The sequence below is a fragment of the Pongo pygmaeus genome, chromosome 8, assembly GCF_028885625.2.
Source record: "Pongo pygmaeus isolate AG05252 chromosome 8, NHGRI_mPonPyg2-v2.0_pri, whole genome shotgun sequence".
Lineage (NCBI taxonomy): Eukaryota > Metazoa > Chordata > Mammalia > Primates > Hominidae > Pongo > Pongo pygmaeus.
In genome coordinates, this window is record NC_072381.2 from 80451613 (window position 1) to 80739970 (window position 288358).

General features: G+C 40.2%; 1 protein-coding gene across 5 annotated transcripts; it reads right to left on the minus strand.

Annotated features, from left to right (window-relative positions):
- Positions 1–32800: 32800 nt before the first annotated feature.
- Positions 32801–233564, minus strand: ARID5B (AT-rich interaction domain 5B). 5 transcript variants are annotated; one of them, XM_054503392.2, is made up of 10 exons: positions 233068–233564; positions 232386–232640; positions 195917–196142; positions 135340–135570; positions 78530–78642; positions 72213–72414; positions 70234–70286; positions 59764–59861; positions 43752–43950; positions 32801–38879 (listed from the first exon to the last, which is right to left on the minus strand). In XM_054503392.2, the coding sequence occupies exons 1-10, from the start codon at positions 233086–233088 to the stop codon at positions 36714–36716; spliced, it is 3564 nt and encodes a 1187-aa protein (XP_054359367.1). In that variant the 5' UTR covers positions 233089–233564; the 3' UTR covers positions 32801–36713. The 5 variants fall into 5 exon arrangements, with proteins under 5 accessions (XP_054359367.1, XP_063526009.1, XP_063526010.1 ...); XM_063669939.1 differs by lacking the exon at positions 135340–135570 and having other exon boundaries at positions 233068–233103; XM_063669940.1 differs by lacking the exons at positions 195917–196142; positions 232386–232640; positions 233068–233564 and adding an exon at positions 146664–151763.
- Between the last annotated feature and the right edge of the window lie 54794 nt (positions 233565–288358).

A 288358-nucleotide genomic window follows, 5' to 3' on the forward strand; every position in this document is an offset into this window, starting at 1 on the left:
AATATATATGAGTTTAATTGTTAGGATAATGGTAGCTGCTATAACAAATAAACACAACAATGTATAGTGACTTGAACCCAATAGAAGTGTCAGGCATTCTTATGTAACAATACTGGCAGGGTGACCATTGTGGTGGGCCATCCTTCCTCCATTAAGTCATTTGAAGGCTGTATTACTCTGTTCTCACATTGCTATAAAGAACTACCGGAGACTGGGTAATTTATAAAGAAAACAGGTTTAATCGACTCACAATTAAGCAGGCTGTACAATAAGCATGGCTGAAGAGACCTTAGGAAACTTACAGTCATGATGGAAAATGAAGGGGAAGTAGGCACATCTTACATGGCCAGAGAAGGAGGAAGGGAGAAAAGGCAGAGGTGCTACACACTTTTAAACAACTGGATCTCATGAGAACTCACTCACTATCACAAGAACAGCCAGGGGAAAATCTATCACCATGATCCAATCACCTCCCACCAGCCTCCTCCTCCAACATTGGGGATTACGATTCAACATGAGATTTGGGAGGTGATATAAATCCAAACCATATCAGAGGCCTGTGCTGAGAAAGGCTATGCCATCTTCAACATGCGTCGGTTCTAAAACCACTCTGGCAATTTTCTCCATTTCTGCCAATCACAAGGGGAGGGAAGAGCACCTAAGAGGGCTTATGAGAGGTTTGATTGACCAAGGGAGGGAACAGAACACATTCCCTTCCATTGGCTAGGACTTGGTCACATGGCTTTCCCTCATTATTAGTGAGGCTTGGAGAATTCATCTATTTGTGAGCCTAGGAAGAAGAGAAAACAAACTGTGGTAAACATTTAACAGTCTCTATGACAATAGTCTGTATGTTGACTGCAAAGGTGGATGAACAAAACCGAGCCGCCTTTAAAGCAATACGATCTGGCAGAGTCCCTGGGTTATCATTCTGAGCATAGATGCTTATTGTTCAAGGGTTAAGAAAATTAGCATGACTGCATTCCAGTTCTATAAATTTTATCTTTATTCAGCATATTATTGTCATCCACATCTTTTAAAAAATAAAATAAAAAACAAAAAACCTAATAACTACATTTTATATAGCAAGGAACACTCATATATATCACTTTATTGTATCCTTACAACAATCCTGTGCAGTATGTTTTACTCCCTTTCTTCTATGTTTTGCATATAAAGAAATGAGTCCCAGGGAGTTGAATGGCTTGCCCCAAGTAGTGAAGCTAAAACTCTAATCCAGGTCTTTTTATTTCCAAATCCATAATCTACAACCATCTGAAGAGAGTTATAATTAAGAGATATGAATGGTCAGGGCCCTACCCATATCTCTTGGGGCCTTTCCATTTCAGTGCAAGTCTGCCCAGCTCCAACTACCAGCATCTGCCTCTCTTTGCTTGAGGACTTCCTCTTGCTGCTAGAGGAGCTAAGCCTCAATTTTAATAAGACAGCGTTGTAGTATAAATATCTCAATTTCTTGACCTAGGGGTGAGCGTGACTCAAGTACATTTTTACACTGACTCCCAGAGTTCCCCAATAGAGTCTAGCTCCAGTTACCCTCAGTGGTGACTTGCTCAATAATGCACGTTTTATTGGCTGCCTTCCCTTCCCTGACTCACTTTCCTGCTCCCTTGTTGGTATTTCCTTCACCTCCCTAATAGACTTTTTTTTTTGCACTTAAATGCTTGTCTTAGGGTCTATTTCTGGGGGAACTCTAAGACAATTGAGTTCCTTGGAAACAATGTTTCTTGCACTTCCTAGCACTCATTACCACTGCTAGTTTAGTCATTGGGTGTGATCTTAACATTGGAAAACCTTTTTCCTTGTCCACAAAGACATAAATTTTAAAAGATACTAGACCTTTGCCTTTTTGGTTTTCTTTGACATTGAATAGAAATTATTTTTACAATTGGTCTTTTTAAGTTCAAATATCATTCATATGCTACAAAACTCACCATTTTAAATCATACAATTCAGTGGTATTTAGTATTTTCACAGAGTTATGTAACCAACACCATTGTCTTAGTCCATTTTCTGCTGCTGTAACACATTACTACAGACTAAGTAATTTATAAAGAATAGAAGTTTATTTGCCTCACAGTTCTGGGGTCTGGGAAGTTCAAAGGGCCATATCTGGAGAGGGCCTTCTTGCTGCATCATAACATGGCAGAAGGCAGGACATGGTGAGAGAAGGTGAGACTGTGTAAGACAGGGTGGAAATCAGGCTGAACTCATCCTTTTTAGCAGGAACTCATTCTTGCAATAATTAGCCCACTCTCACGATCTATTAGTGAAGCCAGAGCCCTCATGACCTAATTACATCTTAAAGGTCCCACATCTAAATACTGTTACATTGGAGATTAAATTTCTAATGAACTTTGGAGCAGCACATTCAAACCATAGCAACCACTACATAACTCCAGAATCTTTTCATTACACCAAAAGAAAACCCACACCTTCTACTAGTTACTTTCCATTGTCTCCTACCACTAGCCTCTGGCAACCATTTAAGTAGTGTTTTCTGTGTGGATTTGCCTATTCTGCACATTTTATATAAATGAAATCATTTGACAGATGGACTTTTGTGCCAGGTTTCTTTTAATTAGCATATTGTTTTTAAGGTTCTTAAATGTTGTAGCATGTACCCTCTTTATGGCTGAACGATATTCCATTGTATAGATATACATTATATTTATGTATTCATCAGTTAATGCAAATTTGAGCTATTTCCACCTTTTGGCTATTATAAATAATGCTGCTATGAACATTATAAATAATGCTGCTATGAACATTTGTGTACAAGTTTTTGTTTGAACACCTGCTTTTAATTCTCTTGGATATATATCTAGGAGTGGAATTGCTGGGTTATATGGTAACTCTATGATTAACCTTTAGAGGAATTGGCAGACTGTTTTCCAAAGTGGCTGAACCATCAGACATTCCCACCAGCAATGTAAGAGGATTCTAATTTTTCCACACCTATGTCAACATTTGTTACTTTTTTTTTTTTTTTAGTTATAGCCATCCTGGGGAGGTTGAAGAGGTATCTCATTGTGGTTTTAATTTACATTTACTTAATGACTAATGGTGGTAAGCATTTTTCAAATAATTATTATATATTTGTACATCTTCTTTGAAGAAATGTCTGCTAAAATTCTTTGCCCTTTTAAAAATTGGGTTATTTTTCTGTTTTGTTGAATTGTCAGAGCTTTTTATATATTCTGGATCCTAGACCCTTATCAAATATTTTGGTTTGCCAATGTTTTTCCCCATTCTAGGAGTTGTTGTTTTACTTTACTGGTAGAATCTTATGTTTTCTTCTAAGAGTTTTATATAAGTTTTAGTTCTACATTTAAGTCTTTGATCTATTTTGTGTTAATTTTTGTATATGGTGTGAGGTAGGGCTTCAACTTTATTCTTTTGCATGTGTATATTCAGTTGTCCTAGCATCGTTTGTTGAAAAGACTGTTTCCCCCACTGAATAGTTTTGGTATCCTTGTCAAAAATCAGTTGAGCCTGGCGTGGTGGCTCGCACATGTAATCCCAGCACTTTGGGAGGCTGAGGCAGGTGGGTCACTTGAGGTCAGGAGTTCAAGACCAGACTGGTCAATATGGTGAAACTCCATCTCTACTAAAAATGCAAAAATTAGCCGGGCATGGTGGCAAGCGCCTGTAATCCCAGCTACTTGGGAGGCTGAAGCAAGAGAATTGCTTGAACTCGTGGGGCAGAGGTTGCAGTGAGCCAAGATCACACCACTTCACTCCAGCCTGAGCAACGGAGTGAGACTCTGTCTCAAGAAAAAAAAAATCAATTGACTGTAAATGTATGAGTTTATTTCTGGACTGTCAATTCTATTTCATCGATCTATTTGTCTATACTTATGCCAGTACCATACTCTCTTGACAATGTAGCTTTGTAGTAAGTTTTGAAATTAGGAAGTGTGAGTCCTCCAACTGCGCTCTTCTTTTTTAAGATTGTTTTAGCTAGTCTGAGTCTCTTGCATTTTCGTCACAGCTGGAGTTCCTTAATGTCTCCTGAAGAACTCTCTAGTGTGTACTGTCCTAGCTGAGAAAACCTGAGTCCATGTATTTTCTAAGGCTAGCTCTTGTAATTAGGTAAGAATTGTGTGGCTCCAAATATCTGCTTCACTGGCAGAAACTTAATTATTATATCTTTATTTCTTTAACTCAGAGACTTTTGAAGGACCACAGGAGCCAATCAGGCCAAGGCACAAAGAGAATTCAGGCAATAATCCAGCTGAAGGGTTCAGAGGCAGTCTTGTTAGGGTCACAGATTTCAGAGCTCTACCACTGCTTTCTGTGTGCCTTTGGGTTATATACTTATTTAAAGTTCAGTGTCTTCATTTAAAAAAAAAAGAGATAATAATATCTACCTCACGAATTATTAAGATCATAAATAGGATCATATATTTTAAGTGCTCAACAGAGTGGTAAACGGAAGACCTTGAATTATCTTTTTAAAACTGACTCTCTTGTTCCAAGCCAAATAAGCTCAAGGGTCAGGAAGTGGGACCTGTGTGTGTACCAGGAGCCCTCCTGAGCCAATGTCTAGACAGGCTTGTGTGCCCTGAGAGGCCCCTGCAGTAGGGACTAGAGCCAGGGAAATTGTGGGCAGAAACAGAGACAGAGGTGAGCAAAGGAAAAGGAAGAGAGCTTCCTTCTAGAAGGTTCAGAGTTAGGAAAGATGCAGGGAGAGAGAAAGCTGATGTGGCCTTACAAACCAGATTGGAAGAAAAAGAATTCAGTAGCACTGGAGAAGGAAGATCCATAAAGAGCCTTCTGCCTTCTGAGTTCTTCTAACCCAAGAAAAATGTTAGCAATGAAGGCTTACACCAACACACATCAGACACTTTGGGGTTTTGCTTGTCTTCCTCAAGTACTATATTATATAATCTTACATGAACTGTAGGAGGAAAATCAGATTAATGTTGATTTTGGTTTACATCTTCATTTATTCACTGGAACTTGCCTGGGACCTGACACTTAAAGACCTGGCTCATGGCTAAGCCTGGCTTTGGATTCTTGTGAGACTACATATCACCATTTACTTACTGACACAGCAGTCAGCACTCAGCTCTCCTTCTCCAGTAGGCCACATCTCCTGATATGAAATCTAGGTTTGAATGTGATGCCAGCTGCCTGGAAGCCTTGAGAGGCGTCCTAATGATAGAAAACTGCATTTTGGCTCATGCTAACACCCATTTACTTTTATTACAGTTACAGAGATCTATCAAGGAGTCTGAATCTGCATCTGGTCTCAATAGGAAGAATTAGCATTGATTAGCTTTGGGAATGGTAGTATACAGTTATAAGTATAGGGCATGATTGGCCATTCTGGGACCATGCAAGAAAAATGCTTATTAAATTAATAATTAGGCTGGGTTCAGCGGCTCATGCCTCTAATCTCAGCACTTTGGGAGGCCAAGGTGGGTGGATCACTTGAGGCCAGGAATTCAAGACCAGCCTGGGCAACATGGCAAAACGCTGTCTCTACAGAAAATACAAAAATTAACCAGACATAGTGGCGTGCGCCTGTGGTCCCAACTACTTAGGAGTTGCAGGGGGTGAAGAAGATCCTTTGAGCCCAGGAGGTCAAGGCTGCAGTGAGCCGAGATGGTGCCACTACACTGTAGCCTGGGTGACAAAGGACACCCTGTCTCAAAAAAAAAAAAAAAAATTGATAATTAACATGCTGTTTATTCCATTAAAAATACAAAGAACACAAAGTTTAAAAGACGTACGTACCCTCAGGTTCCAAAGCAACAGCTGCTATGCCCACATTAGACCCAATGAATTCCTGGGGGAAAGAGGGTTTTGGAGAGGAGAGTTTCCCTCAGCAAGGAGAGAAGGTACAGGTCTATGCTCTCTCACTTGGAAGGAAATTCCCCTCATCCTGTATTTCATTTCTGAAAAGATTCAGTGAAAAAAGAAGTTTTTTATATGCAATTAATTGAATTTTTAAAAGTTTATCACCTACTTTTTTTTTTTTTTTTTTGAGATGGTGTCTTGCTGTGTCACCCAGCCTGGAGTGCAGTGATGCCATCTCTGTTCACTGCAACCTCCACCTCCTGGGCTCAAATGATCCTCCTGCCTCAGGCTCCCAAGTAGCTGGAATTACAGGAACCCACCACCAGGCCTGGCTAATTTTTGTATTTTTATTTGTATTTTTGTATTTTACTTATTTATTTATTTTTTTTTAGGGGTTTCACAATGTTGCCCGGGCTGATCTCGAACTCCTGACCTCAGGTGATCCGCCCACTTCAGCCTCCCAAAGTGCTGGGATTACAGGTGTGAGCCAGCACACCCAACCTCATTTTGTTTTGTTTTGTTTTGTTGTGGCAAAATATATACTTTAAAAAATTACCATTTTAATCATTTTTACATCTGCACTTCAGTGACATTAACTGAACCATCACCACTGTTCATCTCCAGTACTTTTTCATCTTCCATCACCGACATTCATCTCTAGGTAACTGTCAGCTTCCCAAACTGAAACTCTGTAGCTACTAAACAATAATTCCCCATATCTTGCTTCTTTCATCTCCTAACAACCACCATTCTACTTCCTTTTGAATACCACGCACACACACACACACACACACACACACACACAGAGCTATGTATATATGAGAGTGTATATATATATAATATATATACCTTCATATAAGTGGAGTCATACAATATTTGTTCTTTTGTGTTTAGCTTATTTCACTTAGCATAATGTCCTCAAAATTAATCCATGTTGTAACATGTGTCAGAATTTCCTAAAGTTTTTAAGGTTGTATAATATTCCATTGTGTATATATACAACATTTTGTTTATCCATTCATCCACTGATGGATACTTGAGTTTCTCCCACCTTTGGTAGTTGTGAATAATGTTGTTTTGAACAATGATTCAAGTTCTTGCTTTTTTTTTTTTTTTTTTTTTTGAGATGGAGTCTCACTCTGTTGCCCAGGCTGAGTGCGGTGGCGCGATCTCAGCTCACTGCAACTTCCGCCTCCCGGGTTCACACCATTCTCCTGCCTCAGCCTCCCGAGTAGCTGGGACTACAGGAGCCCACCAGCACGCCCAGCTAATTCTTTGTATTTTTAGTAGAGACGGGGTTTCACCATGTTAGCCAGGATGGTCTCTATCTCATCTCGTGATCCACCCGCCTCGGCCTCCCAGAGTGCTGGGATTACAGGTGTGAGCCACCACGCCCGGCTGCTTATACTTTTTTTGTTGGATTTATACCCAGAAATGAAATTACTGTATTATATGGTAATTCTATGTTTAATTTTTTTGAGAAACCAATATCCTGTTTTCTATAGCAGCAGCACCATTTCCCATTCTCACTAGCAATGCACATGGTTCCAGTTTTTTACAAGCACTTATTTTCTGATGTTGTTGTTTTTAATAATAGCCATTCTAATGGGTTTGTGGGGGATTAAATATCATAGTGCACAAGCGTTCAATTTTTCAGCAACACTCACTATTTTCATATATGTTGTTGTTGTTAATTACAGCCATTCTAATGAGTTTGCTTGTGGGGTGGCAAAGTTCATAGTTGTTTTAAAAATATTGTGGAAAATCCAATGCAATAAGATTTTTTGTATATAATTTTTCTTCTGCTTAATTTTTGAAATATCATGTTATCAGTCTTTGGGTAAAATACTGGGTGGAGCCTACCATATATATATAACTTTTTTGCTTAAATTTTATTTCCACATAGTACTATCTAAGCAGACCTTCTAACAGCTTTCAAGAACAGACACAAAGAATGACCCTGAGATAATTCCATGTGTCTCCCAAGTTCCTCTGAAAGCCAAGAGAAAATGTATTTTTCCAGGGGGGTTTTCTAAATGCAGAGCTGGGAGTGTTGGCTCAGAGGTAGGTAGGCATTAACCTCCCTGCCAGAACAGGGAGCCCTGGTTTGATGATGAAACCTGTGTTTACGGGGCAACTTCTCATCTGAATTACTGAGGAACTGGCATTTGGACAAAGATGCATATGACGTGGTCTCTGCCTTCTAGGAGAGCAACCAGTTGGATTAGATTAAAAGAGGTAGGTGGAAAGTGTAGTCCAGGTTACTGGAGACAAAGTAAATGCTGTGGGGTTTCTGATGGCTCTCCTCAGGACTATGATCATCTGGGAAGGCTACCTGCAGGTAGTGGGACATATTTGGGACCTTGAGGACTGAGTAGGTCTGAGAGGAGTGTGGTGTAATGAGGAGTGGGGAATATTCCTGGGAGGAAAAAGAGCCCAAGGAAAGGGAGGAGGAAATAAATCTGAGCTATTCACATGTGGTGTCCAGGGGATTAAGGACTGACCTAACCAGTGTCCCAGACCCCAGCCAGGCTGCACTGCAGCCTCCACAAACAACTGAAGCCCAGGCCACTGAGGGATTTGCAGAACTGTTGATTTTGCTTATAGTTGAAGAAATCGTATGGATACTACACTACTGTGCTCACCCAGAACCAAAGCCAAAGCACTCCACCCAATTGAGACTATAGGACGTATCTACAGGAAAAAGTTTTCCCCTATGAAAGCTACTCCTTAGGCCAGGTGTGATGGCTCATGCCTGTAATCCCAGCACTTTGGGAGGCCGAGGCAGGTGGAACACCTGAGGTCAAGAGTTTGAGGCCAACATGGCAAAACCCTGTCTGTACTGAAAATACAAATATTAGCCAGGCGTGGTAACACATGCCTGTAATCCCAGCTGCTCAGGAGGCTGAGGCAGGAGAATCGCTTGAACCCAGGAGGCAGACGTTGCAGTGAACCGAGAGATCGTGCCACTGCACTCCAGCCTGGGCGGCAGAGCGAGACTCCGCCTCAAAAAAACAAACAAGCAAACAAACAAACAAAAGCTACTCCATAAAATTGGAAGAAGCAACTGTTCCACCAGATCTGCAGATACAGACATAAGGACACAAGAAACATGAAAAAGCAAAGAAATATTACCCTTCCAAAGAAACACAATAATTTTCCAGTAACAACATCTCTGCAAAGGAAACCCATGAAATGCCCGAAAAGAAATTCAAAACAATGGTCTTAAACAAACTCTGCAAGATGAAAAAAAGAAAAAACAGATAAGCAATTCAAGAAATTAGGAAACAAATTTTAATCTGAATGAGAAATTGAACAAAGAGATAGATATAAAAAAGAACCAAACAGAAATCCTGGAAATAAATAATTCAATTACTAAAATAAAAATACAATTGAGAACTTCAACAATAAATATCTATTATTTCTAATTTTAGAAATTAGAAATTAGAAAGACTTTTTAAACTTATTTCAAAAGACAGGTCTTTTGAAATAATCCAGTCAGACAAAAAAAAAAAGTTAAAGAAAGCCAACACAATAGGTGAGACACCATTAAGCAATCAAATATTCATATTTTGGGAGTTCCAAAAGGAAAAGAGATGAGATAAGGCATAGAAAACCTATTTAATAAAATAATAGCTGAAAACTTTTCAAGTCTTGAGAATGATGTTGAACTTTACATCCAGATGCAGAAAGTTCAACAATCCTCAAATATGTTCAACCCAGAAAGTTTCTCTCTGAGGCACATTCTGCTTAAACTGTCAAAAGTCAAAGAGAATTCTAAAAACAGCAAGAGAAAAGCATCAAGTCTCATATAAGAGAATACCTACTAGAAAATCAGTAGGTATCCCAGCAGAAACTTTACAAGCTAAGAGATAATGGGATTATATATTCAAAGAGATGAAAGAAAAAAAAAAAAACAGTGGCCAAGAATACTATATCCACCAAAGTTAGCCTTCAGAAATGAAGGAGAAATAAAGTTTCTCCACAGACAAGCAAAAACTGAAAAAATTTGTCACCACTAGACCATATCTACAAGAAATGCTTAAGGGAGTCCTACATTTGGAAGTGAAAGGAGGATGTCTACCATCATGTAAATCCATGAAAATATAAAACTCACTGGTAGAACAGACACACAAATCTAAAAGAGAAAGAACCAATATTACAACTACAAAAAACCACTGAACATCAAAGATAAACAATGATGGAGAAATAAAGGAACAAAAGATATGCAAAACAACCAGAAAACAGTTAACCAAATGACAAGAGTAAGTCCTCACCTGTCAGTAACAACTTTGAATGTAAACAGTTTAAATTTCCCAATTTGAAAATATAGACTGGACGAATGGATTTAAAAAAGACCCAACTATATGCTGCCTAGAAGACACTCACGTCACTTAAAAAGGCACAAATAGACTGAAAGTAAAAAGGATTCCATGTGAAATGGAACCAAAAGAGAGCAGGAGTAGCTATGCCTATATAATACAAAAGAGACTTTAAGTCAAAAAACATAAAGAAAGACAAAGACGGTCATTATATAATGATAAAAGGATCAATTCATCAGGAAGATCTAACAATTGTAAATATATATGTATCCAATACCAGAGTACTCAGATATATAAAGCAAATATCATTCAAGCTAAAAGAAGAGATAGACCACAATACAGTAATGGCTGCGGACTTTAGCGTCCGCCTCTTATCATTAAACAGATCATCTTGACAGAAAATTAATGAAGAAACATTGGAATTAAACTACACTACAGACCAAATGAACCTAACAGATATCTGTAGAACATTTCATCCAACAGCTGCAGGATACACATTCTTCTCATCAGTACATGGAACATTCTCCAGGATTGCCCGTATATTAGGGCAAAAGAGAAGTCTCAACAAATATTTAGAAATATAAATTACATCAAGTATTTTCTCAAACTACAATGGAATAAAACTAAAATAAATAACAAGTATAACTGAAAACTGTACAAATACTTGGAAATTAAACAAAATGATCTTGAACAATGAATGAATCAATTAAGAAATTAAGAGAGAAATAAAAAAATTATTGAAACAAATGAAAATAGAAACACAACATACCAGAATTGATGGGACACAGCAAAAACAGTACTAAGAGGGAAATGTATAGCAATAAATGTCTACATCAAAAAAGTAGAAAGATTTTAAATAAGCAACCTAATGATACACCTAAAGGAACTAGAAAAGCAAGAACAAACCAAACTCAAAATTAATAGATGGAAATAAATAAACATCAGAGCAGAATTAAATGAAGTAGAGAAAAAAAAATTTACAGAAGATCCAAGAAATGAAAAATTGGTTTTTTGAAAAGATAATCAAAATTGACAAATTATTAGTTAGACTAAGAAGAAAAGAGAGCTGATCCAAATAAATAAAATTAGAAATGAAAAAGCAGATATTATATCTGGCATTATCACTGAAATACAAAGGATCATCAGAGATTACTAAGAACAACTATACACCCACAAACCAGAAACCCAGAAGAAATGAATAAGTTCCTGGACACATATAACCTACAAAGATTGAACCATGAAGAAATAGAAAACCTGAAGAGACTAAAAACAAGTAACAAGATCAAATTAGTAATAAAAAGTCTCACAACAAAGAAAAGCCAAGGATTGGATGGGCTTTCGTGCTTAATTCTATGAAACTTTCAAAGAAGAATTAACACCAGCACTTTTCAAACTACTCCAAAAATTTGAAGAGGAGAGAATTCTTCCTAACTCATTCTACAAAGCCAGCATTACTATAATATCAAAACCAGACAAGAAGATCTTGTATTTGATAGCACAACAGGGTGACCACAGTCAACAAAAATTTACTGTTCATATAAAAATTACTAAAAGAGTATAAATGGAATGTTTGTAATACAAAGAAATGATAAATGCTTGAGGTGATGGATACACCACATACCCTCATGTGATTATTACATATTGTATGCCTGTATCAAAATATCTCATGTACCTCATAAATATATACACCTACTATATACCCATAAAAATTACAAATTAAAAAATAAAAATCATGCCGGGTGTGGTGGCTTATGCCTATCCAGCACTTTGGGAAGCTGAGGCAGGAGGATTGCTTGAGCCCAGGACTTTGAGACCAATCTGGATAAGATGGTGAAACCCTATCTCTACAAAAAAATTTTAAAAATTGGTTGGTCGTGGTGGCTTATGCCTGTAATCTCAGCACTTTGGGAGACCTAGGAGGGTGGATCGTGAGGTCAGGATATCAAAACCATCCTGGCTAAGATGGTGAAACCCCGTCTCTACTAAAAATACAAAAATTAGCTGGGCGTGGTGGTGTGCACCTGTAATCCCAGCTACTCGGGAGGCTGAAGCAGGAGAATTGCTTGAACCCAGGAGGCAGAGGTTGCAGTGAGCCGAGATCACACCACTGAACTCCAGCCTGGTGACAGAGTGAGACTGCGTCTCAAAAAAAAAAAAAAAAAATTACTTGTGCATGGCACTGTGGTGCATGCTTGTAGTCCCAGCTACTAGAGAGGTAGAGGTTGGAGGATCTTTTGAGCCCAGGAGTTTGAGGATACTGTGAGCTGTGATTGCACCACTGCATTCCAGCCTGGAAGAGAAAGTAAGACTCCCATCTCTAAACACAAAACAAAATGAAAACACAAACAAACCAGACAAGAACACAACAATAACAACAACAACAATAGGCCAATATCCCTCAACAAAATACTAGCAAACCAAATCCAACAGAACATCAAAAAGATCATGGGGGATTTATTTCAGGGATGCAAAGATGGTTCAACATATACAAATCAGTACATGTGATATACATCACATCAACAAAATGAAGAACAAAAACCATACAATCATCTCAATAGTCACAGCAAAAGCATTAGATAAAATTCAACATCCCTTCATAATAAGAACTCTCAGCAAATTAACTATACACGGAACATAATACAATAAAAGTCATGTATGACAAACCCTCAGCTAACATCACACCAAACAGAGAAAAGCTGAAAGCTTTTCCTCCAAGAATTGGAACAACACAAGGATGCCCACTTTCACCATTCATATTACACACAGTATTGGAAGTCTAGCTAGAGCAATTAGGCAAGAGAGAAATGGAGGGCATCTACATTTGCAGACAACACAACCTTATATAGAGAAAATCTTAAAAACTCCACCAAAATCTGAGAATACATAAGCAAATTCAGTAAAGTTGCAGGATACAAAATCAACATAGAAAAATCAGTAGAATTGTTATATACCAATAATGAATTAGCTGAAAAAGAAATAAAGAAAGCAATCCCATTTATGATAGCTACAAAAACAAAATAAAATTCCTAGGAATAAATTTAACAAAGAAGGTGAAACATCTCTACAATGAAAACTGCAAAACTCAATGAAAGAAACTGAAGAGAACAGAAAAAATCAAAAGACATCCCATGTTCATGAATTGAAAGAGTTAATATTGCTGTAATGGCCATACTACTCAAAGCAATCTACACATTTAATGCAATCTGTATCAAAATACCAATGACATTCTTCAAAAAAATAGAAAAAAAAATCCTAAAATTTATATAGAACCACCAAAGACCTCAAATAGCCAAAAAAAAAAAAAAAAAAAAAAAAAAAGAGAGAGAGAGAAATAAAAGAAAAAGCTGGAGGCATCACACTACCCGACTTCGAAATATACTACAAGTTATAGTAACCCAAACAGCATGGTATTGATATTAAAACAGACACAAAAACCAATGGGAGAATATAGGAACCCAGAAACAGATTCACATATTTATAGTCAACTGATTTTCAACAAAAAGTATCAAAAACATATATTAGGAAAGAACCACCTCATCAATGAATGGTATTGGGAAAACTGGATATCCACATGCAGAACAATGCAACTAGACCTATATCTCTCACCATATATATATTTTAAAAAACTCCTAAAAATGGATTAAATACTGAGTGTAGGACCTGAAACTATAAAACTACTTTAAGAAAACATTGGGAAAATGCTACAAAGCAGTGGTCTGGGCCATCATTTTTTGGGTAAGACTTCAAAAGTACACGTAATCAAAGCAAAAATAGACAAATTGGGCTATTTCAAACTAAAATGTTTCTGCACAGCAAAAAAAAAAAAAAAAAATCAACAGAGTGCAGCAAAAACCTGCAGAATTGGAGAAAATATTTGCAAACTGTTCATCTGACAATATCCTGAGTATATAAGAAATGCAAACAATAGCAAAAACAAGCAAACAAACAAAAACAAAAGCTCCACAAATAATCAGATTGGCAAAGGATCTGAATAGATTTTTCTCAATAGAAGACGTACAAATGGCCAACATGTACATGAAAAAATGCTCACCATCACTAATTATCAGGGAAAAGCAAATTAAAACCACAATGAGATATCCTGTCACCCCAGTTAGAACAGCTATTATCAAAAAGACAAAAAATAACAAATGCTGGTGAGGATGCAGAGAAAAGGGAACTATTATACTTTGTTGGTGGGAATGTAAATTAGCATAGCCATTATGGAAAAGAATATGGACAGTCCTCAAAGACCTAAAATAGAACTACCATATGATCCAATGATCTCACTGTTGTATATTTATCTTAAGGAAGGGAAATCAGTATATTGAAGAGATATCTGCCCCACTATTTATTTATTTATTTATTTATTTATTTATTGAGAGATGGAGTTTCTCTCTTGTTGCCCAAGCTGGAGTGCAGTGGTGCGATCTCAGCTCCTTGCAACCTCCGCCTCCCGGGTTCAATTGATTCTCCTGTCTCAGCTTCCTGAGTAGCTGGGATTACAGGCACGTGCCACCATGCCCAGCTAAATTTTTTTTGTATTTTTAGTAGAAACAGGGTTTCACCATGTTAGCCAGGCTGGTCTCGAACTCCTGAGCTCAGGTGATCCACCCGCCTCGGCCTCCCAAAGTGCTGGGATTACAGGCGTGAGCCACTGTGGCTGGCCATGCACCCCTATTTTTATTGCAGCACTATTCACAATAGTCAAGGTATGGAATCTACCTAAGTGTATGTCAATACTGGATATAGACATGGAATGGATAAAGAAATTTATACACACACACACACACACACACACACACACACACACACACACACAGAGAGAGCGAGAGAGAGAATGGATTATTCAGCCATTAAAAAGGATGGGATCCTGTCATATGCATCAAAGTCAGGCCCAAAGAAATAAATACCACATGTTCTCTCTCATATGTGGGAGCGACAAAACTTGAGCACATTGAAGTAGAGGGTAGAGCTGTGGTTATTAGAGGCTGGGAAAGACAGTGGGGAGGAGAGGATAGGGATGCGTTTGTTAACGGATACGAAATTATAGCTAGATAGGAGGAATGAATTCTAGTATTATATAGCACTGTAGGGTGACTATAGATAAGAATAATCTATTGTATGTTTTTCAATAGCTAGAAGAGAGAATTTCTTTTTTTTGTTGCTTTTTGAGACAGTCTCACTCACTCTGTCACCCAGCTTGGAGTGCAGTGGCACAATCTTGCCTCAAGGCAGCCTCCACCTCCCGGGTTCAAGTGATTCTCCTGCCTCAGCCTTCCGAGTAGCCTGGGATTACAGGCATGCACCACCACACCTGGCTAATTATTTGTGTGTGTTTTTTTGTTTGTATTTTTAGTAGAGACAGGGTTTCACCATGTTGGCCAGGCTTTCTCGAACTCTTGACCTCAAGTGATCCACCCGCCTCAGCCTCCCAAAGTGCTGGGATTACAAGCGTGAGACACCGCAGCCCAGACAGGTGTGAGACACCGCGCCCGCCTCCCGCCTGGCCTGGAAGAGAGAATTTTGAATGTGGCCAACACAAACAAATGATAAAAGGTGACACATATGCTAAGTACCCTGATTTAATCATTACACATTGTATACATGTATTGAGATATAACTCTGTCCCATGTCTACAATTATTACATGCCAACTAAAAATAATGGTTTTTAAAAATCTGAGCTATTTAGAGACTCTTTATAAGGTTGTTTAAAAATCAATCAATAAGAGGACCATTGACATTACCTTTCTTCAAGGGGGAGGTTTTTGAGCAGAGGAGTAATACCATCAATCTATTGTTTAAAAGGAATGTTCTAGTAGCAGGCTATGGATCTGACAGAAAGTAGAGAGAAGAAATAAGAGAGCCTTGGTATTCTGAGGCCATGCACGGTGGCTCACACATGTAATCCCAGCACTTTGGGAGGGCAAGGCAGGCAGATCACTTGAGGTCAGGAGTTTGAGACCAACCTGGCCAACAATGGTGAAACCCTGTCTCTACTAAAAATACAAAAATCAGCCGGGCATGGTGGCAGCCACCTGTAATCTCAGCTACTCGGGAGGCTGAGGCAGGAGATTCACTTGAACCCAGGAGGCAGAGGTTGCAGTGAGCTGAGATTGTGCCACTGCACTCCAGCCTGGGTGACAGAGTGAGACTCTACCTCAAAAAAAAAAAAAAAAAGACAGAGAGAGAGAGCCTTGGTATTCTATGATGAGAGGCTCTAAACTTCAGACTAGGCTGTTAGTAACAATAAGCATTTCTGATAAACATGCCCCGACCCCAACTTTCATATATTTATTAGGTGGGTACAAAAGTAATCGCGGTTTTTGCTATTGAAAGTAATGGAAAAAACCGCGATTACTTCTGCACTAACCTAACACTTCGTGTTCCTGATACCTGGCATTTAGGCCGCTAGCCTCACATCCTAGGCCTGGTCTCTGATGAGCCAGGGCTGCCATGTGCAATTTGCTCTGCCTTCTGCCTCTTCACACTGCTTTTCTCCTCCTGTCTCCCTAACCACCCACTGTGTCAGGGGACAGGCCCATGGCCAGTCTGGATGAGAAGTCAAATTAGATCTTCTAGTCTAGACATCCCCATAACAAGACTTTCAGAATGACCCATAAGTCCTGCCCTATTTTGGGCTTCGCCAGAGGGAAAAAATCAGAAATTACAATAACTAAAGTAAAAGAAGAAAATAAAAATCAGCCATAATCCCTATCATCAGAAGTATAGATTAGGTTTTGCTGAAATAACAGACAATTCCCAATATCAGTGGCTTAATCCCATTGACATTTTGTTCCTCAAGCTATGATAATCGTGTCAGAAGGTTGGCTGGGACCTCTGCTCCAATGTCATCATCTTTCCTACTCTGGGGCTCAGGTAGTCAGAGCTACTACCTACTATTTGGAACACCACTGGTTGCTGTGGCAAAGGGAAAAGAAGAGAGCTATGAAAAGTCACACACCAACAATTAAATATTGACGCAGAAGTGACATATGTTACCAGCACTCTCACGTGGTCCAGCCCAACTACAAAGGGGCTAGGAGGTGTAATTTCTACTCTATGCCTCAAAGGCATAGCCAGAAATACTTAGTCAGAAGCACAGATGCCTATCATACCTGGGGCAGTTATAGCTATATAGATGCATTTTGACTTAGAATGGAGTTATGTCCTGATAAACCCACCAAAAATTAGAAATACCGTAAGTAAATTCCGGGCACAGTGGCTCACGGCTGTAATTCCAGCGCTTTGGGAGGCTAAGGTGGGTGAATCACTTGAGTCCAGGAGTTCAAGACCAGCCTGACCAACATGGTGAAACCCCATCTCTACTAAAAATACAAAAATTAGCCAGGCGTAGTGGTACACGCCTGTAGTCCCAGGTACTCGGGAGGCTGAGGCACGAGAATCACTTGAACCAGGAGGCAGAGGTTGCAGTGAGCTGAGCTCCTACCATTGTACTCCAGCCTGGGCAACAGAGTGAGACTGTCTCAAAAACAAAAAAGAGAGAGAGAAATATTGTAAGTAAAGGCCAGATGCGGTGGCTCACGCCTGTAATCCCATCACTTTGGAGGCTGAGGCAGGCGAATCATCTGAAGTCAGGAGTTCAAGACCAGCCTGATCAACATGGTGAAACTCTGTCTCTACCAAAAAGACAAAAAATTAGCCGGGCGTGGTGGTGCACGCCTGTAATCCCAGCTACTCAGGAGGCTGAGACATGAGAATCGTATGAACCTGGGAAGTGGAAGTTGCAGTGAGCCAACACGCCATTGCACTGCAGCCTAGGCAACAAGAGCAAAACACCGTCTCAAAAAAAAAAAAAAAAAAAAAGAGAGAAATATTGTAAGTATGAGTAAAAATACAGGTGGATCCTGGTGTTTGGTCATGGGGCAGGGTCGGGGACAGATCCCTCATGAATAGATGAATGCCCTCCTATGGGGGTGAGTGAGTTCTCCCTCTGGGGGAATGGATTAGTTCCCATAGAGCAAGAGCAGGTTGTTAAGAGTCTGGCTTCCTTGATTTCCGTCTTTCACTTCCTCGCTTGTTCTGTGGTCTCTTTGCACATGCCTGCCCCACTTCTTCTTCCCATCATAAGTTGAAGCAGCCTGAGGCCCTCACCACATGCAGCTGCCTAGTGTTGAACCTTCCAGCCACCAAAATTGTGAACTAAATTGTGAACTAAAATTGTGAACTCTTTTCATTTTTTATTTTATTTATTTTTTATTTGTGTTGAGACGGAGTTTCACTCTTGTGCCCAGGCTGGAGTGCAATGGCTCAATCTCAGCTCACTGCAACCTCTGCATCCCAGGTTCAAGCGATTCTCATTCCTCAGCCTCTCGAGTAGCTGGGATTATAGGTGCCTGCCACCATGCCCAGCTAATTTTTAAATTTTTAGTAGAGATTGGGTTTCACCATGTTGGCCAGGCTTGTCTTGAACTCCTGGCCTCAGGTGATCCAGCCCGCCTTGGCCTCCCAAAGTGCTGGGATTAACAGGCATGAGCCACGGCACCCCGCCATAAACCTCTTGTTAAATAAAATTACCCAGCCTCAGTTATTTTGTTGCAGCAACACAAAATGAGCTGAAACACACCTAACCTGCCGAATATCGTAGCTTAGCCTGGCCTACCTTAAGGGTGCTCAGAACACTTGCCTTAGCCTATAGTCGGGCAAAATCATCAAACACAAAGCTTATTGTATAATAAAGTGGTGAATATTCCATGTCATGTATTGAATACTGACTGAAAGTGAAAAACAGGATAGTTATATGGGTACTTGAAGTATGATTTCTACTGAATGTATATCACTTTCACAGCATTGTAAAGTGAAAACAATCCTGTATGAAATCATTGTAAGTGAAGGACTATCTGTACTGGTAACATTTTGGTGTTTATCTTTATGTTCATATGCCTACACATAAAACACAGATATTTTGTATTAATTACATTTATTGTTTATTCTGTTTTTACAAAATGGGAACATATTACTTGTATTATTAGGCTGATGCAAAAGTAATTGTGGTAATTACTTTTAATGGCAAGAACCACAGTTGCTTTTACTTTTGCACTAACCTTATATTTTGTAACCTTCTTTTTGCACTTAATATATTTTTGTTGTACTGACTTATCATTGAATATATTTTATGAATACCATCATGTATTTAACCAATCTCGTACTGCTGGACATTTAGGTTATCTTCCAAGTTTTTTATATTAAATAATGATGCACTGGAAATCCTCAGACACATGTCTTTGTGCCCTTGTGCTATTATTTCCTCAGATACATTTCCGGAAAGAAATTGTTGAATCCAGAGACTCAATGCCATGTTTTACGTTTTGATAGATACCACAAAACTGCACAGCAGTAATGCTGTGTCAAGTTGTACTCTTACCAGTGGCATTTAAGAGTTTCAAGTGCTTGGTTGCATCAGGAATGACTTGATTCCCTGGCAAGAGCTTTCACATTAACAGTGATGTTGGTAACGCTTACTAGATCAGACCATGTGCTAAGTACAGGTTGAGTATCCCATATCTGAAGTGCTTGGGATCAGAAATGTTTCAGATTTTGGAATATTTACATTACATATACGTTCTGATTCTGCATCCCAAATCCAAAGAATTCGAAATCTGAAATACTTCAACGAGCATTTCCTTTGAGTATCATGTCAGTGTTCAAAAGGTTTTGGAGTTTGGAGTATTTTGGATTTTAGATTTTTTGATTAGAGACATTCAACTTGTAGTTATTGAGCATTATTTCATTTAATCCTTACAATGTGTAGGGGAGATAGTATAATATCTACTTTCAAGATGAGAAATCTGAAGCTCAGAGAGGTTAGATAACCCACTCAAGTTTACACAGCTAGGAAGCAACAATGTTGGGGATAACCAAGATTCTCTCCTTAACCAAATTTTAATCAGGCTCCTCTGAGTCATCTTTTTGATGAGGCCTCACCCTGAAGGCTTTGTCCTTGGCCCATTTAGTCCAGTTTTAGTAAGAATCCTGTTGGGTCAGTTTAGCAAATATCCCCCACCCTTGATATCTGACGAAATCCCTCATCCCCACCTCTGGGTATTTTTTCGCCCTGACCTTCCTTCGGCAGGAAGCTTGTCAAGTAGGTTTAGCCAGAATCTGCCTTACCCCTTGTTTACCCTTATAAAATGTTTACTGTTAGTAATTTTCCATCCACTGACCCTACCCTGCCCCTTGGCTATAAATCTCCACTTTTCCTTGTTGTATTCAGAGTTGAGGCCAATCTCTCCCCGCTGGCAAAATTCCATTGTAGTAGTCTCCCTTGAATAAAGTCTGGGCTTACTGTCTTTAACAAATGTCATGAATAATTTTTTTTTTTTTGAGACGGAGTCTCGCTCTGTCGCCCAGGCTGGAGTGCAGTGGCGCGATCTCGGCTCACTGCAACCTCCACCTCCTGGGTTCCCGCCATTCTCCTGCCTCAGCCTCCCGAGTAGCTGGGACTACAGGCGACTGCCACCACGCCCGGCTAATTTTTTGTATTTTTAGTAGAGGTGGGGTTTCACCATGTTAGCCAGGATGGTCTCGATCTCCTGACATCGTGATCCGCCCGCCTCGGCCTCCCAAAGTGCTGGGATTACAGATGTGAGCCACTGTGCCCCGCCAATATTTTTTTTTTAATAGAGATTGAAACCTGGGTCTGTCTGACTTTGTAGACACTGTCACAATCACCAGTATTTTTTTTTTTAATAGGGATTGAAACCTGGGTCTGTCTGACTTTTAGACACTGTCACACTCACCAGTATTTTTGACAAAAGAGTTCTAAAAAATTTGAACTTGAATCTTCAGTAAACTACAGATATCCTTTAAAACAAACACATTTCATGCATGAAGGTGCACAGCATAATTGGTTAAAAGAAGTTACTGTGGTATCAGACTACCTAGCTCCAAGTCCCAGCTCTGCAACTCACAAGCTGGGCAAATCATTTACTTGGCTGTGACTCTGTTCCTTCGTCTGTAAAATGGGGAAAATATCAGTATGTACCTCATAAAGTTGTCATGAAAATTAAATGAGTTCATATGTGAGCACTTTGAACAATGTCTAAGTACCAGCAAGCACTGTTACGTATACAGTATTATTGTTATGCACTCAATATATCATATTCATTGTGAAGAAAACCCTGTCCCCACTTAAAAAAACCAAAAAGATGAGATAAAAAGTAGATTAAACAGAAATGCATTATATTTTGCCTGTCTTCCTGGACTGGCTTGCACAGCTCCTGACTTCCTTATTCTCTCCTTTGGCCACTGTGGGGATTGACTGTACCCACTTTGAATATTCCAATGGGCCATGTAGACCCACAGTGTGAGCCCATTAAGATCGTAGACTGGAGATACTGTTCAGGAACCAAGAGGCTCAAGGAAACAAGTTTGCACCGAGAATGAGTCTGAGTACCCAGTCAAAGATCAGGCCAGAGTCCTGCCAGGAGAGGGGCATGGCTGGCACCTCATTTCAGCTAAGCACAAAGTTTACATCGCACTGGGGACTTTCCCTGACCCATCTCTTTTCAAGTAGCTCCCTCATCCCCAGTCACTCTATTCCATCACTTAGTTGTATTTTCTTCTTCCCTGCTTCTCTGAAATTGTCCAATTTCTTTGTTTGTGTGTTTATTGTCTGTCTCCTTCATCAAGATATAGGATGCCATCTATTTCTTTCATAGTAGTATTTCTGGTGGTTGAACCAGTTCGTGGTACAGGGTTCGTGCTCCATAGATATTTATAGGATTAATGAGAAATTTAACCTTCTCTTATCGCCCCAGGGACTGCAAGAAGCTAATAAATAGAAGTTAAAGAACTTGAGAGCTTACCTAGGTAGCTCCTCCCCTATTGCCCACCCCCTTCCACATACTTCCAATTTATAAATGAGAAAATTGAAATTTGGAGGTTAGGAAACCATCCAAGAACATACACAGAGCAGGACTGAGGTCTCCTGACTGTTTATTTGACATCCAGGGGCTACACCGTGATGCCTTTTCTTTGTGGGAGGGAATAGGAGAATGCAGAAATTTTCTTTGTGTCTAAAATAGATTAGAAGGTGTAAAATCCAGGTCCTATCATCTATCCACTGTGAGTCAGAACAAACTGTGACTGCCTTCCATGGTTTTGAAATAATTTTGATCTAGGAAAGAAGGAAAAAGGAAAAAAGGAAGTGAGGGAGGAAAAGCAGAAAAAGGAACAAGGAAGACGAGAAGGGAAATGTTAATGAGGATATTTCTTTCCTTTTTGGTGTTGGGAATTCTCTGGAGGGTTTGCAGCCCTGGGCTAAAGGATACCTTCTTCTCTGATTCTTCTGGGCCACAATTGCATTCGGCCTGAGGTTTCTATGGGAGACTAGATTTCAGGTCTATTTCAAGAGACAAGACGATTTGCCTACTACACCTTTTTGTTGAAATTTCTCAATCTTTTCCCATACTCTACTTCTTCTGAATTACATTTTACCTCCTCTTGCTTTATTTGTATTCCAGCTAAGCCTCACTTCCTCAATGTCCTTCCACATTCTCAACAAAGTTGTATCAGATATTTATTGAGCTGGAACTTATTATATACAGTTACTTTCACTTCCCCTTTCTATGGAGACCGCAGACATCTGTTTGAGTAGCTTTATTAGCCCTATTTTTTTACTTATGGAAACAAGGACCCAGAAAAGTTAAGTGATAACTTACCCTGGTATATAAGTCACAGTACTAGAATTTGAAGCCAAATCATTCAATGCCAAAGCCCATGCGCTTTCTGTTATATCAGAGCTACTTCCTCTTAACACCATGTTAACCATTTAATAGCAGATTCGGTTGCAAATAACAGAACATCCCATTAATAGCACCTTAAACAAATGGCAAGCTTATTTTTCTCACATAATGAAACATGTAGAGGTGCATCATCAGGCCCAGTGTAGTGGCCCAGGGATGTCAGGGGAGACTCAGGTTTGCTCTGTTCCACTGTGCCCTCCTTAGCATGTTACTTTCACCCTCAGACATGTTGCCACTGGTTGTAAGATGGCGACTCCACCTGCAGCCTCATGGCCACATTCCCAAAAGAAGAAAAAGGGGGAAGGGGCAAAAGGCCAAAGGAACATGCCAATTGGATTTGTCCTTTTTAAAGATCTTTTTTAGGAGTCTCACCAGATACTTCTGCTTTTATTTCTTTGCCCAAGTGGTGTTGTGGGGGAGCCCCTTGCTATGTGGATAAAGAAGAGATGAGTTGGAGATTGGGTCAGCCAACCAACAACACCTGCTTCATCTTACTTGGCTGAAATTCTTTACCTCTTTACTTCCACATGGCTGCCTAATTGTTTTCTGAGACTCTTCAGAAGCATCCAGCAGTTCTGTAAGCGTAGAAACTGGGTTTTACCATCTCTTGCACCCCGCCTGAGGCTAAGCTGGCCTCAAGGAGTGACCAGTAAAGACTGACTGGAAAGAACTGCCTTCCCAAGAAGGCCATGGGAGAGGAAGAGCTTAGGAGATGGGTGACAGAGGGGAGAAGACCCAGCCAGGATCATAGGACACATTCCTGGGGTCCTGCAGGTCCTGGAGTCATGCAGCTGAAGGCTGCTGCATGGTTAGGCCCCTGGGACTTGCAGGGTTCATAAGAAGGTTGGAGGGATATAAGCCATCTCAGTCCGCCCAACTAAGCAGACGGGAGAAAAAGCATGAGGTGAGCCTGTATCTGTTTTTGCCATCTCATTCCACTTTATCTATAGAAAGGAAATGCTTGCACAAATCATAATGACATTCTGTTTTAAGCCTGATTTCCTTTCATTCATTTTAACTCTCCTGATGCTGAAGCCAAGCTCTCTGATGGCTACATATGGGGGAACCATTATTATGGGTGGCAAGTGGGGGGATCTGTGAGCTGATGGAAAGTCTCCTGCTCTAGAAATAGCTCTTCCTGGGACCCTAGCAGTGTTGGACAGGCCACCATTTGAACTTAAATCTTTTTGGTCAAAACATTATCTGGTATCTTTTTCTTCATTGCTGCCTCTTCCACACATTTTTTTTCTCTAGAGGCAGGATCTTGCTATGTTGCCCAGGCTGGAGTGCAGTGGCTATTCACAGGCATGTACTACAGTCTTAAACTCCTGGCCGCAAGCCTTAGTCTCCTCTGTAGCTGGAACTACAGGTGTGCGCAACCACACCTGGCTCTCCCACTTTTATTTATTTATTTATTTATTTAATTTTTTATAAACTATAGACATTTAAAGAAGAAAAAGTCTGGGTGCAGTGGCTCAAGCCTGTAATCCCAACACTTTGGGATGCTGAGGCAGGTGAATCACTTGAGCTCAGAAGTTTGAGACCAGACTGGGCAACATGGTGAAACCCCTGCTCTAAAAAAAAATACAAAAAATTAGCCAGGCGTGGTGGTATGCACCTGTAGTTCTCAGCTGGAGGCTGAGGTGGGAGGATCCCTTGAGCCTGGGAAGTTGAGGCTGCAGTGAGCCATGATCGTGCCACTGCACTCCAGCCTGGGTGACAGAGTGAGACCCTGTCTCAAAAAAATTAATTAAATAAAAATAAAAAATAATGGCCAGGTGTGGTGGCTCACGGCTGTAATCCCAACACTTTGGGAAGCCAAGGCAGGTGGATCACTTGAGGTCAGGAGTTTGAGACCAGACCAGCCTGGCCAACATGGTGAAACCCCCATCTCTTCTAAAAATATAAAAATTAGCTGGGTGTGGTGGCACAGGCCTGTAATCCCAGCTACTCGGGAGGCTGAGGCAGGACAATCTCTTGAACCTGGGAGGTGGAGGTTGCAGTGAGCTGAGATCATGCCACTGCACTCCAGCGGGACCCTGTCCCAAAATAATAATAATATTAATAATAATAATATTATTATTATTATTAATATTAATAATAATAATAAGAAGAAAGTTCATCATCTCACTACTCAGGTAATCCATGTCCATATTTTAACAAATGAAAATAATTCACCTGTGTATTTTTAAAACTTCCAATAGTAGAGCAAAGTATGAAATGAAACATAAAATTCTTCATGTCTCAGCTCTTTGTCTCTGCCCAAAAGTAGCCACTTGTAAAATATTTTTTATTGCTTTTAGAAAATGTGTTTATTTCTAGACCAGTGTGCATGTCTGTCTGTCCATCTATTCCTATAAAATTGACATAAAAGGAATGATTCAGTATACAAAGTCCTCTACTATTTTTTCCCTGTCTCTGATATACACAAAGCTACTGCATTCTTTTTCACAGCTGATAATAATCTATCAGATAGGAGGCGCCCCATAGGCTATGTAACTATCCCTTACTGATGGGTTACTTTTCCTTGTTGCTGTTACAAACAATGCCACAGGGAACACACCTGTACATATCTCTTGACCAACATGTGCAGGGATAATTATATAGGTAAATTCTTAGCAAGCAAATATTACTGAGTAAAATAATATGTACCTTTAAAAGTAGATGGACTTTGTCAAGCTTCCTTCCAGAAATGAACCAGTCCACCAACCCTGCCCCACATCAGTGTCTGACAGTGCTTGCCTGTCAATAGCCTTCTCAGAACAGGCCTCAGCACTGTAGGGTCTCATAACATGAGTTAAGAAACAATCTGTTGCTGCTGTTTAATTTTCATTATTTTACTTACAAATAATATTGAGCATATTTTCATACTTACTGACTATGTCTTATTTTCACTTTTTGGTAATTAACTACTGATAAGCTTTGTCAATTTTTTTTTCCTATTGGATTGTTTGTTTTCTATTTTATTTACAAAAGCTTTTTGAAAATGAAAGCAATTAGCTCTTTTCCTGTCACATCCATTATAAATATTTTCCCAACTTGTCACTTGTTTCTTCTCTTAGTTGAGGGTATGTTTTTACCCACCCCTCCAAAAAAAAAAATCACAATTTTTATATTGTCAAATTTAACTTTATGGTCTCTGGGTTTTGAATCCTTCCTAGAAAGGCCTTTCCTATTCCAGGAGCTTAAACACAGCCATTTATTTTCCTAGAACCACTATAGCTCATTTTCTACATTTAATTTTTTTTTTTTTTTTTTTTTTTTTTTTGAGATGGAGTCTCGCTCTGTCACCCAGGCTGGAGTGCAGTGGTGCAATATTGGCTCACTGCAACCTCTGCCTCCTGAATTCAAGCAATTCTCCTGCCTCAGCCTCCTGAGTAGCTGGGACTACAGGCACCTGCCACCATGCCCGGCTAATTTTTTTGTATTTTTGGTAGAGATGGGGTTTCACCATTTTAGCCAGGATGATCTCGATCTCCTGACCTTGTGATCCGCCCGCCTTGGCCTCCCAAAGTGTTGGGATTACAGGCATGAGCCACTGCTCCCAGCCCTACATTTAAATTTTTGATCCATCTGGAATTGATGTTACTATAATAACTGAAGTGAGGATCCAGCTTTATTTTTTTTCTCCAGTCAATTGATCTAGCGCTGTTTACTGATTAATTGCCTTTTCCTCACTGTTTTAAAGTGTTGACATTTCATATCTTAGTTCCCATATGATTTTGGTTTCATTTATGAACTCTTCGTTCTTATTCATTGATCTATTTTTCCCTAATGCCAAACCATTTTAATTATTATAGCTTTAAAATAGTTTTAGTATCAGTCATCTAGTTCTTATTGTTTTTAATTTTCAACTCTTTTTCTGACTCATCTTCATAATTAGTTTTACAAACATTAATATTATTTTGTTAAGTTAAAATTTGCTATTTCGGTTGGGATTTCATTAAATGTATAAATTAACTTAGGAGGAAATGATATTTTTCTATCAAAGACCATAGTGTGTCTTTCCATTTGTTAAGTCGTTTTTAGGTCTGCCAATAGGTTATTAAAGAGTTTTTAATAAAAATCCTGCAAATTACTTGTTATATTGATCTTTAGGATTCCTTTCAGTTGCTGTATTTTAAATGAGATCTTTTCTTTTACCACAATTTCTAACAAGTTATCGTTTAGGAAAGGCTACTGGTTTAAAATAGTTATTTAGCAACTCATCTCTTCTCTGAATTCTCTTGTTTTTAATTGTTTTCCAGTTGGTTCTCCCAGGTTTTCTGGGCCTGGTATCCTCTTGCAGAATGTAAATTATCCCATAAGGTGTAATTGTCAGATCATTTATTGATTAATATTTGACTAGGCCTGTGTTATGCGAGGTTGTGCTCCAGTTGTAAATGAGCCCATACTTTCCTACCTGGGTACTTCCCCCAAAAGTCCTGCTTCCCCACCTCAACCACTGCCTTTCCTCTCTCTCAGTTCCTACAACACCCGGTGCTCCCTCTTGTTTGTGAGATTTCATGTATCTTATTTCTCTATTCATCACTTCTCAGATCTTCACTTAAAAGTTACTTCCTTCGGCCAGGCACGGTGGCTCACGCCTGTAATCCCAGCACTTTGGGAGGCCGAGGCAGGCCACTCACGAGGTTAGGGGTTCAAGACAAGCCTGGCCAAGATGGTGAAACCCTGTCTCTACTAAAAATACAAAAATTAGCCTGGCATGGTGGTGAGTGCCTGTAATCCCAGCTACTCGGGAGGCTGAGGCAGGGAATTGCTTGAACCTGGGAGGCGGAGGTTGCAATGAGGCAAGATCGCACCACTGCACTCCAGCCTGGATGACAGAGCGAGACTCCATCTCAAAAAAAATAGTCACTTCCTTCAAGAGACTTTCCCTGAGACTTGGTTGATGGTACCATTTCCTTTGCTGTCCTCCCTAAAGGTCTTTGACTGTCGTCTTTTGTAACACCCAACATACTTAGAAGTGCTACTGTCACAGCTGCCTTCCTTGCTAGACTTCCAGCTCCAGGAGAAAGAGAGGCACGGCCTTCCTTGGTGCTGTAACTGGAGCTCCCAGACCGCCTGGCACATATAGATGACCAAGGGGTATTTGTTGGATTGTAGCCTAAAACAGCCTGCTGCAAATCTGACATTTTTCGATGTCTTTGGTTTTACCTTAAAACTCAGAAGAATTTTGCCTTCTATTACATACTATGTTTGTATTATTTTAAATCTAAAACGAATGTTTTTTTAATGGTGGAGTAGATTAACAAACACAGCAGGGTTTCCATGCCTTTGTGAATGGCTAGAGATTTAAACTCTCCATCTTTAACTTAAAAGATGAAATAGCTTCTTAATGACCTTATATTATTATTATGGGCTGAATGTCTGTATTCCCCCAAAATTCCTACTTTGAAATCTAATTCCCAATATAATGGTGTTTGGAAGAGGGGCCTTTGGGAGGTGATGGGGTCAGGGATAGAGCCCTCGTTAGTGGGATGAGTGCCTTACACGGAGAGACTAAAGAGATGAGCTGTCTTATTTGTCATGTGAGGATACAAGGAAAAGATGGCCATCTGCAAACCAGTAAGCAGACACTCACCAAACACTGAATCTGCCGGCACCTGCATCTTGAGCTTTCCAACAAACTGACAAAGGCAATTAAGAACGAGGTTTTACTTTTCCCCCAAATATTTGTTGTGGGAATTAGCAGACCCTAGTCTGCGATGGGTGAAAGAATCTCGTCATTCACACTTTTCTGTGGGCTCCTCCGTGCCACCTGCATGAGCCAAGGTCCTGATGAACAGTTAGGAATAGCTGGGTAGGCTACAGGCCAGCAGAAGGAACAGCCCAGCACAAACACGCCGCAGACTCTGTGTGGCAATATGACAAGAATGTTTGATGAATAAAAAATGCACTTCACAAAGATGAACTTCCCAAGCTTGGATGATAGACCCAGAGACGCTGAAAAAGAGCAGTCACCAAGAGGGATGGAGAGAGCCCAAGGGGACTATGTGCAGACCTCCCCTCAACTCACACCAGGAGCCTGGTGGGAAAGGTGCAATTCCAAGGAGGGAATTCTGTCTGCTTCAGTTCAGGGTAGAGGCTGGGCACCTGGACGCCGGAGCCAGATGCCCCGTGTTCATAATCACAGCACAGACACTTGCTAATGGAGTAATTATAGGCAAGTTAGTTACTTTGCCTAAGCCTCAATTTCCTCATCTATGAAGGGTTTTAATAGAAACATGAAATAAAGTGTATGAAGAACTCAGTGCCTTGCTTGTATTGCAATAAAAGATTAACAGATATTACTATTACAGATCACTAAATCAGAGCATTCAAAAAAGCCAATTTTTCAGTCCCAGATATTGATTCTCCAGATCTGAGCTGGTTACTGATTTAAGAAGACGCCCAATCTAGTGAAGACGATCGCCCACAAACATAATTTGCCTTTTGGTTTCCTTGCAGAATTTTCCAAATTAAAGCGAGCTTGACTTCATGAATATGACCTAGTTTACACACATGGGTAGAGCACTTTCCAGGAATTTGACATTATGTTAAAGTGGGAGAGCAGCAGAAGGATCCCACTGCTCAAGGATCAAGGAGTCAACAGGACATTTTTCTTCTACACAGCAAATCATCCTCCCTATTTGGGGCCTCTATGAAATAAAAGAGATGATGTATTAAAACCTGTTCTTAGAGTCTAGGCTTGAATTCTGGCTTTGCCATAAATGTTCTAGGTGGTGTTTGGTGGGTTATCTAACCTGTCTAAGCTTCAGTTTCTACATTTGTAAGGAAGGTATAATAACATAACCCCAGAGAGTTGTTATAAAGAGAAACACTTAGCACAGAACCTGTGTGTGTGTGTGTGTGTGTGTGTGTGTGTGTGTGTATGCCACACCTATATACAATGCAACAGGGAATATACCTGTACATATATATGTGTACACACACATACATACATACACACACACACATATATATACACACACATGCATGCACAAATATTTGGGAAAGGAATTGAAAGTAAATATTTCGGGCCTAAGAAAACCAGTTCTATTACTATGCAGCCTCAGTTTCTCAGGAGAAATGTTGCAGACTCCCACCTCCCCTGTCCTGAGCCTCCACTCTGGGCAGGTCTATTTGCTCCTCCAAGCAGAGCAGCATCCCACCCACACATGGATTAGAAGCCCTGCTTGGAAATCATTCCCATGATGTTCTTGAAATCTGCACAATTTTGCCATAAAAAATGCAGAAAGGTACTCACCTTCAATCCATGAGCATAGCTGTAAGAACTGCTTCTGGCCTCATGTCCTTTGAGGCAAGGGGCCTTACGTTTTTTGTTTATTTACGTATCTATTCTTCACTGGCCAACTTTTATGTTGATTTTTGTCTGTGTATTTCCCTGGGTGTGATGAGAATCAACGCTGCAATGAACATCCCCATACTTTGGCCCTCTAACGCAAGTGTGAGGGTTCTCAGGAAATATCTAAAAGTGTTCTTGCTAAGTTTATAGTACACGGTAAGCGCATTTGCCACTACACTGGATTTTGCCAAGTTGCTTTCCAAATGTTTTGCTAGATTTCTTCCTAGGTACCTTTTCTTTTCACTGGTATGGACATTTTAAAAATTGTGATTTCAATTGTCACTGGTAGATAAAAATGTTATGGACTTTGATTTTTTAGAACTCTTATATGTAAGAAGTTTGCTGAGTTCTCTCACTCACTGTAATAATTTACCTGCAAATTCTAAGATTTTCCAGATGAACAGTCTTATTGTTTATGAAAAATATCAACTGATTTTCTTCCACTCCAAACCTTATGCATTTCATTTCCTATTATGGTCATATAATATGGCAAAAAATCTACCACACTATGTTAAATAAAAGCAAAACTGTGATAGTGAATACCTTTGCGTTTTAAAAGCATGCTAAATGCTTTTAAATGCTTTGAATGTTTTAAAAGCATGCTAAAAAAAAAAAAAGTTCTTCTGATGTACTCACAGCAAGTCACATGATACAGTGAAATACACATGACTCAGAATGAGGGCCAGGGGACCACGGGGCTGGGGGTTCCTCCTGTGTTTGTCGGGTGCAGGATTAGCTAAAGAATGACAGCCAGCAAGAAGAGGGTGAGGCTTCTAACATCGGTGAGGAGGGTGAGGCTGCTGACCCCGATGTGCATGGGCAGGGTCCTTTGGAGAGTCAATAATGATGAGGAAAAGGATCCCGTGGCTTTTACCAAAATATATGTTTCTTTTCTCCTCTGAGTTGTGGTGACATGCTTGCTAGCAGCTTACTCTTTCCTATCAAAGCCATCCTGACCATAAGTCCTGTTCCCCACACCTCTCCTCCCTCTCTAGGACTCATAAGAAGGGGAAAAATAGGGTGTTGCTTTGTAAATGCCTCATTTCAACTCACAATAAGCTGAGCAAAGCCAAGGGAAGCCAGGGGCAGAGGTCAAGGGAACAAAAGATCAGAAATCTTTGTCCATCACCATCAGGTCTACGATTAAAAGATGCAGACCTCAGAATACGCAGTGTTTTCCCAGATTTTCAACCCTTCCTGAGTATCTTTCCATCATTTGCCCTATTTAATTCATCACCACGTTTGCTCATTCCTCCAAGTACCTCTGAAATGTGTCCACTCTCACCTTCATCACCCCATCGAAATGACCACCACCTCACTGATGTTAGATTGTTCTTAAGCTCCCCTCACACAACAGCCAGAAGATGATATTGAAAAAGACAAATCTTTCTTGCTTAGGATAAAGACAAAATTGATCAAATCAATCTGGTCTATTGGGACCTACCCACCTGGCCCTGCTACGCTCTCTAACCTCACTCCTTCAACAATGCAATCAAGCCCCACAGGCTTTTCTCATTTCCTCTAATAAGCCAAACTCGTTCCTGCTTCAGGGCCTTTGCACATGTGGTACCCCGTGCTTGACCTACCCTCCTCCCAATTCCCTCCCTCCCATACTCAGCCAGTCACTTTAGTCACCACCTCCTCTTTGTGTGTCATTTTGCTCCTCAAACTCCTCTCCTGGAACTCAGTCACACTGAAGTTTTGAATTTATAGGAATGACTATTTGATGAACTCTCTTTCCCATAAGATTTATAAGCTCCCAGAGACAATATTTTATATTTTATTTACCGTTGTTTTCCCAGCTCCTAATACTATGCCTGGCAATTGGGGCATGAGTAAATCTTTGTTGACTGAATAAAAAACAATAACTTGGCCAGGCACAGTGGCTCATGCCTGTAATCCCAGCACTTTGGGAGGCAGAGGCGGGTGGATCATGAGGTCAGTAGTTCGAGACCAGCGTGACCAACATGGTGAAACCCTGTCTCTACTAAAAATTAAAAAATTAGCTGGGCGTGGTGGCACGCACCTGTAATCCCAGCTACTCAGGAGGCTGAGGCAGGAGAATCGCTTGAACTTGGGAGGTGGAGGTTGCAGTGAGTTGAGATCACACCACTGCACTCAGCCTGGGTGACACAGCGAGACTCCGTCTCAAAATAAATAAATAAATAAATAAATAAATAAATAAATAAAATAACTTTTCTGATTATCCTACCAGCAGAGGAGGATGGTATACAAAGGAAGTACATAGCTGAGAGCCCTGGCTTCAAATCCTGACTCTGCCATCTGTTGGGTGATCTCGGATCAGTTGATTTACCTCTCTAAGCTTCAGTTTTCTCATAAGTAAAATGCGTATAATCATATTTACATAAGCTTGTGAAGATAAGAGATATTTGCCAACTGGGCATCCACTAGGTCCTTAGCGAACTACAGACATTGCCATCATTACTGTTATCATTGAATTTGGACAGATGGGGTGGCAAGTCTTCTGGGGAGGCCACAGGCTCCTCAGGAAGAGTGACAGATTACTCACACCCAAAAGGAAACAGATAGTAACATTTTTTATTAAATATTACAGTGGATCAAAAAGTACAAAATATCTCTTGCCTGCTATGTGATTGGGAAACTATTGGCACGTAATACAGTATCAAAAGCAGTAATAAGTACAATTTGGAAAACATACAAAATTGAGTGTTTATAGTTGGCTCAGCATTCTTCTGGTAGTGTTTAAACTAATGCAAAGGTTACTCAATAACCTCTCCATTGGGAAACTATATAATATCACTGGGCCATGTTGCTATATACAAATAATCACCTTACAGAGCATAGAGGTTACATAGCTGGAATCACCAAAAGTATACAATATTTACAACACAGGAAAGTTTAAAAAAGTATAAACAGCCAAGAGATTATGCTGCTATTCTTCAGACATATTTCAACCATGAGGAGACAGGCAGAATATCAAATACACTAACAGCCAACACTGGACTTTAAGTGCTCAAGATAATCATTGCAATGGTGTGGGTCTCACCAGGGCAAACTCATTCCCATTTCTCTTTAAAATTGGGACAAGAGTAAAACTAGACCAGATGCGACTTGGCTGACCACCACCAAATGTGACTTTGTGGGACGATAAGTGAAGAGAAATAAATGGTTCTCTTTGAAGGCACACTACATAAAATATTTTTGTGGGACCACCTCGAAATTTCCATCAGACACACCAACACAGTGAAATACAGTACTTGAGAATTCATGCACCAGGTCAGAAAGTTGTAAAGTTAACATTGAGTTTTAACAAACCCTTCTGTATATGCCCTGATAAACAAGTGAACTTAAGAGCTTCTAGCTAGTAAATAAATAAGTCAGTCCTGTGGCAAATATTACAAGTTTGAATCACTTACTAGAAGAATACTTAATTCCGAAACTCGGTTGGGCTGTTTTTATTTTTTTATCATGTGGAGTTGCCAAACATTAAACCAGAAGTTGCGTGGAAAAGTTTTTTAAAAATATTACTTAGAATCTCCAAATCTCCAATAAATCACAGACTTAGTGCATTTTGAATTGCAACATTTCTTGGAAGCCACACTCAGTAAATAGATTTATGACTCCACTGCCAATTCGATTCCACAGTTTCCTTTACAGAACTACCAATAACAATGGTTTGATTGCACAAAGAAAGGCTTGTGCAATTCCATTCAATAATAAGGCCCCTTGAACTCAAACAATGCAAACAAAGCCTTATTTAAGACATTTTAAAATGTCGTTCTCAGCCAGTGAAGAATTCAATGGTCTTTTTGAAAGTTTTCCAAGATCTCTGTTCAGAGTTTTAAAACAAATAACACACTGCTTCTGTTGGGAATGCATACCCCCATTTCTCTTTATTTGTCCTGATGTTTTGCCGAGGGTATGAGCTTCCTCAGACAGAAACAGTGAGTCTCCTCTCGGAAGAGATGAGAAAAACAAAAGCTGGACTATGTTAACATTGTTTGAAAATGGTGTGATCGAATTCCAACATGATGAAACCAGACTGAAATCATTGCAGTGGAAAAAACAAATGCCCCATATTCCAAATAGGTGAGCTCCACTGGGGACAGATGCACCCCCTCCTTTTTTTTTGAGACGCGAACTCATAGAAACCACATATGATCTAGCCCATGTCTGCTGCAGAACCACCGAAGTTTCCTTTTTCTTCCATGTCCTCCGATTCTGTGACCATTCAATCTAGTGCAACTTTCTTATGTGTCCTGGCTAGCATCTTGCCAGCTGGAATTGAGATTTTTTCCCCCCTCTAGCTTGTGCAATAGCAGGATAATCTGCACTCACACATTTATAATCTAAATTCTACTAGTCTATCTATGGTTCTATTAAATATATATATATATATATTATTCCACAGGAAGGTAAATAATTAATTGAAGCAAATGGAACTCTTAACACTGGATCTCTACATTCTTTTGTTTCCACCTTTGGATATTAAGTATGTTACATTGAATATTTGGCTTCATATTATGGAGACATTTCAATACAAATGCACGGCATGCATGGCTTTGTTTAAGAGCCGCAGTTTCATTGTTATCAGTTTTGATTATTTTGCAGTCGAGTTACCTATTTAGAAGTTGAAAATTGTCATCAATTTTCCCAGAATTAAGTATCTCAGAGGTAAAAGACTTAGTTAACTATGGTCTAAAGTCTACTGGTAGTGTTGCGGGAGGGGCACAGTGGGTTGGGGAGTTCATCCAAGCGGTCTTCAGCAGGGATGGGACTTGGGGAGAAAATCCACTCTCTGTATCCATTGACTTTTAATTAATACAGTTAGAAAATGTGTCCACCTTAATGTTACATCTCAGTAGCAAATGGAATACAGTGGCAAGAATGACAACGGACATTCTCCACATCTTTTCACTGCCTGAGCAGCTTGACCATTTACTTCCAACAATAAAAGAAACCAGAAAGTGGACTGTATTGCCAGGTGGTTAAAAACATGACCCAAACCACCTTACATGTTTCTGTGTGTGTACACACAAAACTCACACCCCATAAAACCAAATAGGATGACTTTTCTTTTGAAAAGGCTAATCCAGTATGTCAGTTATCCCCAAAGATGTGGCCTGGGAGATTCTTCTTGGGAATGACAAGAAACCAACTGGATGAAAACAACGTGACTACTTATCACTCAAAAGACCGAGGCTAGAGAAGCTATCAGGACTGCAGCTGCTCCTCTTCTGGAGAGTTGAGCTCCATCCTCTTCCCAACCCCCTTTCCCAGACCATTTAAAGGAATCAGTGCCAACGCCAATGTAAATCATTTTGGCTCCTGTTCTAATTTCTGAAATTCCTAAAATATCTGTGCAGCCCACAAATATGTCCTCTAGACTCTGTTGTTATTCGGCAGCTTGCTGCCAGTGAGGTTTTTGTTTTTATGATTCCTCTGGTATGTAGGACAGTTTCACAGCCTAGATAAGGTAAGTACAATGCTCAATATTTTCACAGAACCCAATACTTCAAAGCAAAGCATTTGGCTGGGTAAGCAGTGTATAAGCTCTTTCAACTATGCCATTTATGAGGAACAAAATCCTTAAGTTGCGGATCTACAAAGGAACGTTCTTTGCACTATTGTGTGCTTGACTGTTTCTTTTTCATTTGTTCCACTAGAATCAGTTGCTTCAATTTGTAAACAATAACTTTACCACCCAAAGCTGCTCAAAATAAGATGTGGAAAAATTACAAACACACATCAACAACTAGGACAGTCAGTCAGCCTCCAAAACAAAACAAAAACAAAAAGACCTGCAAACAAAAGCAATACCATTTAACAAAAAAAAAAAAAAAAAAAAAAAAAAAAAAAGACGAGAAGGAACTGGGAGAAAATGGAACTACCTGTATATAAATTAGGTGAGCAAACAGTGATACGGGTAGTTTTAAGAAGCAAATATATACAGTCAATTTAACAGTGTTTACTTCTCTGGATTGTTTAATAGTGTCAAAATGAAAGATCTATTGAAGTTTCACTATACATTGCATTGATTGAAGCTTGGAGAGTTTTATGAAAAAGAGGGGCATCCCTTGGCATCTGTTTGCCAGTCTTTCTTGCCCCTTCCTTTGAAATGCCTGCCTCTTTTTTGCCCAGATTGTTTCCTGACCATCTGAACTCAGATGGGGTCCTCTAAGTTCTTCCTGGATATTCACAAATCCCTTCACAAGGCCCACGTGCGAAGTGAATGATCAGGAGGTGCCTGGGCATCTGTGTTGGAAGGGAGTCAAGACTGACCAGCCAAGGCTAGAGTTGTCCCACAAAAATCAGGCATGTTCACCTCCCCTCTGGGCCCCTACAGCTGGGACTGATCATAGCCTCAGATTAGAAGAAATACTGACTTCTAACTCTATAAGCCAGCACTCCTGGGTAAGGAGTGAAGCTCTGTTGGCCATGCTGCTTTGGACTGCTGGGCAGAGCTGAGCCTACAGTTTTGTACTGGGGTGCACAGATGACAGCTGGGAAGATGGAAAGGCAGCTTGAGGATTTATAGCAGCTAAAGGGTAAATGCTGTTATGCAAAAGGTCCCCATACGAACTTCCTACAGGTGTAGCCGCAGCCAAGTGTCTGTACAGCTGCTGAGAATTTGTCGGTGATGTAAAAATTCCTCTTTGCATCACAAGCGAGTGGAAAGCCAGGGGCTGCATGAGTGGAGAAAGCACAGTCTGGTTTTTCAAGTACTGCAGAGAATGAGAATACCCAGCCGGGAGCCTGGAGTTGAGGCCCGAGTTACACAGGCTCCCGGAATACAGACCTGGGAAGATAGGGGAGGAGAGGGGAAGCTTGTGGCCTTCTGATCCGCCCCCGGAATGCCCACCGTGCGCTGCTTTGCTGCCTTCACTCTCCTGCTCAGAGGCCTTCTCCTTCCCAGAGACCTCCTTGGATGGGTCTAAGGGAGACACTGCCCGGGCCTTTTTCCCTGCAATCACAAGGTCCAAATCCTCCAGGCTGCGCTTGATCGGCCGCGCCGCCCCAATGTTCTGCGGGCTCATTTTCCGGTGCAGGATTGGGTGGACCATGCCTTCCATCTTCCTGAAATTCTCCAGTCTCACATGGTGAGGTTTTCCTGATCTTGAAAGCGATTCAGGGTATTTTTTAGGGCCCGACATGGTCATGGGTGATACCCGACAGGCTTTAGGGTGACAGTCTCGACTCTGGCTGCCTAAGACCTGGAACTGGGAGATGCCTTTGCTCTCCTGGGGCCCTGTGGCGGAGTGAGCCAGGCCCAGGACCTTGCCGGTAGGTTTGTGCGGGTTCTTGGGAAGGCTCAGATCTGTAGGCTGATCATCCGTAGGGGCTTCTGCTGCCGCCAACTTTTTGTCTTGCAGGTGCAGGGACGTGAGATAATTTACATGGAGCTTTTCTTGGTGTCTGTGGGAAGGAAAAGAACTGTTTTCCGATTCCCTGTACATGTCCCTGGAAGGGTATTTGGATGTCTGTTCATTATGAAGATGGTGCTCGGTGTGTCTGTAGAGGCTATGGAGATGAGGGGACGAGTAGAAGTCAGCCAGGAAGCTAGGCATGTGGGAATGGGGGAGGGTCCTTTTCTCTAAGAGTTTATCCTTGCCCTCCTGAATTTCTTGCTTCAGGACGTAGGAGTCAGCAAGGGGGTTAAGGTGATGCTTGGAGAAGCTGCAGCGGTGGGGATCTGATCGACTCAGTTTCTCATGCTTAAAGATGTCATTGATGGTCTTTCTCTCTTCCGAGGGCTTGCTTCTGAAACTCTGGACGTGCTGAATCACTGATGGCCGGCTGACCGCCATATGGTCAGTGCTTTGGCCATGGTGGGCCTGGGACAAACTGGAACACAAGTCATCCCTAGCAATCAGTTTCTTTTTGCTGATCAAAGGGGGTGGGGAGCCATAAGGGTAGCTGCTGGAGAGGCTGGCCCCACTCACTTGGGACAAAAGCTTTTTCTTGGCCAGTGGGGACATGATGCCTGGGTTGCCCCTAGAATAGAGCAGGGGCGTGTAATTAAGCCCATGGTTCTCGTTCATGGGCCCAGTCAGGTCTTTCTCTTTGAACATGTCAAACGACTGGACCACAAGGACCTTTGGGGTCTGCTTGAGCGCATTGTGGATGTCGTCACTGCCCAGCTGGTCCACCTTCACGGTGCAGTTGGCGATGTAATCCGCCATGGCGGGCAGTTTGTCATCCTCTGTCTCATTCTGGTTTGCCAGCGGTGGCTGTGTGGTGGGGAAGCTGGGGAAGGATGCTTCTTGGGGTTCACTTTCATGGCTCTCTGTAAAACAGCACAGTTTGGATTCTTGTTTTGAGTCCACCAGGGAACTAGGAGAGGTGAGTGGCTGTTTGCTGGCCCCAGGGACTAAAGCTGAATCTTTTTCTGGGGCCAGAGGAGCACTTGGGAGTGGAGGTGTGGGCCCCTTCTCTCCCGCCTCCTCTGCCACCTTCTCACTATTGGAACCTCGGTCTGTTTCGTTGTCCTTCTCTGGGTCTACTCTGGACGCCAGGGGCTTCGCTGAAAATTCCTGATACCCTTCTATTTTTTTCTTCATGTCTGCTGCTGGGAGAGGCTCAGGGATGCTTTTCTGGCTTGAAGTCTCTTGTTCTTTTTCTTGCTCTGATGAAACCTGGTAACATATTTCAAAAGACAGTCAGAAGAAAACCAAATACACTGACACATTTTGCTATGAAATAAAATATTCCACACAGCAGTTTTACTTGCAAACAGGCTTGTCAATCAGCTCATGAAGTTTCTGCAAAGCTTTATTACTCCCCAGTCATGGCTCTAAACAAAGAAATCTAAATTACAGAAACATTAGGGGAAATATGCATATTCGCTTCAGTCCCTTATGAGACACCTATCAAAATAGCAAAGTGTTATGTACTGATGGTATACAATCATATCACTCCTTGATTCTAATATATAGTTTAATTCTAAGGTTGTCTTCTTGTCAAATCAGTCAATTATCCAAATGGGTTTTAAATTACATGTTGTGTTTTATGATACTCCTGAGAAAGATTTTTTTAAAGCATTTCTCTTTCAAAAATCCAACCAACCCCATGTTAACAACAAACAACAAACCTATTGCAACTCCTTGCTTTTCTTTAACAGGGCAAATCCCTTCCCAATGTATTCAATATGATTCACTGAAGATTAGCAATGCATAAGTGTTAATAATTTCTACTCAGGGCCAGATGACATGCAGATAATGCTAAAATATTGACAAAGTATGAAGATTTCTTGGCAGCCTGTCTACTGGAGGGACAGAGGAGACTAAGTCCTTCTAGGTTGCAGCAAACTACATTTCTATTAGAGCCCAAAATGAATTTGTCAAAATTCAGACAGTCAGTGCCACCGCAAATATAGCTTTGCTGTTCAATGAAATAAATTATAGTCAATGAGACAGACACTCCTTATGTGACCCTACTGACAGAAGTTGTGGGTACCAATTCGACCCATTTACAGCATTATGTAGCCATGTAAACTTTGACCTTAAGAGCTTAAGAGGTCATTTTAACTTTCCATCTATGACCCAGCTGACTGACAAGCCCTTTCAAAACTGCTGTCATTCTGCCCTGACATGTCTTAGCAGAGCAGTCACAAAACAGTTGTACTGAGCTGGTCTTCTTCCCCTCCTTTTTCCATCTCATCCCTTGAACTTTGTTCTTCTCTGTTAAGAAAAGAAGTGCCTGTAATCACAGCACTTAGGGAGGCCGAGGCAGGCGGATCACCTGAGGTCAGGAGTTCAAGACCAGCCTGGTCAACATGGCAAAACCTCATCTCTAGTAAAAAAACAAAAATTAGCCAGGCGTGTTGGCGTGCGCCTGTAATCCCAGCTACTCAGGAGGCTGAGGCAGGAGAATTGCTTGAACCCCAGAGGTGGAGGATGTGGTGAGCCAAGATCATGCCATTGCACTACAGCTTGGGCAACAAGAGTGAAACTCTCAAAAAAAAAAAAAAAAAAAAGGAAGGAAGGAAGGAGGGAGGGAGGGAGGAAGGGAGGGAGGGAAGGAAGGAAGGAAGGCAGGCAGGCAGGCAGGCAGGCAGGGTGGGTCTGCCAATTAGCATCTTTGGGTAAGATTGAGGATGCTGGTTTAGGAATACGTGGGAACAAAAGTTTTAAGAAATCACACCTATTTCACAGGTATTTTTCCTTAAATCCCTTTAAAAAAAAAAACCCTGAATTTTAGGGACATGTTATACCTAAGAGACTTTGCTTATCATCATTATTTCTTTTTCTTTTTCTTTGTACTAGTAGCTGCCTTTTCCAGCACAAATATCATTAGTTATTCTACATTAATAATCATCATTGGTCTCTTGAGCTTATATATGACATAAAAATACAGAAAAATGAGTATGGCAAGGGAAAAAGGCAAATTGCATCTAATTGTTAGTTTCTTATGGGGCTATAGTTTGATGCAGGGCAATGGGGGATACTCAGTCCCATTGAAGTTTCTATGATGTAGACCTGCAGTTATATCGGAGTCCCACGCTTCGGGTTGTAAAACAGGTTTAGGAAGTCTTTGAAAGCTACGCATAAAAAAGTAAAGGACTTTTTTTCTAGGAAGACATTTTATGATCTGCTTCGTATGTTAAATGTTAGCTTCCCACCATGCAACTTGCAATCCCATTACTTGAATATAGTGGATTCAACTAGAGGGAATTTATCACCCTTTCTATCTCCATTGAGTTCACCACTTCATATTGAAAACACCAAAAAGTAAAAGCAATGAAAACAATAAAATCCAAACCAAAAACCCCAGATAGAGTTAATGAGAAAAAATACACCTGGCTAATAACATGGTTCTATGTTGGAGGTGAGAAGTGATTCGTATTATAAGGTCAGCCTTGGAGAGGGTGGAAGATTCCATGAGGTTTAGATAACCTCATCATGACAACTTTCAAAACTTGAGACACTTACAGCTCCCTGAAGGGAACAGTTGTAGCCTACAGGAAACACAAAGCCTAACAGCTTTCAGGGTTTCTATGGACTCCAGGGGGTAAGGCTCCACTCTTGGGAATGGTCATCTCCCAAGCTGACAGGCTCAGTGCATAGGCTAAAGATTCCTCCTACCATTCACAAACCAACCATTTCAAACTTAATCCCTAAAGTGGAGACATTCAAGGGTCAGCTGTCCCCTTGGTCCTCGGTTTGTCCCTTGGTGTTTTGTGTACATATGGCAGCTAATAGAACACACTCATCTGAAACCCTATAATAAATCACCAGGCCAAAAGTATCAAGGAAAAATGGAATGTAAGCATGCACTTGGAATTTCCTTGCTTTTGGCCATTTATGTTGTAAGCTTGCAGATGTTGAGAAATCTGCATCATCTGGCCAGGGATGGTGACTCACACCTGTAATCCCAGCACGTTGGGAGGCCGAGGCAGGAGGATCATTTGAGGTCAGGAGTTCGAGACCAGCCTGACCAACATGGTGAAACCCTGTCTCTACTAAAGATACAAAAATATTAGCCGGATGTGGTGGCGCATGCCTGTAGTCCTAGCTACTCGGGAGGCTGAGGCAGGAGAATTGCTTGAACCTGGGAGGCGGAGGTTGCAATGAACCGAGATCACACCACTGCACTCTAGCCTGGGAGACAGAGAGAGACTCTGTCTCAAAAAAAAAAAAAAAAAAAAACAAAAAAACTGCATCATCTTCTTCCTCCTCTCCCTTTTTAGTTACTAGAGCTTAAAATAGTTACGAAACTTAATAAAAACAAAAACCCCACAAATTTCTAATCTTGGTATTGATACTATTTTCTTATTTAAGAGTCAGCTGGGTAAGTTGATGTCTAGATGGGAGGTTGGTGCGTGTTGTACACGTGCGATTTAAACCAGTGTTTAATTATGGAGCCTCTTATGTGTTCATTATAAACCTGATTTTTTAGGGGGTATTTAATATCAGCACCAAAATTCCCTCTGTGGTTGAATCCTACAACATGCTGTCTCCAAATGTGGCTGCTCAGTTTTTTTTTTTTTTTTTTTTTTTTTTTTTTTTATGGGCAGCAGCGTTTTTTATTATTCATGTTGAAACGGAGCCCAGATCAGCCTACATGACTGGCTGCATGCTGGGGGTAATGGCTTCTACCAAAAGGCTGTTGGGGGCTTAAAAAGTGCAGAAACTACCTGTTAATATGAAAAATAATAATGGTTTCATAGGAACCATTTCAAAATTCCCCTATAAATAATATGCACTTAAGATTTTTTTTTCTTTTTTTTTTTTCTTTTTTGAGACGGAGTCTCTCTCTGTCGCCCAGGCTGGAGTGCAGTGGCCTGATCTCGGCTCACTGCAAGCTCCACCTCCTGAGTTCACGCCATTCTCCTGCCTCAGCCTCCCGAGTAGCTGGGACTACAGGTGCCCACCACCACGCCCGGCTAATTTTTTGTATTTTTAGTAGAGACGGGGTTTCTACTAAATCAATTGTGGGCGACGGGGTTTCTCCCACAATCAATTGTGGGAGACAAACACATCTCTGAAGTTTTCAGGAGAGTCTTGCAAGATACAGCACCACGGTTCCAAGGTCCCTCTTTCCTAGACCCCCAAAGCATTTTTTTTGAGACACGGCTTCACTCTGTCAGTGAGTGCAGTGGTATAATCACAGCTCACTGCAGCCTTTACCTCCCAGGGCTCTGGTTATCCTCCCGCCTCAGCCTCTCGAGTGGCTGGGACCACAGTGGGGCACCACCATGCCTAATATTTTTTTTTTTGAGACGGAGTCTCGCTCTGTCACCCAGGCTGTCGCGATCTCGGCTCACCGCAAGCTCCGCCTCCCAGGTTCATGCCATTCTCCTGCCTCAGCCTCCCGAGTAGCCGGGACTACAGGCGCCCACCACCACACCTGGCTAATTTTTTGTATTTTTAGTAGAGACAGCGTTTCACCATGTTAGCCAGGATGGTCTCGATCTCCTGACCTCGTGATCCACCCGCCTCAGCCTCCCAAAGTGCTGGGATTACAGGCGTGAGCTTTGTTTGTAGAGACTGGGTTTCACCATGTTGCCCATGCTCTTCTCAAATTCCTGGGCTCAAGCAATCCACCTGCCTTGGCCTCCCAGAGTGCTAGGATTACAGGCGTGAGCCACCATGTCCAGCCCCAAAATATGTTTTAAAGTCATACCAGCACCTCAGATAGACTGGCTGTGGAATAGTCAAGAAGCCATGTTTTCACAGTAAAATTCTTTGATGTTAGTGTAGCTCTGGATCCTTTTCTCTTGAAGCCTGAGCATTTGCTATCGGTTTTCTACAGGATGTTTGTATCTTTCTAGATTCTATTCCTGGGCTATCCCATTCAATATTAGACACTGGATTTCATCTCATGAGCAAGCTGAAAGGCTTTCAGGAATTGGGCAACTATGTGGGGAACTGTGAAGCTTAGATTTCTTGGTTTCTTCATCAAGCCATCCAACTGTGCAGGGACACAGCTGTGGATTCAGGGCTCCAGAAGGACCTTGAGGCAGCACATGTCTTCCAGAGGTATTTCTATGGAGCAAAGCAACTCACCTCTGCTGCATCCTGGGGCTTTGGGGCATTTTCTTTTTCTTTCTTGCTTTTAGGTATTTCATGTTTGATGCGTTTGGTTCCAGATACTTTTGTTTTATTCTCATTTTCCTGTGAACTGTTCTCCTGTTTCCGAGGTTTGATTGGAGGCAGGGGCTTATCTTCTTCTCCTTTAATAAATCTTTCATATGGTAGGATTAATCTAAAAGGTTAACAGAAGAGATGATCGGTCAGTTGAGTAATTCCAGTAGCATCAATGCTATGGGGGTTTACTTTCTTTTCTCAATATAAGCAAATTATTAAATGACTTCATCTCCAGTGACACTGCTATACTTCCATAAACTTACTCCACACTTTAGCGTTCTGCTTCCTTGGTCAAAATCAGTATACCTGGTAACTTAATACTCAGCAAGACCTCTTTTTGGTTTTGTGCGTCTATGGACCAAGATACCAATGGAAGCATCCAACATTAACAATATCACCATCACTCCCTATGGCACCTGGTAAGTGCTAACAAAACTGCAACAATCATGCTAGCTGCTTTACCAGTCCATCAAAAACTATTTATTGAGCACATACTATAGGCAGTGTTCTAGGCACTGAGACATAGCTGTGAACCAAACATTCAAAGCCTCTGAGCTCATGAAGCTTATATTCTAGTAGGTACTAGCATGTGCCAGGTACATTTAAAGATTATTTTATGTAAACTCCACAATATCCCTATGGAGTATTGTTATTATTCTCTTTTTTAACATATGAGGCAATTGAGGCCTAAAAAGGTTAAACAATTTGCCTGAGAGTCATACCATTTGTTAGAGGTGAGATCTGAACCTAGGCTGCCCATCTGAAAAGATTTTATTTTCATTCATGTCAAGATAGAGATGAAACATCTAAGATAAAAAGGTCAATGAGAGGCAAGCACAGCGTGGCCAAGAGACAGTTTAGTCTTATCCCACAGCTCTGAGTGGGGTAGGGGACTCCACTAGGAGTTCTGTTTTAGGGTGCTAAGTAAAAGACCGCCCTAGCGAGAAGGAAGGCAGACAGACTATGCAAGCCACAAAAACCAGAGGCCTGAAAATTTCAAGCATTTTAATTATATAACTTTTTAAACAAACTGCATAAAATTGCTCTAAAAAGAGAAACATCAAACAGCTCTAGTTTTAATCTGTTTTCCCTTTGCGATGTAGCTCTTTATCTGAAAGGGAAAAATAGCTGATGTAATTAAAAGGGATGGATTGCATTACAATCTCAGTTTGAACTTCAGTGATTAAAGTTTTTATAATGCATTTGGTATGATTAATGACTCACTGTGGGATTAATATAAGACTCAGCCTTAAAAATATGAACTTTAATACAGCAAACATAATTTGTTTTAAATAAGACAAGTTGACTCAATGAAGAAAATGTACTTGGCTTATAAACATCATAAGTCTGTTCAAATATTGGGGATCCTGATTATTTTTAAACTAAGATTCCCAGGCAAAAACTTCCTTGGTCTGGATATTGGTTTGCTATCCTAAAATTGGTTTCTATCTATGTTATTTGGATCTCAACTGCTTAACCATACATGATTGTTCAGGTTTGACAGTACGGATGTGGGGACATTTGTGATCCTAATATTATGCTCTTTAATAAAATACCAATAAAACTATGGGAAAATCAGATGCCAATTTATAGCACATTAGAAACAAAATTCATTTACTGAGCATGCTTGGACAAGGTATGAGCAAGGAGGCGTGAATAATACTTTGGAGCCCTACATCTGGCAGTTGGCCAGCCATGAAGATCAACAGAGCCCATGGGGAATAGTTATCTTCAGATCCCATTACAAACTGAGTTTAAACATGTTACAGCTGCTAAATCTGGAAACTGCCCTCCCTATGTAGACTTACTAAAATAATATATGGCTGCCAAATACCTGCTTCCCACTGTAATATTACAGTTAATGTTTATATAATAAAAAGCAAAACTAAGCAGAAAAAGAGAGAAAAAAGCAATCCTGTTCATACTTGAATTTATTCTGTCTCATCTGTAAAGTCCCCAACATTCCCCCCAATTCCTTTTTTCTGCCTGGTTCTGCCAGGGACTTTATCCTCTTCAATACTGGCAGGTTGTGGATTTTTGTCCGGGAGCAAAATGCATTGAATATTTTAAACTGGAAAGATATTTTAAATTGACTTTAATGAAAACATATTTTATTGTTGGGACAGATAGGTTTGTTTTACTTTTGTTTTGTTGCCATGGGAACTCAAGGAACACTGAAGTCTGGGTATTCCAATGATAGCAATTTGCTGGTACCACCCTTCCCCCAACTTCATTTTCTGATGGAGATGGTGACACCACGAGGGACCCTCTTTACTGAGAAGAATGACAGCATTACGTCTCAGTGTGGGAAGGAGGAGGAGGGAAAGCAGAGAATTGGGTGGGAGAGACACCCCATGGACCCCCAAGGACCCCTCACCCTGGGTTCTGAGAGCCCTGGGCCAACCTGGCTCTCTAGATGGGTGCTAAGGAGACTTTAATTTCCTTTTCTAATTTTGCAAGTTCACAAAGCAGGGCACCATTCTCATTTCGGTTCTTTTTTTTTTTTTTTTTTTTCATTTTTTCTTTCATTTTTTTTTTTTTTCTCCCCTTCACTCAACTCAGCAGCTGGCTGGCTGACAGCAGTAAAAAATACATTTCACTTTGCTGGTCAAAGGCCTAAAGCCAGAAGCAGGAAATCTGGAATTAAATGTTTCTTGTATCTGGAAAGAGGCATGACTAAGGTAAAACTGAATCCAAACACAAGCCCTACTTGTTCAAGGCTTCCAGAGAGAGTATATGAGAGTGTGTGTGTGTGTAAAGGTCAATTGAGTGTTTTTTTCCCCCGCTTGTAAATCACTGAAAGATAATTATAGTGGCTTGGGGAAAAAAGCCTCCTAAAATAAAACAAGCAAGGCAGAAGCTAAAAGGAAGCAAGTAGAAATATGACCAGCTAAGCTTTGAAGAACAGGGCACAGTCTCGCACGGCACACAATCGCTGCTTCATATAGTGATTTCCGTTTGGTGCAATTTTCACTGAATGTTTTTTCAGTTACCCTGTCATGGTACAACACAATTACCCCACAGGATATGATCTTATCATATGATTATTAGAAGTTTTTACAGTACAAGAGGACAAAAGCTATTATAGGTTTCTGAACATTTAAACGTTCAACGTACATGTGGTACCACTGAAAACAGGTTAGCCTTAGATTAGGTCAACGCTGCCCTATGTAGAAAGCTGAGTAGGTTTGTATTATATAAAGAATTTAGTAAAATGCACCATGCCTGTGCCTTGAGGATGATTATTTCTCAAATATTTGTAGCACAGCAAAGATATTTTCAGTTTCTAAACTGTACAGATAAAAGCAAACATGCACTCCAGCCCCCAAGAATTCATTACACAGGAGAAATATTTTCAATGGACTGCAACTCTAAGAATGGGGGCTGGCTTTTAGGTGGGTGGAAGTAATGGGGAAGAGAAGCAATATATTCATTAGAAAATCCAGAGAGATTTTCCCCTTCCTGATCTACATCTAGTCTGGGGATTGAAAGCTGGACAGATAAATGGGCCTTTATTATTATCCAGATTTCACATTTCAGATTAGCAAAATGCTTATTTACGATGCGATTAATGGATCTGAAATAGGTAAGCCATTATGTATTAAAAAATAACATCTTTCCATAGGCATAAGATTTGTAGCAGCATGAGATTTTATTTTTCCCTAGGAATAATACAAGAATAACATTTTCCACCCCAAAGCAGAAACAGTAGGGGGGCCTTTTGCTATCACGGAGATTCTTATTAAATTCAGTCACTGTGAAAAGCAAGATTTTTTTCCCCTCCTCATTCTTCTTTCTTAAAAAAAAAAGACTTAAATCAACCCAAGTTAAAATTAACAAATCAATAGCATTATAACCTTGATTTGTTAGCATCTGAGCCACTAAATTATCATCATACATGAAATTGCTGGTTTGAAAAGATTTCGGCTTTGCTAAATCTCAAGTTAAATAATGGTGCTCAGTACACTAGGTTTTTAGATCTGCCTCATCTGATATTATGAAAAATTCAATACATTTCTCTACAGCAGAAGTCAGGGGTCAGCAAATCTATTACTGTAATGTAAGTAATCTGGCAACCTGCCAACTCTTTCTCCCTTTTATTATTTTTTTTAAACACTAAGGCAGATGATTTTATATTTACAAAGCCTAAAATCCTCCAGGGCCTTGCCTCTCTTTCTCAACAAAAGCAGCAGCCTTGCATTAGAGAAGTGTATATCACACATGTCCTCATCATTTGCATTTTGTACAAAAGAAGAAAAGACCCTTCATCTTTATTACACAACATTCCCCTCCCTTCCTCAGAAGCAGAGGAAAAATAATGTCAAACCTCATCTGAACAAGTAACCACTAATGTCTCCTGTATTGATTAATGCTTGCATGGAATGACTGAACTTTTGGGCCAAAATATTTAGCAAACAGTGCTTAATAGGAAAAATGAGAATCCATCTATTTACAGAGCTTGAAAAATGGTATTACAATAATGTCTGGAACCGACTGAATCCAGAGAGTGGGGGCAAGAACTGGCAAACTTTTAGGGTTGTATTTGAATCCCAAAGTCACCCCAGTTACTACATAGGCACTTTATGGTATCAAATCAGTGAGAAATTCCAGACCTAAAGGTTTGCTGGTGTCCTTGGAGCGGAATATTTTCTAGGGGCAGAGGGAAATAACATTGGTGCATGTCAGGTCAAAGATGCCACTACTGGCCAGGTGCGGTGGCTCACGCCTGTAATCCCAGCACTTTGGCAGGCGGAGGCAGGAGGATCACTTGGGGTCAGGAGTTTGAGACCAGCCCATCTCTACTAAAAATACAATAATTAGCCAGGCGTGGTGGTGCGTGCCTGTAATCCCAGCCACTTGGGAGACTGAGGCAGGAGAATTGCTTGAACCCCAGTGGCAGAAGTTGAAGTGAGCCGAGATCGTGCCACTGCACTCCAGCCTGGGTGACAGAGTGAGACTCTGTCTCAAAAAAAGAAAAAAAGAAAAAGTCACTACTATTCTAATACTATTAGGCTTTTTTTTGTAGTAACAACGAAATGACATACTGGTTCAACTGGGACTTCAGACCTGATCTCACCCTAAATGGAGTCATTACACCTCTGAGTTGATTCCAGGCTTGATAAATTTCTACGGCTTGGCCAGACATTTCCCTTTGCAGCCAGAAATTGAAAATATAACTTCACTGTGAAGTATGGGAAGGAATCTTTCACCAAATATGGAGCCAATAGAAGGTATATTTTTCCTTTCTGAAGATGAGGTACACATGCTTGTTACAGTTCCAATAAGCATAGAGAGTTTTTCTAATCTCACATACTGTTCACCTCTCAGGTGCTAGACCATGACAATAAAAGTAGAAGAAGAGCTTTTGGGGGTAGGGAGCCAAACCAACAGCCAAATACACAAATGCGCTATGTAAATGAGCAGAGAAATGAGAATGTTTCCTCAGCGGGCACAACCCTGGTTGAGCACAGTAAAAGCTAAACTCCATCTGAGAGAGATGTGAGCCGCAGATGAACTTCAGTGGAGCAGAAAAAATAGTGTGCCGAGTGTGACAAGCTCTCTCCATAACCAAGAGAGCTGAGAAAGAGGCCTCCAGTGTCACCTCCCAACAGGCAAGGATGTGAACTGAAAGTCTGGGGCACCAAACCACGGAGTAAGAAGCCACGCTGACATGAAGAACGAGCCTATAGCGGGGCCCATCTGAGCCAACAAAATGGTGGCAGAGTGCAACACAGAGTCTGTGTGAAAGACTCAGCTTGCCCAAGAGCTACCAAAGCCAAACTGCCTTACATACTTTAAAAATGAAGTAGGTATAACGAGCATCACCTGTATTCTATGCTAAGACACCTAAAAAGTATGGAGTCCACTGTTAACAACGATGAAATATAACCATTTGTCACCACAAAAGGTCTCTTTTCTGGGAAAATGATCTGCTCACAGGGGCTTCATTACCTACTCAATGGGCAGGAGATGGACAAGAAAACTTTTTGAAAGCTTTAATGCTCTCTCCATTTGCCCCTGGAAGTGGGTGGGAGAGTTGTTTCTTAGGCCCACTGATAATTCTGATACCTCCCTCCATGGTCCCAGAGTGTGTGTGACCCTAAATGAAGAGAAGAAAGAAAGGTACGTGGTACTGGACACAGCAAGGTGGTGGCTCGGCTCCCATAAAGGTGTGTCAGTGTGAGAGAGTTAGCTCAAGGATGACAGCCTTACTGAACTGGAGTTACATGGATTTCAGGGGACTGTGTTAGAAGCAAGGTGGGAAGGTAGAGAAACCTCATTCAGGTCATTCATATATATTGATTAGGCATTACAATATTAACAGCCACCACCACGCATTACATTCTTATTAATACCAGGTGCTCTGCATGCTTTAATTTCAACCATTACAAAAAGAAATATCTACAGATATATTACTTTATCTCATTTTATGGATGACAAAACTGAGGTTCAGAGCTAAACGATTAAGTGACTAGTCAATGGCACACAGCTATTTAGTGTCAAAATTTGAGTTCGACCACCAAACTGCCTGCCTCTGCTAGTCCAGCTATCTTCATCTCAAAAAGGTGGCTGTGCATCTTCATACACAGATGTATCAACATGGATACGTACCAACATGGAGGAGATACTGAAAGATCACTCCTGCCTGGGTTAAGTGAATTCCTAGCTCCTAAGGAGTTACCTGAGAAATTGGAGTAAGCATTCTCCTTTTCTCAGAGGCAACAGGCCTATAAAAGACATACGTGGCCATTCCACAAAGGGTCAACCTCCTACATCAGAAGAAGCCCTATGGCTTAGGCACTGGCAACTACTCTTACAATATGCTACAATAACCATGCCATAGCTCTTCAAAAGGTAGTGATACTAGTTGGATCATGCCCAACTTAATATTGGATGGTAAGAGAAACTCGAGAATCATATCCCCCATGAATTCCAGCCTCTAGGACTTAATCTTACCAAGCCCAAGCTGCCCATGGTCTCCCTAATCAAGCTCCTTTGGGGCTTTCTATGATGTCTCCAGGCCACATGTAAGAGCATCTAGACTGATGTTGTTCCTATGCCTTTCAAATGACAACCACATTGAAGAAAGTTGGAATGGACTTAAGGAAGGCTGATGTTATGTCCCAGGGATTAAAATGCATGCTTATTACAGTGAACACAGACCATGCATGGTGCTTAGCCCTCTACAATGCCAGCCAGCAACAATTGCAGCAATTACTCTTCTCAATGAAAAAAGCCCAATGACTTCAGAACTGAGTTGTATGGATCCATTTCAAGGGCGGATGAACATTATTTCAAGAATAATAAACCCAATACTGTTTTGTTTTGAGACAGGGTCTCATGCAATCATGGCTTACTGCAGCCTTGACTTCCTGGACTCAGATGATCTTCGCACCTCAACCTCCTGAATAGATGGGACTACAGGTGTGTGTCACTGCACCTGGCTATTTTTTTCTATTTTTAGTAGAGATAGGGTATCACCATGTTGCCCAGGCTGGTCTTAAACTCCTGGGTACAAGCAGTCCACCCACCTCGGCCTCCCAAAGTGCTGGGATTACGGGGTAAGCCACTATGCCCAGCCAACATGGCAGTGTTTTCAATGTGATGTGTACACCACAAATGATGGAAGCCAGTGTCAAAATATAAAAATAGGCAAACAACTATTGCATTTAAGCCCCATGCATGTTAGATCCTACTGGTTCCAGAACTTCTGAAATGTTCAACAATTCTCCCACAACATTTATTATTTTGGTCAAACTTTGTAGTAACTTATACAAAAACAAAATGTTCCAAGAGGTTTTCAGTGGAAGAGTTAAGAATATACTTTAATGGTAAACAATTACATTCTTCTGTCATATGATACTTTTTTCCCTTTTCTTTTTTGGAAACATGCTTTCTGAATTTTCAATAGTTCCTTTGTGAAGGCATCTGTTACTCACATAATTGAAAAGATGTTTGTGCAGTGGCATGCTTGAGAGTACAGTTATTTAATCTTAATGATAAAACCCTGAGGACAGAAAATCATAAGTAGAAACCTTTTGTTATTTATCAAAAAGAAAAGGGCTAAGACACCTAATCTATTCTCAAATTTAAATTCATGCTTCATGAAAACTATCAATAAAACATAGGACCTGCAAGGTTTCTTAAATACTATAGTTAGGTTCAAAGGATGGGACGGAGGAAGTAGGATAAAAACAAAAATGAGACAATAAAGGAGCTCGACAAAGAAAAACTGCTGTTTGGCAAGCTTTTTTTTTGAGGGGGGGTCAAACAAAGAACTCACTATAGTTTACAGCATGACATACACACTTGATTAGTTTGTGCCTCAGGGTGTTTTTACACTCAACAGTGTAAACTCTAACTTCTATTAATTACAACTTACATTTAGAGGCAAATTTAAGAATTTTTAAATAGAGATTTTTTCCAAAGGCTGTTGTTTATTTCTTTAAAATAGAAACCAGTTTTTCTACTCCAGGCTCTGGCTAGAGTTTTGTTTTCCTTTTTAAAAGTTTCTTGAAATATCCAGGCATTGGAAAGTTATCAGAGCATTTTAGGCATGCTGAGTGATACACAGTATGCAGCTCTTGTGTATGAAATTACCTGACTGTCCTTTGGAGAGAAATTCTTTATAGATGACAAGAAGAAGCTACTCTGGGTGTAGGGTGTTTGCATTGAACTGACTCAGAGCCCTGTAAGAACAAGCTTGGTGGAGTGTAGATGGAAGAGAAGCTGTACAATCTCAGTCAGCCTAACTCTGGGCAACTTGTTTTCAGTTTCCTGGGCTTCTGGTTGTTGATAAGGGCTAGGATGCCCTCTGTGGGTTTAGGGAGATGAGAGTGGCAGGGTGGCCGTGTTGCAGAGGTAAGCCCAATAGGGGCCACAGGTCAGGACTGCCATGAGAAAGACAGTGTTGGGAAAGGAAATGCAGTCCATTGACTGGGTAACCTTACCAAAGATGAAGATGGGCAGAGTCTACCCACTGCACCTTAGGATAAACAGCCCCTACCTTTTTATACACATTTTCCACAGGGGACTTTGCTCATTTCAGTTGAAATTTCTCTCTTCCTTTTTTGATCCCTGTTGAACTTATTTTTTTTTTTTTAATTAAGTAAAACTAGTTTTTATAGATGTAGTTTTTTTTTTTTTTTTTTTTTTTTGAGACAGAGTCTCTCTCTGTAGCCCAGACCGGAGTGCAGTGGCATGATCTCGGCTCACTGCACCTCCTCCGCTTCCCATGTTCAGCCATCCCGTGATTCATCCCGTGATTCTTGTGCCTCAGACATCTGAGTAGTCAGGATTACAGGCGTGTGCCACCAGCCCCAGCTAATTGTTGTATTTTTTAGTAGAGACAGGGTTTTACCATGTTGGCCAGGCTGGTCTCGAACTCCTGGTTCTCAAGTCATCCGCCTGCCTCGGCCTCCCAAACTGCTGGGATTATAGGCGTGAGCCACCATGCCCAGCCCACAGACATAGATATAACTCTCTTCCATGTGTGTACGGCCTTTGAGTCAGATCTTGTGATAGGTTAGATAAACCAAGGATCATGGCATCTTCTAGTTCTAATGAGTCGTGGTGGCTCCCTGGGGATGCCATACTGAGAAGAATTCTGAGGCTGAACCCGGGCTCACTGGAAGCAGCATCCTGTTCCTTTAGCAATCTCCGCTATGAATGTGGTGGCAAGGGTACCTCCTCATTGTTTGCCAGCCAATTCTCAACTCTTTGCTTTATATGTTCTCTTTACCCCTGAGAGTGCTCTGCACATGGCAGATGTCCAAAAAACACCGATTGGGTTTTGAGGGCAGCAGTAAATGAAAAAGACAGTTAATCAAATGGCAAATCTATCCTATCCAAGAGAAAGCAACAGGCCAATAGGAGAGGGCTTCTTGCCCATTCCAAATGTAATCTTAGGCTGTGTTGATAGACTGACACTGCCCGCATCCTGAGAAATACTGCATACCACATCTGGAGTAGCTTTGGGTATTCTGAGTGACACAAACTGGAGGCGCCTGCATGAGAGCAAGCCGAGCTGGTGAAGGTCCATTACTGGCGCTCTGAGGCTTGGTTGAATGGAACAGGAAGACCTGAAGTGAAAGAGGAGCTTTGACAAGCTCCTGGACGCTGATCAGAGCAAAGGGAGCAGACATGTGGCGAGTCGTCCTCTGAAGTCAAGGCAGGGTCAATGGGAAGCCACAGAGGGTGTTTTGCTCAGCACACGGAAGAGTGTGTAGAGCAGAGTAAGAGCGCCTGGAACCCTGAAGCTTCCTCCAGGCCCTCCCACTGCAGGGCGCTGAATCAGAGGCTGGATAGCATAGTGTCAAGCATAGTTCAGTCTTTGTGGAACTTGGCATCCTGTAGGCTATACTTTGCCCCTGGGCATATTTGATTTAGCTTATATAAAATATTTTTTTTAAATATTGGAGCCAATGTTTGTAAGTTAGGTTATTTCACATTAAAAAAAATCTTGAAAACACAGAAGGTCAAGAAACACACAGACGGCATCTACCTACAGCAACAGTATGGGCTGGCCCCTTTGGGCTCTCTGGCCCAGGCTGTGAGTGCCAGTTGCACACTTGCCAGCCATGGCCCCTGCACTCATCTATGCTACCTGCCTCCATAAACATCTGAGTTTGTGGCCAAGATGTAGGAGCGGAGCTTCTCCACTGACCTGGGTGAAGGACTAGTTTTCTAAATTTCCCATCTGAGGCTGACTGATGCTTTTGTAAACAACCATAAAAATGAATTACTAGAAAAATGGAATTCAAAAGGAGGCATACAAAACACAAGCCCCAAGTTTTTATTAGCTTCAACGGACATAATGTTATTCTGGCAAATTTCAGCCTAATTGTATCAATGCTTATTCACAACTGCTGTGCTTAGCTTGTTATGGGCTAGTAGCAAACAGTTCATGGACAAGTCAGAAAATCTCATTTAAGTAGCACTGGTCTAGGGAGTTGCTAGGGGTCCTCTTAAATATACAATTCTGAGATGTTGCCTGTGACTTTCTGAATTGTGTATTTATTAACTCCAAGGGTGTCCAAATGAGCAAGAATACATGGAATCATGTCCTTGATGTGCACAGAACTGTAACTCACCTTTCCTTCCCTGGCCTTTATCCATGGTATGATTAGGTGGGTTCCTTAGAACCTGATATATTTTTGGTCCTTAACTTAAAGCACATGCTTATTTTATTCAAAACATGAAGCCTCCCGCACTCTGCCTTATACCTTCAGAGAAAAAAGGCAGAAGCTCCAGCTATCACTCAGTAACCGCCGAAGTACATCTGGCTTGGGTACAGCTCACCTTAAGTCCCTGCAAAGAAAGCTGCCTCAGCCATGCAGGGTGACAATCTTGTCCAAGGAATGCTTATGGTAAAAGCAAAAGGTTGGATTTGAAATTAGGCATTATGTGTGCAAGAAGATGAAGAATAATTGCTAATTTCCCTCACAAACAAATACATTTGTTTATGATTTTGATTTTCTAAATACTCAAAAATGCACATCATAAAATACTTTTGCTTTAATGCTCCTTTTTAAATCCCTAATAACAACTTCATGTGCTCCACAGAAACAGACCATGTAATTTATTCAGGAAAATTAAAACCAGTAATCTAGCATTCTGAGTAAAGATTTTTTCCCCCTGCATGTACTTTAAAAACATTTTTTAAAAAGGGAAATCTGCATGTGAAAACAAAGCCTTTAAAGTGATTTACTATTCCAGAAAATCAAGCTAAGAGAATTCCATAAAAGTAGCCATTTTCCTTTTTGTTCCTTTACTGATAAAAATAAAGTGAACTGGTTACTTTTAAGTAAAGAGTTAGACAAGAAAGAAAATGTACCACTTAGAAAGAATGAGGTGGGTATTTTTCTTTGCATCAAAAGCTACAGTAACTTTATCTATAAATCCTGAGCAAGAAATGTCCAGAATAACCACATTTCGTAAGCTTTGCTGAGTCTGAGACATCTACATAGCAACAGCCTTGCGATGGGAAAACATTAATGCTTTTTATATTGGTAATCATCTGTAGCACGAGCAATTAAGTACAGTACTAATGGACTATGGCCAGGAGCCTGGTACTAATATTAAAAACTGACAGAGATGAATAGGTTTGGAAGCAAAACCAGGCTGACAAAGACATTTTTATGAAGTGCTTGGACCTATTTGATTTAAACCAATCAGAGGCAAGTTTGTACGAGTCAGGCCTTCAGCGACAATGATGTATTCACAAGCATTGTACCACTTCTGCTTTGCCTTAAATAAAAACACCCATTGATTCTTTTCAACAACCCACACTTTCATTATTGCACTCATTAATAAAGCAAAAGTGCTCAACTAATATACAAGTAACATTTTACTGAGGAACTGGCTACATTTTTCTTGTCGTAAAATGAAAATGTTTACTGGAAACATGAACCACAGTGCATGAAAAATAAATCAGTGGATAATGCATAGTAGATCACTCACTTCTTCATCTTCTAGGAAAGCAAAGCTGGTGGCAGGGAAATAGGAAAAAGAGCAGTTCTCTTTATCAGAGTGAAAGGAATGAGAACAGAAGAACCTGCAGCCTAGTAGGAAGAGCTCTCATCATCCTGATTTGGTTTGGAAGGCTTTACAAAATTCCAAGGGCATTTCCAGACTAGATATTTGCCCACAAAGTCCTGACCATTCTCAACTCATTGACCCTTCTTGAAAAGAGTGTTCCTTCACAATCCAGTCATCTCTGTTTTATCTGTTCATGCAACCTGTGACTAACAACAATGAATGAAATCCACCATAATCATGAAGTTTTAGCCCAGAGCTTCAGTCTCTTCTTGGACATATGTGCATGTCCTCTGCCCTTCTTTGGTAGAACCAATTAAAAGGAAGACATCTAGAATGGTAATCCTAGCTTTTTCTCCCCACCACAACACATAGGATTATGGGTGATTCTTCCTGGAGAATGATTGATTCAACAGTGAGAGAGGCACTACTGTAAATAAGATCAATGATCTTCAAATTTTGGTAGTTAGCGATTGCATCTGATCACAAGGATGTGAGAGGAGTCTAGATGGCAAAAAGGAAATACCAAGGAAAGGTAAAGGACCTTGCTAATCACCCTGGGACAGCTATGCTCCAACAACGTGGTTGGAGGCTCCACACTGCCATTTTTGGTGTCGCCACACATAAAACGGGCTCTGCATATGGGGTTCCCACTTGGCGGATGGCCAATCCACCCTTCTGTACTCTGCTTGCTGATGCTAGGACTGGAATTCTGTAAATTACACATCCCTTTTGTCAGCTATCTTCCTGTTACTGTTCTGCAAACAGCGTGTCCTGGGAGGCAGGGAGAGAAAAGCAATCTCCTTTCCATTTCACTTATTCATATCAGTGTCAACTCCACAATGCCTTAACAGCAGCAGTGGGTTGCAGCCTCTAGTTTCAACAGTCCGCCAACAGTTTTAGCGCGTGTCCTCTGAGGTCTGGCAGCAGCCAGGGAGCACCGCCTCCTGAGGTTTCAGCCCAGCTCTGCAGTGCTCCTCCTCTGAGCTCCTGAAGCATCAGTGCTGGTTGGGTGACTCCTTCTTACCAGGGACCTGAACTCCAGCTCTGAGGCACAATCTCCAAACTTCTGGGTGGTGACAACCAACCTCTCCTCTCTATTCTGTCACCCTAGAGAACTTACAGTTGTTGCCCCCGTGTTAACTTAGTGCCTCACACCAACCCCTGTTTAAGCAACTGCCTGTGGTGAAGTCTCTTTGTTGAATACCCAGTGTGGTTTCCATTTTCCTTACTGCACCCTGACTCATACACTGACCAAACGAATACTGGATTTGGAAAAGTGACATCACTCTTCAAAAAGTTTAATCGAGTGAGAAAGCAAACCTTTATGGAATATCCAATCTGGTCCCAAGAATAGGGAGAGAAGAGAAAAAACTTTAAGACATCTTTAATCATGTTTCTTAATTGCTGAAGTTTGTGGTATCTCTACTAAAATTTTCTAATGTGATTGAAAGCTTTCAGGAATCTCCTGAAAGAAGTAAATAATCAAAAGTACACAATCTTCAGAAGAATCCTACTTTTATTCACAGACCTGCTCAATTACATACACACACACACACACACACACACACACACACACACTACTATGGGTTCAGTCCTTCTCTCCATGCCAAACCTTCTCTCTCTCTTTTTTTTTTTTTTACCATGCGCTACTTTGTAATTAATTTGATTGATGTTTTCATTCTTTAACTAGATGAGCTAACAGCTGAGATACACTCCTTTTTCAAGCTTTAATTGCTATCTGCTCCTTTATGTTTGATGGTTCAGGTGTTGAGGACATTTGCATATAAAGGAAAGGGATGTCTACTCTCAAAACAGAATCTATCTGAAAACAGGGACAGAGTTTCTAATAAAAATGTTCTGGCTGGGTGTGGTGGCTCACGCCTGTAATCCCAGCACTTTGGGAGGCCGAAGTGGGCGGATCACGAGGTCAAGAGATCGAGACCATCCTGGCCAACATGATGAAACCCTGTCTCTACTAAAAATACAAAAATTAGCTGGGTGTGGTAGCACGTGCCTGTAGTCCCAGTTACTCGGGAGGCTGAGTCAGGAGAATCGCTTGAACCTGGGAGGCAGAGGTTGCAGTGGGCCGAGATCATGCCACTGCACTGTAGTCTGGTGACAGAGGAAGACTCTGTCTCAAAAAAAAAAAAAAAAAAAAAAAAATTCTGAATGAAGCCTAGACTCATAAGTCAAAAACAAGTAGCCTGTAGTTCCTTAGACATTATTTTCGGAACACTCACCTGAGATATCAGTGCTACTTTGTACTAGGACATCAGTGGTGTACCTTATACATACAGTGAGAATGGGTGAGTTTTTGTATTAAACACTGACAGAAATAAAATATTTTAAAAATTGATGTGTTATACTGAAAAACAATGCTATAAAGAGTAATAATTTGAACATCTATTATCAATTTTTAAAAATCCTTCTGAATTACAACCCTGCCAAGTAAGGCAATCCTTTGGGAATACTTTGTAGCAATTTTTTATGGTGTACTAAACCCAATTCAATTTACTATTACAAAAACATTCTTGTTGAACGGCCATACTAATGCTGAGTTAAATGCAATACAGATAAAAGTACAATTGAACTTGAAAAAAAAGACTAAGAATTTATGAGTTAAATGGTATTGCCTGAGGATGTACGTGTAAGACCCAAAGGGAAGTGCCAGTTATAAGGAAGTTGGTAATGACCTAAACAAATTAAGTATGGGCTTGAAGCATAGAGGGATAATGCATTAATCTTCTAACTGGTCTTTAATGGTATGAATAACGGAGTCCTAATGCAAACGGGAAATCCACTCCTGTGGATGCAACATAGTAGGCTAATTTTGCATTACTTCTTGTTTGCATCCTCATCATCTTTCTGAAATAGGCTGAAATTGTTAGAAAACCAAGCCACACAGAGCTTGGTAAGAAGATTCCGTAGAAGAAAAATACCAGGATGAAATAAAACAACAGATTTGATCTGGGGCCATTTCTCTTACTATAAGAAATCCTTACTTTTCAATGGTAATATTATGAGAAGTGCTTACTTTTCAATGTCAACCTCAGAGTAGCATTGCAGATTTTTCAGAAGCTAAAGGTTCTCATGTTAAGAGAGCCTAAAGAGAACATACTGAGTAATCTATGCTTGTGGGGGGAAAAAAAGGCATTGTCAAGCAGGTGGTCACATGATAGAACCAAACTAAAAGAACATCTAATTTTAGCCCCTGTAACAAGAGAAAGCCATGTTCCCTAAAAATCACAAGGCGGTATGCAAAGTAAAATGCCAGAGGGAAATTTTCAGTTTCCCAAAAGGTCATTTAGACTTCCTCTGTCTTATCCTTGACCAGAAGCTCCTTTCAATTAACACACTTTTAGCGAAGCAATTCCATGAAATGGTTTCTTACCTTTCATAATGTCTGCGGGTACAAGTGGCAGCGCTGGTGCTCCCAGGATTACCACCTAATTCATCATAAATATGTTTCCATTGACGGCGGGCTGTTATCTGAAAAAATGGCAATGGGAAATTCAATCTTACATCATGAGAGATTCATAGTGCCAGGCTTCAATACATATGCAACAGTCAGAAGAGAACAGTCTGTTCTGGAAACCCAGAAACAGAGAAGTCCAAAAGAGTATATGGGGTGATTTATGGTTTCATAGTGAGATCTCGCTTTCAGCACTTTTTTTTACAATAAAAATGGAATTCTACTTTTGGATGTGTATTCTGTCATCCTAAGTGCATTTCATTTAAGAAACCTCCCTGGATATTCATGTAGGTTTGTCAAGGTCTCATACTCATACCCTGTTCCTTTAAGTCATTTGATAAAGCATCAAAATAAAATCAGGTTTTAGCTGAACTATATCTTAGTTCAACAGCTTAGATGAATCAACATTAACATTGCCTGAGGCATGTGGAAATGGGGAACCAGGTATAGAGATAAAAAAGAGTCTTTTTACCAAACATGCTTTTGTATCTTCTGATTTTTGATCCATGTGATGTGTTGCCAATTTAAAAAATAAATAAAATTACTACACAGATTAAGTTAAATGATCAAATTGGTTGTGGAATTTATAGTCATCTCAGGCTATATTTTTATGCCAGCTTCTCTAACCACCAAAACAAAACCAAAATCTGAAACTATATATGTTGCAAGCTGTTTATTTTTATTCACTTAGGTCAAGAAAATGGGATATTGATCAAATCATATGAAAACTAACATATTCCACAGTTAAAATGCTAGCTATGTACATTATTGAGTTGAGTGAATAAAAACAAACAGCTTGTAATATACTGAGCTGCACACTATGGTCTTGTTTAATTTTTTCCTTTAATTTTATTTTTGTACATAAATTAAGATTTTACAAAATAACAGATGCAAGATCTGGCAAATGATTAATTTTGGGAAACCATGTCATTTACTACATCCAAGTAAGTCTAGTATTTCCTTGAAATTTGGAAGACAGAACAAGTTCTGAGGCCCTCGTGAACATTTCTCAACAAGGGTACAGGAAAACTCTGTTATTTGAATGTGTAGGGGACAGGGTGTGGCAAAGGTGCCAGTGGAATTTAATACAGTCAAGCAGGAGGCTTCTTTTGAAAAATACCCACGAGGCTGCCAGCGGAGTTCACCAAGGGACTAAAGGCAGCAATCAAATGAAAAAAAAAATTAAAAAACCTCAACTTGCAACCGGGGCTCTGTAATTGTAAATCTGAGGAGGAGGAGATGGGTGGTTAAATATTATGGGGTAAATGGTACCTTTTCTATTTCAAATAGAAAGAACCCCTTCATTTTCATAAACCCTTCTCAACAGGCCCAAATAGGACCTCGAGACAATGTTAGCTGTGCATTATTCAATTTCCCATGAAGCATTCTTGAACCAATTGGTTTCAATAGTTCTCACTAGACAGAACCACCTCTTACATCTACTAGCAGGTGTAACTGAAAATAAAATCCTCCTTATTTACAGTTTGTTTTAGATTACAAGAAATGATTTCAACCCCCTTTCAAAACACTCAAAATATGTATTTTGATAATTATTTTATATTTAGTTACAATCTGCCTCCAACCTTTAAATGATACAATCTTGGGCTAATCTGAGGCCCACATATCAAGGGAGAAGAAACAGGATACCTCCAAGTGCCTACACGATTCCTCAAAGACCCTAGAATACCCCTTGAAACACACCTCCAGATTCCCCTCACTCAGATGAGACCTGTGGGCCCTGGGGTTGACAACAGGGTTAGAAAACAGCCTCTGTGTGTCCCTGCAATCACTTAAGAAACCATCACTCTGATCATCCTTGTGTCTTTTGTGTACACTGTATATTTTATAAAGGATTTTCACATCCATGACATCATATAATCCTCCCATAGCCTGTGAGGCAGGTTATAGGAATCTCATTCACAGAAGAAGGGAGATTCAGAGAGGCTGCACACTTGCCCAATGACACATAGCAGCAGAGTGCCAAAACTAGGATCCATATGGTTGTTTTCTGGTCTCAAGAGTGGACTTCTTTTCACTGCATAAAGCAGCTTCCACATCAGAATGACCTGAGAATAGCCCATGCTTGTAACAAGTTGGTAACACAGAACTCTGGGAGCCTTTTCCTTCAAATGAGGCAGGTAACTGTGGGAATCACTGTTTCTGTTGTGCGTTCTCAACCTTTAGCTTTGAGTCTTTCCCAATGGGGAGATCTAGCTAAGAGGACAGCATCAATCTAAGGTAGTGGGTTGAATTAACAGTGCTCTGAGGTTTTACTCTCAAAGCATAAAGTCCACCCTAACCACTTGTATCTCTAGTTAGAACAGAAGTTCTGGCCGGGCGTGGTGGCTCACGCCTATAATCCCAGCACTTTGGGAGGCCGAGGCAGGCGGATCACCTGAGGTTGGGAGTTCAAGACCAGCCTGACCAACATGGAGAAACCCCGTCTCTACTAAAAATACAAAATTAGCCGGGGTGGTGGCGCATGCCTGTAATCCCAGCTACTGGGGATGCTAAGGCAGGAGAATTGCTTGAACCCGGGAGGCAGAGGTTGCAGTGAGCTGAGATCACGCCATTGCACTCCAGCTTGGGCAACAAGAGCAAAACTCCCTCTCAAAAAAAAAAAAAAAAGTTCTATATTAAGTTCACCACCGAGTCACAAATAAATCTCAATTATATCAGAATCCATCCACTCACTCATCCGTTAATTCACCAAAAATTTATTGGACATCGCCCATTTATTAGGCATTGTGCTAACAGATGTTATAGCTGGGATGCCACAATGAAAAGCAGACCCAGCATGCATGACCACTGTATTCTAGTAGGGGATACCCACAATCAACGAGTGAATACATATATCAATAAAATAATATAAATTGTGAAAACTGATGAGCAAGAAAGCCGGGGATATTTTAGGGTGTGAAACTGACCATGCCTCCCTCCCCATCCTATCATCTAAACGAGGGAATGCCCTATGACACACTTGTCTGTCAGAGAAAAGAAAAGACCCTTTAGGAATAAATGATGCATTATCACAGGAGGGAAGAATAATCTATCTCATACTAGGTTTGAAACTGTAGCCACAGGAAGCCAACATCAAGCACCGCTGGGCATTAATAAGCTGTGTGCAGTAGGCCAGGGGTCTGTGTCAGCCCCCTAGCACTTAGTAAGTTCTGGTGTTTAAATACAGTTTTTACCAGTGAGGATCATCTGGAGTGAAGACAGGTCTGGCCCTTCGAGGAAGTGGTTCCTCTATTTACTGAGCTTCCACTGAATGGCCTGGATGAATTGGGCCATTTTGAGATATTTTCTTTCCATCGGAAAGTCATAAAATGTGCCTTTCACAACTGTTAAATGCTGTTAAGTACACAGGTCTCCTAGGTACACATCTCTGTTTTTTTGGTCTCTAGATGTAATTCAAACACTAGCCATGGACTCTAGAGGAAGAAATGTCTAAATTCTCCCATTGTCCAAACCCATGATGGGTCTCAGAGCCCAATAAGGAGAGAGAACAGGGCATGGAAACATCTCCTGGCTTCATGTAAATCTGCCTTCTGTATTAACTTGCTTTAATTGTGCCTAATTACGTATTTGCTTAAAGTTTTTATTCTGTTGTCCAATGTCCTCTCTGGATGTGGGTAAGCTTTAAAATTCCATCTGGAATAAAACCAACGTCTGCCTCCTAGTGTCTAGTACCCAGCCTCAATCAGCTGGAAAATTTGATCTAATCAAGGGGTTAGTTTGATCAACTCTCTCACTAAGCCTCAGGCCTCCTGGTTATAATTCGTGTTTCAACCTGACCTTCTATTATATTAGCTTTTTAGGGGAACAGAGAACTTCTGGCTCTTTGTTTCCTTTTTTTTTTTTTGAGACAGAGTCTCACTCTGTCGCCCAGGCTGGAGTGCAGTGGCACGATCTCGGCTCACTACAAGCTCCGTCTCCCAGGTTCACGCTATTCTCCTGCCTCAGCCTCCTGAGTAGCTGGGACCACAGGTGCCCGCCACCATGCCTGGCTAATTTTTTTGTATTTTTAGTCAAGACAGGGTTTCACCGTGTTAGCCAGGATGGTCTCGATCTCCTGACCTTGTGATCTGCCCATCTTGGGCTCCCAAAGTGCTGGGATTACAGGTGTGTGCCACCGTGCCTGGCCTGGCTCTTTGTTTCCTAAAGAAAATAGCCAAATTCATCTCCACAGTTATTTCTTTTGGGCTGTGCCTCTTCTTCAAGGTCCACAATTAGATGACAGATTCACAACATCACCATCCACCAGTGCTTACCATTTTCGGGCACTATGCTTGTGCAGAGGTATAGAGGTGAAAGGAAGGGATGGAGGGTAGAGTGTGAGATGGTGTCACGAAAAGAAAGAGATGTTACTGCTTTCAAGGTTCATAATTTAGTGGGAAGCATAACTTCACACAATTAACCATAAGGCAAGATGGAAAACTGAGCAGACTACACCCAAGTAAAACAAACCAATCTAGGTGCATGTGAGATTTAATCTCACTTTGAAGACATTTGAAAGTTATTTCTCCCTAGTGTAGGTAAGACCCAAGAGACTCTGTGAAAAGCACTCCACACCTACTATGTTCATAAAATTTTCATTGCTTATGAATATAGTGGTTTTCAAACCGTCTTTAGAGGACGGGCGTGGTGGCTCATGCCTGTAATCCTAGCACTTTGGGAGGCTGAGACAGGTGGATCATCTGAGGTCAGGAGCATGGTGAAACTTCGTCTCTACTAAAAACACAAAAATTAGCCAGGCGTGGTAGTGGGTGCCTGTAATCCCAGCTACTCAGGAGGTTGAGGCAGAAGAATCACTGGAATATGGGAGGCAGAGGATGCAGTGAGCCAAGATCGTGCCACTGCACTCCAGCCTGGGCAACACAGAGAGGGACTCTGCCTCAAACAAAACAAAACAAAAACCAACAAAAAACCAACAACAACAAAAAATTGTCTTTAGAATCCAGGTAGCATTTTAAAGGTAGCCTGAAAGTAACTCTCCACACTGCCCACCTGGCCAAGAAGACTGGTCTGGTGAGTGGAAAAATAATCTGTCCCTTCCACAGTTTTATTGGAGGAAAATATCCTGTCACTTAAAAAGAGTGGAAAATCACTATTTTAACTCAAGACATGCTCTTGGAGCCTTGATTTCTCTATCTTTGAGGCTGCAGGAATGAAATAATTCTGGTATTTTTGCAGCCTGGTGAGGAAATAGGTATCAGAAATCTTTCGGACTTAAGCTCTTGCAATGGTTTAAGAATGTGTAGGAAATACAAAGTCAACAGAAGAGTTTTCCTGAAAGCAATGTTGCCTGGGCTGTTCTGAGAAACAGCTTCTTTCTCAGGACACCTTGAGGGCGGACTGAATTCAAGGAAGATGACTTTCTTTTCCTGGTAGTACTCCAGGAACTGGAGCCTTTCAAAACTACATGACATCATCTTTGGCCTGGAGAATTTTGAATTTAAGCAAGAGGCTTTGCCTGTCCAGAAAACTAGGGTTAGATTCAGAGGATGTCTTAAAAATGATGTCAAAGCCAGAATTTGATGTCAAAGCCTAATCCTTTCAGCAAGGAAAGAGGCTTCTTCCAGATGAAAAACAATGGCCCTGTCTCACTGGTGGGAGGAGAAAGGGTTGCTAACTGACATTCTTAGAAGGCACCACTGTGTATCACCCTGTGCCTTGAGGACAAGATGTACTCAAGACCCATTTCCCAACTCTACGTTCTCTCCAGATATTGCCTCTGGCTTGCCATCAAGTGGTTAGCCAAATGGAAATCACTTTAGCAAACCACCGCCATATGCTGCATCCTGGTAATACCCCAAGCTACTCTTCCAGCATTAATTGCTTCACCAGACACTGAAGTGAAAGCCTCTTTAGTTCATCAGCAAAGATTTATCCAGCTCTGCCTCTTCAAATGTAGGTGATCCATATTCTAATGTTTGGAAGGAAAAGTTGGGTACATTGCAAAGGAAGGGTCTTCGTTGTCAATTAATCAAAATGCCAGAATATTGTTTGGTAGGAAATCAAATCCATTCAATATATTTATGCTCTCTCAACCTAAGGATGAAGAAACACTCTATACATTTCCAGCAAAGGCAGAAGAGACTGAGAGAATTGCATATAGCCATTAGTCAAATGCTATAAAGGCTTACAATGAAACTTCTGCTCCTCTTTTTTTTTTAAAATTCAATTTGATGGTTGTGGAGGACTGAAATGAAATAATCCATAATCCGCAATTCAAACCAGAAGGTTTGGAATAGTTTATAACCACAAACAAAAACAAGCCAATTAAGATGGCCTCTTTTTATAACCAGAAGGGATTCCAGAGAGATGTCTTTATCCAATCACAAGTTAACCGCAGAAGCAATACATCTACAGCTTTTATACTTGCAGTTTTTTACTATTATTGAATATTTACATTATCCATACTTCTTGACTCATCTCCTGAATTCACACATTTTGTTCTCAAGAATCAGATAAAAATCTCAGCTAGTAATTAGTACATCTGGTAAAGCTCATGTTAGATACAAAAAACAGACTAAAAGATGCTACAAATGTTAAATACAAAGAACAGACTAAAAGATGCTACAAAACAGACTAAAAGATGCTACAAAAGGCAGGTTATCAGATCCTTTCCCCAAAACATTGCCCCAAATATGTAGGAAGCATTTTAGATTAGCGATTGCTAGGAATGGAAAGCACAAAGAATAATTATTTATAAATCTCTTTCAGTAACGCTACAGAGGGTGAGACAATTATGTACCAAATTCTCAGTGAGTCAGAATTTGAAGAAAGCCATGATGATCCCATGCAACTCATTTCACCTCCCAGTGCCTCAGTTTTCTCGCTTGTAAAATGAGGCTATGAACTGGGGCACAGCAGGCATACTTTTTTTTTTTTTTTTTTTTGCACAAAGGCCAATTTGAGAAAAATTAATTTGAGAGTACTACCGTTCTACACTTCCCCTCATTAAAAATAAAAATAGTTTACTGAGTTCCAACTTAGACTACCATTTTACCAAATGCAAAAATACTTGTCAGAAACTCTCTGCTGCTCTTGAGCCGAAGGAATATGAGTATTCTAGCCTGTTTCTGTAGTAATGGCATGAAGAAAAATCTTTGATACTTGATTTAGAGAGGGGTCACATTCTGAAGCTAAGAGCTATGGGAAACAATTGGCTAAGTGTTACTTATCACTGTTATCACTGGATTTGAATTAACATCACCTGGGCAGCTTAAAAGAAAAGGATTCTCTGCTTCTCAGGCCCATGCCCCACCACAATTTATATCTTGGGGTGGGGGTCTAAACAACCACTTAAAGTTCTCCATTAAAAACATGAGCCCTATTTTTGAGTAGCTTTTAGGAGCCACTGATCTAGAAGACTCTAAGATCTCTTTTGAGTTCTAAATGACTACAAGTCTACACTCGTTTCTGATATCAGATCATGTCAAAGATAAGTGTCCTCTAGTAACTCTGTGATGACAGCTTAAGCCTTCAGACTTTGGATATTATTTGTACATCTCCCGGACTGACTTCAAAATTCAATGCCCATTGAACATCTCACAGTTTTATTAGTCAAAATATGCCAAGAGAAAAATGTATTCTGTACTTATAGGAGGTTCAGAAGCTTAAATGTAGAATGGTGGTGGCAAACTTAAGCATATGCAGGGCCAATCTATAGCATGAAACATTTAAAAAGAAAGAAAGAAAAAGGAAGAAGGAAGGAAGGAAATAAGGAAGGGATGAAGCAGAAATGCCTTTTAAAATTCTGTTCATGACCAGATGGAGAGCAGATGCCAATTTGATCTTCCATATTCCCCAGCCCCAGTGAAGGGGATCAGAATATGTCACCCCTAAATTATGCCACGTTGGCATAAAGATTATTTTGAGATGAGGGCAACAGAGAACCAACAGATGCAGGAAGAGTTCTCTGCCCTCCCCTTATCTGCCTATCTGCCTAAAAGGAGGGCATAAATTTCCCATTGAGAAGGCGCCCACACAGTACCAGAAAGAGGAGCGACTCTTATCACCAGAGATGGGGAGCTGGCAACTTTCCGTAGTTCCCACAGCCTAATGAATAACTTTGGGGCATGACATGGGAGGGCATAGCATCTGGGGGCTCAGCATGAAAGGGCCTAGCATCTGAAGGCCTAACTTCAGGCAGCTACCATCGGAGGACTTTCCTCACTTGGTTCTATCTTCTCTCCATCCTTCTCTCTAGAAATTTCCCCTCAGGGCCACTTGTCCCAGCCACCTCGTCACTCTATTTTATGTTTTTCAAACTCTCCATGCCCAGCTTTATTCTACCTCCATAGATTTTCCCTTATTTGATTCATTCTCTCTTTCTGGAAGGCATAATCCATCATTCATGTCTAAATTTTATCCATTCCCCAGAATTCTTCCCAAATGGCCTCAGAGCCATCAAGCCTTCCTTCTCTCATCTCTACGCGAGTAAGTACTTTACCTGTGTAGGGCACTGACCTTTTTCCACCTTGTTTGATCATTGTTGGCTCTCTTGGATGGTAAGCAATTTAAGGACTGAAATTACTGGCCTGACTGAAACCTTGCATCTAACAGTGTCTAAAACAATGCCTCATACACATAAGGTACTCAGTAAATATGTGGTCAGGTGTTTTGCTAATTGTGTGGTCATTCATTCATCCAACAAAAGGATAAACACTATTTGTTCAAAGAGTACTGCAAATGCCCTGAAATTTATTAAAGTTTCTTCTGTACATTCTACATCAATTTGCTGTTGCATGGAAAAAAAATCTTTGTGAAGATACAGAAGACACAAAAGCAGGAAAAACTGATTCTGTGAAATTGTTGGCACTCTCCCTATCAGTGAATAACAAAAAGTTCCAGAGTGTGAAAAGACATTTCATAATATTGTTCAATATCATATAACTATCTGCAGTCATAGTTCATATAAAAATGTATATTCCTATTCTAAACATTAAAAGCTAGACTTGAAAGTCTAGCCTATGGGGTTGACTTCTACGTTTATGAGACTAACCCTGAATAAGATACCATTTTTTTTTACATGAATGAGGGCTATAATTAGCTCAAGATTTTGCCATAAACTATGAGCTACAGTGGCAAGGAGTTCATATCCTGATCCTATCAAAAGACTCAACTAAGTGAAAAATTACAATTTTTACATAGGTCACTTGATAAAATAAATATTTCAAGTAAATTTATGTATATGAAATGCACATTTTATATGTAGTCCATGTGACTATATTTCTTTATAAATATGTATACATACCCCATATATGAAACATATTACAAGCACATATTATTCATATCAAAGAATTTTTAGTCAGAATTCATAGCAGATAGCTCAACAGAAAACACCAGATTATCTGAACCACATAATGCTTGTCCTCTTTCCCCATTCCAAGACCCGTACATCAAACCATTATATTAGTTTGTGGAACAATGTGCTTTATCTGGCAAGAAGCACTGGTTATTACGTTTGGGCTAAAATGAATTTCATTTTCTTGATTTTGTGTGTCTTACTGTAATTTTACTATGGTACAGAGATATCACAGATTACTTCTTAGGGAATGAAAAAATAATTTCTTATTCAATTGCAAGAAGAAACTACACAACTTAATCTGATCATTGTGTGGAGGAGAAAATATTCCCAATGACGACATCTTCCTATGTCAATTGATTTTATTACAGATGTCATCTCTGTGGGCTATATTTATGCAGCTCTTTCTTATTTAAAGATTTTAATCTCAGTTTGTTGCTGTAATGTTTCATTGGTTCAAAATACATGCTGTAAAAATCTGTGGCCATCAAATTTTCCTGTGGGCTAAAAATAACCCATTGCTGTCAGTTAGAATTAGCTGATAAAGAGTGTCAGAGCCTGTTCTGAATAAGTTTGATAACTTCCTGTTTATGCAGCACTGACCCTTGTCTAATAAAGCTTCTTTGCTCTAGAATGAGAGGAGATTCTGCTGCATTCTATTCCTTAATGGCCAATACTGATTACTTTTGAAAGCCTTTAATACATTTCCCATATTAGACATGAACAGATGTCAAGTATGTTGCCAAGGGAAATTTCTTTTATGCAATCTTGGCTTGTTGTACAATAATAGCCCTTTCTCAACATGGGAAAAAATTACAGACCCAACTAATTTCCCTGACAGGGGAGAGTTACATATGTTTTCCACTTGTAGTTTTTACGACAAGTTTACAATTTTGCCAAACCTGGAACTAATTGGGACTGTTTCCAAAGCGGCCCAATAAACCCCCAAAAGTGTAGAGCCATTTGAAAAGGCAGTCAGTGATGGTTTGCCCTTGCATGTTCTCCATTTTGGTCAAAGAGAGGGGAAAAGTTAGATTGCAAAATTATTTCATTTAAGTTGCTTAAACACTTACTGTTTCATATCCTCCCAGTTTTTGAGCAGCTTGAAACATAGTCCAAAGGTTAACTGTTAGAGGGACAATAAGTATTTAGATAAGCATTGCATTAACACATTTCCAAGAAATGTCAATTAAAACATTTTTTTTCAATGAGAAAGAGAAAAAAAGAAATACTAACATACCCCAGAGAGCTAAGTTCTTAGGAAACAATTTGCCCAAAGGGCATTCGACAACAGAATCTATTATTACCACTTAAAACATTTCTTAAGAAACAGTCATAAAGCTACAAAAATGGTTCTACTTTTAGGATAAAGGCAAGAGTTTTAGTCCTACTGTCATCAGCAGAGCAAGAGAAGCTAAATTAGATGTCTTTGGGAAAAAGTGTGGGCTCTCAAAACTGGGGTTGGTCTTGTTCGACCCTTAGAAAGACGCCATTGATTAAACAGTAATATATAGAGCTTCTCTCATATAAGAACGCTCCATAATCAATAAATAACAGCCACTTTAATATATGATTACCTTCTTAATAGAATGTCTGATGGCAGCACTATATTAAAGGTTCATACAGTATTTCACCAACATGTGGTGGCTGGCAGTGAGTAGGAAAACAAATATTTCACATGGAGGCCACAGCGATACAACAGATAAAACGGAAGGAAGACATTCATTCAGAGAGGAATTGAATCATGAACCCGCATAGTCCCCTAACTGGCCTGTGTGATGTTGCAAATATATTTTTTTCAAACAGATTTTTCTTTGCAGAGTTTGTATATGTTTACGCTGTTAAACAACTATACCAAATTGCTAGCAACCCTGTTCATTTATACCAAATACCATGGAATGGGACTGCTATGGATTTGATTTTTTTACATGAGGGGAAAATTGAACTTCAAGTGATTCCTTGGTAAGGGAAATGAAGAATAAAATGATTTTTATTTTTAAAGGCTCTTTGACACAACATGTTTGCAAAGCCTCATTGAACCTTGCACTACTTCAGAGCTATCAAGAGCCCTGCCTCGGCCTTGATTTAATCTGAACCAATGCATAATGCAACAAAGCTGTTCATAGTACATTAATTTTACTTCTATTTCAAGCAACCAGTTTTCAGACAAACATTGTAATCATTCGTAGTTATATAAGTTTATAATGGCTGCGAGTGTTCTCTTGCAATCAGTGCCAGTTGCTATTAGGTATGTAAATTGTTATGTAAAACACACAGGTTTGACATTCTTCATCAAAATGACACATGGTTTTAATCTAGGAAGATACGTTTGGAGAAAATACTATTTCAAGCCAGAGGCTCATTGCTTTGTGCACCACTAAATCCAGACAGAGGCAAAATATATATTCAGTTGCAAAATCAAGGCAGGATCTGGATTTCTTCTCTTTTGATTTGGAATTCTGTTTGGCTATGAGTTTCCCGTTCGCCTTACAAATATACAATGACACTTACATTTAAATGTACATGTCAAAGTAATTCAAAATTAGCCCTTCTGTTCCAATTTGTGTATTTATTGTTTTCTCTGAAGTTGGATTTTTGTTATCTTTTAACACATTTGGGGCTTAGGAAACATGTTTTCTCTTTGTGGTTGTTTTGTCCATCTTTAAATGTCCTCCTTTTAAAAGCTGTTTTGTTCACAGGCAACATCTGTGCCTGATAAAGCTGCGTCATATTATTATCTCACAAGAAAGGCGTCACAGACACTCAAGATTGACAAAACAGAAAATGAGAAACTTTCAACATGTCTATTTCCAGTCATAATCAGTGGATTCAAGCCTATAAATATCTCACTGCAACTGTCCCAGAAGGGAACAATGTAGCGGAAAAAGGCAGGGAAAAAATTCTTGGCCTGGAACATTTATGGATTTAGTATAAACAGAGAGCACTATCCCCAGATTAGGATTTCAACATAATCCTGAGTCAAAATTATTTTTTCCAATTCAAAGAATCTGAGCAGCTCTGATAATTCAGAAACGAAAACAAGTATACTCACTCTGTTTAAAACCTAAATAGGGTATTCGTTCTATCGGCGTTTTCCTTTCTTTCATGTATTTATAAAGTGCCACCAAGAAGGCTTGTTCATCTGCCCTGCACTCTTCACCAATGGCAACCTTTGGTTTTTCTTCATTTGGGACTTTTTTACAGTTATGGTTATTCTTCGGCTTGGTCAAGGCTGACCTGGCCTCACATTTCACCTGGAAAAGGGAAAATATGCCACATCAGACGAGGCACAGCCCTAGGATGCTTACCAAGACATAGCTAGTGACAGAGCCAGCGACACTTTTCAGTGAGTGCTAAGGGTGAACCAGTAAATTATCCCGCTTTTAATAGCTTTTCAGAGGCATCACTGAAGATGAATTGTCTGAGGCCAGGGGATGTCAAATTTCTGTAAAGGGTCACATCGTAAATATTGTAGGCTTCTGGGTCATACAGTCTCTGTTGCAACTATTCAACACTAGTAGGACAGCAAGCATCAGCAATATGTTAACAAATGGGTGTGGCTGTGTTCCAATAAAACTTTATTGACAGAAATTGCCAGCCAGTGGGTCACAGTTTGCCAAACTATGCCAGCTTCTTTTAGACTCCTGACAAGTATGTTGATGTGAAATGAGAGATAGGCTTTGCATCTGGTAGAAACATTCTTTTGTCTCTCTATATTAATACATTTTATTTTCTTAAGGAGAAGCATCAGTTAATGTCCTTGAACAAACCCTGCCTCCTTAACAAATAGTACCATATTTTATACTTTGTATCAAAATGAAAGGCAAGTCTATTTCTTTGTAGTAAACCATTCTTGTTGCTATTCTCTCCAGCAACCTTGAAAAACAAGTCAATACCAGCAGATGCTGGCATCAGCAATACCAGCAAGGCCTCTGCTGTTTGCCACCCAAGGGTGATGCGGGGGTACACCCTCAGTAGGAAACAAAAGATCTCACTGTTTAATGAGGGCTTCTTGCTTTATCAGTCAGCTCTAAGAATAAGATGTTAACTTGCCACAAAAGAAAGAGTAGAGGTCAGCTAAAAACCCAAGAAGAGTGAGTATAAAGCTCCATAATTAAAAAATAAAAGGGAGTAAAGGCTCCAGATGTTCTTCCTTCCACACTATAGGCAGATAGGGAACTTGGCATATCGAGCGGCTAACCTAACATTCCCTCCTCGCTGCCATGTTCTACAAGAGGCCTTTGATGGTCGTTAAATATAACGCTAAGTTGCTGAGCTATTTTAATTGTAAAAGGGGGAAGTACAAAGGGTCAGACTCTGAGTTCAAGTGCGCCCATGGGGAATGTATACATTCCAATATTCTTTACATGTCCGTAACTGACATCGGGAGAGAAGAGGGCAAGTGCTGGGGAAATGTTATGAATAAAAATGTCCCACATATTCTACAATGCTGTCCATCACAGGATTTCGAACCCTTTTTCTTTCCCTGCAGCTCCTCCTTCCTAAGCATTAAGAACATAAAAGACTATGCTTATTTAGTAAAGGAAAGTGCATTCTCTGCAAGTGTTCTTCATTGCTTATTCTCTCAAGTGAACACATACAGTTTAATATCTTTCTACTGGTCCTGCAAAGATAAAACTTCCTATGAAACTGATTCAATGGGGCTTCTAGGTAAGAGTTTAACTTTTAAGGGGCTGTGGAAATGGGACTAAAACAATTTTCCCATGTAGATTTTGTACTCTCTAACATTATATTAAGGTGAACATCCTGTGAAACTTTATGTTGTCATCATTTTTCACTGCCAAATTTTAGCTGTTGGATCTAAAGTTCTGATGAAATCTATAATTTAATGGCTTCTTGAAATCATAACATCACTCCAGTTTTAATTTGTATTGCCTCCCACCCCTTCCTGAGTGTTTCCTGGGCAGCCAGGCTCTATTCTCAACACTGTTTATGTGTTATTTCATACTCACAACCCGAATGAGGTAGTTATTATTTTCGTATTAGAAATGAGGAAGCGGAGGTAGACAGGATGAGCAGCATGTACAACATCACAAGATCATGCCCTAGTTAGTAAGTGGGGAGTCTGGAATTTAAGCCCAGGCAGCCTTACTTTAGGGCTTATGGTTTTAAATGTTATACTTTTCTGACACTCTTAATACAAATATTAAATTGGTAATCAAAACAAACTTCTAATTAAAAAGCCTATCTTATTACCAGGCATTACAAAACCTACCACTTAGAAATGTGACTTATCAAATGAAAAGTAAAAGACAAATCTAGGGAGTTTCCAATGTGTCAAGGAGCTCCATTCCTTCTATTGTATATTGAGCAAAGGGGAAAGAAATCAGTTTTCAATTGAGCACCTACAATGAGCTAGATACAGTGCTGTGGGCTTCACATACTCTACCTTAATGTTCCTGAGAATTGTAAAAGGGAGATATTTAGCCACATTTTACAGTTGAGGAAACTAGAGCTTAGTGAGGTCATGTATGGTTTGGAAGGGGCAGACCTCTGGGTTTAGAACTCAGGTCTGCCCCACTCCAAACCCCAATCTCATAACATAAAGGAGTAAATCTCTCAGGTTTGTGTATAAAACGGACTGAGTCTTAAATTTGCAGTGATAATGGGTCAACTACCTATGTTATTAGGTCAGAAGAACCACTGTTAAAAGGAGAATAAGGTTTGAGCTCCTTGGTGTGTAGAGAGCTGCTTAACCCTCTTCCTCATCTGTGCAGAAACACTCAGAAACAGAAAGAAGACACAGAGGGGTGCATGAACCAGGTCCAAAGTAACCCAGACTCCCTGCTACATAGCAAAGGCTCCAAATGAAGCCAGGCTGCTGCCTACTGAACTCTGTCCTGAATCTCAGTGGGCTTGCCAGCATGCTGCTCCTGGGGAGGCCAGGTATTTAGTAAGAAGTGAACAAGCGAACAGAGGCTTCTTTTCTTGTTCTAGCTTGATATATATGTATTTTTTTTCAGTTAACATAAATGAGCTCTTCAGGGTATTATTCTGATTCTGGGTAGGACTAAATCAAGTTCCTTTCTATATGTTTTTACATTTACCCAAAGCATTCTCAGCATTTCAATCTATTAAATTATTACAGTGCAGGTGGTAGTGGAAATGGGAGCTAGTCTTCATGTTGACCTAAGAAAGCCCAACCTTTTGATGGTGACAGTTAATTACTAGATCTGTTTTTCCTGACCTGAACACCATACACCTGTTGAGTTCACTAAGTACTTTGGGGTTTCCAAAATGATTGAGGAGGTGCTAATTAAAGAATCAAAATTTAACGTTTTCAATGATCCACCACCTATTTGATATTAACCACATCCTTCCACGAGATTGAGTTATAACTAATCCAGCCTTCAACTGGGGCAGTAAGATGTGCTGAACCAGCAATACAAAAAGCTAGAGTTCTAATCTTGGTTTGGTTGCTAACTTGCTAGCTGACCCTCAGTTTCTTCCTTAGTAAAGCAAAAATGATAATCCCTGGGAATAGTTCTGAGGACCAAATGAGAGGAAAAATATTGAAAATAATGAAAGTATCACATTTGTGAAATATAGAAAGTATGTTTATGGTTTAAATGAACACACTTCCCACCACAGTTTCCTTTTTTGTGTTCCTTTTAGAATATAAACCACCTGTAATACACTTCTGCCCTTCAGAAAATGCATATGGGATATTAAAAATAATTTGCCTTCTATCAATGTAGGCCTTTTATTAGGGTCCTATGCCATGAAGATTTCTGTTATAGATCACTCTATGAAAGGCCTGGGCCTCAGGTTCACTGCTTTAAGATTATTCCAGAAAAAATGGCAGGATTTGGGCTGAACAGAGTCATGATATCTTCAAAGAATTGGTAGTTTCCTCCCCACGTGACACTTGCTGTCTTTGGAGAGCCATGTAATTCTCTCTCCCTTGGAAAACATGGTCTTGCAAAGCTAGTTTTCATGTTCTCATTGAGGGAGTGCAACGTTTTGATGGCAACCGGCAAATCACTTGACTTATTTTTCCAGTCATGAACACAACAAACCCAGTGGGTCCCACTCTAAGAGCTTTGCTGTGTGGAGCTGCAATAAGTTGGTGCTTAGTTAGAAATGGTCTGTTTGAGGCATTTTTAAAAAGAAACAGTCACATGGGTCTCGGTCACAAAGTCAAACAGCTCACTGTCCTCTAAGATGCTGCTTTCAATTCAACAGATGATTAGACGGTCACAGACTCATAATCTCTACTGTAGTGTTTCATGAGAAAAGACCATGTTAAGACACACATGCTTTTTAATGACTGTCCTCATCCCAGATGTGGCTTGTTCATTCTGTAGGGATTTTACATCTGCCTGTTGGTGTCAACAGACAAGCTCGTTATACTTCATACCTACTGATCTTTTTGCTTAAGTGGTCTTGCCAGACCCACTGGAAGCAGCCAAGGCATGACTGTAATCCAAGACTCTGAAAAGAGCCAAGCCATTAGACCAGTCCCTAGGAGCTGACTGCAGTATGACATTCATCTGTTCACCACTGAACACCAACGGTGGAAGAATGATCCATCTCTTTGTAAAGATTCTGACGGGCAGCACTGTTGCGGGGATGGAGTAAAAGCGTCACTTAGAAAACCCAGGACTGACTTCAATCCTTCTTGTTAAGAAGTCAGTGAACATCAAATACAGCCCATCTGTACAGCAGGCTCTTGTTCTTCTCGGCTTTGTGAACCCAACAGTGAGTTCTGAGCTGCCTTCCATGGAAAGAAACATTGGAGGTCTGCTCTTTCAGATCAATCGTATGAGTTCTGTAAAATTCTCAGAGGCATACCTTGGTGGTGATTCCAAGTGGCATGGGAAGGAGCTTTATCCTGCCGGGCTCAGGTACAGAATATGCTGGAGTAAACAAATGCTGTCAACCAAGAAGGATGGGCTGGGCACCAACAGAAGGCATGGGCAGTGCAAGCTCTGCTGAATGTTATGGTCTTAAAACCTTCTTGCGCCATTCTGCAGGATCTTGCAAACTACATAGTAGGGAATGAACTGTTCCTGCTGACATCCTTCAAGACGATGGAAACCAAAGTCCTAGGTAGACAGTTCTAGGGCTGAGGTGTCCAACTTACAAGAAAATGTCATTCATGGCATCCATGTGGAGTTAACTTGCAGAAAGTTAAACGTGCAAAACAACAATAACTTTAGGGAAAGAGATTTGTTTTCAGCCAGAAAATGGAAAATACACATTTCTACTGGTTGATCCCTTCTTAATCCTTTGGAATCTTAGAAGTCTGAAGAAATTCTAAGCAAAAAGTCCTTAGAATTTCCTAATGAAACAAAGATGCTTAAAGATAACATTTTTTAGAATGTAAAAGTCTAAGATGCACTTCATTACACTGGGAAGGATGTAGAGTACATGGCAGAGAAACAGTAAACTGTCAACACAGAACTTAACTCATGTTTTTTTTTCTACATCAGACTCTTCCAAATTCACCACTAATCAAAATGGTCCCATTTTCAGAAGTTTAGTTCTTTGATCTGGAAACTGGTGTCAGTTGAAATCTGTTCATCAATTAAAATCCTAAAGGGACTATTGCTGTCTTTAGCACAAAAATAACACCTAAATGCAGTAAACAAACCATGGAAATCTGACCCAAGCCCACAAAAGCCAGAAAGGTAAGTCTAAAAATATAAAGTGATACTTTACCCTTTGTCATGCAAAATACTTCAGGCATGCATGCACTTTCAAGATTCCAAAGAACGCTTAGGCAAAAAATTGACCTGGGTCTTGAACAACAGCGTAGAATTTACTTTCATTCTATGTTAACAGAGATCTTTAAAAGTATATAAATGCTTGTGGGCATATGTGTACATCTAAATATTTTGCTATGTATCTTTAATTTTAGTCTAATGTAAATTAGAAGTGACTTTGAAAAATACATAACTAAAAAGATTAATTCTAGCTATTTCTAATTTCATCCTCTGTTAATCTCCAAAACACATTTAGATGAACACATTCAGAAAGAGGACGGTTCAGCTGGTCTATTTTTGACACAAGCAGAGTAAACTATGTCATTGTGTCACCCACTATGAAATCTCAGCCTCAATGACGTGGGTGCTTAATCATCTGTCCTTTACTCATAACAGGCCAAACCGGGAGGTAGGAAGTCTTTCTGTTGACTAATCAAAATGCCTACCTCCCCCAACCCACAGCAACCAGGGGAAGGGAGGTGGCAGGAACAGGCACAGCATAGAGCTTCAAAAGCTCTGAATACCAAAGTCAGATGCTGAATTGAAAACTGCCTCTAAGACACAGGCACAGAGCGATAAAGAGAAAAAGCAAAAATAAAAAGATGCAACGAAATGAATACCGTGGAGTGAATGACCGTACCTTGGCAACGGCTTTGCCATCGGAATTATTGTTGGAATCCTTAACACCACTGAATGAATCTCTTCTTTGTGGGCATGGTTTCTTTTTGCGTGGTCTGCCTTTAAGATTTGGCGCTGAAAACAAATGAAAAACAATTGATATACATTTTCATTTGCATGGGTTTCTTTATTAAAGATCCAGAATCTCACTACTGATCCCTTCTAATTGTTCAGAGAAATGTACAGATCTGTGGCAGGCAGCCCTCATTATTACATGCTTCTCTCTCTGAAGGCTTGCATATTGGTAGAGTATACATTTCTGTACATGTTTCCCAAAGCTAATCTATTTAGCTTTAACATATCTAATTAATATAAGTAACACGAAGCCCTTAGCTCTAAAGGATCATGAAAAGAAAAATGTCCTTCCACGTTGTTAGACAAGAAGCATTTGGGGCTGAAAAACTGAGCCAGGCTTTGAGCTCAATCTTTGGTTTTTGTTTTGTATCTTGCTTTCCGAAACCTAAGTGACATGCCTGCCCTTATGGTATCATAGTAATGAAATGTTTGAAAACATCTCTTTTACAAAATATTCAGAGACAAGGGCATTCTCTCAAATTACCATACAGATAAGTAGAGAGATAGCTATAGAGAGAGAGGCATTCACAACAGCAAGCTGGAAAATATTATTATATATATTTACTAATAATACTGCAACCAGCAAGTTTCAAATCTCAACAAATCTGGCAGATACATTTAGATCAGCATGCTGTCTTTTCCTTTTCAATATATTTTTATGAAGATCTTAAGGCTTATTTAATATAACATCCAAAGATTACACTGGGGTTAGCCTGATTCCATGGGGGTTACACTTTTGAAAAGATACAAATCAAAGTTCTAGTTCATCCTTGATGCTGAGCTTGTTCCTTTTAAGATCTACACAGAAAGTAGGGGGGAAAGGCTGCTGTTTTTTGAGAGCTATGACTATCCGGCATCAGCTTTCACATTTAACTTCATCAGTCACCCAAGTCAAGCAAAATTAAAAACAACCAACTAACCAACCACCCCTAGAATGACTCCAAGCTAATGAATTATACCCTAAACAATTTCGTTCAGACCTTTCAAGGTACCCACACTTTTTATTACTTAAGGAGTGATTATGACAATGTCAAATCTAAACAACATGAACCTTCTTAATTTTTGTTAATCTTACTTAGGCAGTTAACCAGTGGTTTTAGGACATTTTTACATTGTATTCATTTTACAAACACAATTAATCCTACTAATTTGATTTTCTCCTCCGGATAACAGTTTTACTGTTGGTGGAAGCTCAGTAAAGCAGAACTGCCTTTAAAATAAGAGAGGCAAAAGTTTAAAAAGAGGCTTTAGGGCTTAGGATCCCCTTCCCACACCCGCTCTCTCCTCTCATTCCCCTAAACGCTGGTCTGAAAGTCCATCCCAGAAAGCCAGCCTGGAATTACCAAAGGTAAACAAGCTCACAAACAAAAATCAAGCAAAGAGAAAGTAGCGATTACCCATTCCAGTCGACAAACATCTGCCTGACTGATGTCTGTGCTCATGAAAGCTACAGCATGTGACTGCTCCCCGGCCACATCCCTGGAAGTCTCGACTTGGTGTGGATGTCAGCTTCCCTCCGAATGCGAGCGGCGAGGCTCAGCGCTCTGCTTACAACTCCCCTCCCCCGGCAGCTCCATTACTCATGTAAACACACAGCAGTGACTAGCACCGAGTGTGTGGGATGAGCCTGAGGACTTTGCTGGAGTTGCCAGACTGGCAGGGAGGGCTCTGCTCTCTCCACCTCCCCGCACGGAGCTGGTGATTTCATCCGGCCTGTTTTGTGGATCCTGACCTCTTGCTCCCCTTGTCAGAGCACGATGCCACGTTCCATGAATTTGACACGGTCCGCAGCCTGGAGCCAGGGCATGGACTATTTGTTTTGTTTAGAAGACTTTGTGTAGCACAGAAGTGTTTCCACAACTGACCCAAGTGCTAAGACTTTAATGACCGCGAGGGAAGGATGTACTTTCAAGTCCCTTATCAAAATAATAGCTGAGCAGAAAGCTGACAAACAAAACTTGGGGTAGCAGGTCTCAGGCATTTCTTTAAAACAAACAAAACAATATCCCCTCTGTTCTAAGACTTGTTACTATGATCCTCCCTTCCTAGCATTTTCGTGAAAAGCACTTAAACCTAAAAGGCATTTATTTCTAGAAAAGCTTTCAAATCCCAAAGGCCTTTTCGACAGAACTTGCATCGAACACACTGTTTTTAAATAAAGGCAAAGGTTCCGGGAACTGACAAGAAGTCATCCCCAAACTGGGTTTATTTTCTCCATTCTTTGAGCTGTTTTCAGAACCCAGAGAAGCACATGTACTCCCCCAGCAGATTCTGAGAATTACAAATTTAGAACAGACTAGCACCTAATATTCTGGTCACACAAACGTAAACTCTAAATGGGATTTGATCAAGAGAAAAAGCCCTTTGTTCTTAATAAGGCAAGTACTTGGGTATTTCAGGTATGGTTAGGCAAATCCTGCCAGTCATTCAGGACTCAAAATCAAATTCTTCTCCTACTCTCCCCTCTGAACTTTTTTTCTCTCCTTCTCTTATGGAACATATCACTGTACTCCTTGTACTTTAGCTGTGGTTTTTGGCATATTATTATACCAGACTGGAGAATCCTTAAGGGCAAGACCCTGTGGGATGTGTCTTTTATCTGCCCAGCACAACACCCAAAAGGCTGCATTGCATAACATGCATTTGTTGAATGAAAAAGTGACTAATGTAAATAAAGATGCCCACATACTGTTCTTTCCTGTCCTCATAGACTGATCCCGCCAACCTCACACGTGGTATACTTGTCACACTGGGCACTTGTAAAACTGCATTCACCTTTACTGCTTATGCTTATGCTCTGGAAACATAAACTGGTGACTTGAGTTTGCACTGGGAATGGAGACAGGAAACCAAAGGCCTTTGGTATCTCAGTAAGGCTATAATCTAGTCCCCACATGCAATGCACAAACACCCTGAAGAGCACAAATATTCAAAGTACAGGGGGGAATGGAGCACAAAGGACTGGGCAGGTGCCCCTGCAATCGAATCAGAGACCTTTTGGATTCAGAAGACTCCAGGTAAAGTTTTGGTATTGAAGGGCTGGCTTTGGGGACAGCAAAAATTCTGGTCCCCAGGCCACATCTTTGTCCCTCTAGAGTCATAATTTGTCATTTGCTAGGTCAGTGAGTGAAAACAGGTGCATTATGGTGCACTGGTGGGCAGGAGTGGGGTGGATCTGTGGACTTTAATTCACTCATGTAAGAGACAGCCCCACCTTCCAGCCACCCTGCGAGGACTTACACCTGCCCTCTGCTTGAAAGCTCAGTGCTATGTACTTACTGACAGAACCTAAATCCTAAGACTCCAGAATTAGACCAGCTCTTGTTCTTTAGGTGAGACTGATCTCTACCAAGAAAAAGCTCTGCTAGGGAGAGAGCAGTACCCTTACTGATAGCATATCTGGCTTCAGTCAGTTTTATTAGGAAAAAAAAACAGTGCAAAGCAACAGACATACTGTTACTTTTACACGTGTATATAATTCACTGGCCTGGCTTATCACAGAGTTCAGTAAATGCTCTTTGCATGAATGTTTTCAGTATTATACATGAATAATAAGAGTAGCTAAGTGAATAATAATAGTAGCTAACCATTTCTGAGCACTTTCTCTGTACAAGTCACTCTTCTGAGTGCTTTGCATACAATAACTCCACTAAAACTCACAGCAAGCCAAAGAGGAAGGCATGATCCTTATCCCCATCTTACAGACCAGGAAACTGAGACAGAGATGAAATTACTCGTCTCAGACCATACAAATGGTTACTGGCAGCAGAAGGATTTCAACACAGGCAACTGGACTTTATCCAGAGCCCCTGCTTTAAGCAACTTATCTCTAATAGACACACACACAGACACACACAGACACACACACACACACACAGACACACACACATTGCCTCATAATGAAGTATTCATACTAACTTGGGCTGGCAGTCACCAGGGAGCTCTCCGCAAATGAAAACACTCAAGTACTACATAGCACGAGGGTGCTGCAGCCCACCCCAGACAGGAAACACTGTCCGACAGAATTGACAGCGAGTGGGGTCCCCTTTAGTCTTGACCCAGCAGTAGGTGGCAAGACTTCCACTAAGGCCAATAAAACTTAGTCAGAGAGCCCTACATATTACCCCCCTTAACCAGTGGGCCACTGACTCTTCTGCCTAATCAGTGAAAGATCTCTGTGGTTTAAAAAAAAAATCTTTCCCCTCTGACTGCCCATCTGTTCCTCTTACTCAGTGCCAAGAAATTAACAACTATTCACCTTTGTGAAGTCACTGCTATTTCTATAGGTGTTAATCCTCAGAGAATCAAGCTACCTCCAGAGCTCCAGGCTACTCTGACAGCTAACTCATATTTGTTTTTTCTTTTTAAACGCCTTCAAATATTAATGAATTATAGCCTATTTTCTCAACAATATAGCAAAACAAGTTTGTTTTTCTTAAAGGGTCTAGAAGCTCAGAGTTTCAGACAATTTGTTTATGTATTTATTTCACCACGGGTTCACACAAGTTACATGGCAGGGCAGTGCAGGTGTGGGAAACTTTTATGTCAACCCCAACTCTTGCAATAATAATAATAAAACAAAGGGAAATGTAACCAGTTACTGGCAAAGTAAATTGCTTTTGGCTTAAATGTTCCTGTTTTTTTCTACTGTGTTCTTCCTGTCATGACCGTCTCTTTTTTTTTAATAGCATTTATGCTCTTGGAAATACCACGAAGATAGATAAACTGCTATAAAAGCTGGATTGACTCATCAGTTAACAACTCTTCCTTCCCATTTTGCAGAGAGAATTTTGTTGCCAACACAGCTACATATTCTCTCGAGAAATTCTTTGTGAGCTTCCACTCACAGATAGGATTTGCTTGTTGGTAGGGACTGGAATCGGGGGAATGGAAAACCAGCACAATTTTCCTAAGAGTTTGACCCCCGAGGTCAATGTCTAGAGAAGTCGGCGGAGCGTTAACTCATTTGATCTGCAAGTTGCGTGTGTCTTTTAAACACGAGCCAGAACACAAAACTCCACTGATCGCAGTATTAGGGCAGACAAACATTGTTCTATAGTAACTATGCGTTACTGATAATACCCTGCATTTCTGTAATGCTTTTCCTCTGAGGATATCAATTCTCTGGCACATTTTCTTTTCAGACAATAATCTTAAAATACTGGCTGGGCACTTTGGGAGGCTGAGGCGGGCGGATCACGAGGTCAGGAGTTCGAGACCAGCCTGGTTAACATAGGGAAACCCTGTCTCTACTAAAAATACAAAAATTAGCCAGGCATGGTGGTGTGCACCTGTAGTTCTAGCTACTCGGGAGGCTGAGGCAGGAGAATCTCTTGAACCCGGGAGGCGGAGGTTGTGGTGAGCCAAGATTGCACCACTGCACTCCAGCCTGGGCAGGCAACAGAGCAAGACTTCGTCTTAAAAAAAAAAAAAAAAAAAGTACCCTGGCAAGTTTCAGCATGGAGCATTGCTCTTTCGGGGGGGAGGAGGAGTAACCTACCCTAATCTAGTTATCATTTACTGTGTTCTATTTTCAATGTTTCCCTTTTAACTATTTAGAAACTTCCTCTTTCATTACAACAAAAATAGAACGAATGTTTTTAAAGTTATTAATGTATGAGTAAAAGAAACCAAGAATGGCAGAAGGCTTGATCAAAGCCACTCCTAAAATTTATGGGTGTAATAAAAGAAAGGCATTTCACAGATAATCTCTTACAGAATTTCAGTTTTCAAATATGTGGGGGAACAAAAGGAAACTAGAAACTCTTAGACCTCATTTTGGCTTTAACTTAAAGCCAATATTTAAAAATTCATAAATAAGTCCCTGAAATTTTTATTTCAAATCCACAGTTATATTTCATATAGTGACCATTGGTATTAAATTTCTATTCAATTGTTTGAATCTTTCTACAAATTCACAAAACACTGATCACATACGAATTTAGGAAATATTCAAGTTTATTTTTATTCTGTTTTCCCAAAATCAGTCTTCCACACCCAACAGAAATGCCTGAGAAGCAATTGCATTGTCTGAGATATAAACACACTGGGCCATTGACAAGCACAACTTGATCCTGCGGGACATTCTAACTTTGATGATGAATTTTAAACAACAGACATGGAAACACAATACTGCAAAAGTTTCATTATTTGGTAATTGTTCTGACAGTTTCCTTTTAAGAGTAATTATTTTTTCTCAAATAAAGGCATTAAAAAGATGAAGCCCTGGTGATGGCTCATGACTGTAATCCCAGCACTTTGGGAGGTGGGAATATTGCTTGACCGGGAATTTGAGACCAGCTTGGGCAATGTAATGAGACCCCTGTTTCTACGAAAATTAGTTGGGTGTGGCGGCATGTCCCTGTAGTCCTAGCTACTTGGGAGGCTGAGGTGAGATATCATTTGAGTTCAGGAGTTTGGGGCTGCAGTGAGCCTAGACTGTGCCACTGCTCTCCAGCCTGGGTGACAGAGTGAGACCCTGTCTCTTAAAAAAAAAAAAAAAAAAAAAATCAAATGAGCCCAGAGTCTGGAACCCAAATTCTACAGCCAGATTTAAACACTTTTCACGTTCAAATGTCATCAAGACCAGACAACCCCAATCACTAATGGATGGATGTGCCCTAGAAAAATTTTACACTCATCACACTGGATATCATGAAATACAAAGACCTGGACTTTGAGTTTCCAAGTGTGCTTTTGCGCGAGTCATACCCCTACACTGCTTGAACCACAAACTACAACTTAGCATTTCCAATGAACTCTGCTCTCACAGAATCCAAGTCCGTGTTCTTCCTCCTGGAAGAGTGAGCAGTTGTGGTGTTAGAAAGAACATTTAAAAAAAAAAAAAAAAGAAGAAGCTGGCTTTATATGAGGTCGTCACTTTGCCTCTTTGTCAAGATCATTGAGAGCCCCAAGAGTCACTAATGAGAGTAATGTATTACTGCCTTTGCTATACCTGGATTGCTTGGGCAGTTTAAGTCCAAAACAGCCATGGACTTCATTGACTGCTCAACAAACCATGTAAGTAAACACTTTTGTAATCCATTCCAAAACATGCCCAGTCTTACTCACTCTGTTTCATACTTGTGAATGCTGGAGTAATTATTAATGCTCCTGATCAAGGTTTTAGTAATTTCTTAGGCATGTGATTTGCATAGCTATTTCCTGATCCGCCTTCTCTCTCTGCCCTGGAGGTCTTCATTTCTCAGAAACACTTAAAAACACAGATTATTTTACTTCTACCCTTCCCCCAACCCATAAATGGAACAGGACTTCCTAGCTCATCTGTATTGCTAATTGGTTTGAAAGCATGTGACTCCATGCATTCTTGCCATTAAAACACATGCAAGCCTTTTTTGAAGTCAGCTTTACCAGCAGTGATAGGCAGATTTCTATCTTTGTTCCCCCACTGTGTCTTGAGGCAAGGGAGAAATGTAAATGATCGCGTTATTTAAATATTGTTCTGAAATCATGTAGTGAATTCCAACGTAATATAAAAATGTTCTAGAAGTCTGTATAATAGGGGTGTCCACAAACACACTGGCAAAGAAGAAAGGGATTACAGATGCTTTTCACTACTGCTTGAGAAACAAGGGGAAAATCTGGGAGCTGAATCTAGGAGTGAGGAGACAGTCTGGTTTTTCAGAGGACTGACTCTCTAAGGGGAGAATTCTGGAAATAGGAAAAGAGATTGAAATCTATGCCAGACCTTTCCAACTCTCACCTTCTCTCTGGTCTATTTGGCTGTCTGCAATATCCTCCAGGGGAAACCATTCTTGGTGGAGGGTCCCCTTGTAAGAGATGGAAGTGGTAGCTCATGGCTGCTGTGCAAGAGCCTATGCATCTTTGAGATAATGGGGTCTATATACCATAGCATGGACAAGACCACGGCCTAGGTTTTCCTGAGGATCAGGAGCCTATGGAAAGAATCCTTTGTCTGGGAATTCCATATATTCTTTTTTTTTTTTTTGAGACAAACTCTTGCTCTTTCACCCAGGTTGGAGTGCAGTGGCGCGATCTCGGCTCACTGCATGCTCCACCTCCCGGGTTCACACCACCCTCCTGCCTCGGCCTCCTGAGTAGCTGGGACTACAGGCGCCCACCACCAAGCCCGGCTAATTTTTTTTTGTATTTTTAGTAGAGACAGGGTTTCACCCTGTTAGCCAGGATGGTTTCGATCTCCTGACCTCGTGATCCAACCGCCTCAGCCTCCCAAAGTGCTGGGACCACAGGCGTGAGCCACGACGCACAGCCAGAATTCCACATATTTTATAAAGAGACATCAGGGCAGAGTGGACATCTTAGGACTTACTTAGCTCACACCTAAGGGTGTGGCGGCAGTGCTATCTAGGAGCTGATACTGCACGCAAAGGGTCTGTTTTCTCAGCCCATGCCACCCACCAGCTAGCTGCAAGGTCCTGTCAAGTCACAAATTCAGCAAAACCAAAAGTGGACTCTCAAAATGCCATCAAGGCTCAAACTCCTACTTTCACATTTACCTGGCAACTCCTTTCTCCTATTCATCTCTCCAGATGCCAGGTGTCCACGAGCCATTTCCAGGCCCCAGGCTCCTTTCTCAATGGAGATCATGCACAGAAGCTATTACAATGAGAATAAGCATGTTGTTTCAATGCTATACTATGTGTTTTTTTCTTATGACTTTGAAATAGCTCCTGTTTTCATTTTTTTGAAAACTCTTCTATAAATACAGATTTAGTCTTTCTTGGTATGGTTCTATATAATACAAATATAATATTAACAAGATAATTGTCTTTTTTTCTTAAGGCTGTTTAAGGATCTGCTCTGGAAATGTGTTTTAAGGACATTTTGATTTCCACAATTTCTGAAGATTGTACAGATAGAACCTCTTAAAAAAAAGAGTTAATTTTTTGTCTCTCTCTTTTTTCTTTTTGTTACAATCAATAAAGCTGCTCGTTCTAGTCTCTGATTGATATGTCCTGTGGTGTTACTATTGAACATGACAGCACAGAAGTGAAAGCAACATTTTTGTACTGAATAGCCTTGTAAGAGCAGTAAATATCAGAACAGTTTTTAAACTCATTTATAAACAGGACATTCTTGTTCAGCCATTTCTCCAGGTTTGGAAATGAGATATTCCATTTTCATCATTGAGGATAATTGATTTGCTACCCCTCTACAGAAGACATTCCCCACTTGGAAATAAGTAAAAGAGATGGATTGTTTTCGTTTTTGTTTTGGTGTGTATGTGGATTAACATGGAGATATTTAACTTATTACATACTTGGATGAGTATGTCATGGGATACATTTTAGTATTTAAAAGACATACACATAAGAAACAGTTATCAAGTGATAGGCTCCCAATTCTTTTAAAAAGATCCAAAAAGGAATTTGTACAGAAAGGGGGCTTTTCACTTGCTTTGTGCTTTTATACCTTTCAGAAAGAATAATGTGAATAGTAGGATAGTCTTTTACTTAAAAGTAAAAAGGTGACTATTTTTGGTAGTCTGAGATTCGGAGACATTTTTCTTTGTTCAGGCAAATCCCTCTCACCCTTCCTCCCTATGAGGGCACCAGCACCATCCCCAACTAAGTACCTCGGTGGTCTCTGAGCTTCATTTGTTTGTGCAGGTACAGGAGCCAAGATACTGGAAAATGACTTTAAAAACTCTTCTGTGGTACCAAGAAACTCATGCAAACTCACAGATTGTACAGAAGAGCATGTGTCTTGGAGCAGGGTGGGGTGAGGGTACAGAATGAGAAGAGAAAGGGGCCTGGAGTGGGCGTGCAGAGGCAGCAACAAGGTTGATAATACCTGGTGACATGTTAACTAAGGGCAGATTACAAGCCGTGGGGCAAGCTAGAGTGATCAGTCAATTGGAGGGAGGGTTTGTTACACTATAGAGAAACAGCACACAGATACCATCAGAAACCCTAACGTAAAGCTAACAATGAACCCAGAAGAGGTTACAGCTTCTTCACATTTTTTCGCTGTAAGATAAAACATTTCTATGACTATTTAGAATTGCTGTGTCTGATACAGTCACCGCTAGCCACATGTGTCCCTTGAGTATCTGAAATACTATATGTCAAGTCCAAATTGAGATGTGCCACAGTGTAAAATACACACTGGATTTCCAAGACTTAATACAAAATAAAAGTAAAATATCTCATTAATAACATTTTATATTGATTGCATATTGAAATGATAATATTTTGAATATACTGGGTTAAATAAAATATATTATTAAAATTAACTCCACATGTTTCTTTTTACCTTTTAAAATGTGGTTACTAGAATATTTTAAATTACATGTGGCTCACATTATCTTTCTCTTGGGCGATGCTGGTTTAGTCAATAATTCAATGTTATGATCATAGATATGTTCTTGGAAATATGTGTTAAGGAGCAGACAGAACAAGATTAACATCTGAAGCTAGAATAATCAGCAAAAGTCACGATTCAATGTTTCAATACATTTAAGATTTTATTCACTGTTATGGAGGGTAGTCATGTAAAAATGTTATATATAGTTATATATATATACATTACACACATATATATAATGTTATAATAGTATCTAAAAATTTTGCTGAAGCTGAGTTCTCTCCTCTGTAAAATTTAAATCTGGTAATCATTGACTCAAGGCTACTAAATGGCCCTGATGAAGATGTTATTTCATTAACTTCCTTAACTAAGATGTCAAAGTAAATGTTAAGCTTTGACAACAGACTGGAGAAGAGACAGAAAGAGAGAGAGAGTGAGAAGGGAGAGAGAGAGAGGGGAAGGAACTAGCTAATTATTTATTTCATGACTTGTTCTCTCCTGCTGTCAATATGGGTCGGGTATAATGTAAGCCATTTTCATCATCCACTACAAACTGAATAGGAGAAAATGGAGCTGGAGTGATTTTAGTTGCTTGGAAGTAGACACTTCTTAATCTCCAACTATTGAGTAAGTTAATGGTCTGACTTTTTGGACACTTCATCTGAGAATAAATAGAGAGGTCAGTTACAGTCAGGCCTAAATGCAGGGGCATAGCCTCATTGGCTTTGCCAACCTGCTTCCAGTCCCATTTATGACAAAATATGAGATTATTCATTGAAGACTGGCATTCCAATAAGACCAGAAAAGTTGAACAGAACAAAAAGGTTTGAACTCTGGGGGCAGGGAGGAGATACATTCTTTCCGCAATCATTCTTAGCACCAAAAAACCATCAGGCATCACTGAGAAGGCGGCTGCCCAGTGCTCAGCTGGCCCTATGTCCCATCCTCCCAAACAACTTGTTACAGTAGCCAAAATCAAAGCTGATTCCCTCCACCTCCTCACTTTTTGATTCCTGTGGCAGCAGCAACACAGAAACCTAACTAGACATTAACAGCCCTCCAAACGCTACATGCCAATCAAAAGGCTGCACACACATGGTAAAATGGGTTCCTATTGTAAAAATAAAAGAGTAACAATGGTGGTTATAGAAAGAAGCTTAGGAAATATTTTCTTTTCTTAGAAGGCAGGAGTTGCTATAGCATTTAAGGCAGTAACAGGCAGAAAGGCCTAGACCAAAATCTCTGCAACATCAATGAAACATGCAATCAATATCATACATTCTACTGTATCATACTTATATTGTACTAATTTTGATGAAATGATTGGGCGGGTTCAACCTACGTCCCATGAAGCAATCTGCACACCTCTGGTATGTTTCTGATATCTAACTATAGAAGTATTTGTCTTTGTCCTCCAAACTCTTTTATAGCACATGGTATGCATATTTCAGCATCCAACATTATTAACTCATGAGCAACTGTCAGTTGATGGTTATCTAACACATGGGGTCTGCACAAAAGGGATCCTTATTTGGGCAAAAGCTCTTGTCTGCACCAGTCTGTCTATATTTTCCCTCAGAATAACTTTATTTGGATCATTATTCGCTGTTAGTGGAAACTCGGAGGCTGCATGTGTGGCAATCGGAAGGTGGAGAAATAAATCCTTAACAAGTTCAAACACTTAGCTGATATTAAAACCATTTCTAGCTTTGTTAGCTGAAAGCAAACGCTCCATTGCCCTCTCGTGGTGAGTTGATGGGATGCGGTGGGACGACCAAAAAAACCCGCAGAAACTAACAAAAGAGTCTACTCCAATACAGGTGACAACATTCATCTTGGATAGAAACAGCCACAAATGACAACCTTATGTTGTTTTATATGTTTTAGAATTTACATTTTCAGCCCTCTTATGTGGAGATTGGACAAGGTGGGGTAGGTGGGGTTTGTAATACGGAAATTAGAACTTTGTCTTTCTGCAATACAATGACTTCACTATAGTTACAACCATAGCTGCTATATATGTGGCAAATTGATTTTTATGAGATTTAGAAACTTAAAAAAATCATGCTCACATTTTAAAAGCTCCTTTAAACCAAAAATAGACTGACGTTCCAACTGGTTTGGAATTATAGGAACCAAGGAAAGAAGTCTGAATAATTCCCTAATATGGAAGAAAAACTGTTTTTTTTCTTTTCTTTTTTTTTTTTTTTTAAATAAGGAACAGTTTGTATCTGACAATAGGCAACATGTGGGATTTATAGAACCAAGTATAGGTACAGAATTTATCTTTCTATATTGTCTAAAAATAAAATTTTATAAAATTCTGAACTCCAAATTTAATAGTCAGTTACCCAATTGGGTATTTATCTTTTAAAAACACCATTTAAAATTTCTGCTGTATGCCTTTCAACAATTTCCTGCCTAACAGGCCCATCCCCAGAAAGCAAACAAACCTGGTATTAAAACAGACTGAAGAGCTTAAGAGAAAGCTGGGGGAGAAGTCAGGGCAAAGTACACGAGAACATAAACTACTTTTTTAGTCTTATTACCAGTAAATGTACCATTTTTCTCTTTTATGTGTCTTCTCTTCAGATAAAAGCCACTCCTCCAACCAGCATTACAGAAATGCTCTGTATTTTTATAATATGATTTTAGGGGCAGATTAATCTCAAATTGGCTTTTCCACTCAAATGTGGAAGTTCAGTTTTGCAACAACAGTTGTTTGATTTTGTCTTTGAATTAGCAAAGTTCTTAAAGTAATTTTACTATAAAATTAAACAGCTGGGAGTTCTTTAGCAAAACATGACAACTCTTGTTCTTCTTTGTACTATTGTGCAAGCTGAAATACCCTTTCTTTCATGTCTTTATATTCCAAAATGAATTCCCTAGTTACCCTTGTTTAGCTTTAAGAAAAATAATAAAGAAGGGGGGCGGTTTTTGCTGACCTCTGAAATTCACAGGCTTTTAAGCACAGGGTGTTTACACAAGGTGCGTTCTCAAAGGGCTTTTGTTTAATTCCTATTATGGAATGAAAAATGATATTTTGCCCCAATATAATGCCAATCCTTGTGTACAGCAAAGCTGTTGACAAGTATTTCTGTGGAGCGAGGCATCTTAACGCCGATTTTGCAGATGGGAAAACTGAAACATCTCTAAATGGTGAGGAAATATGGAACTAAGATGTTCGTAGCGGCTGGAATTAAATTTAGAATTTGACTCTTAGCCCAGGACTCTAACCATGTGAGGGCCCTAACTCTCTGGAATCAACAGAAGGGCAATTTTAAAACATTCTTCTGACATTATTAACCACAGCCTCGGGGCTCAGGGAAGTGAGTGGGGGAGGGCCTGGAAACATAATACAGAGCTGCTAGGTGACAGCCTCTTGCAACATTGCAAATACTTTGGATTACTTGATCCATATTGCCATATACTCTAGACATATTCCGGGGCTTAATGATTTACTTTGTATCTTAAAACATTAGAGTCTAGATTCAAGGGCTAGTGTAGACTGCTTCTTAAAATATGGAGCCAGAGAGTCATGACAAGACAAATTGTGGAAAGTGGTTCTTGGCTTTTCACATGAATCTGGAACCAAAGATCACTGCTAAGAGTTGGTGAAACCATAGATGTTATGCCAGTAGGATGCGTCATTGGAGTCATTTATAAAATGATGGAATTCCATAGCTTTAGGAAAACCTCGGGCACCAGCTAGTCATTCTCCACATCAGAAAAGACAGGACCAGAGAGGCTGCCACTCGCCCAGAGTCACCCAGTGAGTAGCAGAGCTGTGACAGACTCTGGTTTCTGTTGCATGAGATCAGCAGCAGAGCCTTGGCAGCAGATGGCTTTTCAATGGGCCCTGAATATCTCCACTTGGGTCTCTGCAGGGCGAGCCCTGTCATCCCAAGACCAGGTTACTGAAACACACTTTCCAAGGAACTGTAATTAATAAAGTCAAATGGGAGCTGACAAGGACATTCCCACTGTGTTCGTATGCCAAAACATACAAGCAAGAAAGCTCACTTGGAGTGCATGAAGCGCAGGTCCTTCTGGCAGGACTTCTGTGCACCATACTCCCAGCTGTTTGCTCAGACCCAAATGTGAGGGACTAGCAGCAAAACACTTGCAAAGCCATCAGGAAAGTGCTCTGGCATTGGGCGTCAACAACCGCCACCTGCTTGCTTTTGTTAGGCTGGGCTGAAAAAACAAAGGAGCCCTCCTGGGGGTAAGGAAGGGCTTTGGGAACTCAGGACCTCTGGGATCAAGAAGAAATGGACCACAGGCCACTGTGCTAGGGAGCATCGTCCTCACCTTCTAGTAATAACTCATGCCTCAGAGGTCCCAAGCACATTACACAGCTTTATACCTGTGTGCCTTTGTTCCTGGGCTTCCTCTGACATCAATACCTTTTCTTTTTTAGCTTTTCTCCCTCCTGCCCTAACTCCCCGCTAAAAAGCTTCCTTGGCCAGGTGCAGTGGCTCATGCCCGTAATCCCAGCACTTTGGGAGACTGAGGTGGGTGGATCACCTCAGGTCAGGAGTTCAAGACCAGCCTGGCCAACACAGTGAAACTGCATCTCTACTAAAAACACAAAAATTACATGGGCGTGGTGGCGGGCGCCTGTAATCCCACCTACTTGGGAGGCTGAGGCAGGAGAATTGCTTCACCCCGGGAGGCAGAGCATGAAGTGAGCCAAGATGGTGCCACTGCACTCCAGCCTGGGTGACAAGATAGAGACTCTGTCTCCACCCCCAGCCAAAACAAAACAAAACAAAACAAAAAGCTTCCTTATTCTCCCTCATCTCCAGCTGGGTGAGAAAACCCTTGTCAGTACCTGTACAAAGTATGATTTGGGTCGGTCACGGTGGCTCACACTGAGACCAGCCTGGCCAACATGGTGAAACCCCGTCCCTACTAAAAAATACAAAAATTAGCTGGGCATGGTGGCGGACGCCTGTGATCGCAGCTGCTCAGGAGGCTGAGACAGGAGAATCACTTAAACCCATGAGGTGGAGGTTGCAGTGAGTTAAGACTGTGCCACTGCACTCCAGCCTGGGCAATGAGTGAGACTCCGTCTTAAAATAACTAATAAAAAAATTGAAAAAATGCAAAAAACAAGCATGCTTTGATCCTGGCACCTGTCACCCTGTACTGAAATCATCTGGTTAGTGTACCTCTCTCCCTTACCACAGTCTGAAGAGATTATGTTGGTCTTGATCACTGTAGCATCATTATAGTAGGTGTTCAATAAACGTTTACTAAACAAATGCCTCCCTCTGTGTCATGTTTTGAAATCAGTGTCTGGTACTACTTACTAGAGTCTGGTAAATGTTTGTTAAACTGCACTGACTGCTCATCCCACTGGAGAACATAAATGCCTCTAAAGAGGGCCAGGTGGCTAGGCTATCCTTGATGGTTCACCTTCCTATCTCCAGCGCCTTCCCTAGGTCACTAACACCATTAATAAGGGGAAGACACATTGTAATGGCCACTATGTAACTCTGAGACCCAGCTATTGTCAAACATCTAAATACCTAACAGAAACCCACCTTGTCTGTGGACACACAGATCTCACCTGTTTTGCCAAGACTCTCAAGCCCACAGGGCCACTGGCTCTCCTAGAGAGTCCCTTCAACAAGAAAAAGTCAGGAACACCTAAGAGAAAAAATTTCCCTGGGGAAGATGGCAGACTGCCTGGTGAGGATTCCTTTTTTAAGGAACCCCATCTCTGCAGAGCTGCCTAAAAAAATGTGCCTACTGATGAAAGTCTGAGCAAATATGTAATGTAGAGATTACATTTAAATTCCAATAAAGATTTTTAACAAAGATCAATAAAATAGGAGATTGATCTGCAGTTAAAAGTTCCCAGTAATGGGATAGCCTAGAAATTTCATAAATAATGCTTTTATCTTGATTGCAAAATAATCCCCTGCCACAAAAACAAGGCAAATCAAGGTAGGAAATTGTTCAGCGGGAATTAAAATGTCACACTTTACACAGAATAAAGCATTGCAATCACCAGGGAAACACACATTGCAAATGTGTTAACACAAAATTACATATATCACTTAATTATATAAGCGCATAGCTCCTGAGTAACCCATTAGCTAAACATGTCAGCTGCAGTTAAATATATACATGCAATATTTTTAGCACAGAGGGGATGTAACTATGTCAGGCCTGGCACCATAAAGCCTGAGATGGCAAGTGCTATTAAACTGAGATGCAATCATGTTGAAAAGGAAACATTAACAAACAGCAGACAATTGAGAAGAAAATACAGTGAGCTTGTGTTCTACTACATGTGCTTCCAAAACCTTATATAACTATTCATTGTCTATTTCATCTGGCTTGCATCCCAGGTTTGTTCTATGCTATACTAATTTTATAATAATAAACTGCTATACCAGTTTTATGAAATCATGCACACAGAGAGGTTGCAGATGACATTACGTCTGATTATCTTCACCAGAAAAGGACAACATCCCGAAATTAAACATAGCCTCATGCAAAACCATCCGCTGCATTTAAAAAGGCCCCTGAGTTTCCTTCTGAAAAAAGATATGTCATCTTTCCTTCCATCATCACAGCACTGGTGAAGTTGGCAAAATTGCTGTTGGAGACCCAAGTTTCATAAGAAAGTAGAGAGGGCACGGGCTTTGAGAGCAGGCAACTCTGTATTCACTTTATACATAAGGCAACTATATGACCTCGGGCAAGTCATCATCTCTCTCCGGGCTGAATTTAACCATTCATTAAGAGAATTGTATGCCCATCTTGAAAGATTATGACGGGGAAGGAGTATCAATGAGGTAACATTAGACAACATGGCTTGCACATTATTTGGCACACTGAAGACACTAATAAATGGTGAATACCATTATCATCACTATTATATGCACGGACACGTGGAAGTAATATTAATACATCATTTCAAGCATTTCAAGAGACCAGCAGTTTGCTGGTTGGAGTTATTGACATTTTGGAAACACCTGGGCCCTTAGCACAGAGGTAAGCACCTTGTAGAGCCCAGGAAGAAAGATAAGTGCAGGAAAGCTACTTATTTGACAAAAGGCATCTGGTATACCTCCTTAGAGCCTGAACTGTTGTCTATGCTGACAAGTCTTCCAATATAGAGGCAATAACTGGGTTGTCAAAAGGAAGAACTTATCTTGGTGATAATTCATTCTGTGCTTCAGACAACTTTAAATCTCAAGGCAAAAACTGAAGAAAGGAAATTACCACAAAGTAAAGTGTGCCTCAACAGGATGAGAGACAGTGCACGCAAGAGAGTGACAGACAGAGAGAGAGAGACTATGCCAAGTGTCCTTATTCTCTAAATTAATCATTAAATGTTTCTGAAACATGCTTGGAGAATCCCCATTCAATGCTTAAGTCCCGAGGCTCATTGGAATCACTGGAATCCCCTGTATCTAGAAATCACCATACACAAGCCTCAGCATTGTAGGAGCTCAATAAATAGAAAACAAATTGAACAGAATTTAATCTGGTAGGCCAAGAAGAATGGCAACCTGTTGGTCATAGGGTTCCCAGTATAGACAAACTTATCTTTCAGGAAGGTTGGGCCCCATAGAGGGTTGAAGGCTTTTGCTCTCGCGTTTTCAGTAGAACGTTCCTATTAATCAAATCTCACTTTAAGCAAGCCCTTAGGTGGCAAAATAGGAGACCAAATTCTACCTATATAGAAGTTAGGGTAGGTCACTTAGGAGAAAAGGAAAGAAAGGAGTCATTTAAGATGAAACATTTAAGGTTCTGATTTGTCCTGGCCAAACCAAGTCCTGGTTTTGTTTCTAACATCCAATATTCACTGATCCAATATTTATTTATTATTTATTTATTTTCCGAGATGGAGTCTTGCTCTGTCACCCAGGCTGGAGTGCAGTGGCACGATCTTGGCTCACTGCAACCTCCACCTCCTGGGTTCAAGCGATTCTCCTGCCTCAGCCTCCCGAGCAGCTGGGATTACAGGCGCCCACCACCATGCCCAGCTAATTTTTGTATTCTTAGTAGAGACGGGTTTCACCATGTTGGCCAGGCTGGTCTCAAACTCTTGACCTCATGATCCGCCCGCCTCAGCCTCCCAAAATGCTGGATTACAGGCGTGAGTCACCACACCCGGCCTAAGTATTTATTAAACTGCCATCAGATGTCTGACACTGTGCTAGTCCAGCTGGGGTAGCACAGAGAAGACAATATAGTTCTTGACATTAAATAGTTCATGTTTTCATTTATTTATTTACAAAAGAGTCAGGGTCTCACTTTGTTGCTGAGGCTGGAGTGTGCAGTAGTGTGATCAAAACTTACTGTAACCTTGAACTCCTGGGCTCAAGCAATCCTCCGACCTCAGCCTTCCAAGTAACTGGGACTATAGGTGTGTGCCACCACACCTGACTACTTTTTTATTTTTATATTTTTAGAGACAGAGTCTTACACTTTGTTGCCCTGGCTGGCTACTAGCGATCTTACCACCTCAGCCTCCTGACTAGCTGGGACTACAGGCACACACCACTGCACCTGGCTACATTTTCACTGATTTTGAATAAGTATCCTTATTACCAGGCCTCAGTTCCCTCATCTGTAAAATTAGGGGCTCATTAGCCAAGAGAGGAGGTCATGAACTGGCAGTCCCTGGACCAAATCTGTCTAGTGGTATAGCTTGTTTAGCTCGCACGATTTTTTCTTATCATCATCAATTGAAAATCATGAGGTTTTCACACAAAAATAGGTATATCTAGCTTTTCTTAAGGAGTTGAGAGATCTGGCAACTCTGGGCTCATATTCCTACAACAAAGTGGAAGACTGGAGCTGAAAAGCAGCTGCTCCTTTAGACCATGCATGGGTGTTTCCTGCTTCCTGATTTCTTACAGGCTTCAACTGCCCTTCTTCTGCTAGGGGCTTTGCTGACAACTCTGGGCACCTGAGCTTGTGACTTCTCATCTGAAAGATCTCTCAGGTCTTTTCATTTCAAATAAGCTGACTGTGAGAGCCAACCAATGGTATAAGTCAGTTACCTGCAGTGAAGAGGTTAGTTCCTTGATTAACCCATGGTCTTTACCAAGTGGTCTCAGTCCAAAAGCTGCAAAATCCCAAAGAGAGTTACCGAAGATGGTGTTATAATCCTCCTTCTTAAGAGTTTTCCAGAACTCCATTAGTTACACAACCATTTGGGATTAGCTGGAAAGCAGTCCTGCTGGAAGGCAGAAAAGTGGACCAATCTACACTTAAGAGGTCCTTCTTGTAGTTTAGACTTTTCCTCTTTGTCTGTGTCCAAGACAAATAGGACATTTCAGTGGGTCTCTAAGGATGCCAGATCAGACCTCTTTACTCTTTTTTTGAGACGGAGTCTTGCTCTGTCACCCAGGCTGGAGTGCAATGGCATGGTCATGGCTTACTGCAACCTCCGCCTCCTGGGTTCAAGTGACTCTCCTGCCACAGCCTCCCGAGTAACTCAGATTACAGGCATCCACCACCGTGACAGGCTAATTTTTGTATTTTTAATAGAGAAGAGGTTTCACCATGTTGGCCAGGCTGGTCTCGATCTCCCGACCTCGTGATCCACCTGCCTTGGCCTCACAAAGTGCTGGGATTATAGGTGTGAGCCACCGCACCCAGCTCAAACCTCTTTACTCTAAAGATGCATAGCCCTTGCCTGATTCCTGGGGGATGTACTTTGAAACTGATATCAGAAAATCGGTCATTTTCAGCTGCAAGTTGTACTGTATTTGTTCTTCATTCATTTTTAGACCCTTTGCGCTCCAAAAACACTTCGTCATGGTTGCTAGGCAACTATTGTTGAATACATGCAAGAGACATTAATTGTGTGATCATTTTTAAAAATGGGGAAAATTTGTTTAAAACTGAGGATATTGCCACACTTAAAATAAAACATTTCCCTCCTTAAGCAGCTATCCAGAAGAAGGCCACTACAGGTTGCTGGCTTCTGTTAAGGAGTAAGATGATTCACCAAAAATTGTTTATTTACAGTTATTTGTCTTAGATCTTCCATCTTCAGCCCCCCACTCATCCATGTAAGCAGCCCTGTCTTATGACAAATCCTCACTCTTAGGCTAACTGGGATTTGTCTTATTAAATATATTCTGCTTTTCCTGTTGTGCGGTTCCTTACTTAAAATACCTGCATTGGCTGGGTGTGGTGGCTCACGCCTGTAATCCCAGCACTTTGGGAGGCCAAGGCAGGTGGATCACCTGAGGTCAGGAGTTCCAGACCAGCCTGGCAAACATGGTGAAACCCCCATCTCTACTAAAAATATAAAAATTAGCTGGGCGTGATAGCAGGCGCCTGTAATCCCAGCTACTTGGGAGGCTGAGACAGGAGAATCGCTTGAACCCAGGAGGCGGAAGTTGCCGTGAGCCGAGATCACGCGACTGTACTCCAGCCTGGGCAACAAAGAGTGAAATTCCGTCTCAAAAAAAAAAAAAAGAAAGAAAAAGAAAAAAAAAAACCCTGCATTTTCCTGACATGTGTATTTCATACTTGCATATCCTCAGGGCAGGACAGCTTGTGGCTCGTCAATTATTACATCTAGCTTTAGAACCCAATAAACTTATCATAGGGCGATCATCTCTTTCTCTGACCCAAATGGAAACAACAAGAACTTTTCTATTTTCCACATCAAAGACTAAGATTTCTGCCAATGCCAAATGCTCTGTGTACGTCTTACCCCCACATCATTAAAGGAGACATAGATTTCACTTTACAGTGTGGTTTCCTCACACTTTGTTTTTGATATTTCAATGTCATGATAAATTGAGTCAATTAATATTGACTTCGATACACTGAGTCAAAAATCTGAACTAAATAAGGGCAGAATTTGTTACAAGGTGATCTCCCTCTTTTACTGGATATTAAGTGAAGCAACACAAATGTCCATGAGGATGGAGTCCTACAGGCAAAACTAAGGCTGATTATATACTCTTTCCACTCTGTGGTTCCTACAGGCAACGAGTTTCCTCATCTGTAAATTGGGGGAAACGATTCAGAGCTCAGATCAGTGCCTGGCACATAATAAATAGTATATAAGCACTAGCTACTACTATTATTAATTCTTGGCCTTGGAGGAGGAGCCAAGATGGCCGAATAGGAACAGCTCCGGTCTACAGCTCCCAGCGCGAGCGACGCAGAAGACGGGTGATTTCTGCATTTCCATCTGAGGTACCGTGTTCATCTCACTAGGGAGTGCCAGACAGTGGGCGCAGGTCAGTGGGTGAGCGCACCGTGCGCCAGCCGAAGCAGGGGCGAGGCATTGCCTCACTCGGGAAGCACAAGGGGGTCAGGGAGTTCCCCTTCCAGGGGTGACAGACGGCACCTGGAAAATCGGGCCACTCCCACCCGAATACTGTGCTTTTCCGACGGGCTTAGGAAACGGTGCCCCAGGAGAGTATAGCCCGCACCTGGCTCAGAGGGTCCTACGCCCACGGAGTCTCGCTGATCGCTAGCACAGCAGTCTGAGATCAAACAGCAAGTCGGCAGCGAGGCTGGGGGAGGGGCGCCCGCCATTGCCCAGGCTCGCTTAGGTAAACAAAGCAGCCTGGAAGCTTGAACTGGGTGGAGCCCACCACAGCCCAAGGAGGCCTGCCTACCTCTGTAGGCTCCACCTCTGGGGGCAGGGCACAGACAAACAAAAAGACAGCAGTAACCTCTGCAGACTTAAATGTCCCTGTCTGACAGCTGTGAGGAGAGCAGTGGTTCTCCCAGCACGCAGCTGGAGATCTGAGAACGGGCTGACTGCCTCCTCAAGTGGGTCCCTGACCCCTGACCCCCGAGCAGCCTAACTGGGAGGCACCCCCCAGCAGGGGCAGACTGACACCTCACACGGCAGGCCAGGTACTCCAACAGACCTGCAGCTGAGGGTTCTGTCTGTTAGAAGGAAAATTAACAGAAAGGACATCCACACCAAAAACACATCTGTACATCACCATCATCAAAGACCAAAAGTAGATAAAACCACAAAGATGGGGAAAAAACAGAGCAGAAAAACTGGAAACTCTAAAAACCAGAGTACCTCTCCTCCTCCAAAGGAACGCAGTTCCTCACCAGCAACAGAACAAAGCTGGACGGAGAATGACTTTGACGAGCTGAGAGAAGAAGGCTTCAGACGATCAAATTACTCCGAGCTACGGGAGGATATTCAAACCAAAGGCAAAGAAGTTGAAAACTTTGAAAAAAATTTAGAAGAATGTATAACTAGAATAACCAATACAGAGAAGTGCTTAAAGGAGCTGATGGAGCTGAAAACCAAGGCTCGAGAACTACGTGAAGAATGCAGAAGCCTCAGGAGCCGATGCGATCAAATGGAAGAAAGGGTATCAGCCCTAGAAGATGAAATGAATGAAATGAAGCGAGAAGGGAAGTTTAGAGAAAAAAGAATAAAAAGAAATGAGCAAAGCCTCCAAGAAATGTGGGACTATGTGAAAAGACCAAATCTACGTCTGATTGGTGTACCTGAAAGTGACGGGGAGAATGGAAACAAGTTGGAAAACACTCTGCAGGATATTATCCAGGAGAACTTCCCCAATCTAGCAAGGCAGGCCAACATTCAGATTCAGGAAATACAGAGAACGCCACAAAGATACTCCTCGAGAAGAGCAACTCCAAGACACATAATTGTCAGATTCACCAAAGTTGAAATGAAGGAAAAAATGTTAAGGGCAGCCAGAGAGAAAGGTCGGGTTACCATCAAAGGGAAGCCCATCAGACTAACAGCGGATCTCTCGGCAGAAACCCTACAAGCCAGAAGAGAGTGGGGGCCAATATTCAACATTCTTAAAGAAAAGAATTTTCAACCCAGAATTTCATATCCTGCCAAACTAAGCTTCATAAGTGAAGGAGAAATAAAATACTTTACAGACAAGCAAATGTTGAGAGATTTTGTCACCACCAGGCCTGCCCTAAAAGAGCTCCTGAAGGAAGCGCTAAACATGGAAAGGCACAACCGGTACCAGCCACTGCAAAATCATACCGAATTGTAAAGACCATCGAGACTAGGAAGAGACTGCATCAACTAACGAGCAAAATATCCAGCTAACATCATAATGACAGGATCAAATGCACACATAACAATATTAACTTTAAATGTAAATGGACTAAATGCTCCAATTAAAAGACACAGACTGGCAAATTGGATAAAGACTCAAGACCCATCAGTGTGCTGTATTCAGGAAACCCATCTCACGTGCAGAGACACACATAGGCTCAAAATAAAAGGATGGAGGAAGATCTACCAAGCAAATGGAAAACAAAAAAAGGCAGGGGTTGCAATCCTAGTCTCTGATAAAACAGACTTTAAACCAACAAAGATCAAAAGAGACAAAGAAGGCCATTACATAATGGTAAAGGGATTAATTCAACAAGAAGAGCTAACTATCCTAAATATATATGCACCCAATACAGGAGCACCCAGATTCATAAAGCAAGTCCTGAGTGACCTACAAAGAGACTTAGACTCCCACACATTAATAATGGGAGACTTTAACACCCCACTGTCAACATTAGACAGATCAACGAGACAGAAAGTCAACAAGGATACCCAGGAATTGAACTCAGCTCTGCACCAAGCGGACCTAATAGACATCTACAGAACTCTCCACCCCAAATCAACAGAATATACATTTTTTTCAGCACCACACCACACCTATTCCAAAATTGACCATATACTTGGAAGTAAAGCTCTCCTCAATAAATGTAAAAGAACAGAAATTGTAACAAACTGTCTCTCAGATCACAGTGCAATCAAGCTAGAACTCAGGATTAAGAATCTCACTCAAAACCGCTCAACTACGTGGAAACTGAACAACCTGCTCGTGAATGACTACTGGGTACATAATGAAATGAAGGCAGAAATAAAGATGTTCTTTGAAACCAACGAGAACCAAGACACAACATACCAGAATCTCTGGGATGCATTCAAAGCAGTGTGTAGAGGGAAATTTATAGCACTAAATGCCCACAAGAGAAAGCAGGAAAGATCCAAAATTGACACCCTAACATCACAATTAAAAGAACTAGAAAAGCAAGAGCAAACACATTCAAAAGCTAGCAGAAGGCAAGAAATAACTAAAATCAGAGCAGAACTGAAGGAAATAGAGACACAAAAAACCCTTCAAAAAATAAATGAATCCAGGAGCTGGTTTTTTGAAAGGATCAACAAAATTGATAGACCGCTAGCAAGATTAATAAAGAAAAAAAGAGAGAAGAATCAAATAGATGCAATAAAAAATGATAAAGGGGATATCACCACCGATCCCACAGAAATACAAACTACCATCAGAGAATATTACAAACACCTCTATGCAAATAAACTAGAAAATCTAGAAGAAATGGATAAATTCCTCAACACATACACCCTCCCAAGACTAAACCAGGAAGAAGTTGAATCTCTGAATAGACCAATAACAGGAGCTGAAATTGTGGCAATAATCAATAGCTTACCAACCAAAAAAAGTCCAGGACCAGATGGGTTCACAGCCGAATTCTACCAGAGGTACAAGGAGGAGCTGGTACCATTCCTTCTGAAACTATTCCAATCAATAGAAAAAGAGGGAATCCTCCCTAACTCATTTTATGAGGCCAGCATCATCCTGATACCAAAGCCTGGCAGAGACACAACAAAAAAAGAGAATTTTAGACTAATATCCTTGATGAACATTGATGCAAAAATCCTCAATAAAATACTGGCAAACAGAATCCAGCAGCACATCAAAAAGCTTATCCACCATGATCAAGTGGGCTTCATCCCTGGGATGCAAGGCTGGTTCAATATACGCAAATCAATAAATGTAATCCAGCATATAAACAGAACCAAAGACAAAAACCACATGATTATCTCAATAGATGCAGAAAAGGCCTTTGACAAAATTCAACAACCCTTCATGCTAAAAACTCTCAATAAATTAGGAATTGATGGGACATATCTCAAAATAATAAGAGCTATTTATGACAAACCCACAGCCAATATCATACTGAATGGGCAAAAACTGGAAGCATTCCCTTTGAAAACTGGCACAAGACAGGGATGCCCTCTCTCACCACTTCTATTCAACATAGTGTTGGAAGTTCTGGCCAGGGCAATTAGGCAGGAGAAGGAAATCAAGGGTATTCCATTAGGAAAAGAGGAAGTCAAATTGTCCCTGTTTGCAGATGACATGATAGTATATTTAGAAAACCCCATTGTCTCAGCCCAAAATCTCCTTAAGCTGATAAGCAACTTCAGCAAAGTCTCAGGATACAAAATCAATGTGCAAAAATCACAAGCATTCTTATACATCAATAACAGACAAACAGAGAGCCAAATCATGAGTGACCTCCCATTCACAATTGCTTCAAAGAGAATAAAATACCTAGGAATCCAACTTACAAGGGATGTGAAAGACCTCTTCAAGGAGAACTACAAACCACTGCTCAAGGAAATAAAAGAGGATACAAACAAATGGAAGAACATTCCATGCTCATGGGTAGGAAGAATCAATGTCATGAAAATGGCCATCCTTCCCAAGGTAATTTACAGATTCAATGCCATCCCCATCAAGCTACCAACGACTTTCTTCACAGAATTGGAAAAAACTACTTTAAAGTTCATATGGAACCAAAAAAGAGCCCGCATCGCCAAGTCAATCCTAAGCCAAAAGAACAAAGGTGGAGGCATCACACTACCTGACTTCAAACTATACTACAAGGCTACAGTAACCAAAACAGCATGGTACTGGTACCAAAACAGAGATATAGATCAATGGAACAGAACAGAGCCGTCAGAAATAATGCCACATATCTACAACTATCTGATCTTTGACAAACCTGACAAAAACAAGAAATGGGGAAAGGATTCCCTATTTAATAAATGGTGCTGGGAAAACTGGCTAGCCATATGTAGAAAGCTGAAACTGGATCCCTTCCTTACACCGTATACAAAAATCAATTCAAGATGGATTAAAGACTTAAATGGTAGACCTAAAACCATAAAAACCCTAGAAGAAAACCTAGGCATTACCATTCAGGACATAGGCATGGGCAAGGACTTCATGTGTAAAACACCAAAAGCAATGGCAACAAAAGCCAAAATTGACAAATGGGATCTAATTAAACTCAAGAGCTTCTGCACAGCAAAAGAAACTACCATCAGAGTGAACAGGCAACCTACAAAATGGGAGAAAATTTTCACAACCTACTCATCTGACAAAGGGCTAATATCCAGAATCTACAATGAACTCCAACAAATTTACAAGAAAAAAACAAACAACCCCATCAAAAAGTGGGCGAAGGACATGAACAGACACTTCTCAAAAGAAGACATTTATGCAGCCAAAAGACACATGAAAAAATGCTCACCATCACTGGCCATCAGAGAAATGCAAATCAAAACCACAATGAGATACCATCTCACACCAGTTAGAATGGCAATCATTAAAAAGTCAGGAAACAACAGGTGCAGGAGAGGATGTGGAGAAATAGGAACACTTTTACACTGTTGGTGGGACTGTAAACTAGTTCAACCCTTGTGGAAGTCAGTGTGGCGATTCCTCAGGGATCTAGAACTAGAAATTCCATTCCACCCAGCCATCCCATTACTGGGTATATACCCAAAGGACTATAAATCATGCTGCTATAAAGACACATGCACATGTATGTTTATTGCGGCATTATTCACAATAGCAAAGACTTGGAACCAACCCAAATGTCCAACAATGATAGACTGGATTAAGAAAATGTGGCACATATACACCATGGAATACTATGCAGCCATAAAAAATGATGAGTTCATGTCCTTTGTAGGGACATGGATGAAATTGGAAATCATCATTCTCAGTAAACTATCGCAAGAACAAAAAACCAAACACCGCATATTCTCACTCATAGGTGGGAATTGAACAATGAGAACACATGGACACAGGAAGGGGAACATCACACTTTGGGGACTGTTGTGGGGTGGGGGGAGGGGGGAGGGATAGCATTGGGAGATATACCTAATGCTAGATGATGAGTTGGTGGGTGCAGCGCACCAGCATGGCACATGTATACATATGTAACTTACCTGCACATTGTGCACATGTACCATAAAACCTAAAGTATAATAATAATAATAAAAGAAAAAAAAAAGAAAAATACTTATTGAGTTAAAAAGCAAAACAAACAAACAAAAAAATTCTTGGCCTTAGATCCAATATTGTCTTCCTACTGTTTCTTAGCTATATATTCTCATTTTGGTTAATTCCAATCAAAGACAATGTCTTCTCTATGAAATTAACTTGGAAAAATACTGAGCATAATTGACCTGCCACAGGAAAAAAATAAGTTGTTATCAGAGAACAAAATATACTACATAGATAGATACAATTCTCAACTTCCAAGCTGAATTTGGAGAGCAGTAGAGATAAAGAGAAGGCATGGCATACCCGGAACTGCAGCAATCTCTATGACATGGACATGGATAAGGGTTAGGGCTGCAGGAGAGGAGGCGGAACATAAAAATATGGAGGCGAGAATAGTGTGGCTCTGCAATATTCTGGATATTCTAAAGCCTAGGCCTTTCTGTGTACTCACTGCCACCTCAAAGTGTCCCACAAACAGTTTTGGAGAGCAGATGGAGGCGAGTAGATCTCCCTTGATTTAGGTTAGCTGTGGTGCGTATTGTAAATCTCTTGCAAATATTTTATGCCAGGTACTGTACTTCTATGAGCTTTTTTTTTTTTTTTTTTTTTTTTTTTTGAGAGTCTTGCTCTGTTGCCCAGGCTGGAGCACAGTGGCATGATCTCAGCTCACTGCAACCTCTGTCTCCTGGGTTCAAGTGATTCTCCCGCCTCAGCCTCCCAAGTAGCTGGGATTATAGGCATGCACCACCATGTATGGCTAATTTTTTGTATTTTTAGTAGAGACAGGATTTCACCATGTTGGCCAGGCTGGTCTCAAACTCCTGACCTTAAGTGATCCATCTGCCTCGGCCTCCCAAAGTGCTGGGATTACAGGCATGAGTCACCATGCCCAGCCCCTTCTAAGAGCTTTATGTGCAGCACTTCATTTAATCCTCATATATATAATATATCCCCTTGAAGTGAGTAGTATCATGATTGTCAATTTAGAAATGAGGAAACTGAGGCTGAGAGAGGGTGAGTCATTGGCCAGGAGCACACAGGTGGTGAGTGACAACGAGTGCAGACTGAGATCCAGAGTTATCTTCTTGTTGCTGCGTCCCCTGCCTCTACAAAGCAGTGGACCTCAATACCCTACAAGGGAACAGACTTTGTTCCCTGAGACAAAGTGGCCTGGAAGGAGAGAGGCTGAAAAGCAGAATGCGGTGACAACAGGCCCACACTTAACACAGGACTGCTCACTCAATACTACAAACTAGTATTTTTGTACTTACGTAACTCCTTCAAACTAAGAAAGCAAACAAGCCCAAGCTCGTTCATTCTTCTCCCTATCCCCCACATCATTAAAGGAAACTCTTCTCATTCCTAGCTAAGATAAATATCACAACAGATCTAAGAATTATTTTCAATAAATATTTCTTGGGCACCAAATAGCATTGTGACCAAAACCAAAAATATAAGAGGTAGGATTCTTGTTTTCCAGGGATGTAGAATCAAGCGTGTTTTCTGTGACTTAGAGTTAACTCATCCATCCCTTCAACATTCACTGGCTACCTAGGATAAGCAGCTGCACACCAGGGACAAGGCGTTTCCAGGATGCCCTTTCTCCTTCCTCCCATAAAGCTGAGGTTTTGGCATGGAAAAGAGAGATGCAGCAAGGTGAGCTGGATGAGTGTTATAAAAGGGTGAGAGTAAGAAGCATCACAAGGGTGCTGAACTCACTGGAACATCAGAGAAGACCTCTTTGAGGAAGTGATGTTTAAGGTGAGATCTCCAGAATAGAAGGAGAAATTGGCCAGACTGAAGGGTGAGGCAATGATAAGGGTGTTTCCTTTCTGGGAAGGACATACACAGGGTTTCATATTCAAGGGAGAAAGAAACAAGTTCAAGAAGTTAAAAAAGGTGCACACTGCCCAGCTGTACAAAGCACAAGGGAAGGACCATTTTCTTCTTAAGAGATACTGTGAGGTGGCGATGGCTCATGCCTGTAATCCCAGCACTTTGGGAGGCCTATAATCCCAGCACTTTGGGAGGTGGGCGGATCACGAGGTCAGGAGAGCGAGACCATCCTGGCTAACATGGTGAAACCCCATCTCTACTAAAAAAAATACAAAAAAATTAGCCAGGCGTGGTGGTGGGCGCCTGTAGTCCCAGCTACTTGGGAGGCTGAGGCAGGAGAATCTCTTGAACCCGGAAGGTGGAGCTTGCAGTGAGCTGAGATCGTGCCACTGCACTCCAGCCTGAGCGACAGAGCAAGACTAAATCTCAAAAAAAAAAAAAAAGGAGACACTGTGAGGCTAATGCATCACTACAGTGAAGACTTTTCATGTTGCAGGCCTCCAGGAGGTGGACAGATTCAAGGAGGCTGGTGCAGAGCTGTGGCCAGATGGGGCTTGACAGATAGGAAGGACTAGGAGAGATGGAGGAAGAAAGAGAGGAAACAAGACTGTTTCCTTTTGTATCATGGAGGTGGTGAAACTAACCCTGGCTGCCCGCCCTGTCAAGAGCCTTCTTACCCCAGGAACTTGTCACTGTGATACAACTGGTCATGCATATGTTTCATCCTTGGTGGAAAAGGCTCAGATTATTCCTTTCATTCCCCACTAGCCTTTGTTTGGCTCCTTCTGCAAGCTGAAGTTGCCTGTTTTAATACATGACTCTTCATTTATTCATTTTCAGCCAGCAAACAATTTTTAATTAGCCTGCTCTTTATTAAGGACATAGAGCAAGTTATTAACTAGGTGCATCTTTGGGTCTTTAAAAGGAGTGAAAGAGACATAATCAATTTGCATGTGATGTTTAGGGGTTTAAGTGGTATTAGTCAACATATTTAGAGCAAATCTCATCAAGCTCCATTTTTAAGCCCTGACTCAACTTGACAATCCCACAAGGCAGAAGGGAAGAGTGGGATTAATATATTAGTCACTTGTACAACTTGCCAGTCCGTCAGTTACATTAGTTCCAGTAAAATATTCAAGGAAATAAGAAAAATTTTTTTAAAAAGTATTCCTTTATCTACAGAATCTGACAAGAAGGATACACTTAGCTCTATCGGAGCACTTAAATACTGTTATAATTGCTTAATTCAAGGGTCCCCCACCACTAGAATGTGAGTGCCTCAAAGATTAGCACTGGATTGTGTTCTTTATTGTACTAGTCCTATATCCTCACATGGGGGTACACACAATTACATAGTTGGTAATCAATAAATGTCAGTTGGACACATAAATAAATGAGCACACTCATTGCCCACACCACACATATCTGCTAATAGGTAATACAGGAAACTGGGGTATCAAAATAACCACATGAGCTCTCAGGATGATGGAAGAGAAGGTTTTCAGCTCACTCGATTTGGCAGTTCTGCCCTGGTCAGTTGTTTCATATGGTTGTGTTTCTTGCAACAAGGCTTGGGTATAAGTACTCAGCATGCATCTAACTCCACTCATGGAAAAGGCACTTGGAATCTGAACCCGACTGAAAGAGTGAAAGAGGGCGGTAAATGAGTGGTATCACCACCTTATTAGAAAGCCAGCTAACAGCTGTAGCAGTTACTCAGCTATTTCTTTATTATCCATCCCAAGGCATGTGCCAGAATTTGCAAGGTCTTTGGTGTGTATTCACCAGATACGAACACCTTTTGAGCTTCCATTCAGTGAAAGCCATTTTGGAATATATTTATCAAAATATTTTGGAAATCTTTCAAATTTGCCGGAGTTAAAAATGCAAATAAGCTGTTTTTTTTTTTTGCTTCAACTCCACCTCTGGCCCTGGTCAGCAGGCATGCTTGATTATACACATAAAATGTGAAGAACCTACATAAATAAAGGAGCTATGATATGGTCACAAGTTATACCTATACTTCTCAACATGCAGTGACTTGATCAAGAGCGATTTGCATTTAGCATGTTTTTCTAATTACACCTCTTTTGTAACACCTAGCAGCTATTGCAGGAAGCACACAAACATAGGTCATCTAGCTAATTTCCAGGCAACAGATGCCAATTGTGGATATAGTAGCATGACCGCAAGTTAAGTACAAATGGCCAAGCTTGTGATAGGGAAATTTATAATAAGTAAAGGCAGACAGACACATCCAGATCACCTTTCCAGAAAGCCAATTAGAAATGACCCCACATCTCCCCGTCTCCAAACTCTCTTTAAAGATACCCATTATAAATCTGCCCAAAGTAATGTCACTGAATTCTATGGCCAAGATAAAGAGGTTTCTTTACTGTGAGATTTGTTGCAATAAAAATAAAGCACAAATGAATCACAAAGATGTAAGATAAGAACTGTGTGGAAAACACTGTGATAGATGACACATCTCATTAAATATAATTTTATGTGATCAGTTACTGTATTGCCCTGTTTAGTTGATTTATATACACTTTCGGAAGCTTTTTACTGTTCAGAATGCAATTATATACTTTATAATTGAGTATATAGTTGATTAATTACAATGTTTATGGCCATTCCAATTAAAAGCTGGCTATCAGGTCCATGGTGAGAAACCTACCCTCCCCACCTTTTAAAACATTGCTTCTACAAATAATGTTCTACGAAAATGAATTATACTTAACCTGCAAGACTTTTACTTATAGCACTGCTTCCAGTAGGGCACTTATATATAGTAATCAAGTAGCTATCTTTTCTTTAGATAATTGTCTATTCCTAAGTGTCTTTGGTACAGAGCCATTCTCGATATTTTAAAAGTTCTTTCCAAGCCATTTCAGAACCCGAAAAGAATAACAGTACAGATGATCATTTGTCTCTAGTGGAAACTCAATCAATATCTACCCGTGAAAACTTTTCTAGATTTTCTTCAGTTCAATGGTTTGGTAGCTTTGTACTCCTTAGTAAGAACAATGGGAAGTTAATCTGCCTCCTGAAAGAAAAAAAAAAATCAGAAAATATAATTTTGTCAAATCTCCTTCAAAGGAATTTCTTTCCTAGCTTCTTATCTGTTCAAAGCTGCTTAAGATATGGTAGTCAATATCAATCAGGAAACATTTGACCCAAAGAGATAAAGTCCTGAGGTATGATCCTTTGATGAATGGTCTGCCCTTATCAGCTTGTAATTGCTATTATAAACTCAACAGAAAGGTTCCCTTCCACTCTCGTTTCTGAAATAAGCCTCAAAGAAAAAGGAGTGGTTGTGTTACCATTAAACTCAAGAATTGAGCATGTGCAGTAGTCACTGGCTGCTACAAAGACAACAGGTGTTGTATTAGTCAAAATGAGGAGTCTCTTAGGTTCTATATTTCTCTTTGTGTGTATGTGTACAAATATAAATGTATCTATTTACTTGCTTACTATTCACATTCCCAGGCTCTAGAATTAGGGTAGATGAGTTATGTCAATTTAATTCCATAAGGTTTAATCAGGGCCTCATGGATTATCTGGTACATAAAAAGTTATCCCTAAATATTTGTTGAATTGATGAACAATGGCCTTGACAGAAAGAAGTACAGATGGATGGATGAATAAAGCACTCTGTGCTGAGGGGATTATTATCCTCATTTTAAAACTAGGGAAATCAAGGCTTGAAAGTGAAGCTGCAGTGGGGGCAGGCACTTAAATCAGAGTTTTCCATATCTTTATGTGGATACAGAAGCCTATCAGTATCCAAGACTCAAAGGGAACACCACTTTATATACACGTATGTGACCCTGATCATAACAACAACTTTACTTAGTCTCCCAAACAGTCTGTGTCCTTCAATGTGCCTAAGGCACAGTTCAGGGCAGAACAGTCACTATTCAATAAATATTTGTGGCTTGATTTGGAGATCAGAAATAGCTCTCTTAAAAAGTGCCATTCTTACTCATTTTATAAGTAAGGCTTCCTTTTGCTTGATTAATATCACATCGCTACTTGTCTTTTAAATCAAGGTTGCAGCTATGTATTCCCCTGCTTCCTTTTTTCTTTCCTAATCTGACCAAGAGTCTATTGTTTCTGACTTGACAGTCTGCTTTAAATTCCTTACCCTCTTCCACTTTCCAAATCAACCTTTCACTGACCAAATCCTTCAGCTCTGCAGTACTTTATTCTTCTGGTACAAGAATATGACTCAAAATGTGGCAGTGACCTGCTCACATGTGCGTAAATATAGGATTTGGTTCAGTTGGTGTGAGGAGACTCAAAAGGATTCTGTGTCATACATGCAAATACATGGAGCTCTCAAGATAACAATACTTCTTTCAGGCCTGCTCAGTTATATACTATGAATGATGATGGCCAAAGGAGGCAATATGCGGAAGAGCTCCTTGCCCTAAATCTAAGGAGCAAACGCACAAAAAGTCTGAGTTGATGAATATTCTAGTAAGCATTTTGTTACTTTCAGACATTCAGCTATTTGCTAACCAAGCACGTTCACAGAGAAGTGTTACTTTAATGAACAGATAAGAATTGTTCTTAGTAAGGAGTGTGAAACAGTCTTCTCTGAATGACTGATCATCTGCCACATCCACTAGGTATTGGGAAAGGGGCTGGAGACTTGCTCCAGTGTGTGGAAAATCCAAGCAGGGCAAAGAGACAAACACAGGGATATGTTTCTTCGACTTGTTTCCAGCATTGACTAAAGACCTTATCAAAACTCGTAAGAAAACAGATGGGAAGTTCGTTAACACGGGCACCATGGGTTCTGCTGCCCTGATCAATGAGCAAATTTAACCTTGTACTCCAGTTAAAGGAGAGCTCTGTGAATTGTTCACAATGAGGAGATTTTTTATGGTTTGTTTTCAGTTTACACTTTGCTTCCGGTTCTTTTCTGTCATTTCAGTTTTTACAAGACAAGACCCAGGGAATATCTCAAGGAAAGTACATTAATTTTAATATTCCTTTGATGATCGCCCTCTAATGATAGGAAACCCACAGCCAGTGTCACAAATGAGGGATTGTTGTAGAAAAAACTGGGTTCCTGTCACATGACCAGGAAAGACTAGGGTTGTGGACACATAGAAGGGTGAGTGGAATTTATTGCGCAAAAAGGAAAAAGGAAAAGCAACTCAGCAAAGTGAGATGGAGTCTTGTTAACAAGCTCTCTACCTCACCGACTGAATCCCAGGTTACCACCTAGGAACAGGAGAGGGCCAGCTCCTCTTTCCTGTGAAAGGTGTGAAATTCCCGAGGCTCCATCCCATCCTCCCAGTGCACAGGTCAGTGGGAGATTCTCCAGGGACCTTCCCCCTTATCTTCCTCCTGCTTCTATTAGGATCAAAAAGGAGGGCAGCTGTGAGACACAAGTAAATGGGTAAGGTTTTCCAAAGGACCCCATGGCTCCAGTGGTTAAAGTAAGAGTGCCCCTTGACTGGAAATCCATACACCATTTAGAGAACCTTGTTTCTCACATGGGTTTTGGAATCTCCAGAAAGTGGTGTTTGGAGGACGTTAGAGTTTATCCAGTCCAGCCCACTGGACTATATGGGCAAACTTCATTGTGTGAGCTCCACTTACATGAATTGTAGTTCAGTAAAGAAGAGAACATGGGACAGGAGGACAGTGCCAGGGCTTAAAGCTACTAAAATGGTCACAAAATGTGAAATTTAGAAGAAGTAAAAACAGTTATGTGATATTCGGTATTACATTTACTTTTCCCAAAAGGAGAAAATTTATAAATCATTAACAAATTCTCCTCTCTGACTCCTTTCCATGTTGTGTCATCTCCCAGTTGCTATGATTGTGGTGATGGCGTTGGTTTCTTAAAGACCTGGCTATAAAATATATGGACTAACTGTTGAACCAAACCAGGGAGCTATTAACACCACAGTGGTTGTACTCTAAGCAATTGGGTTTGCACAGCTCCAACTCATGCCTTGAAATGCTGAAATAAATTAACTCCTTTATTTAGACATAAACATTGTTGTAGACAAAACCAAGTTCTTGTCACACGACCACATTACACCCCAGAAAGGGCCAGAATGGATGTTTCTGGTTCACACATTCTGTCCAGGGCAAAAGGAGATACTTCTTGGTAAATATCGCTGACCATAATCTGGATTCTCTAATTTCAGAAACCCATTCCTCTGACAGAGTAATATTTATAGAAGATGAATTTAGGTTTTCAATTATGCCAACTTCCTCTTTCATATTCAAATGCTACATATATTCCAGAACATGTTTACAGAATTTTCCCATATTTCTAAATAAATACTCCAAAGAAGTTCCGAAATATACACATTTTAAAGATGCCTTTGCACACACCAAGTTATTCCCAGATGTTTTACATTCCAAATTTCTCAATAAATGAATAACATGCTAGGAAAGCAAACAAGAGCTGACAGTATTTAGTCTAAGTTTTTTAAATGGTATAGCATGTGCAGCTAAAAACAATTTTCGATAACTATATATCAGCAGTTATTAAAGAATCCAGAGTGAGTGTTTGTGGGACTTGGCACTGAGCTCTATGTAAATGCAGTCTTCGGGATGATTGTTTTGTGTTTCTCACAATCACACTGCAGCAACAACTTTTGTCTTCTGTCTTCTGAGTTTTATATATATATATATATATATATATATATTCATGTGACAAACCCATGATCCCAGTTCACTGCCACAAATGCTCATTAACAAGCATCACAGTCCCACAGTCAGTTCTGTGAGCTTTGAACCAGTTCCAGAACGAGGGCTACAGCAAATGGCAGCTTGGCCTTTTCATTTTTTCCGTTTTTTACACTTAACAAAATGTAGAAAACTCCCAATAACCGCTCCTTTCACACCTTTTATCTCCTTTATAAGTTTGTAATATTCACCCATTAAATCTCAAACTTTGCTATGTTCTTATGTAATGCTTAATTCTCTTCTCTGGCGTTGGCTTGTGAAATGTCTTTAATTAAAAAAGCTAAAAGCACTCTAAATCTGGATGGCAGACTCATTTCCAGGGCATTCAGGCATGTTGTCTAATTTTAAAACTCTGACAGGATACATGTAAATTTATGCAAGTTTCATAAAAGTCACAATTTCCTCCTTGAATTCAAGCTAAAGAAAATGCCCCTGAGCTCTTTTCAAAGCTGTTTGTTTTACTGGAGAGCTCATTTTGCCCATTGTGTTGGAGGTGATTATTCTGAAGAATATCCGATGTCAAAGTCCCATCAATCCACTAAGAATTAAGGAGTTAAATTTCCCGACTATTGATCAAACAGACTCTTTGATCATTATTTTATGCCTTTTAAAGACAGATGGGGGAGGGGAGGAAAAATATTATCATGCAAATTATTTTGGTTGACAGTAATTAAGAAATTATATGTTAAGAAAATCAGTAATTGTTCACATGAGTCATTAATGTGTTTTCATTCTTTGTAAAACTTTCTGGCACACCCTTCCTTTCTTGCTTTAAATAAGCAAGGACTGGAAAATATGCATAGTATTTGGAACCCAGGGGAGTGACATATTAATTCAAAGTTTGCTTGGAAGTGTAGCTTTGTGGAAACTCAAACATGTTCCCATCCTTTTTTGTTTCTACCTCCCTTCTACTCAAGACTCCTCGCCAGAAAGTTAGGATAGCCTCTTTGAATGAAAGGCAGGGTCTTCTATGGGCTGAGACTCGCTGCCCTTCAGAGGGTCACAGTTAGGAGGGTCACAATTAGAAGACTCACTGCCTAGGAAATCTGTAAGAAAAACCACAAAATGTGGGAATCAGAACCAGCTCAGCCCTGGGCGATTAACCAGTCCTTGCTAATTCTGTGTCTCCCTAGGAGCAAATCTTCATTCTGAATTAAACCTTTGCCAAAGTTTGTTTTGGAGAGGTCTTAAATCCACAGGAAAGAGACTAAAAGTGTATGATGGAAGGCTGAGACAAGCTCCTAAATGGCTGGGACACCTTCGAATGAACTCAGGTTGGCTTATAAATGGCCAATCCCTAAAAGAGCACAAACTAAAATTACATTTGTTTTTATTGAAAGACAGCCTCAAGTGCTGACATGTAGTGTATGACATGGGATACATAATAATACTCTTAAACCAGTTCTGACATAATACCTCTGGCGGCCTAATAACCACAAATGATTGCTTTAGTTAAGAACTAGCCAGAAGCAAAATAGATCCATGTAAAAGTAGCTTGAATCATAAATGCCTCAACAATATTTTATGTCACTTTGTAAAAGTTAAAGGAGTCCTATAATAATTAACAACAAAAACGCCATGTTCTTTACTATTGTATGGTGGTTGTGAAAGGTTATTTCATAGTCCCGAGGCTGCCAGTGCCATAAATTATGCAGGCACCAAGAAGCATTAAGGAGAAATAATAGCAATTTAAACGAAGGCTGATGTAATTCATGATAAACAGTCATTGGAAAATATTACAATGTTGTCTTTTTTGAGTGGGTTTAATCAGAAGAATGTGACCATATTCTAACATAAACCACTTCTCTTTTCCATTGTGCTAGCACTTGGAATGTTGGCACTCACCCTAGCTGCAAGGTTCTTATTTACAATAATTGCTGAATCCAGAGCTCCAACACCTCCAGGGAACCTAACAATGTAAATTTGGTATTCTGATTGATGGAAGGAGCTTCCAAGACAAAGCTCCAAACCTCTGGGCTGCATGGTGGTCTAAAAAAGGGACTGCAATTTGAGATTCATACAGCCAGGATACTTTCAAGAATACACATTAGAAAGATGGCTCAAGTAAAGCAAGCAGTAAAGAATTACTTTATTGTGATGTCTAATAGAACCTGGAGATGTGGTATGAATCTGGCAGCTGTCCTGATAAAAGCAGATCTTTGTCACAGATTGTTCTGGGTGAACTGTAAATATAGCAACACATTAAGAAGTAAATATGATGGGGAAGACCAAACCAGCCAACTTTCATTAATGCAAAATATCACCAGGTCAGGATCATAAGACATAATCACAAGACAGGGTGGTCAAGCAGATGTTTGTATCTGAACACCCACAAAAAATTACCTTCTGTGCATAAAAGACGATGGTGGTGGGGGCGGGGGAGGGGCAGGTTTGAGAAAAAAAAAAAAAGGGTCAGGAACTCGTCTCATGCCAACATGGAGACCGGGCAATATTTTCCTCTCTGGCATCCACCCAGTCTTTGGAAACATAAAGATAATAATGATATTGGTATTACAACTGCAAAGCCTTCCAATGTAGAGTTCATTTAAAAGTCTTTAAGCCAACTATTGATTATCTGTGGTGACGAAGGAAGGCAAGGATAAAAGAAAACACAGAAAATCCAATGGCTTATTTTTCCCACTGGTTTCTATTTCATTCATGATCCATTCTTTCCAAGGGCCATTAAGAGCAGCAGAAGTGATTTCATTTTTTCTTCCTCTCCTTTTCTCTGCCAACCTTCGGATGGAGGTGCTAATGAGCTGGAATAAACTCAAATGAAGGGAGAGGAGGCCTGCCCAGGAAGTCAGGGACTTCGATAATCTACATAGTGGGGCCTCTGTCCCTGATAATAAAAAATTAATTGCCACCTTCCAGAGATCATTTAAAATATCTATTATATAGAAAACCCGATTATTTTTGACACTGGATCTTTTCTTCCAACTGTATCTATTTAAATCATTTCAGAGGTCAAATATGTGGCCACTCCTTTAAAAATATTCTTTCAAAGTAAGATAAATGGCTTTCTCTGGCATTTATACTATTGAATAATAAAAATGTGTTTTATCTCCTCTACACACAAACCTTACTTTCTCTACATAGCCCACTGTGAACATTATCAGTGAATTTTGCTCAGTGTACAAATATTTTATGTATTACAATGAGTAGCAGAACACAAAACTTGCAAATATTTATTTTTAGACATATGGGAAAAAAAGCAATTAGAGCTAAAAATGTGAAGAATGAAGAGCTCACTTAGAAGCAATTACATTGGACATGCAAACTGTTCTGCCATCAAACTTTTATTCAGATGCTGTAGAGCATATTAAGAAATACCACTTGCACACACAAAAAAGAAAATATTATTTCACAACCAAACATTTCCAATCACTATAAACAACATCTGGGGGTCATTAATAACTTACTCTGCAGCTGAATTAGCCAAATAATATGTGGCCTGACTCAGAATTCCTAAATTTCTATATTTGAAGAAAAAAAAAAAACAGAACAAAACAAAATACCGTGACTTATTTTTTTTTTTCGAGACGGAGTCTCGCTCTGTTGCCAAGGCTGGAGTTCAATGACGTGATCTTGGCTCACTGCAGCCTCCGCCACCCAGGTTCAAGCAATTCTCCCACCTCAGCCTCCTGAGTAGCTAGGATTACAGGGGCACATCACCACACCTGCCTCATTTTTGCATTTTTAGTAGAGACAGGGTTTCACCATGTTGGCCAGGCTGGTCTTCAATTCCTGACCTCAGGTGATCCACCCACCTCGGACTCCCAAAGCCATGGCTTATTTTTTCAAATACGTTTGCTGTCTGGGCAGTTTATATGAATATACAAACGTATGTAGACATAATGGACAATTTGTGTACACATACGAGGCACATACTGTTTATGCATTAATCACTTCTTCCCCTTACGTGGTGTCCTGTTTTTGTTTTGAGGAAGTTTAAAATTGTAATATTGAGTTCACTCTCTCTGCTCAGAGGCTTGTATATAATTAGCATATTTTTCAGACTAGTAAGAATCTGACCATAAGCAACATCTGAGAAGCTTCCCATTCCAAACTACTACAAAGCCTTTTGTACATAGCCTCATAACACATTTTAAGAACAGGCAAACTGTTCAAATATTCCAGCCCTAAGATAAAAGAACTAACAATCTTACTGCCACACAACCCACTGTACTGAAGCACCCCAAATATTTATACTAACAGGATTTGAAAATAGTATCAGAGGACAATGCCAAAATATTTCTTCCACTCATCATTAGCAACAGTCTTTGGGAAGACAGATGCCAAGAAGCCAGTGCTTTTCTAATTCACTGGGTCCTATCACATGGTCTGTTATTATAGGTTTCGTGGGGAGCAACAGACTGGTTGACTTATGGGCAGAGTAAAATTGTCTTTAAGACAATCCATATTTACAGGGTTTTATTTTAATGCCTCTCAAACATCACTTTGAAAAGTATTAAATTTAAATTGTAAGATACACTGTTTGGTTCACATTTCAATATCTCCAGAACTGGTGGCATCTCAATTGATGGCATTTTACAGTTGTTAATCAGCAGTGCTTTTTATTGTATATGCAATGTGGCACATGTAAAAATGGTGTGTCTTAGAAATGATATCTTAAATTTAATGAACCTCATTGGTCTATATCAGAGGTCAATACATTTTTCTGTACAGGGTCAGAGTGTCGGTATTTTCAGCTTTGTGAGCCATACTCAAGTCGACTGTCATAGCATAAAAACAGCCATAGATAAGATGTAAGCGTATGAGTGTGGCAGTGTGCCAATAAAACTCTGTAACAGGCTGAGCGCTGCACATGGCCCATTGGTTGTAGTTTGCCCTACGGACAGTAGACTGCAAACAGCACACTGACCTATGAGAATAGAGCCAGCTATGCACAGTGATGGAAACTTAGCCGCAATGCTGAATCTCCTAAAGGCAGAAACTCCATCATCCTCTGAGTCTTCTCAGTCGAACAATTCACCTACGGCAAGTGCTCCACCTATGCCAGATAAGGCTGAAGTGAATAACAGTGTTTAAATTCACACTGTTAGGCCAGGTACGGTGGCTTATGCCTGTAATCCCAGCACTTTGGGAGGCCAAGGTGAGCGGATCACCTGAGGTCGGAGTTCAAGACCAGCCTAGCCACCGTGGCGAAACCCCGTCTCTATTGAAAATACAAAAATTAGCTGGGTATGGTGGTGGGCACCTGTAATCCCAGCTACTCAGGAGGCTGAGGTGGGAGAATCTCTTGAACCCGGGAGGCGGAGGTTGCAGTGAGCCAAGATCGCGCCACTGCACTCCAGCCTGGGTGACAGAGCAAGACTCTGTCTCAAAAAAGAAAACAACAACAAAAAAAACCTCACACCGTTCAGAGGTGGAAAAGCAAAGACTACGCAGGTGAATTTGAAGAGTATACCCGGTTTCCCCCATAGGAGCACTGCTATATATATTTGACAAAAGTCCCATTGAGCTCAAGTCAGATTCTCATAATCATTATTTAAATGAATTAGAACAGTTGATAGGCTACTAAAAAGAAGCACAACACAACCCGTAAGAGCACTGCTTTGCAGCTTAAGAGCAGGGTTTGAATCCCAGCTCCACTAAAGCAGCTGTGTTGAAGGACTTCCTTAAACAGGTCTGAGCTTCAGTTTTCTCATCTGTAAAACCAGAGAAGGTAACAATCCCTACCTCAAAGTATTATTGTGAAAATCGAGGAGATAATGCACATAGTAGGTGCTCAATAAATCCTAGAAAAATTTGGCTTCAATAAGGCTTTTGCTGAAGCATTTATCCTACTAACACTTCATTAAGCGGTTATCTCTTAGGAACACAAATTACAGGCACATAACAGTGCCTGATACATGGTATGCTCTCAATAAAAGGTATGATCTAATGTCATTATTTTCATATTTTCATGAACTAAAATTCTAAGGAAATGAGTTGTTCTAATTAATGAAGTGTAACGTTTACAGAGAATCATTGGAAACACCTTTTTTGTTTCATTGATGGAATGCAAGTATGTGAGAACAGAAAAGGTTCTTAAAGATCACCCAGTCCAGGAGTTCTTAATCTGAGGTTTCATATACCCTACAAATCCTGAAAAATAGATGCAGAATGTTCTGTATTTTTCTGACATGTCAATTTTTGCTAATGACATTGTTCAAAGCCATTATTATTTTTATTATGTTTGCATGCACTTTTTATGAGAAGATTCATAGCTTTCATCAGATTCTCAAAGGGACCTGAGATCCAAAAAAGTGCAAAAACCGGTCCGACATTCCATTTCATATATAAGACATGGAGTCCCAGAGAGGTTAACTGAGTCATGGAAGCTCCCTATTTCGTATGAGAGTCGTATTCAGAACATAGTTCTCCTGACTCCCAAATGCCCTTTCTAGTACATTGCGCTTTTTCTTAATTTCTTGGTAGTTAATAGCATACAGAGTATATACCTCCAAAATCAGGGCTTTGCACTTTTACCTAGCAAAGCCTTTTACCCATCTGCAACTGCCCAAGGAACATACCTCCTACCTTCAGCCGCTACTTCTTACCACACGCTGCCTCCTGTCAGCACCAGCTCAACAGTTCCTCCATCACACCCAAACAGAAGCAATTATGGGAGGAGCTGGTGGTAACAATTACTTTGTCAACTTCCATTCTCCATTACCACTGCAACCAACTTCAACTTTAAGCATTCCTACAGTATTGAGTCTCAATCTTAAGTGTGCATAAAGTGTGATTAAAATATTGGTAACAAGGAAATGTAAATTAGTACAGCCATTATGGGAAACAGTATGGAAGTTCCTCAAAAAATTAAAAATAGAATTACCATATGATCCAGCAATCCCACTATTGGGTATATAGCCAAAAGAAAGGAAATCAATATGTCGAAGAGATATCTGCACTCCCATGTTCACTGCAGCACTATTCACAATAGCCAAGACTATGAGTCAACCTAAGTTTTCATCAAAGGATGAATAAATTTTAAAATAAAGTTTATCAAGGAAATGATAAATGCTTGACGTAATAGATACCCCAATTATCCTATTTCATCATTACATATTGTATCAAAGTATTATGTTTGTATCAAAGTATCATATGAACCCCATAAATATGTATTATTATATATCCATAAAAATTAAAAGAGAAAATGTGGTATATATACCCAATGGAATACTATTTAGCCTTAAAAAAAGAAGCAAATTCTGCCACCATTTGCAACAACATGAAAGAACCTGGTGGGCATTATGTGGAGTGAAGTAAGGTAGTCACAGAAAGACAAATACTGCAAGATCTCACTTACATGTAGCATCTAAAAATGTTGAATTCATAGGAGTAGAGAGTAGAATGGTGGTCACCAGGGGCTGGAGTTGCGGGAGTTGGGGAGATGTTGCTCAAGGGATACATAATTTCAGTTACATAAGAGAAATAAGAGATCTCTTATTCAACATGGTGACTATAGTTAATAACGTATTCTTCAAAATTGCTAAGAGAATAGATTTTAAGTATTCTTATTACAAAAAAACATGTTAAGTATGTGAGGTAATGCATGTGCTAATTACGTCAATTTAGCCATTCCACAATGTATACATATTTCAAAACATCATATTGTCCATGATAGACATGTACAATTTTTGTTTGTCTGTTAAGAAAAGTGGGTTACATGATATTACCCATTCAAATTCTGAAGGTCTGAGGCAGAGCCCAAGAATCAAATTTTTAGTAAGTGCTTCAGGAAATTGATGCACATGTGAAAATCACCGCCTGAGCTTACTTTCTTGCTTGTGCCCAGTATTCACTGAAGAAAGTTTTTTCCTGTTGTGCTTTGGAGCCCAGGAGAAACTCTGGATCTTCATTCTGAGCACTGGTTCTCAGAAGATACCTAGGTCTACAGCAGGCTCTGATTATCTGATTTCTCTGCTATTGCTTGGAAGGAAAATAATCTTGGCAATAAGAGATTCCTAGAATCCATCAAGTGCTGACGCTTTCATGTATAAAGATGTTTGTTATAGTATTAGTTATATATTATACATAACAGCAACAAAACAAAACTGTGGAGGAAACAATCTAAACTTCTAATAAAAAGGGATTATGTAAACTGTGATAAATTCATTTTATGTAATATTAGGCAATCATTAAAATGGAGTTTATAAAATGTTTATAAGAATATAGGGAAATGTTTGCTTTACAATAATTAGAAATTTAACATATAAAATTGCATAAATAAAATGTTCTCAAATAAATGAAAGTGCTTTTGAAAAAGACTGGAGGGAAATCGATAACACTGATGAGATGGCGGGTGATGTTTAGGGAGGCAACAGAGTAGATAAGCATACCAGCTTTGAAGCCAGACAGACCTGAACTGGAATCCAGCTTGACCACTTACTAGTTTTGTGACTTTGGCTTATTTAACTTTTCTTTGTTTTTTAATAGAGATAGGGTCTCACTCTGCCGCCCAGCTACTTGGGAGGCTGGAGTGCAGTGGTGTGATCTTGGCTCACTGCAAGCTTGGCATACTGGGCTCAAATGATCCTCCCACCTCAGCCTCCTGAGTAGCTGGGACTACAGGCGTGTGCCATCACTCTTGGCTAATTTTTGTTTTGTTTTCTTTTGTAGAGAAGGGATGTTGCCCAGGCTGGTCTCAAACTCCTGAGATCAAGGGATCTGCCCACTTCGGCCTTTCAAAGTGCTGACATTATTTAACTTTTCTTAGCCGCTCTTTCCTCCCCTGTGAAGTGATGGTTAACATGAGCTTCCTTATAGGGATGCTGTAATAATTAAGCAAGATAATGTATATAAAGGGCTTAACATAAGGCCTGACATATGGTACATGCTCACAGAAGAGTGGCAATTATTATTACTCTACTTGTACTTTTCATAATAGAAATAACTTCATAATGAGAAAAATATTTTGAAAAACATATAAGCTGTTTTTACTATTTACTTTTTTTCCCCCCTCCTTGAAATATAGTACTAAGGGGATGAAGGAGGGGGAGCATCTGGTTTACGGAAGATTCTGGTTAATTAGGGTTTGCTGTATATAATTGCAGCTGTGATGCTGTGCCCTTCAGCACTGGGCCACATTTGGGGCGATGGCATTAAGAGCAAAGGCCGAGTAGCTGGTGCCGAAGTCTCACTGTGGTTTCCCCTTAGCTTCATTCACTACTCTGCTAACATTTAGCCACAGACTCACCTGACCAGTTTCTTCAACTTCCTGTTGGGGTCAAGGACACTTGTTCTCCCAGTTCTACAGAGTTGTGCAGAGGCCAGAAGAGGTGGAGGTGCTCTGAAAAGTATGAGGCATCCTTTTGCGTGTGCAAGACATTCCTCTTACGGCAAGACTGAGGGTGGGATGAGCAGTTACCAGGGTTGGGAGTGGCAGGGCCAAACTCTCCATGTCTCTGAGGCCACCTCCTCAGCTGTTGTAGGTGACACTGGCACCAAGGGTCTGCAAGGCAACTTCCTGGGGCCTCCATAACAGTCCCTGGGTGTGTTCTAGTCCTGACACATTTCAATTTCCTCTCTTTCAACAGCTATGGGATAAAATGCATTCTCTAGAGCATGGTACTTGCAACTGTGCTACAGTAAAGACAAACCTCAAAAGAACTAATTAGTACCAACATCCATTGTCTTTCTGAAGGGGTATGTCCTGGAAATGAAGCAGGACTCAGCTCCTTGATAAAGTCATGTTTCTGGTGCTGTGTGTGATACCCTTGTTAAAAGATTTGATCTCCTACTTCAAAGATATAATATTCATGCCTGGGACGGGACGAGTAAAGTGTCCTGCTGAATCCTGTGTGTTATGAACTTGCCTTTCTAGGATCTTCCATGCAACTCTCCCACGAGAAGACCTCAACTATCAATCATATGCAGTAAGCCAGTGATCCATAAAGGATCCTTGGGGTATCAGTACCATCTACCAAGGAGTTTTCCATATGAGAACGTTATACTGGCTAAGCCTTTTTTACTTAACACTTTTCGATATGATTCCAGCCCAAACTGTGATCTATATTATATTCCTGATCCATAGAGCCACATTTAATTAGAAACCTGACAACGCCCTGTATGCTGTCAAGCAACCAGCCACTGTTTCTTGATTGGCCACGGTGAATTCTGGTATCTGCATTACAAGTTGGAAAGGTTGTTAGTGACCTCTGGATACAGGCTACCATTTGTCCTGACTTAAGTATGCTCCTTGATTTTCTAAGGAAGACATCCTTCTAGGTTGTGCAGAACTACAAAGGTCTTTTAAGCATCCTAACAAATGAACAATCTTTAGCTAAATACACTGACCAGATTACGAACAATGTCTCTTTGGTTTGAAAAGATAAATAAATATTGAGAAAAAACCCAGTTCTTTTGAGTTTGGCACTCTGCCTTGAGAATGAAATCAACTGGCAATGAGCTAAAGCTGAAAGACTGAGGTCACGAAATACTTATCTAGGAAAAGAGATAAGATGATGGAGATTTGAAGCCCTCTCGGATCTAGCAGAGTTTTTGTATCATTTCAACAAACATGTTGATTCTTACCCCCTCAAGGAGCTTAGAGTCTAGTGAAGAGAAATGCAACTGAAGCCATTAACTTTAATAACAGGCAGAGGGGGAAAAACATCTTTGGAAAAGTACTGAATAACACATAAAGGACAAGAAGCAAAATGTTAAAGATGATTATTCTGAAGTGACTCTTTTAGCCTAGAAGCAGCCCATTAAGCAGCCAGGAAACCAAGCAGGCACCTCACTCCTTTACCACTGCTGCAAAACTGGTGCCTCTCTCCCTTTCTTTCTCATAGGCCCAAGGGAAGGATCCAATTTAATAAGAAACAAGTTGATTTTTCTTCCAAGAAACTTCTCCTGGGTTCTAACCATGACGGGGGTCTATGAGAGGACTCACAAGTACTCACTCCCTTGGGGGAATATAACATCTTCTAAGAAAAGAAAAAGAGTTTTTGCTTGTGGAGGCTGCTTTTTGTCTGCGCAGAAAGCTAAAAATGGCAGAGGAAACAATCTCTTTGAGCTTCAAAGTCCAGAGTATTTTCCACCTCCTCACCTAAAATAACTTCCTCCTTTTTGTGTCCTTCAAGGTCCAGTTGAAGATCCATTTCCTCTAAGAGGCTTCCTCTGACATTAGGGCCCTCTTTTATGCATCTTTTAACTCCAGTGGCACCTACGGTTTGACCTCCTCACTTTGCCCTTAGCCAACTGTCTTGCAGTGTCTGTTATATGGCAAACTTTCCCATGGACAAAGCTTTGGCAGATATCCTCTCCTTTAAACTTCAAAATAACTCCTGACTCTTAGCTCTAGGCTTCTTGTATTTGTAGCAGAAAAGCGTGCCCCTTGGGGTCAGTAGACCTGGGGGTGTGTGGGGGTTTGCTTTGCTAACCCCTACTTCAGCAACATGCCAGGTTTGTGAACCTTCAGAAGCTGTTTAACCTCTCTGAGGTCGCTCATGGGTAAAATGCAAGATTGTTAAGAGGACTACAAAGAACATTTAATGGCCTCTTGCTCCATGTCCTATCTCAGACAACTTGATTTTTCAGTTGTCTAGAGAGCAGACACTAGTATCCTAACAATGCCTGGAGTTCTGCCTTAAACATAGTTGGTGCCCAAGGAATGAATGTATAAGCACCCAAGGAGCATTAGAATGCACCAGTCTTCTTCTGCCGAACCCAGTGTGTTCCTTAGTCCTCCAAGATGGCACCTGGAGAGCCAAAACAGCCACTCTAAGAAGAGCTTTTAAGAGACAGAATTTCTAGGCAACTTCCTAAGGGAACATAAAGCCCAGATGATGGAATCAAGGCCCACGCCAGCCAGCAATGAGAAGATTTCCTGAGCAGGCAGTACAGCTGGCTCTTGTGCCAAGAGCTTGGCTACTCTGCCTCCTTTGAAAACCCATTACCAAATCATGGCAAGCGAAATTTAATTTTAAAAAGGGAAATGATTTATGTGCTACAGAAATAAAAAAGTGACAGAAGCAGGAAAGCTTGCATACATTTCATTTTTTGAAATTAGACCTATAATTTTTTCATTAAAGAATAATGCCAAGTTGGGAAAGCCAATGCATTCTAAGCAGAAAATTACAGAGAGGTGTATAATGAAAGTCCTGTCAGCATGGAAACCCCATGTCTTACAGAGTCCATGAGAATACAGAGCAGTTCACTATCTGCCCCCTTCAACTTCTAAATAGTTGGAGCTCTTAAAGAGCCCTATCCTCATTTCTGTTTTTCTGATGAGATGGGAAGCCACCGGAGGTCTGAGCAGAGAAATGGCCGCTCTGGCTTGGGTGTTAAAAACAGACCAAAGGACAGCAAGGGCTGAGGCAAGGAGGCTGGCATAACAGAGATGAAGGGTATTGGTGGCTGGCACCAGGGTTTCTTGATTCCAGTCCAGTGGGTTTCAGATTTTGAATCCTTGTGATTATTCCTTTCCTAACCACTTCCCAACACGCCAATCTCTCTATTTAAATCCTACAAAATCTACTGTACATTCATCATCTAGAAAGCTAGTGATCAGTTATCTGTTTTCCATCAGCCTGATCTCAAGAAGTCTGAGAGCTGTTTCTGAGCAGGGTCTGGGCTGAGAGGCAGCCTAGTGTAAAGGTGCAAAGAGCATGGACACTAAGCATATATGCTGATTTTGCCAATTGCTGGCCATGAAATGTTGCTGTGTTTCAGTGTCCTTATCTGTGAAACAGGGGATAGCAATGATACTGACATACACTACAAACGTATCCATCCATTCATGTAGCCAATATTTACTACACATCTACTATGTGCTGGGTACTGCTCTGTTCCCTGCACACATGGCTGTGAATAAGACAGAAAATCCCTATATGCATTTACGAAGAGCTTATGTGGCAGTATGAGTGTGTGTGTGTGTGTGTGTGTGTGTGTGTGTGTGTGTGTTGTGGGGCGGGGGGGGGTGGAGGGGGCGGGACAGACTGTAAACATGTAAAGAAACAAATATAGGAGTTAATTTCAGATAATGAAGAGTTACAGAAAGATAATGACACACTGGGTGATGGGATAGAGCTGGGCTTGTGGAAGAGGGATGGTCAGAGAAGACTTCCCTGGGGAGGAGATATTTGAGCCAAGGCCCAAATGATCTGGGAAAGAGCCAGATCTGTGATATCTGGGGATATACATTCCATGCAGAGGGACAAACAAACAAGTATTTCTGGAATAAGCGATGTGGAATGATTTTTAATAGCAAATGACATACTTCATTTTCCCCAGCAGTCTGTATCAATACAAAATAATTTTGTGGGCGTTTTCTGAGGAACCACTAGAGACCCAATATGCGGTTGAGGTTGTGTTGGGTGCTGTAAGAGGCACAAGAAGAGTAGGTTAACAATGAGTACTTAACCAGTACTTACATGGACCATCTAAGTGCTTTTACTCATTAGCTCATTTAATCTTCACAACAGTCCTGTGAGGTCAATACCTGTGAGGTCAGGTCCACAGTTATCTCACATTTTGTCACTCCCCTTTCCATATACTATAAAAGTGGGAAATTTTCTGTCATGTTCACAACTGTTGGCCTCATAGACCAGAACAGCACCTCACACATAATAGCTGTGGAATAAACACTGGTTAAATGAATGAATGAATGAATGAGAGCCTATCATGTGTCAGGCACTGTAATAGGCTCTAAGCATCTCCAGACAGCCTCACCTACAGTCCAAGGAACTTATATCCATCTAGTTCCCTGGCAGGATATAATAAAGGGGATTACAGAGAATCTTCATTTATCAAGGAGGCTGCTTAAGTCAAGCGAACATAGACTTATTCTCAACCTCTCTCCACCACCACTACCCCAGGCCAGCACTTTTGCTTGTGATTTTTCAATGACCTGGTTCTTTCCTGCAGCATGTATATGTGTTTTTTAATTGATAAAAATGTCAGTTTCACCCTAGAGAGAAATATGTTGATGTTGCCAATGTAATGGGATATAACTTTCTTGCTTTTCTAGATGATACGCTAGGTGAAATATTAGTCAATATAGACACAAATGGTTTCTTATGGGGTGAACAAGAGTTTATTGTACCCATAAGCCCAAATAGTTTTTAATAACCCATTGAGCCCACTCAGCTACAAAAGGTGTCCAGAGTTATTTTTAAATCTCCTTTCAAGTTCCAAAAATAGAAAAGAAATCCACTAATCTTAGCCATTCCATATATTATGACAGTAAATTAATTTACAGTAGCAACACACAAAATTCTTTTCCCAAGAGAAATGGTATTCTAGCTTCTGAGGCCTCTGCCCAAGGGGGTCTTCTCTCTTCGCTCTACTTTTGTCTTACTCTCTTAGAAGCCGAGTCTATCTTTTAATCATTACATGTATCGCGGAGCACATCCATTACACCTCTACCAGCACTGTGTTGGGTTTGGTTTACTATGCCGTATGATGACCTTAATGTTCTCCTTGTTTTCACTTTGGTAGCCATGCAACAAGGAGAAAGTGCCAAGAGTGACTTGGTTAGACCATTATTTTGTTGTTGTTGTTTGTTTGTTAGTTTGAAACGGAGTTTTTGCTCTGTTTCCCAGGCTGGAGTACAATGGCGCGATCTCGGCTCACTGCAACCTCTGCCTCATGGGTTCAAGAGATTCTCCTGCCTCAGCCTCCCGAGTAGATGGGACTACAGGTGCTCACCACCACACCTGGCTAATTTTTGTATTTTTAGTAGAGAAGAGGTTTCACCACGTTGGCCAGGCTGGTCTCGAACTCTTGAACTCTGGTGATCCACCTGCCTCAGCCTCCCAAAGTGCTAGGATTACAGGTGTGAACCACCATGCCCAGCCTGGTTAGACCATTCTTTAATGATAAACAAAAGCTCTAGAAAATTTCCAAAACAAAACAGTCCTCCAAGTAAGATCTCTGAAGGTTAAGGTCTTCTGCATAAATAGCAATATACAAGAAGCACAACTCCTTTTCCACTTAGCTTCAATGAAAGAAAAATGTCTGCCTTCTTATCATTTGGGAGATCGGTGGGCACCACAGGCAGGCAGAGAAAGTATGAATGTGGACAGGGGCCAGGAACAAAGCCATTTGATCATCGAAATCCACTGTGACCATGAAACCTACTTTGGCAAGGAAAAAAATGTTTACTCACTTACAAATTCCCATGATCCTTAACAAAACAACTGCCTTTCCTTTCATTTCCAGCAAAACATGTGATGTTCAGAAAGGAAGAGGCAGAGCCCAGCTCATCCTTTATGTTTCAAATTAATTTTATACATCCTGAATTTCCTTTCATAAAAATTCAAGGTTTTGTCCCTTCATCTCTTCTGTTCTCCCACTTTTCTTTGTCTTCTTTTGTCCGTAATGTCATTATTTCACTCCACAGGAAAAACAGGACTGGGAAGTTCAGTACAGAGATAGAAAAGCCTCTTTAAAAACATACTGTAAAAAGTAGAAAACTCGTCTTTTCCATTAAAGTTCTATTATAGTAAGACCCCAGAAGCCTTAGGGAATTGGGTTCCTTCATGATTGAAAAACAAGATCATTTTGGATGAGTATGAGTTGTGCAAGACATATGACTAATAGAAACAGTAGAGAATCTTCATTTATCAAGAGGATTTTCTAAAATCAAGTGAACACAGTCTTATTCTGTGTCCGGCAAGTTGGCTGTTATTACCCGATTTTACAGATGGGGCAAATGAGGGACCTTATGTCACTTGCCCAGAGGCATAGAGAATCAGATGGTTGAGCCCTGATTTAAACCTGGGCTATTTGCCTGTGAGCTTAGCACTCTTTCACTATACCCTGCTGTCCCTCCTTTCTGGTCCCCAGCAGAATGTGTATTTTCATATTGACATAGCCAACCCCTTCTCCCTGAAGATTAGAGCTCCTGGTGTCTACACATGGACCAAACACCTGATGACAGGCCAACACACACCCCAATTGCCAAAAGACTCAGAAGCACAACTTCAACTTCTTATGCTTCTTTGCAATTCAAACCTCAGACCAAAATAAACTGTATCTCTTTTTTAAGTCAACCATTTCTTAAGCCATTTAGTCCCACACACCTTGAATAACTGATTTCATCTCATTTATGTATATTGAGCTGCCTTACATATCTTTGACGGAAGTCAATACCTTAAAGTTATCCACTTATCTACTGTACTGAGTGTGCCTCTGTTTGGATTTGGCTGTCAACACTTCACACATGTGAAATCAATCTGTGTGATATTAATGTAAACACTGTGCATTACAAAGTGGTGGACATTTTATTGTTCTAACAACAAAAATAGACAAAAATGTTTGTATGTGTTTGTTTTTTCTATGGCATAGGAAATAACACAATATAAATGACAGTATGCATTTTACAAAAGAGGAATCATTTAAAAAGGTAAAAGCAAGGTAGGGGTTGTTGGAGAATGCTTGATGTTAGGCTATTCTAACAGGACGGTGGAGGCAGGAATTATGCACAGAATAAAGATTCTTATGAAGAAAAAATTGCCATTCACATCACTTTCCCCTCATTGGTATTACAAGCTCATTTCCTAATTGCATGTGCAATACAATGAGTTTTCATAATGCTTTAATGGGGAGTCTGTTGCTTTCATTTTAAAAATAGTCAATTCTCTTGTGCTAAGAAAAGAGCATATTGCCTTTAAGAGCAGTGTAACTGACAAGATGGAAGAATGCAAGCAGAATGTCGAGACTGAAGCTTTTCAATCACCTACCATTAATACGATTCAATTTATGCTTATGTCATAGGTTTAGACATTGCACAGCTCTGTAAGCAAGGAAGGGACCTGAATAAAATACAGTGAAGAAAGCAGATGGTATGCTATCAAAACCCTTCAAGCCTAAAATAACCTTTTCCAAGTAAGGAGGATAGTTAATTAAAACCAGGATATATTTACTCAATTCTGAATATCTCAATGTAAATAAAAATCAAAATGACACTACTGTAATGTTGGACTAAATGATGAAATTTCATCTATTCTATTTTTCTTTAATAGTTTCTAATCAAACTTTTCATTAAATAGCTTCATAAAATTCCACAGAGAATTTATTTACAGGGACTCATAGCAGATTTAAAAGCCTTACTTTTATTGTTCAGTTAAACTTGTTATTCAGTGGACAACATTAAAACAGCAGCGGGGATTGGTTGAGGGGGGAGCAGGGGTGTATGGGCAGTTGGGCAAGGTCATCCCACAATGCAAAGTCTATTTTCAGAGATGAATCCAGAGAGTGCAGGTAAGCTCCACGGCACACACAGAAAACTCAGACTCATTCCTATCCAAGATGGAAAGCCAGCCCCAGCTCCAAAGTCACAGCCTGGGTTCTTGCCAGGCTTGGTCACTGAGTCACATGTGTGTCCCACAGGTAGAGAGGACATCAGGCCATTTATGAAACCCACCCAAAGGATAGTGACTAGAGGCAGAACAAACCTAAGACAGACCAACAGTTGATCCAGGGTGAAGGCAGACATTACCCAAAATGGAAGGTCAGAACATGAGTTTTAAACAATCTAGACATTTCCAATAGTTTTTAAAATTAGAAATGAGTAGTTATTAACCTGCTCCCTATCTTTTAAAACCAGATCAAACCCTGCCTTTTTCACGAGGCTTTCCCTGACCCCTCACCAAGATTTCCATCTCTATCCACCTCCCAGCCCACTGCTGAATTCCTACCACACTTGCTTTCTGCAACACTCATCAAATACTTAATCATTGACTTTCTTGTAACATTAGTTAACCTTTCAGGTGTGTTAATCCTGTCTTCCCCAATTAGATTTTAAATTCTCAAAACTAGCAAGAACCAAGTTTTATTTACCTTTTGAACACCTCCCACCCCCCACTCCATAATCGCATTTAATAGAAGAAAGCAAAAAGTATATTAGTTAATAAAATAAACATTATTCAATCATAGGAAAGCAAACAGTGTCCTTTTGAGAAGGGCCTTGGAGGTATTTTACAGCAATTTATGAATTTCATGTGTCAAAGGTATAGCTGCTAAATGCTGTAAACTCTTTGCCATCAGCTCTACCATTCATCCACCTGGTGATATGGCCAATAAAATTTGATTTTTACAGCCTAGGCATACTGTTACCTAAATTACATTTGACCAATTACTGAAGTCACCAAACGTGTGGTACAGAATATATACTGTGTAGAAAATTCATCTGTGGGCCCCCTGGCACTCTCGGTAATCTGACAGAAGTGTTTCAGTCATCTGGCAGTGTTTAATATTAGGAACATTTGTTTAATGCTAGTCACTAATTAAATTTATGTTCTTCCACCAACTGTTAGTTGGTTGGAGAAACTCAATGCCACATTTTAACAAACACTTTAACCCATGTCAATTTCAAATGCAACCAGTTGGAGATTTAAAAGGGTGCTCTTTGGAAATTTAGGTTGTGACCGCAAGTGGGACGGTGGGGAGGGATGTTAGTGAAGTTGCTCAGATCTGCTCAAAATAAGCTTTTTGGTCCACTTGCTAACATGAAAGACTGTAAGAAGTACAAACTATTTGAAGTACAAACAACTAAAAAAAGTCTAATACTCTAATTATTAAACTAGCCATCTAGAAGGTCTCTAAAGGTACCTTTATTCCAAAAGAAAGCTTCCACTTTAAGAGGCTGGAGAAGAAAAACAGCATTAAAATTAGCTATACCAGAAGAAAGTTCAGGAAAACATTCAAGTCAGATGCTTGTGTTTGTGGGAACATTTAAAACTAATTTAGTAACTCTTAACAACCATTGTGATCGCTGTTAAATTGGAACTTCTTTCTATTACCAATTCTAGACGCAACAGCTTTGAAACTCAATGACTAATAATTCTTAAATTAGCCAAAAAGGTTAAAACATTTTTTTCCTCATATTACGTTGTGAAACTCTAATTTTGAACACTCTTAAATGAGGGAACACATGCTTTCAGTTTTATTCTGTGTCAGGAATTTAGAGACCTCTTGAGCGGCAAGTAGGAAGCAACGTTTGGGAGCCGAGCATGTGGAAGAAAAACTCAAACACAGGTATTGAAAAGGGAAGATTTGTAAATGCTGATATGAAAAGAGATGGCATTGTAAAAAAAATGTATTGCATACATTTATCTACTTGAAGTCAAAGGATATTTGAATACTAGAAATATGACAATAAATAAATTTCTTTGAAGAAGAAAAAATAAATATAAATAGTGTTGCCCTCTTACAGAATGACAGTCATTTGATAAGCCAGAGTTGTGAGAGATATCCAAAAAAACAATTTAGAGGGAAAAAATGTGATGGCTCTTAGAATCTAGTGGACTTAGATCATTTGGTTCCCTTTCCTCTCTCTCTCTTCCCTTCCTTCTTGATCATCATATGCCATCTCCTTATCCTCACCCCGACTCCGTTCACATAGCTACTTGCAAAATTTCTCCAGCAGCAGCACTAGGGCTGTTGGAATCATGAAGAATCAAATTTAAGAGGCCATAGTGGACTCCTGAAACCATAACAAGGTCTGCAAAGGATAAGCAGAGTAACCTGAATCTGGATAATCTGCCAACTAGTGATTCTCAGGAAAACGTCAGCCAACAAAATCAAGGAATGTTTCAGTTCAAAGGGACCCTATGCTCTCTCCAGGCTAAGGGTCTCAACCTCTTCTTCACCCAGGTAGCCATGAGGGATTCAGCAGGGCTCAGCCATCCCAGCAGTCACTCTGTGGTAGTGATTCCAGAGAAGGGGTAGGGTGAGAGTGGTAGGTGTTCACACCTCTAAGTATAGAAATTCCCAGGAACACAAGCAGTTTGATAAGCCTACCCCAGGGTATTCTGACATCCCTGCCCAGCCTGCTGAAAACCACTGATATGATCCAATCTCTTCAACAAACAGATGAGAAAGTGATAATGTAAGAGAACGACTATCTTGGCTTGCATCTCGCCATCTACTGCACCGTGTAAGGCTTCCCAAACTGGTGATGTGATATCTTCTTCTCCTCCCTTTCTGGCTACATGTAGAGACACGAGACCGGTTAGCTAGGCAGACATGCAGATTAAGATATGTATCCATCTTTGGTGGGCACAATGTGCATGTGCGTGTGCATGTGTGTGTATGAGTGTATGAAAAAATTCCGGACATGGACATCTATTACCTATCATCTATCTATCTATCTATCTATCTATCTATCTATCTATCTATCTATCATCTATCTATCTATTATCTATCTATCTATCTATCTATCTATCTATCTATCTATCTACCAATCATCTATGTGTCTATCTACTGTACAGTACTGAAGTGGTTATCTATTTATCCACCATACAGTACTGAAGTTGTTTTCTTTCTATTTATCTCTCCACTGTTTACTACTGAAGTGGTTACCATTGGTGCATTTTTACAATACCTTATAACAATGAAAAGAGAGTGAATGGTTAAATAAAAAAGCATCTGAATAGACAAAGCCTTTTGAGAGAGAACTAACACGAAAGCTTCCTGTCCTAAAGTCCAATTTCAAGGTCGACCAAGCAACTTCAGACTCTACATTGAACAACAAATTCTAAATAATCATCTGTTACTCATAGTAAACAGAGGCTGCGAAGGAGGCAATGATGCCTTATGCCGCAATAATTTGGGGGATGGGAGGGGTGGGGCAGCACATGGGGCTTGTGAAAGTGAGCCCCGTTCCCCATCACCGCTCTTCAGAAGAACTGAAAACAACTAGACACACACGCACAAGTATCAGGTAGGAAAAAAAAAAAAGACTCACCAAACTCATCGCATATACTCTCGTTTTCTATGAGAGTCGGGTGGTCAAAGGTGTCCCGACAGTACAGGATCTGAGGGTTCCTGCTGACCACTGCAATGCCCCCCAGGGCCAATGCAAACTGGTCCGTTAGAATGGAAGATGGCTTATCCTGGATGCGTTTCAGCATCGAGCGGTACCGGCAGTACTGGGGGTAGCTGAGAACTATCACGTTCGTTTCTTCCTCGTCCTCCCCTAGACAAACGAGAAAACACTTCCATTACCCTCTTCCCTCTGACAAAGAACTTTCATGGCCATGGTATAACTTCAATAATCACTTCTGGTTTGGGACTAAAAAGATTCTCATCCTTGTTACAGTCTGGGGATGCCAGCATCCTCCCAGCCCCACTTCACCCATCCAGCCCCACAGAATACGCTTCAGGCTACCCGCATAGTGGACCTTCTAGTAGAGAAAAGAAAAGAGTAGGCTGGCCCTCTAGACACAGTAAGTAATGTTTGTGTCATCAGCAAGCAGTAGGACTCAAAAACTGTTTTGAAAGAATCTTCATTTTTTGAAGCATTGAAGTCATCATCATCATAGGGAAAGGCAGAACTTTGCTGGGCTTCTTTACATTCATTTCTAGTTTGGAATTGCTCTTATATTGGATTATACAGATGATCCTCAACTGAATGATGGTTCCACGTAAGATTCCTTGACTTTATTATCGTACAAAAGCAACATGCATTCAGTAGAAAGCACAATTTGAATTTTGAATTTTCATCTTTTCCTGGGCTGGTGATATGCAGTAGGACACTCTCCTGTAAGGCTTGGCAGGGGCAGTGGGTGGCAGCTCCCAGTCAGCCACGAGATCAAGAGGGTGAACACTGGTACTCTACAGTGTACTGTGTTGCCAGATGATTTTGCCCAACTGTAGGCTATGGCAAATGTTACAAGCACGTTTAAGGTAGGCTAGGAAAGCTATGTGTTCAGTAGGTTAGGTGTATTCAATGCCTTTTCGACTTGATATTTTCAGCTTACAATTGGTTTGTTGGGTTGTAACCCCATAGAAAGTCGACAAGCATCTGTATAATCTTTTCAGTGCTTGGAGCCTCTGAAAAGGTCATCCGGCCCCAAAGATGTCCATGGGTCTAAAATGCATCACCATCTGCTCTGGGGTCATGAGTGCTGCTTAGCAACTATTTCCTATTCTCCTTTTGGGCCTGTGGAAAGCCTGTGTGCCTCACTCTCTTGGAGGCCAGTGGCCTTGTGACTTTCCTTGGCCAATGAAATATGACAGAAGTGGGTGGTTGCTTTAAGACCCAGTGTGCCACTGACCACAGTCTCTCTTTGTCTTTGCTGTGACCATCTGTAATGTCCCAGATAGTGGCAACTCTGCCAGTCTGGGTCTTGGAGTAAAATTAACATGAAGCAGAACCCCTGGTTGATCCAAAAGAGACATATAACATAAGCAGAAAATAAACCTTTGTTGTTCTAAAGCAATGGTGATTTGGGGGTCATTTGTTATTGCAGCATGATCTAGCCCAACTTGATTGATACACCCACCTTCTCCACCCTCCCCATACCCATACCCCCTCTCTTTTAATGTTCCTCAAATCCATCTGGTAACTTGGCACACCTCAGAGAATCATGCTGGGAGGACTCCCTAAGCATCCCTGTGAGAGAGTTCTATCAAAACCACCTTAACTCGGGGGACCATTTCAGCAAATTTAGCGAAGCTTTCTCTTATAATGATCTTAATGCTTATTTATACCTCACTTTATTTTGTGCTCATTTGTAAACACCAGATTCTGCACGGGTGAAGCCTTCCTTCATCTTAAGCTTGAGAAATGGCAAACACGGTGCTTTGGTGGCCTCCACCTGTACAACATCAAGCTGAATTTAGGCTCCATGACCCAGTTTGCCATCACTCTGCAACCACCCCATCAGAGCAGTTGTAAGCAATTCCCAGACATGTCACTTGCTTCTCCAAAGGGAAAACACTCAATATTTCAAGCCCTTACCATGCTGCAGGGAATTGCACTAGACAGTTGTTAAGGATACCGACATTATCATGGCCATCTGGTAACCAGTGGGAGACGAATGAGCAAGGACGGAACATAATGATGGAACATACCCAGTACCAATGGAAGGTGTGCATGTGACCTTTTCAGATAGGAGGCCAATACCCAGATGTATTTCTAATTATGTTCACTTATTTCCTCAGGCTGGCGGCTTTTCCATGGATGGAGATGTTTAGCTGCTTGCAAGATGACATCTTTAAACAGTGTACACGTCTTCAACTCCTGCCTGATCTGTGTATAGCTGCTTTGTCAGCTGGCACACTTAATTAAAAGGAAATATGTTTACCTTGAAGGCAAGCCCCCCAATGCAAACTAGTTTTGAGATGCTGATATATGTCCCAAGACATGCCCATCTGAGATTTTTATAGCAGACCATGATGCTAAGTTCAAACTTTGGGTTCAAAACTGTGCTTTTTATACAGCTAAAGCACAAAAAGTTTTAGTGAAAATATTCAAATGCGGTCGGTTTGCCAGAGTTTTTAAGTGCTATTTCAAGAGGCAGCCCCCAACGTGTCAATTGTATTATTACACTCGATTTGTATTATACTCAATTTGTCTAAGACATTGTTAATGAGAGAGACGCATATAACCATGAAGTGCCAGGACTACCCCTTATAGCAAGTTCATAGCTTAATACCATCTCCCAAACATAGTAAATACTGTGCCTGTAAATACCTGTTGATTCCAAAGTTCTATCTTGGTTGTGCAATTAGCTTTCTATGATGGGGGTAAAGGTGCATCAATTTCTCCAAGTATTCTTGAAATAAAATGGAGAAAAATGTGTGCGCTCTCAGGTTGAAGGAGTATAAATGAACAGTTGCTTCAGAGTGAGTTTCATGGAAGGTGTCACCTGGACTCTTGGGACCACTTCACTTCCTTCATATGCCTTCATTCTCCTTTTGTTTTTTTCTCTAACCATTTTTCATGATGATGCCATCTCTAACTGCTTCCCAATTCTCTGTTCTGGACGGAGTCGGCTCCCTGGCAATCTTCTGTGCCTAGAAATGACCTCTTTTTTTTTTTCTCTCCACCTCATCCTAGTTCAAAACATTTAAATCACGCAGTACCCAAAACACTAGCCAAGTCATGAATCCTTCTCTTTCTGTTGGAAGAAAAACAGCAAGTTCCCCCTACTCTCAACTCCTACAACTGTCCGTGCATTCTGGAGACAGTGTTGCTAATAGTGGTCCTGGGACTGTCTGCATCAGAATCAGATACTGTGCCATCGAGAACCAGTGACTCGGCATCTCTAAGGCTGGGGTCTAGGAATTTACCTTTTCAACAAGCATCCCAAATAGCTCATGCATACTAAACTTTGAAACCAGTAACTCTGAGTTTACTTTTTTGCAAAGGCTTAAAGTAAGGTTGTTAGTTTGGGTTTTGAAATATATATATATATATATATATATATTTTTTTTTTTCAGTTGTCAGACTTTTAAAAAATTCTTATTTCTCTCCTAACCCCCCAGTACATAGAACAAAGAACCAAATTTTCTTCTCTCTGCCACTTCTTCAGGATTGTTACAGATATCACAGAAGACAGCAAATTTTAAAAGCCCTCTTAACTAAAAATATGAGAAACAGAGAGACTGTTTCCCCATTTAGAAAGCAAGTATTAATGCTATTTCCAGTACTGATAATAAAACACTAAAATTTACAAAGGTTTTTTATATAGCATTTTCATATCTCTTTTGTTCCTCACAACAACTTTATTAGTGTAATATTCCCCAATTTGAGACTATAACCACCCAATCCTTTTCTTTTTTTTCTTTAAGAGATGGGCCTCTCTCTGTTCTTCAGGCTGGACTCAAAACTCCTGGGCCCAAGCAATCCTCCTACCTCTGCCTCCCGAGCAGCTGGGACTTATAACCCAATCTTTGAACTCCAAGTTTGGTGGACTTTTCATTAGGATAAAATGTCTCAAATAATAATAGTAATAATAATAACAGAGATTTAACTGGTTTACACTATTAGGGATGAGGATGGTGGCCTTTGATCAAGTCAAATATAAGACTTCTGTTTGATGGAAGACTAGAATTCAGCCAGTTGGAAGCCAGAATTCTACTCTCCTTAGGTTAGCTTGTTACTTATTATTTTGGAACACTGCAATTCCCACTGTAATGATTTAACATTATTGATACATCATTCATGTACATTAACTTTCTACTTTCTATGCATGTGATAGGAAATAGCCCCAACTCTATGTGTTGCCAGCCTAGAACCCCTAACTTTCATCAACCTCCTTCCACACACTAAGAGGCTACAGGCACAGCTGGGGCTTGGTCTATTGTGGCAATTCTTGGTGGGGCCAAAACACAAATGATAACTTTGTTGCTTATGAACAGAACCGCCCATTTGGACCAGAATTTTGGCATTGTTTGGACAGAGGCAGATTTCCAACCTTGCAATTAGACATCCCCAGAGGAGTTGCCTTTAATATTTACCAAACTGGAGAAAGCCCACGAGACCTTGAGGACTCCTAGGAAAGTTTACAAAGCATTCTAAGTGAAAAGTAAAAGGGAAAGGTACAGAGTCAAAGTGGGACCCGGAAAAGCCAAGGTTGAAGCTAGGTTGAAGTTTTACTGAGTAAAGACATTCTGGGTCCAGGTCTCTTCTTTGTAGTTTATTTTATTGGTGAAAACATTTTTTTTTCCTCAAGACAAAATATGGTCAACTTTATATGAAAGGTGTGTATAACACAGTATAAAATTTTGAGTTTGAGGAGGGCTTTCCAGATCTAAAATTCTATGATCCTAAAACTGCCTCCTAAGCCTTTGCATTAAATTAACTTCCTTCTGATACAGCTATAAATATTAAAGTGTTCAATGGCCGGCATATTTTATTTTGCCCTAGTACACCAGGAAACAACTAAAGCCAAACAGTCCTTTCAAGAATTATTTAAATTTCTCAGCTACTTCTTTCTTGCTCACGCATTTCATATACACATAAGTAAACACTCCTGTGCGAAGTTACCCATGAAACAAGGGCTGCCAATAAATGCTGTGTAAGATATTTTCCCCCTTCCAATTCATAATAGGGAAAGCAGATAAATCTAAGAATGAATAAATTGCACATTTGTTTTGTAAAAGACAAACAAAGTGTTCCCGGAACAAAGATTTTCTTTCAACCACACCCACAGAGAAAAAGAAATCAAAGTACCCCTAGGAGTACTCTTCTAACACACTCTAGTTGGTTGTAGCTGGTTGGGTTATATATACATTACTTGATTTCAGTCAACAGAAAATGATCTGTAATAAATTGCTAGTAACCAAGACTGAAATTTTAAACCATAATTATGATATTCTATTGAAATGTCATCCCATTCCTCAATTTCTCCTATACCAAAAAAAAGTGAATGCCTATTTTAAAATGAAACATTCAAAGGGAATAAGACACCCAACATTACTAAACCTCATTTCAACTTCAATAAAAAGAACTTTGCCTATTAAAAGTTAATACCTAAAGTACACTGCTTGTAATGCTCAACCAAAATGACTCTAATCCTGTGCTTATATCATAATTACACGTTTTGTTAACCTCTCTCAATGTCAATTTTTTACTTATTTATATATTTCAAAGTCCGAAACAGAATTCCACAGAGAAACTGTAATTATAACATGAGACTCCACCCAAGCTTTTCAAACAGTAACTGTATACCATTGCTTTAATCCTCAGAGTTGGGCTGGGGGTGGGGAAGGGGTCGGGGAGAAAGGGTAAGAGCAGGCCTTCATTCTGAATAGCACGTTGCTCAAGTTGTCTTTGTACAAAGAGAGATGCATGAAATAGCAAACACAATGAATTAATGGAGCATTGACTTTCAAATATCCATAATGCTATTTTTTGAAAATAGATAATGGCGGCCAAATGCACGGAGGCTGAAAACATAAATTCCAGAGGAGAAATTTGCTTTTATCTCTTACACAACAATTTAGAAATGTAACTTTCTTTTTCATTCTTGGGGTGAGGGGAGGCTTGTTTCGGAAACATCACACTATTATGCTTACTGAAAACCACTATAATCTACTTCTAACATCAGTAAGTTTTTTTAAAAAAATCTTTTAAAAAAAACCTTCGCCCCAGGATTTTATAGAGCCTAGTGGAAAAAATATGCATGTTCCTTCCTGCACCTAATTACCTCAACTGAAAAATCTGCCAAGTATTTTGCCCTTTAGTTCTCTTAATCGTATTAGGGCAAATGCATTTGGATGCCAATAGAAACAAACATTTAAAGATTTTCACTTAAAAGATTCCAAATATGTATGAAGGCTAAGTTTGAGACACAATGTCCCTTGTGCTTCAAAGACAACATACAGTTTTCTTTCTCCTTTTTTTTTTAAAGCAAATATGAATGTGCTCATGTTATAAAACTTGATGTCTAGTTTTGAAACAATTTAAGCAAAATAATGTCAATATGTGAGGTTCTCACAATGATTTATGCTTCCTCCTGTTACTTTATTACATTAGACATTCTTTTCTCAAAGCTTTATACTTTTCACTGTGCTCCTAGCAACCAACCAACGGCAAAGCATCAACTTTATACACCTGGCGCTATTCCAATTCTTACTGCTATTGACAATTATATTGAAGTTTCCATTTAATTGCTGCTCTGTTGTGACACCGAATATTTGTCATAATTAGGCATTTCCTATTTTCTGTCCATGCATTTTTGATTATTACTGAAAATGAAATTTTTATTCCAGAAAACCTAAGCATGAAAATTCTACAGATAAGAGTAGCTACAGCTGTTACTATCATTACCAACATTGTAACATGAAGAAAAAAAAAGAGAATATAATTTCTCGGAAGGTAATTTTCCTTTCAGCCTAAGTGCTCTTATTCATCTTGCAGTTACTCAATGATTTCCTGTTCTAATTACAGGACATTATACAGAAAGACATTTGTAAAAGGAAAATGCAGCAGAGCATATGACTAAATAGCTTGAATTGGTTGAAAGTGTTTAAAATTCCAAAGTTGTACATCAACTTTATCAATTCGTGGTTACAGCTCTATGTAAATGTGTACTGTGTCCTGCTGTATTTTTCAATCTCTCTTAAGGCAGTAAACTTAGTACCCAAAGTTAGTACACATCAAAGGGGAAAACACATTTGCAGTTAAACTGATGTTGAAGAGCTGGAGTCAGGGAAGATCAGTTGTGTGTGTGTGTGTGTGTGTGTGGGTGTGTGTGTGTGTGTCTCCCTTCCTCATCAAAGCTGTTAAATTGGAGGCATGCCAAAACAAGGAGTGGAAAATATTAATAATAAAAATAAATTAAATGCCTGATTAAAAGGGAAAGAGAACAAGATTCCATCCGGAATAGAAATGAAAATGCCACAAACTATTTCATAAAAACAAACTGTGACGTAAATTACACATCAGTATTGCACTGTTGTGGTTATTTTGAGAAATGGTTTGTACTGTAAGTCAGCTGGTGCTGCCCCACCCTTAATGATTTTGTAATTCTCGACACAGTAAGCAAGTGGGGCAGCCCTGAGATTGCTGAGACAGAAAACAGACCTAGCCATACAGAACTGGCAATAAAAAGATAATGTACTTTTAACATAACAGAACAAGGAGATTGGCTTGGCTTTATTAACTAAAAAAAACTACTTTAAATGGTCCCCAGCTTGCCATTTGTTTTGCTAAATGGAAACACAGATCTTCCTAGGATAGGCAATGAAAACATCACTGGAGAACTTAAAAAAAAGTAAATGTGGGAAAAATATATCAGTACATGGATGCAAACAAAACAAAAAATATTTCAAATGCAAAACCAAGGGTTTGAACCAGCTGTTTTCAAAAGCAAACCACTTAAAATAGAGCCATAGACAAATATAAAAATATGTATCAAAATGTTACTATCAGCTTTTGCCCTTACTATTGCTTCATCACTCAAGAAAAAAAAATCACAAAGCTAAACTATAACCAAACACTGCTACCACTCTGAGTAACAAATGAACTCAGTGGGAAGAAAGCCAACTCCACCTCCAAGGTTGTCCCAAAGGGTCACTGAATTCTAAGCCACGACCAGGAGCCACTTTTTATCTTGAGAATTTTGCAGCTTATTGCCATAGGGTTGATCTTAGCCACATTTAAATTTAAATGTCACACTAGACAGGGATTATGCAACAGGTGAGACTTCATGGCCAGATTGACATGTAGGTAAAGTTGTTACCACATATGAGGTGATATTCTATGCGGCCTGACTTACCTTAACTTGCTTCCCCATCACGTGGGTTAACCTTTATGCTATAGTCAGCCATTCACTTTTTTTTTTCTTGAGACAGAGTTTCGCTCTTGTTGCTCAGGCTGGAGTGCCGTAGCGTGATCTCAGCTCACCGCAACCTCCACCTCCTGGGTTCAAGAGATTCTCCTACCTCAGCCTCCCCAGTAGCTGGGATTACAGGCATGCGCCACCACACCTGGCTAATTTTTTTGTATTTTTAGTAGAGACAGGGTTTCTCCATGGTATTTAAGCTGGTCTCGAACTCCCGACTTCAGGTGATCCACCCACCTCAGCCTTCCAAAGTGCTGCGATTACAGGCGAGAGCCACCGTGCCTGGCCTCCGCAATGATTTTTTAACCATGATACCAAAAGCACATAAGAAAACAGCAAACAATAGATAATTGGACTTCATCAAAATTAAAAGCTTTTGTGCATCAATGGACACTATCAATAAAGTGAAAAGACAGTCTTGGAGAGGGGGAAAATATTTGCAAAGCAAATACCTGATAAGGGATTAATAACTAGAATACATAAAGAACTCCTGCAACTCAGTAACAAAAAGACAAACCAATTTAAAAATGGCAAAGGACTTTGATGATTCTCCAAAGAATATATATAAATGGCATCTTAAAAAATGCTCTTCATTAGGGAAATGTAAAGCAAAACCACAGTGAGATACTACTTCACACCCAGTAGGATGACTATTATAAAAATGAAAACAAAAAAAATCCCAAGTGTTGGCAAGGATGTGGAGAAATAGGAATGTGGAGAAACAGGACGTGGACAAACTCCTGTGCATTGTTGGTGGGAATGTAAAATGGTGCAGCCATGATGAAAAAGTATGGGACTTCCTTAAAAAGTTATATACAGAATTGCCACGTGATAATTCCACTCCTAGGTATATACCCCAAATAATTAAAAACAAGGACTCAAAAACAGTTATTTACATACCAATGTTGATTGTAGCATCATCACAAAATAGCCAAAAGGTAGAAACAACCCAACAGTTCCTCAATAGATGAACAGATAACAAAATTTGGTGTGTGTGTGTGTGTGTGTGTGTGTGTGTGTGTGTGTAGGATAAATATTGTGATTCCACTTATACGAGGTATTTAAAAGTGGAATCACAAAACAGGGTGACTCATAGAGACAGAAAATAGAATAGAGGTTGCTAGGTGCAGGGGGTCTAGGAGGGTTGGAAGGAATGGAGAGCTATTGCTTAATGCATACAAAGTTTTTGTTTGGAATGGTGAAAAAGTTCTAGAAATAGATAGTGGTGACAGTTACACAATATTGTGAATGTACTTAATGCCACTGAATTGTGCACTTAAAAATGGTTAAAATAATAAATTTTATGTTATGTCTATTTTACACAACAATGAGAAAGAGGGGAACATCTGGGAAGGGTTATATTTTCTGTGTAGATTCATGCTTGGTTGCTCTGGGGAGGAAAAGTGGTGTCTCTCCAATCCACAACTAGAATATATCCTGGAGGGCACAGAATCAGTGTCCTAATTCTTTGGTATCCCTCCTAGACCTTTGAGAGTGCTGACAAACGTAATTGCCTACAGACGGTGTTGCAATAAACATCTGAGCCTTCTTCCAAAGGATAAGGGCAGTCATGTCATTAGTTCACCACAGGCTCTGAACCAATGACACTTCCTAAAAGGCTGAAGAAATCTGGAGAAGGTTATCTGCCCAACATGACTGTAGCCACTGCCTGGCAGGCCCTTTTTAAACAAAGGGTCATGTGGTTAGGCAGCTATCTCATTTTAGTCACTTTAAAAAATAAAAGAATCTCGCCACTTGAGGAGTTTGTCCACCATGCTCTAAGTGCTGAGCCACCTCTGCAACTGCACTGACTTCTGGGAGCTAACATCTGTGTCAAGAGCATTTTTATAGGTTGCATTGTTTTCCTTCATCTTACCGCAGGGCTTCTGGGGCAGCTCAACAAGGAAAGAAGGGAAAAGGCCTCTTGCCTCTGTCAGTGACTCATCTTAAATCAGTGGTCTTCAAAGCGGTGAATCTCTCCTTTGAGGGTACGAGAAGACTTTTTAAAGGGAACCTACATAGGGATGGGACAGATCTTCAACTTAGATACTACTCCACTCCCTAATGCATCTGCCCAAGAATGAGCCAGCAATCAGAACAGCCCATCTCCTTCTTCACCCATCCTCCATCCCTAGTCCTATTATGAGCACTAAAGTGTCAAATCAAAGTATTGGTTTTAGAGATGCTTCCTTTATTGATCTATCAAGGAACCTCAAGCCATAGGCTTTTGATCTTTCCCTTTTTGCACATAGTTCTGTTCAAGAGGAAGCTTAGCGTTAGAAATAGAGTACTTTGGCCTGTGTTATGATGCTCTAAATTCAGAAAAGCCAAACTAATAAAGGTTAAGGATGCTGGTCCATTAAAGTGTAGCTGGAATGCGCGGCAAGGCTACCAGATTTTTTGACATAAATTGCATAAACCTATGCATAAAAATTTTAGATAATTTATGTTAGAACTGTTGTGCTTTATTAAACACAGATTTAAACCAGATTTTTATCAAATCATATGTAATCTGTCTTCTAATTATAGTTAATCACCATCTTATTTCATTTCCTATCATGTTTAACATTTTTTACTTATTAACACAAAATTTATTCAAAACATGATTAAAAATGTAGATGTCCACTTAAAACTGGGCAAAGGAATACACGGATTATTTTTTTCAAAAATCTTTTAGAGTAGCATTATCCAATAGAAACATAATGTGAGCCAACTTGTAATTAACACATTGAAAATGTAAACAGAAAACAGGTGAAATTAACTTTAGTAAGCTATTTTATCTAACCCAGTATATCCAAAATATTATGTTAACATGTGATCAGCAGAAGTGATTACTGGTCGGGCACGGTGGCTCAAGCCTGTAATCCCAGCACTTTGGGAGGCTGCGGTGGGTGGATCATGAGGTCAGGAGATTGAGACCATCCTGGCTAATACAGCGAAACCCCGTCTCTACTAAAAATACAAAAAATTAGACAGGCATGGTGGCACATACCTGTAGTCCCAGCTACTTGGGAGGCTGAGGCAGGAGAATCACTTAAACCCAGGAGGCAGAGGTTGCGGTGAGCCGAGATTGCACCATTGCACTCCAGCCTGGGTGACAGTGCGAGACTCAAAAAAAAAAAAAAAAGTAAAAGAAAAAAAAAGATTACTAGTGACATATTTATATTATTTTTTCATAGTAAGCTCTCAAAATATAGTGTGTATTTTACATAGCATCTCTTGAAGTGGACAAGCCACATTGCAAGGGCTTAGTTGTCACAGGTGGCTAGTGGCTACCATATTGAACAGCACAGCTCTCTTTAGAGCGTCCACCTGAAAAGAAATTTTAAAATCATTGTGTCCTGGGTCCGAAGAGGCACTTGGGAAAAATGAGGTTGTTCTGTGTACAGGTTCCTTTTGGCCAACTATCTTGAGATAAGATGTTCTGAAATACAGCTAGGAGAGAACAGAACAGGAGGAAAAGCCTCACAGTGCCTGTTATTTCACTGTTCTGATACCCCAAACCCCAACAAAGGCCCAAAGTTAGCAAGTATAGTTATTTTAGTAGAGATTCTCGCTTGCCACCTTTGGTTTCTGGTGAATAATAAAAATCAATTCAAAGTAAACTAATAATCTCTTAAAAGCTTCAACTATAAGACCTGGTGAGAGCCCTCTCCTCTGGGTTAAACATATCCTCCTGCTGTAACCAGCTACAAGTTCACTTGGTGCCATGTCCACAAAACCATCTGCTCTGTTTTCTGTCATGACACCCAGTTGTTCAGAATGGGTATTTCTTTCTTTCTTTTTCTAGGGTGCACATTACTAAAAGTAGTTTAACAGCTGAAAGAGATACTTATGAAACCTACTGGAAACTGAAACCACTATTCAATCTCACGGCAAAGCAGTCATATAAAAACTCCAGCACCTTCTAATGTGCTGTCACAGTGCACCATGGAAGAACATCATTGAAAGCTGATGATACAGATATGCTCTGTTTTACTTCCTTTTTGTACAGGGCTAGTACTGAGTAAGCTGATGTAAGACAGGAGGATGGCTCTAGTTTAGTCACCTTTCCCAAAGTACCTACCATCTGCTAAAAATCATTTCCACAGCAAATATTCTCCTTTCCCCAATCTCTAACATCCAAACCTACTTCTCTTTTCTCATAAAAGACAATAAACAAATTGCTCGTGACTAACATATTAATTCCAGTGATAGTTCTGTGGTTTCATACCATGAGTTACCAGTGCTACAGATCCCTGTTCTGGGTATCTCTTAGACATTTCTTTAAGATTATTTCTGTTTGCAAGAGTTGGCAAACTATGGGCCAAATTCAGGCCAACACCTGTTTTTGTAAATAAAGTTTTATTACAACATAGTCATGCACATTCATTTACATATTGTCTTTGGCTGCTTTTACACTACAATGGCACAGTTGTGTGATTATAGAGTGGTGCATTTACTACAGACACCTTATGGAGCACAAATCTAAAATATTTACTATCTGGCTCTGCTGACCCTTGATCTACAGAATATAGTCTTGCTGCCAGAAATCTGCTATTTTGGATCATGAGTATCAGCTTAATTTCTAAGATACAGTTACTCTGTAACACTTGCTGCATTTACTTGTTCAAGCTGGACTCTCCTTTCCAGAATATGAGTTCCTTGAAGGGCAGGAGCTAGGTCTGTAGCATGTCTGAATTCCTAACACCCTGGAAACAAGCGAAGCACATGAAAGACTTTTAATTAATGTTGCTTGTTTTTCTGGTTATTCACTGTCCCTCTGTTCTCATCCTACTCCTGGATCCATTACTCATTCTTTCTTCCTTGCTCTGTGACCCCTGAATGTTTTATCATTGGGCTCCCTCATGGGCTGGCTGGCTTCTGCTTGTTCAGCCAATGGGAGACACCTAACAGATCGCATGTGGGAGAGAGAGAGAAGTTGTAGAATTTCTTCTTTGCCCCATCTCTGCTTCGGCCTGGCAGCTCTGGCCAAGGCCACAGCTCCTCCCTGACGGCAGCTTTCACCAGGTAGCACTATGTCTTCCTCTTGCTTCTTACTAGTGCCCAAATGTCTTCATGGTTCTTTTCACCCTAACCCCATCTCTATAGTCTTCCTTTGGTTCCTTTTGTTGAGCCTTGGGTTCCCAATCTGTAAAATGGACTTAAGAACGGTGACTTTCTGGGAGATCTTTTAACAGTAGTTAAAAGATGCAAAGTAGTCAGGCTAATGTAGCGCACAGTAAACGCCCCGTAGGTACTTGTCTGATTATTGCTTTGCAAGTTGTTTTCCAAAGTATGCCAAGGAACACTAAACACTAGTTCCTTGAGAAAGAAGAGAGTATGTTACCAAGTGTTATGTGGAAAAGGGGCATCACAGCATGGGAAACACTGAGTTTAACAAAAAGTTACACAAACAGCTTGGAGCCTTTAACATGCTAATGGACATTTTAATGCGTAGTGGGGGAAGATGCTGCTTTTCCTGAATTTATTTTACCATGAAATCCTCTCCCATCTGCTTCCTCACCCTCCCCCACTTTTTTGTCATTCATGGCTCACCTCAACAAGTTAGTGTTTCCCTGATCACATTTTGGGGACATAACACACCCAAATGTTGATTACAGCAATCGCCCTGCTCCCTTCAGCTCTCCTTCTCAGCACACGCAGCCAGCTTAACACTGTATAATTACAAATAGTTTATTATGCATGGTATAATCACTCATCTGTATAACACTTCCAAATTTATAAAGCCCTTTCATGTGCTTAGATTCTTTCAATCCTCCTAGAGTCTCTCTTAGGGTCTGTCAAGAATAGTCCCATTTTATACATGAGGACACAGGAAGCTCAATGAGGTGAATGACTTGCCCAAGGTCATCCAGCTAATGGCAGGGGCAAGTTGCCTGGCACTATTTTAAATCTCACACTGTTCTCAACACACCCCAGCTGCCTTCTGCTTGACTCTGAACCTGTGAGAAGAGCCCTGTCAGATTCATGGTATTCCCAGGCACCTCTCAGAGACCTCCAGTGGGCTGGTGGCTTTGAGAATTCTCGTGATTTTTATGAGACACAAATTTCTGGTTTCAGACTGTAGTATTAAAGAATCTCTTCCAGTCTTGTGTTCAAAACAATCCCTAAGTGAAGCTTGGTTTTGCCTTATTTGGAAGATAATCTCAAAAACAGATGACCATTGCACAGAACACGCTTCACCAGCACAATTCTTTACTTTTAACCCCTTAGAAAGCACATTTCAGCCTAACTGAAGCCAATGGTATTATTATTTCTCTCTATTACTTCTCCTTTTTGGATCCCGGGACGAAGATCCACAACCACCTGATTCTCATCATACACACGTAGCTCACACAATTGCACCCACTGTATCATCAAAAAGATAAGATTAAAAATGATAGCATTACATATATGTAATTTAATGTTTTTTGGGACTCTCACAATGCAACCATCACTCCAATCACTCCAATCAATTTATAACATTTTCATCACCCCAAAAGGAAACCTCATACCCATTGACACCCTGGCAACTACTCATCTACTTTCTGTCTGTATAGACTTGCCTATTCTGGACATTTCATATAAATGGATTAATATAATATGTGGTTAAAAAAAAGGATTTAACATCAAAATGGTCTTCCATCTATTGACTGGTCACACACCAACGGAATACCTTCTGTGGATTAGGAGGTAGCAGGTGGCAACAAGATAAAGACCAAAAGCCACCATCCCTCTTCAAAGAGGGGTGTACAGCCTAGAAAAGGTGGTGGGCATGTGAACAGATGTATTAGGTTGGTGCAAAAAGTAATTGTGGTTTTTGCCATTAAACATGATTGCAAAAACTGCAATTACTTTTGCACCAACCCAATACAAATAAGCGTTCTGACAAGACTCACAGCAGAGGCAGAACCTTGGTAGCAAAGAGAGTGAAGAAAGTCTTTGCAGGGAAGAGAAACCCCTCAAGCTAAGTTTTGAAGGATACATAGAAACTCCCTAGGCAGATTAAAATACCATGACTCATTAATCTTTCCAGCGTGTCAGCCATGAACATTCTCTCTCCTCCTTTGGGCAGCTCTAAGGAAGTTATTATGAGCCCCATTTTTCAGATGGGCAAACTGATGCCAAAAAGAGATTAAGTAATTTAACAACAGTCCCACAGCTAAGGAGGCCTGGAGAATAGATCTGGGCCCGATGTGTGGGTCTGCCTGCCCCTGCTGCCTCAAAAGGTCAGAAGGAGAGAGGAGAATCTCCTGTCCCCAGGGCTGTAGCTGGTATGAACCAGTGAGGACTCTGGAATTTAGGTGCTGTGTCTGGAATATGGGTTTGGAACTCTGAGAGAACCTTGGTGGCAATGCTGTGGGTTTTTGATTAAATCCTGAAGGCAGCGAGGCTGCCGTTCATGCATGGTAGTGATGGGCCTAATCTCCATTCCAGCAAGAGTGGAGGATATATTGGAGGATTGCTGTACCTAAACCTTAGCCTTCATCTTCCTCCTTTCACTCAGCTGACTGAGGCCCCCCCACCGGCTGCCTCCACATGAGCAAGCTCCACTGGCCCCAGTTCAAGGAAGACCACATTCAATGTCCGGATGAAGTCTCTTCAAGGGAGAAAGAGACCATGCAAGCAGCATTTGAGGGCAAGATCCCAGGAAGAGTAAACTAAGTCTGATTAACTGGATACGCAAGGATAATGTCTATGCTTTCCTCATGCAGTCAGCGAACCTTTATTTGGTTCCTACTCAGTGCCAAACGCTGTGTTCAGCAGTGGGTTTACATGGGTGAACATGACAGCACCCGCTCTCAGGGAGCTCCCAGTCCTATCCTCCATTGATGGAGAAAACAGATGAGACTCCAGACAAAGGAGGAGTTGGTGGCTCCCAAAGAAACAGTGGAGCCCAGGGGACGAATAATTAAAACGTAAAGCACATCCCAGAGCTCAGCACTTTGAAGGTGTTTATGTCCCAGCTCTGAAAGAGATGTTCTGTATTTTATCTCTGAGTCTGAGATTTCAAAAGCTATGGTTGGTGCAACAGTAAGAACAAAAGGGGGTTTAAAAAATATAATTTGGATTATGACTGGGTTCATGCAGAAGAAAAATGGATACGTCAAGTACACAGTCTACCATTTAAATATTTCCTTTTTCATTTTTTTTTTTTTCTGGCACTTGGCTTGCCACAACTTCCATGGGGCAAGTGCTTCATACACAGGTCAGCAGCCGAGATCTCTCTCAATAATGAAAGATATTACTAATATAAAATTTGCCTCAACTGAAATTCAAACCTGATGTGATTTTTTTTTTTCCTCAGGTGGGATGTGGACAGAGAACATCTATATAATAGGTGTTATCATTCAGGAGGCCTAGACTGAACCAATACTTTGCAGCTAAATGTAATTTGCGAAGCACAATTTAACAGCTCCATTTAGCAACTTTTTACAATCAAGATGATTTCAACAGTCTCTGAACGCCAGCCAAGATACCACCAAAGTATACTTAAATACCAGCAAATATTACATGTTATAAAAATTCTATGTTTGTCTCCTCCGATTTAAGAAAATCACTACTCTTTCTTATCCTTTTAAGTCAAAGCCTTTGCAATTTTTCAATTCTAAATGGGAGGAGGAGGAAAGGAAGGGCTTGGATGAGAAAACTGAGGTTTGTATTTCCTAAAATTAATATTCACCTTCCCCAAATTCTCTTTTTATTGGCTGCTAAGCTTTTAGGTCCTTACTTCAAGCCGAGTGAGACACCCAACACACCCTTTTCTTGCTCCAGTAACAAATTTTGAAACTTACAGGACTTCCAACAGCAGTTATTTTAAGGATTTAGTCAGAGGCACACACGAGCAGCCTCTGAAGGAGCCTCAATATGAGGTTCTAGGCAGCCAAGAAAGAGTCTCTGAGATCCACCAGATCCCTCTACTTTGCCCCATCCTGCAAATCAATCTGGTTATTTAAAGTCATCCTTACTCTTTCTGATTGGAGGGCCAGTTTCTAAATTAAAAAGCAACATAATTCATCACCTTGGCGGGGGTTTATTTCTTATCTCAAGTTGGTCCGTGTTTTGAAATCTGGAAATAAAATCTCATCTTCTCATGTACGATAAGGAGAATAAAAGCAAGGGGCTTCCAGTGTTAGGTTACCATTTCCCAAGGCCAGCGAAATCCCCTCCCACCTTTCTCTAACAGTTTCTAAGGCTTCGGAGCTGGAACAAATATTCTCATGCGCAAGTTAGTGGAAGAGATTCTTCCAATCATATTTCCCACCACATGGTATCTTGGGCTAGGACACTCTTTTATAAGTGTCAATGAGTTATTCCCTCATGGATAACAATGAAGACACTACTTTTCTTTAGCCGTAAGAAATAATTTTTATCTTTGCTCACACCTTCTTTAAAAGCATTTTTTAAACTCAGAATATATAAATACATCCTTGTTGTAAAAGACAAAGTAATGACTCCCTTGACCTCACAAACCCTTATATTTTAATGGAGGCTTATGTTTCCACTTCAACAGAGCCTTCTTGAAAACTGGAGAACAGTTGTTCTTGACATGAAGCAGGCCAGGAAGAAAAGGGAAGAAAACTGGTCCAACAATTCTAGCTCGGTTCTGGGGTGTCTGACTTTTTAAAAAAAATCACCATGAAGTAACAGCCCTCTTAATTCTTCTAGAGTGTAATTTACTTAGCACAGAGGCAAAAACATCCCACTTATCTGATACACTGTGACAACTCAGAGCACAGGGCAAGGATGCAAATCTGTGAAGACAGCCAGCTGTAATCTAACCCCAAGTCTCCAACTCTATACTGCTTCTTCCAACACGTGGAGAAGTGAGAATGATTACATTTTGTTCAAAGTGTCTCATTACATTGATTTAAATAAGATTTCCAAACCTGCAAAAAGAAAAACAGCTTAAAATGCCATTTGTCTTATACAAGACTCTATAAAAAGGCAGGTAGTGAAACCCTGCAGAAACCCAGGTTGGTGGGGACCAAAGTCTCTCCCACCATGGACGTCTGACAGGAGGATAATGGAGTTTAGTAACACCCAGGTGAGGTGTTTCTTTTCTGCTTAATGCATCCTTGGATGACCAACATAATGTAACAGACAGGTGTTAAGAGACCTGCATTGAGGAACAGACATTGTGGGTTTTGAGATCATAAACTTGAGGAACTTGTTCCATCTCTGAGAAGATCTCACACACCTGAACAGGTAAGATAAGGTCCAGTTTGCAAACTGCCAAGCACACTTCCTGATGTTTATTAACACCACAGTCATTATGACATTTAATGCCAAACTACAGGGAAAAAAAAGATAAAAACCTCAGGCCAGGCATGGTGACTCACGCCTATAATCCCAGCACTTTGGGAGGTTGAGGCGGGTGGATCACTTGAGGTCAGGAGTTTGAGATCAGCCTGGCCAACATAGCAAAACCCCGTCTCTACTAAAAATATAAAAATTAATCGGGTGTGGTGGCATGCTCCTGTAATCCCAGCTACTTGGGAGGGTGAGGCAGGAGAATCGCTTGAACCCGGGAGGCAGAGATTGCGGTAAGTCGAAATTGCGCCACTGCACTCCAGCCTCGGTGACAGAGCAAGACTCTGTCTCCAAACAAACAAACAAACAAAATAAAACTCAGCCTACCCACCAAGAGTGTTCAGTTATTGCAGTGTCCTGCTAGAATACAGCTGCCTTTGACTGAACATGCACTACAGACAGGCAAGCGCTAAGCCCTTAATGTGTATTTAATCACTGTAGCAACCCTATGAGGGATAAGTTTACTGCTTCCATTTTATAGATGAGGAAATTGAGGCTTAGAGAGATTAAGCAACCTGTTCAAGGTGACTCTGGAACCCAGGTCTGTCTGATTCCAAAGCCCACAGTCATAGCCACTGCTTATAAGTTCTGAGAGAGGCCTGTGCCCAGATGAACCGATGACACAAAGGCAGATGCCACGGAAGCAGCACTGAGAACAGATGCAAGGTAGTGGAGGAGCCCAGAGGAGCAACCTACTGGGTGAGTGATGATAGTCACTGTCCTGGGAAGCCATGATCCTCTCCATTCCTGTTCAGGGCCAGCACAAAACCTGTGATTTTGGAGGAGGCAGAAGGGGGCCCATCCTGGGTTTGTCATTCTAGTTCCTTCACTACCGGCTAAGTGGAGGCAGATATTTACTGAGCACAGCAACACTTACTATTATTGTAAGAGAGGGCTTTGGAACCAGGAAGCTCGATGAATTTATGAGATCAGCAGCTATTTTTCCAAGATGGTTATAATACAATTCATTTCATTTGCAACTGGTTTAACGTGAAACATTGTTTAAGAGAGACAAATAAACAACAATTCACATTTGCTGGGCTTCTCTCCTCCCCACCCTTCCCAGTTGTTCCACAGGAAATTTTTTATTGATTAAAGTACAATTACATTATGGTTGGGAAAAATCAGCCCCAGAATAAATCGTTTTAAGAAGAAATCAAGGTGATGTCTTATGAAGAGGCAGCATAAGGAGGAGAAATATGAAGCAGGCACTGGATTTGTAACCATGGGCAAAGAAGGGCTTCATTCTCTGGCTCTGTAAAATGATGGGGTCACTGTCTTCTAGGGAGGATGTGACCAGGTAAAGACAGCACTGCCTCTGGCTTCCATTAGCCTCTAGGCACTTTGCCCTCCTGAACCCCTTCCTCCATAGGAAAAGATTAAAAGTCACATTTTAGGACTACATTGGTATACAGACAAATATATAAATAATGTATTAAAACATATTTTTCTTTTTTTTTTTGAGACGGAGTCTCGCTCTTGTTGCCCAAGCTGGAGTGCAATGGCACGATCCTGGCTCACGGCAACCCCTGTCTCCCGGGTTCAAGTGATTCTCCTGCCTCAGCCTCCTGAGTAACTGGGATTACAGGCATGTGCCACCATGCCCGGCTAATTTTTTGTATTTTCAGTAGAAACGGGGTTTCACCATGTTAGCCAGGCTGGTCTCGAACTCCTGACCTCAGGTGATACGCCTACCTTGGCCTCCCAAAGTGCTGGGATTACAGGCGTGAGCCACCGCGCTCAGCCTAAAACATATTTTTCGACTGAAAAGTTCATCGTGTTTTCTTCTTATTTTAAAAGGACTAAAGGCATTTTTGTGGGTCCTTAAAAGTACTGTGGGCCCTAATCACTGTGGTTGCTGTGGCTACTGTTTGTGCCAGACCTGGATAGAGGGTAGACCCCTGGTTTGCTAAGGACTTGGAGCTGGGGAAGGACATTTGGAAGGGGTGAGTCCTGGCAGTGGTGTTCTGCAAAAGGGGCCTCCATGTGGGAGAAGCCTGGAGAAAAGACCTCCAATTGGGAACCAGTTGAAGAGTCACGGGGAGAAGTGTTGGCTGGGAGTGATGACGTTAGTGTTTGCATGGAGTGTGGATGTAAACCAAGCCCTCCTCCGGTTCTCCCATCGACTCTGTGAAATCCTTTCTACGATCTACATGGCTCACCAGGAACATGGAATTTTAAAAATAAAAATAAGATTGGATTCCATGATGTCTAAAGTCTCCGTTCCTGCTCTAATATTAGACTTTTCTTCTTTGCCACAAGTATTTAAATAACTGTTCCACAATGCCAAAAGTTGCTTCCTCTCCCAGAGGAAACTCACTAATGGAGGACCTAAGAAAGGACTTTGAGGAACTCAGATGGCTTGCAAAAATGCATCACTGTCCAGTGCTGCAGAGGTTTGGGTGCAGCACCTCCCACCGGCAGGCCACCTGTACTCGGGTCTCCCATGGAATTCTCCCGATGAGCTGTGTCGTGGCTGGCTGCATTTCACACTTAGTACCTTTGGAAGTTTCTGTCCCACAGGTATCTCAAAATAATAAGAGCTATTTATGACAAACCCACAGCCAATATCATACTGAATGGGCAAGAACTGGAAGCATTCCTTTCGAAAACTGGCACAAGACAGAGATGCCCTCTCTCACCACTCCTGTTCAACATAGTGGTGGAAGTTCTGGCCAGGGCAATCAGGCAGGAGAAGGAAATAAAGGGTTTTCAGTTAGGAAATGAGGAAGTCAAATTGTCCCTGTTTGCAGATGACATGATTGTATATTTAGAAAACCCCATCGTCTCAGCCCAAAATCCCCTTAAGCCGATAAGCAACTTCAGCAAAGTCTCAGGATACAAAATTAATGTGCAAAAATCACAAGCATTCTTATACAACAATAACAGACAAACAGAGAGCCAAATCATGAGTGAACTCCCCATTCACAATTGCTTCAAAGAGAATAAAATACCTAGGAATCTAACTTACAAGGGATGTGAAGGACCTCTTCAAGGAGAACTACAAGCCACCGCTCAACGAAATAAAAGAGGACACAAACAAATGGAAGAACATTCCATGCTCATGGGTAGGAAGAATCAATATCGTGAAAATGGCCATACTGCCCAAGGTAATTTATAGATTCAATGCCATCCCCATCAAGCTACCAATGACCTTCTTCACAGAATTGGAAAAAACTACTTTAAAGTTCATATGGAACCAAAAAAGAGCCTGCATTGCCAAGTCAATGCTAAGCCAAAAGAACAAAGCTGGAGGCATCACGCTACCTGACTTCAAACTATACTACAAGGCTACAGTAACCAAAACAGCATGGTACTGGTACCAAAACAGAGATATAGACCAATGGAACAGAACAGAGCCCTCAGAAATAACACCACACATCTACAACTATTTGATCTTTGACAAACCTGACAAAAACAAGAAATGGGGACAGGATTCCCTGTTTAATAAATGGTGCTGGGAACACTGGCTAGCCATACGTAGAAAGCTGAAACTGGATCCCTTCCTTACACCTTATACAAAAATTAATTCAAGATGGATTAAACACTTAAATGTTAGACCTAAAACCATGAAAACCCTGGAAGAAAACCTAGGCAATACCATTCAGGACATAGGCATGGGCAAGGACTTCATGTCTAAAATACTAAAAGCAACAGCAACAAAAGCCAAAACTGACAAATGGGATTTAATTAAACTAAAGAGCTTCTGCACAGCAAAAGAAACTACCATCAGAGTGAACAGGCAACCTACAGAATGGGAGAAAATTTTTGCAATCTACTCATCTGACAACGGGCTAATATCCAGAATCTACAAAGAACTCAAACAGATTTACAAGGAAAAAAACAAACAACCCCATCAAAAAGTGGGCGAAGGATATGAACAGACACTTCTCAAAAGAAGACATTTATGCAGCCAACAGACACATGAAAAAATGCTTGTCATCACTGGCCATCAGAGAAATGAAAATCAAAACCACAATGAGATACCATCTCATGCCAGTTAGAATGGCGATCATTAAAAAGTCAGGAAACAACAGGTGCTGGAGAGGATGTGGAGAAATAGGAATGCTTTTACACTGTTGGTGGGACTGTAAACTAGTTCAACCATTGTGGAAGACAGTGTGGCAATTCCTCAAGAATCTAGAACTAGAAATACCATTTGACCCAGCCATCCCATTACTGGGTACATACCCAAAGGATTATAAATCATGCTGCTATAAAGACACATGCACACGTATGTTTATTGCAGCACTATTCACAATAGCAAAGACTTGGAACCAAGTCAAATGTCCAACAATGATAGACTGGATTAAAAAAATGTGGCACATATACACCATGGAATACTATGCAGCCATAAAAAAGGATCATGTCCTTTGTAGGGACATGGATGAAGCCATCCATGGAAACCATCATTCTCAGCAAACTATTGTAAGGACAAAAAACCAAACACCGCATGTTCTCACTCATAGGTAGGAATTGAACAATGAGAACACTTGGACACAGGAAGGGGAACATGACACACTGGGGCCTGTTGTGGGGTGGGGGGAGGGGAGAGGGATAGCATTAGGAGATATACCTAATGTAAATGACTAGTTAATGGGTGCAGCACACCAACATGGCACATGTATACATATGTAACAAACCTGCACGTTGTGCACATGTACCCTAGAACTTAAAGTATAATAAAAAAAAAAAAAGAAAAAGTTTCTCTCTCCCACAGACGCAAATGAGTTTGGATAACTCAAAATGGAACTGTGAAGTGCTACATAATTTAAGATCCTGTGTGGCAGAGAGTCACTTATTCTGTAGTTCAACATTTGTAAATCTTGCAAACATGTCTATTGGGCGTTCATGCTCCAAACCACCTTCCACTGACTCAATGAACATTCTCCCGCTGGCAGAGTTTCAGCGGCACCACGATCTTTGCCTGCTCACCAGGGTTAGGCGCTGTTTGAGAATTTTATTCATTTTCCCCATCAGTATGTACCAATTCGATGTTTCAACAGCATACACTCTAAAAAGCAATCCATCTGCTTTTTTTCCATTGGTACTATCCAAACACCAATTTCCCGAGCCTTGGCATTGTGCTTCATTAGGGAGCAAATATACACAGTCATTTAGGCTTCCACGTGTCTATGAAATACCCCACTGTACCTTCCAAACTGGCAATTAAAGCCATTTACTCTGGAGCTGGATTATCCAATAGAATAGCTTCTATTACGTTGTTGCAAAAGTAACTGCAGTTTTTGCCATTATAGCTGCATGCGGTAATATAAAGTCAAATTAATTAAAACAAAATAAATTTTATACACTAAAAATTCAGTTTCTCAGTCACATTAGCCACATTTCAAGTGGTCAACAGCTACGTGTAGCCATACTTAGTGGACACAGAACAGAGATACAGAACATTTCCATCACTGAAGAGCATTCTACTGGCAAAGTATGCCTGAAGGCATGGATATTTATAAAGGCAAAGACTACATTCCTTTCACCACTGTATTCCTAGTGCTTAACCCAGGCCCTGTCTGACATGTATTAAAAGCTCTAATAAATGCTTAAGGAACTGAGATTCTTCCTCTCTAAACATGGAAACAAAATGTGATTCCCCCAAAAATGCTGAGTTAGACAAGGAAGAAGTAATAAATACAAAGAAATAGCTATATTGGGAAAATTGTTTCCATACTCAAAAACTGGAATTCTATTATTAATATATAAAAATTATTTCTAGATTGCTCCCTATGAAAGCAAAGAGTGAATAAGACTATTGCTCAGAATTTACATCCATCAGCTATTCTCGATATTAATAGACAGGCAAAGTCACCAAAGACAGTGTAAGAGTAATGCAGTGACAATAGTTCTAATAATAATGATGGTACTCGTGCAATATAGACCATTTAATACTTATAAAATCTTTTTCAAATCTTTTAAATCATTTCAATCTCACAACAATTTTGCAGGGTTGGAATTCTTATACCCACTTTACTGGTGGCCAAAAAAAAAGAGGATCGGAGACTCAGTGACTTGTCTAGGATGACTCAGCTGGTAAATGAGAGAAAAAGACATCTGGCCTCAGGCTTTCTAACTCCAAGTCTTTCTCCTCTGTCACAACTGCTACACTTTGTCCAGACATTACCCACTGAGCTACTCCCACTTTCTATTTATGCTGTTAAGTGAACTGGGATCCTTTTAACAAAAGCAGACTTCTACTTCCAGTGTGTTGGAAGGCCAACTAATCGATTGTCCTCCTTAATAATAATTTTTGGCTTCTGCAATATTGAGGGGCTAATCTTTGGTAACCAGAGGCTCCAGAAACATTATTAATGTATCACCCAAGAAACCATTTGTTCTGTGGATTATCCATCTCAAACAGTGGTTCTGAAGCATGATATACTATGCTCTGGGTTGCACAGCTGCTTTGCATTTTGAGTTATTTATAGAACAAGTCAAATTAATAACTCAAAAATGTTGTTTCAGGCAAAGTAATGGACACACAATAAAACTATTCATTTCCTAAAAGGTCACTCCAGGAGATGCATACATTGTTTAAAAGCCTACCAACAATGCTATTATTCCTTCGAAAACTGAAAATGTATAATAAGCAGTTAGAGCACATATCTGCCCCCGAGACCCCAGGCTAATTTAAAGTACAATCACAAGGCAATCAATCATACTCCAAAATTACTTCATTTTCCAAACTGTTTACACTTTTTAAGTTACAAATCCACTTTCTGCTATTTCAACTCACGATTTACAACTACAGATTTAGACCGCTTGGCAAGCAGCCAAGCACTAGTCATGAGGGAACTAATGATATGAACAGATCAGTGTTTTATAAAGGAGAAAAGCGCATGTAAATTTCCAGTGTGTCTGCAAGTAATCAAGGCACTGCTGACTATAAATGAGACTGTCTCAAATTTATTTTAGGAGAAATATCTTAAAGCTGTACTTTTTATCCAGGCCAAAAAAAGCCTTTAGGAGGAACTCTGAGATTACTCAAATTATTATAAATAAACGGTTATGTGAACAATATGGAAAAATAGTGAAATAAGTGACTTATTTCAACATTCCTGTCCCACATATCCTTATCATGATTTCTGGAATGCTAGAGTTAATGGGAAGAGAGGGAAAGATTTGTTCTCCTCTCTCTCTTTCTCTCTGTCCCCTCCTTAAAATGTGATTGTTAACCATAGCAGCAAATCAAGTTTGTTTTAGTAGTCCAGAATACTCAGAATAAAAAAGACCCTAGAAGATACTGTTTTAAATTAAATATGATCTTTATTGTCTCATTACAATGGCACAACCAAATAATCACTTTGCGTTATTTGTACAAATAATGTAGAATGCTCATTGTCTTGCGGAAATAATTACTCTGGTGTATCATATCCTGCTTGTTGTCAAAACCTCTCCCTTTGCTGTCACCAAGCATGTGCATTGGACTCCAGAGGCTAAATTTAGCCAAAGTTTCATGTGTTCTTATATGTTAAAGAGTAAAGCCAAGTAAGCATATTCAGATGTGCGGGTGCCTTAAAGAGAGAAGCTCAAAATAGCCTCACAGTATATACATCGCAAAAGTCCATTCACTGTGATTGATATTTTAGTTAAAGAATCATTACATGACTAAACTCGATTTTATAATTGGATAAGGCCAGATACAATAAACCCACACTGCACTGTAAAAGCATCTTACATCTTAGAACTATTTGTAATCATAAATCAACCTAATTATTTGAAATACTGTCTTGATGTGGAAAAGAAAAGAAATAAAATAAACTAGCTGCCTGAATATCTCATTTTATTTTCTAAGGATCAAGCAAAGCTTTTTATTGGCATTAAAGCCTAGCCCCACAATGGCTGGTAAACCATACTCTTTAGATAAAATTGTACACACAGAAAATCAATAACAAAGATTAAAAGCTTTCCCCCTCCCATTTTTTACACTGGCATCTGGTGTGTGTGTGTGTGTGTGTGTGTGTGTGTCAATTTAAGTATGACTAAAAATAATGATCTTCAGGAACCTGGAGCAACAAATATAGCCCCAGTCTATTAAAACTTCAATTTATCCTTGTTTATCAAAAAAGCCACAAATAGTGGAATGAATGTTTCCAGTTCTGAGTGATTTCATAATGAACTCCCCAGAGCCCTGGAGCCCCTGATATCAGCATTGTGACATCATCAGGATAAATGCTCATTGGCTACAAGAACCTTTTGGGTTAACCCTTTCACAGAGGGTCTCAGCCTATCATTTTGCTAGTTTTCTAATGAGGTTCCTCTATTCCCCTGTGAGAGCAGAGACTGGAGAAGAACGTCACCACCCTTTTTCCCCTCCCCCGCTCCACACAAACAGCATAGACCCAGAACATTCTAAAGGGCACTGGGTGTGTCTCTTCAACTGGAAGCCTTGTACAAATATAGGCCCTCAGAGGGTCATTGTGGACGGTTCTCATAGGTAGAGGAGGGAATGATCAGGAGCTCTCTTAGTGTTGGGTTGTCTTTCCTCATCATAGTCTGAGAGCTGGAGATAGAATTCTGGATATAGAAACATGTTCTGCACAGAAAGTACAAGTCTGTCCAAGATTGGCTATATCTAAGTTTGCCCAACTTCTCATGAAACTTGATAATAAATTGGTTCATTTCACACCGGCTGTAGCAAATGCAATCATTGAGGGATTTTCAATATACACAAGATCCTAATTCTACCGAAAATGTTTTTTACAGTTTGACCAGCACCTAGGAAAAGTCTCAGAATTCTGCTTTGAACTTTGATCTGACAAGCTCCACTTCTAGGAGTTTATCCTAAAGAAATAATAATGTAACTTCAGGGATGTCTCTGAGAGCACTGTTTATTATATACAAAAGCTGGAGGAAAAAATCCAAAGTCCAGCAATAGGGGGATAGTCACATAAGCTATGGCACTTCCATAATAGAATACAGTGGAGTCCATCACTAAAAATGATGCTACAGATGAATATTTACTGTGTGAAAGAGCATATTAAGTTTTTTTAAAAGCATGATACAGGCCGGGAGTGGTAGCTCACGCCTGTAATCCCAGCACTTTGGGAGGCCGAGGCAGGTGGATCACCTGAGGTCAGGAGTTTGAGACCAGCCTGGCCAACATGGTGAAACCCCATCTCTACTAAAAATACAAAAAATTGGCCGGATGTGGTGGCGGGCACCTGCAATCCCAGCTACTCAGGAGGCTGAGGCAGGAGAATCCTTTGAACGTGGGAGGCGGAGGTTGCAGTGAGCTGAGATGGCACCACTGCACTCCATCCTGGGCTACAAGAGCAAAACTCTGTCTCAAAAAAAAAAAAAGAAAAAGCATGATATAAGACTAGAGATACAGTATAATGTTAAAAATTAATATCTAACATATAAGCAGATAAAAAATACAGAATAACAGGCAAATATCAGTACTAGTTATCTCAGTATGGTGGTATTCTGGATAATTTTTTTCTTTCTGTTTCTTTGTATTGTCTTATGATAAACATGGATTATTTTTATTATAACAAAATAAGCACAATTAAAAGAGATTATGAAAAACATGTGGACATAGAGAAAGAAAATAACCTCCTATAAGTTCTTCAGTGTTGGATGGCTCAAATATTTGCTCATGCCTTTTTGAAATAAATATACCGAACTTTCATGTTTTTGTAACTCTGATAAATCTCCCTCAACACAACTAGCAAGAAGATGACAATCCAATATATATTCAATTAAAAATAATGATAAAATAGCTGCACCAAGTTAGGAAAAAATTAAATTTAGGTTTACATGCCACTGACATTTTTTTTTTCCTGCTAGTATCTTCATGCAAAACATTTAAAAAATTAATATATTAGTGTGGTACCTTTGTTAAAACTGGTGAAACAATATTGATGCATTATTATAATAATGACTACAGTTTACATGAAGGTTCATTTTCTGTGTTGTACAGTTCTACAGGCTTTGCCAAATGCAAAATGTCATGTATCCACCATGACAATATCTAATAGAATACTTTCACTGCCAATCTGTTTCCTTAACTGAGATTGAAAATTTCCATCGGATAACACATACTGACTTTGCATTATTAGAATAGACACAAACATATCAACAACCCTCAGCATAGTCAAGGAACAAAGACAGCTACAGAGTTTCAGCAAAATTAAACAATCATTTTTTTGGTGCCAGTTCAAAGGGTGGCTGTGAAAAAAGATAAAACTTTGGGATCAGCTAGTCCTTTTCTCTGAAACATAAGGAGGGGAGGAGGACTGACTTAAATTTCTTTCTTCTCCACTCTAAATCCAGAATTACTATTCAATTACAAGACAGAATGTCAAGATATAATAAACTGAACTGAAAAAGGGAAAAGAAAACATGCACTTTTTTTTTCTACAAATGAGGTTCAGCGCTTTTGCCCATTAAAGTAAACCAAATATGTTTCTCTCAAAAATTCCAGCCAAAAGGCATGATGCCAAATACACTTAACAGATAAATCACTGTTCCAGGGTCTCTATTTTACTCTTTTTCCCTTTTCTTTCTTTTTTATTCTCTTTCTTTTGTTTTATACACACACACACACACACACACACACACACACACTTTAAAAGCAAACTAATACCCCTCCTCCTTTTCTCAATCTACTTACAGAAAAATAAACCAAAGGAAACAATTACTTTTGTTGAGGAGTCCATTGTTTAGGGGGAAAGTCACATAAAAATAAGTTCTACCTTCTTCATCAGAGATTAGTATTTCATATCTTGGGATCAAGCTATTGTCCTGCTCACTATGTATAACTTATTTTAGTTAATTTATCACTAAGGTCATTGTAAACTAGGAAGGAGTTTGTAAACAAAAATGAATCACAGGTTTCATTTTTGTATCCTTTTCAAACTGGAAGACCTAACAGTTTCCTGTTCCAACATACAAAATAGCATTGCTTCTATCAACCTCCTCGGCGCTCTTGCCAGCAGTTTCCATTTAATTAAACTGACAGCAAAACAGGGCCTTCGCTAATGGGATCCAGACCATTTTTCCTTCAATGTAAATTCTCAGGCATGAAATTACATCTGAAACAGACACAATAATCCTTCTATATCTTCTACATACATTTAATCTACAATAACAATTCTTTTGTCTATGTTACAGTGTATTGTAGATTTTAGTCAACCTTGTTTTAACTGGAATTCTCCAGTGTTACCCAACTGGAATTCACCTTCATGTTCCTCCAGTGCCCTGGCTATATCTACCCATAGATTATGGTCAAAGACCATATGCCAAAGGCTAATGTCCACAGCAGGGAAAAACAATTATAAAATGAATGAATCATGTTTCTGTTTGCATTCTTGTTCTCAAAGTCAATTTATTTAAGTAAGAGCTTTTTCATCACTTGTTGACTCTAAATAAAAGCTATTGGCATTTATAAGTATGTCTGATTTTCATATTGTAGGTTATGTTTTCAAGTATTTCAATATGGCTAATCAAGGCAGAATATATTGATTAAATGCATCTTGGAGACCTGATCATATCAACATAATGAATGAACTGGCTAACTATTTTTCTCTATTTGGATGTTAAGTCACTTTGCTGGTACTGGCAAGCCATAATATATGCTAAAAACTTGACTCTTTCTAGTGTTTTAAGTGTAATTATATTTTTTAAATCCCCTTAATGGATGTTGAAGAGTGAGTTTTGTCAGGTAATTTAGCATAGAAATCAAGACTCTTAGGGCAAAAAACAAATCCAAAAGAATCAAAAGGCTATTTCTAAACACAATTAAAGCACCTAGTAAACTGAGTGAGGAAAATGTCAATTTATTCTGATTGTGAGACAGTAGAATATGAAGATTCTTGAGTGAAAATTGGTTGGGTAAAGTGTCATTAAAAAAACTAAGCCTCTTTCACACTCATGGCAGGTCTAGAGATCAGCAGCACAGGTGTAAGAGAATATCAATGACTTGAAAATGCTAAGCCGAAGGGTCAAGAAGGCTGATTTGGTAAACTCAACTCAGTCGTCCTCAACACCTTCACAAAATGCCAGGTCCCTTGGTATGGCTGGTATGGTCTGTCCAGCTGTCGAGCAAAGACCTGTCTATTTCAACGAAGGAAGGGAATTTTGTTGTAGACACTTATTACCATGACTGAAAAAAAAAAAGGATAACAGTGTGCATATTGCATACTATAGGTTCAATTCCTTTTCCACATGCAGAAGGCTACTATCCTGTTTGACCACCTTACAAAACTGGGAATTCTTGGTTGTAAGTGAATTAAATAAGATATTCCTATGAGGAACTTGATGAAACAAACTGCTAGCAAATAAGCATTTTAGGACTTGCTGAAAATCGTATCTTCCAATATAAGAAGTAATGCCATTGTTCTCTTGGAAAATACAAAACAAAGCACTTTATTTGGCGGGGAGGGTATTGCAGAGCAGCTAAGGAACTCTCTTCAGAATATCCTGACAGTCTCTTTGAAAATGAAACATTTCATTTATACAGCAGAAGACAGTTGTGGCAAGATTAGAAATCATTTTGAATCTCCCAGGCAATCAAAATACAGTCTTTTCATGTGGATGGAAGGCCTCTTGTTTTACAGAAAACACTAAATAAACAATTCTATGGGCAGAAATGTGAAAGCAATTTATTATTGTTCTATTCACTTTGGTTAAAACTTTAGAAACCACATGAAGCCTATAAATAGAAGCTTTTCTTTGTCTTTGGGATTGTTGAAAGCAGTTTCTCTTAGGTCCTGGGCAAAAAGCAGGAATTATCACTCTTTCTCTATCAAGGAGTAATACACTAATTCAGACAATGCCTAAAAGATGTATTCCTAAAATACACTGTGTATGAGAAGAACAGCAAACCTATCCACATATTTTGAAAAATCAAGGGCACTGTGTCATAAATGGACTTGTGCTATGGGGTTATTCTGTTTTAGACATGGGTAGCTTAGTAACATATGACAATATATTAGATTACCAAAAAGAGTACGGAACTGTACCAGTAATGGTGCCTTAGAAATAGGATACCTTGAAAGGGTTCATTTTTAGACTTTGGAAAATAAATGCAAATTCTGCAGGGATTGTTACAGGGTTGGAAGAACCTAAGTATCTATTAGCCGAATTTGGATCCATAAACACTTAGTTAAGTTTGGAAATAGTGTGCTTAACCAGAAAGAGACACCAGGCAAAACGATTATGTGTATATTAGTATTTTCTAAACTGAGTTTTGTAGCCCATTAATAGGATTATAAAACCAATCGGGTGGGTTGCAACTAGCATTTAAAAAAAATGAAATAGGATATAATAGAAAAGAAAATGTCAGAGGGCATTGTCGGTAGGGGGTAAGTACTGCCTGGTGAAACTGTGTTTGTGTGTGTGTGTGTATAAATATGTGTGTGTGTGCTGGCTTGCCATGTTAAATGTATTAGTATTGTGGCACACTGGATTAGGTGTGTTTATAGACCTATAAATTCTTACTTAGGTAATTTTCATGAAATGAGCCATTCCCACCCACTTGCCATACAATAAGAAAATGTGCATTTTCAATAATTTTTCTAAAAATCCAAGGCTTAATAGAGCCTGGGCATAATAGGCCCTTAAGTGTTTACTGAATAAAACAAGAAAAATAAGTATGTACAAATAGATGGTTATCTACAAGAATGCAACAAGTATTTCCAAACCAAAAGGTTATATGAACTGTTTCATGGGCCTGGACAACTCACCTTTACAACATCGATCTGTACTTCCAACATTCTGTTGAAATAAAATGCCAGTATTATATTTTCTGTTGTAAATGGCACACACATAAGAGAGACATTAACATTCACAAGCCAGAAAGGTATTTTTGGAGGCTGTGTCTACATTCTAGCAAAACATCTGCTTGGAAAGGGAAAAATTGAATGTTTGGGCAGTTTGTCTACACAGTACAAATCATCAAGCTGAAAGATGCACATTTATCCATCAACCGGCTCCACTTGTCATTCTACAACAAAGCATATGGATGCAAGAAAAGAACTTTTTTGCTGTAGGGTGCATGACACTGTGTGAACAAACCATTGCCAGCCAGGTTCGATGTGTTGTCTCATACCACATATTTCCCCTGTGTTCACACACAAAGAATTGTGGTGGTGGCTGAAGATAAGCAAGGTAGACACATGATTCACAAACGGCCAATGGATCAATTAAAAATTTACTTTGAACTAAGAGCTCTGGATAATACAAATATTGACCGGTAAGATAAGCTTCTTCCTGTAAGACACTAGGTTGGAGTCAAGTTAGGAAGATATATCTTAAAGTAGAAAAATGGTAACATCCAAATAATAGTGGTTCATATTTGTTTGGTGTTTGCTTGTTTTAGTCAGCTGCTTGAGTAAAGTTATAGAAGCCTTCTCAAACTTGCAGATGACACCATTGGAAGATATAATCCAAATGTATGTGAGTGAAGAGCAAAATGCTCTTAAAGGGCTAAAAAATGGCCTAAAGATAGTATTAATGCTAAATCTAGTAAGGGAAAACGCAATCTTACATACGTAAGATTTTTTCCCCCTTTTTTTGGGGGAAAAAAGGCCCGGTTTTCTGAGCTAACCATTATTTCTATATGAGCCAATATACAGAGTACTGCTAGTGAGAAATAATAAAATGTGGGAAGAATTCATGGAAATATTGGTCCAGGATAAAAAATGTTATAGAGCTTATAATATGCCACATTGGTTACACAACATATATGGTCTGCAGGCAGCATTTTTAAATGAGCATTGATTAACTGAAGCACATGACAGAGGTGCACTTTAAGGAATACTCCAGGTTGAAAGCACCAGGGATGTTTCACCTAGAAATTAGGAGATGTCAGAAGAAACAGGAAGATTTCAGGAGCTCTTGAAAGCAACAGATTACTGCTTTTAGTATCTGAAGGACTTTCATGTGGGATAAGAGTTTATATCCTTATCTTATGGGGTGCCTTAAGGGAACTAGTCTCAACGGGAAAATGTGGCAAAGCCAGGGTATTTGGTCCATGTAAAAACAAAGAACTTTCTAAAATTCAGAGCATGTGAGAAAAAAAATCTACAGTTGTGTAAGGCAAGTAACCTCAATATCACTGAGAGAACAATGGGAAAATTACTGTGATGGATGCAAATAAAATTAGATTGAATTTTTGCGATTCCTTACAGTTCTAGGAGTCTTAGACTAGGGAGAGCATTCACTGTGAGCTGGAAACACAGGGAGAAAGATGACTTCTTGAGGGAGGAGGGCCAGAGCTGGCTTTTAAAAACCAATTTTAAAACGTGCTCCCTGCCTCTCCTCACCACTTTTTAACTTTCTGAAATCAGTATATATCTTAAAATCATGCATATATTTAGAATGAAATGGTTTCCTATTCCCCAAAAGCTGTTGTGAAATCGATGATGCATTGTATACAATCAGTGACATCTTAGTAAAAAGAAAATATAGTAAATTGGAATTAAACCATTAACAGTGGTAAGCCTCTGCATAGTGGGACTATGGCTGATTTTTATCTCTTCTTTTTGCATATCTTTACTTTCTGCAACACAAACATATTACATTTGTAATGGGGAAAAACATTTTAAAAGGATGATTTAGAACAAGATTAGATTTTCATCTAGAAAAGTCCCACTGGTGAAAAATGAAAGTGATGTCTAAATTAAGACATTTCAATGTTTCCCAGATAATGCACATAACTTTAGTTCAACCAAAGCATTTATTTTCGTAGACCATGAAAAACAACCCCTGGCCTACCTCTTTGAGATTATGGCCTCAAATCTAATTTTAACATCAATGACTGAAAAGTTGCCTTTATGTTACTACTCCTCAAATATACCCATATGTTAACATTTTAGTGGCCGGTGTTCTACTGACATTCTTTTATTTACTAAAGTAGTTCTTGTAAGTTGTAAAAATAGCACCCTTGGGGACTCAAAAAAGCCATTTTTATTTTAAATAGAAAAAAATATTTTTTTCTGAATTGACGTATATGCACAAAAACCATTCACTTCAGAGAGGGACATATCGTAACTATACTGTGGTAGTAATGTACCGAATACTAACTCATCTACATGACAGAGTAATCATACTGCCCTATATTCACTCATTTTCAGGATGGCTGGGGTGGGTGGAGGGTAAAGGTATATTATTATATCTTACTCTCTGTGTTCATGAATGGGATTTTAAAAAATAATTGTTCCTCCTCTTTAATACAGAGTTAAAACTAGTATACATTTAAAATCCTCCTCTCTCTACAAATAAAAATGAACATGGAAAAAATTTCCTATTATCTTTAAAGACAGATATTCAAAGGAGATGTACGTTTGAAATATATAACTCTGAACATACAACGTTCTTTCAATAAAGGCTGGGCAAGGGTCATAAAACTATAAAAAAAATACCCTGCCCCTTTGGACTGTAACAGCTAATCATTAGCCATCCATTCGTAATGTTTACCTTTTCGTGTGTTATTTTCACATTTTTCTTCATGGGGACTAACCATTAGTATCCCCCTAAGACTAACAAAAGTACATTCATTGCATGCTGGCAAATGATTTCCGGCCCCAAAGCATTTGCTGGTAGAAAAAGTTAAAGTATATCTAGGCTTATATTTCTATTATTGTTGGGCATTAGCAGCAGCATAAATTTTTCTTCCCAAGAACTTCATTCTAACTGGCTTCACATGTGATGGTAAAGAAGGAATTCCAAATTCACATGTACAATTAATGTGTTCGTAAATCAAATTTAGGAAAATAAAAAATTTAAAACATAATAGGCATCTCAGAAATCTTTTACTAAGTAGACATTTAAAAAATTCATTCTCTACTTAACCCCTTTACTTTCACTCACCAAAAAACTACCCCAAAGCACCATTGCCTCACAAATTAATATTCTTCTGCATTTGAAAAAGGGAGCTTGTTTGCATTTAAGCATGCCTATGTAAACAAGGTGTTTGACTGGGGGAGATTTTCTTCTCAGAGTATTCCAGAGCTGGAGTGAAGCTATTTAAAGAATGGAGTATTCAATTCCTTAGGCCAGATGCTAGTATAAATATGAAACTATGTTCACACTGCAGATGAAACTATTTTTAGTTGGTGCATTTTGAAGAGCACTATTCAGTTAAGCATTATAGGGTGGGATTTCAGTAAGCTGCAAACAGAACCTAGACAGATTCCTGCCCCTGTGTTAACGCACTGACACCAGGACTGCAGCAAGGGCTAGAACGCGCTAGAATGGCCTCATCAGTTTAAAACACTGAGAGACGTCCCTGCAGGTTAATAAATAGCCGCTGCCCCATCTCCTCTCCCTAGTGCTCCCTGATTCTTCCTCCCTATCTCTGGTCTTCCCTTGGGAGTTCCTGGACACCCTATAGTCCAGACACTGAAGGGTTAACTCCTGACACACACAAGGGGTCCCTGGCTGCTATTGTGGCCCTGAAGTTTGTGTCCATTTAGACTGATGCCTGCCTATTCCCTACAGTTGCTAGTGTGTTGATTCTCTCCCCACTACATCTGATTATCCAGTAAGTTGGTCTCTATATTTGACCCCAGACTTCAAAATCAAGAAAGGTGCAAATCTAAAAGGGATTTGAGGACCACAGAAACATGCAAAAATAAAATTACTCTGGGGCAGATCCTGGCAATATTTTTCACACCAGGCACATCTGTCTCTGTGTGTAAGCTCCTTTAACTGAGAGTTGCTAATGATGCCAAGGCTGTAGGTACGCCGGGGGCACAGGTCATTTCTTCCCCGGTGCCTTGAACACACTAGATACAACTATAGTAACTGCACACAGAAGGGGCTAGAGTAATGACAGTAGTCAAAGATGACCGAAGTCTCCTGAAATCAGGACACAGGCACAGAAATCAAGAATGCACCAAGCAGTTCTCAACCTCCCACTAACACCCGCATGTATCATTTTCCATGGAGCTTCGTGTGGGGCCAATGGCTTTACAAAGAATTGTCTTGCTCTTTACTCGAATCTAGGATGCTCTGCCGAACTGGTCCAGTCGGGGAGAGACATACAGGTCAGCTGTCCATCTGGATCTTCAACTGAGATGTGGGGTGGTGTCATGAGACAGTGGTTCTGGGTGCAGTCTCGCTCTCACTGCCCCAGGGACATGTCGCTCTTCCTGTGGCTATGAGCTAGGTCAGTTGGCTGGTGTGGGTCGGTGCCCCTTTCAGTATCTCTGCCATTAGACCAGGAGGTAACAGGTAGGGAAACAAAGTCCAGGCTAAGCATGATTAATGTTTTCCTTTTTAGAATCTAAAACAGGAGATAAACCAGCCAAACTGGGGTTAAGAAGCTGAGAGGAACAGGGCCTTTCACTGTTGTCTTTTTTAACTTACAGAAAACTCATTCAAAAGAAAGGAATCAGAAATTAGGGAACTAAAAAAGAGAGGCATGCGGGAATATCTTATTTTTCTTTAAGAGTATTTTCTATTTGTTGAAACACATGTCATACAAATTGAGGACCTAATCTCAGTCGGGACACTCTCATTGGCCCTAATTTCCATTAGTTGAGTTGAGTCCATTAGTAGAGCTGCACATTTTGACAAAACACCAATCACACACCCCCAGAAAAAAGAAAAAAAAACAACTGTAGTGCTGTGAACACGGCTCTAAATATTTCTTAAGGTTCTACTAACATTAAAAACTGCTGCAGTTTCTTTCGTGGTTTATTATGTATCACCAAATCCCCTCCATGTATTCATAGCCTTGTAAGTCATAATTACCAATCATTTACTCTAAGACCATAAATGCTTTTTGGTGACTTAACGGATAACTAACACTGTTAGTCGATGGATGAAGGTACTACTCATATAAGGGAAAATTTATTCTAGTCCAAACTTTAGGAGTTCATCTGTCAGATATTTTATGCCACTATTCTTTTAATGATTGATTTACCTGCATAAAACTGCGGTGTTTCTAGCCAACGGCAGAATGCTCAGCTGAATTATCTTTTTCTTTCACAGCGTAACAGAGTGGAGCGCAGTCAAATTGAAGATGGCCTTCACTACACTGTCAGAATTAGATTGTCTGGCAAATGATCCAGGCCTATTTCTCAAACCCACATGTAATGTTCTGACTACCAACGTGCCCATAGAGTCATTAACAAGCATCCTAAAACATGCTGTACATATTTAAATGATTAGGAGAGGAGTATGGATGATGAGGCTGTTTCTAATGGTGCTTCAGCTTTTATCAGTTATGCAATGCAACACAGATGTGAGCCTTCACCTTTGTTTTTTGTGTGCCGCTGAAGTGCACTCCCTTTTAAAGCAGTGTTTATTTCCTTTTATCTAGCTTAAGCTCAGTGCTTGGGCAAGGAGGTTGTTCCAATGCAGACAATCTGAAGGATTCAACCTCGGCAAATCACCTTTGGCGAGGCAATTTCTAAAGAAGCTCATTTTACCCAGGACTCAGTTGTGCAACGTTATGCAATAACTGTTTGGGGCCAGTTGGTAGTAATAACAATTACCCTTTCCCTCACCCTACTAAGATCTGTATTCAGAAATTGCCCAGAAGGCCGGGTGCGGTGGCTCACGCCTGTAATCCCAGCACTTTGGGAAGCCTAGGCTGGCGGATCACCTGAGGTTAGGAGTTTGACACCAGCCTGGCTAACATGGTAAAACCTTGTTTCTACTAAAAATACAAAAAATTATTCAGGTGTGGTGGTGAGTGCCTGTAATCCCAGCTACTCGGGAGGCTGAGGCAGGAGAATCACTTGAACCGGGGAGGCGAAGGTTGCAGTGAGCCGAGATTGCACCATTGCACTCCAGCTTGGGCAACAAGAGTGAAACTCCATCTCGAAAAAAAAAAAAAAAAAAAAAAAGAAATTGCCCAGAATTGAGACACTTAGGTCCCCAAGCCCAATCAAGGGGCTAGGTATCAAACCACTGATGAGAGTCTGAGCATCTGGAAGGTAAGATTCATGCCTTTACTGTTCCTACAGCATTTCATCCTCTAGTGCTCAGTTAACACTGTAACTGACACACGAAAAGGGCAGGTGCACGGTGGGTTATTTTCAGCCTTCACATCTGTGTGGCAGTTACACTTCTGAGCCTATAGATTAATTCAGTGCAACCGGTTCCAACCCTTTCTAGCTTGTTGTTGACACGAGGCTTGCATGGTCTCAGAAGATCTCAAAGCTATCAATAACCTAGGTTAGGCTGTTGCCCGAGAGAAAAGCCCCAAAGGAAATGACTTAACTGTGGTATACACTAGCGGTACCCCAGTCAATGTTAGGTGGTGCATGGATAAACATTTTTTATTTTAAGGATTATATATTTACCTTCACCATCAATTATAGCAAGTGATACAGGTTTTCAATTTACAGTGATGATATAAAATTTCCTACTTAAAGTTATTTAAATTAAAAAGCAATTAATTTAAAGAAAAATTAAGTAAATAATAAAACAGTGTTATTGGTATGGCAAGAACCATAAAGTTGCTTTATAAATGACCAAAGTCTAGGATATCCTGATTTAAGGCTTAAGAGTTTAATAGTGCTACCACGTATCAAGTGCTTTATGGCACCAGAAAAATGTCCGTAAGCACCTGGGATTCTATATGTTATTAAATCCTACAATCCCTATGAGATAGATTTATTATACCCATTTTACAGATGAGAAAACTGATACTCTACAACTTGCCGAAGGGCATAAAGCTAGAGATTGGGGATCCAGAGTGCTAGTCTATGTCTGCCAGACCTTTAGTCCCTTACCACTACGTTATGTTGCCGCCAAGTACAAGATTTAAGGTCTAGTCATCCATCCATTCATCCAACATACATACGGAGCACCTATGATACACCTGACAATGTCCTGGATTAAAAGAAGGGGGCCCTCATTTCCTTCCCTTCAAGTAGCCTAATCTAGTAAATGGCACATGAGATCCTGGTCAGAGGGGAAAAAAAAGGGCTTCTCATCTTGGGCTTCAACTCATGCTCAAGGAGGCAGGCTACATTTTGACCAAAAACAATATGCAGAAATCCCTACTTAAAAGACAAAGCTCATAATCTTATAAATATCTAGAATATTTATAAGTGAATATTTAGAATATTTTATAAGTGAGCAGGAGACTGATTCCTATAATAAACATATTGCTGTTAAAAGAGGCAAAAGGCTTCCAAAAGAATCCTTAGGCAAGTCTCATTTTATGAAAACCCTATATATAAAAATTAAGCCATAGAAAATGTGTTTCCATTACAAAATGTGCTCCACTTTACCAAAAGGAGTTTCAGTAGGGCTTCCTACTGTTGTGAGCTTCCTTGGAGCTTTCTAAAGAGAAAGTAACTACAGAAGACATTACTGTACATAGTATTTCCATGCTGTCCAGACAGTAGAGAATGAATATTACCTATTGTCTCCTGCTGTCAAAATTTATAATTTGAAAATATAAAAGAAAAATATATGAAATAAGACAGGCATGCCCTTCCTTCCTATACATGCATGAAAACAGAAACCCTCCAATCTGAAAGAGGAAACCCACCAAGCCAAGCGGGTAGACACACATCATCCTTGTTTTCCTTTTTCACAGCATAATGGTTCTGTATTCTTAAAGGAAATCATCCAGCAGTCCTTAACCAAGAGTGCATGGACCAACTTCAGGAGGGGGCTGTTCATGAGTGTCCTCAAATGTCATTCAAATTTTGTGAATGTAAACGTTTTCTGAGTAGACAGTCCATAGGGTTCTTTAGATTCTCAAGGTCATCCATGCTGCCCTCCCAAGTTATAGCCTCACTAGACTAGGTGACCAACTACCTGTCCTCCCTATCACACGTACGTGAACTATTAGGAAAATACAGTAAATAAAACTTAGATGAGATGCCTGAGTGGCTTCTTGGGGAGAACAGTAACTGGTAATTGGGCATTTAAAAGAGTATATCATAACCTTTAAAATCATCATCAATACCTTTCAGAATCAGATGAATGCTATGAATGGTCTCCCAAGAAAATGTGTGTTTACGTATAAAATTCTGCATGCAGATTTTGGCAGGGGGTAGCAGCTCCACAAAAATTATCCATCAGTTCTTAATTAAGATCCTATTACTCAGCTTATTTCCCAGCAGAACATTTAGGCACTTGACATGTAGCCCAATTTATAGGTTTTTTTGAAGGTGGGGTTGGGGGAATAATGATTATCAGTATATCTCCTGCCAAACACTGAACCTGCTAGGTGTTGTACAGATTCTAGATCAAATTGCCCTACCTTCACTCCCCGAACAGAGATGTGACAGAAGTTTTATTCAGCCACAAAGTTCTGCCCAAGGTGAATTCTGTGATTTTGTGAAATCCACCACTAACATTGCCTTCAGGGGAAATTGTTTTATATGAAACAATTTGATTAACCACACTAGCCCCATTTGCAACCATTGAATATATCTAGGCAAAAAGTTGACATTTTCACGGAAAAGTTCTATCATTTGCAATCTAAAATTGCTAATGTTTTCCCCTAGCTTGTAGGTTGTACCCTAAGAATACAATATGAAAATATTGCAGTGATGAATCATGGATAGTGAATGAGAGGATAAATTATTAACATTCTGGCTTCAACTGACAGCCTTTCATTGCCAAAGCAGACATTTGTAGGCCTGGACAGTCTTCATAATTATGAAGCAAATGAAACTGAATAAATCAAAATAAGAAAGAGCCTTCAACTCCTCAGAACACTTTCTGGATGGAAGTGCTAGAGCTTTGGTGGAATATTAGGAATTTTGACAAGGAATATACAATATACATATTTCTTCTGTTAACCAGACAACCTCAAAATGAACCACTATGCACTTACCGGAGACAACAAAAAGGTCAGTATTTAACATCAAGCACAGGGTTTCTATTTGGAAAGCTGGGTTTGAACTAAGTATAAGTTCCTAGTGGGATGAATAGGCCTTTCAAAAAGAAGATCTAAGAGCTGACCACAAGATTCTTTATTTCTAGTAATATCCTGGTAGAATAGGAAGAGTAGTACATGGGATGGGAGTCTCCTCATTCTTTCAACAATCATGTGTATGAGACTACTACCAATGAAAAAGAGGTCATGGCCGGGCGCGGCGGCTCACACCTGTAATCCCAGCACTTTGGGAGGCTGAGGCGGGTGGATCACAAGGTCAGGAGATCTAGACCAGCCTGGCCAAGACGGTGAAACCCATCTCTACTAAAAATACAAAAATTAGCCGGGCGCGGTGGTGGGCACCTGTAATCACAGCTATTTGTGAGGCTGAGGATAAAAACTGCTTGAACCTGGGAGGTGGAGGGTGCAGTGAGCCGAGATCACACCAATCCACAAGAATCCGTCTCAAAAAAAAAAAAAGAAAGAAAGAAAAAGAGGTCACAATGCCTACTCTAAGTTTTTACAATGTTGTTCATGGGCAAGACGTACTCATGCAACCTTCATCCAAGCTCCTGGAACACTCTGCTTACACCTTCATCCATGCACTGGCTAGACTCTACCTTATAACATAGTTGTAGCTGTTTGCCCTGCTACCTGTGAGTTCCTTCCCTCCTACACATGCATGAAAACCAGAAACCCTCCAATCTAAAAGAGGAAACCCAGCAATCAACCAGGTAGACAACCTCAAAATGAAGGCCGTGGTTGAGGGCAGTGACTGGGTCCCTTTCGTCTTCATATTCTTTCTACAGCAAATATAGTGCCCTGGCCTTATGAAGCATGACACAGTGATTCCACTTCAAAATAACAGATTGGGCTAAACACTGCATTTGTCCAAATCTCTCCAGATCAGCAAGTCCAATATAAATATAAAGTGAGACACATACATTATTTTAAATTTTCATTAAAATTTCTTAAAAGGTCAAATTACAATAATATATTTTATTTAATCCAACATATCAAAAATATTATTTCAACATGCCATCTATATAAAAATCATCAGAGAGATATACATTCTTTTTCATACTAAGTTTTTAAAATCCAGTGTATTTTGCACTTCCAGTACATCCAGTCTGCATGCTAAATATATAACAGTTAAAATGCCAAGACAGGCCGGGCGCAGTGGCTTGCGCCTGTAATCCCAGCAATGTGGGAGGCTGAGGCAGGTGGATCACCTGAGGCTAGGAGTTCGAGACCAGCCTGGCCAAAATGGTGAAAGCCTGTCTCTACTAAAAATACAAAAATTAGCCAGGCATGGTGGTTTGCACCTGTAGTCTCAGCTACTCAATAGGCTGAGGCAGGAGAATTGCTTGAACCTGGGAGGCAGAGGTTGCAGTGAGCTGAGATTGCACCACTGTACTCCAGCCTGGGCAACAGAGTGAAACACCGTCTCAACAATAACAACAACAAAAAAACAAGACAATAAAGTTATGTTTAACAAAAAAAATTTTATACTGCTTCAGTTTTTTATTTTAAACTGAAATTAGTTAAAATTAAATATAAAACCTAAATTGTCAACTGTAGTAGCCACATTTCAGATGCTCAATAGCTATTTGTGGCTAGTAGCTACCATACCAGACAGCAGAGCTCTGTCTGCACTACTGTTAAATACTAAAATGCACATAGTAAGTTCCTGTCTTTTCAGAAAAACAATTTCCAAGGCTGTGGTGGGAGGATCACTTGAGCCTGGAAGCGGCTGAAGCTGCAATGAGCCATGATCCCAACAGTGAGATCCTATTTCAAAAAAACAAAAACCAGTTTACACACCAACACACACAGATAACTGGAGGAATACCCACAAATTGTTAGCAATTTATTATTTCTGGGAGGAGGAGTAGGACTGGAAAGGAGGTGAAGAAGGACTTTTTACTTACATTTTTATGTGTATTATATAAAAAGTAAAATTAAGGAGAGAAACAGATTGAGATGTCACTTTTTCTTTAAATACGGACAAATGTAGTTACAGTTTGAGAGTGATAGGGACAACTTAGATTTCTTTAGATAAGGGCCACCAGACAGGTGAAGGAACTAGAAATCACATTATGTAAGGAATGTAAGATTGAGGTTATTAGTGTTTGACCTGGAGAAGAGAAAATTGGGAGTGGGGACAGAGAGTGGTGAGGAGGCCTGGAAACTGAAATGAAAATATTTGAAATGCTATGAAGGACAAGAAAAATGTGATTTGTGCCATGTTGTTATAAGAATAGAACTGGAAACAACAGTATACAGTTAATACAATTGTTTATGCTATAAACCAGTGGTCCCCAAACTTTTTGGCACTAGGGACCGGTTTTAGAGAAGACAGTTTTTCCATGGACTGTGTGGGATGGTTTCAGGATGAAACTGTTCCACCTCAGATCATCAGGCATTAGTTACATTCTCATAAGGAGTACACAACCTAGATCATGTGCATGCACACTTCACAATAGGGTTTGCGCTCCTATGATAATCTAATGCCACTACTGATTTGACGGGAGGTGGAGCTCAGGCGGTAATGTTCAGGCAGGCTGCTCACTTTCTGCTGTGTGGCCCAGTTCCTAACGGGCCAGAGGCTAGTACCAGTCCACAGCCTGGGGATTGGGGACCCCTGTTATAAACCATATAGTCAAATTTATTTTTCAAAAGTAAGAACGTCTAACAAAGAGATGGATAAAAGATGTAATGGGACTATCTCATAAAGTAATAAAAATTCCCAGTCATTGAAAATATTAAAAAGTCAACTAATCAAGATTTCTGGGCCTGGTGCAGTGGCTCAGGCCTATAATCCCAGCACTTTGGGAGGCTGAGGTGGGTGGATCACTTGAGCTCAGGAGTTCGAGACCAGCCTGGCCAGCATGATGAAACCCTGTCTCTACTAAAAATACAAAAATTAGATGGGTGTGGTGGCAGGTGCTTGTAATTCCAGCTACTCAAGAGGCTGAGGCAGGAGAATCACTTGAACCCAGGAGCTGGAGGTTGCAGTGAGCTGAGATTGGGCCACTGCACTCCAGCCTGGGTGACAGAGTGACAGCTTGTCTCAAAAAACAACAACAAAACAAAAAAAGATTTCTGCAAAGGGCATTGAAGAGATAGTAAGTGTAGTAAAGATGACATTACTAAAATCTTGTAACTAGATTATCTGTAGTTCCTTTCATCCCTGAGATTTTATTATCCTATGATATACATCATTATCCTAAATGCATGTGTGAAATATTACTAATGTTCACATTCAATTCCCCTCTCCTTCTAAGAATGCTGTAAGATCATATATCCATCCCCACCTCCTTTAAGTCAAGACATGGTCATGAAATTAATCACTTAATTGATTAATGAAATGTGAGAAGTGATGCATGTTACTGCATGTTATTAATGTATGTATTAATAAACATTTAATTGCCAGTACTCCACTTGTGCCTGTTTTTTCCCTTTCTGTGTGAGCATAGAAGCATGTGTTGGTATGGAGGTCCAAAGCAGGGCCACTGTAGAGGGGAGAACTGCTCTTAAAATCCCATGTACCCCACACTGAACGGTACATAAACAAGAAGTCAGTCTTTGTTGTGTTCAGCTATTGAGGTTTCAGAAATGTTGCTACTACAGCATCCTTTAGGCTATTCTAAACTTCAAAATTCTTATTCATAACCTCCAAGAGAAAATAACACACACAAAACCATGGCACATCATAGTTTGCTTTTTTTTTTTTTTTTTTTTTTTTGAGATGGAGTTTCGCTCTTGTTGCCCAGGCTGGAGTGCAATGACGTGATCTTGGCTCACCATGACCTCCGTCTCCCAGGTTCAAGCGATTCTCCTGCCTCAGCCTCCCAAGTAGCTGGGATTACAGGCATGCACCACCATGCCCAGCTAATTTTACGTATTTAGTAGAGAGAGGTTTTCTCCACGTTGGTCAGGCTGGTCTCCAACTCCCGACCTCAGGTGATCTGCCCGCCTCGAACTGCTGGGATTACAGGCCACCACTCATAGCCCATAGTCTGCTTTCTTATGGAATAAATAGATACCACAAGGACAAAAGAGATTTCCAGTTTGGACGATTTCACAAACACACAAGCATATTCACACATCTACTCATGCACATCCAATAAACCACAAGAACACCCGTTCACAGCCAGAGAAACATCAGAGGAGCTCAGCAATACACATGTTTTACATGTGATAATCCAAAGTACATTCTGAATTCCTGGCACGAAATTTTCTAACCAACTAGCATCAGCTGTTAATCATGATCTAAGAGTGATCAGAGGAAGTAAAAAGCAGGTCTGTGGGACAATACACACAGGTAAATTTTAGCATTGAAATTTTTATATATATATATTATTGTATTTTTATTTATTTATTTATTTATTTTTTGAGATGGAGTTTCGCTCTTGTTGCCCAGGCTAGAGTGCAATGGCGCAATCTTGGCTCAGTGCAATCTCGACCTCCCAGGTTCAAGTGATTCTCCTGCCTCAGCCTCCTGAGTAGCTGGGATTACAAGCATGCGCCACCATGCTTGGCTAATTTTGTATTTTTAGTGGATACGGGGTTTCTCCATGTTGGTCAGGCTGGTCTAGAACTCCCAACCTCAGGTGATCCACCACCTCAGCCTTCCAAATTGCTGGGATTACAGGCATGAGCCACCGTGCCCGGCTGAAATTTATATTTTTTAAAAATCACATTAAAAACTTCAAAACAACCTCTACAGAACTGGGATCATGGCTCACTTAACCCTCAATCAATTTCAATGTCTTATAATAGATAACTCAAGTGTTTGTGAATTAAATAAAATGAAATCACATACTACTGTAATCTCTATCTTGGTAGTCTTTTTATGTTGCATCTACTCACTTTGCTTTCTTGAGTAAGGGTTTAACTTTCTAAAGGAAAGGGGAAAGGAAACTAATATTGTTGACCAAGTGCTCCCACTGTGTGTTGAGTACCCCTATAGATGATCTAATGTAATCTTCTCAAGTCCTGTGAGACAAAACTGTGAGATGGGTATTGTTAACCCTGATTTATAGATAAGCAATCAAAGCAGAGTGAAAGCTTTTAAGGCCATACAGTTTATGGAGCAAGGACTTCAATCTAGGTCCATCTTACTTTGTAAAGTTCATGCTCTTTCCGCTACAACATAACTGACTACTGAGGTTTAGTATAGTGGTCAAAAAGAAGCTACCCTAAAATGGCAGCTTCTGTGTTTGCTCATTCTTCTAAATCTTTGATGGAAAACATTAATACAAATCAATGGGAACTAAATGAGCATTCTCAATTAAAAAAAAAGAAAATAAAAGAAACCCAGATACAGGCTGCACATGTGAAAAGCCTGTATCTTTATACACACAGCCATCAGGTGATAGTTAATTAGCCAGGTAACTATAGGTTTTTCTCTGCTAGAAAAGTATGTTTCATCATGCTTTGAACTCTGCCTTATTATCAGCTCTGCTATGAAAACAATGTTTTATTTCCTATTAAGAGAATAGGCCAGGAATGAAGCATTGTTTTTGTAAGTCGTAACAGAATACCTTCTTTGTGAACCAAAGTTGTAGAATGAGTAGTTGGAAGATGGAGAATATCTTCCGCCACAATTAGCATGCAACCATTTTAAGGGAGGTGAAGATTAAAACGGTGTGATTGCCCAGAATAAGCAGCACTGGATGTCGTGCTACAACCATCTTCTTAATAACCTGTCACCTTAAAAAAGATTACAAACAAGCCGATAATAAAAAAAAAAAAAAGGTAAGGTGGAACAAGTCCAGTCTGGATTTATTTCCCTGCATATTTTTGTCACTACTATGACCCTGAAACACGAAGAAGATTCCCTTGAGAAAGGCATTAATATGTACTACTATTAAGATGTAAAATGTCCACACACACACACACACACACACACACACACACACACACACACACCCCTATAACACCACCTACAATCCTCAGGCTAGCAGGATAGCTTCAAGCATGTTCACGTGGTCTCTCAATGTGTTTTCTAGAATGAGTGATGAATAGATGACTACTAATTAGACCAAGAAAAGTTAGCAAACTAATACCCCAAGTAGCTGCTGCTTCTACAGGGTACCAATGAAACAGCCCCTCCACTAGAGAGTGTCTTAGGAAATGCTCTAAAAGAAATCAAATCAACCTTCAAACGCGCATAGGTGTCTCAAGTAGACTAAGAACAGAGAACTCCAGAGATTTCAGGAAAGTCTGATCATAAAAGCCTCATGTTTACTTAACCTACTAGGTATAGCTTTGATGTCTGAGTGCTAACACTACAGAGTTAAGACTGTTATTGGGAAGATAAGATAAACACATGAACAAAGATACTGCATTATATTGGTAGGTATAGAGTAAGGTGATCAATAAGGTGGTAGAGACACTAAATGTGATAAGATAAGAGCTCAATAAAGCAGGGCAATTCCTCTGAGCTGGAAGGCTGGGAAGGGCTTCAGAGGCTTAAACAAGTCTTAAACGAAAGGCAGAATTCCCACAGGTAAGACTCCTAGAAAAGCCATTCCAAGAGTAGAAAGGCATGAGCCACTTAAAACACACTGGAGAGTTTGGAAGGCAGGGGACTGAGTATATGTGGTTAAAGAGAAAGAAGACTGGGCAGTTAGACTAGTTAGGCTAGGGCAAAGAAGGTTTACGAGAGGAGATAAGGTTGGGGATAGGTGTCTTAACGTTCTGTGTGCACTTTGAACCAGCGATCCCCCACTACAAATGTATAAAGAAATAGCCATGGCTATGTGCATAGCTACAAGAGTTTTATAAAGTTTGTAGGAATCAGAAAGAGCTGAAATGCCCAACGATAATAAAGTATGAAACACCTCTGTAATGAAATATTCAGCAGCGGAAAAAAAAACCCAGTATAGGATATTTTACAACATGGGGGCATATTTATAATACCTCTGTACAAAATTAAGTGGAGGAAGGTGGATTCCCAAACAGTAGATTTTATTTTTATGAGGAAAAATAATATCCATATAAATTCTCACTGATACATGCATTCATATACATTGGAACATATACAAATACTAACAGCACTTACTTCTGAGTGGGAGGAAAATAGGCAACATTAATTTTTCTGCCTTTCGTTTGTCAGTAGTGCCTATATTTTCTAAAACAAACATGGATAACATTGGTATTAACAAAAAATAACAATAATGAAAGTTACTTAAAAAAGAGAAGAAAATGGAGCCTGGAAGTTCACTGGATACTCCTGTAACAATTTTATCCAGTAGGCATGAAGTTTGCAAAGAAACAGGGATCCTAAGCGGAATGCCAATATTTAAAGGTCAGAAGTAAAAGACAATAGAAATAGTTAAAAATTCAAAAAGCAAGTGGGGCTGTCCAACGGAAGAGAGTTCTAGGCAAGGCACAGGCTCTGGGGTTTTAGGGAAGAAAGAAGCAATACCACTTCATCCAAGCACACCAAATGAAAACACACCGTGAGGCAACTAGGAGAAGCCTGAAATCATCAGCACTATTTGCTCAGCCCCTACTGTGCATGAAGCACTTCGCGAAGCCTTTGAAAACCCACTATTATTCCAGTCTGTCCTAAATAAATACATTTATTAAAATAAGCTAAAAGTCCAAACCTCAGCTTTCCTCTGCAGTGACCTGCATAAACTACAGGCTTAAACACATAATGTTACAGGAGAGGAGTGAATCTGACATTTAGGAAAGTTAATGTGTTGCAACAGAACTTCAGACTTAAAAGTACTCTAACAGATTAAACAAACTGTTCAAAAGAATCAGTGTCAATACCACTGAGTATTAAGAGTAAATGCACAAATCAGATACCTGCTCACAGAACCCACTGGAAAAACCACATCAATTCACATGTAGGATATATCTGCTTTGTGTTCCAAGGTGATGCTATCATGATAGCAGCTGTAATAATGGCTCACTGTCAGTAATCATACAGTGGCTAATGAGGTGAGAGGTAGAAGGCAAACAAAAACATTTTAGAGTTACAATAAAATAAAAGCATCATGCACCTCCAACTGAAAGGGGAACTGCTGAATCAAGCCTCATTTTTATTTTATTTATTTATTTTTGGAGACGGGGTCTCACTGTGTTGCCCAGGCTGGAGTGCAGCGTGGGTTGCCTAGGCTGGAGTGTGGTGGTATCATCTTAGCTCACTGCAACCTTGAATTCCTGGGCATAAGTGATTGTCCTGCTTCAGCCTCCTGAGCAGCTGGGGCTATGGGCATCACCAAACTCAGCTAATTTTTAAAAATTTTTTGCAGAGACAGGTCTCACTATGTTGCCCAGGTTCCTCTTGAACTCAAGGCCTCAAGCAATCCTCCCACCTCGGCCTTCCAGAGTGTTGGGGTTATAGGTGTGAGCCACTGTGCCCAGCCAGACCTCATTTTAAAAGCACATCTGAGGTACAGAGTCAGTGTTGCATTCTCAAAAGATATTTAAAAGACCATGGCGGTTGGGGCCAGGCGTGGTGGCTCATGCCTATGATCCAAGCACTTTGGGAAGCTGAGGCGGGCAGATCACAAGGTCAGGAGTTCAAGATCAGCCTGGACAACATGGTGAAACCCCATCTCTACTAAAAATACAAAAATTAGCTGGGCGTGGTGGCGCATGTCTGTAATCCCAGCTACTTGGGAGGCTGAGGCAGGAGAATCACTTGAACCCGGGAGGCAGAGGTTGCAGTCAGCCGAGATTGCACCACTGTACTCCTGCCTGGGCAACAGAGCGAATCTCCATCTCAAAAACAAAACAAAACAAAACAAAAAACAACGTGGTGGATCAGTTGGGTTTGTCCTTCACAATAGACCCACTTCTATCACCAAATGCAAATAGAATTACTGGTCCAAGTTTGGCAGTCTATCAGTGATAATGAAAATTTATGAGCTTGTATGAAGCCAAGGCTGCATAAGACTTGCTTCCAGTCAATCCAAGGTACACAGCAAGAAACTAAAGGCATAGCAAGGAATAGGACCACAAATGAATTTATTCTTTCATCTTTCGATTATCTTCTCATCAGATGGCGATCTCTACAGACAGTTCTTTGGGAAATTAACATTCAAATTAATGAAGCTAAAACAAAATTATGAATTCGCTGTCTTATCCATCACGGTCTTTTTTTGTGGGGGTGTTGTCAGGGGAGTGCTGACAAAGTTTCACTCTTGTTGCCCAGGCTGAAGTGCAATGGCGCAATCTCAACTCACTGCAACCTCTGCCTCCCGGGTTCAAGTGATTCTCCTGCCTCAGCCTCCCAAGTAGCTGGGATTATGGATGTGTGCTACCATGCCCGTCTAATTTTGTATTTTTAGTAGGAACGGGGTTTTACCATGTTGATCAGGCTGGTCTCAAACTCCTGACCTTAAGTGATCCACCTGCCTTGGCCTCCCAAAGTGCTGGGATTACAGGCGTGAGCCACCGTGCCCAGCCTCCATCATGGTCTTTTATCATAGATATGGCTGTTAAAAAAACAAAATGCCAGAAAAAATAGACAAAACAAAACAAAAACAAGAACAGCTTAAGTCCAAGAGAACAACATGATTAAACTATCACATATGAAAATTTAGGGAAGACTTGCAGTTTTTATATTATTTGGTTGGAATAGCTTAAACAAACTCTCAGAAACCAAGCTGGTCTTCAACTGTAGACTGTTACTGAGGCAAAAATCAATTTGGGCAAGCCCTATCCTAAATGCTAGAGTAAAAAACTATAGGAACTACAGAAGCTCAAAAGGCACAACATTGATATTGAGCCACAGTAGCTGCCATATTAATTAACAACGATGTTCATTAGATACTAGTCTACACTTAATATTACTGTGTATAAAAACAAACAAAAAAATAGGTACCTAAACTTCAGGGAGTGTAGTAGCAGAATATTTTCCCCCTTTTTGCTCTTACTTATAAAAAGGCCAAGGCCATACAGCTCTAGAGAAGAGTCCAGTAGTTTTGCTAATGTCATGTCGTATATGGAGGATGCCAAGCCAGCTCCTTAGAGTTCTGGCCATGCATAATGGATTACTGGGGCCTTTCTCTACAATCTACTCCTATTCTGGCTCTAGGATTCTTAGTAAAAATGAGCTCCTGCAATACACGAGTTAAATGGTATAAAAAAATCACCTCAGCAGGGCATGGTGGCTCACACCTGTAATCCCAGCACTTTGGTAGGCCAAGGCGGGCAGATCACAAGGCAGGAGATCGAGGCCATCCTGGCCAAGACGATGAAGCCCCGTCTCTACTAAAATACAAAAAAATTTGCCAGACGTGGTGGCGTGCACCTGTAGTCCCAGCTACTCGGGAGGCTGAGGCAGGGAAACTGCTTGAACCCAGGAGGCAGAGGTTGCAGGGAGCCGAATCCAGCCTGGTGACAGAGCAAAACTCCATCTCAAAAAAAAAAAAAAAAAAAAAAAAAAATCACCTAAAGTGTATCCTAAGATAAGTAACCGTGATGGTGAGGGATTCTGAAAGCACATCTTAGGGAAGAACTGAAAAGAGAGGCCTGATGACTGTTAGAAGGAAAAAGAGGAGAAAACAATGTTCATGAAGGTCCCTTCCAGCCTGACAATTCTATAAAGAGTTTCAGAAAAGCATGATGCGGATTCCTGTACTCCATTACTGCTTTTTCATACATTGTATCCTAGAGGTAAATACTGGTAGCCTGAATACTAAAAATAGCACAGAAAGTTCCAATTTCACTTTTTTTCTACTTCTGCCCTGACATCTCCAAATGGAAAAGTAGGAACAAATTCCAAAATTCTACAAACTTCTTTTCAGTTGATGGTCCATCTTCAGTCCGTCATCAGAGAAGAAATGAACCTGGAATTCTAAGAAGCATTCATGGCTGCAGGAAACACCAGAAAATCCTCAGGTCAACAGAAATTCCAAATGAAAGGGTCTTAACTTGGATTGTGCCTTCATGAGTGATGGCAGTATAAGTACCTGGGCAGTAGTATCAATGACCAGCTGTTGACTGGCTCAGACTTGGTTAGATTTCACAAAGACCTCTTTTCCAGCAGGAAAAGCCGAGATGGCTGAGTGTAGACAGCATGAATGAATGTTACTTATTTGAGCCACTTTTACTCACTCATTCTCCCACGATTGCAAGGCAATATTCAACGATTTGATCAGATGGTCAAGCCAAAATTTAAATTTCAAATGAAATGAATAATCTTATTCCATATGTGTTATAACCATATGTATTCCTAGTTTCTTAGAAAACATACTGGGTTGGGCACAGTGGCTCACACCTGTAATCCCAGCACTTTGGGAGGCCAAGGCGGGTGATCACTTGAGTTTAGAAGTTTGTGACCAGCCTGACCAACATTGTGAAACCCCGCCTCTACTGAAAAAAACAAAAATTAGCTGGGCATGGTGGCGGGCACCTATAATCCCGCTACTTGAGAGGCTGAGGCAGAAGAATTGATTGAACCCAGGAAGCGGACTTTACAGTGAGCCAAGATCGCACCACTGCACTCCAGCCTGGGCAACAGAGTGAGACCCTGTCTCAAAAAAAAAAAAAAAAAAAAGAAAGAAAGAAAGTAAGTAAGAAGATATACTGGTAATAAGCTGTTCTAAAACTCTGAATATCTTGGATGCAGATTCTTGTACTCCATTAAAAGTCCTTTGGGTTGTCACGTTATAATGGCATGAGGCAATCTCTTGAAGAGTCATCTGGGTACCTGGAGAGTATCTCCTCCAATGTTAATTGGGCTATGATAAAATTCTTTAAAGAATGCATGGTTAACACAACAACATTGTCAGAGAGAAAATCCTTTGGAAAGTGTCTTTACAAATCTTTGATAAGTCTCGTATGTAATTAGTTTCTATGTTGAACTTAAGGATACTATAAAGGCCAAATTATTATTTTTTTTTGAGACAGAGTCTCACTCTGTTGCCCAGGCTGGAGTGCAGTGATGTGATCTCTGCTCACTAGAACCTCTGCCTCCTGGGTTCAAGTGGTTCTCCTGCCTCAGCCTCCTGAGTAGCTGGGACTACAGGTGCATGCCACCATGCCCAGCTAATTTTTATATTTTTAGTAGAGATGGGATTTCACTATGTTGTCCAGGCTGATCTTGAACTCCTGACCTTGTGATCCACCCGCCTTGGCCTCCCAAAGTGTTGGGATTACAGGCGTGAGTCACTGTGCCTGGCCCAAATTCGTTTTAGTTGGGAGGCTGTTCTGTAAGTATTCTTCATGATATTCATGAATAGTATAGTGCAACAATATATTATTTAAGAAACTTCTCAAGTTGCAGTGTTAAGAAAAGTAGTAGACTTAGGCCAGCAATCCAAGCAACAAATACCTTCAAAAGACTCTTTAATATACACACAAAATTTAAATATAGAAAGGAAGGAAGGATTGTCCCAGTAAGAAGGATGTCTTCCAATCCTAATAAATTCATTAGCAGTGACTCTTGTCTCTTTGACAAGATGTCAGCATTTAGCATGCTTCTTACAGACATTTATATTGTTTTCTTCAACAAAAAGTGAGAATCCCTCCCATGTCCACATCTCAGGAAGCTGCCTGACATATCAAACTCAAAAGTGATCTGAAACAACCATTTGCAATACAAGGCCTCCAGAATCTCCAAGCAAAAACTACAGCTAATTTTTAACTAAGAATATTTGAGAGATCCTATACAACTGGCCACTTATGGCTCAGCTTATTTTGACAGAATTTTCAGGAGGATAAAAGTTTATAAAATATAAATATATATTAATATATAAATATATAAAATGTTTATGTTATATAGTATATATTACATACATTTATTTGAAATAAATATATATTAAAATAATAGTCATATATAATATATATTTATATATGTACAGATAAACAAGCAAAAACCTGAAGGACTTTTATAACAGTTTTCTATTGAGGGAGACAATAATGAGAGTAAACCCTGTTCTAAATTACTAGAATGTGTGTGTGACTAGGGAAATTCAAAAGGGACAAATAAGCTAACCTTGTACCACATGGCTCCCTATCATATAGAACCTGCTTCTGACAATAATAATGTAATAATAATACCACTTTAGACTTCAATATCACAAATGTTTCCATAGATATTAACTAATTTGTTCTCAGTTGGTCTTCTCAAAAATCCAATGAGAAACAGCCAGGTACATATTATTGCCCATTTTAGACAAAACAAAGCTGACTGTATAAACAATATATCATTTAAGAAACTTCTCAAGTTGCAGTGTTATGGAAAATGGCAGAGTGAACCAGCAATCCAAGGTAAAATATAAACAACAAATACCTTCCAAAGACTCTTTAATATACACATAAAATTTAAATCTACTTTGAGCCATTTGGTTGAACAGTTGTGTTCTTTTCATGTCACCTTAGAGTTGTATAATAATATTTTACTTTATCTCTGCAGCAATGATCTGAGTACAGATATTTTATTTTACATTTGAAAATCTCATTGTATTTTATCATTTTTTGTGGCTGAGAATTAAGAATTCATTGCTCTCATTAATATAATGAAAGTTATTTCTCCTCACTGAAAAAAAAAACAAAAAACAAAACAAAAACAAACACATAAAATTTAAATCTAGAAAAGAAGGATCATTCCAGTAAGAAGCATGTCTTCAAATCCTAATAAATTCATGAGAGCACTCAGGTGAAAAATCATAGAGTGTCTTCTAGTGACTCTTCCAGTGGTGACAGATCTACATGTAGAGCCAAGATTCTCCTGACAGCCCACCCTCTGCTCATTTAACCCCACCATGCTGTTGACTCCCAAAAAGTACAGTGAAAGTCCCAGCAACAGAAGAAAGGGGGAAGCTACTCTTTCTCAATTTGATGGGACAGATTTAGAAACAGAAATTGAACTGAGGGAACCCCCATCATTAAATTCAGCCAGACCCCCACACATAATCTTTAGGTCTCTTTTCTCAGTTTCAGCTCAGACTCCTCTATCTTTTCTTTCTTTTTCTAAAGACACATTTGGGAATGAAACCATTCATAACTGCCCATCCACAGACAGTTTGTGGCAGCATAATTGACAATGAGTCTGCTGCAAAAAAATGAAAATGCTGTTTTAATAACCTTGGCCTAAAATACATTCTGTTGTATGCCTCAAAGGGTTTCAATAAAAAGTCAACCTGTAGAGACATATTTTCTTGGCTTAAACAACAATCCAAAGCATATAAATGTAGTCCAACTATAATGACATATTTATAGGCCAATAAAGCTTACACTGCAGCTTTCATACTTTGCTTAAAGGAACTCTGTAAGAATCAGTGTTACATAAAATAATTTGATTTTTTTTCAAACTATAGCCCAAGGAATAAAAAATGCAAGTTTACTATGTTTAACTGATAGTGTTTATATTCCTTACTTGCTAAAAATTTTGTAAAATGAAATAATTCTTCATTTGACTACTTTCAACTGCCATACCAAATATGGGTATCAAGTCCACTTTATTATAAAAGCTAAGTACTGTAATTCTAAAGACAAAAATAAATAACTAGAGGCTTGTGTGGTGAATGATTTAATCAACCCAATTCTTCTGGAAAAACAGGTTCTTGTGTTCATTATGCTTATGAATAATACATTCCTTAACCCTCCTATTTTAACGTAGTTATTTTTCTTTATTTTTTTATAGACTTCAGTATGAAACAGTCTGAAAGAAGGTAAAATATCTCACTGTGTAAAGTCATAATTTGCATTGGTTTCATATTGAACTTTCTTTCTTTGAAAAGGACAAAGAGGAGGGAAGAGAATGAATGCACTTTACCACATCTCAGAAGTGTTTTTTAAGATTATTAGTTTTTCCACTATCCAGATCTGTAGTTTTAGTCATCAACCATTAAGAGTCTTAAACGAAAACTCTGAGAGTTTTAAAAAGCAGAAAGATGACATCCTCAAATATTGTCTAAATGTGCTTCCTCAACGGGGAAGGGGATAAAAAAATGAAAGAGTTGTGATTTGAATCAGAGCATTTATTGGAAGCTGCCATGTGGGGCAGAGTTTCTCTTTGTGGAGTATTAATTTGTTGGCAGACACACGTTTGTGAGAACATTCTTGTTTTTTTTTTTTACTATTCAGAGAGAGACAGGAAGTGACACGAACTGGAATTAAAGGGAACTTATTCTACCTAAACACTAAGCAAGAAAAGTTCTTTAATGAGCTTTTATATTTTAAAATCCCTTCTCTAAGAACCAATCTAATTATTTTGTTATTATTGATGTTTTAACATTATGAAATAACTCAGTTAAAAAACGATAACAAGTTGGAGTTTTACTTTATCCATAGAAAGGTGAGATCTTTCCGTTCTTTGCTTACTTCCACCAGAGAAAAAGGAGGGGTCTCAAATAATCTCACAGTTCATCTTCTTTCTTTGGTAAGAACAATGAGGAGTTGGAAGGGTTCTACAGAAGGAAAAACCTAATAAGTGTGTGAATTTCCATTAACAATGTGGTATTGGAAGTGGTTTCAGTGTGACCAACAGAAAAGGAGATAAGAAAACCACTGTGGAGAAAGAAAAGTACAGACAACAAATATTTTGATGTTATAGAAGAGGCTGAAGAGAAAGTTGCGGGGACAGGAATGTGTACAGAAAATGACACCCCCTATCTCCTCAATATAAATCTTGACAATGTAGACTTACAAACCTTAGATCAGGCAGATAATGGAAACTCATTACATTAAGGAAAGTTTTTGTTTCTCTTTCCACATTATTACAACACAGTGTGCATTCCAATTACAAAAGCTATTTGTCTCAAATTCCCCACAGTTCATAGCAACTGAGTAGAATTTCAAGGCCCTAAATTCTATCCTTAAAGGGGTATTTTACATTAACAATTTTTTAAGTACATGGTGTTTCTTGTTCCCCAGGGGAGAGCCTCCCAGTCAACTCTCCTGTTGATCATTTTCCCTTCTTCAGCACTAATCATAAAGCTGTCTCCAAAATGAGACCAAAACAAACAAACAAACAAAATCAGAGTCAACCTAATAACCTTTTTTGTTTTGTTTTGTTTTGTTTTTGAGACGGAGTCTCGCTGTTGTCACCTGGGCTGGAGTGCAAAGGCATGATGATTTTGGCTCACTGCAACCTCTGCCTCCCAGGTTCCAGCAATTCTCCTGCCTCAGCCTCCCAAGTAGCTGAGATTACAGGCACCCGCCACCACACGCGACTAATGTTTGTATTTTTAGTAGAGACGGGGTTTCACCATGTTGGCCAGGCTGGTCTTGAACTCCTGACCTCAAGTGATCCACCTGCCTCGGCCTCCCAAACTGCTGGGATTACAGGCATGAGCCACCGCGCCCAGCCAGGAACCTTTTTATCAATACACGTTCCTTGGCCTTTCCTTAGTCCTACTGAATGAAGAATCTAGAAAAGCTGGTCTCAGTAATCAGTATTGTTTTTTAAATTTCTTTCATGAGTCTAATAGGCAACTAAATTTAAAAACCACTCATCTAGATTTTCCAGGCCAAACCACCTGCAAGTACTGTGAATATTCACTATAAACCAATTTCTTCTGGAATCAACTGCAGAAAGGTAGAATATTGACCTTCTTTTTTTTAGAATCCAGGAGGATCAACCTCGTATTTCTTTGGGTGGAATTAAGAAATTAGACTTATTTTCCTGTTCATTAATAAATTATCCATTTTAAACACAATTTTAAACATAAACCTTGCTATAAATACTCTTGTTTATATGTGTGACATCAAGCTTAACCATCTACACATCCTTTTGTCCCCTGTGGGTTTCCTGTTTAATTTTTTATTAGTAACAGTATATTCCATAACACACACACAAAATTAAACAAACAAAAGAAAGGTTTTAATGTTAAGGAAAACATAAGACAATGGCAATACAACTTAGATCATACATTAGGAAAGTAACACAACAGATGTATTATTCAGCATTACCGCAAGTCATAAGACAAGTCATTGTTTATGTTCACAAAACTGGAGGGTGTAACAGTATATATAGGAAGACTATTAAAAAACTCTTTGGCTTTAGAAGGAAAACCACTAGTTTAATAATTTTCTCTAAATGTGCAGGTGACAATCAGGCTGCCAGATCCAAAATGTTACTATCTGACATCAACCAAAAGATGCCAGGAAACTGTTGATAGTTAAACTCAAACTGCAAGAAAATATTAATGCTATTCCCAAAACACAGCACAGCTCATCACACACCGGAGTCACATGAAAGCCACAGTCAGTTACTGGTGTTATTCAGTCTCTTTATGCCAATTAAAATAAATTGCCTAGGTTTGTTCTAATAGTTAAGTTCTGGGTTTAAAAAAAAAAAACCAGGAAGTTGTCACATTAAGGCATAAAATAGGACTGCAAAAATCAGCATTGTGCGCAAATGAAAGAAAAAGATGCCTTAATATGTTAAAGTGCAGTTCCTCTTTGCCTAAAGAGGAAATAACTAGTCTAAATCAGAGGTCAACAATTTTTTTTCTTTTTATTATTATTATTATTATTATTATTATTATTATACTTTAGGCTCTATGGTACATGTGCGCAACGTGCAGGTAAGTTACGTATGTATACATGTGCCATGCTGGTGCGCTGCACCCACCAACTCGTCATCTAGCATTAGGTATATCTCCCAATGCTATCCCTCCCCCCTCCCCCCACCCCACAACAGTCCCCGAAGTGTGATGTTCCCCTTCCTGTGTCCATGTGTTCTCATTGTTCAATTCCCACCTATGAGTGAGAATATGCGGTGTTTGGTTTTTTGTTCTTGCGATAGTTTACTGAGAATGATGATTTCCAATTTCATCCATGTCCCTACAAAGGACATGAACTCATCATTTTTTATGACTGCATAGTATTCCATGGTGTATATGTGCCACATTTTCTTAATCCAGTCTATCATTGTTGGACATTTGGGTTGGTTCCAAGTCTTTGCTATTGTGAATAATGCTGCAATAAACATACGTGTGCATGTGTCTTTATAGCAGCATGATTTATAGTCCTTTGGGTATATACCCAGTAATGGGATGGCTGGGTCAAATGGAATTTCTAGTTCTAGATCCCTGAGGAATCGCCACACTGACTTCCACAAGGGTTGAACTAGTTTACAGTCCCACCAACAGTGTAAAAGTGTTCCTATTTCTCCACATCCTCTCAGCGGTCAACAATTTTTGTCTTGAGCAATGCTAGGAGAATAAATCAGTGAATGACACGGGAATACAAACAGAAGGAAAAAAAAAAAAAGCAATGAAAGGACACAAAATGTCACTGGAGAAGAAAGTGTTAAGAAAAAGCAAAAGAATTAATTATGGAGCCCCTCCTTTATGCCAGTCAATGTGCTCTCCCCTTTCTATCTCACATCTCACAATAATCCTGTAAAGTTCCCCTATTTTTTAGATGGGGAAACTGAGGCTTAGAAGTTAAATTATTTGCCTAAGGCCACACAGCTAAGTAAGCAGCAGAGTTAGTATGTAAACACCAATCAGCACAACTACTCCAAAGCCCAAGTTCTCCTTCAAACTTACAGTGGAAGAGGGAAGGAAGCAAAAAAAAAAAAAAAAAAAAAAATATATATATATATATATATATACACACACACACACATACACATATATATACGTAGATATATGTATATGTGTGTGTGTGTGTGTGTGTGTATATATATATATAGTTGATGGTACCACTGAACACCAAAAGATCAAGCAAACCTACGCCATTGGTTGTCAACCAGTGGGTCCCCTGGCTTGACATTTTTCTCTTGCTCCACATTGAGGAACTCATCCCTTTTCCTCAGTTTGTTTTCCACTCAATGTAAAATATGAAATTGGGACATGGTGTTAATAGATGTCATACTACATACTTATAGCAAGTATTTAAACTCTTTATTAATTCAATTTTAAGTGCTCTAATTAAATTGTATGCCTTGACATCACACTGAAAGTTGTTTAGAACCACTGTATCACCCCAGCACAAGGGTCCACACATAAAAGGTCCTTTGATCCAACAGGTAACACTCATCCCTTACCCATCCAGTCATCTCTCCGTCCATATTCTTAGGCCCCTTTGTGGTTAAAGAAATTTGAAATTCATTTATATATAAATGATAGCATTTCCAGAAAAATCTACAACCGAAAAGTTACTATATACGCCCACACATTAGATTTAAAAGTACGAGTCATATTTACCTAGGTCTGCCTTCTCCTTGAGAACGTCTTTGAAGTTGAGTCCACTGTTTAGGGTTGACTGCCTGTACTTCAGCAGAGCTTCCTTCTGTCCATTCCTTCCCAAGGCCTCAGTTTTCACTGGTCCAGCATGGAGGCCACATCTCCACTTGGAGAAATCAGAATGTACCCACTTGACCAGGTCTTCAAGCTTCACAATCACCTTTTCGGAAACAGCAATGACTTCATCCTACAAGAGGTGGTTAGGGAAGAACAAAAAATGTTATTTATAGGTTTGAGGGAAATGATCCACTCTCCACAAGGCCCATCTGAAATGCCATGCGAGTGGTTTAACCTAATGCAAGGAGACTGTGTGCATTCTGGTGACACAGAATCTTTAGTAACTCACTTCATTTCAATGGTTTTTCACTGCTAGTTGTTTAGTTAAGGAATAATTTTTATGTTTGTTATACAATTAGAAAGTATCCAAAAATAGGACAGTAATTCTAATAGCCATTTTTAATGTTGGTTGCCCAAGTTCACACTCTACCTAGCTGACCACTTGGGTGAAAGCTAGTTTTTAGGTGTAATTAATTGCAAATGTAAAAAGTGAAAGCTAGATGACTAATGGTGAGCCTGTCTCTACATAAATGGTCTAAGTAAATCTAGGATTCTTGGAACTCTGACTCACCCCCAAATTCCTATGTTTATGGTACATTTTCCCTTGGCTTATACACAAATATTGAATTTAACTTTTGTCCTAAAAATTAAATAAAACTGTGATGTAATCCCAAAAGAAATACTTCATAAATGTTATGTGCTTCCCACTGAAAGAAACTTACACATTCTCATGTTTCTCAAAAACTTTGTAAGCTGAGAAATGAACTGATTTTTTCTTTTAATACATATGGGGTAGGGGGTGAGAGGGTGAGTGAGGAAAAAGTCTTTGAATTTAAGAAAAGTAGTTGAAATGTAAGTTTCTCCTCTGGATCATAAATTTGAATGTTAAGCATCTCTAATTGCTTCTAGGAAACAACCAACTTTTCTGACTCAGAATTAATTCAGCAAGATATTTAATAGACTTCCATACATGGAACAAAGGGAGGCCCCTTCACCCGAAGATTCTTTGGAAAAGGCTCAAGGTCATCTCACTGGGTTTTAAGTTAAGTTATTTAAGCATTTGACATTTCAACTTGAACTGACTTCTTTCATTTCTTTTATTTCACATTTCTGAAGAAGGCTTGGCTGTGAAAACCTCTAAGCTTACAAAATCTTAGAAATATTTTTGACAAACAACAACAGGAAGATGTCTCAAAGCTATTAAACAAAAGGAATTCACAACTGATTCTGGCTAATTTTGCTGTTAAACATGACTTTTTCCTCCTCCCCAAACATGACTTTTTCCTCCTCCCCCTGCCCCACCGACACACACACACACACACACACACACACACACACACACACACTTCCTCAATTCGAACAAAAGAAGGTTATTAGGATAAGCTTCACATAATAAGAAGCCCTGGGTTGAGGTTTTTTTGTTTTTGTTTTTTTTGATGTTTTAAGGTAGGATCTAAAATTTCAATTTTACTCATTGAGTTCCAAGCTGCTTCTGAGAAGAAAGTCTGTTAGGCAGCAGCAGAGTAACAAATACTCTACCAAAAATGAAAAGTAAAACTTTAGTAATGGAATCCTTTCCCTTATCATGATTAAATATGAACTACCACTAAATGGGAGACAAGGTGGAAACTGTGTTTTTATTGTGTGCTCAAGAAAAAATTTGAGTACTTTATAAACAATGGGGCCCATTACAAAGTACCATTTCAACGGATGATTTCCCTCAGATTCACCACACCATCCTCTTGAAATAAAAGATCTGTAGTTGTCATGCATTTTATAGCTATTTCATGGTGATTATTAAATGTCAGAATAAAGTCAGGCTAGATATTGTTTCAAAGCATATGGGAACAGCTTCTGGACAGGAGACACCAGAAATCAAGTTTAGAATATACTGGAAAATAATTAGGTGTATCAGTCTCAACATTAGTAAAGAGAGAATTTGGCAACATTTTGACTAAATACGGTTTCCCAGAAGAGACAAGTTTGTAGATGAGTGTTATTTTCAAATAGCTCTCTGATCAAATGATTATCATTTCAATTACTAGTTGCTTCAGATCTTTTCCAAGAAATGGCATGACTATCTCTGGATGGCTTACAACACCCTCCAAACAAATAGTTTATTAACCAAGAGAAAATACTCTCCTTATGATGTCATTAATGAATAAACCCATCTTTTATGATTCAGTCTATAGGTTTTGTCCTCCCTTTTTCCCCCTCTCTCAAACAGATCTTTCATGAATATACACACACACATAAAAACAAATGCAGGAATTCACATAAACATGCATAAGCCATAAACCCAAGTTTGGCTTAATTATGAAACCACCAGTATGTTTTACTGTGGATTCACAGAGAAACTGGCCCTGCAACATTGTCAAACGCCATAGAAGGAAATCTGATAAGGAGAGGAGGGGGAAACAACAAGCCAACACCCCCCTCCCACCACAAGAAAACAAAAACTAGCCAACATATATATAGAAAATGTCTCCGGAAACATTACTATGTGCACACAATGGCAGAAATCACATGTTCGCATTTACTATTCTGAGCAAGTGCTGACTAAAGTTCCTAATACTCACCATTCTTGGGCAAGTCTCTACGTCTAAGAAAAGAATTTCAATAAGCTCATCTCATGATTACATTAGCTCTCTGCAAACTGAGAATTAGCACTGGATAAATATTGCTGATTTACTCTAATACAACACAAAAGGAGCACAAAGAAATACACTTTGTTATTCTATTAATGTACCTTGGCTTTTCAATTAACCCAGCTCTTAATCAATATTTATGTAAGCTGTGTTGAGCCACGTTCTAAGTCCTTATCCCCTTTCGTCATTGTTTTAAACTGCCTATTTCTGTAATTTGGATTTAGTTTCTACCATTGTACAAAAACAGCTCATTTAATCATAAATCCTCTAAGTCAAGAGGAGCTCATCCAATCAAGAAGTCACAAATCAGTCAGCCCATGTGCATGGTGGCCCCTTCCAACTGTTCTAAAACTTGGGAAACTTTAGGCAAAAATACCCAGACCTCAATCTTCTCTCATAAAATAAAATAAAGGCCAAAAAAATAAAAAATAAAAAACAGTTGAAACTGATAGAAGCTGCCTTCTTCAGACAAGATGTAAAATCCCCACCATTCCCTATTGCATTGTATTCAGTCCAGTTTTCCCTTAACTATCTGGCCCCCGCGTGCAACAGACATTTAAACTTGTAACATTGATTTAGCTCACCTTTCTCATTTTACTGATGAGGACAGTGAGGTTCAGTGACATGTCCAAGAACCAACTGACAGCAGGACTTGAACAAAGATCCAGGTTTCCTATCAGCCAAGACAGCATCTTGGACTCTGCAGCCAGATTGCTTGGGTTCAAATTCCAGCCCCGGAATTTACTTGCTGTGTAACACTGAGCAACTTCTTCAACTTCCTTGTACTTCAAAGTTTTTTTTTTTTTCTTTTTTTGTAGAAAGACAGTATAATAATTCTGTTTGCCTTGTACAGCAGTAATTGCCAGGACTCAATGGGTTGATACAAATGAAGTAGCATGTCAGAATTAGCTATTGTGATCATTGTTATTTCTACTCTACATTGGTGTTTTCCAAACCGTGGCATGCAGAGATGATTTTAGATGGTTCACAGGTAAACTTTTAATTTAATTAAATTAATTAATTTATTTGAGACGGAGTCTCACTCTGTCGCCCAGGCTGAAGTGCAGTGGCATGATCTCAGCTCCTGCAACCTCTGCCTCTCAGGTTCAAGCGATTCTCCTGCCTCAGCCTCCTGAGTAGCTGGGATTACAGATGCCTGCCATCACTCCTGGCTAATTTTTGTACCTTTAGTAGAGACGGGGTTTCACCATGTTGGCCAGATTGGTCTTGAACTCCTGACCTCTGGTGATCTGCCCGCCTTGGCCTCCCAGGGCGCTGGGATTACAGGCGTGAGCCACCGCACCTGGCCCAGAAATAAACTTTTAAAATGTATATTAAGTTTTTCATTGCTTATTTGTTTTGTATTTACTATTTATGGGAAGGTGGTACTGGTTTTCTATTTATAGGAGATATAGCAAGTTTCCTCTTGAAATAAATTTAAGTTAAAAAAAAAAGGGCCAATTTGAACACAGGCATTAAGTAAACACAGGGAACATGTGGATATAGCCAGAAAAATAAAAGTCAAGATGCTATGAAAATAAAATTTGGAATGATGTGTTATATCATTGGTTTTCAAAGTGGGTTCAGAAACCCTTGGGAATCCCTGAGACCATTTCAGATGGTCCACAGGGTCAAAACAATGATCCTAAAACTACTAAGACATTACTGGCTTTTTTCACTCTCATCCTCTTTCAAGTGTATATATAGTAGGGTTTTCCAGAAACGATGTGACATGTGATATCACAACAGAGTGAATGCAGAAGGAGATATGAGAACTCAGCTCTCTATATAAAGCTAGACAGTAAAGAGATTTACAAAAAATGTAAAACAATGCCACTGTTCTTACTAATTTTTTGTTGTTTTTGAAAATATGGTTAACTTTCATAAAAAGTGTGTTACATTTACATGAGTTTATATTGCTATTTAATTTTATTTTTAAATTAACTTACAGTAAAATCTCCTTTTTTGGTGTACAGTTCTGCGAATTTTATCACATGGATAGATTCATATAACTACCATGACTATATTGTCAGGATGCAGACTAGTCCCTCACCCTCAAAACCCCTCATATTAATTCTTAGTAGTCACCCTCTCCCTCCACTCCCCACCAGCTCCTGGCAACTACTGATTTGTTCTTGCTATAGTTTTTTCTTTCCTAAAATGTCATATAAATTGAATCACACAGTACAAAATCTTTGAGACTGCTTCTTAAAGCAGCCTCAAAGAATAATGCCTTTGAGATCCATCCATCCATGTCCCTGCTTGTATCAATAGCTTATTCCTTTCTGCAGAGTTCTTACGTATCCATGGTATGTTCGTGTCCCAAAGTTTGTTTATCCATGCACTGACTGAGGGACATCTGGGTTGTTTCAATTTTGGTGATTACAAACAGAGCTGCTATAAATTTCCATGTACGGGCATACCTCTTTTTATTGTGCTTCACTTTACTGCACTTCACAGATATTGCATTTTTTACAAATTGAAGGTTTGTGGGAAGCAAGTTTTGCCAAGCAAGTCTATCGGCCCCATTTTTCCAACAGGAGGTGCTCGCTTTGTGTCTCCAGGTCACATTTTGGTAATTCTTGTGATATTTCAAAACTTGTCATTACTGTTATATCTAGTATGTTGATCTGTAATCTTTTTTTTTTTTTTTTAATCAGAGTCTTGCTCTGTTGCCCAGGCTGGAGTGCAATAGTGCAATCTCGGCTCACTGCAACCTCCGCCTCCCAGATTCAGACGATTCTCCTGCCTCAGCCTCCCGAGTAGCTGGGATTACAGGCATGTGCCACCACACCCAGCTAATTTTTGTATTTTTAGTAGAGACGGGGTTTCACCATGTTGGTCAGGCTGGCATCGAACTCCTGACCTCGTGATCCACCTGCTTCAGCCTCCCAAAGTGCTGGGATTACAGGTGTGAGCCACCGCGCCCAGCCGATCAGTGATCTTTAATGTTACTATTGTAATTGTTTGGAGACGCCACAAACCATGCTGATATAAGGTGGCAAACTTTATTGACAACTGTTTTGTGTTCCGACTGCTCCACTGACCTGCCTTTTTCCCCAGTCTATCTCCCTCTCCTCTGGCCTACCTATTCCATAAGACTCAACAATAATGGGCTAATTAATAACCCTACAATGGCCTCTAAGTGTTCAAGTGAAAGTAGGAGTCCCATGCCTCTCCCTTTAAATCAAAAGCTAGAAATAATTAAGCTTAGTGAGGAAGGCATGTCAAAACCCGAGAGAGGCTGAAAGCTAGGCCTCTTGTGCCAGTTAACCATGTTGTGAATGCAAAGGAAAAGCTCTTAAAGGAAATTCAAAGCACTACTCCAGTGAACATACAAATGATAAGAAGGCAAAACAGACTTACTGCTGATATGGAGAAAGTTTTAGTGGTCTGGGTAGAAAGATCAAACAGGCCACAATATTCCTTTAAACCAAAGCCTAATCCAGAGCAGGGCCCTAACTCTCTTCAGTTCTACGAAAGCTAAAAGAGGTGAGGAAGCTGCAGAATAAAAGTTGGACGCTAACAGAGGTTGATTCATGAGGTTTAAGGAAAGAAGCTGCCTCTGTAACTTTCAAGTACAAGATAAAGCAGGAAATGCTGATGTAGAAATTGCAGCAAGATTTCCAGAAGATCTAGCTAAGATAATTGAAGGTAGCTACACTAAACAACAGATTTTCAACAGAAGATGAAACAGCCTTATATTGGGGAAAAAAGACCATCCAGGACTTTCATAGACAGTGAGATGCCAATGCCAGCTTCAAAGCTTCAGAGGACAGGCTGATTCTTCTGTTAGGGGCTAATGCAGCTGGTGATTTTAAGTTGAAGCCAATGCTCATTTACCAACCTGAAAATCCTAGGGCCTTTCAGGATTATGCTAAATTTATGCTGCCTGTGCTCTATAAATGAAAAAACAAAGCTGGATTGAGAGCACATCTGTTTACAGCAGGGTTTACTGAATATTTTAAGCCCGCTGTTGAGACCTATTGCTCAGAATAAGAGATTTCTTTACAAATATGACTGCTTATTGACAATGCACCTGGTCATCCAAGGCTCTGATGGAGATGTACAAAGAGATGAATGTTGTTTTTATGCCTGCTAACACAACATCTATTCTGCAGTCCATGGATCAAGGAGTAATTTTGACTTTCAAGTCTTATTACATAAGAAATATACTTTATGAAGCTATAGCTGCCACAGCGATCCCTCTGATAGATCTAGGCAAAGTAAACAGAAAACCTTCTAGAAAGGATTCACTATTCTAGATGCCATTAAGTGCATTCAGATTCATGAAAGTGGGTCAAAACATCAATATTAACAGAAGTTTGGAAGAAATTGATTCTAACCCTCATAGGTGATGACTTTCAGGAATTCAAGACTTCAGTGGAAGAAGTAACTGCAGAGGTGGTGGAAACAGTAAGATAACTAGAATTAGAAGTGGAGCCCAAAGATGTGAATGAATCGCTGCAATCTCATGATAAAACTTGAACAGATGAAGAGGAGTTACTTCTTATGAATGAGTAAAGAAAGGGGTTTCTTGACATGAAATCTACTCTTGGTGAAGATGCTGTCAACAATGTTTTTTGTTTTGTTTTGTTTTTGTTCTTTTGAGTTGGGGTCTGGCTCTGTCGGCCAGGTTGGAGTGCATTGGCACCATATGGCCTGAACTCCTGGCCTCAAGCTATCTTCTCACTTCAGCCTCCCGAATAGGCGGGACTACAGGCCTGGCTAAATTTTTAAATATTTTTTTTAGAGAGGAGTTTCACTATGTTGCTTAGGTTGCTCTCAAACTCCTAGCCTCAAGCAATCCTCTTTCCTCATCCTCCCGAAGTGCTGGGATTTGTGAACATTGCTGAAATGACCACAAAAAATTCAGAATATTATATCAAGTTAGTTGATAAAGCAGTGGCAGGGTTTGAGAGGGTTGACTCCAGTTTTGAAAGAAATTCTACCTGTGGGTAAAATGCAATCAAGCAGCACTGCATACTACAGAGTAATCTTTCGTGAAAGGAAGTGTCAACCAATGCATGGCATTTTAAGAAATTGTGATTTTGAGACCAGCCTGGGCAACATGGCGAAACCGCGTCTCAACAACAACAAAAGTTAGCCAGGTGTGGTGGCATACACACATAGTTCCAGCTACTCAGGGGCTGAGGTGGAAGGATCACTTGAGCCTGGGAGGTCGAGGCTGCAGTGAACCATTATTGCACCACTGCACTCCAGCCTGGGTGACAGAGTGAGATTCTGTCTCAAAAAAAAAAAGAAAAAAAAAAGAAAAAGAAAAAAGGAATTGCCATAGTCACCCCAACCTTCAGCAACCACCAGCCTGATCAGTCAGCTGCCATCAACATCAAGCCCAGATCTTCCACAAGCAAAAAAAATTACAACTTGCTGAAGACTCAGATGATCTTTAGCATTTATTGGCAATAAGGTGTTTTTAAATTATGGTATGTACTTTTTTTTAGACATATTGCTAATGCACATTTAACAGACTACAGTATGGTGTAAATGTAACTTTTATATGCACTGGGAAACCAAAACAGTCATGTGACTAGCTTTATTGCGATATTCATTTTCTTGCAGTGATCTGAAACCAAACCTGCATTATCTCTAAGGTATGCCTGCACAGGTTTTTGTGTGAACCCATATTTTCAATTCTCTAGAGTAAACACCTTGGAGACAGATTGCTGAGTGATATGGTAAGTATATATGTAATTTTTCTACAGACTGCCCAACTGTTTTCCAGAGTGGCTGTACCATTTTACATTCCCAACAGCAATGCATGAGAGTTCCAGTTGCTCCCCAGCCTTGCCAGTACTTGACACTATCACTGTTAATTAATTGATTATGAACAATTATTATCCTAATATGTATGTGGTAGTTTCTCATTGTGTTTTAAATGGTCATCTCTCTAATGACTAACGATGTCAAACATCTTCTTCAGGTGCTAACTTGCCAACTGTATGTCCTTTTTGGTGAAATGTGTGTTTAAGTCTTTTGCCCATTTGGTTATTTGTTTTCTTACACTTGAGTTTTGAGCGTTCTTTTAACTTTTTGTCAAATATGTGGTTTGAAACCACTTTCTCCTATTTTGTAGCTTGTTTTAAAATTATCGTAATAGTGTCTTTCACAAAGCAAAGGTTTTATATTCTAATTAAGTCCAGTTAGATTTTTTTTCTTTTATGGATTGTGGCTTGCCATTATATCTATGAACTCTTTGCCTATCCCAGGTCATAATGAATTTCTCCTATGTTCTCTTCTAAAAGTTTTATAGGTTTACATTTTACTTTTAGAAATATGATCCATTTTCACTTAATTGTGTATAAGTTATGAGGTTCAGCTTGATGTATTTTTGTGCATGTGGATGTCATAATTTTTAAGTGAATTAATAGATATTTTAAAATTATTTATCAGTTTTAATTCCTACTGTAGTAAATATCAATAGGTATAACCTACATAAACAAAAGCTCCTTGGGGCCCTCAATAAGTTGAGTGTAAAGGGTCTTGAGTCCAAAACTTTGAGAGCCATGGTATTATGTCACTAACCCAAGGCCTTTTCTTATTCTTCAATTTCTTTAACTTCTTTGTAGCATTTGGTAATGAACAACCCTAATTTTGACTTGAAACTCTCCTTCCTATTAAGAACTGTGAAGGGTCTGAGATTTTTACCCTTTTTGCAGACTTCCAAGTTCACCTGCCAGTTTCATGGATGTTGGCAGAAGCCATGAGACTCCTGGCCAGAGACAAAAAATGGTTAATTGCTCACAGTAATAGCAACAGTCAATGTACCAGCATTTGTGGTGGTTCTTTAATACTCAATTCCCAAAAGGAGACGTGAAGAGGGATAGATGATACCTTTTCACACAATGGGGTGCACTACAGGAGAATAGTCCTGAGCATAGAGAACCTGTATCTTTTTTATTTATTTATTTATTTATTTATTTATTTATTTATTTATTTATTTATTTTTTTGAGGTGGAGTCTCGCTCTGTCTCCCAGACTGGAGTGCAATGGTGCCATCTCAGCTCACTGCAAGCTCCGCCTCCCGGGTTCACGCCATTCTCCTGCCTCAGCCTCCCGAGTAGCTGGGACAACAGGCGCCCACCACCACACCCGGCTAATTTTTTGTATTTTTAGTAGAGATGGAGTTTCACCATGTTAGCCAGGATGGTCTCGATCTCCTGACCTCGTGATCCGCCTGCCTCACCCTCCCAAAGTGCTAGGATTACAGGCGTGAGCCACCATGCCCGGCTGAGAACCTGTATCTTTAATACTGGACAGTAAGCATGCCTGCTCTTGTTCTGAAGAAAAACACTATCTTTGTCTTACAATGCTATTCACTATATAAAGATCTTTGAAAAGACAGTCCAGAACACAGACAGTCAGTGGCTTTGCTCACAAGATATGTACATATGCAAAAGACCCTTGGAGAACACCTACCCAACATCTATCACCTCTACATTTCTTTGCTTTATTCAATTTCTCTTCTTCCTCATTCCATCTCCCAACTGGGAAAATATATGAAACATATACTTAGATGCAATCTGGGATGTGGTCTTCTTTCTCTGCATATCACTCCTTAAAGAAATCATTCTCTATGGGGATTCCAATGCTCACCTCTAAAGCCCATGACTACATTGTACTGTTTGGTTCCAAAAATTCATCCATACTCTAGTCCCTTGTTATCAATTTAGATGCCTCAGAGTCAACTCAAGCTCAGCAGAACTGCACAGCCTTCCCTTTGACTTACTTGTAAGAAAATATCTTGCCTGGCACAAGGAGACTTTAACACTTCCCAACCGTGGCTAACCTCTCCATAATATCTATTCTTCCTTTCTAATAATAAGCTGCTAAATTGCTGGGTGGAGAATAAAGGCATCATTTTTCTGCTTCCTTTTACAGCCAGGTGCAGTCACGTGACCAAATTATGACTACAGGATGTGAGTATTAGTGATATCCTTCCCGGATGTAATTCCCTCAAAGGGAATAAGTGTAGCTTTGGACCATATGAATGAGGGCAAATTGCTCGGAAGAAAAAGGAGCCCAGTCCCTAGAAAACCTCACAGAGCAAAGCCACCACACTAGCCCTGTGAGCCATCTACGTCTGTACCATGATAAGAGATTATGAACTCCCAATGTATGTAAGCAACTATAATATATGAGTCTCTGTTACACATAGCTGAACCTATATCCTTACTAATATGCCATCCCTCCAGAGAAAGAACATGAACTTTTCTTATCATACTATGTTGTACCCAGTAACAGATCATTAGTAAAGAGAGCTATAATCACCTAGCGTCCCAAGGACAATAAATGCACAAGTGTAATATCAGAGGGGTTGGCAGGGAGGGGATGGAACAAGAACAGGAAAGCATGGTATACTCACCTCAATCTTCCCTGAACATCCCAGGCTTTCAAAATGTACTTTGTAGCATTTGAAACATGATAAATGTTGGGAACACAAAAACAACAATATGAGGTATTAGCTAAATAAATTGTGACACCAAAATACTAGTCCAACTAGTTGCATGAGGGTGGCAAACTTTCATCAAGATAGAAATTAAAAATGAAGAAAATCTGTTAAGAGTCAAATTTTAGACAGACTAACTACAACCACTTCAGCTTGTGTCCTGATGGAACCATTCCTGGCAGGTGCATGTGCCTCTGGTGTGCACCAATGGAGACAGGTGGGGGGAAGAATGTGCCACCTCGAAGCGGGGTGGTTTGGCCACTCCCTTGCTTTCAAGCCTCCCTCAGACACACTGCAATTTGAGGTACCTACCAGTTTGCCCAACTGTTCTGTCCATTACACATTAGTGTATTCTGCTAATGGGATATCTACAGAGGGAGTAAAAAGGTTTCACGCTACAGATAAGTAGTTGCCACTTGGAATCCAAGAAAGTCAGAAAAGACAGGATGGTAATATGGATCAAACAAGATGAAGCTTTCACTGGTCAGCGGTGAAATGAGAAAAATGGGGACAATGCAGTCAAGCTTCATTAAGCTAAATCTGCTAGATTTCAAGGACTCTCCTTGTATCAGTCAGAATCCCAACAGGAAACCGATGGAATACTTGAGTAATAATAATTCAAGTTGGGGGGCAGGTAGGGTGGCTCATGCCTGTAATCCCAGCACTTTGGGAGGCCAAGGTGGGTGGATTGCTTGAGCCCAGGAGTTCAAGATCAGCCTGTACAACATGGCAAAACTCAGTCTCTGCAAAGTAGAAAAATGAGCCAGGCATGGTGGCAGGTGCCTGTAGTCTCAGCTACTCAGGAGGCTGAGATGGGAGGATCACCTGAGCCCAGGAAGTTGAGGCTGCGGTGAGCCATGATTGTGCTACTGCACTCCAGCCTAGGTGACAGAGTTGAGACCCTGTCTCAATAATAATAATGATAGTAATAATAATTCAAGGGGAGGTTTTACACTGGAACAAGTGACAAAGGTGTTGGTGGGATGTAAAGGAAGCATAAGAGATACACAGTACAGGAACCTGGGCTAGAGCAGCTCAGCCATCACCACTCCTGGGCTAAAGGGCCGCAGAGGGGTGGCAGTGATTACCAGGATAGAGAAGACCCTTCTACCAAACACAATGACTCTTCCTTAAAGGGATGCCACCAGCCTGAAGGGACCAGCCTGAAGGGAAGCAACAGGGAATAAATATCTGCCTCCACACTTTCCTCTTCCTCCCACTCCCGGCACCTCTATGAGTAAACCCCACTGGAAACCACAGCGCCCAGGGCCTCTGTTAATGGAGCCTGCATAGGTCAGCCTCCCAGGGCAGAAAGCAGAGAAAAGAAAGGACTGGCCCTGATATGGAGGGACTCCACACACTCTCCGCTGGAGACTTTTATCCTTCCTCATTTCTTTCATGTGGTATTATAATATCCTTTATTTTCTCTGAAATGATGATATCAAAAGATGCTGGTAGTTGTTTTTGAATGTCCTTATTAGGCAAAATAAAAAGCTATCTCATCTAAGTTGGTCCCTGAACTGGGACTTACTGTTCTTATTACCTGTGACATAATGTTAAATCTTCATTAGGCACTAGTATTTGATGCTGAATTGCATAATGCTGTCTTCTACAGTAAACACCTCAATTGAAAATATTTTTTAGAGGCAGGTTCCCTTGCCTAACTTCCACCTCTCTTGGACTTCCCAAAGAGCCAAGGCCTGTGTCGGTCCCAAAGCACCAAGTGCTTATTTTAATGGTACATCATCTCTGAATGTTCCATGTTGGAAGAAACTAAGGGAGAGCTGAGAAAGCCCTGGCTTTTGAGTCTGATGGACCAAGGTTCAAGTGCAGCTCTACTGTGTTATTTTAGCCTATTTTCCTCATTTTTTAGATGAGACCCTGGCAAGTCTATGTTATTCGTGGACTTGTCAAGGTCTCATATAAAAAAATGGGGAAAATAGGATAAAGTAACCAACTACATAGGGTAGTTAGGATGCTGCAGTTGTTACAGTACAATGGTCAACACAGAGTAGGCATCCATGAAATAATGGCGATTACTATTATATATTATCTCTTGAGCAGAAAATGAAGGGAAGGCAAGTGGGATTCAAATGTCCCTTGTGGGTAACTGTGCATGTTCCTAACTCTTCTTAATTCTTTGTCTAGGAACAATAATGGTCCTCTAACTCCTGCTGGGTATCTCCAAGGGAAGGCTGGACCAGAAGACAATTATTAGATTGCTGTAAAAGTAATTATGGTTTTTGCCATTACTTTCAATGGCAAAAACTGCAATTACTTTTGCACCAACCTAATAATAAGATTGAGGCCAGGTGCGGTGGCTGACGCCTGTAATCCCAGCACTTTGGGAGGTCGAGGCAGGCAGATCACGAGGTCAGGAGATCAAGACCATCCTGGCCAACACGATGAAACCCCATCTCTATTAAAAATACAAAATACAAAAAACACACAAAAACTAGCTGAGCGTGGTGGTGCACGCCTGTAGTCCCAGCTACTTGGGAGGCTGAGGCAGGAGAATCACTTGAACCAGGGAGGAGAAGGTTGCAGTGAGCCGAGATCGTGCCACTGCACTCCAGCCTGGTGACAGAGTGAGACTCTGTCTCAAAAAAATAAATAAATAAAATATAACAATAATAATAATAATAAAATTAAATACCTGGGTTTCTCATCCTCCCCAGCTCTCAAGGACACAGCTGCAGAAAACTCAGAGATGCTTTACTTGATGCAGACACTAGTCTATGAATTTAATAGACATTATCCCATCTAATCCCTATAAGGACTTTCTGAGGTAGGTGGTCTTAACTCATTTTAGAGACAAAAAAACTGAAGTGGAACCAGAAACCAGCACGGTAGCATCATCTTCTTTCTGGAAAATTAGTCATTTAAACCTTGACAGTAGTCACATCCCAACCTACTCCCTCCCTGGGACAAATGCACCTTTCCCCACCTCCTGCCAGTTCCCTGGGGTGAATGGGATTTCAAGTCACTTCACAAAAAGGATTTTAATTTTAATTTTTATCGTGTTTTTGTTCTCAAAGAAAGACAGCAGAAATCACCACTCATGTGCTAGTTAAAAATGTAAAGAATTTTCTGTTGTCAGAGCAATGAAGATAGACTCTGAAGTATGTGCTAAGATTTAATTTGACTCCCTTAACATGATGAAATGATTTGCCATGGAGGCTCTTTAGTGTATTGGGTTCTAATTTCCCAAGCTAGCCCCTCCTCTTCCAACCTTTTCCATCCTGCTCACCAGATCTTTGACGCCTGTGGCTCGATGAATTTTGGAAATCCATCCGGGCACAAGAGGAGGGAGTAAACAAACAGAAGATTGCTCTGAGGCATGCTTTGTCAAATGTAACGCAACCATCCTTCATGGTTATAGCCAACGGCATTTGTGTATCAAACAAGTAATTCAAAAATCCTAAATATTTTATGTTCCTAAATACATTTTTAATGCACACTAATCTAAAACCTGGTCGGCTGCAGCCTGCTCCCCTGACCATCTCCAGAGAAAGTCCTAGAAACACCCTCTCATAATTCCCTGTTCCATTTCTTTCCTCTTGGGCTTACCATGCATGTACCTTTTTCCTCCCTAAAATTAAAGACAACTTACACAGAGAGCAGAAAATTGCATCCCAGTGTCCTACATACTTTCTCTCTAAACAGTCAAGCATTTGATATGCAACGAAGAGGCTTTACTTATATCAGTGGTTAAGCCTGCCTACTTTTTCTCTGGCCAGATTAATAGGGTGTAAACTCTATAGTCTATTTTTTTTTTTTTAACTCCTTTCAGGTTGCCATAATAAAAGCTAGCTTGGCACCCAAACAGTTAGCTCTGGCCATTAAAACATTAACAAAGAAGATAAATGAGCCCAATTCCAGTGTTATGCTCAGTTAAGCCATATGTAAGAACACCCAATAAAAGCAAAAACAGTAACAATAAAGCCCAAACCCAACTACCACCCAATCCGGAATGACTCGACCATTACTTTAACATCTGATTTTTTTGACCCTTGTGTTTTTTTTTTTTTTTTTTTTGGAGACAGAGTCTCTGTCGCCTAGGCTAGACTGCAGTGGTGTGATCTCTGCTCACTACAACCTCTGCCTCTCGGGTTCAAGCGATTATCCTGCCTCAGCCTCCCGAGTAGCTGGGATTACAGGTATGTACCACCATGCCCAGCCATTTTTTGCATTTTCAGTAGAAACAGGGTTTCACAATGTTGGCCAGGCTGGTCTCAAACTCCTGACCTTTAAGTGATCCACCCGCCTCAGTTTCCTAGAGTGCTGGGATACAAGCATGAGCCACCATGCCCAGCCTTTTTCACCCACTTTTGCAGGCACATGACCTTCTGCCCAGGTACATCATCCAGCAGAGTCTATCCCATAAAGACCCTCAAAGGAAGAAGAAAACCCTTGGCCCCTGTTGGTGTATGAAAATCTGAATTATTAAAGCTTACTGGTCATCTGGCACAGAGTCTCAATATACCGTTGCCATTAATTTGAAGAGCAGTCTTCCGAGAATCACTGACAGCCTTACGCCTACTTAGGACACTTTAATGTACAAACCGAGTAAATCTTCCTGTTTTCTGTAGCCTCTGTTTAAACATAAACGTATGATTTAGACACACTCCATTCTTGTTAAATTTTTTTTGCTCTGTTCACTTAGCACAGTTCACATTATTATCCTCACACGTACAATGGCAGTGGGATAATTTGAGACCCATAGCTTTATTTAATAATGTAATTATCCTGTATTGGATTACTTAAAGGGACTTTGTATTTGTAAGTTCTAGTTTTTCCTAGACTAGTGATATGTTCTGCTGCAGTAAATGATTCAGGCTTCAGTCAAAAGCCCTAAATTCAGTTCAGAAAAATATTGAGTGTTTTGCAATAAGCCAGGATTAATGCAAAAGCCAATTTGCAATGACAGTTGGTGCCCTTTCTACTCCTATTCAATGACTGTGGTGTGGAGGCCAACACAGAGGACAGACTCAAGCAACTACAACCACCTGAGTCCAACTCTTTTGCCTCCTCGGGGAGGTTGTATAAGCCAGAGAATACAGCCTAACTTTTCCTCAAGACACGCTTTCTAAAGGTGGGGCTGAAAACTTGTGTAGCTTTCCATGCCCTGTGCTCTGCATCCTTGCAGGTGGAGCTTAAAGAAAGAATGAATAAATGAGTGAATAGATGCATACTACTAGGCATCCTGACAAACAATCACAGGAGGGAATCCAGGAGGAGCCATCTCTGCCACCTTTAAGAGAGCATTCACGAGCTGAGCTTCATCCAATGTTGTTGTCAGGAGAGATTTTGTTCTAGCTTTTCCCAAACTCAATTCAATCTGATCCAATTACCTTGTATTGACTCTCTGCTCTGTGCCAAGCACTGGGCTGAGTATCAGCTACAGAGATAAGGATGGATAAGACATGGTGCTGCCCTTCAGAAACACACAGTGCCCAGGCAGAGTCTCCTGCTCCTTGCCTGGGAAGTGCAGCTCACACTCCTTCTAGTCCTTTGGCAGAGAGTTCACTCACTCTTTCATCCTCAGTGTTGCAAGCATCTATTCTGAGCTGTGCTAGGCACGAGGAACAGCTGGGGAACAAGCCTCTCTGAGTCATACAGCAGCCAAGGTGGGGGAGATGGACAGTAAACGTAAGCCCTTAGCTAAATGTGGTTTATATAATGAAAAATGGTCATAAGTGATTTTATCAGTTCAACAAATATTTATTGAACACCAACTCTATGCCAGGCACTGGGGTTACAGCCAGGAATAAAACAGACAAAACCCCTACTCTTCTAGAGTGGATAGTCACGTATGTGTGGACTGGGTAGAAGAGTCAGATAGTAAACAAAATCTGACGCAAAAGGATGAGAAGAGGCATTGATGGGGCAAGGGGTGGAAGCGGGGATGACTGAAATTGAGTGGTCAGGAAAGGTCTCTCTGCTCAGACCCTGAGAAAGAAAAGGAAGCACCCAAGTTAAGAGGTGAGGGAAGACGGGGAAGAACACAGGACACTGTGGGCAGAGGGAACAGCACACGTGAAGCCACTGGGAGAAATGTGGTACATGGTTACATTTAAGGCTAAAAAAAGAAAAGCACACAACATGCCCCATGTGTATGTCTTACTGCTGATGCATGCTCCTCAATTTGAATCCAGACCCCTTTTCTTTAAGTTCCCACTAGGTTTAACATGGAAGCCACCCCATAAATCAATTTCCATTATTAAAAATTAACCAGTATCACTGAACATCATTATGCATTAAAAAAACATTGGCCAGAATCTGTTTAACACTACCTTTTTCTCAAACCTCTAACGCCTACATATGTATGTTGTGAGCACTTTGCTGAAGACCAAACTGCACCCTTCAAGAAAGAAAGATCAATGAGTCTTCCCACAAAACAGTTAACTTGCACAGAATTTAAAAGGGCAGACCAGCTGCTCTCCTGACATATACACAAGGTAGAAGGAGGGCCAGGAGATGCTCACCTCTTGTAGATACACTCATGAGAAACACACCTGAGACAAGAATCCCTCTCATGTGGATTTTTAGGTCTTCTTTCCATGGGCGTATGCCAACATGATTTAAAGCCTCTCCTCAACCACTGTGCATGAAACATACCTATTTTCTTTTTTTTTTCTTTTTTCTTTCTTTTTTTTTTTTTTTTTGAGACAGTCTCACTCTGTCACCCAGGCTGGAGTGCAGTGGCATGATCTCGGCTCACTGCAACCTCCGCCTCCCAGGTTCAAGCGATTCTCCTGCCTCAGCCTCCCAAGTAGCTGGGACTATGAGCATGTGCCACCACGCCCAGCTAATTTTTGTATTTTCAGTAGAGACAGGGTTTCATCATGTTGGCCAGGCTGGTCTTGAACTCCTGACCTCAGGTGATCTACCCACCTTGGCCTCCCAAAGTGCTGGGATTACAGGCGTGAGCCACCATGCCTGGCCCAAACATGCCTATTTTCTTATGCATTAAGGAGCCTGTTTATATCAGCTACAGGATCCCCCTTCCTCATTGCTCTCTGCCGATTTCTCATCTAACCGGACACAATGCCCTTTCCAGCAAAACTCTCCAAATGCAATGATCAAGACATTAGATGTAAAAAAGACCCGATACGGCTTCTTGACATGCTGTAAGACTAACAAATCTTCAAAAGATTAGGCAATCTGCAGTCTACTGTGTATGTCATCTATAGTTATATGCCCTGAAGAGCGGGGAGATGTTTGGGAGGAATCACCCAAGGAGACTGCATCAAAAAATTAGCCGGGCACAGTGGTGCACGTCTGTGGTCCCAGCTATTCGGAAGGCTGAGGTGGGAGGATCGCTTGAGCCAGGGAGGTCGAGGCTGCAGTGAGCCGTGATCACACTACTGCACTCAGGCCCAGGTGACAGAGTGAGACTCTGTCTCAAAAATAAATAAACAGAAAAACAACTAATAAAAGGGAAAAAAGGAAAAAAGCAAAACAGAGTAAGAAGAATACCTTTCAACCCTCATCAGATGAGCTGTACACTAAAGTGATTGGCTCTGTTGCCAGATGTAATAGGTGGCCTCCAAGATGGTCCCCTGAGATTATATGCAACCTTGTAATAATCTCCTGCTCTTGAGTGTGGGCTAGACAATAATGCCTCACTTCTAACAAACAGAATTAGGCAAAAGTGATGGGATGTCACTTCCAGCATCAGGTTATAAAAGGACTATGGCTTGTGTCTCATTCCTACACCTTGCACTCCGAGGGGAGTCCGTTGCCATGTTTGAGTTGCCCTATGGAGAGGCCCATGTGACCCAGCAAGGAAGCCAGGGAGACCCAGACCCACTGCCTGAGAGGAACTGAGGGCCTCAGTCCAACAGCCTGAGAGAACTGAGACCTGTCAAGAGGCAAGTGAGTGGGCCTGAAGTATTAATAGATCCTCCCTCTACAGAGCTTTCAGATGGCCACAGCTGGGGAGGACACCTTGACTGCAGCTTTGAGAGTCCCTGAGCAAGAGGCACCCAGCTAAGCCTTACTCAGACTTGCCACCCACAGAAACTGTGGATAGTAAGTGTTGTTTTAACAAGACATCAAATCTGGGGTAATCTGTTACACAACAATAGATAACCGATACAACTGTCTTTAACACAGGACACATTTACACACCATTGTGTGACAATAAAATAAAGTTTGTAAAATGAGGCGCTAAATATGTTTCAAGTACGCCTAGAAATTAGATAATTTTCTGCAGAGATGATGACAAACCAATAGTAAAATACTTCATGCAACTGCCTAAATCCTAAATCAACTGCCTGTATGAGAGATCTTTCGTTTTGGAGGGGTATCCATAGAAAATTCTAAGAATACTATTTAACAATGTGAGTTTATTTTTCAGTAGGAAAGAGGCCGTAGAATCTTGCCAAGTATGGCTAACTTGAACATGTTTAATCTCCTCTAACTAGAGAGAAAGAAGCTGATTTTATCCATCCCTTTATCATCCCCCATAGTACCCTGGTACATCCTAATAAATATTGATTGAATTTAATTGAATAAAGGGTTATAGTCAAAGGCCCATATTTAAAAATACAAATGTTATATTTTTTCAAGAGCAATATTATGTTATGCCCTTAACTACCATATGAGAATTCCAAGCCCCATCTTCCTTTTTTTTCCTTCTACTCATTTAAGAGTCATCTTTTATTTGGAGGCCGAGGCAGGCGGATCACCTGAGGTCAGGAGTTCGAGACCAGCCTGGCCAACATGGCGAAACCTGTCTCTACTAAAAATACAAAAAAAATTAGCCAGGCGTGGTGGCACACGCCTGTAATCCCAGCTACTCAGGAGGCTGAGGCCTGAGGAGCATCGCTTGAACCCAGGAGGCGGAGGTTGTAGTGAGCCGAGATTGTGCCATTGCATTCCTGCCTGGGCAACAAAAGTGAAACTCCATCTCAAGAAAAAAAAAAAAAAAAAGATTCATCTTTTAAAGACCAATTAGAAAAGTCAGCTGGCACAGCTGAGCAGTTAGAACTGTATTAACTATAAGTACAATCTGCAGACCCTGTCCTCCTGTCCGCCAATCTTCATGGCCAAGATTGAAGCAAGATTCCTCTTGGCTTAAGCAGAGAAAAAAAAGGACACACAAAAAGCCTGTAAAGATTAAGGCAAAAAAAAAAAAAAATTAAGACAACTGAGATATCTCAATATTCTGACATGCTGAGAATGTTTTTACTCCACTGCCTCAAGGGGTCATTTAAGGAATTCTGGGGGTCAGGAGTGATTTGAACACCTGCTTGGCTGTCTCTTGAATTACTGATCTAGTAATATCAAAAATGTGGAGTGAGAAACAGGACCTATAATGTAAAGAAATAAAAACAAATCCAGAGCTTGTTGATAATTTTTAAAGACACCACCATTTATGTGATTCATACGATCTGCATTTAAAAAAAAAATCTTCAGTCTTTTTACGAGAGCCCTCTTTCTTGCCTGTCCAGATAGTTAGGGATGCATATTTTACAACCAATGCATTGTTGCTAAAATCACACTCAGCCCCCAGGAGCACAAAACACTATTAGACTATTATGGAGAATATTCACAAGGAACAGAATGGAACAGATTATTTCACTTAAGAAATACCGAATTCAGTTATTTTTTCTGTATTTATAACCCATATATTTTGGAATCATTTGGTGAGGAGACTGAGTACTATAGCAGTGTTTTCATCTGAATTCTAGTAATCTGATATACACTGTGGGATTAACCCAAAGCAAAAGGATTTAATGGCCCAGCGGGGTATCTCTATTTGGAAGATCCTTCTGAGATTCCCCCCAGCCGTTTTGGCTGGGACCTTTCCCTTTACATGGTCTGGCTGATGCTTTTTGCAACTTTCAAAGAGTTGGATTGGAATACACCCTCTACCATGAGCATCCCCAAATGAGGAAGATGGTGGGGTGGAAAGGGACAAAGGGATGAAGCAAATTTTCAAGTTAGGGGTGTTTTTAAGAAAAGAAAATACGGGAAACTTTTTTGAAATGGAGGAATAGTGGGTATATTTAAAATGAATTCAATGTTTTGCACATTTCGCAGATCAACACCAGGTTTCCTGATGGTTGCATCATGAAAGGGCAGGGTGGAGGGTGGGGCACTTAGATCAAACATCTGGAAAGCCAGTTTTGTGTCTTGACTCCATCATCCTCCTATCTCAGTTAATTTTGTCACGGCCAATGGAAGAGATGTCCCCTAACACACCTTTTTTTTGGGGGGGGGACAGAGTCAGGCTCTGTCACCCAAACTGGAGTTGCAGTGCAGTGGCACAATCTCGTCTCACTGCAACTTCCGCCTCCCAGGTTCAAGAGATTCTCCTGCCTCAGCCTCCTGAGTAGCTGGGATTACAGGTGCATGCCACCACACCCAGTTAATCTTTGTGTTTTTGGTAGAGACAGGGTTTCACCATATTGGCCAGGCTGGTCACAAACTCCTAACCTCAAGTGATCTGCCCACCTCAGCCTCCCAACAGTGCTAGGATTACAGGCATGAGTCACCGTGCCTGGCCTCTAATGTACCTTTAACATCTACATGGAACAGAATAGAATGGATTTGAACATGTCTCCTTTAAAGTGACTGGAAATCACAGATATAGATCAAAAATGTTGAACCTAAACACAAGAGAAGTCTTTTGGGGTAAATGAAAAACCAGGAAGTTTAACTCTATTTAATATGACAGTTTCCTTAGTTCCTGTTTTTCAAATAATAGTCCAATACCTCAACCCATAAATTAGTTATTAAGGAGTTATTAACAGCGTAGCACTAAGACTTCAAAAGTTAGGATGTGGTCCCTGACCAGGGAGGCCAGGGTCAATAACCAACATCTGCTGCAGACCTAGGATAAACCAGGTCATGGTTTTGTGGTCTATGCCCATAAGCATCTCACTTGACATTCTTAGCCCAGCAAGATGAAGCCATTTCACAGATAAGAAACTGAGATGCCAGAGAGATTAAGCAAGTTGGTCAAGATGACACACAGCTACTAACTGGCAGAGTAAATATTCACACTCCATTTTACTACTCTTCAAGGCTAAGGGTTTATATTTTAACTAGAAAGAGAAAACAGATGTGTGAATTTATTCAGCAGCACTGCCTTCAGATGCAAGTCCACATGACATGCTAGACTCCCTAAGGTCTGGCCTCAGTCTACCTCATTTCCCACTAGACCTGTGCTGTTTTACCAAATTCAGATCATTTCCGGTATTGGTATGTCCTTCCTTCCTACTTGCCTATGGCTTTGCTTCTGCCTAGGATTTTCTCATCTCTCACCCTCATCTATCCCTAGGTGTTTTCAAGGGCCCCTTCTCCAGGACACCTTCCAGGATGGCTACAGGTCACCTTCACACTCATGCACTTCTTTCCACAGCTGGTCCCTGCCTCCCTCCTCAAGCCTAAATGTAGGCTCCAGGGCAGAGCCAAGCTCTTCTTCTTGCACATCTCTTCCTGCCATCCCTCCAGACTCCAGAGCCCTGGCTTTATCCACCTGGCTGTCCCCACCCCATTTTTAACAGCCCCTTTGGGACCAATGGTTCTTTTTGCTTTTGTTACAGAAAATGGGCCAAATATGAGAAAGTTTTAAAAACTGTAATAGTCCAAAGCTTTGCTCTAGAGATGGCAAGGTGGCAGCCTGTGGGCCACATCTGGACAGAAGACACATTTTGTTTGGCCCACAGAGAGTGTTTTAAAAATTGGATTGGGCCAGGCGCAGTGAGACCAACCTGACCAACATGGCAGAACATCATCTCTACTAACAATACAAAAATTAGCCAGGCATGGTGGTGCGTTCCTGTAATCCCAGCTACTCAGCAGGCCTGAGGCAGAGAGAATCACTTGAACCCAGGAGGTGGAGGTTGCAGTGAGCCGAGATGGCATCACTGCACTCCAGCCTGGGCGACAGAGTGAGACTCTGTCTCAAACAAACAAACAAAAAACAAACACACAAAGACAGGTTGTAGACCAGAGTTGGCCTATGGGCCTTAGTTTGCCTTAGCTTGCCCTGTTTTCAACCATCTCCATAGCCAAATGATGTACATTAGCTTTAAATATGCACCCCAGGTGTCTAGATGATACCTAGACAAACAGGTGCCTCCAGTGGGCAAATGGACATCTCTAACCTGGCTACGAATTCACCAAGGCCAAGCCCAGCCCAGAAACCATTCTGCAGGGAGGTTGTGCTCACCCTACAGCTTGCCTAGAAACTTCCCAATCTTCACCCCCAGATCCCTTTAGACCTCAACTCAAATGATATTTCTTCTAAAATGCCTCCTGAGACCTTTCCGACAAAATCATGTACCTCTGACATAGGCACTTGTATTTTCCCTTCATCCCCTTGACCACATCACAGAATCACCCTTTGTTTGTGATAAGTTTATATACTATGCGTGTGGTCCCCACCTGATGGTAAGCTCCATGGGGGCAGGATCTGCCTGGTTTTCCACCTCTCTCTCTCCGGTGCGCAGTGCTGGGCTGCACACAAAGGCACGCTGGAGGTACTGAGGTACTGAGTCTGAGACTTCTCTCCTGTGAAACACGAGAAAGGCGCTATGTGGAGTTTAAAGTGCCCTTTGAAAGTGTATTACCCGTGTGTACGGTATTACTATTATCTGGGTATCAGTCAACTGTGCAAGTCCCTAAAGAGCAGGAAAGAAGCTTTCATGAAAACTCAATTAAAGAATACATCAGTATATAGTGAAGGCCCCAATACTGATGTTGAGAGTTCTCAATATATTCTAAAGTTATAATGAGAAACCAAGCTCACCCACTTGGCAGCATCGGGAGAACATGGGTTTCAATCCTGACTTTTGAGTCTCACCTATGTGTGACCTTGGGCAAGTTCCTTTAACCTCTGTTGGCCTCAGCTGCATCATCTACAAAGTGTGGAAATGTCAAAATACTACGGACATAATAGACTATCCATGAGAATTAAATGAGATATTTTATTTATATTTAATTTATATGTTAATGTATTTGCAATGCCTGACATATAAGTGGTCACTGAATTAATGGAAAACGTTGCGACTTTGACTTCATTGAAAACATTGTGGGTGAAAATTTTGCAGATGGTTTCGGGAAAGAGAAATGTGGGGCATTTTCTCTGGGCTGTGAATACATACAGAAAGCACTCTAGAAGGAAGCGTGAATTTGGTTTTAAGACTACAATGTATAGAGATGGTTTTCCCTCCATTTGGGACAAATTAATCAAGTTGCTTCTTCCTTCTTACTACAGGAGAGAAAATGTGCTCTCTGAGAACAGAAATCTTTGTGTACTAGTCACTCATTGTTCACTATTATATCCCCAGCACAGAAAACTGATACACAGTAGGCACTCACTTTAACTGCTCCTTTAACAGCACAGAGAACTGACACATAGTAGGCACGTAGTAGATACACACTTCTGAATGATGAAACCATCCATGAGTATCAGATGTTGGCAGAAGTACCAATTCCATTTATTACCAACATTGCCACCTTTTGGCGAAGCTTTTCTTCAGCCAATATAAATAGCATCCCATTAGAGGGCCCTCCTGGCTTCAGGAAAAATTATAGAAATGAAGGTGATGTCCAGTCTGGGATCCTCGATATCAATCCTGGCTTCTGTGTAATCACTAACTCTCTGCTAAGTATCCTGTCATTCCAGGGCCAGGCGCGGTAGCTCACGCCTGTAATCCCAGCACTTTGGGAGGCTGAGGCGGGCGGATCACCTGAGGTCGGGAGTTCAAGACCAGCCTCGCCAACATGGAGAAACCCCATCTCAATTAAAAATACAAAATTAGCCGGACATGGTGGTGCATGCCTGTAATCCCAGCTACTCAGGAGGCTGAGGCAGGAGAATCGCTTGAACCCAGGAGGCGGAGGTTGTGGTGAGCTGAGATTGCTCCATTGTACTCCAGCCTGGGCAAAAAGAGCAAAACTCCATCTCAAAAACAAACAAACAAAACAAAGCATCTTGCCATTCCAGTAAAGTCCATACTCTCCATGAGTTGTTTTATAAAAGTGATGTCCCCCATGGCACCATGCACTGGTATAAGACAGGGCACTGGAATGACCTACCAAGAACACAGCCATGGGAAGCACTTGCCTACTTTCCTCAGCGCATGACCTCAAGAGAGCAGCCCCTTCCCCACAAAACAGCCGACCAGACTGTGGTGCCTGAGAACACTGAATCCTAGTTCCACTTCTGTCACTCGCTAGTTCTGAGAACATGCCCAAGATTTTTCTGGGCCTTAGGTTCTGCATCTATTAAATAAAGAGGGCTGGATTTGTTGTCCTTAGTCTCTTTTATCTTGTTATCTTGTGAGTCTACAGAATTGTCCATGGCAAATTAGACATGAGCCTTTCTCTTAAATAACCATGGCAATTCTTCTTGACCATCATTATCAACAATACCAAGGGACTTTAAGCTAGCCATGCCTAAAACCAAACATGTTGGCAGACAGCACAGCCAGACAGACCAGCTTTACCAATGGATACACCAAAGTTCCAGCCAGGAAAATGTATCTGAGAACATTATCAACGACCTTTTCTGCATCTGACCTTCACTGGTCTGCCTTTTGCCTTGTATCACCAGCGTCTTTTCCACGTTGCAAATTTCCAACCAGAACACTGCCAAAGTTGGGTAGTCACAGAAGAAAAACAACTAAACCTGAGCCTATCACATTCAGGAAAGTCTGAGGACAAGGGAATGGGTGAGAACATTTTTATTCTCTGATACTGTGTCTGGCTAATTTGCCTTATTTCTAGTGATACTCTGAGCTGAGCTCAAACTAGATAATGGCAAGCAAAAACCAAAGGGAAAACAGTATTCTGTCAAAACTGTTTCCATCTCATCTTCCGTTAGAGAGCTTAGGGCAAGCCTAGTGACAAGCAACTAGAGGGTAACTTGGCTTGTTATCTCTGTAGCATGTGAGACTTCCCTTGGAAGGGTTAAAAAAAAGTATGTATATATGTGTAATGTATACAGAGATGACAGGACAAGTTATCTGTATGTGTGTGTGTGTGTGTGTGTGTGTGTGTGTATATAAACATGCATATATATACACACATAATTATATATATGCCTATATACATATTTTTATTTTCTCCAGCTTTATTGAAGTATAATTGACTAACAAAAATAGTATACATTAAAGTATACAATATGATGGTTGTATATATTTAAGGTATACAGTGTGATGATTTGATGTACATATATATCACGAAAATTACCACAATCAAGTTATTAACATTCATCACCTCAGTTATCCTTTTTTGATGTGGTAACAACACTTAAGATCTACTCTGTTAGCAATTTTCAAGTATATAATACAGTATTATTAACTATAGTCACTATACTATATATTAGATCTCCAGATATAAGATGAACACATATATATATGATATCTTATAACTAAAAGTTTGTACCTTTTGACCAACACCCTATATATACACATTTTAAAAACACATTCCTCCCTTAAGAAGAATACATGGTGAGTTTAAATTATTTGCACTTAGTTCTTTGTCTCCAGTTATACTGTGTTCCTTTGTGCTTGTGAAACAACATACGCTTTAATTAGCAAATATCTGTAAATAATTTACTTGCTTTTCAAATACAATAGAACAATGGAGTCGATTTTCACATACATTTACCAAGCAAGTATCCTGGGTCATAATCCAGACTCTCTCATTATTCAATAACTATATCAAGCTGTCTAACTCTTGCTGCCCTCCCTGGTAGAGGGTTGGGGTAGGGGGTTAGAAACCCAAGTTCCAATAGCAACATTTCATTCTGCAAGACCCCAGCAGGCAAGCACAGATAGTTGTTCAGCTCATGCTAAAACAAACTCTTACACTCTCTAACCCTAGAACCTTCCTTAAGGAGCATGGAAGTGAGCCAAGGGCGAAGGGCATTGGAATAATGATGGCAAGACAAAGGCACCCTTCTGCCCGCTGCCCCCCAAGCCCCGAGAGCATGAGCCAAAAAACATAAGGCACAATGTATGGCCTATGAATCACAGAACTTCATCTAGGCTCTGCAGGGTTAAAACTGGGTGCCACGCATGCAGTGCAAAGAAAGATGTTAAATCAAATGAGAATGACTACTCCAGGACTGGAGGCACTATTATTTTGAATAAGATTGAAAAGGCCAGAAAAAGCAATTCAAAAACATTTCAATTATGTATTTCCCAGAACTACATCTTTGAGCAACTAATGCAAATGTTACCACCACAATAAAACTTCTTCCCACATATAAAACAGGTTGAACAGCATATACTTTATATATCATATGAATATTTTTGACTATTAATAAAAAATTCAAAATCTATGTATGCTTTACTCTCCAAAGCAATACAGTAATTATGATTAAGGGACAAGCAGCACAAAAAAAGCCAATTTATCTTACTCGTGCTCAGGAATACTATTGTGTAACTAAGCAACTAAAGACAAAATATGGTCTAATTAATTCACTCCTATGCTTATTTAAAAGACACAATTAGAACATTTTTATTTTCTAGCTTGCACAGTAGGCTTGAGGGTGTAGAAAGCAAAGCCCATTATTCTCAAAGACAAGAGTTTAATGTTTAGTGCCACTGATCAGGCTTGGAACTCAACTATGGGGTGGAAAGGGTGTTTCATAGCCCAGGTGTGCTTGGAGTCAAGAGAAAAGAAAGGTGGGGGAAAAGATGTTTATGGGGTCACTGGATTGACTAGCAACATTTGGCCTCTGCCGCCTGGGTTTCTTACTGGGGCACAGGAATGGAGATTTGACTGTGAACCTGATGGTCATATGCCAAGAACACATGCCACTGTGCGTCTATTTACACAGCCACAAAGATCCTACAGAAAATTCGCGTAATTAAACCACCCATCCTAGTCTGCGTGATAAATGTCAAATATCCATCTTTAACGCTGCTAACAGTGCATCTGATTTTAAAAGCAGAATTAATTTACCCAAGTGTGTGCGAGAGATTGATGCCATTAGCATGATTCTAAAGCACCCTTTCAATAATCATCATCATCTGCATGTTTGAAATGTGTTGTCGATACTGATGCTCATAGTCCAGGGCATGAGGGATGTACGCTGGAGGGCTAAGGCCAAGGTCCTCATCTCCAGCAAGTCAGTGAGGAACACAGCGTGGCCAGAAAAATGCATCCTTGGATTTGTGCAGTGTAGATTCTTCAAGAAATGAGGGAATCCATGACCACATCTCTGAGAGGTGAATGAATCCTTAAGACAACAATCAATAAATTTGTTTTAAATTTCCTTAAAAGCCAAGGCAACGGGTAGTCACTAGCTCCAATATTATTCTGAGTAGAAGATGGCAAATATCCAACTACAACGGCTATAAAAAATGACACATAAATGCATTTGGTTCAAGCAATTATATTCTGGATATTGGTTAAAACTAGACTTTGATAAATGAGCTTGAGTCATATATCACTAGATGCCACTATGAACAATGGCATGCTTTATTAATAATTAATAATGAAGTATTTACATGTATGGACACTTGTATTTCATAAAAATAACATTTCCTTAGTATGTGTCTGACAGTCTAATTGTCATGAGAGGTTTTAATTGCTTACAATTTTGAGGCACTATCAAACATGTGGCTTAGTTAAGACCATCAGCCTGAAAAACATGGTGGCTCGTATGAACTGCCAACCAACACCAGGCGAGGAGTGAATCTTCTTTCCTGAAGTCTAGTCTTTTCATAGGTTGCCACCCCAAAGCCCTGACTTTTTATGGGTTGACTGCTGAGACTGGAAAATTACCAACGAAACAGAGATGCTGCCTCCAGTCTAATCATTCAAATATTTGCTTATTTCTTTGGTGAGTGCCCCTATGAAAAAACCACTTCCCATGTTTTCACATTCTACAGTGCAAAATGACTACAGCCTTTGGAAGAGAAAGAAGAAGTGTGAGATGGGGTCGTGGATCTGGCCCACATGTGGATGACTGGTCACTGGTCATCTGCCAGAAAGAAACTGGGTAAAGCTTAAAAAAGGTAGACTGTGTGCAAGAAGGCATTTTAATTATGTGGTTCAGTCACTCAAAAAATACTCACTGAAGGCCGGGCGCGGTGGCTGACGCCTGTAATCCTAGCACTTTGGGAGGCCAAGGTGGGCGGATCACGAGGTCAGGAGATCGGGACCATCCTGGCCAACATGGGGAAACCCCATCTTTACTAAAAACACAAAAAATTAGCCAGGCGCGGTGGCGGGCGCCTGTAGTCCCAGCTACTCTGGAGGCTGAGGCAGGAGAATGGCGTGAACCCGGGAGGCGGGGCTTGCAGTGAGCCGAGATCGCGCCACTGCACTCCAGCCTGGGTGACAGAGCGAGACTCCATCTCAAAAAAAAAAAAAAAAAAAAAAAAACCTCACTGAATAGCACTAAATATTGCAGAGGACCCAGAGGTGAATAAGGCACAACTGCCTGCTCCTGAGAACAGCACTATGGTGGGGGGAGCATAGGGTCAGGTGACAAGGTAAAGGAAAAGAACACAGATAACTATAAGGCACAAGGTATAAAGTGCACGAGAGGTTACAACCAACCACTGGACTATAAGCTCCCTGGGAGCAGTGATTTTTGTCTGTCTTGTTCATGCTGCATCCCCAGGGCCTAGAATAGGATCTGGCATATAATAGGTGCTCTACAAATATGTGTCCAGGAAGCGATAATTCGAAGATGAAGACAGCACTTTCTAATTTCCGGAAAGATTAAGAAATGCTACAAATAAATAGTGATCTCAGTTCGTCTCAACTTAAACTAAGGAACCCAGATGGAAAGAGTCTGATGGCCTTTTCTGTGATCACTGTCTACGTAGGCAGTCTGGGAACTCCTTGAGGGGCAGAGGCCATTCTTCTTCTTTTTTTTTTTTTCTTGAGATGGAGTCTTGCTCTGTTGCCCAGGCTGGAGTGCAGTGGCGCAATCTCGGCTCACTGCAAGCTCTGCCTCCCAGGTTCACGCCATTCTCCTGCCTCAGCCTCCCAAGTAGCTGGGACTACAGGCGCCCACCACCACGCCCGGCTAATTTTTTTGTATTTTTAGTAGAGACGGGGTTTCACCATGTTAGCCAGGATGTTCTCAATCTGGTGATCCGCCCTCCTCGGCCTCCCAAAGTGCTGGGATTACAGGCGTGAGCCACTATGCCTAGCCGAGGCCATTCTCCTTAATCTCTTGTATCCAAGTGCCAGCACACAGTAGGTTTTCAATCAACATCTGAGAAATTTAATGAATTCTTTTTCCAAAAAACATGATGCTTGGGAGCCTTCCTTTGGACGCCTATGACATGTATTATCAGCACAATTTACTGACGTGTTGTGTCTCATATTGCTTTTACATTTTTAGACATGTTGATCTCATCTCCTTATCAAGATTGATAAATTTATTCAGAAAAAGGGTCACATCACAAACCATTTTGCATCCATCTCTTCACCTAGCAGAGTACTGAGCACATAGAACTTCACGAGTAGTTTTTCATTAACTCAAGATAGACAATACTAATATTGGGTAAAGTTTCGATCTTAACCATACAAAATATAATTTAATATTATTTCACTCATTCTCAAATTTTAATGTCCTAGAATCAATGGTGAAACTGGATTGGATATGTAAATGTTAATGATATAATATTGATGTACAATTTCTTATATTACTTAAGTTTCTTATATTTCTGATATTACTGGTTCACGGCCAAAACTCAAGAAAGAAAAATAGGTACACAATCATATACCTTATTGCAGATCAACTGCATAGGTCAGGGGTCAGCAAAGTTTTTCTTTAGAAAGCCAGATAATAAATATTTCTACTTTGTCAGCGATCTGGTAACTGTCGAAACAACTCAACTCTGCTGTTGGCGCCTGAGAGCAGCCATAAACAAATTAGCATGGCCACATTCCAATAAAACTTTATTCACAAAAACAGACAGTGGGCCAGATTTGGCCTTCAGGCCTTACTTGGCTGACTCTTGTCACAGTCCAGTAATTTCTCTCCATGTAATTCTTTACATTCTTATCTTTGTTCTAAAAGGCCTGCTTGGTAGAGAGTAAAGATAATTCCTTTTCTTAGCTTAAGATGATTACTGAAAATAAATAATAACTATTATAAGTGCAACCATTATTCATTGAACTCTCGTGTGTAGGTACTATACTATGCTAGATTCCAGGCCCTTTTCATTATTATCTCTGATTCCCAGCACAGTTGAGACCATTAAATCCATTTTACAGAGGAAGAAACAGAGGCTTAAAAAAGTTAAAGCAATTGTCTAAGGCAGTGTGGTCATTTAAGAGGTCTCAGAAATCTCTAAAAAATTACCTTATGTATATAGACCAAGACTGAGGAGCTATCCAAAGAGAAGAGCAAGACTGATCCAGCACCTTCTAGATTCCAGAATGTGTCTGTCTAACTCCAGATATGCCCAAATCAGGCAATCTTTTGAAAAAAAAATCCTGCTGATCCAGTTGACAGTTTACTTCTGCAATAAAATGTAAATCCTTAAGACACTTTTTATTTTGGTGACACAGCTAAAGCCAACATAGAGATGAAAGATAGCCTGATTCGGTAGGACTCGGAAGCCCGCATGTCCTAGCAAACTAACCTAGGTGCCATTCCCTCACACGGAAAAACTTTTCAGTAAGCTCCATGGTAGTGGTTTCAAACCTCAGTGAGATTAATGCTAATATTAATGATAATAACAACAGTCAACCATTACTGAAGTATCTACTATGTGTCAACTTTGGGTACATGCATTTTACATATATTAACTTATTTAATCCTTAAAATAATCCTAGGAAATAAGGACTGTATTTCCACTTTACAGATGAGAAAACGGAGGCACAGAGAGTTTAGAACTTGCCCAAGATAACACAGCTAGACTGAGACTGTTTAAATATTTAAAATTCAGACTCCTTGACCCAACTCTAGAGATTCTATTTGAGTAGATTTCAATAGGGGCCCCAGAACATGGATTTTTCGCATTTTTTAATTCAGTAGTGAGGCTGGTGATAACCAAATCACTTTTAGAAATCCGGAATGCATGCTAGAATCTGTAACATCCAGGTATGCCTGATCTTGACTCCTGGACATCATTAGCTTAGCCATCCACAAACACAGTTGGAGGTGACCAGCAAACCTTCTTGTAAAATCCCAGTGATGGCTGGTCAGGCTGAAGTCCAAGCTTGCGTATCCACCCATTTTAAGAGGATATATTGCCAATAGATTAAGCACTTGGCAATTGGAAAATGAATGTAATCAGAAGTTATCCAGTAACAGAACCAATTACCCGCCTACTTTGCCATTTTCCTCCTCTGAAGAGCTAGTGGCTGAATGTGGCAATTGTAAGTAATTACTAAAGACACTTAACTCCTTGCACATGGCCCTGCTATTCATTTTCATGGTAATTTAAGATGGTATCGTTTTTAGGTCCAAGAACCTCCACACAGACACAAAAGTTATTTTTTTATTGTTGATAAAGTTAAGAATATCTAGAACAAAGGTCACTATAATCATAATTCTTTTCTATTTATTTAAGTACTTTACAGTATATAAAGCTCTTTTGCCTATAAATCCTCTTGATCTTCACCAATAATCTATAGTCATCCCTACTTTGTTCCCATTTTGCAGCTGAAGAAACTGAGGCTCCAAGTACTTATGGTTGTTCAAGATTAAGCAAATAGCAAGCTGCAGAATCAAAATGTGACTTTCTTGAATGCTTTTCCTCAACACCAGTTGCCAATACTGGAAATATTATATATGAAGGCATTGGTGTATATAAGCATATAAATCATCACCATCATCATTAAAATGAATAGTAAGTTGTTAATGCTCATTAATAACTATTAAAATATAACTGTTATCATTATATATCACTGATTAGAATTAGCTTAACTTTACAGGATAAGGATAGTTTTGCTACCTAGACATCTGGTGACCTTTGGCAAAGCTGATTAACTAGTTACAATTCTAAAATGTCTGAGGGACTGTTCACATTAGTACACACTTCTAGAATATAATACGATGCATTCAAGCTCTGCTTTCAAGGGTAGGTTTCACTGGGGAGAAAAGATAACCTTGAATTTCAAGGAGGCCTGGGTTCTAGCCTGGTGACTTTTGACAAACCACATAACCTTTCCAAGTCTATGTCCCCATCTGTAAAATGGGTGTACAAAGTCCTGCCTTATCCAGCCTTCCACAATTATTACAAAAATCATGAGAAAATATTCCAAAAAAAAAAAACCCTCTGCAAATCACAGCAAACCACACAGGGACGCTATTTCTAATCTTGCACAATGATCATTTTTCTGCTTTTAGAACTGACGTCTTTACATTTCAAGAAATCATAAAAAGGCAGAATGATTCTCTTAAACCAAAAAAAGCATACTGAGTCCTGGCTGTCCTTTCGAAATGGATGCTGATGTCAGCTCAATCAAGAAATTATTAACCTCCATTTGGTTACTTAAAATATACTGTACTGGCTGATTAAATGTGCTGAACATTTTCTCCAAGTAACAGTGCATATCACCAAGAAACCTTTCTCTTTCAGTTACACGTTGCAAATGGCAAATGCATCATTCAAAGCTATTTAAAATCAATAATAAAAATCATTTAAATGTATATAAACAAGTTAATGGAGTAAGTGAAAACAAAGCAAATTTCTTAATGAGAGGGCCCTGTTGCCCCCTCTAGGTGCCAGCAGTAAATGCTGGTTTCTGTAAGGCTCTCCTCCAGAGAAGACTGCTGCTGCTATTCTGCTAATGAATGACTAACTTAGGCCAGGGGGGAAATGACATCACCAGGGTGGAAAACCGATCTGCATTGGGAAACTTTCTACCTGCTTTACATTTGTCATAATTATTTTGCACAATGCAGCCTGCATTTGCATAATTTTGAGGCGTGTCATTATCTCAATTGAAAATTGTTTTAATATGGCTGAATAATTCACAATGACATCAGCCAAAGTCCTAATGAAATATACAAGTATAATCATACAGCTAATTACCAGCCGTGTTAGCATTAAAAAACAAATCATGCATAATATTAGACGATGTATATGCAGCTGAGGATTATAAATAGAGCCATCTCCCTCTGCAAACCCCCTAGAGTTTACTTTTAAATGGCAAGATTAATTTTCTCAGGTATGGCTCATATAGCAGTGACGAAATGCACAGATCATTACAATGGTTCCCTTTCAATGCCCCATAATGAACAATTAAAAAGAAATCGTGTATTTAAAAACATATCTATTCACTGTCAACACTTCTAGCAGATGCAACGTTTGGCAAATATAGCCTTTATTCTTAAATCAGAATTCACCATTTAATTACACCAACAAAAATTAAAACTGTACCAAGTGGGGTCAACTCAGGGTCTTTAAAAAATATCCCAATTTCAATCCCCCCCCCCAAAAAAAAAGAATGACCACAAAATATCCCATAAAACACTGAATAATTTCCTCCTGGACTTAGTCAGAAGTCTATTAGGCACCAGTTCTTTTCTGGATATTTAATCCTTCCCTTTTCCAGATCACAGGCCATGTTGAAGTAATAAATTTGAAAAGCAAATAATAAGAAATCTGGAGGGGGAGGGGGAGGAAGACAGCTGCGCAGGAAAGTTGGGTCGGGGGAGGGGGCCGAGCCAGACCTTGGGAGGGGGAAAGAGCTCAACCTGTTGGTAGGTTGCAGGATTTTTCACAGTATTTCCAAACAACACCTTTTTAAAATTGCAGGCGGACGTCGGGAAATATGAACATTTAAAAACCAAAGCTGGCCGGGGAGGGTGGAAGGGGGAGGTGAGCGGGGAGGTGGGAGGGGCTTATTTCCGAAAAGGCAGATTCGAGGGCGAACGTTTCGACGAACTCCAGTAATTAACCGGCATAGACCACTGACGAGTAATTCGATCCTGGGGAGAGGGAGTGAACTGGCAATGCCAAAAGTACTATCAACTCCATCAGACCGAGGAATTCTGGAAGGACTGGCAGCTCCGAGCCCCGGGATGAGTTAAACGGGAAACCATTCATTTAACAAAAAGATCCTTAGATCCTTACACCTACCTCGAAAGCTCGAGAGCCTGGCACAGCACTAGCTGCCCTCAAAAGTCTGTTTGATTACCCTGCTCTCGCTTTGGCAACACAAAGCCTCGCCAGGCGGCAGTGCGCCCTCCCTCCCCGCTGCGCCATAGGCACAGACTCCCCAAAATAGTTCCCCTCGGTAGGTACCACGGCGCTGAGGTCGGTCAGCTGACGAGGGGAGCCCGCAGAACTGCGGTCACACATGAAATGACAGAGCCGAAGGGAGGCGGCTGCCCCGGCGCCCAGTGACAGCGGGCTCACCTCCGGCGTCCTCCCGGGAGCGCGGCGAGCGCCCCCGCGGCCGCCCAGAAACGTGCCGGGGAGGCTCTGTCCCCTCCCCGCCCTCCCCGGGAGCGCCGTCTGGGCACGGAGAACGCTGGGCACGGAGAACGCTGGACCCGCAGGGCCAGTGGGCGAGCCCACACCCCTCTGCCCTCCCCTCCCCCGCCCCCGTCCCACACACCCCCAAAGATCGCGCAGGAGGACGTCCACTTTGCGTGGAGTAATTGCAAACTAGAACATCAAATGGCTTGTCCGGGGGGAGGGGGAGTGGGCGAGAGATAGTTGTTAATGCTTAACGTGTTTGTGCCTGTTACACCACCGCTTTGAAATCCGCCCGGGCAGATCTGCAAGTTATTTGAATGTATTATTCCAGTACCTGTCATTTATCACTTTATTCAACACGTCTTTGCCAACTCAATAGCTTTTGATCTCATTCTGCCTCCATTTCGTAATTTCCGCCCTCTTAAACATATCAAATACTTACTTAAAAAAAGAGAGAACAATATCGAAACCCACCGAAAGAAATCCACCCAGACACGACCAAGCCAGACACGAAGGTAAATTTTCAAAAGGCAAAAAATACAAAAAGCATGTGATGTTCAAGAGGCAATAGCAGGAGAGCAAATGAACACACACACACACACACACACACACACATCCTTGAACAAAACCCTTCTCGAACAAGTTATTTGATCTTGACTAAAATCAGCAGTTGGATCCTCTTTGTAAAGCTGACAGCCAAACTCTGACAATGGCAAAATACTCGAGCCCCAGCTAGTGGCGCTACCCCTTTAAAAAAGGAGTCGATCCGGCTCGCCTGCAGAAGTGAATACAGTATTTTCAATCTTGCCCTGTAATAAGCATTACTAGGGGGAAAAATAATAAAGAAAGAAGAGGGGGACAGACAGGTTTACCACCTCGCCATGGTCGCTATTTCTGCCCTGGGGAGTGTCTTCTGGGAGGAAATAAAGTTTAGAGCTGGATAAAAGTTGCCGGCTGGTCCTCTCTTCCCACAACAGCTGGAGCTCCGCTATGCAAATCGGATCCTTTGGCGTACATCTTACAAAGAAAAAGTCGCCAAGGGACAAAATTCTTGGTTTGCCTTCAAGGTGGAATTGAAAAGCCTTGTAGAAAATGTAAGGTCCGTGCAAGCCACACGGTGAGCCGACCCACTGCAGGGGGGGAAAAAAAACACCAAATAAATAATGTAGCCATCAGAGCACAAACATCTATTCCCAGACACATTTACACACAGACATCCACTCTATTAATATAGACGACCCAACAGATATAACGCTGGGTGGAAAAATAATAGCGCCCACAAATTTTCTGCCTCCCTAAAAAAAAAAAAAAAAACTCAGAGTACCCCATCGCCACTTCTCCCCACCTCCCCATTTGAGGCGGTAAAATTACATTATGTATGTATGATCAGTGCAGGGATTTTTTTAAACAATAAAAATGATTTTGGGGGATGCAGAGGGTAAAAGTTTGGTGAAAAGTTTGTGGGGGGTGTGGGTGGGTGCAGAGGTGTGGGTGAGCTGGGGGGTTGGGGGGTGCTGGGGGGTGCCGGGATCGGAGGAGCGGAGGAGAGCGAAATACCTGGAGTGAGTTGGGCTCCATCTCGACGTTCTGAATTGATTGAACTCAACATTCTCTCCAAACTTGTTGGCTTGAATGGATTGCATCAGGTCCTGGCAGGGAAACGCATTCTCTGCCTTCAGCCGGCGTAATGTCTCAATATAAAACTGAGCTCTTGCCTCCCTTTGGGCACCGAAATGATTGAAAATATGTCCTAATATTTCTATAACGACTCAATTTTCAGCTCCTGAAAAAACTATGTGGGTTTTCTTCCAAATATGGATTGATCAAATTCATAATCGAGAGAAAGGCGCCATACGATCTCGGCGGGAAGAGGATGGATCAAGGCAAAAAACACACAGGAAGATTTGTAAAAATAAAAAGCACCCTAAAACTCTGTGGAGATGTGATTCCTCTCTCTCTAACCGCCCCTGTCTGGGATATCGTCTGATGAGATTTTTGGAGGAGAGGAGGGCTAGCGAACTCCGCTGTGCATCTGACAGGACCTGCTTGTATATGTCTAATATAAAGAACATTTCCTGCAGAGATTCCGGGGCGCTGCTCCTCTTTCTAATGCTCCTTAGCAGATTTGCTGTTATTAGACATGTAGATTTGTTTGATAGTTAAATTACGCTTCCTCACTGCCATGTTTTCGAGAACTAATCTGTTAAATTATCTTTTGATGCCTATTTACATGGAAGGGAAAAGTGGGTTATCGATTATATAAACATATAAATATTAATGCATTTGTTCGCTTCGCAAAAAAACACTCAGCAAAAAAAAAAAAAAGAGACAAGTGAGCAGTGCACACAAATGTTAGGATTTTGCAAACAATATTGAACGGACAGCGACTGCATTTAGGGACTGGAACAATAAACGATGCATGATAAATCAATAAATGCGAGCAGCGAGTCTGCTCAGAATATGAATTCAGGCTCCCGGTTCTGCGTGTGCATTCTTTAATTTTGAAGTATATACACTAGTACGTGTTTACAATGCTGATGGACGCCAAGGGCGCTCTCAAATGATAATGTGTTTATATAACCCAGCGCTACAGGAATAATATACCGACTCCTACCCCACCCCCCATCCCCTCCCCCGCCAAAAAAGGGAGGGGAGCTTCCTCAATAATAGTTTGAAACTGAAAAAATCCATTTGCAAACTAGTTAAATACAACCAGAAATTAAGCTGTTGAAAACCGGGGGCATGAACCGTAAGACAATAAAGGCTTTAAATGTGTATATTTATTGTTCTGGAGCCCTGGAGCATTGCGAGGTTTGCATGCACGGCTATTATGCAAACACAGAGAAACTTAAGAGCGACAGAACAAGGAACAGGCAGAGACTGCAAAACCCTCGCAAGCTCCGACCCAGCTGCCGGTCCTCCGCCAGGCTAGATTGCATTTTCGCAGTGTTGATTTAAAATGGTGTACTCGCTTCCCCCACGTTCCCCCACCCCCTTCCCCGCTCTCCTCCCACTCCTTCCAGCACACCCCCCCTCCAGCTTTTATTATATTGGCACCAATCTTTCCAAAGTGGGTCTGGCATGCTAAAAAAGTAAACATGTACTATATGGGGAATAAGGTCTGTATAGTATGACAGTTGAAACTTGATCTGTGATAAAATTACAGGATGTTGAAATTACTAGTAAGCTATTTTTAACGCTTTCGCAACGTTTCACCTCTAGTCACAGCATCTAGTTGAAACAGGATTACTTTAATGAAAATTATATTCACATGGCTGAAGTTAATACACCCGGCAGAGCACAAATGCCTCATATTCAGTGACTTGAGGTGGAAAGACCCTCTGTGTGTATTTTTATGCCTTTTCATAACGTCTGCGTCCGCTGCAGTAAGAATTAGGGCACTTAACATTATCTAAACCACATTTTTGATTCAGAACATGGGGAAGTAATAAAAGGCAAAATCTATCTCGTTTCTATACACACAGAGATAAACGAAAGAAAATGGCAGATCCTCCAATTACAATAAATAATAAAAGCCCATGCCAAAGAGCCGGTATTCTGAAAGCTGTCAAAAACTATTTTAATAATTTAAAGTAATATCACAACTCTGCACCATGGAGGACTACAATTCGCAGTCTCCCATCTTTTACATTAGCCAAATTATGACTTGCACATCACTCTTTAATTATCTCTTGAAATTTCATCTGATCTTTCTATTTTATAAACATGGGTTGCAAAGAGAAATTATAGCTCTCGTGCTTTCTCTCTCTCTTTTTAACTTTATAATGCATACTGCAGACGTTTTATTAGAATCGCCCATTTTGTTCATTTTTAACATATGAATGGACTTGACTGAGGGGCATTTTACATGTCTTTTTTAAAAATAGATATGCCTAAAGCTTCTGTTAGTCTCTGTCCTATTAGCGTAAATATATACATCCAGTTCAAGAAATCCTATATTAAAAAAACTTGAGTTGCAGTATTTTGACAAGATCGTATTTGAGATTGACTCTGAGTCAGTTTCCTGTATGACCACTGCAGCAGCATTTATGCAGGAAACCTCAACAGAATGCCTGAGGGTATCCCTCAATTGTATATTAAATCTCTTTCTTAAAAAATTATACAGCTCTTTACAGCATCTAAGAAACTTCTACTATCTTTGGTGCTGTAAGTCTTTAAGTGTGTAACGAACTTCATCTAATTAGAAACCCTGTTTCTTCAGCTCTTCAAGGTAGGCACTGAACTAGGATGCATGCTGCCTTATCTCCCCGATAAGGTTTCTGAGATGTTAACAATTGCAGGGATCTAGGTCTGAATATTTTTTAAATATCCGCAGCCTTGTAATCAGATGAATGCTAAATTTCAAAACCGAATCACAGGGGTATCTTTCCCCCTCTTTTTACAGCACTGCCCCCACCCTCCATGAACATAATAAATCTAGTAAATCAAACCAATACTGTGAACGCCTTTTAAAATTACAGATCACAATAGTGTTTACCCCTCCCCCCAAAAATCCCTCAATTTTACCTCTTCTTTAATGTGATGTTTGATAGGCACCTGTAAATTATCTGTGTAGCAAATATCCATACAAAGAAAGTTTCAATTAAGATAAGGAGATTGTATTGAAACAGTTCTTTGAAGTAATGTAGTTAATAGCCTGTTTGATTTCTGCTTGTGAGAGAGTAATAACGTGGATTCAAGGCTCCATCAATCACAGAGCAGATGTAAGACTTGAGACACCGACACCCAGGGGAATAGAGGCAAACTCCTGCAGTGCAGGGTCCCTGGGCTAATGTAAAGTAAATACTCATAAACAGATTGATTGTTGTAAGAAGACAATCCATTCAGGACAGTTATAATCATGAAAGCAACTGCTTTATTTGTCTATAAAAAAGCTTGTAGCTGGAACTTGCTGTGTATAAAAGGTGGGAGGGAGAGTAGTATATGTTTACATGACCCACTATTTCTGGGCTCTTTCTTGTACTGAAACACAGAATCCAGTACCCACACACCTACATTCTTGCTGCTTTACTAGCCAAAAATCCAACTCTCTAAGTTAATCTCGTGTATTTACACGGTAAAAAATTAAAAATTATTCTTGCCCCTCAAGGGGATGGGAGAGCAGTAGACATTATTCAGTGTCTGTGACTCGCTTCATAAAGGATCAGGATGATTAAGTTAGTTGCAAAAACCAGCAGTGACATAATTAGGCAGCTTGGACTATAATAAACAGGATCATAAAAAAAGAAAAGAAAAAAGGAAAAGTACAGTTTGAAGAAAGAAGGCGACCATTTCGAAAATGCAGACCTCTCTGCGTACCCCTGGGCCTCCCCTCCCCCAAATTGCAAAAGACAACTGAAGCATTTTTGACCTTGGCTACAATAATACTTCATGTTTTAGCACTTTAGTCAGCATTTTATCTACTAATTGCTACACACTACCGCATGTGGCTCGAATCTGCCACTGCAGCTTTCTCTCATTGGTGAGCGAATTGCTTGATAAAGACTGGGAATTCAACCTGGCTGTTTCCTTTCTTGCTCCCCCTCAGCCATCCACCCCCCCCCACCCCTTTTCTTTCCTCTTCCAGCTAGAAGCCACTAATTTTCCCAGAAAATACCACGTGGATGAGAATAGGGACAGTGAATTGTTCCTTCGTCTCTCTCCACTGGTTAAAGCTCGGGTCACTTTTGCGATCCGGAGGCTTAACGGAGGCGGTGAAGGGGGGTAATGGGGACGAGGAATTAGGGGGACGAAGCGAGGGGCGAGTGGATTCTGGCCTGTTGGCGGACCTAATGCTAGGCGATTCTGAACGTGGGTCCCTTGCCCAGTCCATCGCTGGTTGGAAGTCCGTGGGGCTCCACGCTGCCCACCTGGGGACCTCGAGTTAGGCACGCTCTCCTGCTCTTGCTTGGTCAATAAGTGGGGTTCGAAGGGGTAGCCCTGGAGTCTGCAGACTGACTCGTAAAGAACCAGCACTGTCTGAGGGTCAGCCACCGCCTGGTCCCATCCCCCTCTATGCCTGGCGCCATCGTGATCGGCGGGGGCGGGTGGCGTTATTAATAAGGAGGCCTTGAGCAGAGCAGGCTCACCAAGTCTTAGTGCAACAAGTCTGTTGGTTTGAAGGAGGATAAACCGGGTTATACGGGTCATTGCTTTCCAGGAGACCTCTAGTGGTCAAAGGTTGAGCTACATCTCAAATTTGGGTCTATTCGTCGCCTGTCTCAAGAGCTGTGGTGGGGGTGGGACTCCAGCCCAGGTCCAGGAGGTAAAGGCTGGAAGCTTCAGAAGGATGGGTATGGGGACAGATTTCTTATGAACTTGGAGCCGGAGCCAAGAGAGACACAGGGAACTCGGAGCAAGTGATCCCCTGGGAAGGGTCATGTGATGCCCTTTGTGGGCACTGGAAGCCCCAAGTTCCCCTGCCCTCAGTACAGATGGAGACTTCCTATCTCATCTTGATTTTCCTCCCGAGTCTGAGATTAATCAAGTATTATGCAGGAAGTTGGATTAAATTTGCTCAAGCCTTTCCAGTTACAATAGCAATGCTGAGTCTATTTTTTCTAATTTGTTTGTAAATTAAAGCCAAGTCCCACTCCCTCACCCCAATCACAAATACACCCTAACACCCCTTAATTTTAACAATTTCATTGCCTTCAAGTGCCCTTGACATTTATGGGTTACTTAGTATAGAAATAACTAAGCTTTTATTTTTTTAATTGCCTGCACTGCAGGGTACATATATGACGTTTGGCTAAATTGTAATCTTGCCCCTCTATTCAGAATGCCACGCCATTCCATCTCAAATGGCAGGGTGCTGGAGGAAAGGGTAGTGGTGACTCAGGCTTTCAGACTCATTTGTGATCCACATATTAATAAATAATTTGATCAAACTGCCCCCCAGCATGGTATTAAAGAAATTTCTGGGAACACCTATCATAGGTCATACTGAAAACAGAGGTCCCAACCATCTGAGGTTATTAAAACTTCTTGCCATACCTGATTTTTTTTTTTAAGGAGACAAGAAAATGTACAGACATGGAGTCTTGGCTCCACTGGGGGACTCATATATTGCCTACTAAAATTTCTCTGTGCAGTTTCAAACGGACATTAATGATGCCTTGTATTTGGTGATTTACAACTTATAATTACTTGACAAGCATTAAGTAACTCATTACTTAGAAGCAGAGTGGGTACGGTAGGTAAATCACTAGACTGAAAGTCAAGGGGATCATTCTTCTCTGATTTGCTGTGTCTCCATGTCCATGACTATAATTATCTGCAGGACTCAAACCCTAATTCTGGCTTTGTCAGAATTTCTCAGATATTGTGGAAGAATTATCCAGACTCGTCATCTGTGTAGAGGCAGCTGCCCTTGCTGGGGAGTCATTCAGACCCATGGAAGTGCCGGCAAGTCCCTTGACCGCCTCCACCTACATTTTGCCATGTCACAGACTGATAATTTTATGACTTGTTATTGCAGGTTGAAATATGTAAATGTGGTAATTCACTAAGGGTATAAGGAGATCTGTGTACTTCAGAAGAAAAATAATACGAAGAAAAACAGTAAGGTTGGTTCTGTTTTCATTTTCAATAAGCTTTGGTCAAAATAAAATTGGGTGGGCTTTCCACAAAGACAGTAGGGGACCAGATGAATTTCCCTCGGGGCTTAAACAACACCCTTCTAGGGATGTGCTGGCACTAGTTCCCGCAGACTCCCCAGAGCCGATGATTACATCTTCAGAAATTTTGCAAGTCAGATGTCAAACACATCCACTATTGAACATTAAATTATATAAGCTCTCAAATAAATTATATTAGAAAACAATGGTAATATACCCTCAACACTAATTGTTTTACTACATTTAACTGTTATCTATACTCTAGAGGTTATTTATGTCTTTTGTATTTTTGTGGTGGCAATACAGTATCCTCAGAGGACTGGTTCCAGGACTCCTGGCAGATACCAAAATCTGTGGATGCTCAAGTCCCTTATATAAGATGGCATAGTATTTGAATATCACCTACTCACATCCCCCTTATACTTTAAATCATCATATTGTAATAACTAATATGTAAATGCTATGTAAACAGTTGTTATATTGTTTTATTTTTCACTTATTTTACTTATTCACTTATTTTTATATTTATTTATTTATTTGTATTTTTTTGAGACGGTCTCATTCTGTTGCTCAGGCTGGAGGGTAATGGTGAAATCTCTGGTCATTGCAACCTCCGCCTCCTGGGTTCCAGCAATTCTCCCACCTCAGCCTCCCGAGTAGTTGGGACTACAGGTGTGCGCCACCACACCTGGCTAATTTTTGTATTTTTTGGTAGAGGCAGGGTTTCGACATGTCAGCCAGGCTGGTCTCAAACTCCCGACCTCAAGTGATCCTCCTGCCTCGGCCTCCCAAAGTGCTGGGGTTACAGGCGTCAGGCACCATGCCTGGCCTTTCTGAATATTTTAAATCTGCAGTTGGTTGAATCCTCAGATGCAGAACTTGTGGATATGGAGGGCCAACTCTACTATATAAGGGCGTGCGACTCCCCATCTCTTCCCAATTCACAGCCATTGACATCCCATTGGTAGCTTGAAATTGGCCATGGTCGGGTATTTATACCATGGAATTCAGCAAACATTACAAATCAGAGCTTGATTCATTGTTTTGTTGATTGGACTTGAGAAAGCGATGAAGACAATGTTAATACTGTAGATTGTGATGATTAATTTTATGTGTGAACTTGAGTGGGCCATGGGGTGCCCACATATTTGGTCAAACATTTTTCTAGGTGTATCTGGGTGCGTGTTTTTTGATGAGATTAACATTTGAATCACTAGACTGAGTAAAGCAGACAAATGATATGCAAAGTAAACCCCCTCGTGGGTGGGCATCATCCAATCAGTCGAAGGCCTGACTAGAACAAAAAGGCTGAGTAAGAGGGAACTCCTCTTGACTGTCTGCTTGACCTGGGATATTGGTCTTTTCCGGCTTTCAGATTTGAACTGAAACATCTGTTTTCCTGGTTTTCAGACCTTTGGACTCAGATTGGAAGTACACATCAGCTCTCCTGGGTCTCCAGCTTGGTGACTACAGATCTTGGGACTTCTTAGCCTCCATAATCAATCATGTGAGCCCATTCTTCATAATAAATTAATCTGTCCCTGTCTTTCTCTCTCTTTCTCTACACATACTCCACACAACACACACACATACACACACACACACACACACACACACACACACCTTATTCTGTTTTTCTGGAGAACTCTGACTTAGGTTTAACTTAAAAGTGTGTCAAGCCTGTAGCCAATCATATTGTGAATAGCACAATTGAGGAAATATTTTGAAAACTATTATTTGATACCAGCAAAGAAGGTGTTCATGTCATTGATGAAAGAGGGAAGTTCTGGGATACATTTTTGTTTTTTCTCTTTTATTGTACTCCTTAATATAAGTGAAAATATCAATCAACATTAAAGTTAGAGCTACACTTATTTATTAATTGCAACCATAGATTAGGTATGGAGAGCAGAGTTCAGCAAACAGGAACAGAAGCATTCTATGAGAATAAATGAGCTATCTGGAATTCACAATGAAGAGTGTGTATAATTATTATTTGCACATTTCTGCTGTACTTCCTGTATATCTGCAAAATATATAATAAAATTGCACACATATATGTGCATAACTTGACCTAAATATATACATATGTAGATCTATATATCTAGATCTAGATCTTTGTATATATTTGAATAAAACATACATACCTTTTTGGGAGTGAGGAACTAATTGTTAAAGATTTGAAAGCACACCACGTTGTATAGGTATCTTTGAACATGATATGCAATTCAGACTTCCAGAGCGGGGACCAGCAAACTACAGCCTACCACCTGCTTTTCTATAGCACCCAGGCCAAGAACATGTTTTACATTTTTAAATGGCTCAGAAAAATCAGTAGAAGAATAATATTTTGTGACATATAAAAATTACATGCAATTCAAATTTCAGTGTCCGTAAATAAATGTTATTGGAACACAGCTATGCTTTTTCATTTATGTATTGTCTATGGCTGCTTTCGCGCTAAAACAGCAGAATTGAGTAGTTGTGACGGAGACCGTATGGCCCTCAAAGCCTAAAATATTTACTGTCTTGCCCTTTGTAGTAGAAATTTGCTGACTCCTGTTCTAGAATATGGAGCTACATCCCTTGGTTGGGAGTAGTCAACTCAACCAAATGAAGTCTTTTCTTGCCTTTGGTCCTAGAAATACTTCCTCGGTAAACAGATAGAAAAAAAAAAAAAGGAATACTCAGAGTTTTTGTGAGGCAGTCAAATCATTGACTCAAGGTCACGGGGAGAGCCCATGCCATCATGAAAGTAAGAGTGGAGCGTGAGAATTCTCACTCATTGGTTTGTATTCTGACCACTCCTATGACAGTGCCTTTCTTCCTTACTGCTTCTCCTAAAGCACTGTATAATTTTGTTGGGCGCTGTTAAATATTTATTGAGTTTTCTTGTCCAGTGTGGTTCGGTTACTGTGTGTCTGTGTGTGTGATGGGACCCTTCAGGATTAAAGGTGCTATATAAATAGAGGATTATTTTATGACTTGTTATTGCAGGTTGAAATATGTAAATGTGGTAATTCACTAATGCTATATCAGTGCATGTATCTGGGAAGCTAGAATGCATTATCCTGCTATTTGAATCTAACATCATTTACATCCTTTTTTAAAAAAGATGCCCAATCAATTTTTTTTAAAATGAGGAAATGCAGTAGAGGAAAAAAAACCTGCTTTAATGCAATACTTCAGCTGAAAGTTTAATGACACAAAAGGCAGGCAATTCAAAGTTACAGTTCCCACAGCAACTGTAACTCTGCTATATAGCACATTTAGGCATAGATTTCACAGCATGTACTGCAATACAAAATACTCCACACTGGGCATGCAAGGGGGCAGAGTTATGGTTGCTATGGGTACCATGACTTTGAATTTCCAGATTTTTTGAGAGTTTAAATTTTCAACCAGAACATCACATTAATAGTTCATTTTTTTTGCATTGAAAATAATAAAGGTTGTATCACTGTTTCCACTCAAACCCATCTCCAGCTCAGTCCACTGCTTAGTATAAATAACTACCCAAACATATTCACCCTACTTGCTAAAATTAAACACATGACCTCAGCCCAGGGAGTATTTTAGTTAGCAAATTTGTATGCGATGACTTTCATTGGATTAACTAAATCGGCTCCCTCGTCCTTTCTCAAAATCACCCATACATTCAGATTAACCCTCGCAGCATTCTGGTATATTTTATCTGTTATTCATAGGCTGAGAGGATATGATAATCACATTCATTGTGTATGAACGTGTGATGTATATATTTATAATTTATACTCTGTCTACTTCCAAAAAGAACTGGAGGTAGCTAACTACACTTATTCATTTATTCCTTGAACATGTCATGCAATTTTATGTCTTTACACCAGTGGTCACAGGACCCCTTTTCACTTAAAAATTATTGAGGACTGCAAGGAGCTTTTGTTTGTGGTGGATATATATACATTTAATATTAGAAAGTCGGATTTTGTATATGTAAAATATTATACATTATATAGAAATATTTAAAAATATTTATAACTGATTTTAAAATAATAAATCCATCCTGATAAAACACTTTTTAATAAAAAATAACTATATTTTCCAAAACAGTGAAACATAGTGAGAAGACAGGCATTGTTTTACATTTTTAGAAGTCTCTTTAATGGAAGATAGCTAGATTCTCATAGCTGCTTCTGCATTCAGTGTGTTTCATATTGCAAGTCATACAGTTTCTGGAAAACTCCACTGTATCTTTCTCAAAAAATGAAAGCGAGAAAAACAAATAATGTCTTAATATTATTATAATCATTGTTTTGACCCTGTGGGCCACCTGAAATTGTCTCAAACATTCCCATGGATCCCCAGACCATACTTTGAGAACTAGTGCTCTATACATTTGTTTATGCTGTTCTTCCAAGCATATGATCCCCAGACCATACTTTGAGAACTAGTGCTCAATGCATTTGTTTATGCTGTTCTTCCAAGCATATGCTCTTCCTTATCTACGGGAAAACTCCTATTCATGCTTCAAGGCACTAGGAAGAATTAATTGCCCCCTTAGCTGTATTCTCATAGCATTTTACATATATGCCAATCAGACCATTTATTATATTATGTGGTATTATGACTATATGTTCAAATATCTGTTTGCTGTTGTAAGACTGAATTCCTTACAGAGGAGTCATGTCTTATACATGTTTTCCTCATTTCTTAGGATCATACCTGACATTCTGTATGTATGGAATGTAAGAATTCAATTCAACCAGTGATAAAATAGCTTTCATTCTTTGAGTCCACAATATATTTTATGAACTGTGTTTAAACTGTCTCAAATTTAATCTTCGTAATAATGCTATGAAGTTGGTACTATTATTAATATTTTTTGATTGAGGAGATTAAGGCTTGCCCATAGTTCAACAGCTAGAAAGTGGGCAGACCCCGATGGGTTTAACATATTGCCAAGAAATATGAGAGAGAGTATAAAGCAGGAAACAGAGTCTTTGCCTTAAAGGCATTTACAATCTACTTTGGGAGACAAGATGTATTGCACAAATGAAAGGCAAATATCAATACAGAAGTTAGCTAACAGCAGACCACAAATGCCATAATTAAAGCAATGCCTATTTAGTAGAAATGGCTACTTACCCAGTGAATCATTCAGATTCAAACTTTTGGAGAATATACTTCTATCAGAAAACCTTTGTTTTAGAATGCACACCACATAAATATGAATTTATTTATAAATTATATATTTACTCTTGTACCAATCTGTTACAAATGTATCAATATATATTAATATGCTCAAAGATGTAAATCATAAAAAAATTTAAAAGAATGAGATAAAAATATATAAAGACATTCTACAACATTTTTTAGCATGCTGATGAATTATGCGCTCTACTTTGGAAGCAATTTATCTGGACTAGTGGTACTCAACTTTGGCTGAAAATTAGCTTTTCTGGAGAGTTTAAAAATTGACACTGGGGTCCCAACCCCAGGTCAAATCAATCAGGATCTCTGGGGGATGGTACACAGATCATGGGAATATTTTACCTTCCCCCTCCACCCCATCCACCAGGGAATTCTGTGCAACCAAGGGTGAGAATCACCGGCCTAGCCACTAAGGACAGTGGCACCCTATAGAGAGATCAGTGGACTGCAGACAGAGAAGGAAGATACTACAGGTCACTTTAATATTTTTAAATGGAAGTATTGAAAAGTTGCATTTGTAAAGTTAGTCAAGCTGAGTTTTAAAATCTCCCCTTGCCTAAGTTAGTGTCCATGTTTTGGTTTTTTGAAACAGTACCCCTTTTGGGTGTGCCTAACTTTTCAAGGTCTGGGAATGAGGAGATCTGAGTTGTATCCTGGGCCTGCCTCAGAACTTGGGCTGAGACCTTTGGCTAGTTTTCAACAATGGTAATTATGGGGGTGGTGATTTTCTGTAGTCATAAAGTACTTTGTCTCAGAAAAGTATATTCTTGGAATCAATATATAAGCCTGCAAGTGGAACCCCGAAATATTTGTTCTGGAAGGCATCTTTTAGAACAGCACCCTTGGCCGGGCGCGGTGACTCACGCCTGTAATCCCAGCACTTTGGGAGGCCGAGGCGGGCAGATCAGGAGATCGAGTCGAGGTCAGGAGATCGAGACCGTCCTGGCTAACACGGTGAAACCCCGTCCCTACTAAAAAATACAAAAAATTAGTCGGGCGCGGTGGCGGGCCCCTGTAGTCCCAGCTACTCGGCAGGCTGAGGCAGGAGAATGGTGTGAACCAGGGAGCCGGAACTTGCAGTGAGCCGAGATTGCGCCACTGCACCCCAGCCTGTGAGACAGAGCGAGACTCCATCTCAAAAAAAGAAAAAAAAAAAAAAAAAAAAAGAACAGCACCCTCATACACATGAGGAAACTGAGACCCAGAGATGCTAAGTAGAGGCAGTTGGCTTACCTAAGACAAAGCCATAAGAAGAAAGGGTTAGGACACTAGTTGGAGGAGGAGGACGAGGCTGATTCTCATCAGACAAATGGTTCTCAAATGTGGAATTCCACTTTCATAACGGACTCAGGATATATGGACTGAATAGAGTACAGTAATTGTGGCTCCTCCATCTTTAGCTGATCCCATCAACACAAGGGTTAGGTTTAAAAATTCTACAATAAGTTGTATAGAAGGCTCCCATGTTCCCAAAGTTAGAAAGCCCCTGTGATCAATGTTTCCTCATTCTTGGATCTGTTTTGAATGTAGTCATCCAGAACTTTCTCTATGAATGAGGAGGTTAAACTAGATGAGCTCTGAGGTTCCTTCTGACTCACCATGAATCTTCTAGGGCTGTGTGCATTGCTAGTGTCATCCAAACACAAGGACATGATTGGAGCATAAAGTTGGGTTCGAATAATTCCCTGTTGTACTGCATAATGGGGAGGAGAGATATTCTTGTATAATTTGCATTTGGAAATACAGAAGCTTGCATAGAATTCTGTGAGCAAATATAATTATGTTTTCCCTTGCCTGCTCAACATGGGTCATTATAGGTGAAAGACAGCACAACTGGGAACTGCTGGACCTGGAGGGACAGTGTCATGCATAGACCAAGAAAAGTTCATGTTGACAACATGTCGAGGCTTGTTTCATATGGTTTAAATTGGGTTTCATAAAGTGGAAAACAATGCATGAAACCATTCTTGTTCTTTGTTCTTCAAAACACATGAAAATATTGGGAAGATTTAAATGTAGGAGTTAACATGACACTTAATGTATCTTTGTGCCTTTGTTTACGTCATTACTTCTTCTGGATGTCCCTCAATTTGCCTTCTCACCATATCCACCCAGAGAAGTCCAACATGCCAACTGAAAAATGGACAAACAATAAGAGTAGTCCATTGCCTTAAGTGCTTACATGCATGCATCTAACTCTATATGGCAAGCACTAATATTGTTCTCATTCTAGATGAAGACACTGAGGCACAGACAGGATATGTAACTGGCCTGAAATCATTAAATTCAGAGGCAGAGACTGAATTCAGACTCGAGTAGTCAGTCTCCAGGGTCTGTGCTCTCAAGAACACACTTTACCAAGTTTTTGATGGCATTGTAAAGGATATTAGAGAAGAAAAAATTAAAATGTTTGGTGAATGTATTAAAATTAAAAAATAAAATTATGTTTATGACCCACCAACTTGGCAAATATTTTAAATAGTAGCTGGTGGTGGGGAGGAAGTGAGAAAATGGAATTTGCCCTGCTGATAGGAGTGCCAGTTTGTACAGTCCTTCTGAAAGACAAATTGGCAGTGCAGTATGTAATAAGTCCCTTGGAACATACTGCCAGACCCAGAAATTTTACTCCCATGAATTTATCCTAAGGACAATTTTGGAGAAGTTCACAAAAAATGAATGCATAAAATTTATACAAGAACATTGTTTAAAATAGCAAAAAGTTGGAAACAACATAAATAATTTACAATGGAGGATTGGTTAAATAAATCATGGTACAACTCTAATAAAAAATATGCAGATATTAAGAATGTAATAGAATCATGTTTACTGACATGGAAAGATGTTCAAAATAATGTTAAGTTTAAAAAGAAAATAATTTTTAACTTAAAACATAAGTTTATGTCAATAGTAGAATTAAGACAGTTGCAGATTTCTTTGTGGTGTTTGGTAATTTCCAATGTATTACTTACATAAAAAATAAAAATAGAGCAGGTGAGGTGGCTCACACCTGTAATCCCAACATTTTGGGAGGCTGAGGCGGTTGGATTGCTTGAGCCTAGGAGTTCAAGACGAGCCTAGGCAACATGGTGAAAGCCCCTCTCCACAAAAAATGAAAAAATTAACTGGGCAGGGTGGTGTGTGCCTGTGGTCCCAGCTATTCAGGTGGCAGAGCTGGGAGAATCACCTGAACCTGGAAGGTCAAGGTTCCAGTGAGCCGGGATTGCACCACTGCACTCCAGCCCGGGTGACAGAAAGAGACTCTGTCACAAAAACAAACAAACAAACAAACAAACAAAACCGCACACACAAAACCCCCTAGATCTTCCTTGCCTTAGCCGTTGGAAAACTTTTTGCATATGTGCAAAACAGGCAGTGACTCTAACCAGAGTGAGTTTAAAGTAAAATTAATTGTTAACGTTCATTGAGCACTTATTATGGGCTAGGAGCTCTGTTAAATACTTTAAGTGATTTCTTTTCGTCCTTACAACTCTTCTGATGTGAGCACTCTGTCTTTTTACAGTTCAGAAAACTGAAGCACAAAAAGATTTAAATAACTTGCTCCAAGTTCACTGAGAAGGCAGCTTCTAAGAGGATGTAAATAATTTGTAGGATTCAGAAATGAAAGAATAAAGTTGGCCTTTGGGCATTAAAGCACCATCTCCTACGGATAGGAACGTTAGCTAGTTAGCCCAACACAGAAGATCAGTTTAGATCTTCTGGTTAAAAATAAAACCATTCATTGAGATTGAGCCCTGAGGGAACTCGGGATGGGTAAATAGCTATATTGTGTGACTTTTTACCTTGCAGTTAACTTCTCTGCCAGATAGAAAGTGCTTTACTAGTAGATTTTTTTTTCCTTTGTATCTCACACAAAGCCTATCCCATCTGAGGAGAAACCTGAGAGAAAGTCAATTCAATTCAATTTTGGTAATTTAGAGATTTTGCTTGGCACCCAGTCTCCTTCCAATACTTGTCTCTATAAACATTGATCTTCTCTACCTCTCTGAGCGTCTCTACCCTTGGTATGTCGCTGTTCCTCATCATTTAGTGGCTGGGAAATATAAAGGCAGAAGTCCTAAATCTGTGGCAACTTTAGAACTTCTAAATAGTAGAGCCCTGGAGGTAGCAGCACAGTTGGAGGGTGGTGGCTGGACACTCTAAGTTGTGTCTACATAGTACTTAACACAAGAGTGAGAAGGTGTCAGGTGTGTGAATCAAAGAATGGGCTACTGATAAGTGACTTAGCCCTGAGGAAGGGTAATGAATAGTGACCAGGCTCCAAAGAAAATGTGCCCAGTGCCCTAATCCTTGGGTCTCAGCTTAACCTCAGCATGACTTCAGACACAGAGGAATTGCTTTCAGTGATTGAGTTATCATCAATATTCTATCTCAGATGGAGAGAACCAGGATCTTAAAAAGACAGAAAACTTTTATTACTATTATTCTTTTGTTCATGACATTTATGTTTCTGAAATGCCTCTACTTATTCTCTCTCTCATCATCCATTGCAACCCAACTCAAGTGCCCCCATCTCCTTCTATAAAGAATTCTCTGTTGCTACCAGACATATTGAGAATGATCTCAATATACCTGGAACTGCATAGAAAGCTTGGACTGCTTTCCTTGGCTGTGTCTTTTTAAATAAGTTGTATAGCTATATTCTTCTGGCCTTGAGGGACAGGAACTCTATTACATAACAACAATGACAAAACAATGCCAACAACTAGCATGGCACAAGCCTATTTATTTCAATAGAGAGAAGCCTAGTGGTTTAAGGTAGACATCACCTAGCAAACTAAGCTTTCAGTACTGAAGCTTTGAGGCTTCAAGTGGTTTGAAAAGTCCAGTGTACCTAGAAACTATTCTGTGCTTGGGATTAATTGGCTTCTAGCTCAAGACCAAAAGGTAGGAGACACTGGTTGTAGGACTGGTTCACTCATCATTAAGACATATTCTCAGTTACTTCTTGCAGTCTTGGTTCTCTCATCTGTCAGTTGACACAGAGCCAATCATACCTAAAAGAATTATTGTGAAAACAAAATAAAATAATGGATATGAAAAGCCTTTAAAAGTTGAAAGCACTAGGCAAACCCAAGGCATTATTTGGCATTATTGTAAATGATAAACCAAATCTTATGTGGCAGAGAAGATTGCAATTATAAGGATGGGTGGTCAATACTTAAGATTCATGTATGATCAATGAAACCAACTATCTGTGGAAATGACATCCACCAAGGAAAAGCCTGAGTAGTTGAGGAGGTCACAGGGAGATGAGGACAGCTCATATTCAATCAAGGGAGAATATTCATATTGCTGAAAAATAGAACTCTGGGAGTTTTTTTCATAAAGTGTTGCCTAAAGTTTGATCTGTGAAACAGGTTTTTCAGGGACAAAAATGGGTCAAATAGATTTGAGTTAGACAAAGTCAAGTAGAATTTTCACTCACTGTCTTTAGAATGCCAACTTGACTCTTCAAAAGGGAGAGAGGCAGGGAGCTTTAATCTTTTCAAGGGCAGTCACCTGGCAAAAGCTGAAGTTCAACCCATTGTATTAGATCTAACTGCAGGGAGTATGTGTTTATGATCTGCTTGGAGTTTCTGAGATGAGAACCAAAAGACGAAGACTTGAATGATGTTCCTCCAGCACTATGAAAATGAAAGAGTCAGGTACAGTGGCATGCACCTGCATTCCCTACTACTTGAGAGACTGAGGTGGGAGGATTTTGAGCCCGGGAGTTTGACACCAGCATGGGCAACATAGTGAGATGCAGTCTCAAAAGAAGAAGAAGAAAATAAAAGAAAAGAAACTTGGGTTTTGGCAGTCATGGGAATTTTGGTCCTAGGAAAGCTGGAGAAAGCTGGACTCTATTATGACAGAGGGGATTGATTAGGCACACTTTGGTATGGGAGAATTCTCCTTCCAGACAACTGTTGCCCTTGTCCCAATCCTTGGCTCTCCCACCAACCTTCTGTTACATGCTCAGCTTCCAGGCACTGTCATCATGGAGAGCAGTCTAAATGATGGGCAGCACCATTCAAGAAAAAAAAAATTAAAATTATTAAATTCATGTTCATTTCTCTTAATTACTAATCATAAAATTAGAACATTTACTCAAAATTTCAAATGGAAGAAATATATAGTAAGAAGTGGATACTCTTTCCCCATCTATTACCATGCCATGACACATAGTATAAAATTGCTACATTAAGAAACAAAATGGGCCAGGCGTGGTGGCTCACACCTGTAATCCCAGTCAGTGCTCAGGAAGACTGAGGGGGCAGGATCACTTGAACGCAGGAGTTCAAGACAGGATAGAGAGATTCTGTCTCTACAAAAAAATTAAGAAATACCCAGGCATGGTGGCGTGCACCTGTAGTCCCAGCTACTTGGGAGGCTGGGGTGGGAGAATCGCTTCAGCCCAAGGAGGATACAGTGAGCTATGATCGCCACTGCACTCCAGCCTGGATAACAGAGCAGGACCCCGTCTCTAAAATATCAACCAACTAACCAAACAAACCAAAAAACCCATGAAATGACTAGAAGCCAATTCACAATATTTCATAACTATTTATTTAACAAGTTCTCTATGGCTGGGCATTTAGGTAGTTTCCAAATTATCATCATGACTATAGGTGTTGCAATAAACTTGGACATTTATTTTTGTACATGCATTTTCTATGAGCATAGATACACAGAAGTGAAACTGCCATCACAACGCATAACTAAATGGACACTTTGGCTATGTACTGCTAAATTGGCCCCCTCAAAATGGCACCAATTTCCACTTCCACCGGGAGTATATGAGGGTTACCCATGAATTTGGTCAGTTGGGTGAGTTGCTGGGACAGACCATTTCTGAAGCAATGACAGAACTGATGATCTGGACTGCAAAGTCTTGGGAACTTGATGACACAAGAGCTACTCCTGTGTCGGGCCTTGTATAGGTCGTTGGCATGCCACCCCTAACAACATTGACCTCACACATCTCTCGTTAACTGTAAATCAGACCACATTATGGCTCCTGAAGTGTACTAGACTGTACATCAATTTCCTATGAGTGCCCTAATCAATTGCTTCTGTGAGGGGTTTTAAGGGACCCTGAAACGTTACCCTTCTTTTTGGCCCAAGGCTTTAATCAATTAGAGCTAGGCAAAAGAGTAAGACAGAAAGAGTCAAAACATCACCTTTGTTGTTGTTAAAGTTGCTACTGAGGAATGTGGTTATGTCTGCTGTGCCAGTGAGCATCCCCATTCTTAACTGTGATATTGCAGGGACCACACCCAGCCTCCAGCAGCATTGGACCACTGCTGATCTTCCTACAGGTTGAGGAGTAAGTTCACTGATAAATTTCTTAGCTGGTAGAGAAATATCAGGAGCACATGCTCTGTGTGAGTGTGCATACTGCCAGAGGAAGGGGCTTGGCAACCCATGACTAGTGTTTCTTTTAAAGCTTACCAATCAGATTATGTCTCTTTTTTTCTCTGGAGGAAAGTAGGAGTGTTACATTGGTGGTGCTCTTTTTACAAGAAGGAAATATCAGGAATAGGGGAGATTCTTGCTCTTTCTGCCCCAACCTTCCCCCCGCCACACCATCCCAACAGCAGTGTCCACCTAGAATGTTTAGTGGGAAAGAGTTTCATAGTTGATTAGCAATGTCTGCCATGAGAGTAGGCGGGGGGAGTTATGGCACATTTGTCATACATTTTCAATCCTGCAATAATTATGCAATGAGTAATATGTGGTTAGTATAAAGGTTCGGTACAACTGTGTCTTCTAAATTATAAAAGAGTTTCACTACAGATCAGCCACCCCCACAGACTTTCTGTCTCCATTTTTCTGAGTGTTCTCTCTCCTATAGTAGAGTGGAGAGATACTCTGGTCCCAGATAATTCATAACAGTCTAGGTCTTTATACCACTTGGTGCTATTCCCAGTACAGAGCTGGTATTTTCATTGTAATGGTTCATAATTAAGAACTCACATATCCAGATCTCCAGCTTTTACTACTGGGGTAACAGAGGCAGAAAAGAAAAAAAAGCCAGTATCAGTATTTGCCAAGTGGCCAAGGATAAAATTGGTAGTGGAAAAATTAGATTTTCAAGCTATTAAAAATTTATTACAAACAATGGAGCATTTAAATAAAATGAAGCTGATGTTGTCTTTCTAAATACTTGGCATGTTCTACTTTGTGCTCTTGTTGATATTCTTTCTTACAGAAGGAATTTTTATTTATATTTTATTTTTTTGCATGCAGATACTTTCCATTTGCAGTACTGAGGAGAAAATAAATTTTTTACTTGATTGGGTGGCTTTGGTGCTAAAGAGAGGAGCCAAATATGTCAATGTCCAATTAAGCTGGATTTAAAAATGCATGAGCAGCCTAATAGGAGAGTAATAGATGCTGGGTGGGATCGAGTTAGGAGACAGGAAGGGGTGTATTGAAGAGGAAACCATTGGGAAGACAAAAAGAGAAAAGATCTTTTCTTCTATTAACATCTTTCCTTGTAGATACTTTGTTATTTCTGGCCCTTTCCCATATTCAGCCAATAAGATGGCTGTTCCCTGGGATGGGAATCTAATTAACCCCAGATGAAGTTAGCCCCTCCCAAGATCCCTGACCAAATACCTTCCCCTTTAGACTAATTTTTCCTGAACTTTAAACATTGGTGTATTTTCTTTCTGATTTTTTCTTTATCAGTTTGCCACTTGTGCTGTTTCCTCTCCTCATTTTATATAAATAAATATATATATTTAGAGACAGGGTCTTGCCCTGCCACCCAGGTTGGAGCGTAGTGACACGATCATAACTCACTGCAGCCTTAAACTCCAGAGCTCATGGGATCCTCCTGCCTCAGCCTCTGCATAGCTGGCATAATAGGCGTGAGCCACCATGCCTGGCTATTTAATTAATTAACTTACCTATTCATTATTTTGAGACAGAGTCTCACTCTGTCACCGAGGCTGCAGTGCAAAGACATGATCTTGGCCCACTGCAACCTCTGCCTCCCAGGTTCAAGCAATCCTCCCACCTCAGCCTCCCAAGTAGCTGGGATTATAGGCATGCACCACACGCCCAGCTATTTTTTGTATTTTTAGTAGAGACAGGATTTCATTATGTTGGCCAGGCTGGTCTTGAACTTATGACCTCAGGTGATCCACATACGTTGCCCTCCTGAAGTGCTGGGATTACAGGTGTGAGCCACTGCGTCTGGCCTGGCTATTTATTTTATTGACTGACTTTTAAAACTGTTTATAACTGAAAGAAAAGTCAGTATCCACCTGCGGTAAATACAAGGAAATCATACAAGTAAGTACAATGGAAGCAAAAATGTTACTTAAAAGTTTTTTAAAAATAAAATTCACCAATGAAAAACAATTAATGATAAACCAGATAAATTAAAAAATTTCCACACCTAAAATAAATTTCTCAATGACAAAAATAGATCTATTTATTTGTAGTCACTAATGGAGGGATATTTAACTGATCAGTGCTTGGTTCCACCTAAAAATCAAGTCTTTGTCTGCAGTTTGGGAAACAGACTTTTCAAGGGGGCAGTGAAGTAAAGTAGGAAAAGCTGGAATTTTAAATCAGACCACACTGAGTTTGACTTCTAGTTCCAGCTGTTACTGGTCCCTCACAGTAAAAGTAAGATGACAATATCTACTTCACAGGACTGCTGTAAGGCTAAAATGTAATCGTATTGAAAAGCATTTAGGACATACTAAGGCAATTTCAGTTTTATTCTTTTCTATCAATATAATATTAGTAGAATAGCCCCAGTTTTGGAGTATTTTTGTCTTGGTGGAGAAAGGCATTAAGAAAACATGGAATCATAGAATTTGAGAAATAGAAGACATTTCTCAGAAAAAATAAATAACGTTTACAGGCTGTATTTATTTTCCATTCAAAATAAAAATAGTTTTATTGAGTCCCATGGGAAAAATGTACTGTCTTACCACTTGCATGATCTACTTCATTGACTAGAAGAATGTCAATGAAAAAATTCTCATGGTTTGTCATTATTTAGTGTAAATATCTGGGTTATTTGAGAAGCAGCAACAGAGGTAACATCCTAATCATTTAGCCTTATATTCAAAGCGAGGCCAGTGGGCTGCATGGCATCCGTGGGCCTCAGTAGCTCTTCACTGAGTAGCCCATTTTTTTCAGCACTGATGAACAAATGGAGATGCAGAACATTGAGTGTCCCTGTGACATTAACAAATAAATAAATCACATTGAGTGGCAACACAGAGATTTACCCAATATATACCCTATCAAATTCTTATTAGTGACACAATACCAATTGACAGCATTTCATACAGTTTTGGAATAACAGAATGCTCAATATAGAAGGAAATTCAGGGCTTGCTTAGCTCAGGGGTCAGGTAGCTAACATTAAGGAGTGATGTGGGGCTGGAGGCACTGGGGAATCAGAGAGATCAAGCTATCCTAAAAGGGGGCACCTACTAAACTGTTCCTCTGCAAGACTTTGAACCCAGTATTGCCAGATATGACTTCTAAAGACAAGCTAGGGGCCGAGCGTGGTAGCTCACTCCTGTTATCCCAGCACTTTGGGAGGCCGAGGCAAGTGGATCACCTGAGGTCAGGAGTTCAAGACCAGCCTGGCCAACACAGTGAAACCCCACCTTTACTAAAAATACAAAAAATTGGCCGGGCATGGTGGTGCATGCCTGTAATCCCAGCTACTTGGGAGGATGAGGCAGGAGAGTTGCCTGAACCTGGGAGGCAGAGGATGCAGTGAGCCGAGTTCATGCCATTGCACTCCAGCCTGGGCAACAGAGTGAGACTCCATCTCAAATAAATAAATAAATAAAATAAAGAAAGAAAGAAAATAGAGAAAAGCTAGGAATTTGGATATTGCCATTTTTATGTGAAAATTTCTTTACATATTGGCAACTAAACACCTCCCACCACCGCCCCCCAATCCCACACCTAGTGCTCCCCACCCCACTCAGAAATCTCCATGCAGGTCAAATAAGACATGTCTGTTGTTTCCATGTACTCTGAGTGTTGCATATCGGTGCCTCTGGTCTGGTCCAACTGCCTTCTATGTTGGATGGGAAATGGAAGTCCAGAAAGGAGAAATGACTTAACTACGGTCATATCAGAAGCCTCTCTTCTAAAACCTCCTAGGAAAAGCTGACAGTTCGTTCATTTAAGAAAAAGTGTGATGGAATAAAACTGGAATCTGATAATCTAGAGAGCAATAATTCTAAGTACAGCTCTTTGTTTAATTGTCTGTAATCTATATTATCCAAGCTGATGAACATAAGAAGTTAAGAAAGTAGATCACTGCAATAATAAGTTGGTAAGGGAGGGTTTGAAAATTAAGCAGAAGTATTCGTTGGTGCAAGATTTTCCCAGAGATTAACTCTTGTCCCAAAATCATTCACCTGCACTTAAAGTAATATGGAAGTATATCAGTGATTTACCCATGGCCCCAGAGATAAAATTGAATGAGATAATGAGTATAATTTGCAATTCCGTGGGAGGAAAACCTATGAATATTTGGCAGTGATCTTTGAGGATGAATGAATGGATGGATGGTTCATTCATTCATGAGTGCCACAAATAATGATTGACTTCTTACTGCAAGTGAGTCACAGTTCAGGCACTGGGGACAGAGCATGAGCAAGAAAAAAAATCCCTGCCCTAATGTGACTTATATCTCAGTGGGTAGAATGAGTGGCTTAGGCAACTCTCAACTGGCTAAATAATGGATCAGCTCCTCCATCTCTTTTAGTCATGCCAACACGAAGAAGAAAGTTGACGGTGGCATTGGGAAGAGAAAGTTGGCTCTTTTGCTCTTAGGCCAATATTCTATTGCCATGGCAATGATATGCTCACTGGTCTGGATCATGACATAGAATTTCCTATTTTGAGTCAAAGCTCTAAAAATACCAGAAGGCAAAAGATGCTATTAACAGGACAAGGTAGGGGGACTGATATCAATTTACTTCTTTGTTGCCCTTGCCTCTCTTAAAACAATATCTGAAATCCAGCACAAACAGGGCGTGCACCTAAATTAAGCCCGTGGTCAGCTTTGCTGGAGAGAGACGCATTTCTGTGAGTGATTTGTCTTCAGCCCTGTTGGCTCTGGCTGATTTATAGGATTTATATTTCCACACACAAATTGTCCTTGAACAATTTTTCCAATACCTGAAACACTGCTCCCTCCTCCCAGCTCCTTGTCAGATATACCCATCTGCTGTCTCCCGCCCAGATTTTTTCTTTAATAACAAAGTAATTGTTGAGGTTGTAAGAAAAATCCAATTCTTGGTTGAAGTTTATGTTCCAAAGGGTCTCTCTTTGGGAAGAAAATCAGCAGTGGATAGAGTTGCACATTCCTGATGTTGGGGCCAGCTCCCTCGAAAGCCTGCATTACCGTGAAACAACTGCACTGCCCTTCCCAGCTGGTCCTCTTTTGTTTCTTGGGAGGAATCAAGAAAGACTAATGCTTTTTGTCCTTTATCCTCCCTATAAAAGCCAGGGCTGGTGCCTGGAGCTATGTCAGTAGAGGGTCAAAGGGAAGATGGAAGATGAGCCTAATAGCCCCCTGAGTTAACCTTCCCGTGACCACTTCCCACTTGCTGGTGATTTTGTTACCTCAACACAGATTGTTTCTCAAGCTTATCAGTTGTCTGACAATGAGGGGAACTTGGAAGTCATTGTGAGTATCAAACTTCCCTGTGGCATCCACACATGATGACACCTAGTCAGGCTGAATGGACTTAATAAAGATTTGGTCAAAGGTGGCTATTGCTTTCTAGGAGCATGCCAGATGATGGTGTGGAGACTAACCTTTTTATTATATTTCATTGTACCGAAGTTCCTACTAAGTTGGGCTAACTAGATAAAAGGTAAATCTTAATTAAGAGGCAAAGTAGAAAAATGGCAGGAGAAAGGGTTTTGGAATCAGATAATTCTTGGTTTGTATAATATCTCTGCTGTATCACTTTCTAGCTTCAGGGCACTGGACAAGTCACTTAAAATCTCTGAGCCTGGCTTTCCTGTGGGTAAAAAGGAAATAATCATGTCCACAGTACATCACAGGGTCGTCATAAGGGTTAAGTGAGATGATGTGTGTGAACATGCTTAAAACAATGGCCTGACATCAGTGAGCACTCAATGAAAGGTGATTTTTATTCATAGTACAAAGTTAAATTATAGAGTATTTTAAGCAAATGCATTTTTAATTAAGAAAACTCAGTTAACAAAATCTTCATGAATAGGCCCTTATGGGACTTGGCATAACAAAGAGGTAAGAACATTTCAGAATAGCTTTATCACTTATTTATAGGAAGAGGTTGCTTTGAAAATATTTTTGAAAGTTCTGAGCAAAAGGCTTTGAAGACTTACTTGCAAGTAGGGTCAATACTCACCTTGAAGCTTTGTTTATACATTAAGTTCTTATTTTATAATTGGTGCAAAGGTTCATTTCAGTTTAGCTCTCTCTACAGAGTGATAAATTTTGAATTTGCAGTGTCTGGATTCCTGAGGCTTTATTACTATTCAAGGCTTTAATTTTGAAGAGATCCTGCATATTTAAAATCTAAAATAAAGTAGTCTTATATTCAGTATGATTGACCTAGAATATGCCCTGTCAATGACATGATTTTGAGCTCTAGGTCTTGGTGCTGGCCTTCAGTAAGATAGCAATTAACATATAATGATAAAACCTCCTAGATTTGTCCATGGTAGAAATAATTTCATTTGTGCTTCACAACAATCCTCACGTGGCAGAAAAAACCAACATATTATTACTCACATTTTACAGTTGAGAAAATTGAAGTTTGAAAAAAGTCACTTGCCTCATGGCACTTGTTTTAGAGGTTTACAAACCCTTATGTAAGTGTTTAGTTGCAGAGTTCTTTCTGAAACTGAAATGTACTCTGGAAGAGAAAAAAAATGAACCAGATAATAGCCTGACAGCCTTGCTTTCCTGTCCTATCCTGTCCTGTCCTGATAGCCACTGATCCCAGGTCTGAGGTAAGATGGCAGCCTTCTTGGACAATGACTGTGGTAGCAATGACGGATGGTCATGAGAGAGTGGGGCTCTTTGGTTTCTGGTTTTTACATGGCCTCCAAATCTAGTGAGAGTTGGAGGGTTGAGATCTCCCCACCGAATGCTGGTGGAGCTTCCCTGGTGAGTGAAATGCTGACTTTGAAGGCAATTCTGCACAGCAATGCAGAATGATGTCCTCTGCTCTCTGCCCACTGTTAGCTGGCGTTCTGAATTTTGCCTATTTGGCACACCTGGGGAGTGGTAGACTTTGTAAAAGAGAAAGATATCTAGTGTTGGTGATGCTGGTACACATGGTGGGGGCGGAGAATCAAACCTGGAGTTTCTAAATTGGGGAAAAGGCAAAGTGACCAATGGGATGTATGGCCAATTTTATAAAACCTCTTTTTGCAGTCTCCAAGATAGAAAATTGGAATCCTTTGGATAAAATAGTACTGCATATTTATACCTCTTTTACTAGTTTCAAGCACTGGCCCACATTATCAGAACCTAGCTAGCTAAAGAGATATGTAAACGTAATCATCAACCACTGTTGGCTTACAAAGAACCTCCAGGTATACATTCTTTGGCAATGCAACCTAATTGGTACATCATTAATGGCCATTGAGTGAATAACCAACACCTTCTGCAAAGTAGATATTTTTATCCTTATTTTACAAGTGAGGAAACTGGAAGATTAGGTGATGTGCCTGAGGTTGTCTGACTCTGAATCTGGTAACTTTTCCATTATACCAATGCGTGCTGTCATTGACAACTTTGTCACTGCATTGTGGAAGCAGACTTTTCGTGATAGGAAGAGGCTTTGCCCATGTCTATTCCATGCTCTTCTTTAACTATAAAGAAAATGGCATCCGGAGGAGTTTCAAACACCTATGTGGAAACATGATCTCTTCCTTCGAAGAGACTTGGATTATATCTTATTAATAGCTATTCTCTTGAGATTACATAATTAATAATGTACAAAAGCTTAGTGATGTACAAAAATGCACCCGAGAAAAATGCAAATATATGCAAGAAAGGGAAAGATGAGCTGGCTCTAATAGAGAAAGATATCTGTATTAGTTAGGGTGGCAACAGCTGCTGTAACAAATCCTAAAATATCAGGAGGTTTAGTGTCAAGAAATTTTATTTCTCCCTCATGTAACAGTCCAGTGCAGATATTGCTGACTAGTAATGGTCATGGTGGGGGCGTTGCTCCATGCAGTCTTTCAGGGATCCAGGTTAATGGAGGCTTTGCCATCCTCCGTGTGTCACTTCTCAGCTCACGCCATGCTGGGCATCAATATATAGCAAGAAAAAGAGAGGAGAATGAGGGATTGCATGGAGGAATTTTTTTTAACAGATAGGCCTGGAACACATCATTTCTTTCCATATATCATTTTAGAATTCAGTCACATGGCCATATCTGATGCTGGGAAGCTGGGAAGTGTAGTTGTGTTCACAAGACAAGAAAAGACTTTTGGTTACCGGCCAGCAATCTCTGCCACAGGATCCAAAGGATGGACAATTATGCGAAAGTGACAACCTCCTCAGGTTGATAAAATTCCCATGTGCCTGTCCATTCGATGAGTTTGTAGAAGACCACAATTCTAACCTGTATCTTTGATAAGGAAGGGCAAGTGAGTGGAGGAAACAATGTCCAAATTCTGTTGAACTTTTAGTACCAACATCATGAAGTTTTTCCTGGTCAGCTTAGACAGAAATAATCATTTTCTTCTTTGGATTTCCACATTACTCCACTTTCTCATCTCTCATAGAATCTTCGGCTTTGGACAATCATGTACCTACCTTTTTTTCTTCCCTCTATAATCTTTGACCAAGTTATACTAGTGAAATACTTGTAAAACCTAATTTATATGTTGGAGTTCTACATATGATTTCATTAACAAAATATTTAAAGTTTGAAAGCTGTTGGATAGGATAATCTCTAAAATTCCTTTAAGCTCCATCAAATCTACAATTCTGTTGACCTAACAACATAACCCGGATTTACAGGATAATTGCCAGCTTCCCACTTCACTTTGTACTGGGACCAAGCTTTTAAGTAGGAAGAAGATGGAAAAAATGGTTGAGTGTGGAGGAGGGAAAATTCAACTGAACTTACTGAAACTGATATAACCCTTCCAGAAAATACACTAAAGAACCAAGTGGCTAGCTTTAAATTACTGTTTCCCATAGTGAATTAGGAAATGGATTCCCCTTAGTGGGCCATATCTGTCTCTTGTATATATGACTCTAACTCAGTTGGTCACATGAGTATAAAATGGCACCCAGGGGCTGTTTTGAACTATGTACCAAACTGAATTCTGCAGTTGTCTAACCCAACCTCTAATTTTCAATCTATCAGTGTATAAGTCTATGCTTTTTGCTTTCTCAGAATTTGCATAAACTCCAGCAATCTTTCTTTTTCCTTCTTCTTTATTTTTGGTTGATAATAGTGTTTGTGTTAAAAATCACACCTTCTTTTGATTTCTTGCATGCATATAGACTTTTCTTGTGTTTGTGTATGTAAGCGCTTTTATCTCACTCTGTAATCAGTCACAACCCGGGGTGGAGGCAGGGAATGTTTGGTACAATATTTCCTATATAAACAGTTTCACTGTAAAAGAAACAATATGGCTCTAATTTTGATGTATGATCAGTTTAGAAATATGCAAACACATTTGAATATACATCCTGTACATGACAACAGCAATATGAAATTGGATACACAAAAGGGCTTTTTTTTTCCCTCTAGTGATTTCCCCAGCCCTCCCCCAACCAGATGATATCAGCTTTATTTCCAAGCTTTTAAGTGAAAATGCCTGCTTTGATAGCTTTCCCAAATTGATAAAAATATATGTAGTCAAATAGAATTTTCTTAATGGTCAAGTTGTCCCCTGGTGTACACTTTGTCTTCGTCTGAATACAAATAAAAGCTGCCTAAATTGAAGAGAGTTTAACATTTTCCAATGCAGCTGTGAAGTAAAATTGGAAATGGCAGTAGTAGATACACAGCCCAGGGATATTGAAGATATATTTGTTCTGTGTGAGAAGAAAGCACTTGAATCATTAGGTCTGATTTGACTGTGCCCTGTGCCATGTGGGAGATGAGTCTTTGTCCCTCTGGTTTGGTCACAAACTGCCCAGGTGTAAGGTTGGGCATTGACGGGTCAGTCCAGTGTTGGAGGTAGCTTTGTTTTTCTATCTCTTTCTCACAGCACAACTTTGCAGTTGAGCAGTAGATATTCAGTAACATGTAGTTGTAATTTGTCTACTTGCAGTTTTTAAAGAACAAAGAAAGATGACTTCTTAAAGTTAAAAGTATCATCCTTAATCCTACCACCTTAATTCCTGTACTATGTATTGGGAATTTACTAAATACCAGAGACAGCTAAGCCAACCTATGAGGTTGATACTATTATTAATATTCCCATTTTTGTGGAAAGGAATTGAGGCTTAGAGAGAGATAATGCAATTAGCTAAGATAATACAATTAGGAAGTGGCGCAGCTTGCATTAAATCCCAGCCCAGTGGGCTTGAGAGCTAACGCTCCTAATTTCTACTCCAAACTGCCTCTTAGCCCTAACACACTAAATTTTATTTTTCCATGTTTTTAACCTGCTTCCTACAAACATGAGTAACTTTTCTTACTTGAAATCAGAGTGAATACACATACACAGAGGAGTGTATTAAAATTGAAATATTGGTTATTTAGAATATTTTAAAATTATTTTAAGGATTTTTGATATTACTTTTATAGTATTCATTACTGCAATTTTGTCATTTTTAATGCTGCATAGCTCATATTAAAAATATACTTACTGTGTGATTTCAAATTATGTGCTAACATTATACTTTTACATACACTAAGCATTTTGTCCTCTCTTCCAAAAGAAAATTGCTAGAAGCATGCATCTTCATTTTATCTCCATTATCTCCATTTTATAAATGTGGAAGTTGAGAGTTACAGGACTTAAGTAACTTACCCAAAGTCTGACATCTGGCCTGTGGCTGGGCAGAAATGCCAAAAGAGACTTTTTGACTCTACATCCTGGGCTCTTTCCACTAACAGCTGCCTTTTGGAAAATGAGCAAACCAAAATGTCCAGTGCTTGGGGCATAAGTAGGTACTGCATCCTTCCTGGGAGCGATGATCTCAATGTTTGTGTCCTCTCAAAAATTCATTGGTTGAAATCCTAATCCCCAAAGTGATGGTATTAGGAGGTGGGGGCTTTTGGGAGGCAATTAGATCATGGGATTAACGCTTATAAAAATGGGCCTTAGGGAGCTTCTTGTCCCTTTTCCCGTGTGAGGATGCAGTGAGAGGGCACTATCTATGAACCAGAACATGGGCCTTTACTGATGCCTTGATCTTGGACTTCCCAGCCTCCAGAACTGTGAGAAATAAATGTCTGCTATTTATAAGCTACTCATTCTATGGTTTTTCGTTATAGCAGCCCAAACAGCCTAAGGGAGTGGGCAATAAATTTACTATGTGGACGGCAGCTGAAGGTAACAATAAGCACTGATTTTCTTTCTGTTGAAAGCATATGATACGGCTCCAGTGTTAAGATGTGTGCTTACATGGATGTTCTCGTGAGCATGATGGATCTGGGCAGACCTCCAGACCCAGGAACCTGTTGACAAACAGTGCCCGTTGGCAAGTCTGGACCTTAGGTCTTCTGGGGATCTGCTCTGGGGACGGAAAGACATCAAATGAGAATCGAGGCATCTTCAGCATCCGACTTCAGTGCTTCATTTGGTGTGTGTGTGTGTATGGAGACCGTTTTTCGACAAATGCTAAATCCTAGCTGTCTTTTCTTCCTCCCTTCCTCTTTTTTGGTTTCTTCTACTTTATCTTAAGGCGGGTTTTCCCTAAGTGTGTTGTGGAGTGACTGGTGGTATACTTGAGATAATTTTTAGCAGTACCTACATGAAAATTTCTTTATTTTAATCATTGTGTACTTATTTTAATAAGTATTAGAGAAAATATATATTAATATGTATTTTAATATGTATTAGAGGAAAAATACATACTAAAATAAGTACACAACAGTTAAAATCAAGAAACAGTGACTTGCACCCATATTATTGCTTAGGATGAACCAAAATTAAGGTTAAAAAAAGTAAATCATTTGAAGAAAAATATTAAGTAAATACAATTACAGGTGGTTTTAGGACATGTAAAAACCCTGAAGGTGGCTTGTGAGTGAGGGAAGTTTGGGCAACATTGCTTAAAAGATGTATTGTGGCTGGGTGTAGTGGCTTAAACCTGTAATCCCAGCACTTTGGGAAGCAGAGGCAAGCGGATGACCTGAGGTCAGGAGTTCAAGACCAGCCTGGCCAACATGGTGAAACCCTGTCTCTACGAAAATTACAAAAATTAGCTGGGCATTGTGGCACATGACTGTAATCTCAGCTACTTGGGAGGCTGAGGCAGGAGAATCACTTGAACCTGGGAGATGGAGGTTGCGGTGAGCTGAAATCACTCCACTGCACTCCAGCCTGGACAACAGAGCAAGACCCTGTCTTAAAAATAAAAAAAAGTATTGCTTTGCCTTTCCTCCCATTCTGCACCAACAGCCCAATCTCTTACTGCAGCTCGATGCCATTCTGATCTTTCTGGCAGGAACGCTGCCTTGCTTGACCTTTTAATTCACTGCTTCTTTACCCCAGCGCTTGACACGGTGCTCAGCACATAGTAGGAAGTTAATCTAGGCTCTTCAGTTTCACTGCTTTTAAAGTAGCAAAGCAAGCCAGCCTGCTGCCTGCCTCTGGGCCCTGCCTCTCCGCAGCACGCCTAGAGATCCAGGGCTCCCAAAGTCTGATCCTCAGCTAAGAGAAGGAAACAAGGGACAGAAATAGAACAAAAAATCTTGAACACAGATAAAAGGCTTTTTGATATTTGCATGAAATATGCTTCTTAAAGAGGAACTATTTTTATAGTATTATCTATAAGAGATTATAGGCAAAAATTAATTTTCTAAGTCTTTATAGTTAAAACAGTCTGTGCACAGAAGGAATTTAAATTCCTCTTTTAATAAAAAACCGTGCATTGTCCTGCAGGCAAAGGGTTAGGTTTCTTTGTGTGATTATTTTGTGATTTCTGAGGCCAAGAGAAATTTGTAAAATGCTGTAAAGACTGCTGTGCTTACTTCACTGCATTCCAAACTTCGTCTATGCTTCCTCATAAAAGATTATTTGGGGGTAGGGGAAGGGCAGAAATATTATAATATAGCAATGCAATAAAGTATTGTAAAACTGTAAAATACAGAAAGGATAGGAACTAAATCTTTCTAGGTGAAGAGAGATGAGGCAGGACTAACTATCTAAAGTTAATGAATAGGAAGCCAAGAATTGAACTTAGAACAAACTGAGAGTTGAACCAAAGGCATTTGAAGTGTTAATTTATTAAATAACCCTTCGCTTTCAAGGCTTACAATAAAAAATATTTGTGGTCAGGAAAGTTAGGAGACAGGAAACTGAAGTCTTCTAAAGCCATTTTTATGCTTGGAATGAAACCAAACCTTTATCCAATCAGAAACCTCTTGTGTTTATCTGCAACGGAGTGGAGAGGGAGAGAGAAAGGGTAGCAGTATTTGATTTCTATTTAAAGTTCCTCTTTTCGCCCTGGATTTCGGTACTAACGGGGTGTCTCCACGTGGCGTAGAGGAGACTGCTGTCTCCCCTGCCTCTCCCTGCCTTTATCCATAGCATCCACCCTCTGAGTTGATGTGCCTGCGTTGGCTCAGTTTCCCCGCTTTAGTAAAAATTCACAGGGAAGTGTGAAACGGTTTAATGATTAAAGCTGAACTTGATCTGTATCAAAGAGTTCCTTTCCATCCTGGAAATCTGAGCCTCTTGAAAATTGTTTAGATCCAAGAGAGAGACTACCCAAGTGTCCACACAGGCCAGCTTGAAAGGAGAATGGGGCAGATCTCCAAACATGACCTATCTTTAATGTGATAGCCCGGAACAGTGCATCTGAGAGCAAGCCGCTGTCTTTATGCTCCTTTCCAATGGTGCTGCATCCTGGTCTAGTGAAATTCTTCTCAGTGAAGAATTTAATGGGGAAGACCCCCAAGGACCAGGAGAAAAATATGAATGTCTTAAATGGCTGAATATTTCAGATATCTCTCTCTGATGGATGAAGAAACTAAGACCACAGAAGGTAAAGTGACTTGTAGTGGAGTGTATTCGCTGAGGAATGAGACTATTGAGTTCTGGATGAGAGTAATCTTGAATAAGTGACTTAACATCTCTGAACCTCAGTTGCCCCAACATCCGTGGGTTGTTTGGAAATGTCTACATTCTTGATTCCAGGTCAAGGGTGTTTTCTGTTACACCACATCCAGTAGTACCATTTTGCCTTTTTTAAAGCTTGAAGAAGGAATGTTCGTAGATTTGGTATACTCTGCTCACTTTTACCCAGTAGCATTCTGGGACAAAGTTGGCAGAGCTGTTATAGGAATAAAAATGGGGCTTAAGGAACTTAAATTTATGAAGTGCCTACTCTGTGTCAGGCACTTTACATACATCTCACTTAATTCCTGCAAAACCCAAAAGAAAATGTAGGAGATAGGGGTTATTATTCTCATTCTCAATTGGAGAAATTGAACCTCTGATAGCTTAAGCAATATAACTGAGGTGGCTCAGCCAGATGCCAACCAAGTCCCAAACAGGTGGTTCTTGTCTCCAAAGTCTAGGTGTTTATGAAACTGGAAATGGTTATTTTGTGGCCTTTGGCATTGCCCAAATCCCATTAGATTCCTCCTTGATTAGCTACCAAGAAGGATACATTGTGGATCAGATCTCCTTTGGTGTTCAGAGCCAAGATTCAAACTGGGCTGACTTGAGCCCAAAGCTGGTTCTTTCAGTCATGTCATTTCATTACCCTCAAACAGTATCAGGGCAGAACCTGTTTCAGGAATGAGATAGCACAGTGCTCAGGAGGTGCCTGTCATAAGTTTGAGCTTCTGGACCAGTTGGATTTGACTAGAGGGAAACTTCTTTCAATGGCTATTGGCACTTCCTCCCTTTTGTTGGATGTAGGGTAGCCACGGACAGGGAACATTTGAAAGACTTGGGAGATTTGGGCCAGACTTGGTGATAGTTGCCACTGCTGTGTAGTGGGTGGGCTTTGGAATCAGTCATTCCTGGCTTAAGTTCTAGTTCCATCTCTACCTAGCTCTATATACAGAGAGTGATTTATGAGATGGTTCTAAGCCAGTTTCCTTTATAGTAAAAAGATAATCGCAATAACACCTAACTCATGGGTTGTTTTGCAGATTAAATGAAAACATTTGTAAAGAAGAAGCAAACTGGAAGCATAACCCAGTCCATAGGTTGCCTACAAGGTTTTTTTTTTTTCTTTTTTGAGACAGAGTCTCGCCCTCTCGCCCAAGCTGGAGTGCAGCGCTGTGATCTCGGCTCACTGCAACCTCTGCCTCTCGGGTTCAAGTGATTGTCATGCCTCAGCCTCCTGAGTGGCTGGACTGCAGGTGTGCACTACCACACCTGGCTAATTTTTGTATTTTTAGTAGAGACGGGTTTCACCATGTTGGCCAGGCTAGTCTCGAATTTCTGGCCTCAAGTGATCCATCCACCTTGGCCTCCCAAACTACTGGGAATACAGGCCTGAGGCACCGTGCCTAACCCACCCAGAAGTTATTTTAAAATATTTTCAGTAGTTTCCAACTTTTGAAAATTATGAGATAACAGGCCAGGCATGGTGGCCCATGCCTGTAATCCCAGCACTTTGAGAGGCCGAGGTGGGCGGATCATCTGAGGTCAGGAGTTTGAGACCAGCCTGGCCAACATGGTGAAACCCCATCTCTACAAATACAAAATTAGCTGGGTGTGGTGGTGGGTGCCTGTAATCCCGGCTACTCGGGAGGCTGAGGCAGGAGAATCGCTTGAACCAGGGAAGTGGAGGTTGCAGTGAGCCAAGATCATGCCACTGCACTCCAACGCTCTAACCTGGGCCACAGAGTGAGACTCCATCTCAAAAAAAAAAAAGATAACTCAAAATTGTCTGTTTATCTCTCTATCTTTATCTCTTCCTTCCCCAAACATAAAATACATGATGTAAAGATTTTCTTTTGAATATTCAGAAAATCTGGTAGGATCCTCATGGGATCTTCTCATGAGGTAATAATAAAATAAAAATAAACAGCAGCTACTGCCTTAGATAAGGCATGCATGCTCCTGTCTGTCCCAGCTCCCTGCACACCTTACTGCCTGCTTTCTTTCTCTGGTCCCTATAGACTCCATAGTGTTGTGCTTGGCATGTGGTAATATGCAGAAAGTAGCCGAGTCAGGATTTGAATGCTATCATTCTGATTCCAGAGCCAGAGGGATCAATCACTCTGTTCTCTGTCCTGGCTACTCAAAGTGTGGTCCATGGACCAGCATCCCTGGAATTCCCTCAAGCTTGTTAGACGTGCAGATTCCCAGACCCCAACCCAGACCTACTAAATCACAATCTGCATTTTAACAAGCCCCATAGGAGATTCATGTGCATATTAGAATTTGAGAAGCACTGCTCTGCAGTTCTTATTATTAACAAATGTTTGGACCCTGAGCTTACAGATAAGGCCAGTGTGGTGGATGGAAGACTAGCCTGGGAATTGAGAACAGGATTCGAGTATATTTGCTTTGGGGTCAAGTCTTCTCGGGGCCTCATCATTTTTCTCTGCAAAAGGAGAGGACTGAGCAATATTTATACTTAGTATTCCACAAAAGTATTTAATACTAGTGCGAATTGTGGATGAGAACTTCTAACTCTATGCTTGGTGCTGGGGCTACACACCCCGAGCTTAGGCAATCCATGCCAGTCCTCTGGGACCTCTCAGGTTAGTACGTCAGAGAGTCAAACAAATGAACAATTACAGCACTTATAACAAACACATGCCCAGATTGCACCCGGTGCTAATACTCTGATCCCCAAATCACACCTAAGATGTACTAAATCATCTTCAGCATCCTGATCCGGGTAAAAGAGCCTCCACATGTGCCTGAGCAACTCCCCAGTACAAAACCCACCCCAATGAGGAAATGGATATGCCTTGTATATAGTCTGGCAGCCCCAGGGGAAACCGTATGTTGGACTGAGACATGGTAAAGAATGTAGATCTCACAGACCTTTATTTATTCACATTTATCCTAGCGGAGAATACCTTTTCATTTCATCTTCTTAAAAAATAAAATAATGCCTTTAAGCTAGCACTGAATTATAGATAGTGCTAATTTGGTTCAATTATTTTGCTCATTATGGGCAGAAACACAAGTGACATAACAGACCTAGGACTGAGAAATCAAGTCCCAGATTACTTGTGTGAAAATACAAGTAGGATTTAAAAAACGTATCAAATAACTAGCTGTCACACCTGATTAATGCCACCTCATCCAAGAGAAGCGGCTATTCTATCTTCTAAAATGTCATTAAAATATCAAAAATAAAGAGTTCACATAATTAAAGAAACATTATTTTGTTCACACAGCCTGAAAAAATGTGATTAGACAGCACTTCTAAAATGGTGATAGTCAATCAGGTAGGCGTTTGTATACCAGCGCGGAGCAGATACTGCGGGTTATGTAAAATGTTGCCTCATTACTGTACCGTGTTAGGGCAGACGCCAAGGAAAGAGAGAGATGGAGGTGAGGGCACATGGTTCATTTGCTCCAAAGTCACAAGAGTGGAGTTTTTTGTTTGTTTGTTTCAAAGCCAAAATAGCCGTTTTAGCAAATAAGCTATCTGGGTTACATTTCCTGTCAGCAAAGCAACAGGATCCACGTTGATGCTTGGATTCCAAATAAGACTGATTTGGTTATTCTGTCACTAAACACAACCTAAATTCCCATTCAACAAAAACAAGAATAATTGGTTTCGTTTTAGAAAGACAAGCAATCATTTTTCATTAGCGCATGCGGGAATGAAGCATGCTGTTGGATGCTAATGTACGCTCACAATGATGCCTGGGGATGGGGCAAGTAAACGCCACTTAGCAATCATTTTTTGTGAAATAATTTTCTTAAAGTAGGAGCTCTGTATATAACTGAGTCTCTTAACCCATACGTGTGTGTATAAATCCATATAAATATATATGTTAGTTCAGGTCGTTGGGCAAAAATAAATTCCTATTGGTTGTGTCTTGTTCACAGTAGTCACTGATAAACGTTGGTTGAATTAATTTGCAGGAATATGAGTAGAAATTTTGGTTTAAGGAAACACCATTTTTTTTTTTTGTAGTTCGTGGGCTGCACAATTTAGCCTTGGAAATAGAGGATGACAAGAATACTGATGCTTAATAATTGAAGGCCTGGTTGGAGTACGCAGCCAGCCTTATCCAGGTAATGTGTTTCTGAGTAGAATGCGCGGGAGATTTTTCTTCGCCCCTGGGTTTTCCAGCACTGGTCAATGAACCAGCCATTCTTGGTGCATAAGTAAGATATTTTGTGACAAATATTCACTCAAGCAGTGTGTCTACCCATTGCCAAGGCAAATGCTTGAAAAGTGAAAACTCAGTCAGTCAAACAGCTGGTTTGATCGTGGTTGCCCTGAATTCAAGAGTGGTTTAGTGATGGCGGCCAGGCATTGATAGGTGGCTTCCGGACAGAAATAAGATATTCTCAGGCCCTTGCCCTAGTGTGTAGGTTAATCCTTGACTCTGTCTGAAAGGATTAATTTAGGCCAATGCTTGGAGATTGGACACTTAGCTCAGTAGACCAGTGGTCTCTAAAAAGGGATGTAGAGGAAAATATTTGAACTTTTTGTTAAATTTTGGTTTCTTTTTACTCTCTAGTTGTGTGTGTGTGTTTGTGGGTTGTGTATACTTCATACTATACATATCTGAAAGTAGCACAAGTATAAAATTTATGAACAAGAAAATATACATTTGTTAGGGATTGTGCTCAAAAGTTTTTCTAATAATGGAGTGCAACAATACAAAATTAGAGATACTATACTTGGTCATGCTCTGTGAGGGCAGGGATGATATCAGCTTTATTTACCTCTGTCTACCCAGTTTCTAGCACAGTACACAGAAGTCGTTTTGTGATACTATAAACTCCAAGACAGCAGGCTTTCTTGTTTTTGCTTAATATCATATCTCAACTCCCTAGCACAGTCCCCAGAATTTAGTAGGTGCCACACATAATTTTTTTTTCAAATGAATGCCTGCTAGACAAATCAATTGTTCTAACAGAAGCTTTTACTAAGTTTCCCGGACACAGCTGAGGATCTCTACCTTATGAGATCTTTGGAAGCATTTTGGATGTTTTGGATAACCTATTCATGTAAACATTTGAAACAAAGAGTAGCCTTTTACACAAGACCTGCACCCTGCTAGGATTCCCTCTCCTTTAAATTGTAAGTCAGACTTACTTTGAAGCAATCCTGATCAACAAATGTCCAGATTTAAATGAGGGCACTACGTTGCTTTTCAAATTTAAGATTCTTCACTTTGCCAAAGGATCACCATAGAGTCTCTTTAAAGGAAAAATAACCTTATGCAATAAAATCTGACTAGTAAAAAGTAATGTGTACTCACATTTTTAGGAATACTTTTCTGCGTTGTGTGAGGCAGACTTTTAACATTGTCTAGTGTAATAGTATGTCTTGACTGAAGAGAGGAGGAGATTTACTCACAGAGGTCATTTAAAATCACATGGTAATTTATAGTGTGTGTGTGTGTGTATGTGTGTGTGTGCGTGTGTGTTTTCCCTTATCCACATTTTGCAAGGTTTTCAATCTCATGATGGAAAACAGCGAAGTATAAAGTTAGGAAATCTCAAAATCAAATCTTAGCTGTGCTGTTTATTAGCTATAATTTGCCTAAAGTGATGTTTTGAAGCTTTAATTTACAATAATTATTTCCAATAATACCTCCTTTATAGGCATATGGATACGACTCTTTTGGTTTCCAATTTACAGAAAACCTAATTCCAACTGACTTCAGCTAAAGAAAAAAAAGAAAGAAAGTTGATTTGCTCATGTAAATGACAAGTCCAGGTTATAGAAGGGGCTTTAAGCCCAGTTTCTTATCCAACATCATCACGACTTGCTGTCTCTTCCCCTCCTACCCCTACCTACTTCTCTCCTGGCCTCAATCTGAGGCTCAGGTGGGGTAAGATGGCTGTAGCAGTTCCAGCAGTACATTTTCTTTGGGGAAGAGAACGTACATCTGTCTTAGCAGCCCAAGCACAAGTCTCTTTGCATCTCATTGGCTTATTTGGTCATGTGCCCGTCTTGAAGCAACTATTGTCACCGGGGGAATGTGATGCGCTCTTTGGCTTTAGTTTTGGTCATATGCCCAGCCCACTGCTAGGTGTGTCAGCAGCTTTCCCCCAACCAAAATCACTTGGTCCTAGAGTAGGGGATAGATGATTCTGCAGAGAAAAATTGGAGCAAAGTTATGAGACAAGGAAGAGTGACTGCTAGAAGGAAGCAAAAATATCAGCTGTCTTCTGCAGCCAGTTTGTGGGAAGATTAAATGAGTTCATATATATAAAAAAAGTACAGAACATAAACAATCAGTAAATGATTGAAAGTAGGTGATCAGGTTAAGTAAATCTCAAGAAATGAAACTCAGAAGCAATTTAGGGCAAGTTTGAGATTACACATACAAGGAACCTTATCTACTTGGAATTAGTTGAGTTCACTAAACAATTTCTTCAGCATCTGTGATGTGCCAAGTGTTGTATAAAGGGCTGAGGATATTGAGATTAAAAAAAGGAGTTGATCTCGGCCGGGCGTGGTGGCTCATGCCTGTAATCCCAACACTTTGAGAGGCTGAGGCAGGTGGATCACAAGGTCAGGCGTTCGAGACCAGCCTGGCCAACAGAGTGAAACCCCGTCTCTACTAAAAATATAAAAAATTAGCCAGGCGTGGTGGTGGGTGCCTGTAATCCCAGCTACTCCAGAGGCTGAGGCAGGAGAATCGCTTGCACCCGGGAGGTGGAGGTTGCAGTGAGCTGAGATCGCACCACCGACTCTAGCCTGGGCGACAGTGCAAGACTCCGTCTCAAAAGAAAAAAAAAAAAGAGTTGGTCTCTGCCTTGGGCTTTCTTATAGTCCAGCACAGGATGCAGGTGTGTATGTCATTTCAACACAATGTGAAAGGCATTGATGGAGGTATGCTCAGGGGCCTGTGGGAACACCAAAGATGAGTTTCAAATATAGCCTTGGGGGTAAGCAAAGAGTTGAGGGGAGATGTCCTCCAAGGAGAAGCTCTTGATGAGTTTTAACAATTAATAAGAGCTATTGTGATGAAGAAATGAGGTGGATGAAGGCCTTCTTCTGGGCAGCAGAACAGCGTGGAAAGAGGTAGGACAGCTAGAAAATGCACAGTGCTACTGGAGCCAGGAGGCCACCATTTACTGCCTCTGCTGTGTAAAGTTGGAGGACAAGAGTGGCAGGGGATGAGGTTAAAAACATGTTCATGGGGCTCCAACATCGAGGGCCTCATATTCCATGTCATGAAGACTGGACATTTTTCTTAGGTTATAGGAGACCACCGAATGGCTTAAAAGCAGGGGAGTGACATGGTCCAGATGAAGTTTTTGAAAGATGACTCTAGCTGGTGTTGGCAAATGGATGGGGGTTGGCCCAGATAGACTTTTGGTGAACTGGGGAAGATGCTGTTGCACTGGTCTAAGAGAGAGATGTGGGAGGGCCTGGACTTGGGCACTGATGGTAGGTGTGGGGGGAAAGAGATTGGTACCGGAGGGGAATAGCTCAGGCAGCAGGACTCAGTGATGGGTCAGATGAATGAGTCAAGTCAGGCCCATGACACATAGGAGGCACTTAGACATCCATTCTTTTCTGATAAAAGGTAAAAAGAAAAGCAAACAACTGAAATTGGACAGGTCTGTCAGTAAGGAAATGGTTGAATATATGATGGTGCTTTCACATAGTAAATAAACCTTACTCTGAAGAAGTAAAAAATATTTTAATCAGATGTTTAGTGTTTTGAAATATGCTTATGATATGTAAAGTAAAAAAGCAGGCTATAAAATGAAATAGCAGTATGATCCCCATGTATGTAGTTAGTTGTAGAAACATCTGTACTATATAATTTTAGATGACTTATACCACAATGTTAATGAATTTTATCGCTGAAATAAGGGAGCATTTTTATATTTGCCATTCGTAAAAACAATGACCTTGTCGTACTTCTAAAAATTGGAAGAAAACAAATGGTACATTTTATAGGAAAATAAAAGGAGCTATTTCTTTTTTAAAAATTTGAATAGGTTTTGGGGTACAGGTAGGTTTTAGTTACGTGGATAAATTCTTTAGTGGTGATTTATGAGATTTTAGTGCACCCATTATCTGAGCAGTGTACACTTTACCCAATATGTCATCTTTTATCCCTCACCCCCCTCTCAAGTTTCCCCAAGTCCCCAAACTCCATTGTATCACTCTTATGCCTTTGCATTCTCATAACTCAGCATGGACTTATAAGTGAGAACGTATGATATTTGGTTTTCCATTACTGAATTACTACACTTAAAATAATGGTCTTCAGCTCCATCCAAGTTGCTGCAAACGACATTATTTTGTTTCTTTCTATGGCTGAGTAGTATTCCATGATGTATATTTACCACATTTTCAAAGGGCCATTTCTGATTGATGTCAGCCTTCCAGAAAAGATGTTCCTAGGGAATACAAGGCAATAGCTTTGGGCTTACATTGGCATATTTCACTGGTAGTAATGGTTGCTCACACTACCACTTTTGAAGAGGGATATTGAGAAAGACTAATGTCTGAAGTATCTACCCCACTGAAGCTGAAGTCCACCACTCACTATTGGTTAAGCAAGAAGCTCACTCCCACCTGTAGGCCCTGGGGTCAGAAGACATGGATATGCCACTTCACTCTGTGACTTATAAGCAGTGGGATTGTGAGGAAATCACTTTTCCTCTTCAAACTTTCTCATTTCTGAAATGAGGTTCACACTCCCTGCCCTGCCTAACTCATAAAGTAGCTGCAGGATTCAAGAGATGAAGGGAAAAGGCTTCATTCACAGTAAAATGTCATCTGCCTCTGAACTGCTATTATCTTTCCCTTGTGATATTTTATAGCTCAGTACCACTTCTTCTCCCAAAGACCGCCTCTCATCCCATGGTGGGGCGCTTGCAGGCTCATCAGTATAAATCAGCTTACGAATAAATCTATGAATGCACTCACCCACATCACTCCTTCACTCTCCATACTGATAAACAGTGTATCATATTTTCTGGCTGAGAAGCATGGAGCAGTGGTTTGCCTTTTCTCCTTTTCCCAGTGATATCTGCTGGCCCACCCCTACCAGAGATGGTAAAATTCAAAAAGTCACATGACATCAAACAAAAGTGGGAAGGGAAGATCACCTTTAGATGAGCTCTAGATGAAGACTTTTTTTTCAGTTTATGAATATAGGAGTAATGGCATTTTGTGTTTAAAAAGGATGCCCACAACAGAATAATTAAAGTAAGATGTTTCAGGAGAGTCATTTTTCAGGAAGTGGAGTTGCTCAGGGCTTCTCTGGCTCTGTAGACAGAAGCCACCACCTACACCTAGATGAGTTGCCTTTCACTTTCTCCTTCAGGATTTTCCTGGAGAGGTGAGACTTCAATGGGAAGGACTATCACAGACCACAATGGGAATGGTGTTTCCTAGAGTCATAACCGCACAACCTTCTAAGGTGGACCTGGAAAGGAAATCACATCAACAGGGAGAAGAGTGGCTGCTCTTGGCTGTCATCAAATGTTAGTTTAGTTTCTAGATGACATTGATTTGTGGTAACAGCTTTGAGTGCTTTACACAGAGTGTGAATGTGGTGTTTGTAAAAATTTGGACTTGATGTCTCACCCTCATGGTGCATTCATGAGTTCCGGAAGCCACAGCTCTGACAAATGGCTTTGGTGATAGGCTGGAAAAAGAGTATCCTCCAAGTATTTAGAAGAGTTAACTTGTTTGATACTGGGAACACAAATTTAAACATAAAAAAAAGACTCATGTTTTCAGTGGTCTGGGCATCTCTTGAGTTTTAGATCAAGATCCTCTAGAATAGTTGCAAATCTTTTCTTACAACTCAGGCAATTTTGTTTCACTTTATTATTTTCTATCTCTTCTAAGCCCAAGCCTGTTTCTTCTCACATTCTCCCCATCCCAGCAAATGTCACCCTCACCTACTCAGTTACTCAGAACCTTGGAGTCATCCTTATCTCTTCTCTTTCCTTAGCACCCCATACCTAACCTCTCAGCATTGACTCTCCATCCCATATCTGACCATGTTTTCTCAACTCCACTGGTCCCACCCTAGTTCAAGACATTCTTGTCTCTCTTCTAGAACACAGCCTCTCTACCGTTCTCTTGATCCTATTTGTAACTCCCTAATAGCTGCTGTTCTCATAAGAGTCAGAGTGATGTTTAGAAAAACATCTAGAGACATTGTTTGCCATTCACCTCTCAGAACCTTCTAAGGACTGTGTCTCAGGGTAACCAAGAGAGAAAAAGTTTCTCTTTATAGAAGTATTTCTGTTAATAAAGAAAGAAGCAGGTGTAGAATTAGAAAACTGCTACTTAAATTCCAGTTAAAACATGTCTAGGTAACAATCCCAATGGCTGCCAAGATCACACATGAAAAGAGACAACTTGAAATAATGTGTGTATGTACACATACTATGACCCAAGAAGGTTTCTTTTGTGTGTGAGAATATTAAACCTGAATCTGATCTAGCTTCCAGACGTAATAACCAGTTTTGAGGAAATACAAGGGATAGAGGTACATAACAAATGACACAATGGGAATGTACTTAGCAAAATCCAGACTGTGGGAAGTGCTGCAGGACAAATAATTTGGCAAGGGGTGGGGAAAAGAGTAGAGCCAGCTTGTACCTGTTTTTCCAAGACTTTCCTGGTTGTAGCACTGTAAGTATGGAATCTTGAAACCCACCCAGTCCCAGGCAAATGGAAATGGTTCGTCCCAGTCAGGGAGGTGGGAAGGAGAACTCTATAGATTAACAGCGGCTTCAGAGATGCAGAGTTGGATCCTACTTAAATAAAAATTGTGTGCATATAGGGGGCACTGACTAATGGTGATATTAAATAATTAGTTTTCCTTATTTATTTTTAAGGTATGATTATAGTATTATGGTCATGCTTTCTTAAAAAAAGCCTTCTTATATTTTAGAGATACATGCTGAAGTATTTAAATATAAAACATGATGTCTAGAATTTGTTTCTAAATAACCCAAGGTTTGGGGACTTGGGTTTAGATACTGTTAGGTCATTTGAGTTGACAATTGTTGCGTAATAAGAATATGGGGATTTCTTTTACTAGTCTCTCTAGTTTTGTAGATGTTTAAGGTTTTTTTTTTTTTGAGAGGAGTCTCGCTCTGTCGCCCAGGCTGGAGTGCGGTGGCATGGTCTCAGTTCACTGCAAGCTCCGCCTCCTGGGTTCATGCCATTCTCCTGCCTCAGCCTCCTGAGTAGCTGGGACTACAGGTGCCCACCACCATGCCCGGTTAATTTTTTGTGTTTTTAGTAGAGATGGGATTTCACCATGTTAGCCGGGATGGTCTTGATCTCCTGACCTCGTGATCCACTCACCTCGGCCTCCAGAAGTGCTGGGATTACAGGCTTTAAGTTTTTTAGAATAAGAAGTAAATGTGCAAACAAACTAAAATTTCCTTTAGTGGCTTCAGAATACTGCTCTAGCTCTCTAGCGTGGCCTACAGAGCCCTGTGCAGTCTGACTCCCAGCTCCCTCTCTCCTGTTGTTTCTGCTCTTCGCACATTGGCCTTCTTGCTGCTCTTCATGGAGCATGCTTGCTCCCAGGGGGGGTTCTGCGGTTTGCTGTTCTCTTTGTCTAAGTCTCCTCCCCAGGCCTCACCTCTGCAGACCTTTGCTTAGTTTCCATTTCTTCCCTGACCAGTCTACAGAGTCCTGTGCCTTCCTTAGTCTCCTACTGTATTCATTCTGCTTTTTATTTTCTATATTTTAAGATGCTTCAATATCTTGGGGCCTTGCAAACCCAAGGAGTCACCATCTTTCCCAAGATAGCAAAATAGCTTGGCTTTAACTATGCCTTTGATATGGAAACCAACCACTCCAGAGTCCATACCCCTACCCACCTCCTTTCCTCAGGCTCCAGCTGTCTGGGAGGACTATCCGCCTGCCCTAAATCACCCTGGGGCCAGGTATCAGACAGCTGGAGACCTCCCCTATAGCCCAGAGCCTGCCGAAATTATTCAAACTGTCTGATCCTAAACCTGCTCAGCTACTGATCCTGTCTCACTTATTTCAAGTAAAAAGGACACTAAAGGCCTTTGCCCATGTTTTCCTTACTCCTTCACCTCCTGATCACCTGCTATTGCCCCATATGGCACTGTGGTGTGTTGCGCCCCTCGTCTAGGGAACTGTAAGTACCAAACTGTCTTTTCAATGGCAGTCCTCCTCTCCTGGTCTGTTGGCTTCACCATACCCGAATAAAAAGGAAATCTCCAGGTACATTCTAAAACATCAATTCTTATCCTCTCTCTCCTTACTCTGCTTTCTTTTTCTCTAGAGCAGAGGTCCCCAACTTTTTCGGCACCAGGGACTGGTTTCATGGAAGATAATTTTTCCACAGACGTAGGTGGGGAGGGGGATGTTTTTGGGGTGAAACTGTTGCATCTCAGATCACTAGGCATTAGATTCGCATATGGAGTGCACAGTCTAGATCCCCCGCATGGGCACTTCACAATAGGGTTCACAATCCTATGAGAATCTAATGCCAATGCTGATCTGACAGGAGGCAGAGCTCAGGTGGTTATGCTCACTCTCCCATTGTTTACCTGCTGCTGTGTGACCTGGTTCCTAACAGGCCACAGACCAGTACCAGTGCACGGCCCGGGGTTTGGGCACCCCTGCTCTAGAGCACATATCACTACCCCAAAGCATCACTATATATGTATTTGTTTACTTATTTATTATCTACCTTGTGTAGGTCCTTAGAGCAGAAATCTAGTCTGTCCTGTTCATCACTAGACACCCCCTTCCATTCCTAGAATGATACCTGCTCCATAATACCCACTCAGTATTTGTGAAACAAACATGTTAGAGAATAGGCCCCATTTGTGCCTGGGTAAGTGGAGGTTTGGGAAGGGGAAGGATGTGTGGCAGCAAGTCCAAGGCACTGCTCCCTTTAACAGTTATCATGGAAGTTTTCCTTTTTCCAAATGTTGGGACAAAGAAGATGTGGTCTGTGATTGATGGCATGTGTGCAAGGATAAAGATCTTGACCTCGGGAGATAGCAGTTTAATATTCTGAATTCAAGTTTCAGTGCTAACTAGCAATGTAACTTTGAGCAAGTAATGACCTCTCAGAACCTCAGAACCTCAGTTTCTTTATGTTTAAAGTGGAAAAAATAATTGAGAATAAGTGAGTTAATGCAAGGAAAATTCTTAACAGTTCCTTGCAAATGGTACATATGTAATAGATAGTAGCTCTTATTATGAAGATAGTGCCTGCTATCTTGCCTGTTCTTTTCCTGGGTCAATAAAAACCTAGGAAATTGAGTGAGGGAGAGGCAGGAGTAGGGTTTGCTTTATTGGTTAAAACACAATGGGGATACGGTGGTCCTAAATTCATTTGTTAACAGGAACCAGGAAGAGTGTCCAAGACAGGGCGTCCTGGATAGCAAGCCGGGCAGATCTTGCCACATGAGAGATGATTGACACACTGGGGGTGCTTAGATGCCAAAAATAAGGCCTGAAGGAGATGTGATAGATGACTTCAAGTAGATGACATGGTAGATATATTCTGGGGCTCTTCAGAGGAAAGGCTCATAACTTTGCTGGAAGAGAACTTCCCCATCCTTGGAGCTGTCCTGGTATGGAATGAGCTGCTTCCAGAAGACTAAAGCTTTCTAGGGCCTTTCTGGACCTCTATTGTATCCTCAAGGCCCAACATGAAACCCAGCCATAATAGCCCTTGAAGAAGGATTTGTCTCATAAAGGAGAGAAATAGAAGCTGGACAACCACTTAATAACTCGAAGGTCCTTCCCAAGCCACCTGTAAATTTCTACCGCAAACCTGCCAACCCTGAGAGACTATCTTGCTCTCAGTTCATTACCTCTTTTAACTCAAATTTCTCTGGCAAAAGAATTCAGTAAATAATGGCTTCTGTTAGAGAGACGTCTTTGATAATGTCTTCCTGCATACTTTCCTAAAACCATAAACACACAGAAACCTCCGAAATGGTTGACTGACATTTGAGATTCATGAGACTTTGCATATAAGTAATTCTATTTTCAAGGAATGAATGGAAAGATAAGGCTGTCAGAATTGCAAAGATTTAAATGGTCCTTGGTTTACCTTCATATGATAATTAAATCCCTCCTATATCCCTGCTAAGACGGTGTTCAGTCTGTTTGAGCTCCAGTGACTGGAGACTCACTTCCCTGGAAAACAGGTATAGCACAAGATTTGAGACCACGGACTTTAAAGTAGGCCAGATCCAAGGTTTGAATCCGAGTGTCACTACTTCCTAGCTCAGTGCCCTTTGGAAGTCACATGTCTTCTCTGTGCCTTAGTTTCTTCATCTGTAAACTGGGGGACATAGTGTTGCTTATGTCATAGGATGATTATGAACTTAAATGAGATATAAAATGGTTGTGACATTGCCTGGCACATGGCAAACATCTAATAAATGGTAGTTATTTTGCTTTGAAGGCAGAACCTACTACTTACTAGATTGACTATGCAACATTTTTCCCTCCTATGTTGAAAGTCATCTTCCTGAAGTGTAGTCCTTGTTCTGGAAGATCATATAGTTGACTCTTTAATGCCATTGTTAGCTGATTGATAGTGGCTTTCTGGAGACTGATATCCAACAGGATTGTAAGGAAACTGGGAAAGAAAGATAAGATGACTTAGTGATATATGCCATGGTATGAGAAATGGGGAATGAAGAAGAGGTAGGAACGTAGTAAGTGAAAACATTTGTGCATTTCATTTGCTAGTTCTGCCTGATTTTTCCCCTTGGAATCCTATAGAATGTGCTTGTTTTCTTATACTCCTCCGTAATTGTTTTTATCTTATGAGCACTGCAGCCAATACTTATATGATATTTCCCCTGTTTTGTTGCCGACTGGCTGTTCTTACATCAATAATGTCCTTTTTACTTGGAGAGCAGCAGCAGGCTCTGAGTAGCTGTCAAAAAGCCCCTGCTTTTTAACCAATTCATCAAATTCAACAATGACTTATTGAAAGCACAATATGAATAAGGAGAAGCAAGGCTCACTTTATGACGCTAACAGAGTGACAATTAAACTTTCAATGAGGAAGCATAAAGCTCCAAAACAAGACCCAAGCATTAAAAACACACAAAGAATCTTAGAGTCTTTTGGTGTTGAGGCCAACAACTCTACTTGCCTTAATAGCCCCCATGGGCTTCATTATATGATATCAGAGTACAATAATTGGTGTGCATAAAACTGCCTAACTCATCAGGAAGACAATATGTTATAATGCTGTGCTCTGTTAAAGAAAGCAGGAAAGTCTGTAATGCTCTTTATAAAGATTATCAACAATTAATCACAATAAGGAAATATTGCTGAAAACTGAAAATTTCATTATGGAGAATAGCCCGCTCTTTGATGATATTTCATAATTATAAATGCTTTTAATTTTAACCAGGTTTAGGTAGCATGTGAAATTTAAGGCAGAAAATATTCAGTGCTTAGAGAAAAATATAAATAAAATAGATAAGAAAATAAACATACAGGCTGGGCGTGGTGGCTCACACCTGTAATCCCAGCACTTTGGGAGACCAAGATGGGCAGATGGCTTGAGGTCAGGAGTTCAAGACCATCCTGGCCAACATGGTGAAACCCCCGTCTCTTCTAAAAATACAAAAATTAGCCAGGTGTGGTGGTGGGCCCCTGTAGTCCCAGCTACTCAGGAGGTTGAGGCAGGAGAATCACTTGAGGTAAGGCAGAGGTTGCACTGAGCCTAGATCATGCCAGTGCACTCCAGCATGAGTGACAGAGTGAGACTCTGTGTCAAAAAAAAAAAAAAAAAAAAAAAGAGAAAGAAAGAAAGAAGAAAATAAATATAGGAAAAAATAAAGAGTTCATTAGGAGAGACAGTTGATATTGATTTTATTTTATTTCTATAAGCATTTATCAAGCGCTTATTCTATGCCAGACACCATAGTGGGCTACAGGGGTGCTGAAAAAGAGTGAGATGAGGTCTCTTGCTTGATGAGTTCATAGTCTAGCAAAAGAGGCCAACATGGTGAAAATATAGCACAAATGAAAGAAAAAGGTCTGAAGAGCAAAGGGCATGGCAGGGAAAACTAAGAGGAGATTAATAATTGAGTAGGGAATTGAAGCATATGTAGGAATTTGCTATTTTCCACATATGCAAAAGGAAAAGCATTCCAAGAAGTCATAACTTTTTTCTGTTCTTCAGGTATCACCCTCAGCTATATCATCATAAAAGGAAAGGGGAGCTCACAAACGGTTTTGCCGGTAGGGAGGGGAATGAATTTTGACAATGCTTATTGGTAGAAAGGACATATTGAAAGTGAGCCAGGCCGGGTGCTGTGGCTCATGCCTGTAATGCCAGAAGGCCAGCCTGGCCAACATGGTGAAACCCTGTCTCTACTAAACATACAAACTTTAGCTGGGTATGGTGGTGCATGCCTGTAATCCCAGCTACTTGGGAGGCTGGGGATAAAAATTGCTTGAACCCAGGGGGTGGAGGTTGCAGTGAGCCGAGATCACACCAGTCCACTCCAGCCTGGGCAACAGAGTGATACTCTGTCTCAAAAAAAAAAAAGTGGATCTGGAAATTTGCTTTAGTTGTAAGAGACAATGTGGAGGTGTACTGAGGGTCAAAAGAACTGAAAATGAACCAAATGGGTGAAAGAAATCTAAAAACATTTAAACAAAAAGAAAGACTAGAGATGGAGTTGAATTTACATGGTGGAGTGAAATACGTGCTTAGACCACATCTAGAAAACCACATTTTAGTGGGTTAATAACCTTGCTACAATATGATATTTTGCAAGTCATGGACACCTAATTACTTCTTCAGGTGTTTAATAAGAGGCTGAACCAGCTTGTAATCTACAGTTTCCTTCTAGATCCAAAATGCCCCAATGTTCTATGAGATGAAAAGTTAGGAGCCTGGACAGAGAGCACCTGGAACTGTCTATAGCAGGTGCTCCATACATTCAAAGGAATGACTTCATCACCTCTTCCACAAGGGCTGGAGGCAAGTTGAGAAAAAGGTGATGAAAAGGACTGGGGTCTTGTGAAAGGAATTGGAACAGTATTGGGCAAGTTGCTGATCTTATCTGGTCTTTTGTAAATAGATGGGGGATTGGGACTCAAAGAGAGGTGCCCAGCAAGGAGATAATGCTACTGATCCTAAGTCAAAGGGGAAATACCTGAGAAGTTATTGCCCTGGGAATGGCAAGAAGGAAGAGAGCAAATATTGTTAGGAGTGTCAACATTCAGGAATGCTGCTCTGGCTTACCCTGCAATATAGCATTTAGGTCTCTATCCTGAGGGTAAGACCCTGATCCCTGGTGTGTGGGACTAGGCTAAGCTCATGTGTGATGATCAAGGCTCTGTAAATGCTCAAGGAGAATGATAGGCCACACATGCACATTGTCCAGCAGTAAATGTATGGGACTTGGAGGGGAAGCCAGGACAGGCCATTATGTACCTAATGGAGAGCACTAAACTTAATGCCAGTCACTAGCTTTTCTCGTGCTTCTGATTACATTTTATATATTTTTTAACAATTTTCTCAAAGCCTTGGTAAAGATTTCATTTGACTTGCCCGTGGTGATCAGTGACTGTGTGCCTTGGGGAGAAGCCCAGGAAGCCGGGAATGGGGTACAGATTTACAGGTTAGCAGCAGCACTCAGCATCCAATCCTCTGAAACTTCCTCAGTTGTCAAAGACAACATTTTTGGGGGAAACAGTTTCCCAGAGACCTAAACAGAAAGGCACCTCAGCCCAAGCAAAAAAGGGGCTTTTGGAAAATCTTACTGTGATCATAGAGGCTTTGAGGGCCAAGAAGCTAAGAAATAATGGAGTAAATACCAAGGTGGAAGTGAACAGCAATTACTCTTGAGCACGAATGCTCTCCCATATGTACCTGTGATGGGTTTAGGAAGAAGGGATTTGATTGATCCATATCAAGCTCTTTGATAAATGTCTCAACCAGTGCTGACATTGTGGGCTTTCCTTTTCTTCTGTTTTTGGGGGTGGGTATTATATTGAAAACAGAAAAAGAGTTAAAACTCCTCATATTGGGCTGAGCACGGTGGCTCATGCCTGTAATCCCAGCACTTTGGGAGGCTGAGACGGGTGGATCACGAGGTCAGGAGATCGAGACCATCCTGGCTAACATGGTGAAACCCCGTCTCTACCAAAAATACAAAAAATTAGCCAGGCGTGGTGGCAGGCGCCTGTAGTCCCAGCTACTCAGGAGGCTGAGGCAGGAGAATGGCGTGAACCTGGGAGGTGGAACTTGCAGTGAGCTGAGATCGCGCCACTGCACTCCAGCCTGGGGGACAGAGTGAGACTCTGTCTTAAAACACAAACAAACAAACAAAAACCCAAAAAACTCCTCATATGGCCGTCACTTTTTATTAATTATATGGAATTAAACATTAAATTTAAAAATGATGTTCCCATCTCAGCTACCAAAGCTACCCACTTTGAACATTTTGCCATGCATCTTTTCTGAGTTATTTTTAAGCCCGTTCGTCTGCCTTGCTGTCTACCTATCATGTGTATACATGAATATATACATATAGATGTTATCTTTCTATATGTAATATTCTGAAGCTATGGCTATATGGTGGGTATTTTTATATACTGATAGATATAAATTTGTAGCATTTAAAAAATAGCTGCATAAAATTTTATAATGTGGGCTGGGCACAGTGGCTCATGCCTGTAATCCCAGCACTTTGTGAGGCCAAGGCGGGTGGTTCACCTGAGGTCAGGAGTTTAAGACCAGCCTGACCAACATGGAGAAACCCTGTCTATACTAAAAATACAAAATTAACCGGGCGTGGTGGCGCATGCCTGTAATCCCAGCTACTTGGGAGGCTGAGGCAGGAGAATCACTTGAACCCAGGAGGCAGATGTTGTGGTGAGCCAAGATTGCGCCATTGCACTCCAGCCTGGGCAACAAGAGCGAAACTCTGTCTCAAAAAAAAAAAAAAATTGTATTGTGTATTATAATTTATTCAACCAGTGCCTTAATAATGGTTTTTAAAATTTTGTTGTAAACAATGCTGCAACAAAATCCATATATATGTAAAATTTTTTTTTTTCATTTCTGTAAGCTGGATTCCTAGAATTGGGATTACAAGGTCAAAGGGTATATATTAAAAATTTTATTTTCCAAAAGGATGGGTTAATTAACGTTCTCAATATCAGTGTTTGATCCCTATTTTTGTTAGCTCTGGCACCTCTTAAAATATAACTCTCCAATTTAAATATTTTTGCCAGACCGAAGGCTGAAAATTCGTATCTCATTAGTGATTTAATTTGTAATTACATGACAGCTAGAAGGTTGAACATTTTTCTGTGTTTATTGTACACTTGTATTTACTTTTCTGTCAACTGCCTATTCAAATATCTTGCCTATATTTTTATCATTATTTGTGTTTTTGAATTAATTTGTAGGAACTCCCAATATATTCAAATTAACCCTTTATTAATTTTTTTCTTCCAAAGACAAATGACTTTCAAAGAAATGTTTAAGTAGCAAAACCTTTTATTCAATGGGACTCTCATGTCAAACCTCAATAACTACAATAGATAAAAGTGGGACTGCAGAATGTGGTCTTTAAATACAATTGCTCACTAAAAATAAGCCAGGGCCCTCTGGAAAAATGGCTAATTCCAGATCTGGGGCAGGAAAGGTACAAGAAGCACCGAGAACATCTTGACATACTAGCAAGAAAGATATCAAAGACTACAAGGGTAATATTTCAAGGATCCAGGAGCCAGTCTGAGTCAGTTCCCACTGGACAAAGACAGGCTATATATGTAAGAGACTCAAAGAAGGATGTCAGTTGCAAGCTGCTTAAAAAGTTGCGAGCTCCTTAAATTCATGGGTTCATAATGACACTTAACAAAAATCTTTGGATGATGTTAAGGAACCAACTTATTTTGAAAACTGACAAAGAAATAAATCATTTATTTTGCTTTTCCTATACCTCGGGGTAACCAGAGAGCTGATGAGAAGTTTTCATCATAGCAGTATTTTAGCTGATAAAGCTATTAAAATTAGAATATCACCAATTGAAATAGGGATCTCACCTAATGATCCTAATGAATCTTCCTAGTGGTTTACAAATTGTTTCATGAGCTCCTAATGAAGTAAAGGATCTAGATAATGATCATACATGGCTGCCAACATCACAAAGAGATCAACATCCAGTAGACATGAAAAGCCTGATAGACCTTTGAAATACTTTTGCCAAAAAAATCAAAACCAACTCTGAGCAAACCTCTGGCTATAACTACCATATGACAGGAAATACACTGAACAAAAGAGAAATATGTTAAGTGATACCACGGGGATGCAGTCAGCAAAATCCAGACTCTACAGAACAAAGGACATGATTGAAGCAGGGGTGGGGGCAGCTTTAGATTAAGAGAGACTTAAGAGATGTATCAACTAATTTCAACGTATGAACCTTATTTGATCCTGATTTGAAAATACACACTTTAAACTGTGAGACAGTTGGGAAAATGTTAACACTGACTAAATTGAAGATTACAAAATTAGTGTTAACATTTTAAGTGGGATAAGGGTATGTGGTGATTATTTTTTTTTAAAGATTATCCATGTCTTAGAGATACATACTGACAGTATTCACAGATAAAACAATATGATGTCTGGGTTTTGCTTCAAAATAATCTGGGTAATGAGGGTGAAAATGGGTATGAAAGGAGACTGGCCATGAATTGGTAACTGTGGGCGCTAGGTGAGAGGTACATGGTGGGGATTCATTATACCATTCTCTACTTTCACATGTGCTTAAAACTTCTATAACAAAAACATGCTGTCTTGTTGCAGTGCAGTTCGAGTGTGCAAACCTCTATTGGCTCAGTTCCCATCCTCTTGTGCCCTAAGACACCCAGAAAACTCTGGGGTCCCATTGGAATGAAGCTCCTTCTGAGGAGAGAGTTTTGTTTTCATTCCTGATGAATCCCCTGTGTTTAAAGGAGTGCCTGGCACATAGTAGGCCCTCAGTATTTTGAGGATGGAATGAATGCTTCTCAACATGACTGGTATTGGGCTAATCTTCTCTGACTCACTTGGGGAACATGTTAGCACACTGCAACCTGGGCACAAGCCTTGATTAGGTGCACCATGGGCGCCTCTTCTGAGTCTGGTGACTACTGGTACAAACAAACTCATGGTGTATTTACAAATCTGGACTGCCCAAGATCTGTTTCAAGTGGCAAGCTGAGGACCTTGACAGCAGCCTCGTGGCCACACGTGGCCAGGCTGGCCCAGCTGGCTAGGTCTATAGAGGTCCTCCATTATTGTCACCAAACCAGAGGTTCTCCACATTGGCTGTGCAGTGGAACCACCTGGGGAGCTCGCTCGTTAGAAATACAGGTTCCTGGGCCCTGCCTCCAGAGATTTGGGTTTGTGAGATCCAGGCAAGCTATTGTTAAGAATAAAAAGCTCCACAGGTGATTCTGAGGGCTCTAAGCATAGTCACCCAGCCCTGTGCTGGTGTCGGCCTACAGAGCCGTGGTCTAATAACAACATTCCTATACAGTTCCCTTCTCGGCGGGAGGCTGAATAAGCACTCCTCCCAGACAGCATCGCATCTGCAGAAGTTTCCCTCAGACTCATGGATGGAGTTCCAGGTTCATCCTGATTCTCCTTTGCTCTTCAGCTCAGCTGCAAGTATTTGTTCTCTGAAGTCAGAACATTTTGCTTTTATAGGCCCTTTACTCCATATTCTCAGTAGGCAGCCCTCCTGCCTCAGCCAGATCATCCTGCTTCTTTGTTTTTAACTAGTTTCTGGAGGTGGGACTTCCTGCTGCTTCAGTTACTCTCTGGGTTAATGCTTCCAATTGATAGCCTCCCTGCAAGTTACCTCAGAGATAAGACTTCTTCATGGCTTGGAAGTCTGGTTGATTCTTGCCCAAGTCTTGACTGACTTTTGCTTTGCTATTATATAACCTTATTGATTAATCAAAAGTATTGCTCACAGCTCTGGTTAATGGAGGATGGCTCTGGAGTTTGCCTGAATACAATTATTTATTGTTTTATTGATGTGCTACTTATTACTCTGTTAAGTACCATAGGGTGTTTAATTATGTGAAAGGGAAGTGCAAAGGCAGCTGCTGAAAGCTGGAGTTAAAGAGGTCCAGTACCTGAGTTCCCGACAATGTGTTATAAAACAGCTTTGAAACACATGCACACCCAAAGGACAAAACCCATTCCAAAGTTTAACAAGCTTGGAAGCAGAACGGGCTTAGGGAACTGCCCTGCCACTTTGTGACTTGATGTTAGCCACAGCACAAGCAATGAAATCCGAATGTTTTAAATGAAAAGGGGACCTTTATTTTGGGGCTTTTGGGTATTTTCTGTTTATTGCTAATGATTGAAGTGGAGCCCATGATAAAAGTCATAGCTAGAAGAGAAGGAGCTGATGGGACTGAAAAGTGGCTCCTGTTGCAACAGATGTGGTCCGCAGGCTTGGTGGAATCAGGGCTTCTTTCTGGTTGGTGGTCAACTCTTGCCATTCTAAAGGGCAGCTGTACTGCACCAGGAAAAGCTTCTGAAAGAAACCCCACCAGGTCACTGTTGTAGTACTTGCTACATTTTGCATCCCATTCTGTCCCTGCCAATGCAGATCAGTTCTCTAGCTTGGGACCAAAGAGTTCAATGCCTCAAGGCAGAAGTTGTACCTGTGTCTGAGCAAACTCCTTATTGCCAAGTCTAAGTCCTGACCTGATAAAAGGTCATTATTTT

What these genes read in the sequence shown, in the direction of transcription:
- ARID5B (XM_054503392.2), bottom strand. Translation starts at nt 233,088, where the DNA reads ATGGAGCCCAACTCACTCCAG. An exon ending in TGGAGCCCAACTCACTCCAG is followed by an intron (nt 232,641 to 233,067) that starts GTATTTCGCTCT and finishes CCCCCCCTGCAG; the next exon opens with TGGGTCGGCTCACCGTGTGG. An exon ending in ATGGCAAAGCCGTTGCCAAG is followed by an intron (nt 72,415 to 78,529) that starts GTACGGTCATTC and finishes TCCCTTTTCCAG; the next exon opens with GTGAAATGTGAGGCCAGGTC.